Here is a 287,743-nt window from a genome sequence, read left to right as displayed (position 1 = left end):
AAGCCCACTCTCGTCAGCGGGGATAGTTGGTATCATTATCCTTAGCGGATTCCCCTTCCATGAGCGCCAATTTTGAATTTAGAGCGCTCCCTTTTCATCGTCAGGGTCCCGCTCTTCCTCTCGCTGTCGTCCCACCCAACTACTGCTCTCTACTGCTACTACTGCTCTCTGCTGCCGATGGCCGCCGCTTCTGGAGAGATTCAAAATAAATGGTTTCATAGACGGTATCAGGTACCTACACGCACGTCACGTCACGTCACGGAAGCGTTTCACAAGGCGACTTTGTGCTGTTTAATAATCCAGAAAGGAAGAAAGGATTATCCCCGAAGCTACAGACAAATTTTGAGGTTTCTCATACAATCATAAAAGAACAATGATGTGGTGTATCGCATTCAAAAAAAATACAACAGTTGTTTGGAACAACACACAAAGACGATGCAAAAGGTGGTGGAAATAGACACCTCGCATACAACAGTTGGCGTTGCTCTTGACCAGTTGAATAATAATGTGTGGTGGTCTGTTTCCTTCTCCCACAGGACAACAGAGAAAAACTATAGCACTCGACCGATTTGAGTTAAATTTTGAGTGTTTAACGGTTAGTGTGCGCATCGGCCAACATCTATTTTTCATCCCAAACACCTACATACGTCCTTTTTTTTTAAAAGGTACCCGAAGGAGTGGTCTGATCGGGTCAAGATTTGGTATGCTTAATATTTTTACACGCCTTAGGTTTTGACAAAGTTTGATTCAGATTGATTAGTTTTAAGGCAGAGCATTGTGATTACCAAGGTAATCTCGGCAATCTGAGCCAATAAAATTTAGCGCAAATGTGGTGTAATGAAATTTAAAAAGAAAATGTTATGAAAAATATTAAATTGAATAAAACTTTTTCATACACAGATGAAATCCCAGTAGGTACCCCCAGATGATAACCCAGATTTCCGTCCTTTGCGGGGGCGGAGGGGGTGTGGCGAAATTTTGAAACAAACTCGTCAAGGTCCGATATCTCAGGAGTGTGGATACAAAATTTAGTTGCTCTGGCTCTTATAGGTTCTGAGATCCTTGAACTCATATTTTGCAATTGGCAAAACCGACCATGAAACATGTGTGTTAGAGAGAGACAGAGCGAGAAAGAATGAAATTGTTTTCTTGATTCTGGCTATAATAATAATACGATCCATCCAGTCCGATTCTGCAGTCTAAAAGATATGGTCATTCTCTACAATCCTGCGTTTTTGGTTTTCTCGTATCTTTAAAATTGTGGATGCCACAGATTTTCGTCCTTTGTGGGGGTGAAGTGGGCGGGTCGAAGTTTTGAAATATTCGTATAGCAGTGATATATCATCACAGAAGTCTGGATACAAAACATCGTTGCTCTACCTCTTATAGTCTTTGAGTACTAGCAAAGACTATACAATACCAAGATGTTGCATGAGGAACAAATTATTTTTCAATTTTCGTTTGACGCTTCATGGTACGGGCGCGCGGGGCTATTACTTCAATTCTCTTTTACGCTACCTTCGCCTCCGAAATGCTACTCGGCTTCGTCAATGCCTCGGTCAGCGTCGAGTCGGTGTGTCTCGAGAGAAAGAATACAAAAACAAAATATGAATCGTCTGCGCGCCGAAACCGTAGGGCAGCGTGGTCGCTGATGTCTTTGGCGCGGCACAGTGGGGACTCAGCCGAAATAGTCAAAAAATTGTATAAGTGCTTTAGATAAATTTAATGTACGCATCTAATAGAGAATTTTCCAATCGAATTTTCAAGAAAGTTTTGGATGGACCCGCCATAGAACAGCTTTTTGGTCGCCCATGCAACATCTTGGTATTGTATAGTCTTTGGTACTAGGCGCTAATAGGGACGGACGGGCAGAAAGACAGGGCTCAATCGACTCGGCTATTGATGCTGATCAAGAATATATATACTTTATGGGGTCGGAAACGATTCCTTCTGGGTGTTACACACATCCACTTCCACCTGTCGTAATTTCTATGAAGACATCTACATACATGCACATACCATTTTTGAAATATTGTTCACAAGCTTTGGCTTACTAAAATCGTGAATGTACAAATTTGATGGTACGTGAATACCGCTACTGTAGAATAATAAATTATGACGCCAATCGCACCTGAAAAAAATATTAGGGACTCTATGCACCTTCGATAATAACCTAATAATCTTATACCGAACCAAATAACAGTTAAATATATTTTTTTTAAACTAAATTACAGGTTTGAGTACTAAGTACATGGTAATCGCGCCGAAGGGGGTAACCTTGAGGTTCCAAACAACGGAACACAAATTTGTGTCTATAAATTAAGCTGGGGTACCAAAGAAAACTCTTGACTTTTTGACCCTGCAGGTGATACATGGTCTTGGGAAATTTCATTTTTCGGACACTTTTTTCGGAGTTCAAATGTTTATTTAATTTTTTATATCCGGTACTCGCCGGATATGAATGTAAATTATAGTAGAGATTTGACTAGAGCTTTTTAAATTATGCTGAAAAAGATAAATCAGAAATTCTTACCATATTTTGGTACGCTGTACGTGAATCCAAGGTCAGATTTGATTCATCACGTCAGGTTTTTTTTTCTAACTTCAGATTCGCTTGTCCAGCTCACCAAAATACATGGGAGTATGGTACTCTGGTCAGTCGCGCATGGAACTTTTGTTTTTGTGGGGCTGTGTAATCTTTCCAAACTGTTACACTTTATATGACCGAAATGTGTATTCAACCAAACTAACCGAGAGTTCCCGCTTTGCCTTCTAGAATTCCAACTCAATTGGATATCGGTTGGATATAGATCTCTGTGGCACCCCCGATCTTGAAGAATTGATTAGCCTTAAATAAGCTAATATGGACATAGTTACTATCTTTGTTGACAAATTAATTTTGGTGCTGGAGGAAGACGATAAACGGAGAAAGCGCCGCCAATATTGTATAAATCCATACATGCGGGACAGAAATGGAATGAACATGTTTCTTAACGGTCATGCCTGGTTTCGCTAGAGAAAAATGTATCTTGTCTGAATACTAGGACTCATTTTACTTTTTGGCATAACTTGAATATGTCAACCTAGCTTTTTATCAAATTGATAGCTAGATTGATACAAATTTTCAATATACAGATATCGTCGGGCTTTCTAAAACAAAAACAGTTCTTTTAATTCTTTAACTTCAAAATTACGGTACAAAATACAGCTTAAACGTATCAATTAGGCATTGATAGATGCCATCAAAAGGCATACAATTTTGCGAATTGACATGAACATGACTGATAGTGCACTTAAACGTTTGATTTTCAGTACAAAAATTTGAAAACTAGCTTGAAAATACGAATTTTTATTCAGTTTCGAAGAAATCTGTCACCGAATGTTGAAATGGATTGAAAGGAAATTTTAGCCTTCGGTCTATCGAAGTTAACCTTCTGTTACTACTGTTTCCTAATATGTTTCTTGTTGTCAATAATGAAAATTTATTCATTTCAATATTTTTCTTTTGGGAACAATCATCCAAATCATATAAACGTGCACATGTGTATACCTAATTACTTAAACACACATAATTGGCACATCGTAATTTGATTTGATTTGTGATGGACCTATTTCAGGCTGAGGTAAGCTCAGTCACGTCCAGGGGTCAATCCACAAGAAATTTATAGTAATAGATGGAACCTTAAGGGCGGCGTCGGGGGGCGGCCTATCGTAGAGAGGTGGATCTGGGCTGGAGTGAATGTCGCTCGTCGTGTATACGAAGCGGCGTGCGTGGACTCGGGGTGGGGTAGTGTCGGTGACTCGGCTAGTTAGAGTGAACTTACGCAATCTGGTGTAACTTTGATAATTCGACACTTTATTATAATTCTTAGCACTTTAAATGAACTTAGTTTAATTGGTCGCCGGTGTTTCTTGTAGGTTCCGGGTACGACGTCTGTACTCCGAACCGGGTCTCTGCGCAAGCTTCTGGTACACCGTCTGTACTCTGAGCAGGGTTTCTGCGTAAGCTCCTTCTTCGTTCTCGTCGTCGTCTTTTTATAGGCCCGTATTGCTGAGTCTGCGGGTTTGAAAGTGCGCTTCCGCGTCGGGGTGCACTTTGCCGTTCTTGGTGATCGTTGCATTGTATCGAAACCTTTTAGGTTGTGACTCAGTCACAGTACAGTAACAGCATTACCCGTGTTTAGTCATCAGTGGATGCTCAATACCAGGAGGTATTGTAATAAAGTAATAATCATTTGTTGCTATCATCATCTAGTGGTGTTTCGCAAGAAACATTAAATCAGAGCATCGGATCGTCGAGGGCCAACTCACTGCCACGACCTGTGTCACCATCACCATCTGTTAACAGCGATAAGCCTGAAACAGGAGCCCCACATGTAAGTGTACATTAAAGTACATTTAAGTAAAAAAACTTCCTCTAAAATATTTTTTTTTTTTTACACCTGTAAAGATTATTTTAATTTGTATCGCAAAAGGAGCTCCATAAGCCGCAATCTGAAATTTCATGCATTTTAGACTACTCCAGCATGAGGTTTTCCCAAATGTTATCCGATTTCTTTAATTTTTATGTTGTGTTGTCGCTTTATCCATTACATCATAGTGATATCCTTAGAAACAAATTATTTTTAAAACCACACGTTTGTAATGCTTTTTCGGTCAGTGTTACAAAACGGAAACAAAAATTAAATTAAAATAGAAAAACAACTTTTCACATCCAAAACTAAATTTTTGCCGATAAGTTAAATTTATTTTATTTCCATCATTAATTAAGAATTAACAACTTTTTTTATTAGGATAAGCATGAACGCGAGGAGGAAGAACGCAAACGCCGAATTCAGCTGTACGTATTTATATCACGATGTATTTCGTATCCGTTTAATGCTAAACATCCTACGGATATGACAAAACGGCAACCAAAAATTACGAAACAACAATTAGAGATAATTACCCAACGATTCCAGGTAATGAATGAGTTTGTATATACAATTTAGTTTATGATTCGGTATGATACGTTTTACCTGTAAGTTATGTTTGTAGGGAGCAGATCGATGTTTCCACGACGAGATTGATGGTCCAGTGACTCCTAGTAGCCGTCGCAAGAATAGAAAGGCCGATGGGTTTCGTGGTATATATATATATATATATGTAGGTGTGTGTATATTTATTGGGTCGACCGGTTGAAACGGAGGTGAAGTCGTAACTAAACTCTAAGCCTTATGATCTATGCTTTATGCTGCGGTGAGCGCCGTGTGGATCGTGGATTGTGGTCAAGATTTGGTAGGCATAATTTTTTTACACGCTCTTATGTTTTTATAAAGTTTGATTCATTGATTGATTAGTTTTAAGCCATCGCTATCTAGAGTTGCAGCACCTGTAATACCCAGAAAATTGTTACTACGATTACCAAGGTAATCTCGCCAATCTGAGCCAATAGCATTTAATATAAATGTGGCCTCAAAAAATATGTTATGAAAAATATTAAATTGAAATATGAAATCATTATTCGTTTCATCTGGGAAGCGAAAACATCTAAAATCTAAAATCTTATAACCGAAAGCACATAAAATTTCAAGAAAATCGGTGAAGCCATTTCGGAGGAGTTCAATTAAAAACATTGTAACCCGAGAATTTAATATATTTGAGCAATGCTAAAATCAATATTATCAATAAAATCAGTATCAGAAACAATGCCAAAACTGCCTGTCACTCATCTTCCATCGCAATCATCAGAGGCGGTCGCCGTGTCTTCAGACCCTCCTTAGCGCACCGTAGGCTACCCACTCCACAGTCCAACTGGATCAAGTTCTAGTTGCGACTTCCAAGCTGTAGATGGTTTATTTACCGTATGCAACCCAGCTTTCTACACACACACAAACACACACACATTAACACATGGTAAGATATTTAATCATATCATAATTTTCAGTCCGATCAGAACTGGGTTCTCTAGACATTAAAAAATCCATTGACATCCGCTCGACATAAGAGACTAATGGACTTGATGCAACACCCACTTTTTCTACTGGCCTCTTGCAATTGCTTTCAGTGTATAAGTTTATGAGCATTTGAATCAGTGATGGAGGCATTCTAAAAGCAGACCACGTCTTTCTGAGACAATTCGTTTCCAGAGCGGAGATTCCGCCCTTTTAACTGATCTGATCAGGCCTGAACAGCGCGTGAAAATTATCTGATTAAAATTCAAAATTCCCTCTTCAAACCCAGTAAATAATAAAATTTGAACTTGTTGGAAGGTTCAATTTGTAGTTGTAATAATTAGTTATTAAGAATAATACTACAGAACCATATAATTTTTCTGAAAACTATCAGTTATTTCTCACATATTAAAGATGTATTTGTGTCAGCATCTGAGAACAGTGCGCAATCCAAATATTTTTGCGGTCCCTCGAATTCACTTGGTTGTGCAATGTTTGTTTCCGGCTTTGGTATTAATGGGAATTTTTCCATTCCATTGAGCTTCCCAGCGTAATTGAATTGTCTGGAATTCCATTCTATCATATCTAGTGACCGCTCAGCAGACAACGTTTTGAGTTTCTTTGTCATTTGGCGATTTATTCGCTATGTAATAAAGATTTTTATTAGTTAATTTTCTAGAAACAAATAATAATAATAAAATGAGTTAAAAAAATAATACTGTATGAAAGCTAAAAAAAATGAAGAAGAACTGACACAAACAGCAAATAACTAAATCAGCATATGTAAGTATCAAGTAGCTATTGTAATACCAATATATTAAAATTAAAACAATTATTTAAACGGGGCAGCGTTGAAAGTTGCTGCTGCGACAGGGACAGAAAATCAGTCAGAACGTGTCGTCGGGAGTTGCGTAGCTACAGCACATTGAATTGTTACTTTAGGGTATAATAATAGTCCGATCTAGTGTTGTGTTGCTCATGAGTGGGTGAACAAAAATGAGTTGTTCACTTAAGTGAGCAACTGAACATGTTCCTTCCAAACTGTTCTTTTTTGTTCACTTGTTCCTTTTTGCTCACTTGTTCTTTGTTGCTCACTTGTTCTTTGTTGTTCACTTGTTAATTTTTGCTCACTTGTTCTCTTCTCATTTTTTGCTCAATTTTTCTCCTCAAAGGGCATTTTGCGTTCTGGCAGTTGTTGATCATATTTTCTGTTACTTCACACTTTTGAAGTATATTCGATACTTCGAAAGTATAGTGAAATCTAGAATCATTGCAATTTATATTTTATTTACTTTTTTTTTTGTTATAAATGTTTGTTTAATATTGTGTTTAAAATGTGTCAAAATCGGTGGTGCTTAGTGATCTGTGCGTGAACAGTGAACAAATGAGCAACTGAGCAATTTAAGTGAACAAGTGAGCAATAATGAGCAATAGTGTTTACCCAACACTAGTCCGATCTGATCCAGATTCGGCAATCTGGTAGATATGGTCATTCTACACGATTCTGCGTTTTTGGTTTTCTCGTATCCTTAAAACTGTGGATGTCATATATAATTTATGGGGTCGGAAACGATATCTTCTGGACGTTATATACCCCTAACCTCATTTTAAATATCGGGGATAACTACATTTTTCTAAAATATTGACAGTCTTAGCTCTCAGTTGTAAACAACGAACAACAACGGTCGTCGCACCAGCAACTGAGAAAGATCGCATAGACGTCTTTCGATATGACCATGATCCTAATTGAATCATGGCAATCCGGAAGAGAGACAATCAAATTAATAGGCTCTGCACACTAAGCACATCCTGGGGGAACGGTGGGATTGTTTGACAGATGTGAAACCCCGATTCACACTGGCACCATCCACCATCTACTATCCGTCAAAAAGAAGCTGATGAACATAAAATGAAAAAATTTTGGTCTGAATTGCGAAAATTTCGCAATATATAATAATAATATATATAATATAATGGTGCTCGGAGCGTCGGGAGAAGAAAACCATCAACTGAATGGATGCTATCCAATGGTAGTTGGGCGGAAGAAAACTCTCAGTTGTTGGTTTGACGGCCTCTGGATACCGGTCGACCTTCTGTTTCAGAATAGCACGATTTTTTTGGTCTTATTAAGGCTATTATATTGTTTATTTATACCCGACACTCAAAAATACATATGTACATATATAAATATGATTGCTCAGTATCAATAGCCGAGTTGATTAAGCCATGTCAGTTTGTCCGTCCTTATGAAAGCCTAGATCTCAGAGACTCAGAGTTTAGAGCAACCAAATTTGGTATCCACACTCCTGTGTTATCGCACCTGTACAGGTAGGTTAGGTTAAGCCGGTAGCTGGGAAGGGGAGATAAAAACCGCCGCATGTGCCCTTTCTCGTTGCCTGAACCGTGAGAGCAGATTACTGCAGGTTAAGGGCAGTCCCATCCGGAGGCTTGGGTGAATTTGGACAAGGTCCTAGGTTTGATTTAAGACATGTCCGAAATTTCCGCGAGGAAAGGGGGGCCGAAGACGACGGCTTCCGAGGGCCGGGCAATGGTAGAAAAATTGGGGGACTGATTCCTCCTCTTCCTTTGTGAGGAATTGAAAGTCTAGCGGCGTGAGTGCCAATCTGCCAGTGTCCCGTGATGGCTCGAGTATCTGCAGAGCACTGTGCTCTGCTGGGTCAATACAGCTCTGCTGAGCGCTTCTTCGATCGATATAGCCAAATCAATCTTGAGACTTTACAGGAAACGGTTTGCTGCCATATCCTATTTGCATTTTGCTCGAACAATTCGTGCGTGAGGAGCCTGCACGTAGCCAGTGGCATCGCTACTTGCTTCCTCTCTGATAAGTAGACCTCGGATTTTGCATATTTGATTCATCAGCATAGTCGTGGGCTCATTATTAATTTTTGTTCAATTGATTTCCTTTGACTATATTTGAAAAGCACTTGGCTGGGGGATCGGAGGTGCTGCGAGTACGAGTCATCAGAATTTTTCTATCTTAATCCTTTAAAAATATGCAAATATGCAAAATCCGAGGTCTACTGATAAGAGAGGAATCGTTGTACCCGGCCTGCCTAGCTCGTCGGCAGTGTCGTTCCCCTCAAAGTCCCTGTGGTCGGGAACTCATATAAGGAACTGCTCTGCGATCTCAGACAGAGACCTGCGGCAATCATTTACAGTCGCTGAATTCGACAATATCGATATGAGCCATCAGTGTAAAAGTGTACCGTATTTGCAGGTTAGTCAATCTCCCAGTCCTCCCTAGGTGGGATTGATATCTTGGCGTCGAGAGGTGATCACTGGGGGTGCCAACCGCGGACGCTTTCCACAGTTTGGCTCCTCTCATTCTGAGGGCGGAAAGTGTTGCCACCTTCTTTCCCATGAGATCTACAGGGAGGAGGTCCAGAACGGTATCCAGGGCTTCCCATGGAGTAGTGCGTAGCCCGCCAGTTATGCATAGCTCTGCCATACGTTGAACTCTACTGAGTCTGTTGAGACAAGTACTTTTGTCTGGCCACCATACCACCACTCCTGATTGGTCGTATGATGGCGGTGTATAGTCTCCGAACCATATATGGGATCATTTCCCATTTTAGTCCGATGGTTTTTCTGCATGTCTAGAGGGGCCACAGTGCCCCTTCTTTACTCTATCCTTTATGCTCAGTTTCCAATCGAGCTTTCTTTCGAGGATTAGGCCAAGATACTTGGCGTTGGTGCTAAAGACTAGCGCTTCTCCACAGAGTTTTGGGGCCTCTATCTCTAGCAGTTCGTTCACTGCCACGTTCCATAGGAGGGGCGAGAGAACTCCGCTCTGCGGTGTGACTCTGCTGACAAATCTGGTGGACGTTGACGGGCCCAGTGATGCCTCAACCGTCATGCATCTGATCGATCAGGCTGACCGTCCGGGAGTCAATGCCCCGGTCCGAGGGCTTGTCTGCCTTGGGGATAAAAACGACTTAGATCTGAAGCCAGGTGTCAGGGATGCACCCGTGGGATAAGATTTCCTTGTAAATTATTTTGAGCCAATTAATGGCTTTTTGTCCTGCGTGAATCAGCTGGGCAGGGATAATGCCTTCTGGCTCCGCAGACTTATAACTTAAAAACTTTTTATCGCCCAGGCAATGTTCTCCTGGTTAACCAAATAGCAACCACGATAGCATCTAAAACGACAGAGGGAGGGGAGAAGTAGTTTGGTCTGTTTTCATCGCAGCCAGGGAAGTGAGTATTTAGGAGAAGATTTAGCGACTCATTGCTGGACGAAGTCCAAGACTTGTCGGCGTTCTTTAGGTAAGCCAGGGTGGGTGCTGTGTACGAGAGAACTCTACGCAGGTGCGAGGCTTCTGGCGCGTTTGGCTTTCCTAATTTCCTTATTGTAGGTTGACAGACTGGCCTTGTAATCGGCCCAGTTTCAGATTCCACCATGCAGGTGAAAGTTTTAGCCAGACGAGTTCTGGCCTCCCTGGAAAATTCCTCCTCAGGTGGGGACACAGGGAGAACCATTCAAAGGTAATCAGATTACTGAGTCCAGTTTGTCCGCCTGAGGTTCCGAAATTGAACTAGTTTCGGTAATGAAAAGGAGAATGCAGTTTCCACGAATCTGTGGTCCGAGGAGTGTCCTTCCAGGACCCTCCAGGATACAATTTTCCCCTGTATCTCATGAGAGGCAAGCGTGAGGTGGAGGAACTCCTTGCGGTTTTGAATAATAAAGGTGGGGTCTCTCCCCCCGGTTTAATAAGACCGGGAGGGTTGACCATCTAGTGGTCAGTAAGTAACTAAAGAGGTACTTACCCTTTTCGTTTGTGTCAGTGCTTCCCCACTGGCAGTGATGTGCGTTGGCGTCCCACCCCACAATTAGGCCGATGTCCTTGGCCACACATTCTGCGATTATAGCCCGAAAGGGGCGCGTAAGGAAGGGGGTCAGGTTGTTCGTGACCCATGTACGCGGAGCAGATCCTCAGTGAGCGCTCCTGACCTTCGAGGCTCACTGCTGTGTGTTCTTCATTGCTAAAATTTTGGAGCAAAAATAAGTGCAACATTCTTTTTGCAAGTGTGTTGGTACGAAGCAGGAGCTGCAGGGGCTGCAGGAGCAAGAGCGTCAGTGACATTTCTGAGGCTCACCTCCACCATTGTTGTTTTAAGGTCGCTTTCGGGGGACTCCTGCTCCTCCCCGACAACGATGTGGCTGAGAGCCCTGGCTAGGTCGCTCTTCATCGAACCGTAGTCGTCCAGGATGTTGTCCGACACCATGGACGTCGCATCCGACGCCGGGTTGGCCTCCTCAAACGAGGCCTTCGGCGATCGAACTAGTAGGTAGATATGGTAATCTTCTACCCCATCCGTCTTTGCGAGGAGCTCTAGGGACTCCTCATTAAGGACGAGGATGATCTGGTTATATTCGTCTTTGGATATCCTCTGCCTTGGCAACCTTCCAATCGGCTGGCTATCGGATGGCTGGGGCATCTTCCCATTTCACGGCCTGCAGTTTCGCACCTGGATAGACCTCTTTCAGAGGGACCACCGCCTTCATGTAGAGGGCCTTAGAGCGAGCTTCTTGGCAGGCGATGCAGGCTTTCACCTTGCCTTGATGCCACCCTGCGTCCTCACACTTTGGCGGTGGTCCGCCATTCTCCTCCAGTTCTTATAGGAACCGGTCCTGAAGCTCGTTTTCCACCAGATGCCACTTGTCCCGAGCGATAAGGCCGTCCTTGTCCAGGACGCCGATTAGGATCTTGCCCCTCGCCACCTCAGCAAAAGATCGGTTTGTGTGGTGGGTTTTCACCCGCTTGGCTTGCTGGGCTGGCTTGGCTGACAGCAGCAAAGACTATATAATACCAAGATGTTGCATGAAGAACAAATTATTTTTCAATTTTCGTTTGACGCTTCATGGTACGGGCGCGCGGGGCTATTACTTCAATTCACTTTTACGCTACCTTCGCCTCCGAAATGCTACTCGGCTTCGTCAATGCCTCGGTCAGCGTCGAGTCGGTGTGTCGAGAGAAAGAATACAAAAACAAAATATGAATCGTCTGCGTGCCGAAACCGTAGGGCAGCGTGGTCGCTGATGTCTTTGGCGCGGCACAGTGGGGACTCAGCCGAAATAGTAAAAAAATTGTATGAGTGCTTTAGATAAATTTAATGTACGGATCTAATAGAGAAGATATAAGCACTCAAAGTTTAACATTTTTTCAGTGTGCAAATATTTTTTGAACTCATATTCACTAACTAATTTAGCAAGCTGAGACGGCCAAAGGTCCCACTATGCCGCTCCAAAGACATCGGCGATCGGCGACCACCGCTTCGACGGTGCTGAGGCTCGAGAGTCCAGAATTACCGAACAGACGAAACCGATGGGCAGCGGGGTCGCGGTAGAGACGAAGTACAGGCGAAAAGGGAATTGAAACCCCGCGCGATCCCTTTTGCCTTTTGGGTTCTTATGCTAGGACCCGCCATAGAACAGCTTTTTGGTCGCTCATGCAACATCTTGGTATTGTATAGTCTTTGCTAGCAGGATCCTCCGCTGCGTGTTGCCGCTTGTTGGGAGCCTTGGCTGCGCCCTTTCCGGCATTGGCTGGCTGAATATGTGGCAGGATTGAGGCGCCCCACAGTCTCTGCTCAATTTCTTCGGCTGACGACCTGTAGTTGGGGTTCTCGTTGGACAAGATGAAAGCCGCTCGTCTCATGTCCTGGTACGACGGCTTTCGTCCCTGTGGTGCAGAGACGCTATCTGGCGGGGCTCCCATGGGTTTCTTCGGTCCTGGAGCGCTTACCAGCCGCGATTACGCTCTGCCTAGCAGCCACCCCGGTACCCGATTTGCGCTTGGAGCCACCCGACTTGGAAGGACCCGATTGGCTTTTCGAGCCCCCCTCGCTGCGGCGACTGCTTAAAGACGGTGGACCGACTGAGTCTCCTTTTTCGTCTTCCTTGGACTTGGTTTCCTAGACGTTGGTGTAGAGGGGTGGTCTTGTCCCTGCAGTATTTTAGAAGGAGTACCGAGATCCCTTGCGGTTTTATTGTTTTTGATATTTAGAGTAGGGGTCACCCGAGGCATAGCCCGCTTGCCCCGGGAAGCCTAGTTTAAACTGGAGGTCGGCAGGTATTCAGAGTCCGCATATTATCGACCAAGCATTACCTCGGCAATGCATCGGCACATAACAGTATCACCTTGGATTGGGGTAATTTCACTGAGAGTTTTCTTCTCTCAGCCGGACTACCATTCGCCAGCATCCTGGCAGAGACGTGACCGTACCAGGACCTGTTTCCAGCCTCCCTCACGGGGATATTATAGTCGTACTTCCACCGGTGTATACATTTACGGCGGGTGACGGTTCACTCGCAACCCTCTGTGTCCTAGGGGTGTGGGACGCAGGCCGCACCGGAAGAATTCCTAATCGGAGTGTCTGCGCCTTATTCCGAGTTTACAGTTGTGCAACCCGACCAGCCATCCGTTTATCCACCTGTAGCACCCGATGGCTGACGGCTGACGCACCTGCAGGAGTGTATTTCAAAATTTCGCCACACCCCTTTCTGCCAACGCAAAAAACGAAAATAATTTTGAATATACGAGAAAATCAAAAAAGCATAATTGACGAATAAATTTCCCTTATTTTATCCCGATGATCCAACAGACAGGATGTCCGAGTTGTGGTAGAATAAAATCAGTCAATACGGCAGCCCAATCGTAACTAACAACCTATAGCAACCCTACTGAATAATAATAATTCTTTATAGCACATTTTTCTTATCCTGTTGGAATCCAACGTCGACTGTTTTGTTACTACTATTTTTTCTCATGTTGTTGCATTATTTGTTAATCGGTGCAACTGGGGCTCCTTGCGTCTTGCTGGCAACACACACAAAAATTAGTGAAATTGCTGTTCTTAATGATAAAAGTCATAAGTCAAATCTTGCAGTTACAAAACAAGTAGCACATACGTAACACACACACAAATAGATCAAATTTATATGGAATATTTGGGTATAGTTCATAGACAAATACTAAAATCCCAGTTACAAAATGGTGGGTGGGTGGTGGTAGGAATGTGGAAAACACTTTAAGACGTATTTGCATAACTATTATATATCGTTTATAGTTTTAACGTACCTGTTGCACTACTAATTTATGCTTTATCTCCACGGTAGGCATATGAGACAACATGCGCTTCAGAGTCTCATTAGTTTTTTGGGCTTCGACAAATTTGTTTTTTATATTTGAATTTTCTATTGACTGTTTCAATGCGCGCCTGCCAAAACAATTACAATAAATTATTTCATCAGTGTGATTAGCTAAGACTAAATTATTGAATACTCACTTTTGTAGTACTTGTAGCTTTTCAAGCAATTGAAATTTTTTTGGATCTTCTCCTTTTAATATTCGCCATCGATGGACACCGGTAGGCGTCTTAGCATCTTCAGTTAAAGCTCGAATGCGTATACGCTCTTGGTTAAGAGAACGCTGAAGACGCACTATTTCTTTTCTCATATCAGCAGTACTCTTAATAGCATGTTTCAGGCACACACTCTCCGTGTGTAGATTAGAAATTTCTTTTTTCAATAGTCGTATGTCTTCAACTCGTTGATTATATTGTGTAGTTCCATTATCTAGTGCATTTTGCGCAATCTGAAGTTTTTCCTTAATAACTACAATCTCATCATTGCGGCGCACCATTTGTAAACCTACTAAGTTTCGTTCTTTTCTCATTTCCTCCAGTTCATGTCCCATTTTCATGAACTTCAGTTCATCATTTGATATAGTCTTAGATAACATCTCATTCTTTGCTTTCATTTCTCGCATATCCTTTCTCAAGCCGGTAACCAGATTTTCTTTATTTTTAAGCTCAGATTGTAGTTCTTTAATGTGATTGTTGAGATGTTCGATTTTCAAATTTAATGAGTTTATTTTCACTTCGTTGGCGCTTATTTCAGTGGTGAGCTGCTGAATTTGATGGCCAGATTTCTATAAAATCGAATAATAATTGGAAAGGTTATAAATATTATAAAACTATATAATTTATTGGTATATATTTTTTCTTACGGCTTGAAGAATTCGAAAATTGTCCCTTTCCTGGGTCGTATTCTCTAAATTACGGTGCAGCATCATTTTTTCAGAGTGCACAGATTCTAATTGCTTTTTAAAATTATGAACCTCCCGTTGCTTTTCATGTAACTTTTCAGTAAGATCGTTTACCTGACTGGTCTTCAATGATATTTGATCTGCATAGAAAAATAAATTATTATATTATTATTAAAAGTATTACCTAATCAAAGCTAGTGAAGCTATAATGCAACTCAGTATTCAATAGCCAATACGCATATTCGAAGCTGAAAAAGCCTTTTCAATCGAGTCATTGGGCGCGTTTCTTTTTCAAACCTTCGAAGCTTTGTGACTCGCCCAAAAACAGTTACGTCAAATTGGAATAACTCATAATTATTCATAATATTCATTCATATTATTATATTATCCAATACTCAAAAAAATATTAAAGTATTAAAAGGGTGTATTAGTTTTGTGTTTCTTTTTTTTTTTTTGATAAGATAAATATGAATAAAGTTTAGAATAAACTATCACAGACATGAAAAAAAAAATACAATTATGGTGTTGCACTGTTACTTTTGAAGCAACTTCTGTGGTTTTTATTATGTAAGGAAAAAAGCGAAAGGGCTTCCGAAATAAATAATAATATACCAGCAATAATATACCACCAATACCAGCAGCATAGACATTAGTTATAGGGTAGATAAGATAAGAAGGTTGGTTGCCAGGAGCTCCTGCGGAACGACAGTCAGGTATTATGTAGCAGGGCCCGGCCAGGCACTCTATGCCCTTCCTGTTAGCCGTCAACTGTCTCGCTCATCCACTGCATCCCATTTTTGCGTTTCCTCCAGCATTACGCTCACTAACTCTTTCGTCGTTTGCTTCAGTCAGCTCTCGTGCCCGTCTGCAAATAGCTCTCGCTGGCACATTCACTTCGCACATAAACAGTTACGGTTCAGCAAATATACGTGTTTTCGGCTTCGATTTCGCATTTTTTCGTTGCACTTTTGCTACCTGCAATTGCCATCTTTGATTGCAAAAACTTTCATCTGCGCAGTCGGCTCGAAAAACTGAAAGCTGTTTCGTGGAGAGTTTAGCGTAAAATATGCGTAGCGTGATGGTAGCACACGACCGATTGTAGGAGCAGGATTTTCATTGAGGCTTTAGCATTGAGGACTATTCTTCAGCGTGAGTTGTACATGCATTCTCAGACGACGCATTTTTTCCCGTTTCGGATATGCCCAAGTGAATCCAAATCCTTTATGTATATGGGCAGTCGATCACGCTTGCCTAACCTGAAGCATTTCAAGTTTTCGCAACCTAAACAAACTTCTAGTCCATGTTCACAGCTGTCATTGATAGTTAAACCGAGCTGGCTTCTATAGAGAAGTTATTGTGGCTAACTACAATGCAGCATTAGATAGATATTCTCAAGAAAACTATAGATATTTGGGCTAGCGCGTGGGTATATATCGGCTGGCAAGCTGCGTGCATATGCGGTTTATCTGTTTTAAGCTTCAGCTAAGCCTAAGCTAAGTCGTGCACTGTTGGACTTAGGATCGCAATTACATTTTGTATCTACTCGTCAACTTTGAAAACCCAAATCGCTTAACGCAACAGCTTCTCAACAGAAGATTTTTCGGTGGATCTCGTTCTGAAACCGCGAATTACAGATTTCAGCACTATCATCATTGCCGTCGTTGTCCAGAAGATTATTCCAGCAATTAAAGCAAAATAGTAGGCATTTATAAATGAGTACCTCGATCATATGTCTCTGGTGCTCAAGGAAGATAGGGACAAGTGCAAATATTTCTTGCCACATCATTGCTTCATCACAGAGGACAGTTTCACAAGAAAGCTAAGGGTCGCATTCGAAGGCTCTGAAGCTACCACATCTGATCTTTCGTTAAATGATCTGCTTGTCTGGTCCGAGCATTCAAGCCAAGATATTTCACACACTTATCCGTTTTCGTACATTTCGTAAAATGTATAGGTATGAGCGTGTCTCAATGCGTGACATACAAATCTTCAAATTAAAATCAGTGTTCTAGGGGAATAAGCCTTCATCGTTTTTAGCTAATCAAGCTATGCATCAACTAGAGATGGATGAGTCGTCTTCATATCCATTGGGGTCGGACACCATTCTATAGGACTTCTACGTGGACGACATGATATCTGGAAGAAATTCGGTCGAGGAAGTGCTGGATATTATGCGTCAATCTACGGATCTTCTTGCTCGACGGAATTTCCATTTGCAAAAATGCTGTTCCAATTCCCCTGATGTGCTTCGTAAAGTCCCAGAGGCCGAAAGGGACATTTTTCTGAAGCTGGATGATGACAGGGATGTAACCAAAGCACTTGGGCTCATTTGGGAGCCCAATAACGACAACTTTTTATTTACACTTGCTCCTCAAATCTGTGTTGGTAAGCAAACTAAGCATTCGGTGTTGTCATCCACTGCACGGTGATATGATCCTATGGTTTTGACCGGGCCTACAGAAGCAAAAATATTCATGCAGCGCATGTGGACAGACGAGTTACATTGGGATAAAAGTCTTCCTCAGCCTTTGGAATCGGCAAGGACTGTGTTTTGCTAGGATTTCACTACTGTGTCTGCCTTCGACTGCCTAATCCATTGTTCATCGGAATTAACTGTGGTCCTCTTTTGCCTGCGAGACGAATCATCCAAATTTAACGTTTTTATACCGGTTACTCAAAAGGAGTATTGGGGTATATTAGATTTGTGGTGAAAATGAAATCGTTTCCGATCCTATAAAGTATATATATTCTTGAGTTGTGAGTTGCTGCGGAGACGGCACCTTTACATTTATACCCGATACTTAGTCAGTATGGCTACATTAAACGATAAAGAGTGCGTGCGAGAGAGACAGAAAATCAGTCAGAACGTGTCGACGGGCGCTGCGTGCCACTGCAAATTGATTTGTTACTTTTGGCTATAATAATAATCCGATCTGATTCGGGTTCGGCAAGATTCGGCAATCTGGTAGATACGGTCATTCTCTATGATCATACGTTTTTGGTTTTCTCGTATCTTCAATATTGTGGAGCCCCCAGATTTTCGTCGTTTGCCGGGGCGGAAGGAGGTGTGGCGAAATTTTGAAACAAACGGATACCAAATTTTGGTTGCTCTAGCTCTTATAGTCTCTGAGATCTAGGCGCTAATGTTTTGCGCTAAGCAAAGCCGGCTATGATACGTGTGTGTTAGAGAAATATAGGGCGAGAAAAAATTAAATTGTTTTCTTGATGCTAGCTATAATAATGATACGATCCAATTCAGATTCTGCAGTCTAGAAGATATGGTCAATCTCTGTGATTGTGCGTCTTTCGTTTTAGTCTTTAATATTGTGGATGCCACAGATTTTCGCCCTCTATGGGTGCGGAAGTGGGGGGGCAAAGTTTTGAAATATACTTGTAGCAGTGACATATCACAGAAGTCTGGATCCAAAACATCGTTATTCTAGCTCTTATAGTCTTTGAGCACTAGGCGCTCAAGGGGACGGACGGACGGACAGACAGACATTGCTCAATCGACTCGGCTATTGATGTTGATCAAGAATATATATACTTTATGGGGTCGGAAACGATTCCTTCTGGACGTTACACACAGCCAATTTGTACCACAAATCTAATGTACCCCAATACTCATTTTAAGTATCGGGTATAATTACTAAATACGGGAAAGTACGAGAGTATTAGTAATTGGTGGATATAATGTAAAGGGAATCAAAGACCGAGCAGGCACAACGGTATATAGTTTCAAGTTGGTATATAAAATAAGTAAATTGGTTATTTGAAAAACATCGATTTCCGCAAACATCGACGGCTAGTTCTCAAAAAAAAAAAGTGCTACAGCCAAAAATTTAAAAATTGTACCACACCCTCTTCCGCCTATGCATGTGTATGGTCAGTGCATCTATAGATGCTTGTATGTTACGAACCTTTGTTTTCTTCGGGGCAAGGCCGGCTAGCCAGTCATCCCAGGGCTGGGTACTTCCCAAGCCCTCAGGTCGCACAATATACCAACTAATTGGACATCTCGAACAAATTCAAACAACAAAAGTAACAGACAAAAAAACAAACTGCAAACGGACTCGACAAACAACATTACAGTAACTTCTTTCAACACAGACGTGGACCAGGTCGAGGTGTCGATGTTTTTACCTCTAACGTATCCACCCCACCTGAGATCCGAATCACGACGTTCTGGATCTCCCTGCCATGTGCAGCAGCCTTACCCTCTCGTTGCTGTGGCTCCTCTTCCCCCCATATGAAACGCTTAGAAATTCATTTTCTTCTTTATAATTTTCACTTCAATCCCCTGCTTCTACACGTTATCATCGCTACACTAAGCCTGCCTATTCATTCTCCCTTCATCTTATCATTACGGGCGGTTAATAAATAATTAATATAATAAATATAAATAAATTACATATAGATATAATATGGGCGGACTTAACTTAGGGGATTAACATATACTGGTTATGAATTAGTGGACTGTATAATCGTTTATATCTTGAGCTTATTTATTTTATTGATTATTTAATATTGGTGGTTATTTTACAAGTATATTACAAGAACAGCGGGGGGATCGTTTCTGCGGCGGTACAAAGTATGCGTGCGGGCGGTTTCGTCTAGAAATTTCTACTGACTCAACTCCGCGAAAAGAAGTCGAGCTAAAAGGGAATTGGAAGATCAGGGGATGCGACGGTCCAATGCCAAACGGTACACATCGTTGTGTGCGTGTGCAGCTGCGGGCTTGGCTATGCGTGCGAGAACATTACAGTTATGTTTTGGACACGAGCAAAACAACAACACAGCTATGCGCGTAAAAATAGTTACTTAGGCGGTGTACTACAATCATGAGCGTGTAAATAGGTCAATCGCAATATACATGAACATTGAATTAAAAACTACGAGGCTCATTTCTCACCATACCGGCCCCCCTGAACGACTGTTCAGAACAAGGGAAGCACAGCAAGTTTGGTAATAGGCCTCTTGTACACTCCTCGGGCGGTTTTGACGGTGACCACTCGAACCCTCTCGTCTTGGCCAGGATGAACTTCGGTGATTCGCCCAAGCAGCCACTTGCTAGGCGGTTGATTTGGCTCCTTCAGTACCACAAGAGTGTCCACGGTTATGTCGTTGGACTCCTGCTGCCATTTCGTGCGAGGTTGCAAGGAAGTAAGGTATTCCAGATTCCAACGTTTCCAGAATCCTTGAACCTTGGCTTGCAGTTGTCTCCAACGCTGCAGTCTGTTAATGTTGACGTCTAATAAGGACGGCTCCGGCACCGACATGTGAGGTTGACCTGTAAGAAAATGAGCGGGGGTAAGGGGATCCAAGCTGTGATCGCTTGGCGCGCACAGTGGGCGAGAGTTGAGTAACCCTTCAATCTGAGTTAAAATTGTTGAATATTCCTCGAAGGTTAACGCACTGCTACCAATTACTCGGCGAAGGTGGAGTTTGATAGATCGTACGCCTGTTTCCCAAAGACCTCCAAAGTGCGGGGCAGATGGCGGAATGAAGTGCCAGTTGATGTCCTGACTCGTCAGAAAATTAGCAATTTCCTCGTCTTGACTTTGAGATACAGCTATCCGTTGCATCTCCGTTAGTTCCTTTCTGGCTCCATGGAATGTTGTGCCATTGTCCGAGTACAAGTCGGATATAGGGCCACGTCGAGACCAAAAACGTTTGAAAGCGGCGATAAATGCAGGAGTCGTCAAATCACTGACGAGCTCGATATGAATTGCTTTGGTGGACAGACAAACAAAGATGGCAAACCAAGCTTTGCCAAACTTCGGTGTCCGACCTGCTGATGTCTTGATGGTAACTGGTCCAGCGTAATCCAATCCAGAATGTAGAAAGCAGCGGGTGGGCTGAACGCGAAAGGCGGGAAGATCAGCCATGAGTTGTGTACTCGTTCCTTTGCGCTGGAGGAAGCATATCTTGCAGTTGAATACAATTTTGCGGACTATGTTACGGGCTCCCAGGATCCAATACTTCTGTCTCAACGTGTGAAACATAAATTCGACTCCAGCGTGTAACGATGTGACGTGCTGGTGTCTAGCTATTAAAACAGCGACTGGTGATTCCTTTGGAAGAAGGATGGGATGTTTTGCGTCATAGGTTGTCATCGAATTTCCAATGCGTCCTCCCACGCGCAGAATTCCTTGGTCGTCAACAAATGGAGTGTAGTGAATCAACTTGGATTTTTGAGAAAGGGCTTGTCCAGTGCTCAGCTGTCTGTACTCCACTTGGAAGAACTCCATCTGGACATGTTTGATTACCCTAGAGCGGGCATATTGAAGCTCCCATGACGATAAAAATGATGACAGGCGGTCCTTGCAACGAAGACGATGTACGAACCGAAAGCAATAGCTAAGTGTCCGCAAGAGATGTGACCAGGAGGAAGCTTTGTTGATCATACAGTTAAGATCATTTCCTTCATTGGAAATGTGTAGATTAACTTGGGGCTTGACCTTTACTTCCATCCGCTCAGCGTCCTCGGTGGCCTTAGCAGGTGGCCAAGTGCGATGTGATTGGGAAAGCCACGGTGGTCCATTCCACCACAGTTGATGTTCTACCAGATCCTTTGGTAGAAGTCCGCGTGATGCACAGTCCGCGGGATTGTCCTCAGTGCGAATGTGTTGCCAGCAGCTACGTGGGCAAGCTTCTAGAATCTCAGCCGTGCGATTACAAACATAAGTGTTCCAAGTCCGTGGGGGTGATGAGAGCCAATGTAGTACAATTTCGGAGTCTGACCAATACGAAGTACTGGAAATAGGAATAGTTAGAGTTTGCTTAACCAGAGACATCAATTTCGACAGAAGATGGGCGGCATTCAACTCGAGCCGTGGGATGGAGATAGGTTTGATGGGTGCCACCCGGGTTTTTGCGGCGATCAGTGTTACAGCGTAGTCATTATTGACTCTCACGCGACTGTAGATGACAGCGGCGTATGCATGAGATGACGCATCGGCGAATCCATGCAGCTCCGTTGCTTGAAGTGGCGAGGATAGATAGCGGGGTATGCGAACCTTTAGAAATAGAACCTTTAGAAATACAGTTGTGGGGGCAAGCAACCCCAGTGGATCGTAGATCTTGGCAAGCTCGGACAGCAAAATCCGTTTTGTCAGAACCCCTGTGGCGTCGGGAATGGTCAACTTGAAGGAAAGCTCGTCTACAGCCGGGTCCCAGCGTATTCCAAGAACCTTGACATATTGAGTTGGGCTATTTCCCTCTAGGGCTTCAAGTGGATACTCACAAATGTCCTGTGGCAGCGATTTGAGTAGTGACCAACAGTTTGAACTCCATTTTCGAAGTTTAAATTGAGCTTGGCTCAATAGCAAAATTAATTCATCTTTGAGTGCAATGAGATCGTCGATACTATCGCAACCAGTAGGGATATCATCCACGTACGCGTCTCGTACAAGCACAGCAGCAGCCTTCGGATACAAATCGGCATGATCTTGCGCGATCTGCTTGAGAACTCGAACAGCCAAGAACGGCGAAGACGCTAAACCATACGTCACGGTCAGCAATCGATAATGATCGAGTGTAGCAGTCTCCTCCTTTCGCCAGACAATCCGTTGGTAATGCGTGTGATCTTCTGAAACCAGGATGCCTCTAAACATTTTCTCAATGTCCGTACAAAACACATAGCGATGCTGACGGAAACGTAGACATACTCCAAGTAAATCCCTTTGAATAGGTGGTCCGATGTGTAGTCGTGAATTAAGTGAAGATCCATTGCAGTCCTCCCCAGAGCCATCGAATACAACTCGGCATTTCGTGGTGGTGCTATCTGGTTTAAATACTGCGTGGTGTGCTAAGTAATTGTGATTGGCGGGACCGTTTTCTACGGTAGTAGAAGGAATCACCTCCATGTGTCCTCGTTGTATATAATCCTCCATAAACTCGACATACTGTTGTTTGAGCGCAGGAAATTTTCGAAATTTCCGCTCGAGAGAAGAAAAGCGGCGTAGTGCTTGTGGCAGTGTGGACCCCATCGGAGGGGCAGATTCCTTGAACGGGTATTGGACGATGTACACGCCATCGTTTCTGCGGGCGTGCGTATGAACGAAGTGTTGCTCAGCGGGATCACTAGTATCAATGGTAGCGTCACTTGGTTAAACTCGTTCCATGTCCATGAACGATCGAACCAAAGTTTCCAGATCCTCGTGCGCGTGATGTGCTAGTGCGTGGTTGTGAGCATCACTACTGAGATGGTAGCTGCCTGTAATGACCCAACCAAAATTAGTGTGAAGTGCAATAGGATATTCAGAACCAAACTCTTTGCGTTGTCCAGTGTAAAGGTTCCAAAGCTGATCAGCTCCTAAGATCACGTCGATTTCGCCTGGTTTACCAAATGTAGGGTCCGCTAAGGGTAGATCACGAATTCTTTTCCACATCGGTGTGTTAGACTCGATCCTCTGGGCTGGAATCGAGGAGGTTAAAGTGTTCATAATCAGACCTGTTACCACCACTGAGGCCGAGCTTGTGCGGGAGAGCAGCGTGAATGTGGCGCGACCTCTAGTAACCCCAGCAGGATTTGCGCCTAGACCAACCACTGGTATACGAGCGTGGGTGCGCGGCAAACCAATTCGTTGAATAAATGATTCGGCGACCATCGTTATAGTCGAACCAGTATCCAACAGTATCCTGCAGGTGGTCTCGTTGCCCCAGGAGTCGACTATAGTGGCCAAAATCGTTGGCAATATGGCCTGACTCTTGGCCACGAATTTCCTCTCCAATGTATGATGGCTGACCACGGCAGGATCAGCGTCAGCAGGGAAACTGGACGAGCGGACGGGTGAGTCAGCGGAGTTATTGACATCAGCGGAAGCCGTGACAGAGCGTATGTCCTCTGGATGAACAAGAGTGTGGCTTCAGCTTACACAGACGGCACGTGTTTGTGGAATTACACTCCTTGACTTGATGAGATCGGCTTAGACAATTGAAGCACAAATTACCATCCCTTGCGAACTTGCGGCGGTCCACAACATCCAGAGCCTTGAATTGAGTGCACGCATAAAGACTGTGTTGCTCGTGACAATATACACAATCACGAGCAGACGTATTTGGCACGTCCACATGATGAGTAATTGCACGACGTTTATTCAGCACCGTGTGTGTATCCTGGATTAGCTTTGGATCTTGACAAGACTCAAGTGCATCGCAACGGGCGAAGACAAAGCCGAACAGGTCATTTATGGTCACGTTTTCCTTGCACGATTCACAGGAGGTGGCCCACGCTTCCTTGCATTCCGGGTCTAACTTTGAGAGCAAGATATGGATTAGCCACACATCGCGGCTGTCGCAGCTCAGCGCATGTAGACCACGTATACTTTCGTCAGCGGTGTCGACTATCTTACGCAACTCGGCGATGTTTGAACCCTTTGCGGTTGGCAACGAAAGAAAGTTTTGAATGAACGAACGAGCAATCAGTGACTTCTTGTTGTAGCGATTTTCGAGCCTCTCCCATGCGTCCTGGTAATTGGAATCCGATACGGGAATATGTTTTATCAGAGACAACGCTTCACCATCCAGATAGGATTTCAAATAATGAAACTTTTGGCACTTGGACAGACTATTCTTCTTGTCGACTGAGCCTAAGAACAAGTCACTAAACTGCCACCAATCCTCGTATCTGCCCGAAAACGTCGGAATGCGTATTTTCTCGAACTGCAGCTCTGTGGTTCCCGATGAGTCCCGAATCCTCTCCAGAAGTTGAGTTTGTCCCTCAAATAAGCGTTCCACAGTGGTCGATAGCAGTAGATTTGAGTTGTCGTGCTCATTCTCGTGACTGCTCCGGTCACGTATGGCTTCAGTGAAGATACTATGCGCACTAAAGAACCTTTTCTCATATTCGGGGATGTCCAAATCCGGATCCACGTATTCATCTTCATCATTATATTGGACCAGCTCTTCAGACAGCTCCATAAAGCGGTTGAAAGTTGCAACAAGTCGGTCCAACTTGTGCTCTAATGTTTGCACAGAAGTACATGACTGTACAAACTCTTGAGCCTCCGCTGCCACGCGAGTTAATTGGGATTTGCAGGCCCCACGTTGCTGAATTAGACGATGCACTAGGGCCTTCATGGCAAACAGCGGGTAACGGTATCACTCAATATGTATATAAATAAGCTCAAACGCGGAGATCCGGCTCGAAGGACCAAAATTTGCTATGGTTATGAATTAGGGGACTGTATAATCGTTTATATCTTGAGCTTATTTATTTTATTGATTATTTAATATTGGTGGTTATTTTACAAGTATATTACAAGAACAGCGGGGGGATCGTTTCTGCGGCGGTACAAAGTATGCGTGCGGGCGGTTTCGTCTAGAAATTTCTACTGACTCAACTCCGCGAAAAGAAGTCGAGCTAAAAGGGAATTGGAAGATCAGGCGATGCGACGGTCCAATGCCAAACGGTACACATCGTTGTGTGCGTGTGCAGCTGCGGGCTTGGCTATGCGTGTGAGAACATTACAGCTATGTTTTGGACACGAGCAAAACAACAACACAGCTATGCGCGTAAAAATAGTTACTTAGGCGGTGTACTACAATCATGAGCGTGTAAATAGGTCAATCGCAATATACATGAACATTGAATTAAAAACTACGAGGCTCATTTCTCACCATATACATATAAATGGAGACGTCTAACAAAAATAAATAATGGGAGTAAATAAGTTAATTGATGCTTTTTTCCTCTCTCTAAATGAGCGAGGGACCCGCACTGCGTGGCCAGGATAGTTCCTTCGAGACCAGCAAAACCAAGCCAGGATGGCGGAGCTGTGTCCTATTCCCTATGGATTTGCCAACAAAAAGAATAAATTTGGGGTTTCTTTACTCCCCCTTTGGAGCGGACTCACACTTGTGCTTTTTGGGTCTACTTTCCGACCCGCTGGTCAGCTCTAAAGTTCTTGGTGTTTCACTGATCTTGATCCCCTGGAATCACAGATTTATTTATTTTCTATCGGGTGATGGCCACTACTCCATCCTCATCCCACTCACTTTTTCTTTGAAAACTAACAAAAATCACTAGATCACTATGTCCGGCGCGCATGCTCCTCCGTTGCGGGAATTTCTTTCTCTGAACCCCCTCTTGGCTTAGCTGCTCTGTTTAATGCTCCCGGGCCGCTGATCCCCATCGCTCTCTCTTCTATCGCCCTTGAACTAGGTTCAAGGGCATGGCCTGATACGGGCTGCTAGCGGCTCTCTTTTCTTTGGGGTATGGGTGAGTTGGCTTCGGGACTCCGTTATGGGATGAGATCGGAAATCTTCTCTCATAACGGCTCCGGAGAGCGCGCGGAACTCTCACTCTCCAGGACCAGGTGGCGCCACTCTTGCAAACCTTTTCCCCTTAAATTTTGGCCTTGCCACTATGTTCGAACTTCCTTCCTCCTCACCGCTTCTATGGGGTATCACCTATCGATATCTTCGCATGCAACATGTATTTACTCTTGCACCCGAAAAAAATATCATAACTATTCGAAATATCGATACATGCCATTGTCTTAAAGATCTAGTTCCGCGGACTAGCTCGACATGGAACTAGAGATCGGAATTGATTAAAGCTGGAACTTCTACATCAATAGGTTTATACTTTTAAACTTTACAGAATTACTTCAAAACATTTTACCTTGATAATTTTCAATGCGTTCGTGCAGAGTTTCCATTTCTTGTGCCATTTCGTCCCGTTCTTTCTCCGCCTTCGATTTGAGAATATAAGCTTCATCTAATTTAACGTTTAATTTGTTTATATCTAAGTTTAATGAACTAATCATATTGGCTTTCAACATCATATCATGCTTAAAATCTGCCATTGTGTTACTTAACTTGATGATGTCACTTCTAAGGCTGTCACGTTCGCGCTGTAGTGTTTCCTTAATTCTGCGAATATCGTCTGTACGGCCATTTGCATTTAGAACATCTTTTTCCAATGAATTAATATTGTTTCTGCAAAAAATTAAATTATTGATAAATACAAATTGAAGAATAGAAATAAATACTTGTGCCGCAAAATTTCACTATTGAACATCATAACCTTTCGATTTAATTTATATAATCGTGTTGTTGCGTTATTTTGATCTTCAATTGATTTCTTTAACTTGCTAGTCAACTGTGTAACAGTATTTGATTTTTCTTTTTCTATTAGCCTTAGTTGCTTAATCATTTCCTCGTTATTTTTTTGGTTTTTTGTCAAATCGGCAATGTCTTCCTCGTATTTGTGCATTGTCTTATTCAATGCGTTAACCTCGCTTCTGTACTTATCCAAACGTACTCTTTGACGCTCATAATCCGAAATCTTTTTACTTAATTTGCGCATGGTCTCAGCTAAGTCCCTATTTGTTATATCTAGTTTTAACATAGTCTTACCATGAGCGTCTTTTTGCTCTTCCATTGTCTTCATTAGAGCTCGCAACTTAGACTCGACATTCAGGCGTTCTCCTTCAGCAAATTTGGCACGGGAAGCCATTTTACTCATAGCATCTTCATTGTTCCGAATGATATACTCCAAATTTTCGGAGTAATAGCGGTTAGTAGCTAAACGCTTTTCAAGATCAATAACTTCTCCCGCCAAACGATCGCGTTCGCGGAGTATTATGTTCTTGTATTTGGCCAGGTGTCCGAATCTTGAATTAATTAGATAATTAATATTAAAAATTATATACATGCAGGCTTCTGATTTACTTTTAAACACATAAATTAACATTAACATTAACACATATTAATGCTCCCGTTTTTTTCATTTTTCTCGCCGAAATAAAAAGTAAACGGCTTTTTATACAACAAAAAGAATCTTTAATGCAAAAGGGGGAAAAAAACGATAATTGATGCATTAACATAAATTTGACACCAAACTAGGGCGATTTAGCTTGTCCCTTCTTTATTAATATTATTTTTTTTTAATCTAACCTCAAATTTTGCTCGAAAATAATTGGTCTGGATAAAAGCGCGTTTTCGTGCTAAGAGCTCATTTATTATACCCGATACTCAAAATGAGTATTGGGGTAGTTTAGATTTGTGGTAAAAGTGGATGTGTGTAACGTCCAGAAGGAATCGTTTCCGACCCCATAAAGTATATATATTCTTGATCAGCATCAATAGCCGAGTCGATTGAGCAATGTCTGTCTGTCCGTCTGTCCGTCCCCTTCAGCGCCTAGTGCTCAAAGACTATAAGAGCTAGAGTAAAGTTGTTTTAGATCCAGACTTCTGTGATATGTCAATGCTACAAGTATATTTCAAAGCTTTGCCCCGCCCACTTCCGCACCCACAGAGGGCGAAAATCTGTGGCATCCACAAATTCAAAGATACGAGAAAACTGAAAACGCAGAATCGTAAAAGATGACTATATCTTCCAGAGTGCAAAATCTGAACCACATCGTATAATTATTATGGCCAGAATCAAGAAAACAATTTCATTCTTTCTCGCTCTGTCTCTCTCTAACACACAGGTTTCATGGTCGGTTTTGCCAATTGCAAAATATGAGTTCAAGGATCTCAGAACCCATAAGAGCTAGAGCAACCAAATTTGGTATCCACACTCCTGTGATATCGGACCCTGACCGTTTTGTTTCAAAATTTCACCACACCCCTTTCCGCCCCCGCAGAGGACGAAAATCTGCGATATCCACAAATCTCAGAGACTATTAACCCTAGAGTAACCAAATTTGGTATCCGCACTCCTGTTAGGTCTCACTATAAAACGTATATCACAAAATTTCGCCGCACCTCCCTCCGCCCCCACAAAAGACGAAAATCTGTTGCATCCACAATACTGCAGATTCGAGAAAACTAAGAACGCAGAATCATAGATAATGACCATATCTATCTGCTGAATCTGGATGAGATCAGATAACTTTTATAGCAAAAAGGAACAAATCAATTTGCAGTCGCTACGCAGCGCCAGACGTCACGTTCTGACTGATTTTCTGTCTCTCTCGCACGCACTCTTTGGCGTGTCGTTTAATATTCGCGGCGTCTGCCGGAGGAGAGCCATACTGACTAAGTATCGGGTGTAAATGTAGAGTTGCGGTGTCCGCAGCAACTCACAACATTCCCCCTCGTTTTTCTATCGAAACTTTGGCGAGTAATATTATAAATTGATATGATATTATAAATACACCTGTGTTGCATCTAAAATGTCTTGAGCTTCTTAAATAGCACACTTTCTGCCACCGTTTAGCTTGAAAACAAATAATTGAAAAAATAAGGCTTTTTTATCAAGTTGAATTTTTACGAACCTGCCATAATAAAATGAAACTGGAGCACCTCAAAAGGAAAGCGAAACGTTTTGGCTGAAAACGTAAAACGCAATAGTAAGTGAAAACCGGAGCCTGCTGGTAAATAAGATTTCTGATTAACACCCAAAGGGAAGTGCTTCCAAATCCTAGCTTCCTAGATCGCTTCGTGAAGATGATGGATTGAGTCTTTATCCCCAAGATCTACGCGTTGGACGCAGCGGCCGAGGGACGTCCTTTTGATAACCGATTTGAGAAGGACGTTACCTGTGAGATCGAAGTACTCGACGACGAGCTGGAGCCGGCTCAAGAAGACAACTCATCAGACTCGACATTAATGCGAGAATTCGAGGCAATGTGTCATGATGCGGAAAGCTCGGATACAAACTTAAGGGGAAAAAATCCTACAATACATATATAATAAACAACCCACAGGAGTTTATTGACACCTCACTTAAGTGTCTCCCAAACTGTTAGACATAGTCAAGGGGTCCTAGAGGACCCCTCCTTCTCGAGGGCCCAAAACCAACTGACTAGGCCAGTATAACCTCAGGAAAGACAGCTGGGAAAATATATTACAGCTATGGAGGAATTACTACCCTCCAAAGCACCAATATTCCCGGACACTCAGGACGACCGAAATCATTTAGTGAATCGTGGCCTTCACAGCAGCGTGCACCCATAAACTTATAGGAGAAAAAGGAACCCCACTGGTGGTCAAAATAATTAGATATCCTACATGGACGCTGCAGGACTTTCTTCAACGGAGCCAAAAGCACTAACGAGGAGAAGCATTGAGGAGACTATAAAATCATTCTGGCACGAAACTAGGAAAGCAAAACGGGCCTCTTGGCAAAAATTTTTCTCTGAAATCGAGGAAACGTCATAAGCAGCAAGGCTATGTAATATCCTATCAAAACCCACACCCTCATAAGAACTTATCGTATGTGGACTAACTGAGGGATTCCCACACATTTTACTCGATACTCATTTCCCTGGATGTGCACTAGGGCCTTCACGAGTGCACATTAATTCGTGCTAACAGTTCGGAATCACACTGTGCACAGTGTCAAAACTTGATTCATTTCTCCTTTTCACACTATCTGAGAATTGCACTCACACTTGCTTTTTTTGACAGTTCAACTGAATCATGACTCTAGCTCATACATGAGAATGTTGTCAATGTGTTTTTGTAGACAGTGTGAAATATTGATATTGTCCGAGTAGTACACGATTCAGTTAAGCGAGATGGGGTAATTTTTGTAATACTCATCGAGCCGGCACAACTCACTAGAAAGAGCTCGGTAATTCGGATGGAGCGCATCCTTAGAAAAACGGTACATTAGCAGGCTAGTTAGCAGTATCGAACGCATCATCCCATCATCCCATCATGACCTTTCAGAAAAAGAGGCGAGCAGAAATGGCAGCAATACGTCTGATAGACTAAGCCAAATCATCCATTTTAAATAAAAATAATATATTACAAAATCGACCCTACATATTCACATTTGGATCAAAGCTAGACAACCAGGTTGGAGGAGGAATCTACTCAGAGCCGCTATATATTAGGCCAAGCTGCGATTAAATCGCTAAATTTGATTCCCTCAAACTCGGCCACAGTTGAAAACTGCCACAAATCTTTGGCTAGATTCACACAGCGATTCCTAAAGACAAGGAGGATATTTGTCGACCAAGGGCCACCTGTAAGCTCAACTTAAAAGAGCAGGGACTAGACGGTATTTCTTCTGCTTCTTTTTAGGCCGAGCCACAAAAAGGCTACAACATTTGTGCTTAGCCTTCATAAATGACATGTCAGAAATGTCCACAATATGTCCCAGAGATGTGTGCAACACCCAGAAGGAAGCATTTTCGACCCAATAGGTTAGGTTAGGTTAAGGAGGTAGCCGGGAGGGGGGGGATAAGAGCCTCCCGCCCCCAAGCTCACTTGGACCTATAAAAGGTCCGTTGTGTTGCCGCATGGGCATGTGCCCCTTCTCGTTGCCTGAACCGTGAGAGCATACTACTGCAGGTTAAGGGCAGTCCTATCCGGTGGCTTGGATGTATTTGGACAAGGTCCCTGGTTTGATTTCGGACAGGTCCGAAATGTCCGTGAGGAAAGCGGCCCCGAGAATACGAACACGACGATTTTTAAGGGCTGGGCAGTGGCAGAAGAAGTGGGGACCGATTCCTCCTCCTCCTCGTCGCGACAACTCCTGCAGAAGTCGTTATGAGGGATTGACAGTCTAGAGGCATGAGTGCCGATCTGCCAGTGTCCCGTAATGGCTCTAGTAACTGCAGAGCACTGTGCTCTGCTGAGTTTATACAGCTCTGCTGAGCGCTTCTTCGATCGATATGGCCATATCAAACTTGAGACTTTACAGGAAACGGTTTGCTGCCATCTCCTATTGGCATTTTGCTCGAACAATTCGTGCGTGAGGAGCCTGCACGTAGCCAGTGGCATCGCTACTTGCTTCCTCTCCGATAGGAGAGGAATCGTAGTACCCTGCCTGGCTAGCTCGTCGGCGGCGTCGTTCCCCTCGATGTCCCTGTGGCCGGGGACCCATATAAGGAAGAGATCTAACTGCTCTGCGATCTCGTGCAGAGACCTGCGGCAGTCATTTACAGTCGCTGAGTTCGACGATATTGAGCCTAGAGCTTTGATAGCTGCTTGGCTGTCCGAGAAGACGCACACTAAGTGCGTATCTAGAAGTAGTTTGGAGACGATCGAAATGGCCTCCTTGATGGCTTGGAACACACTACAGTGATCCCGGCTGAAGCAATGACTGATGTTCAGCTCGCTGCAGTAGACTCCGCCTCCCACGCGGCCGTCTAGCTTTGAGCCATCAGTGTAGAAGTGGACCGCATTTGCAGGTCCTGGTTCGCCCATCTCCCAGTCCTCCCTAGGTGGGATTGATACCTGGAAGGGCGTCGAGAGGTGATCACTAGGAATACAGTAATCTCTCCTCTCTGGTAATTGCGGGAGTCTCATCAGGATTCCCGAGTGCCCAACCGCGGATGCTTTCCACAGTCTGGCTTCTGGTTCTTCTGGTTGCCACCTTCTTTCCTATGAGATCCACAGGGAGGAGGTCCAGCACAGTATCCAGGGCTTCCCCTGGAGTAGTGCGTAGCCCGCCAGTTATGCATAGCTCTGCCATGCGTTGAACTCTGCTGAGTTTATTGAGGCCTGTCAATTTGTCCAAGGCTGGCCACCATACCACCACTCCATAGAGCATGATTGGTCGTATGATGGCGGTGTAGAGCCACCGAACTATATAGGGGGTCATTCCCCATTTTAGTCCGATGGCTTTCCTGCAAGTGTAGAGGGCCACTGTGGCCTTCTTTACTCTATCCTCTATGCTCAATTTCCAATCGAGCTTTCTATCGAGGATTAGGCCAAGATACTTGGCGATGTTGCTGAAGACTAGCGTTTCCCCACATAGTCTTGGGGGAATCAGTACCGAAACTTTGTACTTCCTAGTGAAAAGCACTAGTTCCGTTTTAGACGGGTTGACGCCTAACCCGCATTTGTCTGCCCATTTCGACATTTTCGTGAGAGTACTTGTCATGCACTCACACAACGTCTGCGGAAATTTTCCGGAGAATGCTATGGCAACATCGTCCGCATACGCCACCACACGGCAGCCACCCCCTCTATCTCCCGCAGCAGTGTGTTCACTGCCACGTTCCATAGGAGGGGCGAGAGGACTCCGCCCTGCGGTGTGCCTCTGCTGACAAATCTGGTACACGTTGACGTCCCCAGTGATGCCTCAACCGTCCTGCATTGTAGCATCTGATCGATCAGGCTCACCGTCCTGGAGTCAACGCCCAGATCCGTCAGTGCACCCGTGATGGCGGTCGGAAGGATGTTGTTAAAGGCGCCTTCTATGTCGAGAAAGGCTACTAGGGTGTACTCCTTAAAGTTAAGGGACGCTTCGATGATCGATGTGATCGAGTGTAGGGCCGTTTCAGTGGATCTTCTCTTCCGATAGGCACGCCGTGAGATGCAGCCCCAGGAGCCGCTCCATCGCCTTTAGAAGAAAAGACGATAGACTTATGGGTCTGAAATCTTTTGGGGCAGTGTGCGAGGGCTTGCCTGCCTTGGGTATGAATACGACTTTGGTCTGAAGCCAGGTGTCAGGAATGCACCCGTAGGAGAAGATTCCCTCGTAAATTACTTTGAGCCAGTTAGTGGCTTTATGTCCCGCGTGAATCAGTTGGGCAGGGAAAATGCCGTCTGGCCCCGCGGACTTGTTGGGTTTAAAGCTTCTGATCGCCCAAGAAATGTTTTCCTGGCTTAGCAGTCTCAGGATGGCATTTGAGGCGACAGAAGGAGGCGCGAGGTAGTTGGGTCTGTTTTCATCGCAGCCAGGGAAGTGGGTATTTAGGAGAAGATTTAGCGACTCATCGCTGGACGTAGTCCACGACTGGTCGGTGTTCTTCAAGTAGCCCAGGGTTGGTGTTGTCTTCGAGAGAACTCTGCGCAAGCGTGAGGTTTCTGAGTTACTCTCGATTTCGCTGCAGAACTTACGCCAGGAGGCGCGTTTGGCTTTTCTAAGTTCTTTGTTGTAGGTTGACAGACTGTCCTTGTATTCGGCCCAGTTTTGCTCAACGTTTTCAGCCTTAGCTTTATTGAAGAGTCTCCGGGAGGCTTTCCGGAGTTCACCCAGTTTCGGATTCCACCATGCTTTGTCGAGCGCCTTATTGCAGGCGTCGGTAAAGATCTTAAGAAGACGAGTCGTGGCCTCCGTGGAGAACTCCTCCTCAGATGGGGGCTCAGGGAGAACACGACAGAGGTAATCAGAGTACCGAGTCCAGTTTGTCCGCCTGATGTTCCGGAATCGGACTGGCTTCGGTACCTATACCTATTCGACCCAATAATATATATATATTCTTGATCAGCATCAATAGCCGAGTCGATATTGGCATGTCTAACTGTCCGTCCCGATGAGCGCCTAGATCTCAAAGACTACATATAAGAGCTGGAGAACCCAAATATCTTGTAGACAAACGATAGTAGGCAAATCTTAATCAAATATATTTATTTAATTAATTAATTATAGAGTCCGGCCATAATTTGTATTGCTGGTTCGGGAGGTCTCTTCGCCGGAGTCGTATGTGGCTAGTGTGCCAAGTTAAAGCTTGACCTGGTACTTTGCTTTCATCTTAGCGATTTCATCTTTAACAGATTCTACATGTACGTATGTACCATGCTGACCCAAAGATAGTTCTCAGTATCTTCGATTGAGCTCACTGGATTTTGTAAAAGCTTACTAAGAGAACTAAGAATGCATTCGAAATACGAATAAAATTACTAATTACTAAAAAGCTATGTGAGTGTATGTCCAAATTGGTTTGGGAGCTGCATTGTCAAAACTACCAACGTTTATAAGCCAAGGTATATTAGAAGCTTAAAATTTCAGTAGATTTCTCTTCGCTTGGATGTGTTGACGCCAAATGTGAGCCCTTAGTCCAAATGGACACCCAGGTATGTTACCTCGGTTGTCTGAGGAATCTTGATGTTGTTCAGAGACACTGGTGCGAAAGTTTGTCTGTTCAGGGTAAAGGTGTTTGTACTTTTGCTCCAGTCTGCTAGTCATTTTTCCAAGGCCACGAGATAAGATGATAAGTGTTCCGTTGCTCTTGTTGGGCCCTTGTGGTGACTTAGGATGGCAGTATCATCAGAGAATGTCGAAGTTGTTGTAAGACTGCTGTGGAGACGAGAACGCTTTCCTGTGGTACTCCAGCTTCAATTGGATGATATTTAGAGGAAACCTTTAAATCTTACTGCGAAAATCCAATATTTAATGAATGTGCTATTGCATAATATTTGGATTTTGTGAATGAAGCCAGTAAGATAGTAAAAAATGGTTGTTAGTTGACAAGAAACTCACTGATAACAGTTAGACAAATACGACTCCACGGAGTCACAAACAGTTGGCTGGTCCAATCAAAAATGACGATCACCAAGCAACTGGGCTTAGCTCAGCGCTTTGCAGCAGCGGAAGTCTTCTCACCACTGATTTCTGCCGTAGCTTTAGAGACGAGGAAGAAGTGGACGCGGTGGAACACTTGCTCCTGTCCAGCTATCAGCAGAAAAAGGCTACAACACTTGGGCTCGCCCTTCATTGCTGAAATCTTAGAAATGTCCACAATATGTCCCAAAAAGATCGATAATTTTTAATGTCATCCGGATGGGTTACCTGCTGAAATTATGTCTCAAGATGTAAAAAAGGGGAGATTCCAAGCGGTTCCACAAAACGGGCCGAAATCGGTCTAAGTGGGCTAGGCAGCCCAGTATGTTAAAAATTAACAGACAAATACATCAAAACTAACTTGATTACGTTTTGTATGGAATATATACAACAAAATTTAATTGTACCATACACACATACCATGATACTAGATTTTTTATTTATTTTTATTTTTTTTTTTTATGGACGTTGACATGCAATGACTGCATCTATCAAGAGGCGATGCAATTACTGCACCGTCAAGTGGCCCGTGTGACACCAGCAGAAGGCTGTTACGCGCGGATCCCAGGCAAAACGCAGCCCTCCTCCCGCCCAACCGACCGAGGGGCGCTGCCGCATGACGCGCGGTGCGTAGCCGAACCAAACGCGAGCATGCAAGAAAGATAGATATTAGACTAACATTCGAGGAAAATTAGCACTAAACTTTTTAAGAAATTAAGCATGCAATAAAATACAAAATACAAAAACCACTACAATTACTAATTACTAGAAAGGTGTGTAAGGATTAGTAATTTAATAAGAGGAAGAGAATTAGTGTTTGATATAATATGGTAGAGGGAATTATAATCCGAGCATAAGACCCTAAACGGTTCATGCAAGGAATAATTCGATCTACAAAGTGGAAGGAACAACGGTATAAAGTTTCTAGTCAGTCTAATAGGAATCGTGAAGTTTATGCGGCTCAACAGATCAGGGCTGTCTATGTCACCCCTGATCAAGTTGTGCATAAATATCACACCAAGCATTTTTCTACGGTTAACTAAGGATGGGAGGTTTACTAATAATAGTCTACTAGAGTAAGATGGGAGTCTTACACCCGCATCCCAGTTAAGGCCCCGCAGAGCAAAGAGTAAAAAGTTTTTCTGTACTGATTCTATACGGTCCTGGTGTACTTTGTACTGAGGGCACCATACACAGGAGCCGTATTCTAAGATCGGACGAACAAGCGAGGTATAGAGAGTCTTTGTTATATAGGGGTCGTCAAATTTCTTTGACCACCTCTTTATAAACACAAGCACGCCCATGGCCTTATTTACCATGGTAGAAATGTGTTCGGAAAACTTTAACTTGGGGTCTAACATAACACCCAGATCATCCACCAGGGTAATACTCTCAAGAGAACCCCCAAATAGGGTGTAGGGAGCCAACAAAGGGTTAGAACGATGAAATGTCATAACTTTGCATTTCGAGGCATTAAGGTGTAACAAGTTTGCACAACACCATGACTGAAAGCTATTGAGATCGGATTGCAAGCGAGAATGAAATGAAATGTCCTTGTACTGGACACAGAGTTTAACATCATCCGCATACATAAGTACTCGAGAGTATGTTAATACTGAAGGCAAGTCATTAATAAAGAGTGTGAAGAGTAAGGGGCCTAGATGGCTGTCCTGTGGTACTCCCGAAGAAACCTTTACTGGTAAAGAGAGGGAGTTTTTGAAGAGGACTCTTTGAGACCTAGAACAAAGATAGCTAGAAATCCATCTCAGGAGGTTGGGCGGAAACCCTAAAAGGTCAAGTTTATGTGCTAAAAGGGAATGGTTTACAGAGTCGAATGTAAATAACATCCGTCTGTAAGTTACCTTGAAAGCCTTTAATAATGAAAGAGGTAAACTCTAACAAGTTCGTGGTGGTTGATCGCCGCCTTATAAATCCATGCTGAGTTGGAGATATAAGTGACTTGCAGAGATGTTGCAAGTGCGGAGTTAAACATTTTTTATGGAGAGGAATTATAAACGATTCCTTCCAGATCGGGGGGAAGCAAGAAGAATCAATGGACAGGGTGAATAGTTTAAGCAAAGGTCCACATAGAGCCTCGACGCAGTACCTGAGTACACAACCTGGTACCCCGTCTGGACCCGGTGAAAACACCGGCTTAACTAGTCGAAGATCTTGAAGTAGGGAATATTCATTTAACAAGGGACTGAAAATGCCGTTCGACCTCGGTAATCCGTATGGGTACGGTTGACCAGAGTAGCGTTCCTCAGAATAGGTGGTTTGGAAAAACTGGGCAAAAAGATCGGCAATTGCCTGATCATTATTTGCCGACGTATTACAAAATGATAGCGAGGATGGGTGTGTGGACGTTCTACGCTTACTGTTTACGAAGCAGTAAAACTGTTTAGGGTCCTGAGAAAAACGTATCCTGCAACGAGATAGGTAGTTCTTATAGCATTGAGCATTAAGAACTGAAAAGTTTGACCGAGCTATTACATAACGAGAGTGAGAAGTAGGAGAACCCACTTCTTGAAATTTTTTATAAAGTCTTGATTTTAAGTTTTTTAGACTGGATAACTCTTTGGTAAACCAAGGGGGTTTTCCAGATCTAATCGGACAAGAAAGCGGGACACAGGAATCAAAAAATGTGCCAAGAGCATTGTAAAAAATGTTTGTGCCTTTTGTGACATCAGTGACCATCAGTAGGGTGGTAGGCGTCTTCAGGTATAGTGAGCGGAAGGGCTCGGGTTAACAACACTATGGTCGGATCCGATACAAAGCATAGATCAAGCAATCGACCCAAGGAATTTTTCACATGATTGACTTGAGACAGGGACAGGTCAAGCAAGCCGTCAACAAAGTCATGTCGTGACATGGGCACTAGGATACTAGACTCGTTTACCAAAGACCAAACATTTCCTGGCAAGTTGAAGTCACCAAGAACTATCATACGATCTTTATCAGATAGCGAGGAAGCAACAGCGGTTAAAGCGGACAAGTGCTGTTCATAAATTGAAATATCCGAAGAAGGTGGGATATACGAGCAAGTAATGAATATAGCGAAAGCGGGAAGAATCAGTTTTACACACAGGAATTCCAGTTCCTGTTGAACTTGGACTGTGAAGTGTTCTGACGTGAAGTAAGAGTCCACTGCAATTAGAACCCCCCCTGCACGTCGAGACGAACGGTCCTTTCTAAAAGTTGTGTACCGAACTGCCAAAACCTCGGAACTAAGAATGTCCGGCTTTAACCAGGTTTCAGTAAACACAATAACGTGGGAAGCAAATGCAACACTATCCCGGAAAAGAATGCTGAGCTTACTACGCAAGCCTCTTACATTCTGATAGGGTACTAAAAGAGAAGTTAGTTTTTTGGAAAGGTTGGAGCAAGACGGGAAGTTGAGGAAGAGGAAGTTGAGGTTGAGGGTGGCACGCTGGAAAGATTTGGAAGCGATATGGGGGGCCTATTCTTCTTCTTAGCCTTAAACTCCTTCACCACCAAATGCTCCGGCCAAAATTTGGTGGAGCAAATGGTGTCAAATTGAGTTGGGGAGATGCTTATCTTAAACGACGCTATCTCCCTGGCATAAGAGAAGTTAAATTTCTCCACCTTTAAACCCACGGCTTTTATTTTGCTTTGAATGAAAGCAGTTACATCATTAGATGTGAGGTCAGGGGCCAGCCGTGAAACAAAAACTTGTCGTTTTGGTGGGACTCCCACCAGTGGTTTAGTCACCACAGGTCTAGTACCTGTGGTGACAATATCCGGAGGTCCGGAACGTCTATTTACTGGTGGGATCGGGATAGACGGGACAACTAGTGAACTTGCGGACACCACGGACACCGACGCTGCAGACGTACTTGGCTGCACAATCTCCGAGGCGATGAATTCGGCTACCGAATCTGCATCGCCAGCAGCTTTCGTTGCCTTTGGAGTGGCAAACGAGATCAACTGCTGCACACTTGGAGTGGTCGGAGTCAGTTTTTCGGCGGCGCACGGCTGAGTGACGGTTGGCACTTGCAGGTCCCGCGGAGTGACCTTTTTGCGCCTCGGAGACTCATTCAGCAGTTTTAAACCGCTAAACTGAGCCTCCATGGCTAGGAGACGATCGTATTGGTTTTTGAAACCAACGGTCAGCTCCTTAAAGCCACTCCGCGTCTGCCTCATGAAAGCCACCATGTTTTTCTCCACCGCACGGCATGCCTCGCAACTGTAATGCAGTCCATTACGTTTGGCTATAGCATCACTCACGAGGCCAGAAAATCCCGCGCATTTTGCGTGGACTACGCTGTCGCAGAGCCAGCAGGGGACATTCGGCTGATCGTGAGTGATCTGCTTCTTGCAGGTTTTTTTGGCGCAGACCACAGCGAATTCCATTTTTATTTTTATTATTTAAATATTTTCTTAAGAAAATTTGCAAAGAAAAATTAAAATTAAAAATTTCCAAAACAAATTGGTATCAGACCAATGTGCCAGACAACGCTCAAAGCGGAATTGGTAAGAAAAAAAAGAGAGCAGAGTGGAGAGCGGTTATAGCGAGAGCTACTAGACAGAGAGCGCTATTGCTCAGAAAGTTGAAAGAGCGAGGGAGAAAGAACAGTTATTGAGGTTGAGGTGATAGCGAGAGAGTGATAAGACAACAAAAGCTACCAGACGAGAGCGGACTGCAATGCAATACTCACTCACTGCAACAACACAACACAACACAAGCCGACGCCGAAAAATAAAAAGTTAAATAATATTTTAACACAAATCAAAAGGCATACTCGCGTAAAAGAATTGGTTTCCAGATTGTTGTCTGGTTAGGGAGTATAATTAGAATTTAGTTAGGAAAACTCCGGCTGTTTATTCGAAACAAAAGGAAAAAATGCGGAGCGCAAAACAAAAACACGTCTGATCACTACGAAAGAGAACGGATTGATTGATTTATAGATAAAGATGATATATTTCATTGGAGCACCTACGCAAACACTGGTCGTGAACATTGCCTCGAGAAATAGAAACATCAGAATGAAAATACACGCTTTGTTTGAAAAAAGTTGGAGGAAAGACAACTGTATAACTGCAACCGTATAGTCATCAGGCTAACTGTTACTTTCTTTTAGGTTCTGCCAATTTTAGCCGAATCCCACATCTACAAGAGGAGAAGTTCCAGCCAACTCCAGACGATTGTCGTAGCAGCAGAAGTGAAGGGAATCAATTGGTGGCAAAGGACGCCAAATTCTCTAAGGAATCTCGTTGCCGCAAGTCATTTGATAGCCAAATGCCCATAATGGAATTTCATTCAGGATGAAAATTACATTGTCTCATAGGCGCGGTCAGCATCCAGTGACTGCCATCTCTAACCTAGGATCATCGTATCATCATTGCCCTTCTGGGTGTATGTAAGAGTGGCTCTCAACTTATGTGCGGGTCCTGACTTTGCTGCCTGAAAGCAGCACAATGATGTTGGAAATGATCGGGGAAAGAGATCACTTATACACATGTAGTATCTGGCTTATATTCCTTGCATCCCACAAAATTAAGATTAAGATGAATTAAGAATACTATTACTTACTCTGCCGCGTCATCTGTTAGTCCACTATTTATATCTCCAAGACCATCACACTTTATTAGGACTTCTTGCAATTTCTCTTGGACCAACTGCTCGCGGAGAGCGGATGAATCAGATTCTTTCCATGCATCACCCAAAGCCTCTTTAAGTTTTTGCACAGCCTCTTCTGAAGTTAAGGTTAGTTCAAGAGCAAGTCGTAATTTGTTTTCAGAAGATACAATTCGTGGGCGTAAAAAATCATTATCAATGACTTCATCGACGTAGAGTCGGTGCAAATTAAAAATAATGTCAGTATATCTTTTAATTCTTGATGCCTCGAAATTGCGTTTAGCTTCCATGAGGACTTGGACCACCTTATAATATATTTTACAGTTTTTGAATCTGAACATTTTTTTTTAAATTTAATACGTACCCGGTTAGCTTCATTAAAAAAAGCTTCATTAATATCAGTAAACAAATTTAGTTCAAGAACATCCGCTTCATCCATGATTTCGTTAAAAATTAAAGGTTCTTCTATATCTGTTTCCTTAGGCTTATTTATTTTCTTCTTATCCTTTTTAGATATCATTATGGAAAATATATTTTAGTCCGTAAATGTTGCTTTTATATTGAATAGTCGGTAGACAAAATATTGACTGATTTGGCATGGCCAACATGCTCAGACATTTTTTGTATGTCCGTAAAACACTTAAAGTATTTGAAATTTTTTTCCTTTATATCTATGGTCACGGTCATCTTCATATATTTGTATGTACACTTCTAGCGCAACTTGCGTTGCTTCACCTTTTGTGGAGTCAAAGTTGCCAAAAAATTTCGGAGCTCAAAATATTTTGAGCTAAAAGTATATACAAAATGATGTCTAACAGTTTGAAAAATATATGTATATGGTGGCAGTTCTAACGTCGCACAGTGGAACATTCGGTAATTTCAGCTTGCTAAATTAATAAGTTCTGAAAATCTTCCAAACTTCTGCATGACTGCTAAAATTACTTGAAACTCAACAATAAAGTGTCAAAGCTGAAATTTGTTATCGATGCATATTTTCCTATGTATGTAAAATGTGGAATTTTTGTTAATTTTTTGGATCTGTTCGGTCAAACTCCTTTAAGGAACAAAGTACTCAAATGACCCTCGTAAAATAGAGAGCCTACGCTCACTTTTTGTATTTACTCTCACCATTCTTGTACTAAATTCACCACTGTATTCTCTCACTTATGCCCAGTGCTCAAGCACTAAAATTTGTAATAAATAGTTATTGCCTAATGCTCACTGGATCGATCGACTTTTCTCTTTCATATATAGACATTAATTCGTTTGCAGAAAAAACGAGGGGGAACGTTGTGAGTTGCTGCTGACACCGCAACTCTACATTTATACCCGATACTTAGTCAGTATGGCTATCCTCCGGCAGACGGCCTCCGGCTAATATTAAACGGCACGACAAAGAATGCGTGCGAGAGAGACAGAAAATCAGTCTGAGCGTGACGTCGGGCGCTGCGTAGCCACTGCAAATTGATTTGTTCCTTTTGGCTATAAAAATTATCTGATCTGATCCAGATTTAGCAGTCTGATAGATATGGTCGTTATCTATGATTCTGCGTTTTTAGTTTTCTCGTATCGTTGAAATTGTGGATGCCACAGATTTTCGCGTTTTGTGGGGGCGGAAGTGGGCGGGGCAAAGTTTTGAAATATTTTTGTAGCAGTGACATATCACAGAAGTCTGGATCCAAAACATCGTTGCTCTAGCTCTTATAGTCTTTGAGCACTAGGCGCTGAAGGGGACGGACAGACGGACGAGCGGACAGACGGACAGACAGACATGGCTCAATCGACTCGGCTATTGATGCTGGTCAAGAATATATATACTTTATGGGGTCGGAAACGATTCCTTCTGGACGTTACACACATACACTTTTACCACAACTCTAATATACCCCAATACTCATTTTGAGTATCGGGTATAAAAATTGCTCCCGATGGCCGTCAGCCAGAGGGTTGCGAGCGAACCGTCACCCGCCGTAACTGTGCACACCGGTGGAAGTGCGACTATACTCTCCCCGTGAGGGCGGCTGGAAACAGGTCCTAGCACGGTCATGTCTCTGCTAGGATGCTGGCGAATGGTAGTCGGGCGGAGAGAAGAAAACTCTCAGTGAAATTACCCCAATCCAAGGTGACACTGTTATATGCCGAGGGATGCATGGCCGGGGGGGTGCCCGGTCGCTAATATGCGGACTGTGGATACCTGCCGACCTCCAGTTTAAATCAGGCTTCCCGGGGCAAGCGGGCTATGCCTCGGGTGACCATCCCCTTCCCGCCTACTCGTGGGAACTACTATGCCAAATAATAAATATATAAAAACAAACAAAGCCGCAAAGGAGCTCGGTACTCCTCTTAAAGTACCGGAGGGACAAGCCAATCCCTCTGCACCAGCGCCTGGGAAACCGGGTCCAAAGAAGACGGGGAAGGAGACTGAGTCGGTCCACCGTTTTCAGGCAGCAGCCGCAGCGAGGGGGGGCCCGAAAAGCCAATCGGGTCCTTCCAAGTCGGGTGGCTCCAAGGGCGAAGCGGATACCGGGGTGGCTGCCAAGCAGAGCGTAATCGCGGCTGGTAAGCGCACCGGGACCGAAGAACCCTTGGGAGCCCCGGCGGGCAGCGTCTCTGCACCACGGGGAGGAAAGCCGTCGTACCAGGACAGGAGACGAGCGGCTTTCATCCTGTCCAACGAAGACCCGAACTTCAGGGCTTCAGCCGAAGGAAAGGAGCAGAGGCTGTGGGCCTGCTCAATCCTTCCTCTGTTCCAGCCAGCCAAAGCCGGAAAGGGCGCAGCCAAGGCCCCCAACAAGCGGCAACGCTCAGCGGAGGACCCCGCAAATCAGCCAGGCCAAGCCCAGCAAGCCAAGCGGGTGAAAACCCACCTCACGAACCGGTCGTTCGCTGAGGTGGCGAGGGGCAAGACCCTGATCGGTGTCCTGGACAGGGGCGCCGAGGACGGCCATGTCCCTCGCGATAAGTGGCACCTGGTGGAGAACGAGCTCCAGGACCGGTTCCTACTGGAACTGGAGGAGAACGGCGGACCACCGCCAAAGTGTGAGGACGCAGGGTGGCATCAAGGCAAGGTGAAAGCCATCGCCTGCCACGACGCTCGCTCTGCGGCCCTCTACATGTGGCGGCCCTAAAAGAGGTCTATCCAGGGGCGAAACTGGAGGCCGTGAAGTGGGAAGATGTCCCTAGTCGCCCGAGAGCCAGAGCGTGGGTCTCGGCTAAGCCTGCAGAGCCTGAGAAGATTCTCAGGTTACTGCAGGTCTGCAACCCCCACCTTCCTACAGCCGATTGGAAGGTGGCAAAGGTGGAGGATATCCAAGGGCAGAGGCGCCAGATTATCCTCGTCCTAAATGAGGAATCCATAGATCTCCTCGCAAATTCGGACGGTGTAGTGGATTATGGCTACAAGAAGGTCACCATATCCACTTACAAGTCCGATCGCAAGGGCAGGCAAGCGGAGGTCGAGCCAGACCCGGAGCTGCCGGAGATCCCGAAAGAGGGGGCCTCGTGCGAGGAAGACAACCCGGCGTCGGATGTCGGACGACATCTTGGACGACTACGCGTTCGACGAGAGCGACCTAGCCAGAGGTCTCAGCCATATCGTTGTCGGGGAGGAGCCGGAGTCCCCTGACAGCGATCTAGAAGTAACAGTGGTGGAGGCGAGCCTCAGGAATGTCGTTGACGCTCCTGCAGATAAACCTCCACCATTGTAAGGCAGCATTCGCTGCTCTACTGCTCCACCTGGCCAAGGGTGGAGCCGACATAGTCCTCATTCAGGAGCCCTGGATCCTCGGAAACAGGGTCTCCGGTCTGAGGACTTCTGACTACAAGCTATATGTAGCTGAAACCGCAGGTAAAATTCGTACCTGCATTCTTGCAAAAAGAGAGTTGCACTTATTTTTGCTCCCAAATTTCAGCAATGAAGACCACACCGCAGTGAGCCTCGAAGGCCAGGAGCGCTCACTGAGGATCTGCTCCGCATACATGGGGCATGAACAACCAGACCCCCCTCCACACGCGCCTCTCCGGGCTCTAATCGCAGACTGCTCGGCCAAGGACATCGGCCTAATTGTGGGGTGTGATGCCAATGCACATCACTGTCAGTGGGGAAGCACTGACACAAACGAAAGGGGTGAGTACCTTTTCAGTTACTTACTGACCACTCAGATGGTCTTATTAAACCGGGGTAGTGATCTTTATCATTAAAAACCGCAAGGAGGTCCTGGACCTCACGCTTGCCTCTCATGAGATACAGCGTTACATTGTATCCTGGAGGGTCCTGGAAGAGCACTCCTTCTCGGACCACAGGTACGTGGAAACTGTCTTCTCCTTCTCAATACCGAAGCCAGTCCGATTCCGGAACATCAGGCGGACAAACTGGACTCGGTACTCTGATTACCTCTGTCGTGTTCTCCCTGAGCCCCCATCTGAGGAGGAGTTCTCCACGGAGGCCACGACTCGTCTTCTTAAGATCTTTACCGACGCCTGCAATAAGGCGCTCGACAAAGCATGCCCCTCTGGCAAGAACAGAGGCCGGAAGAAACCTGAATGGTGGAATCCGAAACTGGGTGAACTCCGGAAAGCCTCCCGGAGACTCTGCAATAAAGCTAAGGCTGAAAACGTTGAGCAAAACTGGGCCGAGTACAAGGCCAGTCTGTCAACCTACAACAAAGAACTTAGAAAAGCCAAACGCGCCTCCTGGCGTAAGTTCTGCAGCGAAATCGAGAGTAACTCAGAAGCCTCACGCTTGCGCAGAGTTCTCTCGAAGACAACACCCACCTTGGGCTACTTGAAGAACACCGACCAGTCGTGGACTACGTCCAGCGAGGAGTCGCTAAATCTTCTCCTAAATACCCACTTCCCTGGCTGCGATGAAAACAGACCCAACTACCTCGCGCCTCCTTCTGTCGCCTCAAATGCCATCCTGAGACTGCTAAGCCAGGAGAACATTTCCTGGGCGATCAGAAGTTTTAAACCCTACAAGTCCGCGGGGCCAGACGGCATTTTCCCTGCCCAACTGATTAACGCGGGACATAAAGCCACTAACTGGCTCAAAATAATTTACGAGGGAATCTTCTCCCACGGGTGCATTCCTGACACCTGGCTTCAGACCAAAGTCGTATTCATACCCAAGGCAGGCAAGCCCTCGCACACTGCCCCAAAGTCTATCGTCTTTTCTTCTAAAGGCGATGAAGCGGCTCCTGGGGCTGCATCTAACGGCGTGCATTCCGTCCAGTCTGATCTCAGACTCCCAGCATGCCTATCGGAAGGGAAGATCCACCGAAACGGCCCTACACTCGATCACATCGATCATCGAAGCGTCCCTTAACTTTAAGGAGTACACCATAGTAGCCTTCCTCCACATAGAAGGCGCCTTTAACAACATCCTTCCGACCGCCATCACGGGCGCACTGACGGATCTGGGCGTTGACTCCAGGACGGTGAGCCTGATCGATCAGATGCTACAATGCAGGACGGTTGAGGCATCACTGGGGACGTCAACGTGTACCAGATTTGTCAGCAGAGGCACACCGCAGGGCGGAGTTCTCTCGCCCCTCCTATGGAACGTGGCAGTGAACACACTGCTGCGGGAGATAGAGGGGGGTGGCTGCCGTGTGGTGGCGTACGCGGACGACGTTGCCATAGCATTCTCCGGAAAATTTCCGCAGACGTTGTGTGAGTGCATGACAAGTACTCTCACGAAAATGTCGAAATGGGCAGACAAATGCGGGTTAGGCGTCAACCCGTCTAAAACGGAACTAGTGCTTTTCACTAGGAAGTACAAAGTTCCGGCACTGATTCCCCCAAGACTATGTGGGGAAACGCTAGTCTTCAGCAACAACGCCAAGTATCTTGGCCTTATCCTCGATAGAAAGCTCGATTGGAAATTGAGCATAGAGGATAGAGTAAAGAAGGCCACAGTGGCCCTCTATACTTGCAGGAAAGCCATCGGACTAAAATGGGGAATGACCCCCTATATAGTTCGGTGGCTCTACACCGCCATCATACGACCAATCATGCTCTATGGAGTGGTGGTATGGTGGCCAGCCTTGGACAAAAGGACAGGCCTCAATAAACTCAGCAGAGTTCAACGCATGCCAGAGCTATGCATAACTGGCGGGCTACGCACTACTCCAGGGGAAGCCCTGGATACTGTGCTGGACCTCCTCCCTGTTGATCTCATGGGAAAGAAGGTGGCAACACTTTCCGCCCTCCGAATGAGAGAAGCCAGACTGTGGAAAGCATCCGCGGTTGGGCACTCGGGAATCCTGATGAGACTCCCGCAATTACCAGAGAGGACAGATTACTGTAGTGATCACCTCTCGACGCCCTTCCAGGTATCAATCCTCCGGCAGACGCCGCTAATATTAAACGACACGACAAAGAGTGCGTGCGAGAGAGACAGAAAATCAGTCTGAGCGTGACGTCGGGCGCTGCGTAGCCACTGCAAATTGATTTGTTCCTTTTGGCTATAAAAATTATCTGATCTGATCCAGATTTAGCAGTCTGATATATATGGTCGTTATCTATGATTCTGCGTTTTTAGTTTTCTAGTATCGTCGAAATTGTGGATGCCACAGATTTTCTCGTTTTGTGGGGGCGGAAGTGGGTGGGGCAAAGTTTTGAAATATTTTTGTAGCAGTGACATATCACAGAAGTCTGGATCCAAAACATCGTTGCTTTAGCTCTTATAGTCTTTGAGCACTAGGCGCTGAAGGGGACGGACGGACGGACGGGCGGACAGACGGACAGACAGACATTGCTTAATCGATATATATATACTTTATGGGGTCGGAAACGATTCCTTCTGGACGTTACACACATCCACTTTTACCACAAATCTAAATATCCCAATACTCATTTTGAGTATCGGGTATAAAAATCGACAGAATTTTGTCATCACTATAAAAAAAAATTGCTTAAAATTCACCCATCACTATCGAAAAAATCTATACAATTTTGTCATCACCATCAAAAAAAAAGCAAAAAATTCACCCACCACTATCGAAAAAATCGAAAAAATTGTGTCATCACTATCAACAAAAATAACAAAAAATTCCCCCACCACTATCGAAAAAATCGACAAACTTTTGTCATCACTATCAAAAAAAATTGTTAAAAATTCACCCATCACTATCGAAAAAATCGACAAAATTTTGTCATCACTATCAACAACAAAAAAGCTAAAAATGCACCCATCACAATCGAATAAATCGACAACATTTTGTCATCACTATCAAAAAACGAGGGGGAACGTTGTGAGTTGCTGCGGACACCGCAACTCTACAGTTATACCCGATACTAAGTCAGTATGGCTCTCCTCCGGCAGACGCCGCTAATATTAAACGACACGACAAAGAGTGCGTGCGATATAGAAAGAAAATCAGTCTGAGCGTGACGTCGGGCGATGCGTAGCCACTGCAAATTGATTTGTTCCTTTTGGTTATACAAATTATCTGATCTGATCCAGATTTAGCAGTCTGATAGATAAGGTCGTTATCTATGATTCTGCGTTTTTAGTTTTCTCGAATCTGCAATATTGTTGATGCAACAGATTTTCGTCCTTTGTGGGGGCGGAAGGGGGTGGGTGAAATTTTGAAACAAAACGGTCAGGGTCCGATATCACAGGAGTGTGGATACCAAATTTGGTTGCTCTAGCTCTTATGGGTTCTAAGATCCTGGAACTCATATTTTGCAATTGGCAAAACCGACCATGAAACCTGTGTGTTAGAGAGAGACAGAGCGAGAAAGAATGAAATTGTTTTCTTGATTCTGGCCATAATAATTATACGATCTGGTTCAGATTTTGCACTCTGGAAGATATAGTCATCTTTTACGATTCGGCGTTTTCAGTTTTCTTGTATCTTTGAATTTGTGGATGCCACAGATTTTCGCCGTCTGTGGGTGCGGAAGTGGGGGGGGCAAAGTTTTGAATTATACTTGTAGCAGTGCCGTATTGTAGAAGTCTGGATCCAAAACATCGTTATTCTAGCTCTTATAGTCTTTGAGCACTAGGCGCTGAAGGGGACGGACAGACGGACAGACAGACATTGCTCAATCGACTCGGCTATTGATGCTGAAACGATTCCTTCTGGCCGTTACAACGTGGGACATGTGTGTTAATTCTTCTGTGAACAATTAAACTAATCGCAATCTACAAAGGCAACAATTACAACATTCGCTCGTCTCGCAGCTGCAATCGAAAGTTCCGAAAACCGTATCAGAATTGTTCGTCTCGATCGCGGGTTCATTGTCCTCGCCTTGCTCTCGCCGTTCTCGCTTAATGAATGATAATTCGCTTCTCACCCACAACGCATTCAACGGCGCTTGCATTCTCGGTTCGTTCGCTTTGCAGCTACCTGCTTTGGTCCATCGATCAACGCATTCTTTCTATTGGAATTCCACCGCTTCACTTTCGTTTTGCTTTCGTTGCCGCTGCTGGAACTTTCACTGACTCTCCGCTTTGGAACTGCCCTCATCTTTGCTGCCCTCGCTCTCACCGTTGGATTTGTGCTCTAGCTGCTGCTGCTTGCTGCGTTTTTTGTTGTTGTTATTTTTGGAAGCTCTAGTTCTGTGTCAGCGTAATTAGACCACACAACAAAATGAAAACGCCAACGGAGCAATATAAAACGAAATATAACTCGGATCAAATCTGTGGTAGATGCTAAATCGGAAACCCCGATATGCAATGATGAGCTTCGCTATCGGTTGAACATCTTACAAACGTATTTCAAGAATGTTTTAAATGTCCAAGTTAATATTGCAGACCTTAGTCCGAATGATGAAGGACGGGCAGATTTGGAGGATACATACATAGCAATCAAGCTATCCATAAAGGAAAAAATGGGAGGAGATCTGAACGCCAGCATTGTTGCGCCGGACTACCACCCACCGCCAGTGAAGTCATCGTTACCAAGGTTGTCGCTGCCCACTTTCGACGGAACATATGCAAACTATAAGAATTTCATTCACTCGTTCGAGCAAATTGTTGTGTCTTGTCAGTTTCTCCATTCGTCTGGAAACTCGGCTGGTACTTCGTCACAACGAAAGGCTGAATACAATAAGTCAAATCGTCATTTTAATCACCAAATAAACTCGTCGTTTGCTATCACTAATCTGTCTTGTACACTTTGTTCTAGTTCTGGACATAAAATCTCTAACTGCGCTCAGTTCAAGGCTATGAACAGCAACCAACGGTACGACAATGCAAAACGCCTCGGACTCTGCATCAATTGTCTTGGAAACGGTCATAGAGTGGCGCAATGTTCATCGACTCATCGTTGCCGATCCTGTAATCGGAATCATCATTCATCTTTGCATCACTCTCAGCCGCAACAGCCACCCCAATCACCAGCAGGACAATCTTCAACCACTTATCAACAACTACCGGTACTCCAACCAGCGCAACCCTCCTGGCAAACGGCTGCTAATCAGTCTCATCAAGCTGCTTCACACTCTCATATGGAGATCACAGCAGATGATCAAATTTTTTTGGCAACAGCTATGGTTTTGGTAAAGGATGCCACAGGTGAATACAAACTCGGTAGAGCGTTGCTTGATTCATGTTCTCAGTTTAATTTTGTAACCGAAAAACACCACATTGGAATTCGCAGTATAGGAGACTCCCTTACTAGTTTGAAGGCTCGTACGACTACCTCTATTAAGTCACGTACTTCCAGCTATCAGCTCACTCTCCAGTTTGGAATTACATCCCATATTGCCTACCAGCCAGATAGTGAGATCGATATATTGAATTGGAACCTACCAGCTGACGAATCATTCTATAAGACGAAACGTATTGATCTGTTACTGGGAACCGAAGCCTTCTATGGAGCTCTAGCTGTTGGCCAGATTTGCATTGGTCCAAATCTTCCCACTTTGCAGAAGACTCTTTTTGGTTGGGTTGTTGCTGGGAGGTACCAGCGCCAACATAGCAGACTGCCACCATTGTGCTTGGCGACTGTAGAAGAGTCGATCGATAAGAATTTGCAGCAATTATGGAAAGTGGACTCATTTGTCGATCCAAGCGCTAGAATTCTCCCAAATCATCGTCGCTGTGAGGACCATTTCAGGGACACAACACATCAGGATGCCAGTGGGCGGATTGTCGTTCGCTTGCCATTTCAAGAAGATCCAAGTTGTCTTGGAAGTTCCTTCGATACAGCTCGAACTCGATTTTTCGCCATTGAGAGACGTCTCGCTCGTCTACCGGAAATTCGCTCGCAGTATATCTCGTTCATGCAGGAATATGAAAGTCTCGGCCATATGTCCCTCGTACTGAATCCTAACTTGGAGGAACCGCATTATTATATACCCCACCATTTCGTTCTGAATCCAAGCAGTTCCTCGACGAAGCTCAGAGTTGTCTTTGACGCGTCTTTCCGTACAACATCTCAAAGGTCACTTAACGATCTACTTTTAGTCGGCCCTACCATTCAGGATGAGTTGTACTTGCAATTGCTGCGGTTCCGCATGCACAGGTTCGGCATCACAGCTGACGTCACAAAAATGTACAGGCAGGTACTTGTGGATGAGAAGGATAGAAAATTCCAGTACATTTTGTGGCGAGCATCTCCAAATACGGATCTTCAAACCTACCAACTCAATACAGTGACTGCGTCTGCCCCATTTCTCGCAACTCGTAGTTTGCATTACTTGGCTGAGGATTGTATGGATGCATGGCCCTTAGGGGCTGCTGCTGTTAAAACTGCATTTTATGTTGACCTTTTGTGTGGGGCTGATGATATAGATACACTCTTCAAACTAAAAACTGAAATCACATCAACTCTCGCTCGTGGTCAGTTTCCATTATCCAAGCGGCATCCAAATCATCCAGGCGTGATTGAAAGATTCGTCTTCCAAGGAAATAAACATTTCAGAAAACTCAGTCAGCAGCACACTCGGCGTCACTTGGCATCAACGAAGTGATGCATTTAGTTTCACATTCAATCCAAAGGAAGTCTATCCCTCTACCACAAAACGAACAATTTTGTCTACTGCGTCATTGCTATTCAATCCAATCGGTCTGCTATCACCGTTTGTTATTGTCTCTAAGATCATTCTTCAGAATTTTCCCCAGAATTTAAGCCACGCATGGAGCAATTGTTTGGAATCGCTGAATTCACTGTCGTCACTAGCGGTACCTCGTTTTTGTTTGCAGCCTGATACTAGGAGCATTGAAATACATGGCTGCTGTGTTTATGTGCACACGGAGAATTCGCTTGGACAGGTCACAGTGAAATTGTTCACTTCTAAGTCAAGAGTAGCACCAGTGAAGAAACAGTCTCTTCCGAAGCTTGAACTATGCGGTGCACATCTACTTTCTCTGTTGTATAACAAAGTCAAAGCCATATTCAGTAAACACACTATCACATCTTATTTTTGGAGCGACTCACAGCTCGTATTGCATTGGCTGCAACAACACTCAGTCACCTTATCGACCTTTGTTGGAAATCGAGTGTCCGATATTCAGGATTTAACGTCTGATGGAAAATGGCGCTATGTGCCAACACATCAACACCCTGCTGATATTCTGTCGCGAGGCTGTAACGTGAGCGAGTTGATTAAGTCTCCATGGTTGTCGGGTCCCACCTTTCTAGTCGAAGATTCGCTAAACTGTCCCGCCCCTAGTGAAAACTTGATATTGACATGGATATGGTTAACTCGGAGAATCGGAAAAGTTTGTTTGCTGCCGTACACGAGACAAATAATATCCTCAACATCGTCGATAATATCAGCTCGTACACTCACAGTCTGCGTCTCATTGCTTCGATGATTATGTTCATAAGGAGATGTCGGAAGCAATCGACGTTTACCACAACCTCACCGACGCCAGATGAACTTCGTTTTGCTTCACATTGCATTATTTGGAACATTCAACAAACTCATTTTGTAGAGGACATCCGTTTACTTCAGAAGCAAAAACCATTAAAAAGCAGCTTAAAGTTTCTTTCTTCCCTTTTTAGAAGTCGTGAACGGATTCGAACTTATCAAGGTTGGTGGACGATTGGAATCCTCAGACCTACCAGACGGTCAAAAACATCCGTTGCTGCTGCCTAGTCAGTCCAAATTTGTATGGAACTATATTCGCCATTTGCATCTTCGGAACTATCACCCTGTCGCTCTCATTCGTTTGGAGTATTGGATCGTTAACGCCAGAGACTTGGCACGTCGAATTGTTCGCTCCTGTGTACACTGCGTTCGACTCGCTCCGGCTCGACCCTTTGAACGCTGTGGAGTTGACTTTAGTGGACCCATCAACACATATCTACGCATTCGAGGAAAGGGACCTACAAAATCATACATAGCCGTGTTCGTTTGCCTTCTCACCAAGGCCGTTCACATCGAAGTAGTCTCTGACTTGTCAACAAAGGCGCTCTTAAATGCATTGAAACGGATGGGAGGTCGTCGCAAGCCTCCGGCAGACATCTTCTGCGATAATGCCACTAACTTTGTAGGGGCATCGAATCAACTGCAGGAACTAAAAAAGTTTATGTTCTTAAAGCAGACCCAAGATGAAATCTATAAATTTTGCGCATCTGACTTTATTATTTTCCATTTTATTCCCCCCAGGGCACCTCATTTCGGAGGACTGTGGGAAGCGGCAGTCAAGAGTGTAAAGGGGCTGTTAAATCGTACGTTAAATCGAGCACTGTCGTCGTCGAGATAGAATCGATCCTCAACTCGCGCCCGCTATCGCCGCTTTCGTCAGACCCAAATGACTATAGCACTCTCACGGCTGGTCATCTCTTGGTTGGCGAATTATTGTGATCACTACCTGAAAGGTCCCTCGAGAATATCAAGCTGTCAAGTATGGACCGCTACGATGCGATTACGGCCGACAAGCAACGGTTTTGGAAGCAATGGTCTGCTGACTACGTCGACGAATTGCGATCGCGCACGAAGTGGACAGCACCCTCAACGAACCTCACCGAGGGCAGGTTGGTCATCATCCTTGAGGACAACCTGCCACCACTACGCTGGAAACTAGACCGAGTGCAGTCTACTGTGCTTGGGAAGGATGGACTTGTACGGGTGGTGCACCTCCGCACTGCAAATGGAACATCTTGCAGGACAATACACAAGTTGGATATTCTTCCGGTGGTTTGAAAGCATTCCTTTCAACGGGGCCGGGATGTTCGGTCAAACTCCTTTAAGGAACAAAGTACTCAAATGACCCTCGTAAAATAGAGAGTCTTTTGTATTTACTCTCACCATTATTGTACTAAATTCACCACTGCATTCTCTCTCTTATGCCCAGTGCTCAAGCACTAAAATTTGTAATAAATAGTTATTGTCTAATGCTTAATTGGATCGATCGACTTTTCTCTTTTATATATAGACTTTGATTCGTTTGCAGAAAAAACTAACACAGCCCCATCCGTGAATTAGCATTAATGCGAAAAACGCTCCGTGTATAAACAGGATCAATAGAAAATGTCAGCTATGGATAATAATTTTATAATTCATTTTGAACCTAATTTGATTTTTCAAAAATATAAAAACAAAATTTGTCTTGTATTTGTATTTTTTGTAAAAGTTTGACTGCTCATTTGAATTCTGTGTTCTTCGTATCCATTATTGCATTTTTTCTAATAGTTTGACTATTCTTTGGTATTCTGTGTTCTTCTTATGCCTACGGCAGCTTTTTTGCTATTGTTTTCAAGGCTGCGACACAAAACGCAAAGCTGCGCAGATATGGACAAGGCAAGTAAAGATTGATGTAAATGGTCACATTTCCAGAACAACAGCTAAGTACTTACCAGCTCATCACCGTGACAAAATGGCGTTCAAGTCATTCCGACCGTCTCGACAAAAAACACTTCAACCCATGCGAAAATTTTGTTCGCTTGGAGTCCATTGGACCAATACCAATACCAATTACCAATATGGTACTCTTCTTCAAGAAAAAACCATTAGTCGTCACCAAAAGAGCAATCCTATCAGTTACATCGACTCTATTCGACCTGTTATGACTACTGTCGCCACTTCTCATTGTTGTGAAGATACCTCTGCAAAAACTGTGATTAATGCAGTGCTTCAATGGGATGAATCCGTACCACAACGCATGCTTAGACTCTCTCAGAGCCATTTCAGCGTTGACGATATCTCGTTACTGCTTTCAGTAAACTGCCAATCGATCCATCAAAAAAAGTCGTTGCCTCAATTAAAATTTTGTGAAGCGCACTTGCTTGTTCATCTGTACACTCACTTGTGGTCTGACTCACAAATCATTCAACACGAGTTTTCGATATCCAGGACAGCGTCGACAGAGGAGGCACAACGCACGAGCTTGAAACATCAATGTGGATCACCGGTAAACCTTTCCTAAAGAGGTTGAAATTTTAGAATAGTTTTTCTAAATAAAAGAGACCGAAAACTTGGGTGACTGCAAATTTTTGTATTTTACGACGAAAAAAAGGAGTGCTTGCGTTCGTTTCAATAGATTTTTGTCGACTTCCCCAATGTATTCAAAAACAATTTCTTCTTAGCCTATCTTACCTACGGTGGCAAAGCGGGCCGAATTCGCCAAGAGCGAGAGAGCGAGCTTTTATTGCGCTCCCGCTTTGCCCTAGCCTAACTTACACTAGAGTTCATAAAATTCGATCGTAATAATCATTTTAATACAGATTATACGCCAAATGGCGCTACAGAGGTGATCAACATTGACCAGCGGAAAAACACTTTCAGCGCCGTCATAAGCTCCAACTATTTACTCGAGAAGCTGACCAACATCTGCTCCTACACTCGTTGCCTATGTATTGTCGCTTGCATGTTTCGTTTCTACCACTGAACAAGAAAAATAAAATTCAAACGTCGCTGTTAAGCTCTGGAGAGCTGCGCCATACATCCAACTGCATAATCTGGAATATTCAGCACTGAAAAGTCAGCTTGTACTTCGTCGCTAATCCATAGACCTTGTCTTCTATTATCCAATGCTCCTGGACTAGGACTACGTCGAACCCGCTCGCCGACTTGTAAGCCTTGATGGTGACTGAGCTGAAGCCGAAATTCAGTTCGCCTTTGGCTGCATCTATCGGGGCCATGGACTCCTTGTTGAGTACGAGCACAGCCTGGTTCATCGGAGGTCGATAGAATGTCCAATGACTGAAGATGACTGAGCACAACAAATTTCGCCCGCGGTCTACACTACAGCTGCTATGTATACTTTCACAGGAAAGCTCGAAGCAGCGGTCGGCCAATGCCACTTCCAGCTACTTCCATTGGCTCCTGTGCGTCCACCCTTTTAAGCTGCCTTGTCGAGGACGCCGCTCCACTGAAATTTACGAACACAGGCGAGGCCCACTCCACGTTCTTCAGCCAATCGGCAGATGGGCTGACTTCCGTGCTCCATGTTGACGACGGAGTATAAGCCCTGCACTTCTGCTTCGATGGTAAATCATCTTCCGCTTTGCGAGAAGGTCGGCCAGACGCAATATTGCTTAGCTGCTTCTCCAAGGTGTCAGTTTTTGCTTTGAGCCGCTGACTTTCGCAGTTTGGGATTGCTCCCTGTTGGCAACTTGGGAGTGACAGGCTCATTTGTTTTTGTTTTAATTCTTCCGTTATGATCACATCATTTTTAGAGAAGGGTAAGGTCTGTCAGGGCAGAGATCCGATAAATCAAGAGCTGCCAAGTCCCTGAACTCTCCATTAACGGGACTCCCGACAGGCTGCCCTCGGCACAGGTCGAATAACACACATAGTCCGACCTGGTTTGAGTTGAATGTGGGGGTTGGTATGTGGGTACGTAGATTCTGTGTGTATGTGAGGCGGCATTACACGCGCACCGTCAGTGTTGCACCTTCACAAACTGCCACTGGCTTTCCGGGACTGCTTATTATTGGTAGTCTCCCTTAGAGACAACTGAGTTTAGTTTCCTTGGGATCCGAGGCGGTTGTGCGTCGCTAATATGCGAGCTCTGGATACCTGCCGACCTCCAGTTTAAATTAGGCTTCCTGCGGCAAGCGGGCTATGCTTCGGGTGACTAACCCCATTCAGTCCCAACATGCCAAATTAGTAAATATACAATATAATACCAATGCCTAAGCCGACTGGGAAGGAGCGCTGCGAAGAGGAGTCCATTTGAACACTCAAATGGTCTTATAAAACCGGGGAAGTGATCCCAGCTTTATTATTACAAGCCGCCGCTTATGAGATAAAAGGAAACATTGTATCCTGGAGGGTCCTACAAGAACACTTTTTCTAGGACCACAGGTATGTGGAAAATTTATGCTCTTTTTCACTACCAAAACCAGTTCAAACCCAGTCCCAAAGTACAGGGCCGAAAAACAAACCCAACTGCCATAAAAACGAACCCAACTACCTCGCACCTCCTTCTGTCGCCTCAAATGCTATCCTGAACGTGCTAAGCCAGTAGAACATTTCCTGGGGGATAAAAAGCTTTAAGCCATACAAGTCTACGGGGCCAGACGGCATTATCCCTGCCTAATTGATTCACGTGGAACAAAAAGCCATTTGGCTTAAAATAATTAAAGAGGAAGTCGTCTCCCACGGGTGCATCCCTGACACCCGGCTTCAGATAAAAGTCGTTTTTATTCCCAAGGAAGGCAAGCCTTTGCACACTGCCCCAAAAGATTTCAGATCCATTAGTCTATCGTATTTCCTTCTGAAGACGATGGAACGGCTCCTGGGGCTGCATCTCACGGCGAGTATTCCGCCCAGTCTGATCTCATGCCTATCGGAAGGGAAGATCCACCGAAACGGGCCATCGCCATCACGAGGAACTGACGGACCAGGAGGTTGTTTCCCGGACGGTGAGCCTGATCGATCAGGAATGTGACAGTGAACGAACTGCTACGCGAGATATAGAGGGTGGTAGCCGCGTGGCATATGCGGAAGATGTTGCCATAGCATTTGTGAGGAACCGCGGTTCCCACAGGCCGAGTGCGACCAAAGCACAGCCGGATAAAGGCGGTGGGACGGTCGGATAAAGGCTGATGGCTGGCCGGATAAGGCGAAGGTCAGTCCAGATACCCACGGATATCCAGATGCGGCGAAGAGGCCAAGGGCCCCGAGAGGAGAAGTGCCCCGCTCTCGGAGAGAGAGACACGCGAGAGGCAAAGGAGACGGCGGGATCGGGCCGGCAGTGATCCGACGCATGACCAAATAAGGGCATGGGATCACGCCACCGGCCAGGCCCCGTTACGAAGGCCGTGGAAACCAGGAGACGACGATGGAAAACTACCGACGCCGAGCCGGGGCCTGTCAAGGGGCTATAAAAGGAGGCTGCGGCGTCGAAGCGGCTCTCTTTCCCGTGGATAAATGATTGCGCGCGCACGTTGAAACCCCGTCGAAACGTAAGAGTGATACCCGGTACGGTTCGAAGAAGTGCAGTGAAGAGTATAGCAACAGGAAGACAGGCCCCGCCTGCCCCCCAGAGTAAGTCTAAGTTAAGAGGAGATCCCCGTTTGCCGGCGGAAGCTAAGAGGGGAGTGCGAGACGTAGAGTGCGGATTTGAGTGGCGGGCCAAAGCAATAGCGGAGGTCAAATTGCCCAAATCATTAGCCTCAACGCTGCCACACCCGACGAGAGCCCACGCGTGGTGGAGATCCGTAGATAAGTGAAATTGTAACATCTAGCCCTAAGTCCTAATAGAATTACGAATAAAGCGAAATTCGAGTAAAGAAAAGGAAGGTCTTGTCATTTGTCGTTGGGGGCAACAATAAAAATACGTTGCGGCGAATCTGCCGACCGCTGAGCGAGCCCAGCAAACTCAAGCGAGCCCAAAAAGCAGGTTCGTTACAACTGGCGCCCAACGTGGGGCCTACAACGACAAATAGTAGGACAAAGGGAGGAGAAATATAGACGAGAGAATGGGGAAGGGACAATGGATCCACCGGTTGAGAAAGGAGGAGCTTGTCCAATGCGGCCACGCCTTCGGCGTGCGGCTGGAGGGCACAGTGGACGAAATGAGAAGAACATTTAAGGAATGGATGAGGGAACACGAGGATGAAGCAGAGTGGGCCGATCTGATTGAGGTATGGGACTGTCGGGCGGACAGGTCCTCGCCGACACCCCGGGCGGACGACAAACAAGCCGCGTACGAACACCTGGCACCCCCACCCGGCGCAGCCGCGGCGGCGCTGTGGAGGTCCCCAGTCGACATACAAAGAGAATTGATCGCGAGTCTCTCAGTGCCAATACCGGAACGCTCACACACAGGGACGCCTAGCAGGTCCCGCCACCCAGGAAGGGATCGAAGCCGAGAAACCGAAAGGGGGAGAACCGAACCAGCCACCATACGGCCAGCACACCTGGACTACGCTAGAGTGGCGAAACAGGTGAGAGAGTGGTCGTTCCAGTTCGACGGGACGACGAAGCCTCTCGAGTTCTTGGAGCAGGTCGAGTGGTCCGCCGAGACGTACGGTCTGGATCCGGATCTGATCCCAAGGGCGATGCCGGAGCTGCTAAAAGGGCGGGCGCTCATGTGGTTCGTGGCGAACAATCGACAGTGGAGAACGTGAAAAGAGTTCTCTTCCAGCTTCCAGGCTTACTTTCTGCCTCGGGGATGTTTTGAGAAGATGCTGCAGGAAGTGAGGATGCGGAAACAGAAATGGGGTGATCCATTCAAAGAGTATATGGTAGAGATGCAGACACTTATGCGACCCCTGAAATGTCCCCAAGAAGAGCAAACGGAGTTGATTCGTGAGATCGTGAGACCACACCGGTGCAAGGATCTCGACACCATGATGGAACTGGCAGACGAGTTCGAGGCGCTGGAAAGGGATCGCCTAGAGTTCCAACGGGAGAATCCAACCGTGAAAGCCCGGGCAGCGAATCCCTTCCACAAGCCGGCCGAGACGACGGCATGTCGGCGATGCAAAGACGGCCCGCTGGAGGAGGCAGCACGGGAGGAAAGGGGAGCGCGTGGCCTCTTGCCGACACCGACCAACGGCAATATGAGAACGGATATGTCAAGAATCCGGCCCAGGCGTGCCGAAGGTGTGGGGGCGCGGATCATTGGAACCGGGAGTGCAACGGCCGACCGCTCACCTACTGCTGTAGATGCGGAAAAGTGGGCATCTCGGCATGGCAGCGCTGCAGGAGGACGGGAAACGTCCCGCGACCCATGCCGCGGAGGGCCGTGCCAGGGTCGCAAGAAACGGTCCCTCAAGCCTAGTCGGCAGGCGGACCAGCGAGGAGGATACAGGAGCCACCAGCAGTTTCGTGAGCCGCGAGCTGGCGGACCGACTGAAGGGTGAAGGCCGGGAGGCGGCGGTAAGGAAAAGGGTGAGGTTGGCGGATGGCCATAGCCAGGAGGTCACGTGCCAGATTGAAACGAAGGTATGCTTTGGGAACAAGGAGATCCCAATGGTGCTACTCGTATTGCCGGGTGTGATTGATGAGTTAGTGTTGGGATGGGATTTCCTCCGCGCAGTCGGGGCAGTGGTGACCTGTGCAGGACACAGGGTGGTGATCCCTGCCCAAGATCGGGAACGAGGAGGCCAGGAGGAAAGACTGTCCGTGGCGAAGGCCGAAGCTGGAGACACGGTTCCGGAGTCCGACAAAAAAACGGACACGACCCTAAGAGTGCCAGAGAGGTGTCAGCGGGCATGAGGCGGAATGAGGGGGCGAGGGAAGAGCCAGTGGAGGACTTCTTGGCCCGAGAGTTGGAGGCATTTTCCAAGATCGAGGGGGTGTCTAATGTGGCGGTGCACACATGAGTGATCCGATTAAGCAAAGATATTACCCAAAGAACCCCAAAATGCAGGCCGAGATTAACCAGAAAGTGGACGAACTATTAGAAATGGGATGCATAGAGCCGTCAAAGAGCCCCTACAGTTCGCCTATATTGATGGTAAAGAAGAAAAATGGCAAGTGGAGATTGTGCGTGGACTTTCGCCAAGTAAACGCGAGATCAGTAAAGGACGCATACCCAATGCCCAGGATCGATTACATACTCGATCAATGTGTGCCGAAATATGCCCGAGAAAGGGTTTTAAAGGAGAGCCACGATAAACCGGTAGCAGGCCACGCCGGCGGAAGGAGAACCGCGGCACGGGTGGCGGCAAGATATTACTGGCCGGCGATGTACAGGGACGTGAGGGCCTACGTGCGGAAGTGCAAACTCTGTCTTCGTTTTAAGCCAAGTCAGCTACAAGCGGCAGGGGAAATGTTGACACAGGTACCGGAAGAACCATGGGCAACGGTATGCGCGGACTTTGTGGGTCCTCTGCCGAGGTCGAAGCATGGGAACGCGATGCTGTTGGATCGATTCTCAAAGTGGACCGAGTTGGTGCCGCTGAGGAAGGCCACAGCCGAGGCACTAATAAAGGCCTGTCGAGAGCGCATAATAGCCCGTTTTGGGGCACCAAAGTCTTCATTACGGACAATGGGGTGCAGTTTGCAGGCAGGGCATTTAAAAGATTTCTGGAGCAGCTAGGAGTCCGCCACCAGTTTACGGCGCCATACACGCCGCAAGAGAATCCGACAGAGCGAACGAACAGAACGATAAAGACCATGATAGCTCAGTTCACCGAGGGTGATCAAAGGGGTTGGGACGAAAAATGGCCGGAGCTAATGCTGGCCATGAATTCGGGAGTGTCGGATACAACTGGATATTCACCGGCGTTCGTGGTGCAAGGAAGGGAACCCCGGCTGCCAAAGGCCCTATATGACGAGGAGACGGTAGGCACGGGACAAGGCACAGAGACGCCGGATGAGAATGCGAAGAAGTTAAAGGAGCTCTTTCAGTTGGTTCGACGAAACTTGGAAAGGGCAGTCCAGGATCAGGCCAGGCACTACAACCTGAGAAGAAGACCGTGGAGACCCAAAGTGGGAGAGGTCGTATGGGCCAAACAGCACCACCTGTCCAATGCGGCGGAAGGATTCGCCGCGAAGCTGGCACCAAGGTACGATGGGCTCTACCAGATAGAGGACTTTATATCCCCAGTTATCTGCAACCTAAGAAAGGAGGGCGACAGGAAGAAGAGCACACATTCGAGATCTGAAACCCCAACCCGAGGAGCGAGAGACACAGGGGTGAAGGGGAATGGCTGTAATGGGTCGCCCTAAAGGGTCACGCAGGGCCGGGAACGGTAGAGTGCCACGCAGGACACTGGGGAAGGGTGCCGGAGGTACTCGTCGTTGGTGTCGCCGGCGCCGTCGGGGCACGACTCCGTGTCGCCGACGGTGTCATCGGATGAGGGCGCCGAGGAGAGCGAGGACGAGGTCCTATGCACCGATGGCCCGCGCGCCCCAACCGCTCAAGAGAAGGCCAGATGGAGACGGCTTCAAAGGGCGGAGCCGGAGACGAGGACCAGAAGGCCGCTGACCCTGCGCGACAAGATGGAGGCGGTGAGGCGGAGGTTTCAGGAGGCGACGCCGGAGGAGAAGCGCCGGATCCACCGGGTGCTGGAGACGGCGCGAACGATCAGGCGGCGGAGGGACGAGCGGCTGGAGGCGCGGCGGCGACAGGCGGGAAGAGCCGCCAGTAAGGAGGAGCCCGGCCAAGAGAGCGACTAGGCGCCGCCACCCTCACCATTCCGGGTGGTGCTGCCGCCGATGCAGCCCCGGATCGACGAGGCGGAGACCGAGGGAGCGCAGCCCCAGGCTATGGGCGAGCGGGCCACGAACCCCGAGGCCGAGTGGCAGCGGCGGCTGCAGCAGGCCGAGGAGGAGGAAGGCGAGTTGTGGCAGCCTACGCCACCGGCCGAGGACGACGAGGGCCCCGAGAGGCGGCAACCGCAGGCCGAGGAGGAGCAGCAGCAGCAGCACCAGCAGCACCCGCAGCACCAGCAGCAGGGGCAGGGGCAGTGGCAGCAGCAACCACAATGGAGGGGACCGGAGGCGGCTGTAATGGGACCGTATGTGTCGCAGGAGGTGCGGACCGCCGTGCGCCAGGGGATGGTTTGGCACCACCAGACCCTGCACATCACGTGGGCCTCGGGGCCCGCCCCGTGCGAAGCCCAGCCAGAGACCGGCGCCCGGGTGTGGGAAGAAAGTCCACGCGGCAGTAACGCCAGGGACCCGCGGAGGAGGAACCCCGGACCTGCCCCCACGACCTCAGCGGCAGAAATGGCGACGACGGAGGCAGCGACGGCGGTCCAGACGGCGACGGCGGCCCAGACGGCGACGGCGGCCCGCACGGCGACGGACGAGGCAGCGGCAGACCCGGTGACGGAGGAGGCAGCGGCAGACACGGCGAAGGCCGAGGCAGCGGCGGACACGGCGACTGACGAGGCAGCGGCAGACACGGCGACGGCCGAGGCAGCGGCGGACACGGCGACGGACGAGGCAGCGGCAGACACGGCACCGACGGAGGTGGAACACGCGGAAGTCGAGGCGTGGGAGCGCGGGCCGTGGGTGTGGCCCGCACCGGAGAGGTCGACGGCGGTCGAGCGCCCAGCTCTGAAGCGGCCGGCCCTGCAACGGCAGAGCTCGGCACCGGCAACCACGGTCCACTGGACGGCGATCCCGCGGGAGGAGTGGCCGGCGGCGGTGATCCGCGCGCAGACCCAGATTGGCCTCGTGGGTAGGCGGGTAAAGAAACTGGTGAGCGAGCGGGGTACCCGGTACCGCATCACAATGTCGGCCACGCGCACGGAGGTGTTCCGGGAGAAAAAGTAGAAAGAAAAAAGGAAAAGAGGGAGAAAAAAAAGGGGGGCAGAAGGGAACAAAAAAAAGGGAAAAACAAGGGCAAAACACGCGGGAAGAACGTGAATAAAGAGAAGACGGAAAAGAAAGAAACGGAATACTGACTGGGAGGAAATATCGAGTGGATCGCAGAAGCGCCCCTACATCTTATCGATAGGCGGGGTTCGGCTCCAGCCAGAAAATTGCAAGGGCGGGCAGCGCCGCCCGAGCAAAGGTGCCAGAGGGCGCCAGGGCGCCCGTGATCCCAGGTGCAGCAAAGAGCGCGCGTAAAATAGGGCCGTTTGAATGAGGAAGGCACAACCCGTCGCAAGATCGCGGAAAACGGGAGTATTCCGCTGCGGAAAGAAAGAGGGGGGTGTGAGGAACCGCGGTTCCCACAGGCCGAGTGCGACCAAAGCACAGCCGGATAAAGGCGGTGGGACGGTCGGATAAAGGCTGATGGCTGGCCGGATAAGGCGAAGGTCAGTCCAGATACCCACGGATATCCAGATGCGGCGAAGAGGCCAAGGGCCCCGAGAGGAGAAGTGCCCCGCTCTCGGAGAGAGAGACACGCGAGAGGCAAAGGAGACGGCGGGATCGGGCCGGCAGTGATCCGACGCATGACCAAATAAGGGCATGGGATCACGCCACCGGCCAGGCCCCGTTACGAAGGCCAGGAGTTACGTTACGTGGAAACCAGGAGACGACGATGGAAAACTACCGACGCCGAGCCGGGGCCTGTCAAGGGGCTATAAAAGGAGGCTGCGGCGTCGAAGCGGCTCTCTTTCCCGTGGATAAGTGATTGCGCGCGCACGTTGAAACCCCGTCGAAACGTAAGAGTGATACCCGGTACGGTTCGAAGAAGTGCAGTGAAGAGTATAGCAACAGGAAGACAGGCCCCGCCTGCCCCCCAGAGTAAGTCTAAGTTAAGAGGAGATCCCCGTTTGCCGGCGGAAGCTAAGAGGGGAGTGCGAGACGTAGAGTGCTGATTTGAGTGGCGGGCCAAAGCAATAGCGGAGGTCAAATTGCCCCAATCATTAGCCTCAACGCTGCCACACCCGACGAGAGCCCACGCGTGGTGGAGATCCGTAGATAAGTGAAATTGTAACATCTAGCCCTAAGTCCTAATAGGGCTAAAAATACGTTGCGGCGAATCTGCCGAGCGAGCCCAGCAAACTCAAGCGAGCCCAAAAAGCAGGTTCGTTACACATTCTCCGATCAATTTCCGCAGACGTAGTGTAAGTACGTGACGAGTACTCTCATTAAGATATCAAAATGGGAAGACAAATGCGGTCTAGGTGTTAACCCGTCTAAAACGGAACTTGTACTTTTCACTAGGAAGTATAAAATTCCGCCATTGACTCCCCCAAAATTCTATGGAGAAGCGCTAGCTATTAGCAACAATGCCAAGTATCTTTGCCTAATCCTCGACAGAAAACTTGATTTGAAACTGTTCATAGAGGATAGAGTAAAGAAGGCCATAGTGCCCCTTTATACATGCATAAAAACCATCGGACTAAAATAGGAAATGATCCCGTGCATAGTTCGAAAACTATACACCGCCATCATACGAGCAATCAGGAGTGGTGATATGGTGGCCAGCCCTAGAAAAAAGAACTTGTCTCAAAAAACTCTGATCAGTTAAATGGATGGCAGAGCTGTGCAGGTCAGGTGGATACCGTGATGGACCTACTTCCCGTAGATCTCATGGGAGAGAAGGTTGAAACACTTTCCACCCTCAGAATGACCGAAGCTAAACTGTAGAAAGCGTCCGCGGTTGGACACTCGGGAATCCTGACGAGACTCCCGCAACTACAATAGAGGACAGATTACTGTATCCCTAGTGAACACCTATAGACGCCTTTCCAGGTATCAATCCCACCCAGCGAGGGCTGGGAGATTGCCGAACCATGAGCTACAAATGCAGCTTGTACACTGATGACTCAAAGCTAGACGTCCTCGTGGGACGTGGAGTCTACTTTAACGAGGACAACACCAGTAGTGTGTTCCAAGCGTAGGTTGAAGCAATCAAGGAGGCCATTTGTATTGTCTCCAAACAGGTAGTTATTGTGCATCTTCTCGGACACCCAAGCACTAGGCTCAATATCGTCGAACTCTACGACTGTAAATGAGGTCTGAATGAGGTCGCAGGGCAAACCTGTTCCAAATATGTTTATTATCTGTTATTATTGATGTGGAGTGTTCTGGAGATAGTTACATTACAGACACTTATGCATCAACTGAACTATCTATTTCATATTTACAATTAATGTTTCGGCAGCCATCAATTTGGGAACTTATATAATTTCAGTATTGAAGCCAATCTGAAGTTGAATTGACGAGTGATCCGATGGTAGATCTGATAAATGCACACACAAATCTGTTACTGCGCCAATCATCTTTGAAATCAATGATTTCGTGTTGCTTTTTTGCATCTGTGTGCAAAATGTAGGCCTACCCGGAGAAATAAAGTCAAAACTTTTTCTTATAGGTGTCTTGTTGTAATCGAAGAAATTTAAAAAGTCATCGGAAAAAGAGAATTGCGGTGGGCAGGTTTAAGTAAACGGCTAGGTTTACGTAACCCATTTGAGTTTCAATATGAATTGAGGTTGCCTGTAGATAAGCAAATGATGGCAACGGATAATGCGTGATGCGACGCTTGATTTGAATTCCTGTACCTCATCCAGCCTTACCGTCGGGATGCTTGTCGCACAGAAGTTGTAGGCATTGAAATGAAAATAGTTTTTGTATGTTAGATAGATATTTTTAGAGAAACCATTTAAGCAGATTTCTGTTTGATTAGGAGCTCTAAGGGCAATCCCTTCATCTTTTTTTTTTTTGCTATTATTGGATTTGTTATAGTTAATAGCATAGACAGTAATTTGTGGCCACTACTGCAATATTCTTGCAGCGGTTTGTGAAAATTTTGGTTTTGGTCGTTTGTGTAATTTAACGCCTTTACAAAAGAAAATCCTGGGGTAGTAGATGGTATACACGGCAAGTTTTGTTGGATGACTGGGCTTCGATATGGGGGATTTTGTTAGGTTTGGTGATTATTTATTTTTTTATAGACAGGGCAACCTCTATAGTAGGTGGGCTATAGTGGGCTTCCCCCAAACTTTTGGCAGATGTGTCCTCTTTATTTACGGGGAAAGGCTGAGTGAGATGTATATCTCCGCAATAAGTGCAATAAGTGTGTCCAAAGCATAAGCTTTGGTCGGGTGACCAATTCGTTGGTGTGTATCCTTATGGTGATTCTACGGTGAAGTTAATATTGGAGCTTGTAGATTGGGTGAACTTAATTTGTACCTATTTGGAATTGAGAAGCCGGCACCAGCACGTGCTTCGTGTCGGATACAGTCCCCACCAGCTCGTTCTGTATAGATAACATACTACAGGAAGTCGACTTCAAAAGAAATCTGTTTTTCCTTATTCTTCGTATTTTATTCTTGTCCGGTTCGATATCTATTTGGTACTGAAAATGACGTCGCAGCGGCGAAAAAGAATATGTTTGTATACAGATTTTGCGTCTCTTCCATTCTCTTCTTGCTCCCTTTTGGACGTTGACATGCATCTTACAAGAGGCGATGCAATTACTGCACCGGCAAGTGGCCCGTGTGACACCAGCAGATGGCTGTTACGCGCGGATCCCAGGCAAAACGCAGACCTCCTCCCGCCCAAGCGACCGAGGGGCGCTGCCGCATGACGAGTGGCTCGTAGCCGAACCGAACACGAACATGCAGGAAAGATAGTTCTTAGACTAATATTCGAGGAAAATTATCACTACACTTACTAAAAAAACCCTATCATGCAAACAAAACACAAATAAAAATACCACTACTAAATACTAATTACTAGAAGGTCTGTGAGGATTAGTAACTTAATTCGAGGAAGAGAATTAGTGGTGGATATAATATGGTAGAGGGAATTATAATCCAAGCATAAGACCCTAAACGGTTCATACAAGGAATAATTCTGCATGAAGGTGGAACTTTCTAGTTAGTCCAATGGGAATCGTGAAGTTTATGCGGCTCGACAGTTCATTCGTCACCCCTATGTCACCCCTGATCACGTTGTGCACAAAAATCACACAAAGCACGTTTATACGGCTAACTAAGGATAGGAGGTTTACTAATAGCAGTATACTAGAGTAAGATGGTAGTCTAACACCCACATTCCAGTTAATGCGCCGCAGAGCAAAGAGTAAAAAGTTTTTCTGTTCTGATTCTATACGGTCCTGGTGTACTGTGTAAGCTCAGCATTCTTATCCGGGATAGTGTTGCCTTTGCTTCCCACGTTATTGTGTTTACTGAAACCTGGTTAAAGCCGGATATTCTTAGTTCCGAGGTTTTGGCAGGTCGGTACACAACTTTTAGAAAGGACCGTTCGTCTCGACATGCAGGAGGGGTTCTAATTGCAGTGGACTCTAACTTCACGTCGGAACACTTCACAGTCCAGGTTCAACACGAACTGGAATTCCTGTGTGTACAACTGATTCTTCCCCGCTATCAGATAAAGATCGTATAAAAGTCCTTGGTGAATTTAACTTGCCAGGAACTGTTTGGTGTTGGGTAAACGAGTCTAGTAACCTAGTGCCAATGTCACGACATGACTTTGTTGACGGCTTGCTTGACGTGTCCCTGTGTCAAGTCAATCATGTGAAAAATTCCTTGGGTCGATCGCTTAATCTGTGTATTTTTTATTGGATTTGTATCGGATCCGACCATAGTGTTGTTAACCCCAGCCCTTCCGCTCACTTTACCTGAAGACGCCTACCATCCTACTTTCGAAGTGTCGCTAGATATAGGACCAACTGTATTGGATCGGTCGAGAAGGCCACCTGAACGTGGCCGTTGCTTTCGTAAAGCCGAGTTGGCGAAGCTTAATAACATCAATAGGGATTTTGATTGGTCTGCTTTTTACTTGTGCACTGATGTCATAGAAGGCACAAACATTTTTTACAATGCTCTTGGCATATTTTTTGATTCTTGTGTCCCGCTTTCTTGTTCGATTACATCTGGAAAATCCCCTTGGTTTACCAAAGAGTTATCCAGCCAAAAAAGCTTAAAATCAAGACTTTATAAAAAATTTCAAGAAGCTGGTTCTCCTAGTTCTCACTCTCGCTATGTAATAGTTCGGTCAAACTTTTCAGTTCTTAATGCTCAATGCTATAAGAAATACTTATCTCGATGCAGGATACGTTTTTCTCTGGACCCTAAACAGTTTTATTGATTCGTAAACAGTAATCGTAGAACGTCCGCACACCCATCCTCGCTATCATTTTGTAATGCGTCGGCAAATAATGATCAGGCAATTGCCGATCTTTTTGCCCAGTTTTTCGAAACCACCTATTCTGAGGAAAGCTACTCTGGTCAACCGTACCCATACGGATTACCGAGGTCGAACGGCATTTTCAGTCCCTTGTTAAACGAAAGTTCTTTACTTCATGATCTTCGACTAGTTAAGCCGGTGTTTTCACCGGGTCCAGACAGGGATCCAGGTTGTGCACTCAGGTACTGCGCCTAGGCTCTGTGTGGACCTTTGCTTAAACTATTCACCCTGTCCATCGATTCTTCTTGCTTCCCCCCATCTGGAAGGAATCGTTTATAATTCCTCTCCATAAAAAAGGTAGCAAGTATGAAGCAAAAAATTATAGAGTTATAGCAAAGTTATCCGCTATTCCCAACATTTTTGAGAATGTTTTAGCTCCGTACTTGCGACAACTCTGCAGTCACTTATATCTCCAACTCAGCATGGATTTTTAAGGCGGCGATCAACCACCACGATCTTGTTAAGGTTTACTTCTTTCATTATTAAAGGCTTTCAAGGTAACTTACAGGATGTTATTTAAACCGCTTTAGGAGAACATTCGACTCTGTAAACGATTCCCTTTTAGCACATAAACTTTACCTTTTAGGGTTTCTGCCCAACCTACTGAGATGGATTTCTAGCAATCTTTGTTCCAGGTCTCAAAGAGTCCCCTTCAAAAACTCCCTATATTCACCAGTAAAGGTTTATTCGGGAGTACCAGAGGGCAGCCATCTAGGCCCCTTACTCTTCACAATCTCTCGAGTACTTATGTATGCGGATGATGGACACAGAGTTTAACCAGTATAAGGACATTTCATTTCAATCTCGCTTGCAATCCGATCTCAATAACTTTGAGTCATGGTGATATGCAAACTTGTTACACCTTAATGCCTCGAAATGCAAAGTTATGACATTTCATCGTTCTAGCCCTTTGTTGGCTCCCTTTACCCTATTTAGTGGTTCTCTTGACCTGTTCATCTTCGGGTTAGTCGTGTAGTCGACGTTCTGCAGCTCCCAAAACATCTGGAGCGAAGCATCTAGAGCCAATGTTGTTGTTAGTGCAATTGCGTTGGTTGCTTGAGGGCGTAATAAGACCAAATGTAGAACGTATGTAGACCATACGTCTTCGCTACTCAATACTATGTCAATTGGTGCGTTTGTGCATAAGTTTGTGTCAGCCAATTGAAGATCACTAAACATATCGAGAGCCGATGCATCAATGTTTTGCCTTCCCAACGATGACGTGATTCTGCCAAGTACAAGGGCGTTTACAATCAAATGATCCTCAGAAATCCGTCCCGGATTGATGCGAAGTGTGCTGAATGTCCTTGTGGTGTCAGCTTTCACTAAAGATATTCCCGAAACCAGGATGCGTTATTGTGAACGTGCCAACCCAAGAGCGTGAATGCAACGTTCCGATACATACGAGAGTTCTGAGCCAGTATCCAATAAGAGGCGACATGTTATGTAGTCCCCACATACGAGAGTTGTGAGCCAGTATCCAATAAGAGGCGCTATGTTATGTAGTCCCCACATACGAGAGTTGTGAGCCAGTATCCAATAAGAGGCGACATTTTTAACATAAACCATGGCCGTGGGTAATGTGCTTCTGTTCAATCCTTTTCCTAGAATCGATTGTGCAATGCCTTGCGCACATACAATCAATGGTGTGCCCTATGCATGGGCAATGTGACTTGAAGTCACCGCAGTGTTATAATGCGCTTTTGAATTGCTCTGAGTCTCCCCTTTTGTTTGCGCAAAGGTCCCGATAATACCCGATGAAGTATCTACTAAATGGAGTAGTGAGTGGTTGTGGCCTTTGCACTTTTTACATGTGTATTTTGATTTACACTTGCTGCTCAAATGACCAGGCTTCAAACAATTATAGCATAGATATTTATCCTTTACAAAATATCGCCTTTGCAAACCTGTCATATCCAAAAATTGTGGACAGCCATACAGAATGTGTTCTGTCGAATGGCATTTGGTGCAGTTGCTGCCTTCAACTAATGTGGGAACCTTTTTCATTTGTCCCCTTGAGTTTTCCGTGCAGACGTAGGCTCCCAATTGCTTAATTCCAATTCCTCGATCATCCAAGAACTTGAAGAAGTCGTCGAGAGTAGGTGAGTCTTTTTCCATACTGCGTTCAGTGCGCCTCGTGTCGGCATCAAGTTTTTGAGCAAGTGGGCGATCCATAAATTGCTCCAAAAACGTATTCACGACATGCCCCGGCCGATTGTTGTTTTCTTTGAGACGTTCCCATGCAGTTTTGTAAGCAGTGTCACTGATCGCCACTGATTGATTGATTGACTGATTGATTTACAGCATCCAGATCACGTACAACTTCATTTGCACCTGTAGTATTCAGTCTTCGCCAGTGGGTTAGGGCCAGAGCCTATTTAGGCTCTAACTCCGACATTGGCCAATAGATGGTTTTTTTCTGACCTCATGTTAATAGGAAGCTAGGTTCAAAGGCGCGCATTCTTGCTGTGCTCGGGTCCAGCTCGTCGGATTGGTCGGGGTTCTTTCTCCCCTAGCTACACAGTTTTCCTGACACAAATCAATATAATGCGCTTCAAAAAAAAAATAAACAGGATCTCGACGTTAATATCAATAACCAATAAAAAAAACTCATTTCCACTCTGCGCCGATACGCATTTAGAAAACGCTTAGAAAAAGTGTAGTTCGTCTTCTGTCTGATGGAGGCGCGGTGATATATGTCCCTAGTCTTTACCCACCCAACCATGACAAACGCGTTTACTTTCGGGCGTTGTCCCAATTCAAAGATCCAACATCTTCTAGTGCATTTTGAGGGAGATGAGCATAAGTACTTGACGGACGGAGATAATATTTAGTTTAGGCAGACATATTCATGATTACAAATTCCTTTTATTTTTATGTTAAATGTCCCTAACCATGTGAGATTGTATTGATATATATATATATTTTTTTTTACATAAATTACAGATATAATCCGATTCCTTACATTTACAAATAAACAAAAAATATACAGACTTCCTTCTACTTGGATCAGCAAAAAAAACTTAATTATTTGAGCATTTGAGGGGGGAAATATTCTTTCAAATCAGTATATATATATCTACTTTAACAAACTTACGCCTGCATTGGTGTATAGGCATTGTGGTTTCAGGCACTAGTGGTACTCACAGTAATTGGTTAAACTCATCGGTGTATCGTTGGGCCCAAGATGACTTTGACGGATTCATTTATATGCACTGTGTAATTTAGAGGTTGGTCAGTATAAATGTATATATATATATAAAGAGAAACACATTATCCCGAACTCATATTGCTCAGTTTTCCAAAATCTGCAGTTACTTTACAAATTTACTCATTGGAGGAAGCTATTTAGTTACTACATTAATCAACACAATGATAAACGAGATATGAATATGTGGATCTAAACAGCTGGTTCTTAGAGCCGCAGCGTATAGATTTTTATGTGATAATGATAAAGGCAAACGGGAACTTGCACTTGAAATTTAACTTGAGAAACACGGGAATCAAAATAAACACAAATCTGCTGACAGCAAGAGTGGTTCTGAGGCAATGTGGTTTAGGCTAGCCTAATTACTCAATCCTTTGTAAGTTTTCGTAGGTTGGTGACGATTATGTCCTCCGGCTTTTTTTTTAGATCGGCAGGTTCAAACTGAAGTTCGGACATCCAGCAGTGGTGTATGGTGGTTGGTCTTTCACGAGCCGTAAATGATTCCCGATATTGAGCTAGCCCAACGTCAACGGTTCAGCCTTCACTTTGCCGCCGTGGATGTGCACTGCACTAACTCCCAAACGGTCAGCTTTGTTGTTTTTGTAGTTGATACCGTAGATTGGTTGGCCGGCTTGGCTGTATTAAGATTTTCCAGTACTCCTATCCCTAAATAAAACTGTGTCAGAACCTTATCTTTCCACGGTGGACTAACGTACCTTTGCTTCTTTCAAGAATTTCACTTTATTTGCAATTTTCCCTCGGGTAGTTCAGCTAACGCCACTCTTCGGATTTATTAATCCAAATAAACAGCGGATGATTAGATAATAGTGAAAAATTGGAAGTTATGTAACTCCACGTGTCTTCACCATTCACTCTGCGATTGCGAAAATCACGAAAACCTATATATACGTGTGCCGTAAGTGAAACTATGCAGGGGAATGATTTCACATGAATAAAGTCTATTCGCCTGTACCTATTGCATTCCTAAGCTGAGCTTTAAGCTTTAACATAACTGTGCAATCGGATGATCTTCTGGATCTCCTGCATTCCACCAATTTCTTCGAGCTATGCTAGCGAGGGCGGTATGAAAAGTATCTTTCTAGAAAGTGTACCTAACTTGTTCGACCTTTTCCTTTTTTTTCTTTTGATTTTCGAATAGTTGGACACTACACACCGTCGGACACTTTACGCAAAATCGACGCATCAATTTTAGTAGTTGTGGGCAATCTCATAAATTGTTCCAAAAACGTATTTACGATATGCCCGGCCGATTTTACCTTTCCTTGAGACGTTCCCATGTAGTTTTGTGATCGCCAAATGTCGTACCAAGTTAGCAGCTTCATCGATAAGTAGTGTTTTCAAATCATGAAACTTCTGTGTGTTCGTCAAATGCTGCTTGCTATGAAGTGTACTTTCATAGATATCCTGAAAAGCTGACCACTCTGTGTAGTTGCCAGCGAACCGTTCGAAATGGCAATTCGCTTTGTATTGGTGTGACTGCACCTACTCTTTTCAAGCCGATTGGAGCAAGTATTCAATTTCAACCAGTAGGCAAATCAATGAGAGAAAAAAAAATTAATTAATCACTAAATAATAGCGAGAAAAGTTATAGATATATGAATATATAAACGATAGGGTATATGAATATGACAAAAGTTATTAGAAATAAGACAATTAATATATATATAAAGAAAAAAATAATTAAAAAAAAAAAAATATCAAAAGCATCGCACGTCAGACCAGCGATCCGCAATATACATCCAAAATTAAATAATCCGAAATTAAATTAAAAAATTGTAATCTTTAACTTTTTTGTGGTTAATGTGCTAATGAGGACAAGTCGGTTCGATGGGTGAGATTTGTATTTTTTGTTTACATTTTTTTTTTGTTTTGTTCAATCCGACCCGTGGTCTATTGGGTCGGAAACAACCCTGAAATCCCCGTAAGTTAGCTGGGAACGATAGACCAAGGTGGCAAAGAGACCGATCATAACAAACCTTCAAGGAAGGGCGACCGCGCGGTCAGCTTTTTATTCCTCGACGCTGACATTTCGAATTGTGTCATGAAAACGCCAAATGGAGTTCAGCAGGTTGTTCCTATGTCGCACGTTTCTATGTGATATTTAGCCGATGGTTTTCGAATTTCACCCTAATAGGCTCTGAACACTGAGCACATCCCGGGGGAATGGTGGGATTTTGAATATAATTTTGACAGATGTGAATCCCCGATTCACACAGTGCACCATCTGTCAAAAAATTAGCTGATGGCAACAACGAGGGGAGTCTCGGGAATGTGTCTCGGGAGCGACAGTGGCTCCTGCAAATAAACTTCCACCATTGTAAGGCAGCACGCATTATTTAGGAGCCCTGGGTCCTTGGAAACAGGGTCTCCGGTCTGAGAACTCCAGACTATAAGTTATACGTAGCTGAGACCGCAGGTAAAATTCGTACGAACACACTTGCAAAAAGAATGTTGCACTTATTTTTGCTCCTAAATTTTAGCAATGAAGACACTCGAAGGTCAGGAGCGCTCACTGAGGATCTGCTCCGCGTACATGGTTCACGAACAACCTGACCCCCCCCCCCTCACGCGCCCCTCCGGGCTATAATCGCAGAATGTGCGGCCAGGGACATCGGCCTAATTGTGGGGTGGGACGCCAACGCACATCACTGCCAGTGGGGAAGCACTGACAGAAACGAAAAGGGTAAGTTCCTCTTTAGTTACTTACAGACCACTCAGATGGTCTTATTAAACCGGAATAAACCTTTATTATTAAAAACCGCAAGAAGTCCTGGACCTCACGCTTGCCTCTCATGAGATAAAGGGGAACATTGGACCTGGACTGGCCTGGAAGAATACTCCTCGGACCACAGGTAGGTGGAAACTGTATTCTACCTTTGTAGGATTCTCCCTGTGTCCCCACCTGAGGAGGAATTTTCCAGGGAGGCCAAAACTCGTCTGGTTAATATTTTCAGCGACGCCTGCAAGAAGGCGCTCGAACAATCCTGCCCCTCTGGCAAGAACAGAGGATGGCAGAAACCTGCTTGTGGAATCCGAATCCGGAAAACCTTCCGAAGACTCCTTAACAAAGCTACGGCTGAAAATGTTGGGCAGAACTGGGCCGAGTACAAAGCCAGTCTGTCAACCTACAATAAGGAACTAAGGAAATTCAAACGCGCCTCTTGGCGTAAGTTCTGTGGCGAAATCGAGAACAACACAGAAGACTCGCGCCTGCGTTGAGTTCTCTCGAAGCCCACCCTGGGCTACCTGAAGAACGCCGACAAGTCTTTGACTACGTCCAGCGATGAGTCGCTAAATCTTCTCCTAAATACTCACTTCCCTGGCTGCGATGAAAACAGACCAAACTACTTCTCCCCTCCCTCTGTCGTTTTAGATGCTATCGTGGTTGCTATTTGGTTAACCAGGAGAACATTGCCTGGGCGATAAAAAGTTTTTAAGTTATAAGTCTGCGGAGCTAGAAGGCCATATCCCTGCCCAGCTGATTCACGCAGGACAAAAAGCCATTAATTGGCTCAAAATAATTTACGAGGGAATCTTATCCCACGGGTGCATCCCTGATACCTGGCTTCAGACCTAAGTCGTTTTTATCCCCAAGGCAGACAAGCCCTCGGACCGGGGCATTTACTCCCGGACGGTCAGCCTGATCGATCAGATGCATGACGGTTGAGGCATCACTGGGCCCGTCAACGTCCACCAGATTTGTCAGTAGAGTCACACCGCAGAGCGGAGTTCTCTCGCCCCTCCTATGGAACGTGGCAGTGAACGAACTGCTAGAGATAGAGGCCCCAAAACTCTGTGGAGAAGCGCTAGTCTTTAGCAACAATGCCAAGTATCTTGGCCTAATCCTCGAAAGAAAGCTCGATTGGAAACTGAGCATAAATGATAGAGTAAAGAAAGCCACAGTGCACCTCTATACATGCAGAAAATCCCTCGGAATAAAATGGGAAATGATCCCGTATATAGTTCGGAGACTATGCACCGCCATTCTGGACCTCCTCCCCGTAGATCTCATGGGAAAGATGGTGGCAACACTTTCCGCCATCAGTATGAGAGGAGCCAAACTGTGGAAAGCGTTCGCGGTTGGGCACTCGGGAATCCGATTATTTAATCCCTAGTGATCACCTCTCTACGCCTTTCTAGGTATCAATCCCATCTAGGAGGGACTGGGAGATGGGCGAACCTGCAAATGCTGATGGCTCATTTCGATATTGTCGAATTCAGCGACTGTAAATGACTGCCGCAGGTCTCTGCATGAGATTGCAGAGCAGTAATATCTCTTCCTTATATGGGTCCCCGGCCACAGGGACTTTGAGGGGAAGAACGCCGCCGACGAGCTCGCCAGGCAGGGTATTGCGATTCCTCTCTTATCAGAGAGAAAGTAGCGATGCCTCTTGTTACGTGCAGGCTTTACTTCCCGTAATGTCTCTAGATCGATATGGCCTTATCGATCGAAAAAGCGCTCGGCGGAGCTATATAGACTCAGTAGGGCACAATTCTCTGCAGTTACCCGAGCAATTACGGGACACTGGTAGATTAGCACTCACGCCGCTTTCATCCCCCACTCCCCGGTTATCGCCTTAACCTAACCTAACCATACATACAAATATTAATTTAACTCCACCAACAACTTCCTATTCTCTATATTTTGTATTGTTTCTGGTGTACTTTTGTCTTTTTCTGGTCTTCAACGATTGGAAATTTAAAAAAGGATTGGAAATATGTGGACATTTTTTTTATGATTATTCATTGTTGCTTATACTTATACTATTATACTAAGAGCATGAGAGGAGTGTGCTGGAAGAGGAGAAGGTATCGGGCTACACATGGTAGTGGATCCCAAGATATGGGATGCAAGCACTAAGTCTGCCGTTACAATAATGCGGGTGTTTCGGAAAGCTGAGAGGGCAAGAATGAATGGTTGTGCGAAGCAATGCGGTTGTATCGCACATCTATTCCCCATTATCCCACCAACAAAACACTGTCTTATACCCTACTAATTTGTTAATATTAGTATGCTTAGTAGAGGAAATAAACTAATGGAATATAAAAATAAAATAATATATTCAAAATGTGATATGCATCTCTATTTCATATTATTAACATATAAGCTGATATTAGCTGCGAATTTCGTTTTAATATCGAGCCTTTCTTTCTGTGTAGAAAAAAGGCAACAAATAAAAGAGACAGGAAACTTCAAAAAACCCTGCTATTTCTTCGGCAAAAAGTGAATTCTATGCGGACCTACCACAACATCACCTTAGTTATTGTTTACATTTACCATTGGCACTATTGTAAGATGTTAGTCCGCTGCACGAAGTTTACGAACAGTATTATAGATGAACATTTACCGGCGAATTTCGATTTGATATCGAGCTACTTTTTTTGTGTGGCATGTTCTTGAAGAGATCAAATTCTCTGTCCTCCCTCTCCCATACATATATTCTTGTATTTTGTGTTACTTATTTATTTAAAATACTGAAACACATTTATATAATTAGTTAACTAGGCTTAATAATATAGCTGTACTTCGCTTTATCCAATGATCAGCTGTCTCACTACCGGACTTCAAATCTACGGCTATAACAAAGGATCCAGATCGTATTGGATAATAATAGGCTGGGCACTGGTAAATTCCCCTTGAGCGCTTTTTAAGGTTTTCGACTGGTTTAAAGTGTATTACGGGTAAAGGGCTGATCAATTCCATGGGAAGTGGATCTTGCAGGCATTGATTTTTCCTGAGCCATCCAGCACCCTCCAGAAACAAATTACGTATATACACGCCACCTCCTTCACGAATAATACGAGCGGCAGCTGCATCTTCTTCAACAAATACATAAAACTCCCAAGACAATTCATCAATAGGCGTCTTGGTAGAACGAGCTGAAGTTTGTAATACTGCCGTAACAAATCCAGTAGGAAAAGTATAGGCTGCTAGCCAAAAAAGAGTTGGTGAGCGGAGCGTTTTTGCCCATGTGTTGAAGTGGGCAACACGAAGAGTTAAATCCCGTGCCCAAGCAGCTAATGGCTTTAGAGAACTGTAAGCTGTGTAAATCAACGTTGTTTAAATTTAATATTTTTTATTTATAGATTAAAGCTACTTTATTGTATGTTTTACCTTTTAACCATTGTAATGGAACTCGGCCCTCAGCCACCGCCATATATATATCCTCCAAGTCAGAGCTCATTACTACCAATCCCTGTATTCCCCTCCGTAAATCACGCAAATGTGTGCACATTTCTCGTAGAAGTGTATTATAGCGTTCAATTTCCTGAAGTAATACCACCTCTAGGGGAGTTCGATTTATTCCAATTATCTTAGCAGTTTGTTCATAATTTATCTCATCAGGCGTACTCATTAATATTTCTTTAGCTAGATCAGAAACTTTATCCTCTGCATTGTCGCTACCTTCAGAACCAGCTGTTTGTACTTGCATTGAAAGGAGTGTCTCAAAAAGCATTCGCGTTTCACCTATAAGTGATGCTATATCTGCATTGGAATGCTGACCAAAAGCTTCAGGCTTATCAAAATTAGGAAACATTTGTATTTGGTCTAAGTACGTCTGTACATCACCATCATCAGGTATAAAATAATTTGTTAAAGCGGAAAGCCTGTTAACAACTAAATATTTATGTTTACTATATTATTATGAGGCTAGAGTTTACTTACCGAAACTTTCGAGTATTTAATGCTTGATCGCAGTAGAATTGATTAATATATGTAGTTAGTAGTCGCCGATCCCAATCGTCGGTAACGTGTCCTCCGTAGTTAACACCAGCTATTAGATACTTTAATGCACCCCAAGGCGTCTCTTCATATTCATTTAAATATAAAAGCAGTAATATTTCAGACACTTCAAAGTCTGAGTCATTGAAACTATATATAACATTCCAACCAAGTTGTAAAAATTTTTTGCGCTCGAGCAGTATAGTATGGAAAAAACATAGTGCGAAAAGCAGTTTCTTATATTTACTGGAGTCATTGCATGTATCCATATTAACTTCATTAACATTATTATATAGACGTTTCATATTTGCTTTTATTCCACGAGGCGGCTCCGTCGTCATTTTTATACTTGTTTGAAGAATTGATATGGGGAAGTCTGGATGAGGACTTGAACTAAGCCAAAGTCTAAATTTTTTATGTAATTTCATGGATTGCATTGTAGTTATCATTTTGTCAAGAGTAGGCATCCAACTTAATGCTAAATGACAGTTTGCTAAGAATACCCAATTTCCATCTCTTATGCCATCCATAATAAGCTTTGTTGCAACAGGAGCTTGACCTTGACCCAAGCTGAGGGAATACATGCGCTGTGCCATTTTAACAGATTCTGATAATGTTATAAGTGATTGTGCAGGATCAACCCCTGCCGATAGTACAAATATAAGTGGTGTTTGAGAAATAGATTCTTCGAAAGTAGCTTTTAGATCGAGAACGGGCGGATCAACATATCGTGGACCAAGCTTAGTAATAATAAATTGAGTCATACAGAACGAAATACGATCTGGTCGTAATGAGCGTAAAACACATATCTTTTGAAAATCGCTGAGCTTATCATTCCACTCACCAACAAGATCCTCTTGTTCTGGAAAGGTCGTCGCGTACCAAGCTATTGAAAAAGCAATATCATAAAAAACTGATCATTCAATGCTCCTTTTTTGCAAACAACATTACGATTTTTTATATTTTCGAACGATATTAAATTGTTGTGCTTTTGAAACTTTTCTATTCCTTTCGACGAAACTTTTTATCGATTAACGGAAATAAAACTTTCTGAACAACACACTTTCTCTTTAATATACTTTTATATTCTAATATCGTTGGAAGTTAGTATCTAATTACTTTAAAATAATTAAAACGGATTTGTTCAATATTTCTTTGTAACTTTTTAACTAATGCCAGTTTATTGAATTCAAATTTGTATCCGTAATATGTTATTTTGGTTTATTTGGCAGCATTCCAATTTGAGTTGTCTTTACAAATAAATTTATTAAAAATAAAAAACTATACTTTTATTTTTGAAATCGCTCGATCATTCAAAACCGTTTTAAAATAGTAGAATTCTTACGAAGACCGGAGTACGCAATTTTCGAATTCGCAACTTTTGTGATTTGCTATAAAAGGAGCATGGCTTAAATAAAAAGTTTTTATAAAATACCATTCCAAGACTTAACATTCTGCTCGAAGGAATCTATTATGCCATGGAACCCAGAAACTTTATCCAATTCTGTAATATTGTCCCAGTTTTGCTCATTAATCCACCCTATATTTATATAATTCAAGAAGTTAAAAAAATATTATTATTAACGTACGTATTACTCACATGGTGCCGGATTAGGAGCCTGTCCTTGTTTGTCTAAAACTATCCCACCTTTCAATATAAAATCGTACTCGTCTTCCATAAGTTTTCCGGCATTTGAAAGTATTTTTGCTGTCATATGTATTGAAAATAAAAGCTTATGTCTTTCAAAAAGTCCTCGACATGTATTACGATATACCGAGTAAGTATGATAGTCGTTGATATTCTGTATTCGCTCATGTATCAATTGGTTACGTGGACTTCGTTCAATAGAGTGCGTAAAGAGTAAAATATAAGCTGCTAGTGAGAAGACATACATTGGATCAATTTTTGACATGTCCATTAGCACAAAGAATAATATAGCTGCACGTTCTGATGCAGGCTTATATTCTTGACGTGCTGCATCAATTTCTACCTCAGTAACCTCAGCAATAGTAAGAGATTCCTTAACAAGTACAGAAGTTTGGCGTGATTTCTGCAATGTTGAGAAGAGCTCATCATCATCTAATAATGAACCTCGGCTCTCATTAAGTAAACGAAGTATTTCGTTATCAAGATCAATTAAAGTTCGTTTATTGCGTGCTATAGTTAAAACTAGCTCATCTTTTTGTTCTTCTAATGCTGGTTTTTCTTTACGCACTATTATTCCTAATAGCTGTGCTTCTAAGCCATCCTGTTTTAGAGCAAAGTTAACTATAGTGGTTTTAGATGAAGTTTCAGGAGGGTAGTGAGGATTTCCTATCTTTGTTGTTATATAAAACCGAAATTGATCGTTATAGGAAATATACTTGTCGTTAAATTTTATTAATTTTTCCCCACTCTGAATTGTGAAACTTCGACGAAGTATGGGATTAATGGCTTGGTCCAAATTTTCCCCGACATTTTGCAATAAAACTGGTAGCCCTTCTTTAAGTGCTTGTTCCAATTGTCGAATATAATCAGTCATACCAAAGTCAATAATTATAAGCTGATTATGCGCCTCCATATTCTTGATCCAGTTATTCGCTTGCATCTGCGGATCAATAACAAGAGGCCAACGGCTTCCTTGTGATACTATTACACCATTTTCTGTACTTAGGTCATCAGCTGGCAGACCTTGTATATTCCACTCCCGTATGGAAACAGCATCACTAAGAAAAGTTGTTATTTTTAATTCTGATGTGGCAGGTATAAGAAGATCTTTAATTAACTGCGACCACTTGGATAACAAATCTTCGCGGTACTTTGTATCAAATGCCCCTAAATATGACATAAACGCTATAGATAACAAGCAGTCTCCGGGAAGTTTTTCAAATGCAAGATCTAATTGAGAAACCGTATCAATCCAACGCTCTCGTTCACCAGATAATGATTCTACTAAGATAATAGCTCTTTCTAATTGTTTTCGCAAGCGCTCTTCTTTTGCTCGTAATTCATTGAGAAGTTGAGTTTTTTCATTCAATTGCCGATACAGCTCTTCAATGACTGCTTGCAATTCTTCAAGCTTTTTTTTAGCAGCTGCTAACGCTGCTTGTTTTTCTTCAAGTGATCTCATAGCATTATCTAGTTTTTCCTGCTTAGGAGCCACAATTCGATACACTTTCCCATAGTTTTCTATTGCCATTATCCATAGCATCAAAGATTTACAAGCAACTGAAACAACAGCTACCTTATCTGGTTCTAGTTCCGGATTTTTTGTATACATAGCAATTCGCTTAAGAGTTTTATCTGATATGTGGTCACGGTCAAAGTTTTTTAAGTCATTTAGAAATGTTGATTCACTTAACACTTTTTTAGCGTTTTCCCAAGTGGGTTCTTTTCCAAGCAGTATTAAAACTGCTTCCATTACCTTTTCAATTTTCATGGGCGGGCGCCCGTATGATTTGACTTCAGCTATATCTTTTTTATTAAGTGCATCTAATGCCTTTACGGCAGCGTCAATCATTGGCATTACCACTTCTAAGTCGGCACGTGCCGTGGCGGCCAAATCGAGACAAATTACTTCTTCGCGTCTAATTATCACTGCTTCTGCATCTACTTTTTCCTTTTGCTCTGTTGCCTCGGCCTTTTGCACTTCAATCATAGATATAAACTCTTCACATTCTTTAGCAAGTATTTTAACTTGTTCTGAACTAATTTTTAACTCCTCCGACATTAAAGACACTTTTTCCTGCGTTTCGGCAATTTTTGATAAGCCATTACGTAATCTATTGGCTGCCGTAGATACTTCCAATCTTTTTTTTTCAAGGAGCTCCTTGAAACCGCTAACAAGTTGTAAATAATTTGGTGATGTTACGTAATTATACCTCTTAACTTGCAATAGCATCAGGTCTGACATTTTTACTACACTTGAATGAATAATAGAAAATGCGTGTGCGATGTCTCGATGAAGCACACTCTCTGTAGTGATGACTAAGCTTTCACGATGATTTTCATCCTCTTTTCCTGGAACAACAACGTTTAGCTTAAATCCGTGCATAAAATGAGAAGCTACTTCCAAAAGAGCTTCTTGAGGCCATAGTCTGAACCAATTCGGAGTTGTTGAGCTTAACAGAGCAGGATATTGCCTTATAAAGCTTCTGAAATTTTCTCCAATAGGACTAAAGCAGAGTGCTATGTGCATAAAATCGCGTACATTTAACATAAAAAATGAGTACATTGATTCCGTTGTCATTACAATTCCAGCTTTCTTTGCTGGTCGTTCGAGTTCATTTTTTAATTCATCAAACTCATCAGACTTGAAAAGATTTATTTCAGCAGTACTTAACATATTGTTTATTATTTCCAAAAATGAGACTTCAGCTATTTGCTCACTACTAAATACAAAGAGCGTGATACGCTGTTTTATTCCTGTTAACTTATAAAGATTTTTTAAATCTTCACGTAAATCATTTGTTTTATATTTTTTTGTGACCTCAATTTGAAAGATTCCCATTTCTAAAATAAATGCGGCTAGTTTGGCAAGTACTTGTCGGCCTGAGCCACCTATACCCATGTTAAGAACATGTCCACGCGGTTGGGAAATCACTCTCAGTATCCTTACAATATGTTCAATAGCTTCTTTAAAAAAAACTAGATTCATACGTGTCATCGCCGGAAAATTGTTGAACTCATTTAATTGAGTTTTCATATAAACTCGCAAGGAATCAATTTCAAGATCTTCATAGAATCCTTGTGGGTGAACAAAGTCTCCAAAAAGTGGCGGTTGCTTCGAAGGACAAAGACTATGGAAAGTAACTTCAAAATGTTTTCCTAAAGTATCATTAATTGTATTCAGAAACCAAAGATAATCTGTATCGTCAACAAGACGATCGCAAAATACTCGAAAACACTCGTGTATCCATAAACGCAAGAAAAACGATTTTTTTGTTTGTAGTTCCTGTGCACTTCTTAAAAGGCCTTGAAATACTTTTGAGATATCTCGAAGATTAAATAGGTAGTGCGACTTATTTGGTGTTGGCAACATTTTACCAATAACAGCTAAATACAAATAAATAGTACATTGTGTAATCGGAAGCCACATCTCACGAACTTCATTTGAAAAGGACTCCAGTTTCTGTCTAAGCATAGAACCGAAAATTCGAACGACTGTTTCCTGAGTGGGAAAAGTTAGATTTATTAAGACAAAGCGGCTTTGAGTACGACTGGAAATCATTTGTCTACCACCACCCGGTGGACCCATAGCTGCCATCAACAGGGTGTTTTGGACATATATTTTTTGCTGTGTTTTGCGATTAAACCAATACTTATAATCAATCCATTGCCGTATTAGCTCTAATGGTGGCTGTGACCCATAAGTATCTTTGGCAGGCATATTGAAGTCATCCATAAAGCATATCATTCTTTTACCACCAATAGGTAAAAATTGTGTTTTGGTACGTTTTTCGGTTCGATTTTCTATTGATTCCTGTAATCCAGCTGCAGTGGTCTGTGCAGACATGTTTACGGAAAGAACGCAGAACTTGTGTTTATCACATGCTTCCATTACACTTACTGCAGTTGATGTTTTCCCCGTGCCAACATTACCAACAAGCATAACAGGATAATCTTCAGATAAAAGTTTTGATACTACATACTCGTAGCGCATGGTATCACCAGTTGGAACAAGGATTTTATAAAATGGACATCTAAAAATATAAGATAATTCAAACCAGTTAGACTAAGAACCATAAAATGGGCGTTACATTTCTGATCAGCGCGGTACCAATAAACGAACTTCATCTAAGAAAATAATTTTCTTTACCTTTGATATTTCATGCTTTGTAAGACGTAAGTAAGAATAACCGCATGTCACTTTGAATAAACGATTAATCACGATAATCTAATCCAACCCCACACCAACTCACACTCCCTACACTTATTGAAAAGCTACCGATTGAACGTGGAAACCCGGGCGAAGTTAAGATGTTTTCCCGCTCGAAAACCATTCTTTACCCGTTATTAAATGCCCGTAGTGCAGTGAAAATACTATACTATCCCAATAATTGTTATAATAACAAGGGGGAACGTTGTGAGTCGCTGTTACGGCCGAAATATTTATACCCGATAATTGATCAGTGGCCACCGTCAGCATTACGGTGCACACAGTGTACGACAAACAGTGAGTGCGAGAGAAGCAGAAAATGAATAATACTGGCCAGGCTGCGTAGCCACTGAAAATTCACTTGTTCCGTCTGGCAATTATAATGTTCTGATCTGACTCTGTATTCTGTAAGATAGGTCATTCTCTATAATTCTCCGTTTTTTGTTTTCTCTTTAAAATTGTGCATACCGCAGATTTTCGTCCTTTGTTGGGGTGGAAAGGGGCGTGATCAAATTTTGAATCAAACTTCAGTGTAATATCACAGGAGTCTGGATACAAATTTTCGGTGCTCTAGCTCTTATAGTTTCTTAGAACTAGGCGTCAAACATGACGGACGGCCGGGCGGACGCACAGACAGACCTGGCTCAATCGACTCGGCTATTAATGCTGATCGGAAAAACCCCTATACGCAGTATCGGGTATAAAAAGAAACGTTTGCTATAGATGTTGTGAGAGACAAAGTGGGAGGAAAATAGTCAGAAAACATTTTAAACGTAGGTTCCATAATTGCTAGCCATATTTGCTCTAGATCCCAAAATAAAAACCGAAGTCACCATTCAATTGTCCACCAAGAAGATTATCACTGGCCTCATTGTCAATTCGACACTATTTTTTCTGCCAAATTTTGGCTGCAGCATTTAATGGGGAAAGAGTTTAAGGAAAAGAAGAAAAATATGCGTCCCATAAATCTCACAAATCAGCCCAATGTGCCATCCATATCTTCCAATCCTTCTTGCACCTAAGCCCGACATCCTTTTTCGAGATTGCATTTGTATTCCACGTAGTTGTATTTACCGAGACCTGGCTAAAACCGGAATTCTTAGTTCCGAAGTGTTTTCAGGTCGGTAAACAACTGTTAGAAAGGATCGTTCGTCACACGTGCAGGAGGGGTTCTGATTGCAGTGGACTCAAACTCCACGTCAGAACACTTCACAGTTTAGGTTCATCAATAACTAAAATTCTTGTGTGTTATTTGTACTTTTCCTGATGGGCAACACATTCCGACTGGCTCATTTTTAAATTTGAGTACATGATAATGCGGGCATTCCTTTTCCAAAGTACCAATAACCACTTTAGAATGAGCATTATATTGATTATTAGGCTCATACTGCAATCCTAGTAATTCTATAAAAACTACCTATACCGATGCAGGATACATTTTTCACAGGACCCTAAAAAGTTTTACAGCTTCGTAAACGGTAAGCGTATAACATCCGCACAACCATCCTCGCTAATGATCAGACAATTTTTTTGCTCTATTTTTACAAACCATCTATTTTCAGACAAGATACTCCGATAAGCCGTACTTATACACCTTTACCATTTAAGATCAACCGCCTAAGATAGTTACATACGCCCAAAATAATTAAGCAACATAAAGATGTTGAGCAACATTCGCTGCAGCATAGCTTAGGATAATAAACGGAGAGAGAGTCGCAATCTCACATTGATGAAGAACGGTAGTGCCTTTTATTTCTTCTCGTCTCCCCCGCAAGCAGCTCTGGTCCACCCCGCTAGTCCCCCGCGTCCGCAGCCTGATTAAAGGAAATTACCAATATCGCAGTTAAGCTAGTGTTTTCACCGGGTCCTGACAGAGCTCCCAAAATCAACCGCTTCTATCAAGGATATTTGCAGACGGATGTTAGCAAGGCATTTGATTCTGTGAACCATACTCACTTATTCCCAAGCTGTTCTTATTATGTTTTGTCTTATCTTTCTAACCACACACAACGTATTTTGTACTGACATAAATGTTACGTCTTTGTCCCACAAGGTACCCGATACTCAAAATGAGTATATTATATTGGGGTATATTAGATTTGTGGTGAAAATGGATGTGTGTAACGTGCAGAAGGAATCGTTTCCGACCCCAAAGAGTATATAATACCTTGACGACTTTGTTTCAAAATTTCGCCACACCCCCTTCCGCCCACGCAAAGGACGAAAATCTGGGGCAACCACAATTTTGAAGATAGGAGAAAATTAAAAACGCACAGTCATAGGGAATGTCCATATCTGCCAGATTGCCGAATCTTGCCGAATCCGAATCACATCGGATTATTGTATTATTATTATTATATTATATATTATATTATATATATATTATTATTATATACCCAAAAGTAACTAATCAATTTTGCAGGGCTACGCAGCGCCCGTCGACACTTTGTGACTGATTTTACTTGCACACACGGCTTCAAGCGGGCATAAAGAAACACTATGGTGGTGTTCAACTAATCGTCTTTTTCTGAATCTTTCTAAATGCAAACATATGAAATTTTACAGGCGCGCTCCACAATTTGTCTAGTACCTTCTAGGAAATCATTTTCTGGATCGATTTTCGAGTTCAAATGACCTTAGAGTCCTTTTAAATCAGAAATTGTGTTCTAACAATCATATAGCCGTAGTTGTTTATAAAGCAATTGGTGTTTTAGCGTTAGCTTCAAGCGTTGGCCCAAGCATTTTGACGACCCGTATATGACCAAACAACTGTACATCTCGCTAGTGCGGTTCAATCTAGACCTAACCATACTATTCGGCCTAACCGCTTAACCCTATGTAGGTCAAATTACACCCAGCTTGAACCTTTTAGGGTTATATGCCATAACCTCTCATTGTGATACCTTATCCCCTGAACTCTCCCTTAAGTTAGCAGTAAACATGTACACTCGCCTAAACTTAGCAAATTTGTAAATTCTTTTCTTTTCTACTCTCCTGTATTTTAGTTAGTTCTAATACCATTATTTGCAGGCAATTGCAGGCATTATTTGCAGGAAGATTTCAAGCGGTGCCACAACGGGCCGAAACCGGCCTAAGTGTGACGAGCTCCTAGCGAGACTATCAGCCGCCTCTACCTAATCTAACCTAACCTAAGTACGGGCAAAAAGGATTGCAAGTAAAATAAAATATTGACAAAATACTCACTCTTCATCATATCGCCAACCATCTGAAAGCTTGCTATCCCAAGGTAAAAATGTTCGCATCTGTGGATCTACAAAGTAATCATATATGGTATCCTTTATTGGAAAGCAGCTTTCTATTTCTCGTATAAATCCATCAAGTCTTAAACGACCATCTTCATCTACGCTTGCACATATTGACCACACTAAACAAAACATAAACCACAATTTAGTCATCTCCTCCAATAATTCTAAATTTTGTGGATTTATGCCATTCTGTTTTGTTGCAAAGCCCTCTAGCAACTTACACAACGACATCACGCCGTTTAACTCATTTGTCTTAACGGGCTCTTTGCAACGCGTGCGCTTGTGCTCAAGCAATTTTGTGATCATAAATTCAAAATGAATCTTCAGGAAATCGGCAAACTCCTTTACTTTTTGGCGCTGTAGCCACGAGTTAACATAAGGTTTCCATCCCCAGTCGTTATAGTCATTATATACCATACCACACCGAGATACGGTAGCAGGCGAGGCTACAGCTAAATCGCCGACTTCAAACAATAGCGAAACCTGCGCAGGCATAGTTATACGTTCACTATTTACAAGAGTAAGCAGCTTATTATCATCCATTACTGAATTCATATTTTCGATCCAGACTGCATCAACGGGTCCATCGAACAACAGCCATTTTTGCATTGGATCTTCATCTGCGCAGATAATACGCATTATAGAACTGAGCACACCGTCAAGCCATTCACCAGTTGCCAAATTATACTCCCCGTATAGCTCTGCCAAATTCAATGCTTTAGGATTTACTGGATGCACAGATACAGCCTCCCAGCCTTGGAATCGTTGCGCATTCATACGGCAATATGCTCCTTGTAATATACGCCACGTTACTGATTTTGCTGTGCCTGTATCACCTATAATCATAACTGAATGTCGGGAATTTTTTGTTTCATAAAGTTCTATGACCTTTTTAACTGCTATAGACATTGGCTGCAAGTTAGCATCCTTAAATTCTTCATATATTGCAATGTTAAATTCGCTGTAGTCTATTACAGGCAGATTAACGCCAGGAAAAATATCAGAAATAATTCCATTAAACAGTGGCAAGTCATTAGCGGTTAATCGAGCTACATTCATATCTTTCATAGCTAAGTAAACAATTTCTTCTTCATTTGTATTTGGCAACTGACGGCGTTTCCGACCTGCGTACCGTAAGAGAGCTACCATTGACCGAAGACCAAAGTCATAGTGATATTGCTTAGATAATTGCTGCTTAGCTAATTCGTATAAAGTAAAAACCTTTCGCGCTAAACTTCGCGTATTGGTAAAACCGTCAGAAAATAGCAAATTCTCCGCAATTATTATATTATCTGGAACCATCATTGAAATAGGACGAAACATAGACTTTAAGTTGTCGGGCAGCTCAGTTCTACCGGCATATCCTGGATTCATAGTAATAAAGAGTCCCACAGTATGTTTTAACTTAATCATTTGACCTTCAAACATGAATTCAATCGATTTAGCAGACAGTGCTGCCATAATAGACATTATTTGTTGTGCTACAACAGATAAAACTTCAATATTGATACGATTAAACTCATCGAAACAGCCCCAAGAACCACTTTGTGCCAGGCCCGAGAAATTTTTACCTATGCTCTTATAGTCTAGACCTTCTGAGCAGTTTGTGACTATAACCCACATTCCCAAAGCCTTGCCCAAATCTTTAACTGTCTCAGTCTTACCGGTACCTGCAGGACCTTTCGGGCTCCCGCCACGATGGAGGTGTAGGGCTGTAGTCAGCGTTATATAACATCGATCAGTAAGTGGAGTTATTACTAGCCTTCCGGAATTACCTGTATATTCATAGCCATACCAGTGCTCGGTATTAGTCTGCCTTATAATACATAGTTCTGATTCACGGTGCCAATAAAACCGTAGTTGTGAAAACCACTCAAAATGGCCGGTATCTTTGCAATTTGCTTTGTACATCCGTTCGATAACATCTCGGCCATGAATCTCTAAGGTGATAAGAGTATTTACCTTAAGTCGCATTATTTTGGTAAGTTCTTTTCGGCTCATCTCTGAAAGTTTTGAAAGAACTTTTATCTGTTTTCTTTTTAGTTTTCGTAGAGGTTTCTTTTGGTCGACCATATTACAGTGAATGAGACTGCGAGTACACTCTGTAGTCCATTGTATCTGGGCAGTGGTAAGTACCATTTGCCCGGGCCAAAGAAAAATCCATTTCTCACGATTTCCAATTAGTTTTTTTAAAGATCTTCTTGTTAATTTTAATAATTCTTTCATTACCGTAAACATATACTCCTCTACCTGCCTTAGCCATCGTTCCGAGGGTCCGTCAATATAGAGAACTTGTTGAAACTCTACAAATTCCCCATCATCAGAGTACATACCAGAACCTTGCCAGCGATTGAGCGTTTTTCCTACTCTCTTAAGCTCAAGCTTGTATAAATTATCAAATAACTTTTTTAAATGTGTTTGAACTAAATCTGGTCTTTTAGCATTACCCAATATTTCTAACATATCATCATTTGAAATAAAGTAAAAGCGGGGAAATAGTTGGCGTTTAGTTTCAAGATAAATCTCTAAGGCACGCTGAATAAGCTCCAGTCGTTCATCCATGCGGTTAAATCGATTTAACAAAAAAGGTGGGGCACGTAAGTGAGTTGCTTTAACTGCCGTCTTAGCTTGGAACATCTTGCTAGATATAGTTTGAAACTCTTCGGTAATAGTCGCAAATCGTTTAGCCTCATCTGGAAGTTGCTTACGTATATCATCACCTTGAAATATATTTTCCAAATAAAGCCACTGCCGTTGCACTACTAATCCTTTTTCAACACTTTCGCTAATATATGATAAAGTTTTCTCCCAATAATCCACAATTTCAATGAATGGCTCCACAAAACGAGTAGCCTTCATAGCTGATATCTGTACCATGTGATCTTCAAGTAACTGAAAACAATCCTCTACGTTCTTAATGCGATATATGCCATCATGATAAAATGCCATTTCAAACCCTTGTTTTTTCCAAACTGAAGCTATATTTTTTATTCCATTTTCAATTTGCAATTCCATAGTAGCTGCATTTGATATATCTTGAATATCTTCAGAAAACGCTTGAAAATCTAAATTTATAATCAGTTCTAATGTAAAATTCTTTGAGTTCTCATCAAAGTCACTGAAACGAAAAATTTATTTAATTACTTTTAATCAGAAAACTTGTTGTTTAGCTCGTACAATCTTTTTTTGTGTCGCGGTGTAGTCAAGACATTCCCAATCAGCAATTTACAATCAGGCTTTAACTTAACTAAACATAAAATTTCACTTACTAACGAGCGGGTACTTTGTAAGACGCGGCGCAAATTTTTTTAAGAAAAAGTTAAATTTATCCCTAAATTGCGATATTTTGTGGAAGTAAAAAATATTTATAATTTACTTACACCTGAAGAACGTCGCGAACCCGATTCCAATGACGCTCCCGCATGCATGGATTTTTTAATGCTGTTATTAATGGTAAAGTACGTCGAAAGCTGTCTAAATTTTTCGTGGTCACTTCAAGCATTTCCCAGTGACGATCATAGAATTTCTTACTTAAATTGCTAAATTCTTTATACAAACTCAGGGCGTAATCCTCCATTTCATTAATATTAATTTTCCAAAAATTTCCCTTTTTCCATCCTTCCCAACTTGTTTGCCAGCCAAGTATTAGATCCCATATGTTCTGTACAATTTTAACTTCAGATTCCAGCTTCCGGAGGTCGACACTTTCAGGTTGATTAACATTGAATACTGACAGATCACGCATTAAACTTTCCTCAAATTTAAAACAATCTTCAACTTTAAGAGCTATAATTTTGAGGAATTTAAGTGCAACTTTTGGATTTCTGTAAAAAAAAATAGTTTAAATCATAATGGAAAAATTTACATTTTTAGTGATTTACATATTAGCAGCAGTTGGTAACTTCAAATAAAAATCGTCAAGAAATTCTTTGAGAATAATTTTAAACTTTTCGGCCTGTTGTAATAAAATTTTTTTAAATTCTTCGCGATTGTTGTCTAACATCTCATCCGCCTCTGCTAACTTCTTAAGATAGTGTTGCCATGCATTGTTCAGACCCAGAACATTTTGACGTATTTCATCAAGGATGTCGACTTGATATTTGTCTAATACTGCAAAAAGTTCAAGCATGGGAGGAAATGTGGCTTGCCTAATCGGCACATCTTCAATTAGTTTCTCAAAAAATTCCTTGGCAGCCAAAGACTCTTTAAGGGTACGTGGCACCATTGTTAGTTTTCGTTCGTTTCTTCTCATATACCGGTAGATCGCTGTTAAAAAGTAAAATAAAAAATTACCTTTTTTTACATAAAATGATACTTGATACCTACATCGTATTAATGAAAACGAATGGTTTAGCAGAATTTTAATATTCAGAGCCTGCCATTTTTCAATCCAATCAAGTATCGAATTCTTTATGTAATTTTGATTCATGAGTATAAAGTAAACATGCGATATAGCATCAACAAAAGAAATGTCGTCTGCCATTGTGCTGTAGTATTCAATGCTTGCCTCAAAAATATCTGCCGTCATTGGAGTGGATTTAACACGTTTTGTAAATTCAGATTCCGATGTCTCCCATAAAGCCTTATGACTATTCCAAAAGGATACATAGCCAGCTATCTCTTCACGCTCGTGATTTATTTCTGCTTCAATAATTCGAATAATTCCCCTGCATTCCGAATCTTCTCGAAAAACTTTAGAAAATGGATCAGACTGTTGCTCTTTTGGCAATTTCATTTTATTAGCGATGCGGGGAAACTGTTCAAGTATATTGTGAACTCGGTCAATATTCGCATTGAGTAAACTTGCAATTGTGTCCATATCAGGAGTTAGTATAACCTGCCTATTCTTAACATCAGATTCCATTACGAGTATAGGCGCAGCTGCCATGTCAGCCTCACGATGTAGGGCAGATGACACCATTGTCAAAGAGTTTCTTGCACTTGTGAGAAAAGCTGTTGCAAGCATGTCATCAAATACATTAACAAAACTGTACCATTCAATTGCCATCTAGAAAAAATGTAATTACCATAATGTATTACATTATGCAAATGTATTTATGTCCCAAAGAAGCGATGTTATTCGAGCTGACATTTACACAAATTTTATATAACTCTTTAAAGTACATAATTATAGGCGGAAATCCAAAATCAGGTAACAACATTTAAACATTTGATGAGTGGTTTCGAAAAAATGGAATATACGAATCTTAAAGAGCTGTACAGAACATTCAAAAATAAAAAAAAACTTAATAAAATCTGATAATTTTAAAAAAAAAATTTTATTTAATTAGGAACCCATTTTGTCAAATTTTATAGACAAATGTGTCTTCCCCATATCCGAGATCAGTTTCCAGCCAGACGGTAGCCCGACGCACAAGGGTAATTTCGTGAAAAATCGTCCCAATAACTCGAGTTTTCACTTAATCCAGTGGCCTGGTCAATAGCCCAGATCGAAATCTCATTGAAAATCGATGGGCTCTGTTTAAAAAACATTGGAAAAGTCCAAGTCTGCACCAAAGGGAATGCGTGAGTCTTTGGAAGCGCGTGAAGTCGGAGTGGCGCATGATACCTGGCCAGCACCTCCTAAATTTAGTCGAGAGTATGCCAATACTTATTCGGAATATAATAAAAGCTAAAGCCCTTTGGAACAAATATTTGTAAAAAATTATTAAAGTAAAAAAATTTGAAACGTGCAAAAGTGGATACATGCTCATTTTTTGAACAAGTTAAAATGTCTTAAGGAAAAGGATCTCTTTGAATTGAAATTATTGTCTTTTGTCATTCTCACTAAATTAAAGAATCTTTAAAAAAAAAATCACAAGGATTGATTCATTTTTAAAGATTTTACAGGCGCTTAAAGTAAAAAGTGATAAACATGTATCCACATGTGCTCGCCACTGTATATATATAAGCTCATTTTTAAGTAACATAAGGATGGGAGAAAGAAATATATTATAAAATGCATCAACCCGAAAATAGTGAAAAAACAATATCCGAATATTCGTGCCGACCTAAATAGCCGAAAGTCTGGTCTGATGAGCTCGCGAGGTGACTCAAAGGGGGCCTAGCTGAGGCCACCGGACGGGTCGCAGGTTACGGATAGGGAACGGCCTACCTCGGTAGTTCAGCTGCGAATAAGCGGTCATCCCTTATGGGAGAGTACCGAAATAAGCAGTCCCGGCTGGTGTGCGCAAAGAAGCAATAGTGAAGATGCGCTTGTGGTGCCGCCTTAATAAGTAGCTCACACACCCCTCCCCCTCACCATACATACCCACATCCCATCCCCCACACCGACCTCACACCGGGCCGGACTACGCTGGGGCGAAACTCGTCGCAGTCGACGACGCAGCATATCGAGGGCCAGAATTTGGGTGCGGGGTCCCCTTAAGGAGCCAGAGCGCATCCTTAAGATGTTTCAGAGGTGCAATCCGAACATGACGACCTCTGACTGGAAGGTAGCCAGAGAAGAAACGACGCAACAAGGTGTCGCTGGCCCCGATAGAGGCAACTAATGGTGAGCTGAATGCTGGCTTCAGCTTGGTCGCAAGTCAGATGCGGTGGCCGCGGCGCATCCTGTCGACAACCCCTTCAAATCAATATCCACCACTGTAAAGCAGCATCAGCTGCCCCCGTACTCATACATTGTATCCCAAACCGAAGGTAAAACCAGTACAACACGGCGGCCAGCTTAGAGATAAAAGAGACTCATATCAGGCTGGTGTCGACCTTGTTCGCAAACTAGCCAGCGACAGGTTGCGATGCCAACGGTCACCATACCCAATGGAGGAGCACGGACACAAACGTAAGGGGTGAGTCTCCTTTCAGCTTCATCCTGGACTCAAATTTATTTATTTGTAATCGAGGCAACGACCCCACTTATATAATTAAAAATCGGCAGGAGGTTATCGACCTAACGCTAGTGTCAAACAAAGTGTTAGACACAGTCAAGAGTTGGAAAGTCCTAGAGGACCATTCCTTCTCGGACCACAGGTACATCGAGACGATATTATCCCTAGATCCCTAAACCCACTGACTATATCAACCCCAGAAAAACCAAGTGGGAAATATAAAGCATAACCATGAAGAAACTACTCCCACCCAATCTATACCGTCTTGTAAACAGGTTCACGGAAGCATGCAATAATGCCTTTGCGGCAGCATGCCCCTCTAACAAACCTAGGGGAAGGGAACCCCCCTGGTGGTCAAAACAAATAGACATCCTTCGCAGAAGCTGCAAGACTCTTTTCAATAGAGCCACAAAAGCTAACGAGGATAATCACTGGGAAGACTATAAAACCAGTCTAGCACTATTTAAAAAAGAAACTAGGAAAGCAAAAAGAGCCTCCTAGACAAAATTTTGCTCCAAAATCGAGGAAACGTCGGAGGTTGCAAGACTTCGGAAGGTCCTCTCAAAAACTACCCCTTCGGTTACCTTAAAAAAAATGATGGTACGTGGGCCAACTCCTGTGAGGACACCCTAGAGATTCTACTCGATACTTTCCCTCCTAGGAGAGGGATCGGTAAAATCGTAAACGAGGGTGGTAAAAAGGAAATAGATTCCAGTGGAACCAATTATAATCAGTGCCAATACATCTTTGCAGGGTGAGTGCACAATTAGTGGAAAAAAGTCAGGTTAAAAACGTATGGAACTTTTCCTAACGTAAGGCATCCGCTTTTTTCAAAGCTTGAATGTGGCCCAGAGAAAAGTGAACCAGACTTACAGGGCCAGGGTCCCCGATTTAAGTTGTGAAGGAAGCGTAGAGAACGAGATACCAGCGAAAACGGAGGGTCAACGAACCTTGGCGACGGCGGTCCACGGCTCGATCGTAGTATTGGTCATCATCTACCGCAGCGGCGTCTACGTCTGCGCCTGCACGCATAAAGCAGAGAACGGGAAAATCTTTGGGCGAAAACTACACGTACAAATACCCTAACATCATACTGTAGTAACGGGCCGCTAGAAAAAATCTTCCTGATCTACAGCAGCGGGGGAAAACTCCGACTAGGAAATCTGAGGGTATCGAGAGTAGCTACTGCACGGTTGAGTGCCTACGCCTCGAGGAAAGAGTATTCCGTAGTTGACTCGACAACGGAAGCATACTTGCATTTTTGTTGGTTCTTCTCTTTGGTATGTCTTGGCAAACTAAAGTAACGTAACGTAATAAAGAAAGAGAAAGGGAAAGAAAAGAAGCACGTAAAGAGGAAAATCCAAACAAATGCTAATACGGGGTTAATCGCGCAAGTGGATTAAAATTTAATACGATCAGTGGTGCCTCACATAAATAATCAATTGTTTTTTTGATTTGTGCCAAAACGGAGAAGGTATCGAACCGCATCGGAACGACGAAGACCTTCGGTGGACATGAAGAGTGAGTGTTTATCAAAAACCAAGAAATGTAAGGTATCTAATTTGTTTAATTGTTTATTTGTATGATTGCACCGACATTAAATGATCGAAAATTAAGCGTGAAAACAAAACAGAAAAAAAGCAAACATAGAGATCAAGAATAGAAGTAAATAAGAATAAGAAGTTAAGAATGTTGAAGAATGACCATCTCTAGCAATGCACGCATGTATTGACAGACATATGAGTATGTAGACGTATGTATGAATGAGAGACGTAACGAAGCGACGTTCTCTTATCTCCCTTTTTGTTCTCTATTTCGTTCGGTCTCTATCTGCCTGCGAGCAGAGCATTTTTTAGTCACAAATAAACCTTACATATGAATGGTTGCGTTTTTACTTTTCGGTACAAGAACTTCCCTTGCAACGGCAGCGAAATTCTGTCCAACAGGTTATGGGCCCAGGTTCGGATTTTGTAAATTAAAAGTAAAGTGATTGTTTTAGTTACGAACTATTAACATCGGTGTGACTCAGAGACTAAACGATAATCAGCAATGAGCGGGATGTATCAAATAGAAAAATTAGAGGAGGGAAATTATGACTCCTGGTGTATTCAAATGCGGTCTGTGTTGGTGCACGCTGAATTGTGGAGTGTGGCATCTGGTGACCTGCTACCAATGAATGTTCCCGAAGGTGTGAATTGGCAGGCCAAGGATGAAAAGGCGCTGGCCATGATCACATTGAGTGTGAAAACTTCACAGTTGGGATACATTAAAAATTGCAGTAAGTCGTCCGAAGCATGGAACAAATTAAAGAGTGTTCATCAACCAAGGTCCACTTGGACCTAGGTACGAAAGGTTCAACTGTACAAGAAATTGCTAAGCAAGCGCATAGACCAAAGGCAAAGCATTTCAAGCTACATTAATGAGTTCATGGATATTCTTGATGGCCTTGGGTCAGTAGGAATCGAGCTAAATGATGAACTGCGCTCAATTGTTTTGTTGTCAAGCCTTCCAGAACAATTCGAAAATTTCGTTGTCGCCATAGAGACGCGCGACAGTCTGCCGACTTTCGATGTTCTATGCGTAAAATTGAAGGAAGAAGGCGAACGAAAGGGAAACACAGAAGATCAAAAGGAATACGCAAAGGCATATACCGCAGTACATAAGCCGGCCGCGCACAGAGCGCAAAAGAAGAGAAACAATACAATGATATGTTTCAAGTGTGGTGAGCGCGAGCATATGAAGGCTCAGTGTAAGAAGGAGAGCGCAAATGTGGAAAGGGCAGCAAGAGTGGAAAACAAGCAGTGCAGTCTATTAAATGCGTTGGACGCAGATAATTTGAAAAAGAGTATGTGGTGTTTGGATAGTGGTGCCACAAGCCACATGTGTTGTGAGAAACAGTTATTCACAAAGTTCGAGAAACACACAGAAATGATTGGTCTGGCTGACTCCGGTTTCGTAAAAGCTGAAGGAAAAGGGGAAGTAGAGCTGAAGACAGAGATATGCACTCTGCTGTTAAAGAATGTTCTCTATGTGCCCGAAATGAATGGAAATTATTTCTCGGTGAGCAGCGCTGTACAGAATATATGTTTCGTCACTTTTGGACAAGAATATGCACGAGTTATCCAAAATGGCGAATGCATTGTAAAGGCGAACAGAGTTGGAAACTTGTATATGTTTCGAGGAAAACAAAACACCTGTTTTGCGGCGGTTAAGGCTGATGGTGCCCTGTGGCATAAACGGTACTGCCACTTGAAAATCAGCAGTATGAAAGATTTGATCAGCAAAGGAATGGTGCGCTGCATTGAAAATATGGTTTTCCCGGCGAATATGAATTGCAAAACATGTATGGTCAGCAAGATTCATGCGCAACCATTTCCTGTTGCAACCACCAGTAGAGCTCAAGATATATTGGAACTAGTTCATGCAGCTGTGTGCGGGCCCTTTGGCTCACAGTCTTTTGCTGGATCAAAGTATTTTCTAACCTTCATCGATGACAAATCAAGGCGTATATTTGTGTATTTCCTGCGGACAAAGGATGAAGTCTTCCAGAAGTTCGTCAAGTTCAAAACCCTGGTTGAACGGCAAACGGGAAAAAGTCTCAAATGTATCCGGAGTGACAATGGCGGTGAATTTGTCAACTGACAGTGGCGTACACTCCACAGCAAAACGGCGTTGCTGAGAGGGCAAACCGCACTCTGGTGGAAATGTCAAGATGTATGCTGGTCCAGTCAGGATTAGCCGAATCCTTGTGGGCTGAGGCAGTCAACGCAGCTGTGTATGTCTGTGTATCGATCACCGACCAAGGCGCTGACCAGTAGTAACCAAGGAAGAGTAAACTTCAACCAAAAGGCAAAGAATATCGCATGATTGGATATTCAGTAGCGGCTAAGGGCTATCGACTGTATGACCCTGTGTCTCATCAGGTGATTGAGAGGCGAGATGTTCTCTTTGACGAGATCCAAGACGACAAGGATACAGTCACATTCGAACTTCCGAAGGCAGAAGTTAGCATGCAGTCAGGCGGCGATACTGATGACATTGACAGCAGCGGTGGAGACAGCAGCCATGGCGCAAGCGTTGACGGGAAGAATCCCAGTAGCAGCGGTACTGATGGGTACGAGAGCGCAACAGAAAAAGGTTGAGTCAGATGAGCCAGCTCTTCGCGTTGGACCTGGTAGACCAAGGCTGATTCGGACCGGCAAAACCTGGCCGTCCGAGAAAGGAGTACAACAGATATGATTGCAGATATCTTGACCAAGAATCTCCCTAAGAGAAAGCATGTCGAATTTACAACATTGTTAAGTTTAAATTGAGTTAAATGGAATTAGTAAGCATGCACGCATTAAGGAAGGGTGTTGAAGAATGACCATCTCTAGCAATGCACGCATGTATTGACAGACATATGAGTATGTAGACGTATGTATGAATGAGAGACGTAACGAAGCGACGTTCTCTTATCTCCCTTTTTGTTCTCTATTTCGTTCGGTCTCTATCTGCCTGCGAGCAGAGCATTTTTTAGTCACAAATAAACCTTACATATGAATGGTTGCGTTTTTACTTTTCGGTACAAGAACTTCACTTGCAACGGCAGCGAAATTCTGTCCAACAAAGAACACCGAATGTGCAATGCAAGTAATAGTTATTCCATTCCGTTTTCTGCGCATCGTCGTATAAAGTCGATATGGTGTTTATGATAGACATAAGCAAGAAGCAATAATATTGGGTTTTGTTTTGATTTTCTTCTAAATAGAAGAAGTAAATAGAAGGCATGATATGCATATGAATAGCACTTATAAATCGAAATTTATGAAATATTGGAATTTATTATGTTAGAGTAAATAAATGGAGTGATAACGTGTGTCATGTTTTCCAAAATGGGTTAGAAGAGGATAATTAACATGTTTTAATCGTTTAGGGATTTTCCCATAATCATTGCCATTGGAAAATCATTGGTAGGTTGGGTATAGAGGCAATAGCGTTACCATAACATCTAGTTAATTGCAAGCGGTCCGAGTCCCCCGGTACTCTCTTCTTCTTTCAAGGTTGTTATTGCCGTGCTGCATGTAGAGTCAGATAGGCTTTACGGGACTCTTGATAATATGTGGTGTAGGTGTGTTGAAATGGACGCTTCAATATCCGCCAAGCTAGCAAGCTGTCAGAATGGAAAGAAACGCGCGGCCTGCGAGTAAATCCCTAAAAAACGGAACTCGTATTATTTACAAAATAAATACAAAATGGGAGCAATACGTCTTAGAGACTCTGATCAATGGGTACTTCAGCAAATAGGTCACTCATCCATACTAAATAACAACCACATTGTCCCAGTAAGAACGGACTATCGAGTTCCAGAGGACTCCCTTCAACACTATCATCCTCCACAGAGACGAAAGGCTCGAGGGGCTCCCAGGCCAGATGGGGCCATAAACATATTCACGGATGGCTCGAAGCTGGACGGTAGGGTCGGCAGGAAAAGGTGAAGCGCAGTCATACATTCCCTTACAGGACATTCCCACAAGTGTGGCGGGCTCCGAGCGAGTCTGACAGCCGCCTCTACCTAACCTAACCTAAATAGCCGAAACCTGTTCTGTTGAGTTTAAGCTTCACAAATTCAACAATCCCCAACCCCCTCTCCCATGCGTCCCATAGCTGTGTCAACTGCAACGTCGCGTGTGTGAGTGCTTGCCTTGCGCGCGTGTATTGTGTGTTTGTGCAAAGAGTGCACCAATTGATAAGAAATTTATTTCAATCTAAATATAATTCAATTTAAACCAATCTGTGCAAGCCTTATAAATAGATCGCATCATTTATGCAGATCTTGAGTTCCGCATATTTTTGAATTTATAACGAAGCAACAACAACGCAAGCGCACCAGAAACTACAATCAAAATCAGTTGTTTGTTAGCGAGAAGCGAGCGGTTTTACAACGAAGAGTATTTTTCTGTCATGCTGATCAATAATATACATATATACTTTATGGGGTCCTTGTGGACGTTACACACACATCCATTTCCACCATGAATCTAATATACCACAATACTCACTTTGAGTAGCGGGTATAAAAATAAATTCAACATTTTTGTTAAGACCTTAAAATAAAAGTCTAGATATTTGCAAGTTGTGTTTTCTTAAAATAAGAGCCTTATGTTATTATGCCCGATACCTATTATACAAAATATACTTTTGACTGAGTCAGCTTTTTTCACCAAAACATAAAGTGTTTTTGCCCTGACCAATTATTTTCGAGTCAAATTTGACATTTGGAACGTTGGCACGAAATACATTTTGCGCATAGCACAGACTGTTCTCGTAACAAGCGCGTAACAGAATTTTTGACCAAGAAGAGTTTAATTTTCAATATGCATGCTGTCACAGCAGACATCTCCTTAAATCGATCACTTTAAAATAAAGGCATTGATATCAAGCTTTTTATTTACGAAGAAACCAGGTAAGCTGTTTTTTTTTTGCCATAATCGACGAGATAATGAAACATATCGATAACATAAATTTGTGAAAATAACATCACCTTAAAACCGCGAAAGTAAGTAAAAACCGGAGCCAGCCCGGATAAGTCAATAAGTATGGCACTAATACATATACACTTACATCATCAATGACCGATTGGAACTCCTTAAATACTGCAAACAATAAGTCGATAATAGTGTTATAGTACCCCCGAAGTACATTTGTAACACGGCGGATGTAGTTTGTCATTTGATATTCAAAAAGTGATATTATAACCGCACCTGTAAAATTAAATTTAAGCATGGGAGTATCGCAAATTTTTTCGCATGTCCGAGCAACATGTAGATTTGCTCGCTTATAGATATCCATGGTTTCTTGAAGCTTATTAGTATGCTTTGCGCAATCTGCAATATAAGCATCGCTAAGTTCACCACCATATGTCAATTTAAAAACTCCAGGTGCAATCTTGCGATCACATGCCTGAATAAGGGCGCGAAAAAGTTTTCTTTCTTGCTCGGAAAGTGCTGATAGTATATGGTTGTAGTTAAGGCACACCTGTACTACACTATTATAAACAAACCGTAGAGTTTCATGTTTTTCATAAATTTTTCGAACAGGTCCAGGTACTCCAAATCCAAGGCGCTCAAAATGCTCAGCTTGTTCACAAATAATTAATACTGTGCGGTCAATATTACATTCTATTAAACCTTTTTTTTTTTTACTTCGGATAATAAGATTCCGATCCAGTTTTTGATTCAACGTACAACAATTTTTCTGCCATTCATCATATATCTTTTTAATCTCTTTGTCGAATTCTTTGCGTAGAACTTCATATTTGATTAACACAATGGAAGCCTCGGATACATTGGGCAACCATTCTGATGAATTTAATCGGTTTCGTAACCACTTTAATCGTTCTAGATTAATGTGGTACCCAATAGCACGTGAAGCATAGTACGGGACCCAAGACTCGTGCAATTTACTACGATCCATCAGCATTTGGGAAGTACTATCTATTTCATTTGCAAACATAACCCAAACATTTGAGACTTGACGTAAAAATGTCTTCCGAATTGTATTGCGATATGAATAAAACAACAAGATGTTCAGCGATTCTAAGGCCTCTTCAATATTACAAACATGCTGAAAGACATTGGACACTAGCCGCTGAACGGTTTCTTCCATACTTTGAACTGTCCGCCGGTATTTGATTACTTCTTCGTACCATTCATTTTTATGCACATTTAATATTAATTCTTTCGAATCGGTACTTAACGCTGAGAGCGTGGCCAAAAAGTTAGTCTCAACGCGCGCAGATGTTGTCTCGAATTCTCCTCCACTGGTACCTCCAAATTGCGGCTTAGGTATACTCTCAGTTTCATCTAATCGGCCAAACACGATCATTGATTCGCATATGTCAATAACGTCATTAAGCCGCTCCATAAATGCATCTACATGATTAAAAATCATAGCATTGTCCAGATTCCAACCGTACTCACTATTAATTCGTCCATGTTCTTTTGACATAAGATCATACATTCCTTTATAAGTCAGGCAACAATCAATGCACATATTACACATTTTTATTCCGAATCTTGAACTACCGGAAAGTATTTTATCAATATTAGTTATTTCCGTACAGAAGCGTATAATTTGATTGCTTAAGTCTCGGAACAACCCAGTTATCAAGTCACGCCGATTATAAGTTTCTGAATTTAACCAAATGAATCGAATTAAATGAATTATTCCAGGTATAAGCTGGGAAACAAATACTGGGCTATCAGCCAAATCCATTTCAGCGCAAGGATTCATTAGCAGATGTAAAAACTTTATATTTGACATTCCTTCATCCATTTCATGCTTCGATTCATATATTAGTTCATCAATCTGTTTTATGTATACCGAATGAGTATTACGCAGAACTCGTATAATTTGTTGAACATCAGCTTGTTCTAATTGTGCGTTTAGGCCTTGTAAAACTTCAACTGTTATGTAGATAATTTCAACATAAAATGTAGACAATAAATTAAATGAATAACTATTTTGCACCAAAAACTAACTTACAACGGTATAGCCAGAACTCGTACTCATCCTCAACACTAATAAATTCATTAGAAACTGGCAGTGTTTTGTCATTTAGGAGTGTTCGAATTTGAGTAGCCCAGGACACTGCAATAACTTCCAAGTTCTTAACAAACTCTCTTTCATAGGATATGCTTTCTCGATCGATTTGTTTTACGACGTATGGTACATATAAAACCGTCATACCAGCCATTTTGAAATGGGCTCCTGTTAAAAAGGCCAGAAACTTATCTAGGGCTGTACAGAAACGCTGCTTTACATTATCTCCCCATTCTTTAAAATTACGAAAGACGGGGGCATAAACAAATTCCAAGACATTAAGGAGGCAACCATCTACATCATCATGAATTGTCCCATTGTGAACCAAATCATGAAAGGTGTCGACTGAGAAGTTTTGATTTGATGAACGTATAAAGTAACATAAATCTAGCACCGGGGCAACTGGAAATCCAAGACATCCTGTTAGAACGTTGCAATCATAAAATATTGTAAGAATAGTTTCTGTTGACTCTAGTAACCATCTTTCAATTACATATAACAACTTTTTATTCCAATCGCGGTTATCTAATGAATACAGAACAGTCATCCTCTGAACTGATTTAATAAGTTGTTCAAGTTCCATATCTTGTGTATTTTCTAGTTGTGAAATTGTATGTGATGACTCAAAAAAACCATCTTTTAAGTTGTTCCCTAGGTAAATTAGAAAATACTAAGACTCAACGGACAAGGCAACAAATCATAACTTACCAACATCTTGATCGTGGTTTGCGGTTGTTAAAAGACTGTCTTCGGTAATGCTACCAGTCATTCTATTATTATATTCCTAACTTTCCAAGTTTGAAATTCTATGAACTGATTAAAACCGTTTTTAGAGCGTACACTAATGTTGATTTCCAGGCTTACTAAATTTAATGTGTATCTCTAATACATACATATACACCTAATTCTGTTTTTACACGGTAGATTGGTTCCTAAAAAAGGCCCGTAAAAAAAGACATGGATCGTATGCAAAAATAGTCCGCTTCATCTCCATAATACTATCATTCTGTAGGAAAAAATTAGAAATCATTGGAAAAACAAATTTGTTTGTTTGAAAAAAGGTACTTCCGTGTACATATGTAAATTTTACACCGTTGTTCCTTCCACTTTGTCGATCGAATTATTCCTTGCATGAACCGTTTAGGGTCTTATGCTCGGAATATAATTCCCTCTACCATATTATATCCACCACTAATTCTCTTCCTCTTATTAAATTAAAATTACTAATCCTTGCACACCTTTCTAGTAATTAGTAATTATAGTGGTATTTGTATTTTAAATGCATGTCTGGTTCTCTTAGTAATTTAAATTTTAATTTTCCTCGCGTAACACACTTCTGCTGAACATATTATCTTTATGCTCTTTCTTGTTTTCGTTTAGTTTCTAGATGTTTTTTCCTGTAAGAAAATTTAAAATTTTTTATTTTCAATCCGTGTTATTCTAAAACCATGTAAAAAGATCGTGTGATAACAGAATTAGGAGTATACAAATCTTGCAGTTTGCTGGAGTATCTCTCGCTTTGTTTCCTGATGCTGATCCTGTAATTTTCATCCTGCTGCTCTTTCTGGACTTTCAGAATTTTCCGAGCAATCTCCAGAAGATTTTCCAGTTTAATACGAAACAATTGTACGGTGAGGCTTGTAGCTGCTGTGAGGAGGCCTAGGGTTTTTGGGGTCCGCCGAAAATTAGGCACCATATAACGAGAGGCAAGAGAAATTCTCTTTAACAGTCGGCAAAGAGTGCCTGGGATCAGAGAGTTGGTCAGAGCCAGGTCAGACTTCCTCGTCGAAAGGAGAGCGGGTTCGAAGTCGAAGTTCGACAAGAAGAAAGGCTACAAACAGATGTCATTGGACGCCATTGCAGCATTCCAAGCCTGGTCGACAGCATTGGATGGTGTTCATTTTCTAAAGTGGCAGCCGGATTTTAAATATTAAAAAAAAAGAGAGAGAAACCTTTTAAATTAAATAACGACAAGGAAATGTATCTCAGGCAGTGAGGCGTTGTATAGTGATACCCTTGCAATACACCCTTTCGACGGGGCACCCGTTTGGGTAAGTTGAAAAGAAAAACAGCCGAGTGAAGTGTATAAAGGTGTTCTGTGTGTGCAAATTTCCCTAGGTTGGAATCGTCTTCCACGACAACCAGCTGCAGGTCATAGAAATTCGCCGGTGCTTTGGGACGTCGCCTTGGAGCAATTTGGCGAGCCAGAGAGGAGAGGCCAACTAGTGCCCGGCAGCCGCGTCGGCTTGTTTCATCGCTCCGCGTATGCGTCCATACCCCGTGTGTAGGGGAGGAGGCAGAGAGAAAAAAGTGTTCGGCAGTTAGTGGCTGATCGAAGTTGAAATTGTCACAGAGATCTAGCCTGGTCCAAAAGAAACAAAAAATAGCAAGAATAAGAAAAAAAACGAGGGGGAACGTTGTGAGCTGCTGCGGACACCGCAACTCTACAGTTATACCCGATACTAAGTCAGTATGGCTCTCCTCCGGAAGACGCCGCGAATATTAAACGACACGACAAAGAGTGCGTGCGAGAGAGACAGAAAATCAGTCTGAGCGTGACGTCGGGCGCTGCGTAGCCCCTGAAAATTGATTTGTTTCTTTTGGCTATAAAAATTATCCGATCTGATCAAAATTCAGCAACCGGATAGATATGGTCATTTTCTATGATTCTGCGTTTTTAGTTTTCTCGAATCTGCAATATTGTGGATGCAACAGATTTTCGTCCTTTGTGGTGGCGGAAGGGGGTGGGGCGAAATTCTGAGATATACGTTTCATAGTGAGATCTAACAGAAGTGCGGATACCAAATTTGGTTACTCTAGACTTAATAGCCTCTGAGATTTGTGGTTGCCCCAGATTTTCGTCCTTTGCGGGGGCGGAAGGGGGTGCGGCGTAATTTTGACATAAAACGGTCAAGGTCCGATATCACAGGAGTGTGGATACCAAATTTGGTTGCTCTAGCTCTTATGGGTTCTGAGATCCTTGAACTCATATTTTGCAATTGGCAAAACCGTCCATGAAACCTGTGTGTTAGAGTGAGACAGAGCGAGAAAGAGTGAAATTGTTTTCGTGATTCTGGCTATAATAATTATACGATCTGGTTCAGATTTTGCACTCTAGAAGATATAGTCATCTTCTACGATTCTTAATTTTTAGTTTTCTCGTATCGTCGAACTTGTGGATGTCACAGATTTTCGCTCTTTGTAGGGGCGGAAGTGGGCGGGGCAAAGTTTTGAAATATTTTTGTAGCAGTGACATATCAAAGAAGTCTGGATCCAAAACATCGTTGCTCTAGCTCTTATAGTCTTTGAGCACTAGGCGCTGATAGGGACGGACGGATGGACGGACGGACGGACGGACAGACGGACAGACGGACAGACAGACAGGGCTCAGTCGACTCGGCTATTGATGCTGATCAAGAATATATATACTTTATGTGGTCGGAAACGATTCCTTCTGGACGTTACACACATCCACTTTTACCACAAATCTAATATACCCCAATACTCATTTTGAGTATCGGGTATAATAACGTAATACAGTCATATGCTCTAAGCATTTTTACCCGGGTTATTTCATTGTCCCTCTTCATTTAGGCTTCTTGATCTCTCTATCCCTTTCCTTCTTTCTCCACCTAACTTTGCCGCTGAGGGCGAGCCCCCACATACCGGTGCTCGATAAGCGCCGGTGATCCGCAAAGAGGAATGCGAAACTGAGCGCAGAGGAATGCGGAAGGGGCGTGAGGGACGGGAATAAGAGAGATAGAAAATCACAGTAAAATTAGCCCGACCGAAATTAGCCACTATAGTCGACTCCTGGGCCAACGAGACAACCTGAAGGATACTGCTGGATACTGGTTCAACTATAACGATGGTCGCCGAATCATTTATCAACGAATTGGATTGCCGCGCACGCATACTCGTATACCAGTGGTTGGACCAGGCGCAAATCCTGCTGGGGTTACTAGAGGTCGCGCCACATTACGTTGGTCTCCCGCACAAGCTCAGCCCCAGTGGTGGTAACACCCCTGGCTATTAAAACTTTGACCTCAATTTCAACCCAGAGGATCGAGTCTACCACACCGATGTGTGAAAAGATTTGTGATCTACCCTTAGCGGACGGTACATTTGGTAAACCAGGCGAAATATTGTATGATCAAAAAAGTTTTCTCCTGGTCAAATCTCTTGCGAACAATTATCTTTTGCTTCCGCTTTGTACATCGACTTCGTTGCAAGGACCGCCGGTCATCGTTTTTATCGTCATGGGAGCTTCAATATGCCCGCTCTAGGGTAATCCAACATGTAAAGATGGAGTTCTTCCAAGTGGAGTACAAACAGCTGAGCCAAGTTGATTTGCTACACTCCATTTATTAACGACCAAGGAATTCTGCGCGTAGGAGGACGCATTGGTAATTCGACTGCAAGATTTGTTTCCTCCAGCGCAAAGGTACGAGAACACAACTCATGGCTGATCTTCCCGCCTTTCGCGCTCAGCCCACCCGCTGCTTTCTACATTCTGGATTGGATTACGCTGGACCAGTTACCATCAAGACATCAGCAGGATACCGAAGTTTGGCAAAGCTTGGTTTGCCATAATATATATAAATAAATAAATCTGAACCAGATTGTATCATTATTATAGCCAGAATGACGAAAACAATTTCATTCTATCTCGCTGTCTGTCTCTAACACACACGTTTCATGGTCGTCTTTGCCTATCGCTAAAAATGAGCACCTAGATCTCAGAGTCTACAAGAGCTAGGAGCAACCAGGTTTGATATCCACATTCTTGTGATATCAGACCGGCACAAGTGTATTTCCCCCTTCCGCCCCGCAATGGACGAAAAACTGTGGCATCCACAGATCTCCAAAACTATTAAAGCTAGAGCAACCCAATTTGGTATCCACACTCCTGTTAGATTTCACTGTTACAAGTTTATTTCAAAATTTCGCCCCACCCCCTTCCGCCTGTGTCATTCACAATTTTGAAGATACGATCAAATTTAAAACGGTCATATACAGAATGACTATATCTACCAAATTGCTGAACCTGGATCAGATAGAAACACTATTATAACCAAAAGGAACAAATCAATATGCAGTGACTACGCAGCGCCCAACGACATTTTGATATTCCGTCGCTTTCGCACGCACTCTTTGTCGTTCGTTGTTACGCGCCGTCTGCGGAGGAGAGCTAATCTATCGGTTTGCTGCCGTTGCACCATTAACTCACAACGTTGTCCCTCGTTATTAATGAACTGGTGGGTCGTTAAATCTTTTAATCTACTAATACAGGATTTAAGCACTGGGCTAAATAATTTGACTATTATTTTGCTTTAATATTATTTCAATCAACATTTTTAAAAACAAGTCTCATATTTTAAATTCAAAATTTTTAAATATACAGTTAAAACATTTCGTAATGATACCATCACGCTATTTGACTACTTGCGATGATGATAATTCACGTGTGGCCATGATACTTGGTGGTGATCAACGTCCTCTACGCGGAGAGTCTACGATACTGTTGGCTCCAAAAATAAAGCTCAGCAGTGGTTATGAAATGCCCGTTTTAGGATTTGGGACGTATAAGGCAATATCCTAGACATGAATATAAATTACGTATTAAAAAGTATATATTTTCAGTTGCGCGGTTTCCAATGCACATCAGCGGTACATTGTGCAGTAGAAACTGGATTTCGTCACTTTGACACTGCATACTACTATGAAAATGAAAAAGATGTAGGCGAAGCTCTTCGTACGCAAATTAAAATGGGAAACATATCTAGAGAGAATATATTTTTAACTACGAAGGTAAACAGTTATAATTTATAATAGTCTTATTTAAATTTTTGTTTTTAAAAGTTGTGGAACACTCACCATGATCCTCGTGATGTGCGTCGTATATGTGAGCAGCAACTGAAGCTGCTAGGATTTACCTATATCGACCTTTACTTGCTGCATTTTCCCGTTGGCTACAAACATATGTGTGATGAGATTCTCAAGCCAATGTCGGACGGTAAATTGCAGACAACGTAAGTACTACTGTAGAGAATGAATAGTTCATCCTAAAGATTGCTACATTTTCAGCGACGTTGATTATATAGACACCTGGAACGCTATGGAGGAACTCGTAAAACTAGGCATGGTTCGCAGCATTGGCTTATCGAACTTTAATATGGAACAGGTGCAACGGGTCATTCAATGTAGTTCCTCAAAACCAGTGGTAAACCAAGTTGAGGTCTGGCCGGGTTTTTTGCAAAAAGATTTGGTTGACTACTGTCGCTACAATGGCATTGTTGTAACTGCGTATTCACCTTTTGGTCAGCCAAATAGAGAAAATCATAGCCCAACATATTTCTTTTCGGAGGGCATGAAGAGATTAGTTAAGAAATATAAAAAAACATCTGGTCAAATAGTCCTGCGCTTTTTGGTAATAACATACTGCTTTGTTAGGTGAATATTAATAAAATTTTTTTTAGGTGGACTATGGAGTCGTGCCTATACCCAAGGCGGCTAATCCTTTGCATATAAGTCAAAATTTAAATATATTCGACTTTAAGCTGGACGATTCAGATACCCGCGCATTACTTGGAATAAAGCCAAAGAAACGAATTGTAAAGTATGATATAGTAAAAGAACACCCATTTTACCCTTTCGAACGCGATGAAGAAAGCCAGTATCAAGATGTCAATAACCTTCAAAATGTACCATTGGCACGGGAGCAACGTGAATCTACACTTAATGACGATGATCAACGTGGGGAATAGAATTGGTATCACAAATTATTTGATTAAAAGTAAAATGTTATACAATTAAAATTTATTTAAGCTTCTTTTCAAATATACAAAATTTATTGCATTAAAAATGTTGATATTTAAGAAGAATTGTTAACATAGTTCGTCTAAGCGACGTCACAGGACACAACAAGATGTCTAATATATCATAAGAGTTAAAAATAAAACATTTCAACTTTGATTGCATGGTTCTCTGAGAACTATGCGTCAAACAAGACGGTCGGAAAGAGTCGACTCGGCCATTGAGGCTGATCAAGAATAATATGCTTAATGGGGTGAGAAAAGTTTCCTTCTGAGCGTTACACACATCCACTTTTACCACAAATCTAATATACTCATTTTGAGTATCGCCACGTTCCATAGGGGGGGCGAGAGGACTCCGCCCAGCGGGGTGCCTCTGCTGACAAATCTGGTGGACGTTGACGTCCCCAGTGATGGGGAGCGATCAGGCTCACCGTCCGGGAGTCAACCCCCAGGTACGTCAGTGCACCCGTGATGGCGGTCGGGAGGTTGTTACTAAAGGCGCCTTCTATGTCGAGGAAGGCTACTAGGGTGTACTCCTTACAGTTGAGGGACGCTTCTATGATCGATGTGATCGTGAGTAGGGTCGTTTCGGTGGAACTTCCCTTCCGATAGGCATACTGGGAGTCTGAGATTCGACTAGGCGGACCAAAAGCCGTTAGACTCATGGGTCTGAAATCTTTGGGGGCAGTGTGACTTGGGAATGAAGACGACTTTGGTATGAAGCCAGGTTTCCGGGATATATCCATGGGAGAAGATTCTTTCGTATATCCTTTCGAGCCAATTAGTGGCTTTTTGTCCAGCGTGAATCAGTTGGGCAGGGATGATGCCATCTGGCCCCGCAGACTTGTATGGTTTGAAGATTTTGATTGCCCAGGAAATATTTTCCTGGCTTAGCAGGTTCATGATATCACTTGAGGCAACGGAAGGAGCCGTGATGCAGTGTGGTCTGTTTTCATCGCAGCCGTAAAGTGGGTGTTAAGGAGAAGATTGAGCGACTCATTGCTGGACGTTGTCCACGATTGGTCGGCATTCTTCATGAAGCCCAGAGTGGGTGTAGTCATTGAAAGAACTTTGCGCAAGCGCGAGGCTTCTGAGTTATTCTCAATGTCGCTACAGAACTTACGCCATGAGGCGCGGTTGGCTTTCCTCAGTTCTTTATTATAAGTGGACAGACTGCCCTTGTATTCGGCCCAGTTCCGCTCAACGTTCCCAGCCTTAGCTGTGTTAAAGAGCCTCCGGGAGGCTTGTAATATTCGACACTTGTCGTGCCTTCTTGAATTTTAATTATCCACGGCTAACTCCCAAAAGTACAGCCTAAAACTAGGACGTAAAAATATTCGAGTTGAAGATCTTTTGAGCTTTGATAAAGCTTATCAACAGCTGTTTTGCGACCAAGCGGCAACGCTTTGATATGCAATTTTTCTGCCGTGCACTATATTAAATATTATTAAATATTGCTGTGTCTGGATTCTGTATAACAGAAGAAGACCATGGAAAGTGTGAAAAAAACGTGGGTTGCTGTACTTAGTAGTCCCAGTCTCTTTCTTTTTCTCCTCGTGACCGTCAGTGGAAAAAGAAGTCTTGTAGAGCTGACCCAGTTCTCTAAACCAAGGTCAAGCCAAAGTCAAAGCCTAGTTCAAGTGCCAAGTGCGGCTCAAAGTAATCATTTAATTTGAGTGGACGCGTCAGTTATATATTTCCAATACTGGGGCAGCCGTTCGACCATTTGGAAATCGAGCGCCCACAGTTTACTAAAATGATTCGAAACAGTGTTGCAATTCTGTTGAGGTAATTATCCACCCAGCTACAGCGACCCGTTGAAAAATGTTCTGTTCTTTCCGCGTAGGATTAGCACCACTAGTATCTACGTAGTATTTTTGTCTGGTTTTGGCACTGACCAAGTTAACCTAATGAAGTTTGAAGTTTTCTTGTTCCTATGATGAACACATAACCTAGCTCGTGCATTTATATATACCTACTACTAATCATTTTTATAGATCTAAGATCATTATACCCTACCTCGCCCCTATGATATTCTTTCCCCAGTATATGCTGTATAGTAATACCCTATAAATGTAAGACAATATCGAATAGCAGGCTTATATTAGGGACTAAATTCTATTAGAGTTAGGTTTTATAGGAATTTAAATGAAGAACTATGGATTGCTTAAATAAAGTTAGTTTGGAAATGAACCATGGCTAAATATCTTATATCGGAACCATGCAACCTCGTCTGACGGAGATGTGACCCACCGCAGTCTTTGTTGGAGGGATCCTGACTGTTAAGAGGTGGCCCTGAAGGATCATGGTAGGGTGCGCGTTCTCGCCAATGGGCGATACCGCAGCCGACAAAGGTCTGACCGGTGATCTTCTTCGTTTACGTATCCATGCTGATCTGTCCCTTTGAACTTAAAGCCCCGCGCTCGAGGTTAATCAACTTACTAGGCATAGTAACGAACCTGTAGTATCTGGCCGGATAGGCCACTCTTCTAAATAGCGCGTTCCAATGTTTCTGTCGGATTAGGTTTCAAAGTGGATTAGCTCTACTGCCTACCCACAAAAGTGGGAGCGTGTTGTTTGGGGGAGGAACTTGTCCATACCGTTACTGATCATTGTCTGCCGTTTTGGCCTGGATCAGGTTAGTCAGTGGCTTAGAGCTGTGGCCTCCCGCATACGAAGGCAATAGAATCGGATATAGTATATTTCCTGGGTCAGCATAAACTATGTCTTCTTCTTTTGTTATACCCGATACTCAAAATGAGTATTGGGGTATATTAGATTTGTGGTAAAAGTGTATGTGTGTAACGTTCAGAAGGAATCGTTTCCGACCCCATAAAGTATATATATTCTTGATCAGCATCAATAGCCGAGTCGATTGAGCCATGTCTGTCTGTCCCTCTGTCCGTCCGTCTGTCCGTCCCCTTCAGCGCCTAATGCTCAAAGACTATAAGAGCTAGAGCAACGATGTTTTGGATCCAGTCTTCTGTGATATGTCACTGCTACAAAAATTATTCAAAACTTTGCCCCGCCCACTTTCGCCCCCACAAAGAGCGAAAATCTGTGGCATCAACAATTTCGACGATACGAGAAAACTAAAAACGCAGAATCGTAGAAGACGACTATATCTTCTAGAGTGCAAAATCTGACCGTTTTGTGTCAAAATTTCGCCACACCCCCTTCCGCCCCCGCAAAGGACGAAAATCTGAGGCAACCACAAATCTCAGAGACTATTAAGGCTAGAGTAACCAAATTTGGTACACACACTCCTTCAAGATGTCACTATAAAACGTATATCTCAGAATTTCGCCCCACCCCCATCCGCCCTCACAAAGGACGAAAATCTGTTGCATCCACAATATTGCAGATTCGAGAAAACTAAAAACGCAGAATCATAGAAAATGACTATATCTATCCGGTTGCTGAGTTTGGATCAGATCAGATAATTTTTGTAGCCAAAAGGAAACAAATCAATTTGCATTGGCTACGCAGCGCCCGACGTCACGCTCAGACTGATTTTCTGTCTCTCTCGCACGCACTCTTTGTCGTGTCGTTTAATATTCGCGGCGTCTTCCGGAGGAGAGCCATACTGACTTAGTATCGGGTATAACTGTAGAGTTGCGGTGTCCGCAGCAACTCACAACGTTCCCCCTCGTTTTTCTATTGTTGTTCCGTTTTTGTTTGTGTTTTACAGACGTAGGTGGAATGGCTCTGCTGTACTGTGGTTCTGGACAATTTGGTGGTCCGCGATCAAGAACTTTTTTGTGTTTTTGCGACCTACAGTATAAGGAGAGGGACATCGGTTTGTCAGGGTTTCGGATTGCTCGGATATCCGTCAGTTGTGTAGAACTACCGAACGGTCCCTGTTCATCCGATGACTCATTGTAATGATTGTCGATCGTTAATAATATCACCAGAGTCAGTGGGGGACACATTCCTATTAGACGAAGGGTGCATGGTTTCCGAATTTTGTGGATACAGAGTAGATATATCGATCGTTAAAAGTTAATAATCCAGAGTAGAACAGAAAATCATATATTAGTAAAATTATGATAGGATGTCATTAAATTGGAGTTGTGACGATATTGATCCAAACGACCATTCCGATATTATCTGCTGTATTTGTGTAAGACAGGTAGAATATCGGACACAGCTTTTAAGAACAAGTTGTAACCACGTATTTCATTTAGTTTGTTTTAATACGAGAAGAGGTGAAAAGACCGTGTGCCCGGCGTGCAACAAGCCCCTACAATCATCCGGCCCTAGCTTAGCGGAGGAATTAGCCGTAGCGCAGGCGTCCGCCTCGAATGTAGAGTCTTCTAAGCTTCTAATGAGAACCAGATCATAGCGTGTGACAGCAGCTCCAGCTGCGAATACTGAAAATTCACCTTCTGTTGGTCCAACTGAAGTCGGTGTACCAATCATGCCAGTTCCGAGTAGCGAGCCAGCGAATGAAGCAAGCCCAGGCTTGGCTCAAATGGCACAGGCGTTGACGGACGCTATGGGTCATATCGAGTTGTTGTCTCAAGCCATGACTGAAATGACTCAGACTATGGAAATAGGATTTCAACGTTTGGCAAGTCCAACGGTACAGCCACCGAATGACCAAGCTGCTGGATCTTCACAGCCTAGTGGAGAAAACCAAACCTTCGAACAGTTGTTCCAAATACCAACTCGAGAGTTCGGAGGTGCCCCGATAAATCAGGCTAATGATTCTGCTGTCTCGGTAACCCCATGGAGACCCCAACAGATAGCGGGACTACGACCGGTTTTCTGGAAATTCGTCCATATCGGTGGAAGATTTCATATATCGGATAGAAGCGTTAACCAAACAGAACTTAGAGGGTAATCTCGACCTAGTGGCCAGAAACGCCATTTATTTATTTGAAGCCAGTGCTAGCGAGTGGCTTTGGCGTTACCATAAAAGCGTACCCTCCGTGATGCCCGAACCCCATGTCCGAAATGTCGCTGTTGGAAGTGCTAAAGTCGAATCTGTTGGCCGATATCCAACATGAAATTTTATACATTCCCATTCTGCCAGTAGCACAATTGCGCAACATAGTGCGTACTCGCGAACGCTTTTGCAAGCAGTTGCTAAGCCTATGGGCAGCGCTGTATTTTGTATTTTAACCCCAAGTAGGGAAAGAATTCAACTACCGACTCGATCTCGAAAGCGATTGCTCCAATATCGGCAAACTGTCAAAAACGAGCGCTCAGTCGTTAATACGTCCAAGGACTGGCGACCCTATGCGGAAGTCACCGTACTGGGAAGGACGCTCAGTGGACTGATGGATACCGGCGCATCCATAAGTTGCATAGGTGGGAAGTTTGCGGCCGACCTGGTTCAGAATCCGAACCCGATCAAGCCTGTGAGAGCAGCAGTACGGACGGCGGATGGGCAGAGCCAGCCAATAATTGGCAAGGTCACCACCGAAGTGGGTTTTCAAGGCCAGAAGAAAGTATTGAAATTGTTTGTAGTCCCATCCTTGGCGCAAGACCTATATCTAGGCATAGACTTTTGGTCTCGGTTTAATTTGTTACCTGCTTTTCTAGTCAATAAATCATCCAGTCCAGAGGTGTCAAGCTTAGCATTTGATAGTACGCTACATGTGTGCTTGTCGAAGCATCAGCAAGCTCAGTTAGCAGAGACGGTCAACTTGTTTCCCTCCTTTGCGAAGCAAGGTCTGGGAAAAACGGGCTGGTTGTCGCACGATATTGAAGTGGGCAGCGCAAAGGCAATAAAGCAACGACATTATGCTGTGTCTCCAGCCGTTGAAAAGCTAATGTACGTAGAGGTAGACCGAATGTTAGCTCTTGGAGTAATCGAAGAATCAGATAGCGCAGGGTCGTCACCCGTGGTCCTCGTTCGTAAACCGGGAAAGGTGCGATTATGCATCGACAGACGGAAACTGAACGAAGTCACTGTTAAGAACGCTTATCCCATGCCATTGATCGATGGCATTCTCAGTCGGCTTCCTCGAGCTGAGTTCATTTCAAGCATCGATTTGAAGGATGCCTATTGGCAAATTCCGCTGGAAGTAAGCGCTCGTGAAAAAACGGCGTTTACCATCCCAGGGCGCCCGTTGTATCAGTACACGGTCATGCCCTTTGGGTTGTGTAATGCACCCCAAACGATGTCCAAGTTGATGGATAAAGTGATACCGCCATCTCTACGAAATGAGATATTTATTTATCTAGACGATTTGTTGGTGATCTCTGAATCCTTTGAGCAGCATATTCAAGTTCTCTATGTCCTGTCTGCCCGATTACGCGAAGCTGGTCTGACCATAAACGTGGAGAAGTCCAAATTTTGCCTAAAGGAGATCAAATACCTAGGCCATATTATAGGCAACGGAACGATCCAGACAGATGTTGAGAAGGTCCAAGCGATTCAAGAGTTTCCGGTCCCCCGATCCGTGAAACAAGTCCGCAGGTTCTTAGGTCTCACTGGTTGGTACCACAAATTCATAAAAAATTATGCGGGTATCGCAGCGCCAATCTCAGATACACTTAAGAGCAAGCGAAAATTTGAATGGACCGATGAAGCACAGAACGCGTTCGATTCCTTAAAATCACAGATGTGTAACGCTCCTGTGTTGCACAGTCCCGATTTTACCATTCCTTTTTCAATCCATTGTGATGCGAGTCACACAGGAGTGGGTGGTGTCCTGATGCAATCAGATGAAGATGGCAACGAGGTACCCCTCGCTTTTATGTCACGCAAATTGAACCAATGTCAACGTAATTATTCCGTAACCGAAAAAGAGTGTTTGGCAGCGGTCATGTGCGTCAAGAAATTTAGGGCGTATGTAGAAGGGCATCAGTTTTCCATTATTACCGATCATGCCTCATTAAAATGGCTGATGTCACAGACAGACCTAAACTCGAGACTAGCTCGATGGGCACTGAAACTGCAGGGCTTCACCTTTAAGATTTGCCATAGAAAGGGTAGTTAGAACATCGTTCCGGATGCCTTATCACGAGTGCATACCGAAGACTTATCGTATATTGGCATTGATAGTCTAGTAGACCTTCAATCTAAAGCGTTTAAGTCAACCGATTATCAGGAACTCATTGCGAAAATTCAAGCTAATCCAGATCGTTTACCTGATGTAAAAGTATTGGATAACCTTCTTTATCGTCGAGCTGAACACGCCACTGGTGAACAAATTAGTGACGACATGTGCTGGAAACTGTGGGTTCCCAGAGATCTGGTGACAGAAGTTCTTAAACAAGGCCACGAACATCCCTTAGCTTCCCTTAGCTAGAACGAGTTCGACGCTTCTATTATTGGCCAAATTTAGTGGGCGATGTAAAAGCGTTTATAAACAACTGCGAAGTGTGCAAATGTTGTAAGCACCCCAATCATCCTCTACGTCCGCCAATGGACAAAGCAGGGGAGACCTTTCGTCTATTTCAAAAACTTTACGTCGGTACTTTAGGTCCGTACCCCCGAAGTCGATCCGGGAATATAGGCATTTTTGTAGTACTCGATCATTTTTCTAAATTTCCTTTCCTAAAAGTGGTAAAGAAATTTACTGCGGATGCTATAACTCGGTTCATGGAGGAAGACCTGTTTCATTGCTTTGGAGTCCCGGAAGTGATAGTGTCAGATAACGGCGTTCAATTCAAGTCACACAAGTTCAATGATCTGTTAGCAAAATACCAAATTCGACACCGCCGCCTACGCTCCCCAAACCAATGCCTCAGAGCGGGTAAATCGCTCGGTACTCGCTGCTATCAAAGCGTACATTAAGACCGATCAATCCAATTGGGATGAGCAGATTAGCTTCATTACGTGTGCGTTACGGTCCAGTGTGCATGCAGCCGTCAAAAGTAGCCCATATCGTGTTGCTTTTGGCCAAAACATGATTACTGGCGGTTCCACTTATCAACTCCTACGAAACCTCAGTATGTTGGAGGACCGAACTGTAGTCTTCGATCGCGACGATTCCTTCGAGCTAATTCGCAAGACCGCTGCAGAAGCAATGAAACAGCAGCATGTTCGCAACGAAAATATCTATAATCTTCGAAGCCGAGAAGTAAACTTTCAAGTGGGTCAAGAAGTTTATAGACGAAATTTTGACCAGAGTAGTTTTATGAAAGGCTTTAATGCGAAACTGGCACCTACGTTTCGGAAAGCCCGCATTAAGAAAAGTCTCGGGAACAGCTACTACGAGCTGGAAGATTTCCAGGGTCGCTTTATTGGTAAATATCACGCAAAAGATATTAAACAACAAATCGTATCCAGCACTCCAAGTGTGGATCACGCTTTGGTTAGCAAGACCCCAAAGTGTGATTTCAGCGGGGTGGGTGTAATATTCGACGCTTGTCGTGCCTTCTTGTATTTTAATAATCCACGGCTCCCAAAATTACAGCCTAAAACTAGGCCGTAAAAAAATTCGAGTTGAAGATCTTTAGAGCTTTGATAAAGCTTATCAACAGCTGTTTTGCGACCAAGCGGCAACGCTTTGATATGCAATTTTTCTGCCGTGCACTATATTTTATTAAATATTGCTGTGTCTGGATTCTGTATAACAGAAGAAGACCATAGAAAGTGTGAAAAAAAAACGTGGGTTGCTGTACTTAGTAGTCCCAGTCTCTTTCTTTTTCTCCTCGTGACCGTCAGTGGAAAAAGAAGTCTTGTAGGGCTGACCCAGTTCTCTAAACCAAGGTCAAGCCAAAGTCAAAGCCTAGTTCAAGTGCCAAGTGCGGCTCAAAGTAATCATTTAATTTGAGTGGACGCGTCAGTTATATATTTCCAACACTGGGGCAGCCGTTCGACCATTTGGAAATCGAGCGCCCACAGTTTACTAAAATTGTTCGAAACAGTGTTGCAATTCTGTTGAGGTAATTATCCACCCAGCTACAGCGACCCGTTGAAAAATGTTCTGTTCTTTCCGCGTAGGATTAGCACCACTAGTATCTACGTAGTATTTTTGTCTGGTTTTGGCACTGACCAAGTTAACCTAATGAAGTTTGAAGTTTTCTTGTTCCTATGATGAACACATAACCTAGCTCGTGCATTTATATATACCTACTACTAATCATTTTTATAGATTTAAGATCATTATACCCTACCTCGCCCCTATGATATTCTTTCCCCAGTATATGCTGTATAGTAATACCCTATAAATGTAAGACAATATCGAATAGCAGGCTTATATTAGGGACTAAATTCTATTAGAGTTAGGTTTTATAGGAATTTAAATGAAGAACTATGGATTGCTTAAATAAAGTTAGTTTGGAAATGAACCATGGCTAAATATCTTATATCGGAACCATGCAACCTCGTCTGACGGAGATGTGACCCACCGCAGTCTTTGTTGGAGGGATCCTGACTGTTAAGAGGTGGCCCTGAAGGATCATGGTAGGGTGCGCGTTCTCGCCAATGGGCGATACCGCAGCCGACAAAGGTCTGACCGGTGATCTTCTTCGTTTACGTATCCATGCTGATCTGTCCCTTTGACCCCCTGTATCCTGTTTCCTAGTATCCTTCCCCTACTCGTACGCGATTTTTTTTTATATAAATTCTTATCTCGACCATTTGGCAGAGCTCTAAATGGGTAGTAAAATATCCTCCATGCCCCACCCCGCCGACCAGAGACAAAAGCCGAAGCCAGCGCGTACTTCCTACTCCCGTTTAGTTATCATCAGCTCCTATAACCTGTACGTTGTATGCTACAGGCTTTCCAGAGTTCTCCCAGTTTAGGAGTCCACTATTCAGGTTTCTTCCGGACTCTTTTAAAATAAATCGCATTACAATATAACATCCCCTTTCGCTGGTTTTTGGATTTAGCTAGATTAAGCTTGTTCGTGCCAGCCGCCGATGAATTACCATAAATTTAAAGCATTGTGATTGCTGTCTCTTAGATCATAGACTTGTATAACCATGAGCCGCATATGAACTGTAAAAGCTGACGTATCTGCCCAGGCAAAGAGCGATCATCGTACCCATCGGTTAACCATAAATATATCAGCAACACATTGTTGCAGTAAACAAACAAAACCATTTCAAGTGAGCGTGCAATATGATCGCCGCTTATGCGCTAAGCTAAGCATATACATATATACACATATGTACATACGGCTCTTGCCCTCTCGATTATGCTGATAACCGGCAGCGGAGCTATGCGGTCTGAGTTATAAGAATAAATTCAATAAAGATATTCTAAAAACCGAAGTCAAACGGCACAGACGTGACAGTGTTATAATTAAAGTTGTGACATATATTGTGTACAATGGGCTTTAGCTAATAGGCTCTGGCCACTGAGCACTTCCCGGGGGAATGGTGGGATTTATTGTCAGATGTGAAACACCGATTTACACTGGCACCAGCCACCATCCGCATTTAGTATACAGTATGTGGAGATAATGTTTTTTAATTATAATTATTTCGAATTAAATAAAACTCGGCGCAGAAATAACCTTACGATATGTTCTTTAATGCGTGACATCCAAATTGCAAGTGTGGCTTGCCTGCCCTTTACATTGCCGCTTCGATCGCTAAGCGCAGCTTCCCTCGGCAGACGTCGGTAGGCAGACGCAAAGGGGAGATAGCGAAGAGCGAGCTGGCAGATAGCGTTTAGCAGGGCAAGCAAGCGGAAAGCTTTAACAAACAAATGAGTGACATAGACATAAGTAACAAACAAAACAAGCGGCTGAGGGCCAAGAATTGGGTGCTATTTGGCAAGCAGCTAATCGGCTGGGTTCTGCGCCGAACATTCACCCCCCGTTGGAAGGCAAAGGCTTTCAACAGATCCATCCTGAAGGGGCAGAACCGCTATTTTTCCAACGGCCCTCTTGAAAATGCCTCTTTGAGTGCGGATGACGGCTACTCTGATGGTTCCATCTTTTCCTGGGATGACGCTCTCAATGCGGCCAAGCGACCACCTTAATGTTGGCAGCGTTTCCTCCTTGATCATGACGACCGCTCCTAGCTTGATGTTTGCAGACGATAGACACTTGCTCCGCTCCTGAAGATTCTCCAAAACGCCTGCTTCATTTGACACAGCCGCTGCCATCGACTAAGTAGGTTGACCCGGAGATGCGTCACATCTGGCTCGTCGAATGCAGCTTTCGGGGCTCTATTGAGAAAGTGGTTTGGCGTGAGCACATCTAGATCATCGGGGCTTTCTGTAATAAAGCGGACGGGAATTTAACAAAGCAGAGATTTCACAAGCCAAGGTCTGAATTTCATCAAGAGTAAAAATGTAGGTCCCGATGATGCGAAGAAAATGATATTTAGCTGCTTTAACTGCTGCCTCCCACAAACCCCCAAAATGAGGTGAGCGAGGGGCGATGAATTTCCAATCGATTCCACTATAAACGCAGAGGATGTGACACAGCCGACGTATGAGGATCGCTGAGGAACATTTGTCGAAGCTCCAAAAGCACATTTTTAGCTCCTACAAAATTTGTAGCGTTGTCTGACCAGATGACTCGAGGTTTGGGACGTAAACTTCTAAAACGCCATAATGCTGCCAGAAAGGATTCTGTAGATAGATCCCGAACGACTTCCAAATGAGTTGCTTTGGTGCTAAAGCATACGAAGACAGCGATGTAACATTTGATAGGAGGCTTGCTTCTGACTTCCGACTTGTGATAATAGGGTCCGCAAAAATCAACGCCGGAATGCTGGATCAGTCCTTACACAATCCGCAGGCAAGTGTCCCATGATATGTTCCCTCAGCACTGGCTTCAAACGAAAGCATCTAACACATTTGCGAATGATGCCCGCAACATATTTGCGTCCAGCAATAGGCCAGAATTTTTGCCGAAACAATCCGAGCAATCCTTGAGCTCCTGCGTGGAGAAACCTTTCGTGAAAGAAGATAATAATAGAGACAGTGACAGGATGTCCCTTAGGAAGCAGGATCGGGTGCTTCGCGTCGTAGTTCAATTCGGCATTTTGGAGGCGGCCTCCAACCCGCAGCAATCCAAAGTTATCCAGAAATGGATTCAGTGAAGCCATCGTGCTTTTTGGCGGTAGGGCCTGTTTGCTGGCGCGGGCCCTTATCTCTTCCGAAATTTGTTGCTGCTGTATTGCCCTTATGAGCAAATGCGTACCATTTTTGATGTCGATTACGGTAAGTTGACCCTTCGACCGCGCTATGCTTTTGTCCTTGAGAATGTGAGCATGGATCCGAATGAGTTTTGAAATTTGCAATCATCTTCCGATTATCATTCGTAGTGATCAGACGTGTTTTTGTTTTGCGCTCCGCATTTTTTCCTTTTGTTTTGAATAAACAGCCGGTGTTTTCCTAACTGAATTCTAATTATTCTTTCTAACCAGACAACAATCTGGAAACCTATTCATTTACGCGAGTGCATGCCTTTTGATTTGTGTTAAAACATTATTTAACTTTATATTTTTCGGCGTCGGCTTGTGCTTGTGTTTGTGTTGTTGCAGTGAGTGAGTACGCATTACATTGCATTGCAGTCCGCTCTCGTCTGGTAGCTTTTGTTGTTTTATCACTCTCTCGCTATCACCTCAACTTCAATAACTGTTCTTTCTCTCTCGCTTATTGGCTCTCGCTATAACCGCTCTCCACTCTGCTCTCTTTTTTTACCAATTCCGCTTTGAGCGTTGTCTGGCACATTGGTCTGATACCGATTTGTTTTGCAAATAATAGTAAATAAATAAATAATAAAATGGAATACGCTGTGGTCTGTGCCATAAAAAGCCGTAAGAAGCAGATCACCCACGATCAGCCGAATGTCCCCTGCTGGCTCTGCGACAGCGTAGTGCACGCAAAATGCGCTGGATTTTCTGGCCTCGTGAGTGATGCTATAGCCAAACGTAATGGCTTGCATTACAGTTGCGAGGCATGCCGTGCGGTGGAGAAAGACATGGTGGCTTTCATGAGGCAGACGCGGAGTGGCTTTAAGGAGCTGACCGTTGGTTTTAAAAACCAATACGATCGGCTCCTAGCCATAGAGGCTCAGTTTAGCGGTTTAAAACTGCTGAATGAGTCTCCAAGGCGCAAAAAGGTCACTCCGCGGGATCTGCAATTGCCAACCGTCACTCAGCCGTGCGCCGCCGAAAAACTGACTCCGACCACTCCAAGTGTGCAGCAGTTGATCTCGTTTGCCACTCCAAGGGCAACGACAGCTGCTGGCGATGCAGATTCGGTAGCCGAATTCATCGCCTCGGAGAATGTGCAGCCAAGTACGTCTGAAGCGTCCGTGTCCGTGGTGTCCGCAAGTTCGCTAGTTGTCCCGTCTATCCCGATCCCACCAGTAAATAGACGTTCCGGACCTCCGGATATTGCCACCACAGGTACTAGACCTGTGGTGACTAAACCACTGGTGGGAGTCCCACCAAAACGACAAGTTTTTGTTTCACGGCTGGCCCCTGACCTCACATCTAATGATGTAATTGCTTTTATTCAAAGCAAAATAAAAGCCGTGGGTTTAAAGGTGGAGAAATTTAACTTCTCTTATGCCAGGGAGATAGCCTCGTTTAAGATAAGCATCTCCCCAACTCAATTTGACACCATTTGCTCCGCCAAATTTTGGCCGGAGCATTTGGTGGTGAAGGAGTTTAAGGCTAAGAAGAAGAATAGAACACCCTCAACCTCAACTTCCTCTTCCTCAACTTCCCGTCTTGCTCCAACCTTTCCAAAAAACTAACTTCTCTTTTAGTAACCTATCAGAATGTAAGAGGCTTGCGTAGTAAGCTCAGCATTTTTTTCCGGGATAGTGTTGCATTTGCTTCCCACGTTATTGTGTTTACTGAAACCTGGTTAAAGCCGGACATTCTTAGTTCCGAGGTTTTGGCAGGTCGGTACACAACTTTTAGAAAGGACCGTTCGTCTCGACGTGCAGGGGGGGTTCTAATTGCAGTGGACTCTTACTTCACGTCGGAACACTTCACAGTCCAAGTTCAACAGGAACTGGAATTCCTGTGTGTAAAACTGATTCTTCCCGCTTTCGCTATATTCATTACTTGCTCGTATATCCCACCTTCTTCGGATATTTCAATTTATGAACAGCACTTGTCCGCTTTAACCGCTGTTTCTTCCTGATAAAGATCTGATCCTTTTCGATCAGATCCTTTTCGATCTGATAAAGATCGTATGATAGTTCTTGGTGACTTCAACTTGCCAGGAACTGTTTGGTTTCTTCGGTAAACGAGTCTAGTATCCTAGTGCCCATGTCACGACATGACTTTGTTGACGGCTTGCTTGACCTATCCCTGTCTCAAGTCAACCATATGAAAAATTCCTTGGGTCGATTGCTTGATCTGTGCTTTGTATCGGATCCGATCATAGTGTTGTTAACCCGAGCCCTTCCGCTCACTATACCTGAAGACACCTACCACCCTACTTTCGAGGTGTCGCTAGATATAGGACCAACTGTATTGAATCGGTCGAGTAGGCTGCCCGAACGTGTCCGCTGCTTTCGTAAAGCCGAGTTTGCGAAGCTTAATAACCTCATTTGGGATTTTGATTGGTCCGCTTTGTACTTGTGCACTGATGTCACAAAAGCCACAAACATTTTTTACAATGCTCTTGGCACATTTTTCGATTCTTGTGTCCCGCTTTCTTGTCCGACTAGATCTGGAAAACCCCCTTGGTTTACCAAAGAGTTATCCAGTCTAAAAAACTTAAAATCAAGACTTTATAAAAAATTTCAAGACGTGGGTTCTCCTACTTCTCACTCTCGCTATGTATTAGCTCGGTCAAACTTTTAAGTTCTTAATGCTCAATGCTATAAGAACTACCTATCTCGATGCAGGATACGTTTTTCTCAGGACCCTAAACAGTTTTACAGCTTCGTAAACAGTAAGCGTAGAACGTCCGCACACCCATCCTCGCTATCATTTTGTAATACGTCGGCAAATAATGATCAGGCAATTGCCGATCTTTTTGCCCAATTCTTCCAAACCACCTATTCTGAGGAAAGCTACTCTGGTCATCCGTACCCATACGGTTTACCGAGGTCGAACGGCATTTTCAGTCTCTTGTTAAATGAATGTTCCCTACTTCATGACCTTCGACTAGTTAAGCCGGTGTTTTCACCGGGTCCAGACGGGGTACCAGGTTGTGTACTCAGGTACTGCGTCGAGGCTCTATGTGGACCTTTGCTTAAACTATTCACCCTGTCCATTGATTCTTCTTGCTTCCCCCCGATCTGGAAGGAATCGTTTATAATTCCTCTCCATAAAAAATGTTTAACTCCGCACTTGCAACATCTCTGCAAGTCACTTATCTCTAACTCAGCATGGATTTATAAGGCGGCGATCAACCACCACGAACTTGTTAGAGTTTACCTCTTTCATTATTAAAGGCTTTCAATGTAACTTACAGACGGATGTTATTTACACCGACTTTAGTAAAGCATTCGACTCTGTAAACCATTCCCTTTTAGCACATAAACTTTACCTTTTAGGGTTTCCGCCCAACCTCCTGAGATGGATTTCTAGCTATCTTTGTTCTAGGTCTCAAAGAGTCCTCTTCAAAAACTCCCTCTCTTTACCAGTAAAGGTTTCTTTGGGAGTACCACAAGGCAGCCATCTAGGACCCTTACTCTTCACACTCTTTATTAATGACTTACCTTCAGTATTAACATACTCTCGAGTACTTATGTATGCGGATGATGTTAAACTCTGTGTCCAGTACAAGGACATTTCATTTCATTCTCGCTTGCAATCCGATCTCAATAGCTTTCAGTCATGGTGTTGTGCAAACTTGTTACACCTTAATGCCTCGAAATGCAAAGTTATGACATTTCATCGTTCTAGCCCTTTGTTGGCTCCCTACACCCTTTTTGGTGGTTCTCTTGAGAGAATTACCCTGGTGGATGATGTGGGTGTTATGTTAGACCCCAAGTTAAGGTTTTCCGAACACATTTCTACCATGGTAAATAAGGCCATGGGCGTGCTTGGGTTTATAAAGAGGTGGTCAAAGGAATTTTGCCGACCCTTATATAACAAAGACTCTCTATACCTCGCTTGTTCGTCCGATCTTAGAATACGGCTCCTGTGTATGGTGCCCTCAGTACAAAGTACACCAGGACCGTATAGAATCAGTACAGAAAAACTTTTTACTCTTTGCTCTGCGGGGCCTTAACTGGGATGCGGGTGTAAGACTCCCATCTTACTCTAGTAGACTACTATTAGTAAACCTCCCATCCTTAGTTAACCGTAGAAAAATGCTTGGTGTGATATTTATGCACAACTTGATCAGGGGTGACATAGACAGCCCTGATCTGTTGAGCCGCATAAACTTCACGATTCGTATTAGACTGACTAGAAATTTTATACCGTTGTTCCTTCCACTTTGTAGATCAAATTATTCCTTGCATGAACCGTTTATAATTCCCTCTACCATATTATATCCACCACTAATTCTCTTCCTCTTATTAAATTATTAATCCTTACTCACCTTTCTATTAATTAGTAACTGTAGTGGTATTTGTATTTTGATTGCATGCTTAGTTTCTTAGTAAGTTTAGTACTAATTTTCCTCGAATGTTAGTCTAATAGCTATCTTTCTTGCATGTTCGCGTTTGGTTCGGCTACGCACCGCGCGTCATGCGGCAGCGCCCCTCGGTCGGTTGGGCGGGAGGAGGGCTGCGTTTTGCCTGGGATCCGCGCCTTCTGCTGGTGTCACACGGGCCACTTGACGGTGCAGTAAGTGCTGTTGGCAATTGGTCTGACAGTCGAATATGTCCGACGCACATTAATTCGAAGAACAAACCAGCACCTATCAACAGATCGACACGCTGGGGCTTGCAGAAATTAGGATCAGCTATTTTTAAATTATTTGGCATTGGCCAATCCTTTGCGTCTACGCCGAAGTAAGGCTGCATTCCTGTGATTGAGGCAGTGATAATTGCAGAGAGAAAACCGTGATAGCTTTCGTCTTGAATTGCAGGACGATGTCTACAGCCTTGCTGGACGGTAGAATTGACTCTCCAATACCGGCGATTTGAACGTGAGACGGGTGAGGATCTAACTGTAGCTGATTTGCGAGTCTCGATGTTATAAAGTTAACCTGAGAAGCGGATTCTAAAATGGCACGACATGGAATAAGCGATCCAAAAAAGCCCCTGACATATACGATTGCGATTGCGATACGATTGCTAGCAGCAAGATTTGGCTAGGCAGAGATTTCTGACTCGAGGGGGGAGGGCTAGTATATTTGCTTGCTACTAGGGCACTCGCAGGATCATGCTGGGTCGATTCCGTGCTCGGCGACGGCAACTCAGCGTCAGCGCCCGTCAGAGCAGTGGAGATGCTTGGCTTGGCAATTTTTACATGCCCCTGACTTGCAGCGTTGCAATGAATGGCCTTTGTTGAGGCAGTTTAGACATAAATGGCGCTTGTTCACCCCCTTGTATCGAGAAAAAACAGGGAGATCTAGAAATGCCTGGCATCGGTATATGTAGTGATCGGATGATTTGCAATACTTGCATGTTGAGTTATAATGATAGTTAATAGGGCGCTAGGTTTATTTTCTCCCACCTGCTGGCTAGGAATTGTTACCATAGCCGATCCCAAATTTTCCAGCATCCGACATCTCGCTTTCAAGAATGAGGCCATGCTTGACCACCGAGGCAATCCTGACGTCGGAAAGTTCTCTTCCCATTTCTCCTTGGTCTTGTGGTCCAATTTCGTGCCTATGATGAAGATCAGCAACCCATCCGAAATCTCCTGCGGGGTCGCCAAGGTCTGAAGTTCGCTGCACTGCCTACCGCACTGCACTGACCGAATTGTCGCGACAGAGAAATTAATAGCCAGCAATGCGTGTATGTAAGTATGTTATAGCACCGAATTGTGCTTAAACGCCGAAAATTTGCTTAGGCTAACGAATGTCGAGCGCGAACGATTATTAATTGACAATGCAACTCACAGATCACGTCGGGGTCACCAAATTTTATGTGGAGATAATGTTTTTTATCCCCAATCGGCCGACTAATTATTTCGAATTAAATAAAACTCGGCGCAGAAATAAAATTACGATATGTTCCTTAATGTGTGAAATCCAAATTGCAAGTGTGGCTTGCCTGCCCTTTACATTGCCGCTTCGATCGGTAAGCGCAGCTTCGCTCGGCAGACGTCGGTAGGCAGACGCAAAGCGGAGATAGCGAAGAGCGAGCTGGCAGAGAGCGTTTAGCAGGGCAAGCAAGCGCAAAGCTTTAACAAACAAATGAGTGACATAGACATAAGTAACAAACAAAACAAGCGGCTGAGGGCCAAGAATTGGGTGCTATTTGGCAAGCAGCTAATCGGCTGGGTTCTACTCCGAACACAGTATTTATTTTTTTTTCTCAAAATAGATGATGAAAACTTTGCATTCAACAGCAAAATATTTTCTTGCATATAAATAATGCTTATGACTATAACTTTAACGAGGATCAGATGCTTGACTGGGTATCTGGCAAAAGCCAGGAAGGTTAATCAGTCAACAGAGCAGATACAATTTAAAATCGCAAAATATTTTGTAGACCGTAATAAAAATTAAAAACTAATTTTTTTTTCTTAACTCTTCTAACAGATCATTTTGAAATTTTGCTTGCGTGCTGATCAGTTCCTGGACGAACTTTTCCTGCCTTTCATGCTCCTCCTTCTTCCTCGGATTCTCCGTTTGCTATTCTAGGTGTTATCTAGCGATCTCTGATTGCCAAGTAGTGTCATCCTATTTGGTGCTCTTTGGTGGGATCCGCAGGATCCGTCGAACTTTTTATTAATATAATGTTAAGAAAATATATTTCATTTAACTTGGTTCATTGGTTGTCCAATGTGTTCTGTTGTGGATACGGAAAAATCGCAGGAAAGAGTTTAGGAAAGTCCTAGAGGACTATTCCTTCTCGGACCTCAGTTGAACAGTTGACCGAATGTAAAATGTAAAATGCAGTAAATAAACTACATGAGAAATTTGACCTATTGGCAGTGACATGAGCGATAGGTTACGTCAAAAATTACATCACTCTGTTCTTCGCTCTCCCTCTCTCTTGCTAAGATTTTTTGGGAGCATGGAGCCAGGCAGAAGGCTGACCATCGTTCTTTTCCTTCTAAGCTACTCCAAGGGGCACACTTACAAACGCACAGCCCCAAGGAAAATTCTGCAACGTGAATTAAAAGAGCCAAAAAACATAGCCGAGCCATCCGCGGACATTTTTAGTGGTAAAAAGGAAATAAATTCCAGTGGAACCAATTAGAATCAGGTTACAAACGTATGCACCTTTACCTAACGTAGGGAATCCGCTTTTTTCAAAGCTTGAATGTGGCCCAGAGAAAAGTGAACCAGACTTACAGGGCAAGGGTCCCCGATATAAGTTGTGAAGGAAGCTTAGAGAACGAGATACCAGCGAAAACGGAGGGTCAACGAACCTTGGCGACGGCGGTCCACGGCTCGATCGTAGTATTGGTCATCATCTACCGCAGCGGCGTCTACGTCTGCACCTGCACGCATCAAGCAGAGAACGGGAAAATCTTTGGGCGAAAACCACACGTACAAATACCCTAACATCACACTGCAGTAACGGGCCGCTAGATCTTCTTGATCTACAGCAGCGGAGGAAAACCCCGACTAGGAAATCTGAGGATATCGAGAGTAGCTACCGCACGGTTGAGTGCCTACGCCTCGAGGAAAGAGTATTCCGGAGTTGACTCGACAACGGAAGCATACTTGCATTTTTGTTGGTTCTTCTCTTTGGTATGTCTTGGCTAAGCAAACTGAAGTAACGAAACGTAGAGAAATAAAGAAAAAAAAAGGGAAAGGAAAGAAAGAAGCACGTAAAGAGGAAAATCCAAACAAATGCTAATACGGGGTTAATCGCGCAAGTGGATTAAAATTTAGTACGATCAGTGGTGCCTCACATAAATAATCAATTGTTTTTTTGATTTGTGCCAAAACGGAGAAAGTATCGAACCTCATCGGAACGACGAAGACCTTCGGTGGACATGAAGAGTGAGTGTTTATCAAAAACCAAGAAATGTAAGGTATATATTTGTTAAATTGTTTATTTATATGATTGCACCGACATAAAATGATCGAAAATTAAGCGTGAAAACAAAAGCAAACGTAGAGATCAAGAATAGAAGTAAATAAGAATAAGAAGATAAGAACACCATAATGTGTTAGAAGAGGATAATTAACATGTTTTAACCGTTTAGGGATTTTCCCATAATTATTGTCATTGGAAAATCATTGGTAGGTTGGGTATAGAGGCAAGAGCGTTACCATAACATCTAGTATATTGCAAGCGGTCTGGTCCGAGGTTGTTATTGTCGTGCTGCATGTAGAGTCAGACAGGCTTTACGGGACTCTTGATAATATGTGCATGCCTACCGCAAAGGAAAATCCACGGAAACGGCACTTCATGAAGAAATCTCACGTCAAGCCGTCATGGAAGCCCTGACTGGCCTGGGGGTGAACCGCCACTTGGTGGTGCTCATTGATATGCAGGACGGTGACATCATGGATGTTAAGGCCCCCCGCAAGGTTGGGTCCTGGGCCGCAACTGGCCTAAGTGTGGCGGGCTCCGAGCGAGGCTGGCTCAAAGACTATAAGAGCTAGAACAACAACATTTTGCATCCCGACTTCTGTGATCCTGTTAGACTGTTACACTGTATCAAGTCTATTTCAAAACTCCGCCCGCGCCCTTCCGCCACACAAAGAACGAAAATCTGTTGCATCCACAATATTGCAGACTCGAGAAAACTAAAAACGCAGAATCATAGATAATGACCATATCTATCATATTGCTGAATCTGGATCAGATCGGATAATTTTCAAAGCCAAAAGGAACAAATCTATTTGCAGTGGCTACAGCGCCCGACGTCACGCTCAGACTGATTTTCTGTCTCTTGCACGCACTCTTTGTCGTGACGTTTAATAATAGCGGCGTCTGCCGGAGGCGAGCCATACTGTCTAAGTATCGGGTATAAATGTAGAGTTGCGGTCTCCGCAGCAACTCAAAATGTTCCCCCTCGTGTTCTTTATATGTATGACAACAATGAATTTGGTTGGGTCGCAAATTAAGGTGACTGCATATTCATTTCCTTGTTTTGATTCGGGAAGTGGACCGATCGTATCTACAATTACCCTGTCGAAGCCATGTGTGGTGCTTGTGTTATAATTATTAGGGTCTTAGTATGTTTAGTCGTTTTAGACATTTGACATTTTGGACACTTTCTTACATCATTTGTTATTCGACGTGACAATTTTTTCCAATAATAATGTCTTCTTATCCTTGCTAATGTTTTAGCTATACCTGTATCACCTCCTTGTATTGGATCGTCATGGAATGTACACAATATTTCTTCTTTTTCTTTATTTTCTTTTATTGTGGTCACCGGATTGAGTAACGATACTCTTAAGTTCTTTAAAATTGCATTGCCCTTACTTTTGAAATAATCTATAGAAATTTTCTCAATGATTACTTCGCTCGGTGCCATCTTCTGTTGGCTGATGATATTTATACCGGCTTTTTTTTTCAAGCCTTTGAAAGAATTGACCTAAGTCGAAGGTTCTATAAAGGTATAAAGTTCGCTAACTTCAACAACTGACTAACTTCGATAACAATTATTCGAAGTTAAATGTAAGGTCACTACCTTTTTAACATCAATCTGTATCTGTTGTATATATTCGGCTCTGAAGAGATCGAATGCTTTTCCAATTCTTTGTTGATTTCTTGTAGTGATTTTCATTACTTTTTTTTGTTTAAGTGAATATTTTTTAGGTCTGTAATTCTTGATAACGCGTCTGCCATATGATTATCGTTTTCCTTCCTTCCTTTCGTACTCCACAGTAAAATCATATTGCTCTAGATCTAGTTTCATACGTGTTAGCTTAGAGCTGGGGTTTTTAGCATAGAACGATTGTTGTGTGTGGCTGTGCCACTCGAGTTGGTCGGGCGGGACTGGAACACGCGCTGGCTCCGGCTGTAAGGTCGGTTGTATGGGGGGAACCTATACTTGTCCTTTCCTTCACTTTTGATGCGGATGATACCTTTTCTCGTCGGGTCATACCAATCCCTGCATGGCTCTTAAACAAAATATTATATCCTAAATTCATTTAGACATTTAGACTTTTCTCTGAAAAACATCTATTATTCTAATACCATATATGTGTACTTAAGATAACCACTTATATAACCAATAAAACATAAAGCTCTATATATTAATTATTTTCCTGAAAATTTATAAATATACCGCAATATTTTTACGACCAACGGCTTGCTTAGCAGTTAGGAACGGCCCTATATAACATATTGCTTGTTTGTGAGCTTGTAGGTTAGGTTAGGTTGAGGCGGCTGCCGGGCTCGCTCGGAGCCCGTCACACTTAGGCCGGTTTCTGCCCGTTGTGATACCGCATAGGATCATTTCCTTCCTGCGTTGTGAGACTTCCTGTCAGCTATTATCCCATCCAGATGCTCTCACAAAGTTCGCTATCCCCCTGCGACATAGTTTGGACATCTCTGAGATGTCGTGTAGAAAGGCTGAGCCCAGGAGCTGTAGCCTTCTTCTGCTGAGAGCTGGGCAGGAGCAGAACAGATGTTCCACTGTCTCCTCCTCTTCCTCGTCTCTACAGCTGCGACAAAAATCGTTATGTGGGGCCCCCAGCCTGTTAGCGTGGGTGCCTATTAGCCAGTGTCCCGTGAGGGAACGTGTAACTACGCTGCACCTTTTCCTGCTTAACTTGAGGAGCTCGGAGGTGCGCTTCATGTCCATGGTCGGCCATGTTTGCCGAGTTGTGCGACATCGTGGCACTGTTTGCCACATATCGTTTGTTAGTCGCTTGTATTGCTCCCTTATAATGAGCTTACAGGTGGCCATTGGCATACAGATATCCTCCTTGTCTTGGAGAAGGGGGATTGTAGTGCCAGATCTGGCCAGCTCGTCCGCTATACAGTTGCCCTCGATGTCCCGGTGGCCCGGGACCCAAATTAGGCTAATAGCAAATTGCTGAGCCATCTCGTGCAGAGATTTGCGGCAGTCTGCCACGGTGGCCGAGTTCGAGGAAATCGCGCTTAGCGATTTGATCGCAGCCTGGCTGTCGATATAAATGTTTAGCTTGGTTGCCGTGACGGCAGCCGCTTGTAGGCAGTCTAGTGCCTCCCTGATTGCTATGACTTCCGCTTGAAAGACACTGCAATGATCTGGGAGTCTGAAGGAATGCCTTATGTTTAGCTGTTCAGAGTAGATTCCCCCTCCGACTCTGTCGTCCAGCTTTGATCCATCTGTGAAGATGTTTATGGCCCCATCTGGGCCTGGGAGTCCCTCGAGCCATTCGTCTCTGTGAGTGATGATTGTGTCGAAGGGAGTGTCTGTATACTCTCTTGGAACTTGGTAGGGGGTATACTTGGTATACTCTCTTGGTTTTTGAGGGGACGGTACTGCTATTTTATATGGCTGAGTGACCTATGCACTGTGTCACCCATTGATCTGAGTCTCTTAGACGTATTGCTGCTGCTTCTGCCCGTTCCTTTCCTGCAAGGTCAAGGCTCTGTAGGCATAGAATGGCATTTAGCGCATCATTAGGGGTGGTGCGAAGAGCTCCGCTGATGCATAGGGCGGCAGTCCGCGGGACTTTGCCCAGTTGCTTGGTGATCGCCCTTTTTGATAGGGCCGGCCACCACACCGTAACTCCGTAGAGTAGTATTGGTCTAACTATAGCTTGATATATCCATTGGACTATACTTGGGATCATACCCCATCTTAGCCCAATAGCTTTTTTGCATGTATAGAGTGCAGTCATTGTCTTCTTCACTCTGTCTTTGACATTCAGGTTCCAGCTAAGCTTCTTGTCAATTACCAACCCTAAGTAACTGGCACTGTCGCTAAAGGAGAGCCTGCATCCTTGTATTATTGGAGAGTTGAGGGGCGGGACATTGTATTTATTTGTGAATAGTACGAGTTCCGTTTTTGAGGGATTAACTCCCAGACCGCGCGATTCTGTCCAATCCGACAGTTGCGCTAGCTTTGTGGAAATTAAGTCGCACAGTGTTTGGGGGTATTTCCCCGAGAAGATAATCGCAACGTCGTCCGCATAGGCCACGACTTTTTATATAGTGACAGACTGATTTTGTAGTCTGCCCAGTGGCTCTCCTCGTTCGCGCTTTTGGCCCTGTGGAAGAGGGTCCTGCAGCTTTTACGTAGGATGTCTATTTGTTTTGACCACCAGGGGGGTTTCTTTTTCCCCCTAGGTTTGCTAGAGGGGCATGCTGCCGCGAAGGCTTTGTTGCATGCCTCTGTGAACCTGTTCACTAGGCGATCTAGGTCGTCTTTTGTGTCAGGGCATGATGGTGCTTTGGAGGGGAGTAAGTCTCCAGGACTGAGCTATATTTTTCCCAGTTGGCTTTCCTGGGATTAATATAGTCCTTAGGTTTCGGACACTCGAGGGATAGTGTGGTCTCGATGTATCTGTGGTCAGAGAAAGAGTGGTCATCAAGGACTTGCCAACTCTTGACCATGTCTAACAGGTTGAAAGACACTAGGGTGATGTCAATAACCTCCTGTCGATTTTTAATTATAAAAGTGGGGTCGTTGCCCCGATTACAAATAAATAGATTTGAGTTAAGGATGAAGCTGAAAAGTGACTCACCTCTTACATTTGTGTTCGAGCTCCCCCATTGAGTGTGGTGAGCGTTGGCATCGCAACCTATTAATAGGTCTATGTCCGACCTCTCGCTGTCGCTGGCTAGTTTGCGAACAAGGTCGTTGGGAGGATCGTTTCCCTCATGGGCCATGTAGGACGAAATCAGCCTTAGATGTGTCCCTTTCAGCTCTAGGCTTGCCGCCGTGTTGTCGCTATCGCTATAATTATGGAGCAGAAAGATATTAAGGTGCTTTCTGGCGAGAATGCAGGTGCGGGTGTACCTTCATGTTGAGCTACAATTCTCTTGTACTCCTTCGACCCTAGTCCACAAACCTTGTCTCCCACTATCCAAGGTTCCTGGATCAGGGCTACGTCTGCTCCGCTCTCTTCGAGGCGGAGTATAAGAGCAGCGCATTCTGCTTTACAGTGGTGGAGATTGATCTGAAGGAGCCTCAAGGACATCCTTAGTGTTCTTCACCACTGTAATGTCGGCATCCGGATCGTCCTCGACTTCCTCGTGGTAACACATCGCCTCGAAGTCGCATCTCAGCGTGCCATCGGTGGAGTAGCCCTCTGGGTCTATCTCTGTGTGATCGTCGGGTGCTTCGATCTCCGAGGCAGCGTCCTGCTCGACTGGCTTGTCGACAGGACGTGCCTCGGCCGCCGCATCCGACTTGTAGACCTTTACGGTCACAGAGCTGAACCCAAAATTGAGCTCGCCTTTGGCAGCCTCAATCGGGGCCAGCGACTCTTTGTTGAGGACGACCACCGCCTGGTTTGTGGGGCCCTGTGTCGTCTCAACTTTGACCACCTTCCAATCCGCTGTTGGGAGGTGGGGGTTGCATCTTTGCAGCATTTTTAGGATGCGCTCCGGCTCCTTCATGGAGGCGGGCACCCAGACCCTCGCCCTTGGTCTACTGGGCACTTCGCTCCAGTCAACAGGGACGAGCTTCGCCCCTGGGTAGACTTCCCCGACTTGCGCTACCGCTGCTTTGTACAGCTGTACGGAGCGCTCATCTTCACAGGCTACGATTTTTATGCAGCCCTGGTACCAGCCCATGTCTTTGCAGACGGAGGGCGGTCCAGGCTGCTTTTCCAGCAGCTCGAAGCAGCGGTCGGCCAGTGCCGCTTCCACCCACATCCACTGGTTCCTGGGGATCCGGGAGTCCACGCTGCCTTTGTCCCGGACGCCAATCAGCGTCCTTTCTCTGGCAATCTGCGCGAACGATGCGTTAGGCAGCACTCTGGAGCGCTTCGGTGTCGGCCCCGGAGTCTCCTGCGAGCGCTGCCTTTTTTGCTGAGGGGCTTCCTTCTTCGGTGCTTCCTTGCCAAAGTTCGGCAGCACCTTCGAGGCCCACTCAACCTTCTTTATCCATTTGTCCGTCGGGCTGGACATCTGGCTTGCGTTCTGCCGACGGAGTATGTTGCCAGCACTCCTTCTGTCGGCATATGTAAAAGATTTGGCTTGGACACTAGTAGACACTCATCACCCGCCACTTTAGCAGCGGGCAGAGCAGCCGCAGGATTGCATAGCCACTCTGCCAAGGTATCGGTTTTGGGAGCCAATTCACCACCCACCCCGACACCGGGATGGGACCCCTTTGGGCTCTCCCTAGCATCTTCCGCCGCGCAGGTTTTCCCTGCTGATTTGCGGGTCGGGCCAGGCCTTTGGGCCGCTGCCTTCCCCTGTTCGGGATTGCTCCCTGTTGGCATTTGGGGAGTGCCAGACTCATTTTGTTTGTTTTTAAATTCTTCCATTCTTTTCCCACGAGCCGCAGAGAAGGGGTACGGTCCGTCCGGGCAGAGATCCACGTTGCCCGGATAAGGCATACTTAGAACAGGGTGCTGCCAAGTCCCTGAGCTCTCCGTTAACGACTGGGCTAGTTTTATATACCGGGCCCCCAGCCAGGCTGACTCTCGGCACGGGTCAAATAACACTCTTAGTCCGGTCCGGTGTGAGCTGAATGTGGGGGTTTGGATGTGGATAGGTAGTGTGTAGGGATAGGGGAGTGTGTGAGCTACTGATACGAGGCGGCACCACAAGCCCATCGTCAGTGTTGCTACTTCGCGAACACCCGCTGGCTGTCCGGGGCTTCTTATTTTCGGTACTCTCCCTAGGGATGTCCGCTTATTCGCAGCTGACCACCCTATATGACCTGTATATAGGTAGGTCGTTCGCTATCCGCAACCTGCGACCCGACCGGTGGCCTCAGCTAGGCCCCCTTTGAGCCACCTCACGAGCTCATCAGACCAGATGTGAGCTTGTAAGGTCGCTTTTAGTTTCTTTTATTTTGTTTTGTTATATTTTCTTTTGCTTTGAAAAGGAACAGCTGGTATTCAGACAAAAGCTTGAGGTCAGTGACCGACGGACAACGCTGGCAAAAGTAAAGCTTTCGCCACAATCGTGGACTCGAGGTTACATGAATATAATCAAGGTGTTCGGTCAAACTCCTTTAAGTAACAAAGTACTCAAATGACCCTTGTAAAATAGAGAGCCTACGCTCACTTTTTGTATTTACTCTCACCATGATTGTACTAAATTCACCACTGTATTCTCTCTCTTATGCCCAGTACTCAAGCACTAAGATTTGTAATAAATAGTTATTGCCTAATGCTCAACTGGATCGATCGACTTTTCTCTTTCATATATAGACTTTGATTCGTTTGCAGAAAAAAAAACTAACAAACCCCCACCCGTGAATTAACATTAATGCGGAAAACGCTCCGTGTATAAACATTTTGGCGACCAACGTGGGGCATGTGTGTTATGTTAATTCTTCTGTGAAAAATTAAACTAATCGCAATCTACAAAATCAACAATTACAACATTCGCTCGTCTCGCAGCTGCAATCGAAAGATCCGAAAACCGTATCAGAATTGTTCGTCTCGATCGCGGGTTCATTGTCCTCGCCTTGCTCTCGCCGTTCTCGCTTAATGAATGATAATTCGCTTCTCACCCACAACGCATTCAACGGCGCTTGCATTCTCGGTTCGTTCGCTTTGCAGCTACCTGCTTTGGTCCATCGATCAACGCATTCTTTCTATTGGAATTCCACCGCTTCACTTTCGTTTTGCTTTCGTTGCCGCTGCTGGAACTTTCACTGACTCTCCGCTTTGGAACTGCGCTCATCTTTGCTGCCCTCGCTCTCACCGTTGGATTTGTGCTCTAGCTACTGCTGCTTGCTGCGTTTTTTGTTGTTGTTATTTTTGGAAGCTCTAGTTCTGTGTCAGCGTAATTAGACCACACAACAAAATGACAACGCCAACGGAGCAATATAAAACGAAATATAACTCGGATCAAATCTGTGGTAGATGCTAAATCGGAAACCCCGATATGCAATGATGAGCTTCGCTATCGGTTGAACATCTTAGAAACGTATTTCAAGAATGTTTTAAATGTCCAAGTTAATATTGAAGACCTTAGTGCGAATGATGAAGGACGGGCAGATTTGGAGGATACATACATAGCAATCAAGCTATCCATAAAGGAAAAAATGGGAGGAGATCTGAACGTCAGCATTGTTGCGCCGGACTACCACCCACCGCCAGTGAAGTCATCGTTACCAAGGTTGTCGCTGCCCACTTTCGACGGAACATATGCAAACTATAAGAATTTCATTCACTCGTTCGAGCAAATTGTTGTGCGTGAGTCTGGATTGTCTAATATAGAAAAGTTTAATTATTTGCTGACCTGCCTCACGGGGCCGGCATTAGATACAATTCAGGCATTCCAGGTTACTAGCGAAAACTATCCGAAGGCCCTAGAAAAACTCAAAAGCCGTTTTGACAATCCTACTCTTATATTTTTAGAAGGTATTGAGGCATTGTTTGTATTACAACAAGGTCAAACAGTCAGCAGCTTCACAAAGTAGTGGATAAGGCATCCGCTATCTTAAGCTCGCTGGAGTCCATCGGCGACCACCTGAGAACATTGTTCACGCTATGGTTATATATATTATAATGGAAAAGTGTGATCAGCAAACTCGGAACAAGTGGAAGGAGTCGCAGGACTACAAAACTCTGCCAACCTGGCTAGCATGCACCCAGCTTTTGGAACGCCACTGTCAGTTTCTCCATTCGTCTGGAAACTCGGCTGGTACTTCGTCACAACGAAAGGCTGAATCCAATAAATCAAATCGTCATTTTAAACACCAAAAAAACTTGTCGTTTGCTATCACTAATCCGTCTTGTACACTTTGTTCTAGTTCTGGCCATATAGGCTATGAACAGCAACCAACGGTACGACAATGCAAAACGCCTCGGTCTCTGCATCAATTGTCTTGGAAACGGTCATAGAGTGGCGCAATGTTCATCGACTCATCGTTGCCGATCCTGTAATCGGAATCATCATTCATCTTTGCATCACTCTCAGCCGCAACAGCCACCCCAATCACCAGCAGGACAATCTTCAACCACTTATCAACAACTACCGGTACTCCAACCAGCGCAACCCTCCTGGCAAACGGCTGCTAATCAGTCTCATCAAGCTGCTTCACACTCTCATTTGGAGATCACAGCAGATGATCAAATTTTTTTTGGCAACAGCTATGGTTTTGGTAAAGGATGCCACAGGTGAATACAAACTCGGTAGAGCGTTGCTTGATTCATGTTCTCAGGTTAATTTTGTAACCGAAACCTTTGAACAAAAACTTCACCTTCGTCGTGAAAAATACCACATTGGAATTCGCAGTATAGGAGACTCCCTTACTAGTTTGAAGGCTCGTACGACTACCTGTATTAAGCCACGTACTTCCGGATATCAGCTCACTCTCCAGTTTGGAATTACATCCCATATTGCCTACCAGCCAGATAGTGAGATCGACATATCGAATTGGAACCTACCAGCCAACACTCCATTGGCTGACGAATCGTTCTATAGGACTAAACGTATTGATCTGTTACTGGGGACCGAAACCTTCTCTGGAGCTCTAGCTATTGGCCAGATTCGCATTGTTCTAAATCTTCCCACTTTGCAGAAGACTTTTTTTGGTTGGTTTGTTGCTGGGAGGTACCAGCGCCAATATAACAGACAGCCACCATTGTGCTTGGCGACTGTAGAAGAGTCGATCGACAAGAATTTGCAGCAATTATCGAAAGTGGACTCATTTTTCGATCCAAGCGCTAGAATGCTCCCAAATCATCGTCGCTGTGAGGACCATTTCAGGGACACAACACATCAGGATGCCAGTGGGCGGGTTGTCGTTCGCTTGCCATTTCAAGAAGATCCAAGTTGTCTTGGAAGTTCCTTCGATACAGCTCGAACTCGATTTTTCGCCATTGAGAGACGTCTCGCTCGTCTACCGGAAATTCGCTCGCAGTATATCTCGTTCATGCAGGAATATGAAAGTAACAACGGTATAAATTTCTAGTCATCTAATAGGAATCGTGAAGTTTATGCGGCTCAACAGATCAGGGCTGTCTATGTCACCCCTGATCAAGTTGTGCATAAATATCACACCAAGCATTTTTCTACGGTTAACTAAGGATGGGAGGTTTACTAATAGTAGTCTACTAGAGTAAGATGGGAGTCTTACACCCGCATCCCAGTTAAGGCCCCGCAGAGCAAAGAGTAAAAAGTTTTTCTGTACTGATTCTATACGGTCCTGGTGTACTTTGTACTGAGGGCACCATACACAGGAGCCGTATTCTAAGATCGGACGAACAAGCGAGGTATAGAGAGTCTTTGTTATATAAGGGTCGTCAAATTCCTTTGACCAACTCTTTATAAACCCAAGCACGCCCATGGCCTTATTTACCATGGTAGAAATGTGTTCGGAAAACCTTAACTTGGGGTCTAACATAACACCCACATCATCCACCAGGGTAATTCTCTCAAGAGAACCACCAAAAAGGGTGTAGAGAGCCAACAAAGGGCTAGAACGATGAAATGTCATAACTTTGCATTTCGAGGCATTAAGGTGTAACAAGTTTGCACAACACCATGACTGAAAGCTATTGAGATCGGATTGCAAGCGATAATGAAATGAAATGTCCTTGTACTGGACACAGAGTTTAACATCATCCGCATACATAAGTACTCGAGAGTATGTTAATACTGAAGGTAAGTCATTAATAAAGAGTGTGAAGAGTAAGGGTCCTAGATGGCTGCCTTGTGGTACTCCCAAAGAAACCTTTACTGGTAAAGAGAGGGAGTTTTTGAAGAGGACTCTTTGAGACCTAGAACAAAGATAGCTAGAAATCCATCTCAGGAGGTTGGGCGGAAACCCTAAAAGGTAAAGTTTTTGTGCTAAAAGGGAATCGTTTACAGAGTCGAATGCTCTACTAAAGCGTTGTAAATAACATCCGCCTGTAAGTTACCTTGAAAGCCTTTAATAATGAAAGAGGTAAACTCTAACAAGTTCGTGGTGGTTGATCGCTGCCTTATAAATCCATGCTGAGTTGGAGATATAAGTGACTTGCAGAGATGTTGCAAGTGCGGAGATAAAACCTTCTGAAAAAATTTGGGAATAGCGGATAACTTTGCTATACCTCTATAACTTTTTGCATCAGACTTGCTACCTTTTTTTTGGAGAGGAATTATAAACGATTCCTTCCAGATTGGGGGGAAACAAGAGCAATCAATGGACAGGGTGAATAGTTTAAGCAATGGTCCACACAGAGCCTAGGCGCAGTACCTGAGTACACAACCTGGAACCCCGTCTGAACCCGGTAAAAACACCGGCTTAACTAGTAGAAGATCATGAAGTAGGGAATATTCATTTAACAAGGGATTGAAAATGCCGTTCGACCTCGGTAATCCGTATGGGTACGGTTGACCAGAGTAGCTTTCCTCAGAATAGGTGGTTTGGAAAAACTGGGCAAAAAGATCGGCAAATGCCTGATCATTATTTGCCGACGTATTACAAAATGATAGCGAGGATGGGTGTGCGGACGTTCTACGCTTACTGTTTACGAAGCAGTAAAACTGTTTAGGGTCCTGAGAAAAACGTATCCTGCAACGAGATAGGTAGTTATTATAGCATTGAGCATTAAGAACTTAAAAGTTTGACCGAGCTATTACATAACGAGAGTGAGAAGTAGGAGAGCCCACTTCTTGAAATTTTGTATAAAGTCTTGATTTTAAGTTTTTTAGACTGGATAACTCTTTGGTAAACCAAGGGGGTTTTCCAGATCTAATCGGACAAGAAAGCGGGACACAGGAATCAAAAAATGTGCCAAGAGCATTGTAAAAAATGTTTGTGCCTTTTGTGACATCAGTGCACAAGTACAAAGCGGACCAATCAAAATCCCTAATTAGGTTATTAAGCTTCGCAAACTCGGCTTTACGAAAGCAGCGGACACGTTCAGGTAGTCTACTCGACCGATCCAATACAGTTGGTCCTATATCTAGCGACATCTCGAAAGTATGGTAGTAGGCGTCTTCAGGTATAGTGAGCGGAAGGGCTCGGGTTAACAACACTATGGTCGGATCCGATACAAAGCATAGATCAAGCAATCGACCCAAGGAATTTTTCACATGATTGACTTGGGACAGGTCAAGCAAGCCGTCAACAAAGTCATGTCGTGACATGGGCACTAGGATACTAGACTCGTTTACCGAAGACCAAGCAGTTCCTGGCAAGTTGAAGTCACCAAGAACTATCATACGATATTTATCAGATAGCGAGGAAGAAACAGCGGTTAAAGCGGACAAGTGCTGCTCATAAATTGAAATATCCGAAGAAGGTGGGATATACGAGCAAGTAATGAATATAGCGAAAGCGGGAAGAATCAGTTTTACACACAGGAATTCCAGTTCCTGTTGAACTTGGACTGTGAAGTGTTCTGACGTGAAGTAAGAGTCCACTGCAATTAGAACCCCTCCTGCACGTCGAGACGAACGGTCCTTTCTAAAAGTTGTGTACCGACTTGCCAAAACCTCGGAACTAAGAATGTCCGGCTTTAACCAGGTTTCAGTAAACACAATAACGTGGGAAGCAAATGCAACACTATCCCGGAAAAGAATGCTGAGCTTACTACGCAAGCCTCTTACATTCTGATAGGTTACTAAAAGAGAAGTTCGTTTTTTGGAAGGGTGGAAGCAAGACGGGAAGTTGAGGAAGAGGAAGTTGAGGTTGAGGGTGGCACGCTGGAAAGATTTGGAAGCGATATGGGGGGCCTATTCTTCTTCTTAGCCTTAAACTCTTTCACCACCAAATGCTCCGGCCAAAATTTGGCGGAGCAAATAGTGTCAAATTGAGTTGGGGAGATGCTTATCTTAAACGAGGCTATCTCCCTGGCATAAAAGAAGTTAAATTTCTCCACCTTTAAACCCACGGCTTTTATTTTGCTTTGAATAAAAGCAATTACATCATTAGATGTGAGGTCAGGGGCCAGCCGTGAAACAAAAACTTGTCGTTTTGGTGGGACTCCCACCAGTGGTTTAGTCACCACAGGCCTAGTACCTGTGGTGGCAATATCCGGAGGTCCGGAACGTCTATTTACTGTTGGGATCGGGATAGACGGGACAACTAGCGAACTTGCGGACACCACGGACACGGACGCTGCAGACGTACTTGGCTGCACATTCTCCGAGGCGATGAATTCGGCTACCGAATATGCATCGCCAGCAGCTGTCGTTGCCTTTGGAGTGGCAAACGAGATCAACTCCTACACACTTGGAGTGGTCGGAGTCAGTTTTTCGGCGGCACACGGCTGAGTGACGGTTGGCACTTGCAGATCCCGCGGAGTGACCTTTTTGCGCCTCGGAGACTCATTCAGCAGTTTTAAACCGCTAAACTGAGCCTCCATGGCTAGGAGCCGATCGTATTGGTTTTTAAAACCAACGGTCAGCTCCTTAAAGCCACTCCGCGTCTGCCTCATAAAAGATACCATGTCTTTCTCCACCGCACGGCATGCCTCGCCACTGTAATGCAAGCCATTACGTTTGGCTATAGCATCACTCAAGAGGCCAGAAAATCCAGCGCATTTTGCGTGCACTACGCTGTCGCAGAGCCAGCAGGGGACATTCGGCTGATCGTGGGTGATCTGCTTCTTACATGTTTTTTTGGCACAGACCACAGCGTATTCCATTTTATTATTATTTACTTACAATTACTTGCAAAACAAACTGGTATCAGTCCAATGACACAATTACAATTGTGACAGACAACGCTCAAAGCGGAATTGGTAAAAAAAAAAAAAAGAGAGCAGAGTGGAGAGCGGTTATAGCGAGAGCTACTAAACAGAGAGCGCTATTGCTCAGAAAGTTTAAAGAGCGAGAGAGAAAGAACAGTTATTGAAGTTGAGGTGATAGCGAGAGAGTGATAAAACAACAAAAGCTACCAGACGAGAGCGGACTGCAATACAATACTTACTCACTGCAACAACACAAACACAGGCCGACGCCGAAAAATAAAAAGTTAAAAAATGTTTTAACACAAATCAAAAGGCATGCACTCGCGTAATAGAATAGGTTTCCAGATTGTTGTCTGGTTAGGAAGTACAATTAGAATTTAGTTAGGAAAACACCGGCTGTTTATTCAAAACAAAAGGAAAAAATGCGGAGCGCAAAACAAAAACACGTCTGATCACTACGAAAGAGAACGACAGTGACCTTATCGACCTTTGTTGGAAATCGAGTGTCCGATATTCAGGATTTAACGTCTGATGGAAAATGGCGCTATGTGCCAACACATCAACACCCTGCTGATATTCTGTCGCGAGGCTGTAACGTGAGCGAGTTGATTAAGTCTCCATGGTTGTCGGGTACTACGTTTCTAGTCGAAGATTCGCTAAACTGTCCCGCCCCTAGTGGAAAACTTGATATTGACATGGACATGGTTAACTCGGAGAATCGGAAAAGTTTGTTTGCTGCCGTACACGAGACAAATAATATCCTCAACATCGTCGAAAATATCAGCTCGTACACTCACAGTCTGCGTCTCATTGCTTCGATGATTATGTTCATAAGGAGATGTCGGAAGCAATCGACGTTTACCACAACCTCACCGACGCCAGATGAACTTCGTTTTGCTTCACATTGCATTATTTGGAACATTCAACAAACTCATTTTGTAGAGGACATCCGTTTACTTCAGAAGCAAAAACCATTAAAAAGCAGCTTAAAGTTTCTTACTCCCTTTTTAGAAGTCGTGAACGGATTCGAACTTATCAAGGTTGGTGGACGATTGAAATCCTCAGACCTACCAGACGGTCAAAAACATCCGTTGCTGCTGCCTAGTCAGTCCAAATTTGTATGGAACTATATTCGCCATTTGCATCTTCGGAACTATCACGCTGGACCTAAAGCCCTAGTCGCTCTCATTCGTTTGGAGTATTGGATCGTTAACGCCAGAGACTTGGCACGCCGAATTGTTCGCCCCTGTGTACACTGCGTTCGCTACAGACCGAAGCTGCTACAGCAACTCATGGGCTCATTGCCGCCTACGAGACTCGCGCCGGCTCGACCCTTTGAACGCTGTGGAGCTGACATTTGTGGACCCATCAACACATATCTACGCATTCGAGGAAAGGGACCCACAAAATCATACATAGCCGTGTTCGTTTGCCTTCTCACCAAGGCCGTTCACATCGAAGTAGTCTCTGACTTGTCAACAAAGGCGTTCTTAAATGCGTTGATACGGATGGGAGGTCGTCGCAAGCTGCCGGCAGACATCTTCTGCGACAATGCCACTAACTTTGTAGGGGCATCGAATCAACTGCAGGAACTAAAAAGGATTATGTTTTTAAAGCAGACCCAAGATGAAATCTATAAATTTTGCCCATCTGACTTTATTAATTTCCATTTTATTCCCCCCAGGGCACCTCATTTCGGAGGCCTGTGGGAAGCGGAAGTCAAGAGTGCAAAGGGGCTTTTAAATCGTACGCTGGCCCACACCATTTTCACCATTGAAGAGTTGAGCACTGTCGTCGTTGAGACCCGCCGCTTTCGTCAGACCCAAATGACTATAGCACTCTCACGGCTGGTCATCTCTTGGTTGGCGAATTATTGCGATCACTACCTGAAAGGTCCCTCGAGAATATCAAGCTGTCAAGTATGGACCGCTACGATGCGATTACGGCCGGTTTTGGAAGCAATGGTCTGCTGACTACGTCAACGAATTGCGATCGCGCACGAAGTGGACAGTACCCTCAACGAACCTCACCGAGGGCACGTTGGTCATCATCCATGAGGACAACCTGCCACCGCTACGCTGGAAACTAGGCCGAGTGCAGTCTACTGTGCTTGGGAAGGATGGACTTGTACGGGTGGTGCACTTCCGCACTGCAAATGGAACATGTTGCAGGCCAATACACAAGTTGGCAATTCTTCCGGTGGTTTGAAAGCAGTCCTTTAAACGGGGCCGGGATGTTCGGTCAAACTCCTTTAAAGAACAAAGTACTCAAATGACCCTCGAAAAAAAGAGAGCCTACGCTCACTTTTTGTATTTACTCTCACCATGATTGTACTAAACTCACCACTGTATTCTCTCTCTTATGCCCAGTACTCAAGCACTAAGATTTGTAATAAATAGTTATTGCCTAATGCTCAACTGTATCGATCGACTTTTCTCTTTTATATATAGACTTTGATTCGTTTGCAGAAAAAAAAACTAACAAACCCCCACCCGTGAATTAACATTAATGCGGAAAACGCTCCGTGTATAAACACTAAGTAAAGCTCACTTACAATTGCGTTCCCGCGACGAAAGATGACCCGCTTCCGCTGGCTGATATTAGCTCACTGGTCGGACACTTTTGAACTCAAACTTGCTTCTTTTCAAACCCTAGTTATTTTATCGGACACACAGACACAAGTCACACCGACACATGTATCGCACGGCTAGGCAGAGGTCGTTAACAAAACATTTCACGGCGTTATTCCAGAACAGAAGGCTCTAATAGACCAATATCTACGGCGGGGTATTTATATGAACGAGAATTTATTCTTACACTGCTACTAATTCCATTTGTGGTTAGGTTCGCACGCGGTTCCCGATCTCCGCACTGGCAGCGTCGATTTGTTTTCGATCAGTTTTCCTAGGTCATAGCACCGCCGGTTACACGTCAAATCCGCTCTCTTGGCTCGATCAGCCGGCCGGCCTCGCCCCGCGCAGCAAAAGAATATCATCTATTCTGGGCAGTGGGAATTTTTCTGATAATATTTTTTGTTTATTTGGCGGTAGTCAATCACTAGGCGCCATCTTTTACTATCTGAATTTGGTAAGGGTTCTACTTTTTGTCTTTTATTAGTTTGCACACTTGTTTTATTACTTCCTCTTTTTGACTATGGGAAATTCTATAGTATTTAATATATCATCTTTCATTATCATCTTTTGTTTATACAAATTATTAGTTGATATTTGGTGCATTTTTCTGTGAGAATGGTTTTGTGTGGGAACATTTGTAATTAGTTTGTTTAAAATTTCGGTGTGTTTAGGATTGGTGGTCATAAAGTCTTTCAGCACTATCCGCTGATAGGGACGGACGGACGGACGGACGGACAGACGCGCGGACAGATAGATATGGGTCAATTGACTCGGCTATTGATGCTGATCAAGAATATCTATACTTTATGGGGTCCGAAACGCTTCCTTCTGGACGTTACACACATCCACTTTTTACACAAATCTAATATACCCCAATACACATTTTGAGTATCGGGTATAACAACAATTTTACGGAAGAGCAGCATCTGCAGGATAACAAAATGCTATATTTTGAGAAATTCAAGATATATAATAATTTTCTTATAGCTCCCATACTCTACCTGGCCGCGTCTCGTAACGTTCCCGCTCTTAATTTAATAAAGATATAATGCAATGAAGCATGACAAAACCCTAGTGCGAACAGGCTGAAACACTGAACATTAAAAAATTTTGTTTAGAAAAGGAGACCTGTTCATTTTTGTTATATTAGTTGAATTCATTCATTCTTGAGTAATATCAGCGTCAGATATATAAACAAATATATATTTTTTGATTTTAATAGTAATATTGTATAAAATATATTTATCTTTTCAAGAATGGATCCAGACAGAAATGTTAAACGCCTACGGAAGCTGTTCGGTGTGTCTCGTACTATATTAAAACGGGCAGCACGTCGTCCTAGTGTAAGCGATCAGGAGCGTGAAGAACAGCAGCGAAAGCGATTTCAATTTCTTCGAGAAATGCGTCAGCAGCGGATCTCTAGTCTTGGTGCTAATCACCGGTATGTTTTAGAAATATGTGCAGATATGTGTGGCCTAGATACAGAGGAAGTGGTAACAGGGGTTGTGGACGAAAATAAGTATGTCGACAATCTAAACGGACTATTTAATGAGAGAGGCCCAATGGCAATCATGCTCAGTAACGCGGAAATGATGGGTTATCCTACCGAGTCTGGACGTTATCAAGAAAAGCTCAAGTATACCGAAATACAGAGAACTATCTGTTTACGGGCCGACTCAGTGGACATGATTGGTAAATGGATGGTTGTTTATCGGCATCACAATGACAGGTCCATTGAAAATCGTACAGTGAGCGATGAGGTGGCAATGTTTATGATTAACGCAGAAGAGCGAAACGCTTGCTTAAATGTAGTTAAAACCTTTATCGATTATGTTTTAAAACCATCGGTTGAGGCTGTAACAGAGTTTGGTCTGGCGGAAAAAGAGCAACTTCAAAAGTTTTTTCATATACTTAATATGTATAATACGTTTCTCAAATCCTCAGAAGCAACTGTGTCTTCGCGTGTACTTTTTGATGTGTCACACGACCTATTCAAAGGGTTTTTACTAGTAAGATGGCAAATTGAAGCAAGCTCAAAAATAGTGACGCGTGTTCGTCTAGTTGAGAGATATTTTGAACAATGGCTCAGACAAATCCAGGGGATACTAGTTGAAGGAAAACAAATTCAGCGTGACACTCCAGATGTAGGTCCATTACAAATGTTGGTGAATTGGCGACGTATGCTGGCAAGATATACTTCAATTACAGAGTTTGTTACATCACGGGCATTTAATAACCACAAGGACTGTTTGACCTTATCACGATCATCAAAACTATTGAATGTAAGTAATTTAAATAAAATTCGTATTTGTGTGGATTATTGTTTTACTATGACGATGGTATATCGAGTATTTATTAACTGGCGGAAGAGAAATGAGGATGAAGAAATGAAGAAGAAACAAATCTTTCATATAAATTACACATATTCCGTTCCCGACATCTACAGTTTTTCTTCTCCCGTTTTCACCGTTGTCGAACCATACCTGTCTCCTGTGCGCCATTGTATGTTAAGTCTGTTATTCGAAAGCCGTCTTCTCGATACTTATCTGCCTTTAGTGCGACTACAGAAAATATGTTTTTCTGCGAGGCATTAATTTGGTCTGAACAACTCTGAACTAGGACGACTCTAATTTGCTTTCCATCGGCCATTGGATACTTGCACACATATTCTGACCGATTTTTTCAAGTTTTAGGGTTTATACCCGATGCTCAAAATGCTCACGGTTACAATTGTATTTCAAAATTGAATTGAATTGATATGGAACCTGCACAAGTGTATTTCATAGTTTCGTACTACCCCCTTCCGGCCACACAAACGACGAAAAGAGACTATTAAAGATAGTCTTGATCATGTTGATCAATATATATTCTTGACAAGCATCAATAGCCGAGTCGATCGAGTCGTGCGTCCGTCCCTATCAGCGCCTAGTGCTCAAAGACTATAAGAGCTAGTCTTTCAGTCTGTATTTCAAAACTTCGCCCCGCCCCTTTCCGCCGCCACTAAGTAAATAAATGTACAGTTGTGGTCCGCAGCAACTCACAACGTTCCCCCTCGCTTTTTTTTGTGTACTGAATTCGTTTTGTTAATTATGCCTTTGTATTGGCAATCAAATTACATAAAACTTAAGGAAATCGAAAAATTCGTAAAATAAAGAACAAACGAAATCTGTAACCTGTAACTTTGCCAACTATTAAAATCAATATTTGATCTGTCAACGGGAACTCGCAATTTTGTGTTGTTTTGGTTTATTTGGTGAAGTAAAATTTAAGATGTTATTAGAAAAAATATAAATTATTATATCTTAATATACATATACGAAAATAAACTTCAAATTGTATTAATATAAACTTAAAGTATCAGCAAACATGACATAATTGCGATTTAATTTTCACAATATGGCTGATACCCCAAAACACATCCTGAGACTGAATTTTATGTTAAAATTTAAGCTTAGTCGGTGCATAATTTTTAGAGTTTTTAAGTCATAGCAGAGCATTTATATATATAGATTTAGTATATAGATTTATATTTATACCCGATACTCAAAAGGAGTATTGGGGTATATTCGATTTGTGGTGAAAATCGATGTGTGTAACGTCCAGAAGGAATCATTTCCGACCCCATAAAGTATATATATTCTTGATCAGCATCAATAGCTGTCTCTCTCTAACACACGCGTATCATAGCCGGCTTTGCTTAGCGTAAAACATTAGCGCCTAGATCTCACAGACTATAAAAGCTAGAGCAACCACATTTTGATCCACACTCCTGTGATATCGGACCTTGACGAGTTTGTTTCAAAATTTTGCCACACCTGCTTTCGCCCCCACAAAGGACGAAAATCTGGGGATATCCACAAATCTTAAAGACTATTAACGCTAGAGTAACCAAATTTGGTATCCGCACTCCTGTTAGATCTCACTATAAAACGTATATCACAAAATTTCGCCCCACACCCCTTCCGCCACCACAAAAGACGAAAATCTGTTGCATCCACAATATTGCAGATTTGAGAAAACTAAAAACGCAGAATCATAGATAATGACCATATCTATGAGATTGCAGAATATGGATCAGATCAGATCATTTTTATAGCCATAAGGAACATTGTGAGCCGACATGGGTCGCTGATTTATGTTATCTAGGCAATAAATTTTATACGTAACCAACCGTTATATACGAGAAAGAATGTATTAGAGCGTAGCCCCTGCAAATCGATTTGTTCATTCTGGAAATATTACTAACTCGATCTGATGCAGATTCGGCAATCTAGCGGATCGATGCCCTCTGTTTAAGATCATTTACATTTGAACTTCGCTTCGAAGAGTACATTATAGTTACTTAAAAATATTTTTGTGAGACTTTAATGCGTACTTTTCTTTTAGCGGTGGGCTGAAATTGACAACCAGGTCACATTGGCTTTAAATGAAGCTAAAGACAACGTTCGTTATATATCTTCGTTGCAAAAATTTTGGGACCCATTATATAGGTAAAGTGCTTAAAGACAGCATGGTTGACATTATTCTGAAATTTGTTATCACAGGTCGTCTCCTGATGATATTATCAGCAGCTTACCTGGACTAATGGTCGCAATACGAAATGTGTCCAAAACTGCTCACTACTTTAATACACCCGTTAATGTGACAGGGCTTATGGTGAAGATATCCAATCAACTTACTATTACTAGCAAAAGCTTTATTACTGAGAGTGAACACCGAAGTCATTGGCATATACCTTCTTCCGAACTAATCGAAAAGATTGAAAAATGTAAAGATGTTATGGAGAACTATAAAAATATATATATGCATACAGTTGAGGAGATGAAAAGCAGCAATGAACGTCCATGGATTGTATCTTCAGTTTACATATTCACATGCTTAGAGAAATTTCTACAGCGTCTTCAAAAAGTAAAATGGATTGCTAATACTGAAATAACATATTCTATCTTAGATCGTATTATGATTAGTGGAATGGAAAGGTTTAACGCTCTGATAAAAGGAGCCCGTATAACTATTAGCAGTAAAATTTACGATCCGTTAAACTATCGAATTGAAACGTTTAATACGGATTTTGAAAAATTCGTAAATGAGGTAGAAGAAGCGGAGGTTGGTATGCAGCAGTTTGTCAAATTACTTTCAACTGAATGCCCGTCTGCTGAATCAGTATTATTAGTGCTTAAGCGGTTTGAAGCTTTAAATTTGGAGTGTCTCTGTCTCGATCGCCGTTACTTGGAAGTAGCTGAAATGTTGGAAAAAGAAATGTTTTTGTTAAAGGATGTATACAATGAGGAACGGGGAAATCCCTTTATACCTCGAAACCTGCCTCCCGTTGCCGGTCGTATTGTCTGGATTCGTTCAATTTTTAAAAAAATTGATGTTCCCATGCAGGCTTTGAAGCTTCGTCAATGTGTCCTTTCTCATAAAAAGGCACAGCGAACTGTACGCTATTATAACTATATGAATGGCATAATTTGTCACTATGAGATGGCTTATCACAAAGCTTGGTTTGACTACGTTGAGGAAGTGCGTTGCCTTCTCAATGCTCCTGTGATGACAATAAATAAGGATGAAGCATTATATACCGTTAACTTAGATCGCGCCATTTTACAACTGATATCAGAAACAGAGTGGATGTGGAAGCTTCATCTAGAGGTACCTAATATGGCTGCAACTTTAACTTATTGCAAAGATCGTTTATTAGGACCTGCAACAACTTTAAAATTAAGTTTGGAACGATTTGATCGGTTGCGATCGTCATTGACACCTGTTTTTATAAACATAATGCGATTTCGGTTACAAGAAGTGTCTATTTTGTTAAAATCTTCGCTATCATCCGTCACTTGGATATCTGAAAACCTTGAAGAATATGTAAAAAAAGTTTGCCAGGTAAGATAGAATTTATATATATTTTTTAAATTTATAGTTAAATTCTCATCTTCACAGAAAATATTAGATGTAGAAACCTTTTTCAAAATGATTTTGGACATTGAAGAACTTCGAATATTGCAGGAAATGTATAGTATATCGGAATTTCTTTACATATACATTCCTGATGAACCAGTCTCTTCATACGAATTTCTTGAAGAGAGCAACAAATTACGATCTGAAATAGGTAACTTCTTATATCTTTATTTTGTTGACCAGTTTTTCTCACTCTATTATTATTTAAGAAAATAATCCATCAATAATATTTTCCCACATGATCATTTAGAGCGCGTGTTGGAAAAAAAATCTGTGTGTATGGAGCGTGCCGTTATTGACATAATAAATATGTTTATTGATTTACTTGATTTTGATCAAACTGATTCAAAGGGTAGAAGAGTCTTTCAGCTGCCACCAGAAAAACTGAATGATTCGAATTGGCGAACAGAGGGATTTTTACCCATAGATAAATGGGATTTTATACAATTCCATAAAATATATCGGACCATTTATCTGGCACCTGAGGATGTGCTAAAGACCCTTCAGTTTCGTAACTATGAAAATATTCGATATGAACTTCATCATTTGCGTAACGATTGCATGGATTTATTTTCGTATTATAACTCGAAGATAATTTTGGCGCTAGTAGCTGGTTCTAAGCGGTCATTAGATTTTGTGCGCCAAAATATACTCAGGTGAGCTATTTTCATTATCAATTGTAGTAGTTGTGTGTTCTTTATTTAACCCGCACCTTAAAATCTGTAGGTAAAAACGAGAAGGAACGGTGTGAGCCGCGATAATGACACGGCTGTACTTTTATATCCGGTAATCAGTCATTATGCATATATGTGAGATTATAATTTATTTAACTTTTGTATCGCTGTTCGCAAAAGGGACGAACTGATTCTTTCTCACCGGTTATCCTCCTTATACCTAAAACCAAATTTTATTAGATTTATAGAATATTTTATTTGTTTCTCAGAAGGAAGAGTTTCCGTCCCCATAAAGTATATATATTCTTGAATAGCCAAGTCGACTGAGCCATGTCTGTCTATCCGTTCCAAATCTCAGAGCCTTTTAAGACTAGAGTAATAAAATTTGGTATCCACACTCCTGTTAGATCTAACTATAACACGTGTATTTAAAAATTTTGCCCGACCCCCTTCCGGTACCACAAAGGACGACAATCTGTGGCATCCACAAATCGCAAAGACAATTAGAGCTAAAGCAACCAAACTTTGTATCCACACTTCTGTTAGATCTCACTGTTCAAGTGTATTTAAAAATTTCGGCCCACCCCCTTCCGCCCCCACAAAGGACGCTGAGATTTGCAATTCGAATAGCTACTAAATATTTTGTTATATCACATATTAAGGTGACTGTAGGTGTACACCTTAATGGTGTAGTCATTTCCATTCTCTGATCGTGGTAAGGGACCAATAGTGTCTATTATCACTCTGTCGAAAGCATATATTGGTGTGTTTGTAATAATTAGAGGTGATCTTGTATGTTTCGTCGTTTTCGACGCCAGGCACTTTTTATGTACTCTTTGATATGACGTGTCATATTTTCCAATAATAGTGTCTTCTAATTTTTGCTAATTATACTCGATACTCAAAATGAGTATTGGGGTATATTAGATTTGTGGTAAAAGTGGATGTGTGTAACGTCCAGAAGGAATCGTTTCCGACCCCATAAAGTATATATATTCTTGATCAGCATCAATAGCCGAGTCGATTGAGCCATGTCTGTCTGTCCGTCTGTCCGTCCGTCCGTCTGTCCGTCCCCTTCAGCGCCTAATGCTCAAAGACTATAAGAGTTAGAGCAACGATGTTTTGGATCCAGACTTCTGTGATATGTCACTGCTACAAAAATATTTCAAAACTTTGCCCCGCCCACTTCCGCCCCCACAAAGGGCGAAAATCTGTGGCATCCACAATTTTAAAGATACGAGAAAACTAAAAACGCAGAATCGTAGAAGATGCCTATATCTTACAGAGTGCAAAATCTGAACCAGATCGTATAATTATTATAGCCAGAATCACGAAAACAATTTCACTCTTTCTCGCTCTGTCTCACTCTAACACACAGGTTTCATGGTCGGTTTTGCCAATTGCAAAATATGAGTTCAAGGATCTCAGAACCCATAAGAGCTAGAGCAACCAAATTTGGTATCCACACTCCTGTGATATCGGACCTTGACCGTTTCATGTCCAAATTTCGCCACACCCCCTTCCGCCCCCGCAAAGGACGAAAATCTGGGGCAACCACAAATCTCAGAGACTATTAAGGCTAGAGTAACCAAATTTGGTACACACACTCCTTTAAGATGTTTTATAGCCAAAAGGAACAAACCAATTTGCACTGACTGCGCAGCGCCCGACGTCACGCTCAAACTGATTTTCTGTCTCTCTCGCACACACTCTTTGTCGTGTCGCTTAATATTAGCGCCATCTGCCGGAGGAGAGCCATACTGACTTAGTATCGGGTATAACTGTAGAGTTGCGGTGTCCGCAGCAACTCACAACGTTCCCCCTCGTTTTTTTGTTATGCCTGTGTGACTTCCTTCAATTGGATAGTAATGGTATGTGAACAGTAACGCTTCTTGATCCTGATCCGGCCTGAGTAGCGTTACTCTTAATAATTTGAATATTTTATGACCCATTTCATTAAAAGTATCTATTGAAACCATAGCTCGCAAACGACGGTCAACACTTTTTCCCATTGCTGTCTCGTCACTGACAAAACCGAAAAAGACCACGCAGAAACGGTCTCTCACTGAGCAGAACACTTTTTGTCTCTTCGCTTGTGTTATGTGTTTCGGGTTTTCAGTTGAGTCCGACACACGATCGTGTCTCACAATAAAAACTTAAAGAGACACTTTGGTGAAGCGCTCGCAGTAAAAGTGTCTTTAAAAGAGCAGAACCCAAAAAGTGTCTGAGTAAAGTGTTTTTAGTTTTTTTTTTCATGTGTATGTGTATATGTATGTTTCATGTCTTCCGCATCTTTTGGGCTATTGTAAGCATCATACGTACAAGCACGCAAAAAAAACTTTGTTCGTTCGCTTGAGACAAGATGCTCAGTGAAAAACAGGAACAAAAGAGAAGTGAAAAAATCGGTCTTTGCTTGAGCGAAGAGCGAGTTGAGCAAAAACAGATTTGATCGGGTCTTTTCAGTCCATTTTCTCAATCTGTCCGTCAGACAGATTTTTTATCAGACACGCCGAAAGTGTCAACAGTTAATTGCGAGCTATGATTGAAACTGATTTAAAGACCTTTTCGCTCGGTGCCACTTTGAGTCTGCTGTTTTTATGTATACCAGCTAGCCTTTTAAGCCTTTGGAAGAACTGACCTAAGTCGAGAATTCCATTGGTGCACAAATCGCTAACGTCAATTCTTACTATAACTTTATTACCTCGTTTTAATAAACATTGAGATTTAGTTATTCGTAAGCTCAATACTTTTCGCACTTCGTCATTTGTGATGACTTCATGAACGTTGGGCGTAGAAGCGTTTACAAGAGTTTGCATAGTCAAATTTACTTCTTCATTTCCTGCGCAGGATTTATTCCGTTTACTTTGGTTTCTTGTAGTGACTTTGCAGAGATATTTTTACAATCATTTTTTTATTTTGATGCGTGATAATGCACCGGCCACTAAATTGTCTTTTCCTTTGAGATATTCTAAAGCAAAATCATACTCTTCTAAGTCTAATCTCGTTCTCGTTTATTTTGAACTAGGTTCTATCATTGAAAGGTCATTAACCTAACCTATCATTGAAAACAAATATTTTAATGGTCTGTTTCAATTGTAAAGTGTATACCATATATATATGGTCGAAAATGTGTTATTGCCCAGTGAGTGGCTGTCAATTCTTGCTCTGTGGTATTCGTATTGCTATCTCCTTTTGTAAATGAGCGGGAAGCATTATGCTACGGGAAAATGTTTATCGCCATATTTTGATTTAAAACTGCTCAGCATGCTTGTGTACTGGCATCTGTTATGATGCAAAATTCTTTATTACAATCTGGGTATTTCAATAAAGTAGGCTTCATTAGAGTAATTTTTACATAATCAAATGCTTTTTGGCATTCGCTTGTCTATTCAAATTGTATATTTTTCTTACATAATCTTGTTGTGTGGGGTAAATAATCAGCAAAGTCTTTAATGAATCGTCTTTAATAATTGCAAATTGCACCAAATCTTCTAGCGCTATCTGCGTCTGTAGGGACTGGATATTTTTCGATGACATCGTATTTCTTGTCATCTGGTAAAATACCTTACACTAGGAAAGTCACTTCGTGCATGAAGAAAGAGTAATTTTCTGGATGTAACTTAAGGTTGTGCTTTGATCAACCGGAACAACCGATGACATTAGGTCATCCATGTACAAGAATGCTTGCGAAGGATCTAATTCTGAAAATGCTATTGTCATCATTATTTGAAAAGAATTTGGCGCTATTTTAAAACCATAAAACCATTGCTCGTTGAAAAAGACGTTATATTTCTGGAATTTTCTTTAAACTCAATTTGATGATCTGCGTAATTGATCAGGAATGTCGTCTATGCGTGGCAGTGGGAATTTATCGGAAAGTAATTTGTTATTTATTTGACGATAGTCTATTACTAATCCGGTAATCCTTTCTTTGGGACAAGAAGTATTGGGCTATTTTATTCTGATACGGAAGGTTCTACTATTTTATCTAAAATGAGTTTTGTGACTTGTTCGTTAACTTCCTCTTTGTGAGTATGAGGTATTCTGTAATTATACCCGATACTCAAAATAAGTATTGGGGTATATTAGATTTGTGGTAAAAGTGGATGTGTGTAACGTCCGGAAGGAATCGTTTCCGACCCCATAAAGTATATATATTCTTGATCAGCATCAATAGCCGAGTCGATTAAGCCCTGTCTGTCTGTCCGTCCCTATCAGCGCCTAGTGCTCAAAGACTATAAAAGCTAGAGCAACGACATTTTATATCCGGACTTCTGTCATATGTCACTGTTACAAGTTTATTTCAAAACTATTTAAACTATTTATTTAAACATACTGACTGAAGTATCGGGTATAGATGTAGAGTTGCGGTCTCCGCAGCAAACTCACAACGTTCCCTCTCGTTTTTGTTTTCTTTTGCGTTTTCATTTGTCGTTGCGGCTGTAACAGCTGCAAAACTGAACGAAGAAGTAGAGGGAGATACAGATTGTTTTTTGTAATAAACGTGCTTCGCGAATGCTGCATTTATTTCGTGTTTTTATTGTCAGGATTTCTTTCTGCTCTATATATTTTTATACCCGATACTCAAAATGAGTATTGGGGTATATTAGATTTGTGGTAAAAGTGGATGTGTGTAACGTCCAGAAGGAATCGTTTCCGACCCCATAAAGTATATATATTCTTGATCAGCATCAATAGCCGAGTCGATTGAGCCATGTCTGTCTGTCCGTCCGTCCGTCTGTCCGTCCGTCCGTCTGTCCGTCTGTCCGTCCCCTTCAGCGCCTAATGATCAAAGACTATAAGAGCTAGAGCAACGATGTTTTGGATCCAGACTTCTGTGATATGTCACTGCTACAAAAATATTTTAAAACTTTGCCCCGCCCACTTCCGCCCCCACAAAGGGCGAAAATCTGTGGCATCCACAATTTTAAAGATACGAGAAAACAAAAAACGCAGAATCGTAGAGAATGACTATATCTTTTAGACTGCAGAATCTGAATTGGATCGTATTACTATTATAGCCAGCGTCAAGAAAACAATTTCATTTGTTCTTGCCCTGTCTCTCTCTAACACACAGGTAGCATAGGCGGCTTTGCTTAGAGTAAAACATTAGCGCCTAGATCTCAGAGACTATAAAAGCTATTGCAACCAAATTTCGTATCCACACTCCTAATACATCGGACCGAGACGAGTTTGTTTCAAAATTTCGCCACACCCTCTTCCGCCCCCGCAAAGGAAGCAAATCTGGGGATATTCACAAATATCAGAGACTATTAAAGCTAGAGTAACCAAATTTGGTATCCGCACTTCTGTTAGATCTCACTATAAAACCTTTATCTCAAAATTTCGTCCCACCCCCTTCCGCCCCCACAAAGGACGAAAATCTGTTGCATCCACAATATTGCAGATTTGAGAAAACTAAAAACGCAGAATCATAGATAACGACCATATCTATCAGATTGCAGAATCTGGATCAGATCAGATCATTTTTATAGCCAAAGGAAACAAATCAATTTGCAGTGGCTACGCAGCGCCCGACGCCACGCTCAGACTGATTTTCTGTCTCTCTCGCACGCACTCTTTGTCGTGTCGCTTAATATTAGCGGCGTCTGCCGGAGGAGAGCCATACTGACTTAGTATCGGGTATAACTGTAGAGTTGCGGTGTCCGCAGCAACTCACAACGTTCCCCCTCGTTTACTACTAGGGGAGTTGGCAGGGTGTTGCTCAAAGCAATTAGCACAGTGGATGCGTGTGCATTTTGCGTTCGGGTGGGTGGAAAGTTGCAGGTGGGACAAACGGCAGTATTTGTGCAATACTTAGCTCTATGGCCTAGTAGTTGGCTTGTTTCCGGTTGTAGACAAACGTGATCTTGTGTGATGTAAAATGTATCTGTCATTCGTCCATCTAATGGAGAATAACTATATATGTACATATTAATAAACTAATAAACAACCTTTTTCCTAACATATGCAGGACAAATTGGCGTACTAATCCTATGAAGCCTATATTATATACTGAGTTGGAAATGGATTTTATTAATGGATGCTATATACAGCCTAATTTAGATGTAATGCAAAATGATTTTAATAATGCTATTCTTTGTTGCACAGAAATTAATTATTTTGTATCCACTTGGGGTAAACAAGCAAAGACTCAAGACCGGAAAGATAGGCGTGTTACTGTTGGTGAGTGTATCTTATTTGTCTTATAAATGACACAGCCCACAGAAAAAAAACATTCTGTTTGTAGTAGGCCTATACAAATTTTTTTAAATAACAGAGGCTTTTTTAATCGTTTTTTAAGTAAACGCGTCTTTACTTTTTCATTTAGAATAAATTTATTATGTATAGTGACATTTTATAGAGCTTGTTTTATGTTTTCTATCGTCGTACAATTCCCCTTCTATTTAAGAATCACGCGCCTGGTTCAAAGGCTCAGCCCAAAAAATACTTTATAAACAGCATATCTTAGAAAGTCTTATATAACAAGAACAAGTTAGTGTAGGACTGATGCAAAATCACTGTTGGCCTGTGCTATCGAATAACAGATTTTAATTTTCTTTTAAGATGAAAATAAATATGAAAGGAGTTACTTTAGATACGTAGTGGAACATAAGGATGTTATCCGCGCCGTTCAAAATTTGGCTAATGGTCTACTAAGTTATAAGTCGGATATGGAGGAATTTCAACGAGAAATGTTTGAAAAATACAAATACTTATGGGCTGAAGATAGGGAAGATATTATTAATGCTTTTGTTTTAACAAACCCATTGACAGTTGATATACGAGATATGTTTCTACATTATGATAGCATTACCCAAAAGCTTGAAACTATGAGCCCTAAACGTACTATAGGGCCCATCGAGGTTCGCATGAGTAATACTCTCGATAAATTGGTTGTAGAGTCAAAAAAATGGAAAGTTTTATTAGGACAATTGCTAAGTGTGCAGTACAAAAAACAATTGGATGAAATGATCGAATTTATTGCTGAGCAAAATAATATATTGGATAAAACAATTAATGATTTAGATGATGTACGCCAAGCCATGGTAGTGTTAGAGAAAGTGCGGGACAATTACATCGAGTAAGTATTGTAACGAGTAATCTAAATAAATATTATTACGTTCTAGCACTAACAACTAACTAAAAACAAACAAATTCGATCGACTAAACGGAAGTGTCAACGGTAATTAGTTTCTAATAGATAGATCTAATAGTAATCGTGAAGATTATGGCTCAAGTTGTGCACAAAAATCAATCAATCAATTTTTTTACGGTTAAATAGGGATGGTAGGTTTACTAATAGCAATTTACTAGGGTAAGATGGGAGTCTCACACCCGCATCCCATTTAGGGCCCCACAGAGCAAAGAGTAAAAAGTTTTTCTGAACTGATTCTATACGAGGAGCTATATACAGGGGCCGTATTTTAAGATCGGACGAACTATCGATGTTTAGAGAGTCTTTGTTATATAGGGGTCGTCAAATTCCTTTGACCACCTCTTTACAAAACCAAGCACGCCCATGGCCTTATTTACCATGGTAGAAATGTGTTGAGCTTTAGCTTGGCGATCATCCACCAGATAGAACGATGAAATGTCATTTCTTTGCATTTCGAGGCAATAAGGTGTAACAAGTTTGCACAACACCATGACTGAAGTTATTGAGATCGGATTGCATTCAAGAATGAAATGAAATTTCCTTATAGTGGAAGTACTTAAGAGTATGTTAATTCCGAAGGAAAGTCATTAATAAAGAGTGTGAAGAGTAGGGATCCCCTGCTCCCTCTCTGATAAGAGAGGAATCGTAGTACCCTGCCTGGCGAGCTCGTCGGCGGCGTTCTTCCCCTTAAAGTCCCTGTGGCCGGGGACCCATATAAGAAAGAGATCTAATTACTCTGCGATCTCATGCAGAGACCTGCGACAGTCATTTACAGTCGCTGAACTTGACAATATCGATATGAGCCATCAGTGTAAAAGTTTACCGCATTGACAGGTTCGCCCATCTCCCAGTCCTCCCTAGGTGGTCAATAATCTGTCCTTTCCGGTAATCCATCCATTCTGATGGCGGAAAGTGTTGCCACCATCTTTCCCATGAGATCTACGGGGAGGAGGTCCATTATGGTATCCAGGGCTTTCCCTGGAGCAGTGCGTAGCCCGATTGGTCGTATGATGGTGGTGCATAGTCTCCGAACTATATTCGGGATCATTTCCCATTTTATTCCGAGAGATTTTCTGCATGTATAGAGGGACACTGTGGCTTTCTTTACTCTATCATTTATGCTCAGTTTCCAATCGAGCTTTCTTTCGAGGATTAGGCCAAGATACTTGGCATTGTTGCTAAAGACTAGCGCTTCTCCACAGAGTTTTGGGGCGATGCAGGTGTCAGGGATGCACCCGTGGGATAAGATTCCCTCGTAAATTATTTTGAGCCAATTAATGGTTTTTTTTTCCTGGGTAAATCAGTTGGGCAGGGATAATGCCGTCTGGCCCCGAAGACTTGAATGGTTCAAAACTTTTGATCGCCCAGGCAATGTTCTCCTGGTTAACCAAATTCAGGATACCATCTGAGACGACAGAGGGAGACGCGAAGTAGTTGGGTCTGTTTTCATCGTAGCCAGGGAAATGAGTATTTAGGAGGCTCGTTTCCACATACCTGTGGTCCGAGAAGGAGTGTTCTTCCAGGACCGTCCAGGATACAATGTTCCCCTGTATCTCATGAGAGGCAAGCGTAAAGTCCAGGACTTCTTGCGGTTTTTAATAATAAAGGTTTATTCCGGTTTAATAAGACCATCTGAGTGGTCTGTAAGTAACTAAAGAGGTACTTACCCTTTTCGTTTCTGTCAGTGCTTCCCCACAGTGATGGGCGTTGGCGTCCCACCCCACAATTAGGCCGATGTCCTTGGTCGCACATTCTGCGATTATAGCACGGAGGACAGGTTGTTCGTGACTCATGTGTGCGGAGCAGATACTCAGTGAGCGCTCCTGGCCCTCGAGGCTCACTGCTGTGTGTTCTTCATTGCTAAAATTTAGGAGCAGAAATAAGTGCAACTCTCTTCTTGCAAGAATGCGGGTACGAATTTTACCTTCGGTTTCAGCTACGTATAGCTTATAGTCCGTCTTTGCGAGGAACTCTAGAGACTCCTCATTAAGGACGAAGATGATCTGGCGCCTCTGTCCTTGGATATCCTTTGCTTTGGCCACCTTCGAATAAGCTGTAGGAAGGTGAGGTGCAGACCTGAGGATCTACAGGCTTAGCCGAGACCCATGCTCTGGCTATCGGACGGCTGGGGACATCTTCCCACTTCACATACTCCAGTTTCGCCCCTGGATAGACCTTTTTGAGGGCAGCCACCGCCTTAATGTAGTGGGCCGTAGAGCGAGCGTCTTGGCAGGCGATGGTTTTCACCTTGCCTTTATTCCACCCTGCCTCCTCAAACTTTGGCGGTGGTCCGCCATTCTCCTCCAGTTCTAGTAGGAACCGGTCCTGGAGCTCGTTCTCCACCAGATGCCACTTGTCCCGAGGGACATGACCGTCCTCGGCGCCCCTGTCCAGGACGCCGGTTATGGTCTTTCCCTTCGCCATCTCAGCGAACGATCGGTTTGTGAGGTGGGTTTTCATCCGCTTGGCTTGCTGGGCTTGGCCTGGCTGACTAGCGGGATCCTCCGCTGAGCGTTGCCGCTTGTTGGGGGCCTTGGCTGTGCTCTTTCTGGCTTTGGCTGTGTGTAGAAAATCTCAAAGGAAAAGACAATTTTGTGGCCGGTGCATTATCACGCATCAAAATAAATGATTTTAAAAATATCTCTGCAAAGTCACTACAAGAAACCAAAGTAAACGGAATAAATCCTGCGCAGGAAATGAAGAAGTAAATTTGACTATGCAAACTCTTGTAAACGCTTCTACGCCCAACGTTCATGAAGTCATCACAAATGACGAAGTGCGAAAAGTATTGAGCTTACGAATAACTAAATCTCAATGTTTATTAAAACGAGGTAATAAAGTTATAGTAAGAATTGACGTTAGCGATTTGTGCACCAATGGAATTCTCGACTTAGGTCAGTTCTTCCAAAGGCTTAAAAGGCTAGCCGGTATACATAAAATCAGCAAACTCAAAGTGGCACCGAGCGAAAAGGTTTTTGAATCAGTTTCAATAGATACTTTTAAAGAAATGGGTCATAAAATATTCAAATTATTAAGAGTAACGCTACTCAAGCCAGTGACCCAGATAAATAATAAAAAAGATCAAGAAGCGATACTGTTCACACACCATGACGATCCAATTGAACGAAGTCACGCAGAAGAAGACACTATTATTGGAAAATATGACTCGTCATATCAAAGAGTACATAAAAATATGTCATAAATGCCTGACGTCGAAAATTACGAAACATACAAGATCACCGCTAATTATTACAAACACTCTGTTAAGCTATTAAGCGTTTTTAATAACTGTTGCAATTTGAAGTTAATGAAAGTCGAGAGGCTGTTTATAATGGACAATTTATTTGCATATGTAAACCAACTTATCGCGTATGTACATATGGGGATGATTGGGCGAACGATGGATGCGAGGATGTTAATCTAATAGCTGCGACGATTAGCTCAAGACTGCCCATGCAAGGGCTGACGGGCCAATCTGCCGGGCCCTATGCAGCAAGCTTAGACGCGAGCGAGAGCGTATGATAGCCAGAGAGCGTTAGAGCTGCTCGGGGACGCTGTTAAGCCGAATCCGAGAGATTGCGACATAAGGAGACGAAAAATTCCGCTGCATGCGCATATGCGGAAGCAAATGATCTTTGCATTGGGGGCATTGGAAACGACAACACCAAAATGCATTTCCTTTGGGCCGCACCACTGGCAATAATTTAAAATATTTAAATCTTGAATTAATCACTGCCGTGATGTGGCACAACAGCGTCCGCAGCTCGTCAAATCCAAGAACCGAGTTGCCTATCGCACGGTAGAAGTGGTACTTGGCCGTCTTCACTGCAGCCTCCCATAGACAACCAAAATGAAATGCCAGTCTATAGCCTCGACCAAGCAAAAATCCAGCAGCGCCGTCTGATGGTCATCGCTGAGGACCAGGCGCTTTAATTCCATCAGCTTATTCTTAGTGCCGACAAAATTGTTTGCGTTGTCTGACCAATTTTGCCGCGGCTTTCGTCTAGTACATATGAAGCGCTTTAGTCCATGTAGAAAAGCAACTGTGGATAAGTCCTTTATAAGCTCCAGATGAACAGCCTTGGTAGCGAAACAAATGAAAACGCACACGTAGCACTTGATTGGAGCCTTGTTGCGTGCCTCAAAGGCATGAGAACCATCGAGCCGCTCCTTTGGAAGATCCGCCATAATATGCTCCAATACCCTGAGCTTTAGCCGAAAGCATCTTACACACTTGTTTTCTGCCTTGTTTACCGTCTTCCTCCCCCCAATAGGCCAATATTGGGATCGAATTAGTCCAAGCAATGCTCGATGACCAGCGTGCAGACTCCGCTCATGAAAATGGGAGATTATTGCAAGAGTCAGTGGATGGCTGCTGGGCAAGATGATTGGATGACGGCCATCAAAATCCAACGAAGAGTTTTTCAGTCGACCATCTACCCTGAGAAGTCCAAACTGATCCATGAATGGCGATAACGATGCGATTGAGCTCTATGAGTAGACTGCTCCCCTTGCCCGCAGTGACTTCATGTCCTCCCATAGCTGAGGGCGCTGGACTAGTCGTAGCAATACCTGGGTTCCATGTTCAATGTCTGAGACAGTGAATGTATCCGAAAACACGTTGCAAAGAAGCAAATGAATTCGCATACTTGGAATCAGCAATAATGTCCATGTAGGGCGATTTGACCAGAAGAGCCTTCCGACGAAGTTCAAGGGCTGGCTTACCAGGTAGCACAGTGGGTGGCCAGTCATCTGAGGAGCCGCAAAGAAATGGAGGACCATGAGCCCAAAGAGGTGACTCATTCAGCTCAGTCGGATGAGCCCCTCGAGACAGAATGTCGGCTGGGTTTAAAGCTGTGGGTACATAGCGCCATTCCATTTTTTCGGTCATTTCCTGAATCGTTGACACTCTATTTGCAACAAAAATATTAAATCTTGACGCCTCGTACCGAATCCAAGAGAGCGCAACGGCAGAATCACACCAACAGTAACACCTTCCCTTGAATACATTCATTCCAGCTACCTCAGATGTGAGCCTAGCCAGCAACTCACCTCCACAAAGCTCCAACTTTGGTACTGTAAGTGTCTTCAAAGGAGCCACACGAGATTTGGCACAAAGTAAGTGACTGCTGGAATGCTGACCCTTGGACACGACATAAATGCATGCACCATAAGCCTCGATGCTGGCATCGCAAAATCCGTGAGTTTCCAGCGTAGAGTCTGGAAGGAGTACAAGCCGAGGAAATTCAAGTCGACGAATCTGACGAAACCTGGTGCATATTTCCTGCCACTCGGTGTTCAGTGCGACTGAAAGGCTTTCATCCCAGGACAACTTCTCTTGGCACAAACGCTGGAGAAAGATTTTGGATTTAGTAATTACGGGACCAGCTTGTCCGAGAGGATCGTAGAATCGCGCTATGGATGACAGAACAGAGCGCCTGCAGGAATTCAAAGAAGATTGAAGGGCCGAGAACGAAAATAATAGTAGATCAGAAACCGGATCCCACGCAAGTCCTAAAGTTTTAGTCACATGGCTGCCATCGTCGAAATTCAAAAATGTTTCCTTGTCCTCTTCCGGAACTCCATCCAGCACAGCAGGGACGTTCGAACACCATTTCCTCAATCTGAACTGACCTCTAGCCAAAATTCCAGTAGTTTGCTCCCGAATTCGGATAGCCTCCTCCTGCGAGCTGGCTCCAGATATCAAGTCATCCACGTAGAAGTCACGGTGAAGGATTTCAGCTCCAACTGGAAACGCCATCTGCTCGTCCATTGCCAACTGATGCATCGCACAGATAGATAGGAGGCAGGCTTCGTCTAATAAGTAACGGTGTCCAATTGAAACACACGCAAGTCTTCTTCCCTGAAGTTTCTCCACAGAATACACTGCAAGTTGCTATCGTCGGTCGAGACTCTTACGCAACGATACATCTTACAGATATCTCCCGTAATCGCAACGGCGTATGACCGAAATCGAGCAAGAATATGAAACAGCTTGGGTTGGATTACGGGACCAGCCATTAAAACGTCGTTCAGGGAATATCCAGATGAGGTTGAAGCGGATCCATCAAAAACGACGCGAAGCTTGGTCGTAGAACTATCTTCCTTCATGACGCAATGGTGAGGCAAAAAATATCGTTGCTGATTGACTGGGTAGGAACCTGCGACATATGGCCTAAATCAAGGTACTCCTTTATAAATGCTGCATACTGAGATTTAACATCAGGGCGACGATCTAACTTTCTCTCAAGGGTCAGGAATCTACGAAGCGCTCGATTGTAAGATTCTCCAAGGAGATCCAAATTATATTTTGCTGGCAGCCGAACACAATAATCGCATTTATGTAGTCGACGGAAATCCTGCACAAAGTGTGCTTCACAATCTAGCTCTTCTTTGGTAGACTTTATTATTGGTTCGATCCAATTTTCTACCTCCCAAAACCTCCGAAGAAGCACCTCAAGCCGATCCTCTGGACTATTATTCTCAGCTGCTACGGCCAGAGCGCGAGAGACCATCAACAAGGAACCTTTTAAACGCGAACAACTTCCAGACACGACCCATCCCAAGCGCGTTTTCTGAATTGAAGGCAATCCTGGCAGTAACTTGAACTGACCAACACACAGGAGCTCGAAAAACAGACTTGCGCCAATTAGCAAATCGACGCGCTGTGGCTTATAAAACTCCGGATCAGCTAGTGGTATGTTAGATGGAATGTTCCAGTTTTGAGTGTCAATTCCAAAGCTTGGCTGTCGATCGGTTATGCTAGATGCTACAATGGCAGTGATGAGAGTTGAGTAATCCGATGAGCGAGAGTGCAGGCTAACGTTGACCGAAAATCCATCCGTGACGAAGCTAGAGTCGCCTATTCCCGAGACTGCAGTCGACGATTTCATTTTTCGAAGCTGAAGCTGATTTGCGAAACGAGAGCCGGAATCCAGCAACGGAACGATTTTTGACTAAGACCGTGGCCGTGGCAAGTAGAACAACACCATTCCTGAGATCTTGGGCAATAAGGGCCGCTGAAGTAGAGGGCTCAGTGGTATGCTCAGACGGCGTAGACTCAGACAGCGCAGACTGAGATGGAGTATACGGCTCTGATTTCCCTTGGACTGCGGTATCTTCAGGGCTACCAAAATGAAGGAGGGTATGGTGTCTACCCCCGCAGGTACGACAGTTGCTCGAGGTCCCCTGAAGTAATCGATGCCCTGTTCTGAGACAATTTATACACAACGAAAGCCGCTTGGCCTCTTTATGGCGATTTGTGGGGGACAGCGCTTTAAACTTCTGACAGTGCTGGACCTCGTGAGCACCATCGTTGCACAGCGCGCAGCGGTGCCCACCTGCCCACCTGCCCACCTGATTGCTCAACGCATAGCTTGCCATAGAAAAGTCCATCGTCTCCAATGATCTGCAGCTGCTCCAAGAACGAGGCCATAGATTCCCACGACGGAATTAAGTTGGCGAATGAGGGGTCGTTGAATCGTTCGTCCCACTTCTCTTGGCTCGCTGGATCCAGTTTTCGGAGAAGCTCCTGCACGATGATGCATCCTGCGATCTGCTCAGTGGTGCCCAAACCCTGGAGCGCGTGCATATGTGAATTGAACTGGTCTGAAAGCTCCCGAAGCATAACCACTGACCCAGGTTCCACAGCCTGAAGCGCCAAGATCTCATTGATGTGTGCCTGAAAAACCAATCGCCGATTATTTGTTTTCCAACAAATCTAATGCCACAGCATAATTGCCATCTGAGATTTCCAGCGACCGAACAGTCTCCAATGCCGAATCCCGCAGACAGGAACGCAAATACTGGAGCTTTTCTATGTTTGTTAAGTCCGGATGGCTGTCGATGATGGTGGCAAACATTGAATAAAAGTTCGTCCAGTTCGCATACCCGCCGCTAAACGTCGGCAATTGTATAGGAGGCAGGGATGGTACTTGTCTACGGTGAGGTAGAAATTGCGAGCCGGCAAAATCAACCGTAGTGTTTCCTCCAGCCAAGCTGGAATGAAACGGCATGCGGCCGCTACTCTTAGCCATTCCCAAGCGACTCAAAAATGTCACACAAACCACTGTGAATTTCGCTTCGATCCAATTCCTCAAGCTCGCCGTGAAACGTCTCAAATTTGCCGATGACCTTCTCAACTTGCTCTTGCTTTACCACGAGCATGTAGTAGTCACAGTCCAACGACTCATTCTGCCAAGCGGTAGCTAACCTTTTCATTGTCTCGCATAATTCCGTTGACTTAAGCTTCAAAAAAGACACCCAGTTTTGCTTACTGGTCATTGGAATTTCGTTAGCAGCATTAATTTCCATGGTAGCGGCAGCGTTAGCAGAAAGACCAACGTCTCTAGCGGGAAGATGATCGCAAAGAGTAACACGAGCAATAGACGACAAGAACCGAGCCCAGCAAGCGAACAGCTATGTACGAACTGTATAAGTATAAGTAACTGTAAGAAACGTTTCTTGCGGGAAGATGACCGAAAAGAGAAGCGCAAGCCAACAGCTATGTACGTGCACTACCGAATATGCAGGGGAGGCCGGTGTATATATATGTGTGGATAACTTATGTGGTCGATGACACTGGTTAAGATGGCAATTTAGATCTTTGAATGCTATATTAGTTTGTGATTGCACTGATGGATTATTTATTGCACAATCATGTTAAGCTATTAAGCGTTTTTAATAACTGTTGCAATTTGAAGTTAATGAAAGTCGAGAGGCTGTTTATAATGGACAATTTATTTGCATATGTAAACCAACTTATCGCGTATGTACATATGGGGATGATTGGGCGAACGATGGATGCGAGGATTTTAATCTAATAGCTGCGACGATTAGCTCAAGACTGCCCATGCAAGGGCTGACGGGCCAATCTGCCGGGCCCTATGCAGCAAGCTTAGACGCGAGCGAGAGCGTATGATAGCCCGAGAGCGTTAGAGCTGCTCGGGGACGCTGTTAAGCCGAGTCCGAGAGATTGCGACATAAGGGGACGAAAAATTCCGCTGCATGCGCATATGCGGAAGCAAATGATCTTTGCAGTGGGGGCATTGGAAACGACAACACCAAAATGCATTTCCTTTGGGCCGCACCACTGGCAATAATTTAAAATATTTAAGCTGCTTGACCCGACACACTCCAATGTATGCTTTCGACAGAGTGATAATATACACTATTGGTCCATTACCACGATCAGAGAATGGAAATGACTACACAGTCACCTTAATATGTGATATAACAAAATATTTAGTAGCTATTCCAATTGCAAATAAAAGTGCAAAAACAGTGCAAAAACTACATTCTTTTATGCTAAAGTACGGTCCAATGAAGACTTTCATTACTGACATGGGAACAGAATATACAAATTCAATTATTATACCCTATACTCAAAATGAGTATTGGGGTATATTAGATTCGTGGTGAAAACGGTTGGGTGTAACGTCCAGAAGGAAGCGTTTCCGACCCCATAAAGTATATATATTCTTAATCAGCCTCAAAAGCCGAGTCGATTAAGCCCTGTCTGTCTTTCCGTCTGTCTGTTCCTACTAGCGCCTAGGGCTCAAAGACTATAAGAGCTAAAGCAACGATGTTTTGGATCCAGACTTCTGTGATATGTCACTGGTACAAGAATATTTCAAAACTTCGCCCCGCCCGCTTCCGCCCCCAGAAAGGATGAAAATCTGTGGCATCCACAGAGAAAATAAAAAAAGGCAGAATCGTAGAGGCTGACCATATCTTCTGCAGAACCTGAATTGGATCGTATCATTATTTTAGCCAGAATAAAGAAAACAATTTAATTTTTTCTCGGCCTGTCTCTCTCTCTAACACACACGTATCAGAGCCGGCTTTGCTTAGCGTAAAACATTAGTGCATAGATCTCAGACTATAAAAGCTAGAGCAACCACATTTTGATCCACACTCCTGTGATATCGGACCTTGACGAGTTTGTTTCAAAATTTCGCCACACCCCCTTCCGCCCCCGTAAAGGACGATAATCTGGGGCATCCACAAATCTCAGAGATATTAGAACTGACTGTAGAGCTCTTACTGCTACAAAACTATTTGTAATATTTCACTGCAGAACTCACTGTTACAAGTGTATTTCTTTTGCTTACTGTAGAGAGCTCACTGCTACAAGTGTGTTTCAAAATTTCGCCCCACCCCTTTCCGCCCACACAAAAGACGAAAATCTGTGGCAACCACAGTGGACGTTGACATGCAATGACTGCATCTTTCAAGAGGCGATGCAATTACTGCACCGTCAAGGAAGATTAGCACTAAAGTTTCTAAGAGAACTAGGCATGCATTCAAAATAAAAATTAAAATACCAGTACAATTACTAATTACTAGAAAAATTGGGCAAAAAGATCAGCAATTGCCTGATCATTATTTGCCGACGTATTACCTAAATGATAGCGAGGATGGGTGTGCGGACATTCTACGCTTACTGTTTACGAAGCAGTAAAACTGTTTAGGGTCCTGAGAAAAACGTATCCTGCATCGAGATAGGTAGTTCTTACAGCATTGTGCATTAAGAACTGAAAAGTTTGACCGAGCCAAAAACCAACTTTAACCAACTTCCTGAAATTTTTTATAAAGTCTTGATTTTAAGCTTTTTAGGCTGGATAACTCTTTGGTAAACCCAGGGGGTTTTCCAGATCTAATCGGACAAGAAATGTGCCAACAGCATTGTAAAAAATGTTTGTGTCTTTTATGACATCAGAGCACAAGTACAAAGCGGACCAATCAAAATCCCTAATTAGATTATTAAGCTTCGTAGACTCGGCTTTACGAAAGCAACGAACACGTTCAGGTGGCCTACTCGACCGATCCAATACAGTTGGTCCTATACCTAGCGACACTTCAGGTATAGTGAGCGGAAGGGCTCGGGCTAACAACACTAAGGTCGGATCCGATACAAAGCACAGATCAAGCAATCGACCCAAGGAATTTTTCACATGGTTGACTTGAGACAGGGACAGGTCAAGCAAGCCGTCAACAAAGTCCTGTCGTGACATGGGCATTAGGTTACAAGACTCTACCGAAGACCAAACAGTTCCTGGCAAGTTGAAGTCACCAAGAACTATCATATGATCTTTATCTGATAGCGAGGAAGAAACAGCGGTTAAAGCGGACAAAGCGGAAAGCTGGAATATACGAGCAAGTAATGAATATAGTGAAAGCGGGAAGAATCACAGGAATTACACACAGGAATTCCAGTTACGGTTGAACCTGGACTGTGAAGTGCTCCGACGAGAAGATAGAGTCCACTGCAATCAGAACCCCTCCTGCACGTCGAGACGAACGGTCCTTTCTAAGAGTTGTGTACCGACCTGCCTAAACCTCGGAATTAAGAATGTCCGTCTTTAACCAGGTTTCAGTAAAGACAATAACGTGGAAAGCAAATGCAACACTATCCCGGAAAGGATAGGATAGCTTACTACGTAAGCCTCTAACATTCTGATACGTAATTAAAAGAGAAGTTAGTTTTTTGGAAAGGTGGAAGCAAGAGGGGAAGTTGAGGAAGAGGAAGTTGAGGTTGTGGGTGGCACACTGGAAAGATTTTTAAGGGATATGGAGGGCCAATGGTGTCAAATTGAGTAATTGGAGTAATCTATTGGAGTGGCAAACGAGATCAACTGCTGCACACTTGGAGTGGTCGGAGTCAGTTTTTCGGCGGCGCACGGCTGAGTGACGGTTGGCACTTGCAGATCCCGCGGAGTTACTTTTTACGCCTAGGAGACTCATTTAGCAGTTGCAGACTGCCAAATTGAGTCTCCATGGCCGATCGTATTGCTTTTTAAAGCCAACGGTCAGCTCCTTAAAGCCCTTCCGCGTCTGCCTCATAAAAGCCACCACCACCATTCTCCACCGCACGGCATGTCTCGCAACTGTAATGCAACCCATTACGTTTGGCTATAGCATATAGCGCTATTGCTCAGAAAGTTTAAAGAGTGAGAGAGAAAGAACAGTTATTGAAGTTGAGGTGATAGCGAGAGAGTGATAAAACAACAAAAACTACAAGACAAGAGACGAGAGCTGCAATGCAATGTAATGTACTCACGGCAACAACCCAAACACAACAAGCCGACGCCGAAAAATTGTAAGTTCAATAAATAATAATTAAACACAAATCAAAAGGCATGCACTCGCGGAATAGAATAGATTTCCAGATAGTAGGTGGATTAGAAAGGTATTCAATGTTTATTTATGAAAACACTGGTTGTTTATGTAAAACAAAGGGAAAATATGCGAAGCGCAAAACAAAAACGCGTCTGATCTACGAAAGATCGTAAATCGTAGATTTGCGCTAAGCAAAGCCGGCTATGATACGTGTGTGTTAGAGAGAGACAGAGCGAGAAAGAATGAAATTTTTTTCTTGATTCTGGCTATAATAATGATACGATCTGGTTCAGATTTTGCATTCTAGAAGTCATCCACTACGATTCGGCGTTTTCTCGTATCTTTTAAATTGTGGATGCCACAGATTTTCGCCTTTTGTGGGGGCGGAAGTGGGAGAGGCAAAGTTTTGAAATATACTTGTAACAGTGACATATCACAGAAGCTCGGATATAAAATGTCGTTGGACGTTACACACAGCCGTTTTCACCACGAATCTAATATACCCCAATACCATTTTGAGTATCGGATATAAAAAGGTTCATGATAACGGTCTGATCAACCATAATTCTTAAAAAAATATATGTACGTATATACATATATATTTAATTCACACAATTCACAAAATAATTTCATAATTATTTTTATTTCTGATATGGCCATAGATTACTAAGTAAAAAAAAAATTACTTAGGGTAAATAATAATAATAAAATAACTTTAATTAAATAACTTCATTATATTACGTTATCTTGCAAAAGGGAGAGGTTTGTAGTCTACTGCCCGCTAAGAGTCATTTAGTAGAACTGTTTTTGAGGCATTTGCACTTAAAAATCTGTCATGCTGAGACGGAAGATTTGGCTTGTAATTGCACGTCGAGAATGCACTCGAATAGTTAGGAGGTGCATCCATTGTTTTCGACAGACAGATTTAGAGAATGTTGTCCATTCCTGATTAGTTGGGTGGACTTTTGTGGTCCTACTAACGTCTCGCTTCGGATTCGAGGACAGGCAACCGTCAAAATATATATCGCGGTATTTTTTGGTTTCGAAGGCCGTACTTTTAGAGCCTGTCCCGGACCTCTCAACTAATTGTGTGAGATGGCGGTCAATTCGGCGAAGCAAATCGTAGTCCGTCAGATCGCCGACGCCTCGCTCGCAGGAAGCGAAGTTCAGACGGTGTTGGCCGAGGCAGAGGCCATTCAGATCTCCAGGCCACTCACTCTGGACAGCACAGATCCCAGCGATCTGATCGTCCAGGCTCTTCACTCGCTGCCGCAAGGATACAGAAGACCGACGTGCAGAAGAATGTCGGTAGAGCGGTCGATGCTATGAATGAAGTTGTTACCGCCTAACATATTTAGATGAAGTCAATCTAATGAAGCAACATAACGATGTTGAGCGAAATTCGCTGCAGCATAGCCTAATGAACTTAGGTAGGAGTCGCCATGTCGAATGGATGGAAAACAGTCGTGCTTTTTGGTTCTCGCCTTCTGGTGCACCCCGCTAAGCCCCCGTGTCCGAAGTCTGATTAAAGGCAGCTAATATAATTTATTGCAAAATTATACAGAGAGTATAGGGGTATAGGGGTATGGATGTGTGTAACGCCCGGAAGAGGTTTGCAACCTCAACATATAGTCTTTACAAATCTTGTCACTTTAACTATAATTGTTTATACTATATACATATGTTAGTGAAAAATGTGTGTTTTATCTCATTGCAGAATGGACTTAAATCTGCACTTGATAACAGACACGTATGCTCTCTTCTCTCAGTTTGTTATATATGTTCCACAAGAAGATTATGATAAAGTGGAAGGCCTTCAGATTATGTTTAACAAAATGTTAGAAAATGTAAGTGTTCAATAGTTGTAAATATTAAAATTTTTACTAGTACTACACTACAGGCTAAAAAGGTTTCTGATCGCATATCGGAAATGGAAGAGCCGCTACTAAGAGAACTGAATGATGGTATATCTACATTTGTTCAAGAATTTGATGAGTTTAATCGTGACTTTGAAGCAAATGGTCCAATGGTCGAAGGAATTTCAGCCAAAGAGGCAAGCGATAGAGTTTTCCTCTTTCAGAATCGATTCGATGAGCTTTGGAGAAAATATGAAATGTATAGTAGTGGGGAAAAACTTTTTGGATTGCCAATAACTGAATATCCATTACTTCACCAGCGCAAACGCGAGTTTAATTACCTTAATCGTTTATACTCATTATATATACAAGTGCTGAAGACAATTTCAGACTATTATGAAATGCCATGGGCTGATGTAAATATTGAAAAAATAAGTGCTGAACTGGCTGATTTTCAGTTACGTTGCCGAAAGTTACCTAAAGGAATGCAATCATGGCCTGCCTTTATTGATCTAAAAACAAAAATTGATGATTTTAATGAGACATGCCCTCTGCTTGAGCTAATGACGAATAAGGCAATGAAGGAACGGCATTGGGTTCGTTTAAACGCACTTTTTAAAACCGATTTTGATCCAACTAGTCCAAAATTTACTCTGGGAAAATTGCTCGAGGCACCAATTCTTAAATACAAAGAGGATGTCGAAGATATTTGTGTAGGAGCAAGCAAGGAGTTGGATATAGAAGCTAAGCTTAAACAGATTATTTACGATTGGTCTCTAATTAATTTGCAACTTGGACAATTCAAAAATAGGGGAGAGCTAGTTCTTAAGGGAGCCGAAACATTGGAAATAATTTCATCGTTAGAGGACAGTCTTATGATAATGAACTCACTAGCATCAAACAGATATAACGCGCCATTTAAAAAGGAAATACAATTATGGCTTTCTAAGCTAGTGAACACTGGAGATATATTAGAAAAATGGCTAATGGTGCAAAATCTTTGGATTTATTTAGAAGCCGTTTTTGTTGGCGGAGATATATCAAAGCAATTGCCTATGGAAGCCAAACGTTTTACGAACATAGACAAAAGTTATGTTAAGATTATGATGCGTGCACGGGAAATACCGAACGCCGTCGATTGCTGCACAGGGGACGAGTCGCTCACTACGAATCTAACATGGCTATTAGATCAGCTCGAGACCTGCCAGAAAAGTTTAACAGGATATTTGGAATCCAAGCGTTTACTTTTTCCTCGTTTTTTTTTTGTTTCGGATCCTGTTCTGTTGGAAATTCTTGGTCAAGCCTCCGATCCAACGTCGATACAGCCACACCTGTTAAGTATATTTGATGCGATCGCAACTGTTGACTTTCAGGATAAGACAATTGATATTATTGAATCAATGAATTCTATGAATCGTGAGAAAGTCAAATTTGAAAATACCGTACAATGTGCAGGTAGCGTGGAGCTTTGGCTAGGTCGTTTACTAAAGGAAATGCAAGATACTATGAAAACGGTACTTGCTAGCATGGCTGTAAGCTTAAATGATCCCGAGTTCAATTTCGCTGAAGAGTTTCCAACATTCTGTGGCCAAGCCGGTGTGATAGGCGTGCAACTGCTTTGGACAAAAGACTCTGAATACGCTTTGCGGAAATGTCGTACTGATAAGACAATAATGAAGCGTACAAATAATAAGTTTTTAGTTCTTTTAAATTTCTTTATTGATTTAACTGTAAAGGATCTAACTTCTCTGGATCGAATACGGTTTGAGACTATGGTTACTATACATGTTCATCAGCGGGACATTTTTGACGACTTGTGTACGCAGCGTATTAAATTTACTGGAGACTTTGAATGGCAGAAGCAAGCGCGCTTTTATTATAATGAAGATAATGATGAAATTGTTGTAGGAATAACAGACGTAAATTTTATATATCAAAACGAGTATCTTGGTGTAACTGAACGCCTGGCTATAACGCCACTGACAGATCGGTGCTATATAACTCTCGCTCAGGCTGTAGGTATGTGTATGGGAGGTGCTCCTGCTGGTCCTGCAGGAACAGGAAAGACTGAAACAACAAAAGACATGGGCCGCGCATTGGGTAAACTTGTTGTTGTTTTCAATTGTTCGGATCAAATGGATTTTCGTGGGCTGGGCCGTATCTATAAGGGACTGGCACAGTCTGGTTCTTGGGGATGCTTCGATGAATTTAATCGAATTGAGCTACCGGTACTCTCTGTTGCAGCACAGCAAATTTAGTAAGTCCTTTTAATTTATTGGTATGTGTGCATACAAAATACTAAAGCTCTATACTTTCTAAAGCATTGTTTTAACAGCTCGGAAGGAGAAAAGGTCTACGTTCATATTTTTAGATGGTGATGTCGTTTCATTAAATCCGGAATTCGGCATATTTATAACCATGAATCCAGGATATGCTGGTCGCCAGGAGTTACCCGAAAATCTGAAAATTATGTTTCGTACAGTAGCTATGATGGTACCTGATCGTCAGATTATTATACGAGTTAAAATGGCTAGTTGTGGATTTAAAGAAAATGTTGTACTATCACGAAAGATGTTTACACTATATAAATTGTGCGAGGAGCAATTATCGAAACAAGTCCATTATGATTTTGGACTTCGCAATATATTATCTGTGCTTCGGACACTTGGTTCCCAGAAAAGGTCTAATCCGACTGATACTGAGGAAACCATAGTAATGCGCGTCTTGCGTGATATGAATGTGTCAAAACTTATTGACGAAGATGAAGGACTGTTTGTGTCACTAGTAGAAGATATGTTTCCAGGCATAAAATTAACTACAAATGTATACAAAGATCTGCAAAAGGCTATTATAAAGGCTTGTGATGATTTGGGTTATGTCAATAATCCTGAGTGGAACCTAAAAGTCGTGCAGTTATATGAGACTTCTTTAGTACGGCACGGACTAATGTTAATGGGACCCACCGGTTCGGGCAAAACTAGTTGCACTAATTGTATGCTTCGTTGTTTTACCGAGATGGGACGACTTCATAAGGAAATGAGAATGAACCCCAAAGCTATAACAGCACCACAAATGTTTGGTCGTTTGGACGTGGCTACTAATGATTGGACAGATGGCATTTTTTCAACTCTTTGGCGTCGTTCTTTAAAGGTTCCTCATCATCAAAATTGCTGGATTGTATTAGATGGCCCAGTTGACGCAGTTTGGATTGAGAATTTAAATTCAGTGCTAGACGATAACAAGACACTTACTCTTGCAAACGGCGATCGGATTAAAATGGCAGACAACTCAAAATTAGTTTTTGAGCCTGATAATGTTGATAACGCTTCCCCAGCAACAGTTAGTCGTGTCGGTATGGTATTTACAAGCTCGTCCGTATTAAGCTGGAAAGTTTACATGGAGGCTTGGTTAATGAAACAGGGGGATAGCAGTGAAATATTTAGACGGTGTTACGATAGCCTTTATGATGATGCTCATATATTTCTACAGTCACGCCTTACGACAAAGATGAGAATCCTAGAAGCTATCTATATTAGACAAATGTTGGATATAATGGATGGCTTATTAATGGATATGTCAATTTATTCTGAAAAGGCCCTTGAACGTGTATTCTTGTTTTCGATGATGTGGTCTCTTGGTGCCGTTCTTGAGCTTTCCGAGCGAGAAAAACTCGAAGAATTTCTTGTTAAACATCCTTCTAAATTACGTAAGTTTTTTCCCAAGCTTTAAACAACATATACTTTGAATATATCATTATTTGTTTATTACATAGGTTGGCCAAAACGTGGTGTAAATGAGACCATATTTGAATACTATGTAGACGAAAATGGAAATTGGCAGCATTGGAATACACGTGTGGAAGAATTCCGATATCCAGAGGATGAATCATTAGAGTTTGCATCTATTTTAGTACCAAACGTAGATAATGTACGCACTGCATTTCTCTTAAATAACAGTGCAAAGCAGCTTAAGCAGGTGCTTTTGATTGGTGAACAGGGTACTGCGAAGACAGTAATGATAAAAGCTTACATGGGCCATTACGATCCAGAAGTACACCTTTTTAAATCATTTAATTTCTCATCGGCAAGTACTCCAAATATGTTTCAAGTAAGTAAATAATTGTACAAGTAAATCGGGGGTAGCACATTCCATTCCAATTTGTTCCTTTCGGCTATAAAAATAGTCCGATCTGATCCAGATTCGGCAATCAGGTAGATATGGTCATTCTCTATGATTGTCGGTTTTTAATTTTCTCTTATCCTCAAAATTGAGGATGAAGGAGGTGGGGCGAAATATTGAAATGCACATGTGCCGGGGGCGGAAAGGGGTGGGGCGATGTTTTGAAATACAATTGTAACAGTGACATTGTATCACAGAAGTCTAGATACGAAATGATACGCACGGACGGGCAGACGGACAGACATGACTCAATCGACTCGGCTATTGATGCTGATCAAGAATATATTTACACTATGGGGTTGCACACTGGGCGGAATTCCCAAATAAGTGGCATAAAGTCGAATAAAGCTGATATCGAGCTGAAACTTGGTGTATTTAATAAATATAACACTCTAAATATTTGAACAAAATTTTAAGTTCATCTGACTACGCCTACCGAAATAGCCCATATATGGCAACAAGGCGTATACGTGATCACAAAGGAAAGTCATGAGAGCTATAAAAAAGTACTAACATTTTAAGGGAATTTATTATTCAGTTGTAATTTTGATGTAATAGTGGTAAATATAAAAATATAAAACAAATTTTTTGATAAACAATTTTTATTATGATCAAATTCTTATTCTACTATTTAACTATTTCTAACAATTTATATTAAATTATCATTCAGTTGTTTTGTACAGATAATTATACCCGATACTCAAAATGAGTATTGGGGTATATTAGATTTGTGGTAAAAGTGGATGTGTGTAACGTCCAGAAGGAATCGTTTCCGACCCTATAAAGTATATATATTCTTGATCAGCATCAATAGCCGAGTCGATTGAGCCCTGTCTGTCTGTCCGTCCGTCCGTCTGTCCGTCTGTCCGTCTGTCCGTCCCCTTCAGCGCCTAATGCTCAAAGACTATAAGAGCTAGAGCAACGATGTTTTGGATCCAGACTTCTGTGATATGTCACTGCTCCAAAAATATTTCAAAACTTTGCCCCGCCCACTTCCGCCCCCACAAAGGGCGAAAATCTGTGGCATCCACAATTTCGACGATACCAGAAAACTAAAAACGCAGAATCGTAGAAAATAACTATATCTTCTAGAGTGCAAAATCTGAACCAGATCGTATAATTATTACAGCCAGAATCACGAAAACAATTTCACTCTTTCTCGCTCTGTCTCACTCTAACACACAGGTTTCATGGTCGGTTTTGCCAATTGCAAAATATGAGTTCAAGGATCTCAGAACCTATAAAAGCCAGAGCAACCAAATTTGATATCCACACTCCTGTGATATCGGACCTTGACCGTTTCCTGTCCAAATTTCGCCACACCCCCTTCCGCCCCCGCAAAGGACGAAAATCTGAGGCAACCACAAATCTCAGAGACTATTAAGGCTAGAGTAACCAAATTTGGTGCACACACTCCTTTAAGATGTCACTATAAAACGTATATCTCAGAATTTCGCCCCACCCCCATCCGCCCCCACAAAGGACGAAAATCTGTTGCATCCACAATATTGCAGATTTGAGAAAACTAAAAACGCAGAATCATAGATAATGACCATATCTATTAGATTGCTGAATCTGGATCAGATCAGATCATTTTTATAGCCAAAAGGAACAAATCAATTTGCAGTGGCTACGCAGCGCCCGACGTCACGCTCAGACTGATTTTCTGTCTCTCTCGCACGCACTCTTTGTCGTGTCGTTAAATATTAGCGGCGTCTGCCGGAGGAGAGCCATACTGACTTAGTATCGGGTATAACCGTAGAGTTGCGGTGTCCGCAGCAACTCACAACGTTCCCCCTCGTTCAATATGGATAATATGGATTTATATCCTCTAATTCCGACTCATCCGAGTCATAATCGAAACTGAAAATTACAATGGGGTGTTTCTAAAAGCTCAATGACATCTCGCGGAAGGGTTTGTTATACCCGATACTCAAAATGAGTATTGGGGTATATTAGATTTGTGGTGAAAGTGGATGTGTGTAACGTCCAGAAGGAATCGTTTCCGACCCCATAAAGTATATATATTCTTGATCAGCATCAATAGCCGAGTCGATTGAGCCATGTCTGTCTGTCCGTCTGTCCGTCCGTCCGTCTGTCCGTCTGTCCGTCCCCTTCAGCGCCTAATGCTCAAAGACTATAAGAGCTAGAGCAACGATGTTTTAGATCCAGACTTCTGTGATATGTCACTGCTCCAAAAATATTTCAAAACTTTGCCCCGCCCACTTCCGCCCCCACAAAGGGCGAAAATCTGTGGCATCCACAATTTCGACGATACCAGAAAACTAAAAACGCAGAATCGTAGAAAATAACTATATCTTCTAGAGTGCAAAATCTGAACCAGATCGTATAATTATTACAGCCAGAATCACGAAAACAATTTCACTCTTTCTCGCTCTGTCTCACTCTAACACACAGGTTTCATGGTCGGTTTTGCCAATTGCAAAATATGAGTTCAAGGATCTCAGAACCTATAAAAGCCAGAGCAACCAAATTTGATATCCACACTCCTGTGATATCGGACCTTGACCGTTTCCTGTCCAAATTTCGCCACACCCCCTTCCGCCCCCGCAAAGGACGAAAATCTGAGGCAACCACAAATCTCAGAGACTATTAAGGCTAGAGTAACCAAATTTGGTGCACACACTCCTTTAAGATGTCACTATAAAACGTATATCTCAGAATTTCGCCCCACCCCCATCCGCCCCCACAAAGGACGAAAATCTGTTGCATCCACAATATTGCAGATTTGAGAAAACTAAAAACGCAGAATCATAGATAATGACCATATCTATTAGATTGCTGAATCTGGATCAGATCAGATCATTTTTATAGCCAAAAGGAACAAATCAATTAGCAGTGGCTACGCAGCGCCCGACGTCACGCTCAGACTGATTTTCTGTCTCTCTCGCACGCACTCTTTGTCGTGTCGTTTAATATTAGCGGCGTCTGCCGGAGGAGAGCCATACTGACTTAGTATCGGGTATAACCGTAGAGTTGCGGTGTCCGCAGCAACTCACAACGTTCCCCCTCGTTTTTTATGTCGAGCTGCCCTCTTCTTAATGGATATACTTGAGATGAGGGGATCTGAAGAGTCCATAGATCTTTGGAATACATCCATCATATTGTTTACCCGCGAATTGTGTCGAGCGTGCATTAGCCGGTCACGCTTGTAAAATTAATTTTTTGCTTCAGACGCATTTTCTCCAAGACAGCCTACTTTTGCAGATTCGAAGAAATATAAATTGCAAGGCTTTTAACTTTCTTGTTAATTTCACTAATGTTTTCATTGGTTAGTGAACATTCCGTCAATTGGCCAACTATCCAGTTTGCAAGGGCGGTAGAGTTGCGGCCGTTGTCGATCCATACGTCCAGCAGCGTTGCATGACAGAACTCAAGCTGATCTAAAAGTTCAAAGTACCGCAAGAGCCGCAAAAAGCGGCAAACCGGATTATTACTTACTTTTAATACACACTTTCTACTTTATTTTAACATACATTACATAACGCACAATCACGCAGAAGGTTAGTTTTTACTCCACACAAGACGAACACATTGGTTTGGTTTTCTTTTTTTTTTGGACAATACAAAACAATTAACATATATAAAATATAACACATTTTAACAAAAAATGTTTCTTCTTATTCAATCTACATACCCGGGCCTTTAAAATCCATATTTCACAATATTTTATTTTTGCAATGTGTGAATTTGCCAAGCGCTCAATGTGAATAAAAATTTCCCGCCAATTTTGTCGCAGGAATCAGCTGACTAATCAACTGACTTTGAAGTTTGATCAGAATGACAGGGTTGCATTTTTAGCAACAAAATTGATTGATTTGTAATATATAGGGATTCTACTTTCAATATATTGAAATATAATTAATATTTGCTTCGACAAAATTTTCGACTTTATGCCACCTGTTTGGGAATTGCGCCCAGTATAGGTTGGAAACGCTTGCTTCTGGACGTTTCACAAATCCATTTTCACCACAAATCTAATATACCCCTATACCCCACACTCCTGTGATATCGAACCTGCACATAAACAAAATGGACAAAATGTTTTTTTATTGACTTGTTTTTGGACTTGTTGTTTGGCCTCGTTGACATTTCCACGGAAATACAAAAATATATAGAAGATTATTATTATTATTTTCAAATTAACATCTGTTTTTGTTGCATTGTTTCTTAGCGTATTATTGAGTCTTACGTAGAAAAACGACAAGGTACAACATATGGACCACCGAATCAACGGTCAATGACAGTTTTTATTGATGACATAAACATGCCAGTTATAAACGAGTGGGGAGATCAAATCACAAATGAAATAGTGCGGCAAATGATCGAGCAACACGGTTTCTATTCTTTGGAGCGGCCAGGTGATTTTTCTACCATCATGGATATACAGTTCTTGTCAGCCATGATTCATCCAGGGGGTGGACGAAATGATATTCCAAATCGCTTGAAACGTCATCTATGTATTTTTAACTGCACATTGCCGAGTAATAATTCAATGGATCAGATTTTTAAAAGCATAAGTGCTGGCTACTTTTGTTTGGAACGATTTGATGATGAAGTTGTGCAAATAATACCTTTCCTAGTACCGTTGACTCGGATATTTTGGCAAAATATTAAGACGAAAATGTTACCAACACCATCAAACTTTCACTATGTTTTTAACTTGCGTGATCTATCACGCATCTGGGAAGGAATTCTGAAAGTAAAACGAGAAGAATGCCGAACGAGAGTTCAGGTGCTTAAGCTATGGTGCCACGAGTGCACTAGAGTTATTTCTGATCGATTTACGGCGGAAAAGGACAAAATCTGGTTTTTGACGAGAATGCGAATTGATGCTGAATCTTATTTAGGAGAAATTTTCGAAGATTATCCAGAGGAACCCACCTTTTGGGTAGATTTCCTTCGTGATGCACCAGAAGGGCAAGAAGATGACGATGAGGAAATGTCTTTTGAGCCCCCAAAAGTCTATGAGGAAATACCAAGGTGTGTTAAACGAAATATATGATTTGAAAATTTATTTGATTAACAAAAAAATATTTTATTTTCTAGTTTTGATTTTGTAAGAGCGAAAGTTATGCATTTTATGTCACAGTTTAATGAATATATACGCGGGTATCATATGGATCTTGTTTTTTTTATGGATGCTCTCAAACACTTAATAATAGTCTCTCGTATAATAAGCAATCCTCGTGGAAATGCCTTACTTGTGGGAGTTGGTGGTTCTGGTAAACAGAGCCTAACGCGTCTTGCTTCTTTTATAGCCGGCTATAAATTCTTTCAAATAACTTTAACCCGATCATATAATAATGGAAATTTAACAGATGACCTTAAATTTTTATATCGAACTGCTGGGCTGGAAGGAAGTGGCATGACATTCATATTTACAGACAACGAAATTAAAGAAGAGTCATTTCTAGAATTTATCAATAACATATTAAGCTCTGGGGAAATCGCTAATCTGTTCGCAAAAGACGAGATGGATGAAATTTATAGCGAGCTCATTCCAATTATGAAAAAACTCCATCCGCGGCGACCCGCAACACAAGATAATCTTTACGATTTTTTCATATCACGTGCCCGATTTAATCTCCATATAGCACTATGTTTCTCACCGGTAAGTCGACCACTTACAAAGTAATTATTTTTTAACTGAAAAGTGGTCTTTTAGGTGGGCGAAAAATTCCGTATGCGTTCATTAAAGTTTCCTGGGCTTATTTCTGGGTGCGTAATAGACTGGTTTCAAAAATGGCCGGAAGATGCGCGTATTGCTGTCTCCCGACACTATCTGGCAGAGTTTCAGCTTGTTTGCAGTGACAAGGTGAAGAATCAAGTAATAGATATAATGAGCTGGATTCACGAAACTGTACAAGAAGCTTGTGTCTGTTATTACGATCGATTTAGGCGAGTTACTTTTATAACTCCAAAATCATTAATATCGTTTTTGGAAAGCTATAAATTATTGTACAAAGATAAGCAGGATCATATTGTTATAATGTCTGAGCGCATGAGTTCGGGATTAGACAAACTCGATGAGGCAGGGGCTTCAGTTGCCATACTTAAAAAGGATTTAATCGAAATGAACAAAGTTATTGCTATTGCTAGTGATGAAGCTGAAGAAGTTCTGGCAACCGTTGAAGAATCAAAAGCAGCTGCTGAGATAGTTAAAGTAGAGGTGGCAGAAAAGAAAGGTAATGCTGAAGTTCTTGTTAAGAATATATCGGCTGTAAAACAAGTTGCTGAAGCAAAGTTGGAAAAGGCTCTTCCTGCTTTGGAAGAAGCTGAAGCGGCTTTAAAAACAATAAAAGCAGCTGACATAGCCACTGTTCGAAAACTTGGAAAGCCACCGTACCTAATAACGCTTATTATGGATTGTGTATGTATACTATTTAGGCGAAAGATCAAACCCATTCGTCCGGATACAGAGAAAACTTTTATCCAAAGTTCCTGGGACGAGTCATTAAAAGTTATGTCCGATACAAGTTTTCTTCGAAAAATAGTAGAGTATCCAACCGATTTGATAAATGCTGAAATGGTCGACATGATGGTTCCATATTTTCAGTACCCGTAAGTAGTAAAATCACTCCGTTATCATTGTTAAGAAAAAATGTAACTATGTAGGTAGGTCACAAAATTAATTTTTTTAACGGGTCTATTATATTATCAGGTACTATGATATTATCAGGCACTTATTTATCCCTTACTTTTGCGCTTTGCGTTTTTAGCCAAAACGTTTCGTTTTAATTTTTAGGTGCTCCAGTTTTCAGAAATTGTTGTTATCGAACCTCTTCTCTTGTAGTAACCTATCAGAATGTTTTACCACGTTATTGTGTTTACCGAAAACTGGTTAAAGCCGGACCATCTTAGTTCCGAGGTTGTGGCAGGTTGGTACACAACTTTTAGAAAGGATCGATCATCTCGACGTACAGTAAAGAATCTGATCGCAGTGGACTTAAGCTTTCCGTCGAAATACTTCCCAGTCCATGTTCAACGAAAACAGGAACTCCTGTGCTTAAAAAAAACGTTGTTTCTTCTTCGCTATCAGATAATAATCATATGATCATTACTCATTGCTCACGTCAACTTCGGCAAACGAGTCTAGTAACCTAGTCCCCACGTCACGACATGACTTTGTTGACCTATTCGTTGAATCTATTGCTTGATTTGTGCTTTATATCGGATTTGACCATTGTGTTGTAAACCCAAGCCCTTCCACTCACTATACCTGAAGACGCCTACCATCCTACTGTCGAAGAGTCGATAGATGTAGGATCAAGTATATTGGATCGGTCGGTACAATAATAAAGTATATTAAGAAGTAAAAGTAAGAGCGGCCCCAGATGACCAAATCCTCGGCAATAGTCTTCTCGGGCTCTTTTTCTGCGTCTGCCATAGTGAAGTCAATTTTATTTACAGTAATTTGTGCACTGATATACAAATCACACGAATTTTTGTACCCGATACTCAAAATAGGGGTATATTCGACTTGTGGTGAAAGTGTATGTGTGTAACGTCTAGACGAAAGCTTTTCCGAGTCGATTGAGCCATGTCTGTTTGTCCGTCTGTCCCTCTGTTAGTCCCTATGACCGTCTAGTGCTCAGAGACTATAAAAGCTAGAGCAGTGACATTTTGTATCCTGACTTCTGTGATATGTCACAATTACAAGTGTTTTTGAAAACTGCGCCCTGCCCCCTTCCGGAAGGGGAAATTTTGAAACTAACTCGTCAAGGTCCGATATGGATAAAAAATTTGGTTGCTCTGGCTTTTATAGTCTCTGAGATCTACGAACTCATATTTTGCAATAGGCAAAGACGACCATGAAACCTGTGTGTTGGAAAGAGACAGAGCGAGCGAGAATGAAATTGTTTTCTTGATTTTGGCTATAATAATTACACGATCTAGAAGATATAGTCATAATCTACGATTCGGCGTTTTCTGTTTTCTCGAATCTTTGAAATTGTGGATGCCACAGATTTTCGCCCGGAAGTGGGCGGGGTGAAGTTTTGAAATATTCTTGTAACAGTGACATATCACAGAAGTCCGGATACTATAATGTCGTTGCTCTAGCTCTTATAGTCTTTGAGCACTAGGTGCTGATAGGGACGGACAGACGGTCAGACGGACATACGGGCAGACAGACAGGGCTCAATCGACTCGGCTATTGATGCTGATCAAGAATATATATACTTTATGGGGTCGGAAACGATTCCTTCTGGACGTTACACACATCCATTTTCACCAAAAAACTAATATACCCCTATACTCATTTTGAGTATCGGATATAATTAAACACATCGATACCAAATATAATCCGCAAAAGTAAGTAAAAAAAACCGGAACCTGACTGATAAAACATATTGCTTAACTTAGATAAATCATAAGCTTATCTATATACTACCTGAGTACAAGGCCGCGTCCGCTAACCATAGCTCACAACGTTTCCACTGGTTTGTTTATGTTTCACTCAGTTTGTATTATGATCAATATTCAGCAATAAATGCTGAATGAGCTCGTTTTCCTGCATGGAATCAAAGTAATCCAACTTGTCCTATCGAAACTGATAATGCGTAGATATAAATAATTTTGTTCTTTGTGAGTCAGTAGTTGGACATTGCACGTAATAATCGCTGCCATTTTTTAACCAATTGAGACAAGCTCACACGCATATTTTCGTTATTGTGTTGAATTTGTTCGTCTGATCATTCAGATGTCTTATTTCTCATGTTTATTAAATTATTCGTTCGACGGCCAATGATGGAACTTTCGTCTATCTGGCATTGTTTACTGTAGCACACACAATTTGACGACATTGCTATTCTTTCTGATGAAAATCGGTATGCCAACCTTTCACATCCACAAAATACGTACACACACAAGTACAGTTAATCATACTTGATTATGTTTATATTATGTGTAGGATATTCGGATACTGTGGATACAAAAATCTGTTAGTTTCCCTCTTCCTGATACCCAACACATACCATCTGAATCATGTTTGACAATAGGGACATTCTTTGTCCACTAATCAGCACTAATCTTTCGGATGAGCGGAACAATTAATATTAACTTGTGAGCTAATGCCTGTGACTCATAACCTACCAACTTGTTTTATTATAAGAAAAAAAAATGTATATATTTTTATCTATTTGCAGGCAATATACATTTGATGCTGCTAAGGTGGCTTGTGGTAACGTAGCTGGTTTATTATCCTGGACAATGGCTATGGCAAAATACTTTGAAGTTAACAAGGAGGTTCTACCGTTAAAAGCCAATCTAGCCGTACAAGAGGCTAAATATCAAAAAGCTTCTGGTGATCTGAAAGAAGCTGAAGAACTGCTTCAGCAGAAAGAAAATGAATTAGCTGAAGTCCAGCAAACATTAGAGGAAGCAGTATCCAAGAAAGACGCCGTTTTGGGCGAAGCTAAAAAGTGTCAGGATAAAATGGACGCAGCAACGGCCCTGATTGGTGGATTGGCCGGAGAAAAAATTCGATGGACTGAACAGATCGCTTCATTTAAAAGCGAGACTGATCGTTTGGTAGGCGACGTCGTACTCTTGACTGCATTTCTATCATATACTGGTCCATTTAATCAAGAATTTCGTAGTGACCTACAAAGCTTATGGACAAAACAAATTATTGAAAAAATGATACCAATATCAGCCAATATTAATATAATTGAAAACCTTACCGATCGCTCTCAGATTGGCGAATGGAATATACAAGGCTTACCAACGGATGAACTTTCTATACAAAATGGAATAATTGCTACAAAGGCAATGAGATTCCCTCTACTTATTGACCCTCAATCGCAAGGAAAAGTCTGGATCAAAAACAAGGAGAAGCAAAATAGATTAATAGTGACCACCTTAAATCATAAGTATTTTAGGAACCATTTAGAAGACTCAGTTAGTATGGGACTACCTATTATTATTGAAGATGTTGCAGAAGAATTGGATCCTTGTTTGGATAATCTATTAGATCGTAATCTTCTTAAAGTCGGTACTCAGTATAAAATAAAAATCGGCGATAAAGAAGTGGATTGGAATTCTGCATTTAGGTGCTACATTACCACAAAGCTACCAAACCCAGCATATACACCTGAGATATTCGCTCGAACATCAATTATCGACTTTACTGTAACCATGCGTGGCCTGGAGGACCAACTCCTAGGCAGAGTTATTCTTGCAGAAAGAAAGGAGCTTGAAGATGAACGCGTACAATTGGTTGAGACTGTTACTGGAAATATGAAAAAAATGAAAGAATTAGAAGCAAATTTGCTTCATAAACTTTCAACTACACAGGGTAGTTTGCTTGATGATGTTACAGTGATTGAAGTTTTAAACACGAGTAAAAATACCGCTATTGAAGTCAAAGAGAAAATTGAAATAGCAAAAGTAACTGAGGCTAAAATAAATACCGCTCGTGAAGAATATCGAGTTGTTGCAACCCGTGGTAGCGTCTTGTATTTTCTCGTATGTAGTATGGCAAGGGTAAACAACATGTATCAGACATCTCTAGTACAGTTCTTAGAACGTTTTGACGCATCAATGTATAATTCAGCAAAAACTCATATAACACAGAAACGCATAAGGCGAATTGTTAATTACCTAACATTCGAAATCTATCGATATAAATCTCGTGGTCTATACGAAAAAGATAAGTTTTTGCTTGTATTGTTAATGGCACTGAGTATTGATCGCCAGCTTGAGCTAATAACATTTGATGAGTTTCAAACATTTATCAAAGGAGGTGCAGCATTAAATCTAAACGACTGCCCTCCGGTACCATTTCGGTGGGTGACAGATGAAACATGGCTCAACCTGGTTCAGCTTACTAACTTAACTCCTTTCGTTAACATATTGACAAAAGTGAGTGGAAATGAACGTGCTTGGCTTTCGTGGTATAAAAAAGATGCTCCCGAAAATGAATCAGTCCCAGATGGTTTTAATTCGTTAGACCCATTCCGTAAGATGCTTCTAATACGTTCATGGTGTATGGATCGAACTATTGCTCAAAGTCGGAAATATATAGCTAATTCTTTAGGTGAACGGTTTGCAGAACCAGTTGTGTTAAATTTTGAGGAGCTGCTGCTGGAAAGTCGAATACTAATGCCTATGATATGTTTTTTATCACTTGGGTCGGATCCTTCTTCGAACATTGAACTTCTTGCTAAGAAAAATGAGCTTAAATGTCACCCCATATCTATGGGCCAGGGTCAGGAAATACATGCACGAAAGTTGATTTTGGCCTGCTTGGAGGATGGGGGATGGGTGCTTTTGCAAAATTGTCATTTAGGATTGGAATATATGACAGAGCTTACAGTACAGCTTTTGGAGCTTGAACGCCAGGGTAAAGATGCCCCAGTCAGCCCTAATTTTCGTATATGGATAACAACAGAACCGCATCCAAAGTTTCCAATAACATTACTGCAAATGGCTTTGAAGTATACCAATGAGCCACCTGCTGGAATTCGTGCTGGTTTAAAAAGAACTTATACAAATTTGTCACAAGATTTTTTGGACTACTCACAATCACCTTTTTACTTGCCTCTCGTCTACTCAATATCATTTCTACACACTGTTGTACAAGAGCGGCGAAAGTTTGGCCCGCTTGGTTGGAATATCCCATATGAATTTAATTCTTCTGATTGGTATGCCAGTTGTTTGTTTGTTCAAAATCATCTTGATGATCTCGAACAAGGAAAAGGGATAAGTTGGGTAACGGTACGATATATGCTAGGTGAAGTCCAATATGGTGGCCGAGTTACTGATGACTACGACAAACGTTTATTAAATACATTTACAAGAGTGTGGTTCCATGATAATCTTTTCGAAGATAATTTTCAATTTTTTAAAGGCTATAAAGTGTACAGTTTTAAAGAGCAGGAAGCATACTTGTTATCAATAGATGAAATGTTAAATGTAGATCCCCCTCAAGTGTATGGATTTCATTCAAATGCCGAAATTACCTACCAAACTAATACAATGCGGAATATTTTAGACGAAATTATATCGATTCAACCTAAAGGTATTTATCATTATTATATCGAGTACACTTTTACAACTCACTAATTTTAAATGCTTAAGCTGCAATTCAATTATTTTCTTAATTAGTTGTTCATTTTAGTTTTATACTTTGCTCACTACCGCTGTAAAAAATCGATTTTCACTAAATTCAATTTTTTGATATTTTGACAAATAATACCTTGACAACAATTCTTCAAAGAGGCTTTGGTTGTCTAAATCAAAATAAAATTGAAATTCCATTCGGACTGCATAATGTAGGTAACATTTCTACATTTATACCCGAGGGCGCTAACATTGAACGACAAAGAGTGTGTGCCAGAGAGACCGAAAATTAGTTGGATCCATGTGATTTTGAGTATCGGTTGTACAAATATTCAGCATTTTCGGCTTTGTCTGCGTGATTCGGTGTTGGAAACTGTTCAATCGCAGGAAATCTCGGATTGTATGACAATAGACTTCATTTGCGATTTTATATAATCTGACTCTTCCTCCTTTGGCGGAGATCAGAGCTTTAGTATCGTCATTTCAGTTTCTCCGTTTTCTGGTGCTAGTGTCTTCGAATTGTTTTCCACGCTTGGGGGCAAAAAGCAGAAGCTCGATTGACTTCTCTATTCCAGATCTTTAATGAATCTAAATCGAAAACATGATTTGGTAACTGAGTTGAGCTGGAAATTCGAATAGATTTTATATTCAAAACCTATGCACAATATTCTGAGGAATCAATGTTCTTAGCAACACACGTGTAAGGGTATGAGGTCGGCTGCTACGGTGGATTCACCAACGAGAAGCTTAGCGGAGGATGGTGACGTATGAGAGAGGGACCGTCGGGATCGGGATGGCAGTGGCCCAGCGCATCCCCTTACGTGAGTATGAAATGAAGGAGCAAGCATGGAGCGGCGCTCGCGGGCGTCTACGTGAGAGGTCGGGAACGGTGGGATTGGGCCGGCAGTAGCCCTGAGCATATATATGCAGTGTTACAAAATCACGCCACCGTCAGGATCCCGTTAAGAATGGAGTGGAAACGTACGGAGACACCGATGGAAATTTACCACCGCCAAAGCGAGTGCGAGTAAAATAAAAGTGCGACAAATACACTTAGCAACAGAGTCAGGACCAAAGGCAAGAAACTTGCGATAATTACTGCAGAGTTCCTTGCTTAGATGTGAGTATAAGAGAAGGGTAAGCACATTGCGTGCGGTGCTGTGTGTGGTGGACGTGGCGGACGCCGAGTCAGAGCTTCCAGCCATTGCCCAACGGATCCACGCCTGGAGGTAGCCACTGAGCGAGTCGAGCGAGTCCGATGCGCAGCCATGTCCACAGGTAACGCTTTTACGCGAAAGTGAGTCAGAAGTGTGAACCCGTTTTGTGTTGCGGACGAGGCGTAGCCTCTGAGCGACGAGAGAACTTTTTTTTTCTAATACCGATTTTTGAATTGCGATACCAAGTGACATATAAAATATAAATCTCATATATATTAACTGAATACCGGGTATAAAAGTTTCCGCTCGTCTTAAATTAAAATCGAATGAGCTTTTTTGCTGTTTAAAAGCTCTCGTATCCCTTAATCGATAATTTCTTATATTGACCGTGTTGTCTGCGTACCTAAGTTGTTCTAGTTGTTATATGTGCCTCCTACTAGGGCCGATGATATGTCGTCCTCGTATACATGGCAATGCATCCCCGCTTGGGCACCTATATATGAGGCGAAGCCCTACACTCATTGTCTGAAGCCTGTGCACTTTTCAATCCCGTTTACGTCTTATGAGTGCAGACATCGTCTCGTACATCTCTCGAGGATAAAAAGGCCTTTGCGGACCAGATCTTTATCTGTCAAGAGCCATGTGTACATATGCATATCTTGTGGTTGATCGCCAGGCCCAACTATAGAAATAATGAGCCCATCTGTAAGACTCTTCCCCAGTACAATGCGCTGCCGGATTCGATTCGCATTTTGCCAGGAGAAAGGAGCCGCCAGACGGTCGATTAAAGATTTTTCCCTGTTTCATGTTTCCCTCACGATCGTATCGGCTCAACCGAAAGCCGGAAACATCTAACACAAGGGAAAGACAAAAGTGTTCTGCTCAGTGAGCAGACCGTCTTCTTCTTGAACGTTGACATGTAATGACTGCATCTTGCAAGAGGCGATGCAATTACTGGCCGTTCTGAAACCAGAAGAAGGCTGTAACGCGAGCATGCAGGAAAGATAGCTGTTAGACTAAGATTCGAGGAAAATTAGCACTAAACTTACTAAGAGAATAAGGCATGCATTCAAAATAGAAATACCACTAAAATTACTAATTACTAGAAAGGTGTGTAAGGATTAGTAATTTTAATTTAATAAGAAGAAGAGAATTAGTGGTGGATATAATATGGTAATGGGAATTATAATCCGAGCTCAAGACCCTAATTGTCATTACTTTGCATTTCGAGGCATTAAGGTGTAACAAGTTTGCACAACACCATGACTGAAAGTTATTGAGATCGGATTGCAAGCGAGAATGGAATGAAATGTCCTTATACTGGACACAGAGTTTAACATCATCCGCACACATAAGTACTCGAGAGTATGTTAATACCGAAAGAAAGTCATTACTAAAGAGTGTGAAGAGTAAGGGGCCTAGATGGCTGCCCTCTGGTACTCCCGAATAAACCTTTACTGGTGAATAGCGGGAGTTTTTGAAGTGGACTCTTTGAGACCTGGGACAAAGATTGCTAGAAATCCATCTCAGTAGATTGGTAGAAACCCTAAAAGGTAAAGTTTATGTGCTAAAAGGAATCGTTTACAGAGTCGAATGCTCTACTAAAGCGGTTTAAATAACATCCTGTAAGTTACCGCCGCCGCCCTAAAAATCCATTCATTCATTTAACATGGGACTGACAATGCCATTCGACCTCGGTAAACCGTATGGGTACGGTGAACCAGAGTAGCTTTCTTCAGAATAGGTGGTTTGGAAAAATTGAAATTTTTTGTAGTCTTGATTTTAAGTTTTTTAGGCTGGATAACTCTTTGGTAAACCAAGGAGTTTTTCAGATCTAATCGGACTAGAAAGCGGGACACAAGAATCAAACGAGGGGGAACGTTGTGAGTTGCTGCGGACACAGCAACTCTACAGTTATACCCGATACTAAGTCAGTATGGCTCTCCTCCGGCAGACGCCGCTAATATTAAACGACACGACACAGAGTGCGTGCGAGAGAGACAGAAAATCAGTCTGAGCGTGACGTCGGGCGCTGCGTAGCCTGTGCAAATTGATTTGTTCCTTTTGGCTATAAAAATGATCTGATCTGATCCAGATTCAGCACTCTGATAGATATGATCATTATCTATGATTCTACGTTTTTAGTTTTCTCGTATCCTCAATATTGTGGATGCAACAGATTTTCGTCCTTTGTGGGGGCGAAAGGGGGTGGAGCGAAATTTTGAGATATACGTTTTATAGTGAGATCTAACAGGAGTGCGGATACTAAATTTGGTTACTCTAGCGTTAATAGTCTCTGAGATTTGTGAATATCCCCAGATTTGCATCCTTTGCGGGGGCGGAAGTGGGTGTGGCGAAATTTTGAAACAAACTCGTCTCGCTCCGATATATTAGGAGTGTGGATACCAAATTTGGTTGCTCTAGCTTTTATAGTCTCTGAGATCTAGGCGCTAATGTTTTACTCTAAGCAAAGCCGCCTATGCTACGTGTGTGTTAGAGAGAGACAGGGCGAGAAAAAATAAAATTGTTTTCTTGATGCTGGCTATAATAATAATACGATCCATTTCAGATTCTGCACTCTAAAAGATATGGTCATTCTCTATACTTCTGACATATCACAGAAGTCTGGAACCAAAACATCGTTGCTCTAGCTCTTATAGTCTTTTATAGCACTAGGCGCTGAAGGGGACGGACAGACGGACGGACGGACAGACGGACAGACAGACAGGGCTTAATCGACTCGGCCATTGATGCTGATCAAGAATATATATACTTTATGGGGTCGGAAACGATTCCTTCTGGACGTTACACACATCCACTTTCACCACAAATCTAATATACCCCAATACTCATTTTGAGTATCGGGTATAAAAATGTGCCAAGAGCATTGTAAAAAATGTTTATGCCTTTTATGACATCAGTGCACAAGTACAAAACGGACCAATCAAAATCCCTAATGAGGCTATTAAGATTCGCAAACTCGGCTTTACGAAATCAGCTGACACGTTCAGGTAGCCTACTCGACCGATCCAATACAGTTGGTCCTATATCTAGCGACACTTCGAAAGTAGGGTGGTAGGCGTCTTCAGATTTAGTGAGCGGAAGGGCTCGGGTTAACAACACTATGGTCGGATCCAATACAAAGCATAATGAGCTTACAGGTGGCCATTGGCATACAGATATCCTCCTTGTCTTGGAGAAGGGGGATTGTAGTGCCAGATCTGGCCAGCTCGTCCGCTATAAGTTGCCCTCGATGTCCCGGTGGCCCGGGACCCAAATCAGGCTAATAGCAAATTGCTGAGCCATCTCGTGCAGAGATTTGCGGCAGTCTGCCACGGTGGCCGAGTTCGAGGAAATCACACTTAGCGATTTGATCGCAGCCTGGCTGTCGCTATAAATGTTTGGCTTGGTTGCCGTAACGGCAGCCGCTTGTAGGCAATCTAGAGCCTCCCTGATTGCTATGACTTCCGCTTGAAAGACACTGCAATGATCTGGGAGTCTGAAGAATGCCTTATGTTGAGCTGTTCAGAGTAGATTCCCCCTCCGACTCTGTCGTCCAGCTTTGATCCATCTGTGAAGATGTTTATGGCCCCATCTGGGCCTGGGAGTCCCTCGAGCCATTCGTCTCTGTGAGGGATGATTGTGTCGAAGGGAGTGACTGTGTACTCTCTTGGAACTTGGTAGTCTGTTTTTGAGGGGACGGTACTGCTATTATTTAATATGGCTGAGTGACCTATGCACTGTGTCACCCATTGATCTGAGTCTCTTAGACGTATTGCTGCTACTTCAGCCCGTTCCTTTCCTGCGAGGTCAAGGCTCTGTAGGCATAGGATGGCATTTAGCGCATCATTTCGGGTGGTGCGAAGAGCTCCGGTAATACATAGGGCGGCAGTCCGCTGGACTTTGCACAGTTGCTTGGTGATCGCCCTTTTTGATAGGGCCGGCCACCACACCGTAACTCCGTAGAGTAGTATTGGTCTAACTATAGCTTGATATATCCATTGGACGATGCTTGGGATCATACCCCATCTTAGCCCAATAGCTTTTTTGCATGTGTAGAGTGCAGTCATTGCCTTCTTCACTCTGTCTTTGACATTCAGGTTCCAACCAAGCCTGCATCCTTGTAGTATTGGAGGGTTGAGGGGCGGGACCTTGTATTTATTTGTGAATAATACGAGTTCCGTTTTTGAGGGATTTACTCCCAGACCCAATCCGACAGTTGCGCTAGCTTTGTGGTCATTAAGTCGCACAGTGTTTGGGGGTATTTCCCCGAGAAGATAATCGCAACGTCGTCCGCATAGGCCACGACTTTTTATATAGTGACAGACTGATTTTGTAGTCTGCCCAGTGGCTCTCCTCGTTCGCGCTTTTGGCCCTGTTGAAGAGGGTCCTGCAGCTTTTACGTAGGATGTCTATTTGTTTTGACCACCAGGGGGGTTTCTTTTTCCCCCTAGGTTTGCTAGAGGGGCATGCTGCCGCGAAGGCTTTGTTGCATGCTTCTGTGAACCTGTTCACTAGGCGATCTAGGTCGTCTTTTGTGTCCAGGCATGATGGTGCTTTGGAGGGGAGTAAGTCCTCCAGGGCTGAGCTATATTTTTCCCAGTTGGCTTTCCTGGGATTAATATAGTCCTTAGGTTTCGGACACTCGAGGGATAGTGTGGTCTCGATGTATCTGTGGTCAGAGAAAGAGTGGTCATCAAGGACTTGCCAACTCTTGACTATGTCTAACAGGTTGGGGGACACTAAGGTGATGTCAATAACCTCCTGTCGATTTTTAATTATAAAAGTTGCCCCGATTACAAATAAATAGATTTGAGTTAAGGATGAAGCTGAAAAGTGACTCACCTCTTACATTTGTGTTCGAGCTCCCCCATTGAGTGTGGTGAGCGTTGGCATCGCAACCTATTAATAGGTCTATGTCCGACCTCTCGCTGTCGCTGGCTAGTTTGCGAACAAGGTCGTTGGGAGGATCGTTTCCCTCATGGGCCATGTAGGACGACATCAGCCTTAGATGTGTCCCTTTCAGCTCTAGGCTTGCCGCCGTGTTGTCGCTATCGCTATAATTATGGAGCAGAAAGATATTAAGGTGCTTTCTGGCGAGAATGCAGGTGCGGGTTTTACCTTCATGTTGAGCTACAATTCTCTTGTACTCCTTCGACCCTAGTCCACAAACCTTGTCTCCCACTATCCAAGGTTCCTGGATCAGGGCTACGTCTGCTCCGCTCTCTTCGAGGCGGAGTATAAGAGCAGCGCATTCTGCTTTACAGTGGTGGAGATTGATCTGAAGGAGCCTCAAGGACATCCTTAGTGTTCTTCACCACTGTAATGTCGGCATCCGGATCGTCCTCGACTTCCTCGTGGCAACACACCGCCTCGAAGTCGTGCCATCGGTGGAGTAGCCCTCTGAGTATATCTCTGTGTGATCGTCGGGTGCTTCGATCTCCGAGGCAGCGTCCTGCTCGACTGGCTTGTCGAATGATGCGCGAATGATGTGTTAGGCAGTACTCTGGAGCGCTTCGGTGTTGGCCCCGGAGTCTCTTGCGAGCGCTGCCTTTTTGGCTGAGGGGCTTCCTTCTTCGTTGCTTGCTTGCCAAAGTTCGGCAGCACCTTCGAGGCCCACTCAACCTTCTTTATCTATTTGTCCGTTGGGCTGGACATCTGGCTTGCGTTCTGCCGACGGAGTATATTGCCAGCACTCCTTCTATCGGCATATGTAAAAGATTTGGCTTGGACACTAGTAGATGGTGACTCATCACCCGCCACTTTAACAGCAGGCAGAGCAGCCGCAGGATTGCATAGCCACTCTGCCAAGGTATCGGTTTTGGGAGCCAATTCACCACCCACCCCGACACCGGGATGGGACCCCTTTGGGCTCTCCCTAGCATCTTCCGCCGCGCAGGTTTTCACTGCTGATTTGCGGGTCGGGCCAGGCCTTTGGGCCGCTGCCTTCCCCTGTTTGGGATTGCTCCCTGTTGGCATTTGGGGAGTGCCAGACTCATTTTGTTTGTCAGCCACGGATACACTACAGTCTTTTATGTAGGAAATATAACGCGAACTATTGGTTAGCGCTCCATTTCTAGTGCACGTTGTTTGAAGATCAATGATAAACTAATTAGAAGATCATTGTGCCGAAAACATGTAAAATGTGATATTGGCTGATATAGACTATTGTTATACAATTCGGTACATATTTTTGTTCCCATCTACCAAATAAATTTGTTGGTCAAGAATTTGGTTGGGTTAAGCCTTTCAAACTGCGTAGTCATCTTCCTGGAGAATATTTCTAAAAGGTTAGGTTAGGTTAAGGCGGTAGCCGGGAGGGGGGATGTGAGCCTCCCGCCCCCAAGCTCACTTGGACCTATAGAAGGTCCGTTGCGTTGCCGCGTGGGCATGTGCCCCTTCTCGTTGCCTGAACCGTGAGAACAGACTACTGCAGGATTAAGGGCAGTCCCATCCGGTAGCTTGGATGTATTTGGACAATGTCCCTGGTTTGATTTCGGACAGGTCCGAAATGTCCGTGAGGAAAGCGGCCCCGAGAATACGAAGACGACGACCTCCAAGTGCTGGGCAGCGGCAGATGAAGTGGGGGACCGATTCCTCCTCCACCTCGTCGCGACAACTCCTGCAGAAGTCGTTATGAGGGATTGACAGTCTGGATGCATGAGTGCCGATCTGCCAGTGTCCCGTAATGGCTCGAGTAACTGCAGAGCACTGTGCTCGCTGAGTCTATACAGCTCTGCTGAGTGCTTCTTCGATCGATATGGCCATATCAATCTTGAGACTTTACAGGAGACGGTTTGCTGCCATCTCCTATTCGCATTTTGCTCGAACAATTCGTGGGTTAGTAGCCTGCACGTAGCCAAGGGCATCGCTACTTGCTCCCTCTCCAATAGGAGAGGGATCGTAGTACCCTGCCTGGCTAGCTCGTCGGCGGCGTCGTTCCCCTCGATGTCCCTGTGGCTGGGAAGGAATATAAGGAAGAGATCTAACTGCTCTGCAATCTCGTGCAGAGACCTGCTGCAGTCATTTACAGTCGCTGAGTTCGAGCCTAGAGCTTAAATAGCCGCTTGGCTGTCCGAGAAGACGCACACTAAGTGCGTATCTAGACGTAGTTTGGATACGATAGAAATGGCCTCCTTGATGGCTTCAACCTCCGCTTGGAACACACTACATTGGTCCGGGAGCCTAAAGCAATGAATGATATTCAGCTCGCAGCAGTAGACTCTTTCTGAGGGCAGAAAGTGTTGCCACCTTCTTTCCCATGAAATCTACAGGGAGGAGGTCCAGCACAAGTTCTGCCATGCGTTGAACTCTGCTGTCCTTCTGTCTAAGGCTGGCCACCATACCACCACTCCATAGAGCATGATCGGTCGTATGATGGCGTTGTAGAGCCACCGGACTATATAGGGGGTCATTCCCCATTTTAGTCCGATGGCTTTCCTGCAAGTATAGAGGGCCACTGTGGCTTTCTTTACTCTGTCCTCTATGCTCCAGTCGAGCTTTCTGTCGAGTATTAGGCCAAGATACTTGGCGTTGCTGCTGAAAACTAGCGCTTCCCCACATAGTCTAGGGGGAATCAGTACCGGAACTTTGTACTTCCTAGTGTAAAGCACCAGTTCCGTTTTATACGGGTTGACGCCTAACCCGCATTTGTCTGCCCATTTCGACATTTTCGTGAGAGTACTTGTCATGCACTCACACAACGTGTGCGGAAATTTTCCGGAGAGTGCTATAGCAACATCGTCCGCATACGCCACCACACGGCAGCCACCCCCTCTATCTCCCGCCGCAGTGTGTTCACTGCCAAGTTCAATAGGAAGGGCGAGAGGACTCGGCCCTGCGGTGTGCCTCTGCAGAAGAATCTGATGCATGTTGACGTCCCCAGTGATGCCTCAACCGTCCTGCATTGCAGCATCTGATCGATCAGGCTCACCTTCCTGAAGTCAACCCCCAGATCCGTCAGTGCGCCCGTGATGGCGGTCGGAAGGATGTTGTTAAAAGCGCCTTCTATGTTGAGGAAGGCTACGAGGGTGTAAGGGATGCTTCGATGATCGATGTGATCGAGTGTAGGCCCGTTTCGGTGGATCTTCCCTTCCGATAGGCATGCTGGGAGTCTGAGATCAGACTGGACGGAATACACGCTGTGAGATGCAGCCCCAGGAGCCGTTCCATCGCCTTTAGAAGAAAAGAGGATAGACTCATGGGCCTGAAATCTTTTGGGGTAGTGTGCGAGGGTTTGCCTGCCTTGGGTATGAATACGACTTTGGTCTGAAGCCAGGTGTCAGGAATGCACCCGTGGGAGAAGATTCCTTCGTAAATTATTTTGAGCCAGTTAATGCCGTCTGGGCCAGCGGACTTGTAAGGTTTAAAACTTCTGATCACCCAGGAAATATTCTCCTGGCTTAGCAGGCTCAGGAGAGCATTTGAGACGACAGAACGCGGCGCGAAGTAGTTGGGTCTGTTTTCATCGCAGCCAGGGAAGTGAGTATTTAGGAGAAGATTTAGCGATTCATCGCTGGACGTAGTCCACGACTGGTCGGTGTTCTTCAAGTAGCCCAGGGTGGGTGTTGTCTTCGAGAGAACTCTGCGCGAGCGCGAGGCTTCTGAGTTACTCTCGATTTAGCTGCAGAACTTACGCCAGGAGGCGCGTTTGGCTTTTCTAACTTCTTTGTTGTAGATTGACAGACTGGCCTTGTATTCGGCCCAGTTTTGCTCAACGTTCTCAGCCTTAGCTTTATTGATGAGTCTCCGGGAGGCTTTCCGGAGTTCATCCAGTTTCGGATTCCACCATTCAGGTTTCCCTACGATACCTTCCTCCGGCCTCTGTTCTTGCCAGAGGGGCATGCTTTGTCGAGCGCCTTATTGCAGGCGTCGGTGAAGATCTTAAGAAGACGGGTCGTGGCCTCCGTGGAGAAATCCTCCTCAGATGGTTGCTCGGGGAGAATACGACAGAGGTTATCAGAGTACCGAGTCCAGTTTGTCCGTCTGATGTTCCGGAAACGAACTGGCTTCGGTACTGAGAATGAGAAAACAGCTTCTACGTACCTGTGGTCCGAGAAGGAGTGATCTTCCAGGACCCTCCAGGATTACTACCCCGGTTTAACTGAAAAGGTACTCACCTCTTTCGTTTGTGTCAGTGCTTCCCCACTGACAGTGATGTGCATTGGCGTCGCACCCCACAATTAGGCCGATGTCTTTGGCCGAACATTCTGCGATTAGAGCCCGAAGAGGCGCGTGTGGAGGGGGGTCTGGTTGATCATGCCCCATGTATGCGGAGCAGATCCTCAGTGAGCGCTCCTGGCCTTCGAGACTCACTGCGGTGTGGTCTTCATTGCTGAAATTTGGGAGCAAAAATAAGTGCAACTCCCTTTTTGCAAGAATGCAAGTGACATTCCTGAGTCTCACCTCCACCATTGTTGCTTCTAGATCGCTGTCGGGGGAATCCGGCTCCTCCCCGACAACGATATGGCTGAGACCTCTGGGTCGCTCTCGTCGAACGCGTAGTCGTCCAGGATATCGTCCGACATCATGGACGCCGCATCCGACGCCGGGTTGTCTTCCTCGCACGAGGCCCCCTCTTTCGGGATCTTCGGCAGCTCAGGGTCTGGCTCGACCTCCGCTTGCCTGCCCTTGCGATCCGACTTATAGGTGGTAATGGTGACCTTTTTGTACCCGTACTCGATCACACCGTCCGTTTTGGCGAGGGGCTCTAGCGACTCCTCATTTAGGACTAGGATAATCTGGCGCCTCTGCCCCTGGATGTCCATGGCCACCTTCCAATCGGCTGTGGGAAGGTGCGGTTGCAGACGGTGGTCTCACACTTTGGCGGTGGTCCGCCGTTCTCCTCTAGTTCCTGTAGTAAACGGTCCTGGAGCTCGTTCTTCACCAGGTGCCACTTATCGCGAGGGACATGGCCGTCCTCGGCGCTTCTGTCCAGGACACCGATCAGGGTCTTGCCCCTCGCCACCTCAGCGAACGACCGGTTCGTGAGGTGGGTCTTCATCCGCTTGGCTTGCCTGGCTGGTTAGCGGGGTCCTCCGCTGAGCGTTGCCGCTTGTTGGGGGCAGGAGTTGTTGAAATGGCAGGATTGAGGAGGCCTACAGCCTCTGCTCCTTTCCTTCTGCCGACGCCCTAAAGTTCGGGTCCTCGTTGGACAGGATGAAAGCCGCTCGTCTCCTGTCCTAGTACGACGGCTTTCCTCCCCGTGGTGCAGAGCCGCTGCTCGCCGGGGCCCCCATGGGTTCCTCGGTCCCGGTGCGCTTACCAGCCGGGATTACGCTCTGCTTGGCAGCCACCCCGGTCTCCGATTCGCCCTTGGAGCCACCCGACTTGGAAGGACCCAATTGGCTTTTCGGACCGACTCAGTCTCCTTCCCCGTCTTCTTTGCACCTGGTTTCCCAGGCGCTGGTACAGAGGGATTGGCTCGTCCCTCCGGTACTTTAAGAGGAGTACCGAGCTCCTTTGCGGTTTTTTTATTTGTTATTTTTAATTTGTTTGGCATTTTTGTTCCCACGAGTAGGCGGGAAGGGGTTAGTTACCCGAGGCATAGCCCGCTTGCCCCGGGAAGCCTAATATTTAAACTGGAGGTCGGCAGGTATCCAGAGTCCGCATATTAGTGACCGGGCACCCCCCCGGCCATGCATCCCTCGGCATAAAACAGTGTCACCTTGGATTGGGGTAATTTCACTGAGAGTTTTCTTCTCTCCGCCCGACTACCATTCGCCAGCATACTGGCAGAGACATGACCGTGCCAGGACCTGTTGCCAGCCGCCCTCACGGGGAGAGTGTAGTCGCGCCCGCACCGAGTATTACTAACCGGAGCGGCTGCGCCTCAGTTCCGAGTTCACAGTTGTGCGAGCCGACCCGTTTGTCCCCCTGTAGCACCCGATGGCAGACGGCCATATTTCTAAAAAAATAATACAACCATTTTTAAACAGCAAAGTTGGTGACCGCGTACTGCTGGTTTGTTGGCCTCCTTCAAGTGGACTGAATTTTGTTCGGCATGGTCTCCCGGTAGGTTGTAGTATGTTGTATGACAAATAAGCATATGCCCACAGCATTGTAGTGTATAGTGGTCATTGTAGTATTGTAGTGGTCATATGCCCAAAGTTAATGGAGAGTTGTCGCAATGTTTACGTAATACAACCGCACTCAAGAGCTGTATTACGATCATTCCCTTATATGTGGACTGGCCTGCAGCGTGAGTGCTGCAGTGTCGGCAATATATTCCAAGTTGCCAAATGAGCATTCCATTCTTACAAACATAAATATACACATACATATGGCATGCTACATAATCCCCTTCTGCCGCTGCTCTTAGCGACAGAAGTCAACCAAGAATATTATGTACTTTAGGCTAAAGAAGTTTATGAAGAATAAATTGGATTCATTCCGAACAAAACCAAAAGAAGTGTTTTCTCTGTTTAAATTCTATTTCAACGTTGTGAGTTGCTGTGGACACCGCAACTCTACATTTATACCCGATACTTAGTCAGTATGGCTCTCCTCCGGCAGACGTCGCTAATATTAAACGACACGACAAAGAGTGCGTGCGAGAGACACAGAAAATCACAGAAAATTTATACTTTATGGGGTCGGAAACGATTCCTTCTGGACGTTACACACATCCACTTTTACCACAAATCTAATATACCCCAATACTCATTTTGAGTATCGGGTATAAAAATGAAATGTAAAAGAACCCTTTGTAATACTGAGCGATAATTGCGTTGCTCGTAATAGAGTATGGCCTGTGAAGCCATATGAAATATTAGACAGGAGATCAAGTAATTACTAATACAAACAAATAAAAAAAAAAAATATTTCCTTCTCTAAAAAAAAAAAATAAATACATTTAATACAATATATGTATATATTCTTTTTTTTTTTTTTAAACAAAAATTAAAAGTTAGTTGCGTTCAAATTCTATCCCAAAAGAGGATAATATATCAGAAGTAGGAAAGATGTTGGACCACGAGTCTAAAGTAGCGAACTCAACCGCAAACGTAATTAACAATGTCGAAACTGCCTCAGTCGACTTAAAGGTAATAAAAGTTATGCTTATAATAATTGCAAATGCACTTGCCAAGCTATATAAGTTGCACAATAAGTGCATAAAGAAAAAATATGCAAGTAGAAGTAAAATTATGGACAAAATAAATGAAATCTATAATAGCGAACCAAATTTTAGAGTAAATGCATTGCGAATATTGCAAAAACATCGCGAATTCATCAAAATAGTTGAATTCGCGAATGAATATATAAAAACCTTCCAAAGAATCGCAAGCCGTTTAATCAATTGTTCAAAAACTGAAAAAGCCATGGTATTGAGTACATTATCGTACGTAATGATCAAAATAATCAGTAAAAAACACATGCAATACTAGGTATCACAACCATATTGATGCTGCGCTTAAACCGCTAGAAACTCCAGAGTCCATCGAACAATGGAATGGAATGCATTAGAGAGAAAAATACATGATTATTAAGAGAAATCATACAAATATATCAATTCTGACAAAACAATAAGATCAGATACGTTGATACATCACCCGCAAATACAATAACATAGTAAATACAATAACAAGCAATAGCAAAGTATTCCGCTATTCCCAAATTGTTTGAGAACTCCGCACTTGCAACATCTCTGCAAGTCACTTATATCTCCAACTCAGCATAGATTTATAAGGCGGCGATCAACCACCACGAACTTGTTAGAGTTTACCTCTTTCATTATTAAAGGCTTCAAGGGAACTTACAGACGGATGTTATTTATACCGACTTTAGTAAAGCATTTAAAAACCCTTTTAGCACATAAACTTGACCTTTTAGGGTTTCCGCCCAACCTCCTGAGATGGATTTCTAGCTATCTTTGTTCTAGGTCTCAAAGAGTCCTCTTCAAAAACTCCCTCTCTTTACTAGTAAAGGTTTCTTCGGGAGTACCACAGGGCAACCATCTAGGCCCCTTACTCTCCACACTCTTTATTAATGACTTTCTTTCAGTATTAACATACTCTCGAGTACTTATGTATGCGGATGATGTTAAACTCTGTGTCCAGTACAAGGACATTTCATTTCATTCTCGCTTGCAATCCGATCTCAATAGCTTTCAGTCATGGTGTTGTGCAAACCTGTTACACCTTAATGCCTCGAAATGCAAAGTTATGACATTTCATCGTTCTAGCCCTTTGTTGGCTCCCTACACCCGATTTGGTGGTTCTCTTGAGAGAATTACCCTGGTGGATGATCTGGGTGTTATGTTAGACCCCAAGTTAAAGTTTTCCGAACACATTTCTACCATGGTAAATAAGGCCATGGGCGTGCTTGGGTTTATAAAGAGGTGGTCAAAGGAATTTGACGACCCCTATATAACAAAGACTCTCTATACCTCGCTTGTTCGTCCGATCTTAGAATACGGCTCCTGTGTATGGTGCCCTCAGTACAAAGTACACCAGGACCGTATAGAATCAGTACAGAAAAACTTTTTACTCTTTGCTCTGCGGGGCCTTAACTGGGATGCGGGTGTAAGACTCCCATCTTACTCTAGTAGACTACTATTAGTAAACCTCCCATCCTTAGTTAACCGTACTAAAATGCTTGGTGTGATATTTATGCAAAACTTGATCAGGGGTGACATAGACAGCCCTGATCTGTTGAGCCGCATAAACTTTACGATTCCTATTACACTGACTAGAAATTTTATACCGTTGTTCCTTCCACTTTGTAGATCGAATTATTCCTTGCATGAACCGTTTAGGGTCATATGCTCGGATTATAATTCCCTCTACCATATTATATCCAACACTAATTCTCTTCCTCTTATTAAATTATTAATCCTTACACACCTTTCTATTAACTAGTAACTGTAGTGGTATTTGTATTTTGATTGCATGCTTAGTTTCTTAGTAAGTTTAGTGCTAATTTTCCTCGAATGTTAGTCTAATATCTATCTTTCTTGCATGTTCGGGTTTGGTTCGGCTACGCACCGCGCGTCATGCGGCAGCGCCCCTCGGTCGGTTGGGCGGGAGGAGGGCGGCGTTTTGCCAGGGATCCGCGCGTAACAGCCTTCTGCTGGTGTCACACGGGCCACTTGACGGTGCAGTAACTGCATCGCCTCTATTGTAATAACAATCCCAGAAAATCAAAATCTGCTAGCTGAATTCAACGAGAACCAGTTACAAGATTTAGATGAATCTAAACCAATAATCAATCCAGATAGTGATAGTGTTATCGAAACGCGCCAGGAAAATACAGAAATTACAATGACTAACCAAGTAACCTTAGATAGGGAATATGTGAAGCAGGTTTCCTCCTCCGTCCCTGAATTTGATGGTAAAAAACTATCACTAAACAGATTCATACCTGCTTTGCGCATTGTGGAAGGAACCAAAGGCAACCAAGAAGATATAGCAGTTGAGGTTATTAAATCAAAAATAACCGGCACAATTTTGTACAAAGTACAAGACGAAACTACTATATCCGGAATCATTAGCAAGCTGAGCAGTAACGTAAAAGGAGAACCTTCTTACGTACTCAAAGCTAAATTGGCAAATACTAAACAAAAGGGCAAAACAGCATCACAATATACAACGGAAATCGACAATTTGCGAATGCAATTGGAAGCATCATATATTGATGATGGCTTAGACTCAGAAAATGCAGAACAATTCTCCACAAAGGAATCAATAACTGCAATGACACGAAATTGCGAGCATGAAAAGTTTAAAATGATATTGGAAGCTGGTAATTTCGTTACTTTCAATGATGTAATGGGTAAATACATACATTGTAGCACAGAAATGACTTGAAGTTCTGGTGCAATATTATTTCAACGAGGCCGCAACAATAGAGGAGATAGTTACCCACCGCAAAGAGGTAGCGGCAATGGCCGCGGTAACTACAATTCCTATAACAATAACAATAATTACAACAATAACAGAAACAACTATAGAGGTGGACGAAGTTATAACAGAGGTAGGAATAATTACAACCGAGGCAATAACCAAAATAGAAAGAATTATTAAATAATGAAATATATACTGTTAACTTAAGCAACAAATAAAAAGACGAGGGGGGACGTTGTGAGTTGCTGCGGACACCGCAACTCTACGGTTATACCCGATACTAAGTCAGTATGGCTCTCCTCCGGCAGACGCCGCTAATATTAAACGACACGACAAAGAGTGCGTGCGAGAGAGACAGAAAATCAGTCTGAGCGTGACGTCGGGCGCTGCGTAGCCACTGCTAATTGATTTGTTCCTTTTGGCTATAAAAATGATCTGATCTGATCCAGATTCAGCAATCTAATAGATATGGTCATTATCTATGATTCTGCGTTTTTAGTTTTCTCAAATCTGCAATATTGTGGATGCAACAGATTTTCGTCCTTTGTGGGGGCGGATGGGGGTGGGGCGAAATTCTGAGATATACGTTTTATAGTGACATCTTAAAGGAGTGTGTGCACCAAATTTGGTTACTCTAGCCTTAATAGTCTCTGAGATTTGTGGTTGCCTCAGATTTTCGTCCTTTGCGGGGGCGGAAGGGGGTGTGGCGAAATTTGGACAGGAAACGGTCAAAGTCCGATATCACAGGAGTGTGGATATCAAATTTGGTTGCTCTGGCTTTTATAGGTTCTGAGATCCTTGAACTCATATTTTGCAATTGGCAAAACCGACCATGAAACCTGTGTGTTAGAGTGAGACAGAGCGAGAAAGAGTGAAATTGTTTTCGTGATTCTGGCTGTAATAATTATACGATCTGGTTCAGATTTTGCACTCTAGAAGATATAGTCATCTTCTACGATTCTGCGTTTTTAGTTTTTCGTATCGTCGAAATTGTGGATGCCACAGATTTTCGCCCTTTGTGGGGGCGGAAGTGGGCGGGGCAAAGTTTTGAAATATTTTTGGAGCAGTGACATATCACAGAAGTCTGGATCCAAAACATCGTTGCTCTAGCTCTTATAGTCTTTGAGCATTAGGCGCTGAAGGGGACGGACAGACGGACAGACGGACGGACGGACAGACAGACAGGGCTCAATCGACTCGGCTATTTATGCTGATCAAGAATATATATACTTTATGTGGTCGGAAACGATTCCTTCTGGACGTTACACACATCCACTTTTACCACAAATCTAATATACCCCAATACTCATTTTGAGTATCGGGTATAATAACATTTTTGATCGATACAGGTGCAGATATTTCAATTATAAAAGAAAATTCTGATGTCTTTCTTTACATCCAAATCAATAGAATTATAGACATTCGAGGCATAGGTGAAGGAGTAATAAACTCCAAAGGACTAGCCTCAATTGAACTCCAAACAGACAAACACATTATTCCATACAATTTTCATCTACATCTACTACTTGCGATGGAATAATAGGATTAGATTTCATAAAAACATTTAATTGCCAATTAGATTACAATATTTCCGAGAATTGGTTTATAATTAGACCGCAAAACCTAAAGTATCCTATCTATGTTCCAATAACATTTAGTTCTGGTACTAATTCAGCACTTCTACCAGCAAGATCCCAAGTGATACGCAAATTAGAGTTGTCTTCAGCAGAAGAAAACGTATTAATTCCCAGTCAGGAAATTAAACCGGTTGTTTATGTTGCAAACACGATTGCAACAGCCCAGAATGCCTTCGTCCAATCCTTAAATACAACAGATACATGCCAAATAGTAAGCATTTATAATTTAAAATTTGAATCACTTTTGTGAGAGTGAAATACATTTATATGGTTTACTTTTCCGAGCACGTCTTTATTTAACTCATCCGCCATTTAGAATGATCGAGCGTCCATCTCCATTCTTTTCATTTGGCCGTCTCTTCGGTATTTTCCTGGAGTGGCCGTACATTTATGGATTCTTTATGTAAGCTAGGGATGTCTTATTGGCTGGTATAGGTTGTAATGGGGCTACCGTACTGAGTGATAGGGTTTATCCAACACAACTCGGCCATCCTGACTGCTGGATCACCTGATCCATTTAAAGATAAGGGAATTCTATTGTGGCTTACAATTCGTATTCTTAGTATGTAGTATATTAGCTTTTATTTCTGTTACCTATTGTTCTCAGGCCGAGGTACAGCTTCTCAGTCTGTCCAGGGCCCGGTCCTTCCCTACAGCAAAATTTGTTGTGTGAGGACCTAAGGGGAGAGCCGTTCGCAGCGAAAGCGTACCCGTGGGGTGGATCGAGGCGTAGGTGAACCCGTGCTTGGGGAGCTGAAGAGACGTGCGTTGGGGGTCATGCGTGGCGGGAGGAGGGGGTTTGGGTCTGGGGTCGGAAGGGTAGGGGAGAGGGGAGCCCAGCTTAGAAGATGCCGCATGATCCACGACTCACATCTGCGTTGCCGGTTCCCCAGGGCGAGGGTGTAGGAGAGGGAACCCAGCTTTGCGGATGCCGCGTGAATCCACGACTCACATCCAGCATCGGCTGGTCCCCAGGGGAGAAAGGTATGGGAAAGGGAAGCCCAGCTTGGTGGATGCCGCATGATCCACGACTCACATCCACTTCGCCGGGCCCCAGGGAATAGGGAAGAGAGGAGGAAGGGCTGAAGACTCCTACGGGCGAAAGTTCTGAAACCGGTGGGTTGAGGTGGGTGTCTTTCTTGTGTGGGAATAAACGACAAAAATTTATTATCTACCATGTGGATTTCGATACGCATTTAAATTTTTTGGGAAACTTCTACTCCGGAGCTTACACCCTGCCTACTGCACCGATCTATCCCCCCCAGAGCTCACATACGTGAGGTGGATCACCCTTGCTTTCCCTTCCTTGGGTCCGGCGGCCGGTCCTCGTCACGGTGGTCACGACTTATATATTTTTTTCTCACTTCTCGCGGGGTCGGTGCACTGTTTATTTTTTCCCAACCGTTCTGGTTCAGCACTTGGAGATCACTCCCGAGCCTGGCCCGTGCAGGACCGTGCCAGGCCTCGGCTTTTCTTTTTGGCAGCTTCTCTGCCGCTTCGCTGCTGCGCAGCTTTCGGCTGCCGGCCTCGGCTCGGGGGTGTTTGCATGGTTCGCCGTCGGCTCTCTTCCTCGGGCATCTCCTCGAACGCTGTGAGCAGTATGCCCGCCTCTGCCTCTTCCAAGCCCAATGTCCTCCTTTGGGTGACTCGGGTTTCCTGGTTCGGCCTCTTGGGCTGTGCAGCCCGTCGGGTCCGGGTTTTCCTGATCGGTGCGTTTTCTAGTTTTCTGACTATTTCTTACTCTAATCCCTTAAGGGGAGTTAAGCTATCTTATTGCGTGTGTACGCGGTTGCCCCTTGTGGGGCGAGGACATTACGGCAGCGCACTACCATAAGTGGCCCTCATGAACTCGCGGTTTTCTTGGTGCTGGGGTCGTCCTCATCGTTGTCTTCGTTGTCTTCTTCGTTTTCGCTGGTGAGGGTGTGCTCATCGTCGTCGCTGGTGAGGGTGTGCTCGTGGTCGTGGTAGGCCTTGAGGTCGGCTAGTCCGGCCTTTCGTCGTTGTCTTCCCGGATGCTTCTGGAGTCGTGCTATGGTGCGGGAAAAAATTTTACTACTTTGTAAGGCCCCTCATATTTGGGAGCCAGTTTGGCAGCGAAGTTGTCCGCCGCTTTGGACAGGTGATGTTGGCGTAGCATCACGAGCGTCCCGATCGTGGGTCTCCATTCGCGTCGACGTAGGTTGTAGTTCCTGCTCTGCGTCTGTGATGCCTGCTGGGTATTTTCCTGTACGATGGCGAAGATTTCCTTGAGTCCTTGATTAATGCTGGGCTGAAGCCTGTGGTGTCCGATGTGCTGCTGTTGATGGCTAGGCTGAGTTCGGGCAGCAGCTCGTCCCATGTCCGCTGGTCTCCATCGATGTACTGGGCTCGTTCCGTGGGGTTTTGTTGTGGGGTATAGGGCGCCGTATACTCCAATTCCATGCCTGCGAGTTTGCAAAACTTTCGGAAAGAGCGACTTGTGAATTGGGTCCCGTTGTCGCATACGAATTTCCTTGCTGAAACTTGCTGAAAGTGTCGAAGAACACCAGCAACATAGTATTGCCGTGTTTGGATCGGGGCAATGGTCCGGGCAATGGTCCAATGGTCGGCGCAGACGATGTCCAATGGTACTTGGGCTTGCATCTTTCCTCCTGGTTTGGTTTGGCTTACCTTGTACTGCTGGCAATTGGCGCACTGCCGGATATATCGGGCGATATCTGCCGTGTGAAGCCCGGGCCAGTAGTACCACTGGGCTATTCGTGTCGCTGTCTTCCTGATCCCGAGGTGTCCTGCTGTCGGATGGTCGTGGCACTCTTGTAGCACGGGTCGGCGGTGGTCCCTGTGGACACATAATTTCCATTCCATAGGATCTTCTTCGCTGGTCCTGCTGCTGGCTCGTTTTTATACGATGATGAACTCCGGATGCCTCTCCGGCTGTTCCTGGATCCGCTTGCGGAGTTTCTGCAGCCAGGGGCAGGGGCAGGGGTCCCGGTCCTCGTCCACTCGCTGCAGGGTTTCTACTGGCTGTCGCGAGAGGGCGTCAGCCACAACGTTCTGGCTTCCTCGACGGTAGTTGCTGGAGCTCTAAGGCCCAGCGGGCGATGCGTCCTGTTGGATTATCGATGGAGTTCAACCACTTCAAGGCGAGGTGATCCGTGATTACATCGAAGTGGTATCCTTCCAGGAAGCATCGGAGCTTCCTAATTGCCCATACTATGGCAAGGCACTCTTTCTCGGTGACCGAGTAGTTTTCCTCTGCCTTGAGTAGTCGACGGCTTGCGTAGGCGATGACTCTTTCTGCTCCGTCGGTCTGTTGTGTCAACACTGCTCCGATGCCAAACGAACTGGCGTCCGTTTGGAGTACGAATCGCTCGGCGAAGTCGGGGCATGCCAGGACTGGTGCTTGCGTGAGTCTTTCCTTGAGAGTCTCGAATGCCTGATGTTGTTCGTCTGTCCACTCCCACTTTTGATCCTTTTTGAGCAGGTTGGTCATGGGCTGGACCACCGTGGCGAAGTTGGGGACGAAACGTAGGTACCAGGATGCCATCCCGATGCAGCGTCGCCGTTCTTTCAGTGTGGTGGGCGGTGCTAGTTTCTTGACTGCGCTGACCTTGTCTGGGTCCGTGTGGATGCCTTGTTCGCTGATGACATGGCCGAGGTAGACTAAACTCTTCCTGAAGAAACTACACAGCCTCCTGAAGACCTCGCGAAGGTGGTCGATGTGTTCTTCTAGTGTGGCTCCGATGACGATGATGTCGTCGAGATACGCGAACGCGTACGGGTACCATGGTGGGTCCGATGACGCTGTCCAAGGCTCGCTGGAGCGTCGCTGGGGCTGAGTGCAGGCCGAAAGGCATGACCTTCCACTGGAAGAGTCCTCTGCCGGGACGGTAAATGCTGTTGCCCCTCTGCTGCTCTTGGCCACCGGGATCTGCCAGTATCCGTCTTTGAGGTCCAGCGTGGAGATGTAGCGAGCGTGGCGTAGTCTCTCGAGAATGTGGTTAATCCGTGGCAGCGGATACGCGTCAGGCACCGAGCGGGCATTTAGCTGGCGATAATCCACGCACATTCGCATTTCTCCGGTCTTCTTTCCTACCAAAACGATTGGGGCACTGTGGGGAGTTCGGGATGGTTCGATCCTTCCGTCCCGGAGCATCTCGTCCACCTGTGCGTTGATGATCTTCTGCATGGCCGGGTTCTTCGGGAAGTAGCGCTGCTTCACGGGCCTGTTGTCTCGCATTGTGATCGTGTGTTCGACGATGGGGGAGACTCCAGTTAGTCTTACTTGCCTGCCCACGGCGTGGGGGGTGGTTCGGGGTCTAGGTCTTACTGCCACGGCGATAGGTCCTCCAGTTCCAGGGCGGTAATGGTGGCCAAGATCGCGTTCTCGTAGTCATCCGAGTCGGCTGGGCGAATCGGGTTGCGTTGCCGAGCTATCTCTGCGTCGGCTAATGGCTCCAGTTGGTAGTCCGTCGTCGGGGTTTCTGTGATCTCGTCCTGTGGTATCGGGGTTCGTGGCTTGCGTGATGTCTGTCGTGTTGGGTGACTACGTGGTGTCTCCCGGTTCGATGAGCTGGCCCTGGATTGATCCCGCGGGGCCGCAGCTATCTTTGCTGGAGTATCCTGGTGATTCCTGGGTCCTGTGGCTGACTCCCGGTTCGACGAGCTGGCTCTGGATTGATCCAATGGAGCCGTAGCTGTCTCTGCCAAAGTCCCTCGCTTCCTGCTGTGTCCCGTTGGTGACTCCTGGTTCGACGAGCTGGCCCTGGATTGATCCAGTGGAGCCGTAGCTGTCTCTGCCAAAGTCCCTTGCTTCCTGCTGTGTCATGTTGGTGACTCCTGGTTCGACGAGCTGGCCCTGGATTGATCCAGTGGAGCCGTAGCTGTCTCTGCCAAAGTCCCTTGCTTCCTGCTTTGTCCTGTTGGTGACTCCTGGTTCGACGAGCTGGCCCTGGCCGTGGGCGTGGCTGGGCGGTGCATGATGGTATCGTCCCGGCGGGTTTCTGCTGCAACTTCAGCTGTAGATATGCCCGTCCACAGTGGATTCTTGCGCGGATGCCACAGAGGAAGTCGAGTCCCAAGATGAAGTCGTCTAATACCGTGGGGAGTATAAGAAGAGACACCTGTGTTTCTTGTTGATCCAGGCGCACGGTGACTGCAATCGCTTGGTTGATCTCCTTCCTGGTTCCATCTGCCAGGCGGATCCTGGTCCTCGCCTCTCGCCTGTTCTTGGTCGTCCCTGTCTCCTTCGCCAGCCGCTCACTGATGACAGAATAGCTTCTGTCGGTTTGTGCACGCACCACTGAAATGGCCGTTTTCCCCGCAGTTCCGGCAGGCTCGTTGTACATCGATCGCTTGCTCTTCCTCCTGGCCGATTCCTCCCGAGTGTACTGGGCTCGCTGCATCATCAGACGTAATTCGATAAGGTAATCCCGGAAGGATTCCTTGGGCTTCTGTTCCCGACTTCGTATGGTGTCTTCCAGCCGCTGGAAGTATCTGGGGGGCAGGAAGAATTATAGGAATTCTTTCCGAAAGTCTGTCCAATTCTGTCCCTGCATCTGAAAAGTTCGGAACCATGCTTCGGCCTTACCTGTAAGGAGACCGGAGATGGCTCGCGGCAACTGCTCGGAGATCCCGCCGTATAATTCCACTCGCTCCTCGAGCCTTTCGACGTCCGCGTGGCCGTCGAAAGTAAATCCCCATTTCCGGAGTTTGTCCGCCAGTAACGAGTACGAGATCTCACCCCCTCCGGGGCGTGAGACCCGATGTCCCTGAGGAAAACGTGGCTGTTCTCCTTCCGTGGTTGTCTGTTGGCTAGGCGTGGCCAGGGGTCCAGTGGTAGTGGGTCCTGGCTCGTGGTGCTTGCTGGTCGCCTCTGGTCTGGTGCCTTGGAGTGGTCCTTGGGCAGCTTGTTGTGGTTGCCCGTCCTGGGCGGCCGGTGTCTCGGTTGCTGTCTCGCGGTATCCGTGGGTGGATCCTTGGCTCGTGCTGGGCAGCTCGGGTATAATCAATCGCAGTTTTGGTCCCTCCTTGCTGTCTTTCATCTTCGTCCGGCTCCCTGGCCCGGGGGACGTGGCTGGGCTCCGGTGGTCCCTGGGGCTCGGTATGTTCCCAAAGTGTGTAGCCAATTCATCCAGCCTTGCCTGCACGGCTTCGGGGTGCCCAGGGCGTGCGATGAATGCGGTGATCCGGCTCCGCAGATCCTCCACCGTCCCGGTTTCTCCTAGTCCAAACTTCTTAGCCAGGCTCTGCAGCTCGTCCTTCCTGCAGGACGCTATCCAGCGGATGTTCATCCTGATCCTGTTCCACTAATCGGGGCACCGGTGTGAGTCGTTATCAGCACGGTACTGGGTCAGGGCTTCTGTACTAGGATACACAGCACTGGGTTGGATGATCCTGTCGAAGGATATGGGGCACGGTACAGGGAACGGTTCCCTGTGGAAGCTCGGTAATCTCTCTCTGACTGCTCGGTATTAACTGTCTGACTGTCCTGTGGTAACTCCGCCTTATATTGGCCGTGGTCATTCCTTTGTGACCGAGGGCTCCTCTGCCATCTAGCTGTTCCTCTGCCTTCGCCCTCTGTCCCCCGCTGCTCCGTTGTTCTACCGCTGCTCCGCTGCTTGGCTTCTCTGTCACCACCGTGGCGAAGTTGGGGACGAAACGTCGGTACCAGGATGCCATCCCGATGCAGCGTCGCAGTTCTTTCAGTGTGGTGGGCGGTGCTAGTTTCTTGACTGCGCTGACCTTGTCTGGGTCCGTGTGGATGCCTTGTTCGCTGATGACATGGCCGAGGTAGACTAAACTCTTCCTGAAGAAACTACACAGCCTCCTGAAGACCTCGCGAAGGTGGTCGATGTGTTCTTCTAGTGTGGCTCCGATGACGATGATGTCGTCGAGATACGCGAACGCGTACGGGTACCATGGTGGGTCCGATGACGCTGTCCAAGGCTCGCTGGAGCGTCGCTGGGGCTGAGTGCAGGCCGAAAGGCATGACCTTCCACTGGAAGAGTCCTCTGCCGGGACGGTAAATGCTGTTGCCCCTCTGCTGCTCTTGGCCACCGGGATCTGCCAGTATCCGTTTTTGAGGTCCAGCGTGGAGATGTAGCGAGCGTGGCGTAGTCTCTCGAGAATGTAGTTAATCCGTGGCAGCGGATACGTGGCACCGTGGCACCGAGCGGGCATTTAGCAACTTGCCTGCCCACGGCGTAGGGGGTGGTTCGGGGTCTGGGTCTTACTGCCACGGCGATAGGTCCTCCAGTTCCAGGGCGGTAATGGTGGCCAAGATCGCGTTCTCGTAGTCATTCGAGTCGGCTGGGCGAATCGGGTTGCGTTCCCGAGCTATCTCGGCGTCGGCTAATGGCTCCAGTTGGTAGTCCGTCGTCGGGGTTTCTGTGATCTCGTCCTGTGGTATCGGGGTTCGTGGCTTGCGTGATGTCTGTCGTGTTGGGTGACTACGTGGTGACTCCCGGTGCGATGAGCTGGCCCTGGATTGATCCCGCGGGGCCGCAGCTATCTTTGCTGGAGTATCCTGGTGATTCCTGGGTCCTGTGGCTGACTCCCGGTTCGACGAGCTGGCCCTGGATTGATCCAGTGGAGCCGTAGCTGTCTCTGCCAAAGTCCCTCGCTTCCTGCTGTGTCCCGTTGGTGACTCCTGGTTCGACGAGCTGGCCCTGGATTGATCCAGTGGAGCCGTAGCTGTCTCTGCCAAAGTCCCTTGCTTCCTGCTGTGTCCTGTTGGTGACTCCTGGTTCGACGAGCTGGCCCTGGATTGATCCAGTGGAGCCGTAGCTGTCTCTGCCAAAGTCCCTTGCTTCCTGCTGTGTCCTGTTGGTGACTCCTGGTTCGACGAGCTGGCCCTGGATTGATCCAGTGGAGCCGTAGCTGTCTCTGCCAAAGTCCCTTGCTTCCTGCTGTGTCCTGTTGGTGACTCCTGGTTCGACGAGCTGGCCCTGGATTGATCCAGTGGAGCCGTAGCTGTCTCTGCCAAAGTCCCTTGCTTCCTGCTGTGTCCTGTTGGTGACTCCTGGTTCGACGAGCTGGCCCTGGATTGATCCAGTGGAGCCGTAGCTGTCTCTGCCAAAGTCCCTTGCTTCCTGCTGTGTCCTGTTGGTGACTCCTGGTTCGACGAGCTGGCCCTGGCCGTGGGCGTGGCTGGGCGGTGCATGATGGTATCGTCCCGGCGGGTTTCTGCTGCAACTTCAGCTGTAGATATGCCCGTCCACAGTGGATTCTTGCGCGGATGCCACAGAGGAAGTCGAGTCCCAAGATGAAGTCGTCTAATACCGTGGGGAGTATAAGAAGAGACACCTGTGTTTCTTGTTGATCCAGGCGCACGGTGACTGCAATCGCTTGGTTGATCTCCTTCCTGGTTCCATCTGCCAGGCGGATCCTGGTCCTCGCCTCTCGCCTGTTCTTGGTCGTCCCTGTCTCCTTCGCCAGCCGCTCACTGATGACAGAATAGCTTCTGTCGGTTTGTGCACGCACCACTGAAATGGCCGTTTTCCCCGCAGTTCCGGCAGGCTCGTTGTACATCGATCGCTTGCTCTTCCTCCTGGCCGATTCCTCCCGAGTGTACTGGGCTCGCTGCATCATCAGACGTAATTCGATAAGGTAATCCCGGAAGGATTCCTTGGGCTTCTGTTCCCGACTTCGTATGGTGTCTTCCAGCCGCTGGAAGTATCTGGGGGGCAGGAAGAATTATAGGAATTCTTTCCGAAAGTCTGTCCAATTCTGTCCCTGCATCTGAAAAGTTCGGAACCATGCTTCGGCCTTACCTGTAAGGAGACCGGAGATGGCTCGCGGCAACTGCTCGGAGATCCCGCCGTATAATTCCACTCGCTCCTCGAGCCTTTCGACGTCCGCGTGGCCGTCGAAAGTAAATCCCCATTTCCGGAGTTTGTCCGCCAGTAACGAGTACGAGATCTCACCCCCTCCGGGGCGTGAGACCCGATGTCCCTGAGGAAAACGTGGCTGTTCTCCTTCCGTGGTTGTCTGTTGGCTAGGCGTGGCCAGGGGTCCAGTGGTAGTGGGTCCTGGCTCGTGGTGCTTGCTGGTCGCCTCTGGTCTGGTGCCTTGGAGTGGTCCTTGGGCAGCTTGTTGTGGTTGCCCGTCCTGGGCGGCCGGTGTCTCGGTTGCTGTCTCGCGGTATCCGTGGGTGGATCCTTGGCTCGTGCTGGGCAGCTCGGGTATAATCAATCGCAGTTTTGGTCCCTCCTTGCTGTCTTTCATCTTCGTCCGGCTCCCTGGCCCGGGGGACGTGGCTGGGCTCCGGTGGTCCCTGGGGCTCGGTATGTTCCCAAAGTGTGTAGCCAATTCATCCAGCCTTGCCTGCACGGCTTCGGGGTGCCCAGGGCGTGCGATGAATGCGGTGATCCGGCTCCGCAGATCCTCCACCGTCCCGGTTTCTCCTAGTCCAAACTTCTTAGCCAGGCTCTGCAGCTCGTCCTTCCTGCAGGACGCTATCCAGCGGATGTTCATCCTGATCCTGTTCCACTAATCGGGGCACCGGTGTGAGTCGTTATCAGCACGGTACTGGGTCAGGGCTTCTGTACTAGGATACACAGCACTGGGTTGGATGATCCTGTCGAAGGATATGGGGCACGGTACAGGGAACGGTTCCCTGTGGAAGCTCGGTAATCTCTCTCTGACTGCTCGGTATTAACTGTCTGACTGTCCTGTGGTAACTCCGCCTTATATTGGCCGTGGTCATTCCTTTGTGACCGAGGGCTCCTCTGCCATCTAGCTGTTCCTCTGCCTTCGCCCTCTGTCCCCCGCTGCTCCGTTGTTCTACCGCTGCTCCGCTGCTTGGCTTCTCTGTCACCACCGTGGCGAAGTTGGGGACGAAACGTCGGTACCAGGATGCCATCCCGATGCAGCGTCGCAGTTCTTTCAGTGTGGTGGGCGGTGCTAGTTTCTTGACTGCGCTGACCTTGTCTGGGTCCGTGTGGATGCCTTGTTCGCTGATGACATGGCCGAGGTAGACTAAACTCTTCCTGAAGAAACTACACAGCCTCCTGAAGACCTCGCGAAGGTGGTCGATGTGTTCTTCTAGTGTGGCTCCGATGACGATGATGTCGTCGAGATACGCGAACGCGTACGGGTACCATGGTGGGTCCGATGACGCTGTCCAAGGCTCGCTGGAGCGTCGCTGGGGCTGAGTGCAGGCCGAAAGGCATGACCTTCCACTGGAAGAGTCCTCTGCCGGGACGGTAAATGCTGTTGCCCCTCTGCTGCTCTTGGCCACCGGGATCTGCCAGTATCCGTCTTTGAGGTCCAGCGTGGAGATGTAGCGAGCGTGGCGTAGTCTCTCGAGAATGTGGTTAATCCGTGGCAGCGGATACGCGTCAGGCACCGAGCGGGCATTTAGCTGGCGATAATCCACGCACATTCGCATTTCTCCGGTCTTCTTTCCTACCAAAACGATTGGGGCACTGTGGGGAGTTCGGGATGGTTCGATCCTTCCGTCCCGGAGCATCTCGTCCACCTGTGCGTTGATGATCTTCTGCATGGCCGGGTTCTTCGGGAAGTAGCGCTGCTTCACGGGCCTGTTGTCTCGCATTGTGATCGTGTGTTCGACGATGGGGGAGACTCCAGTTAGTCTTACTTGCCTGCCCACGGCGTGGGGGGTGGTTCGGGGTCTAGGTCTTACTGCCACGGCGATAGGTCCTCCAGTTCCAGGGCGGTAATGGTGGCCAAGATCGCGTTCTCGTAGTCATCCGAGTCGGCTGGGCGAATCGGGTTGCGTTGCCGAGCTATCTCTGCGTCGGCTAATGGCTCCAGTTGGTAGTCCGTCGTCGGGGTTTCTGTGATCTCGTCCTGTGGTATCGGGGTTCGTGGCTTGCGTGATGTCTGTCGTGTTGGGTGACTACGTGGTGTCTCCCGGTTCGATGAGCTGGCCCTGGATTGATCCCGCGGGGCCGCAGCTATCTTTGCTGGAGTATCCTGGTGATTCCTGGGTCCTGTGGCTGACTCCCGGTTCGACGAGCTGGCCCTGGATTGATCCAATGGAGCCGTAGCTGTCTCTGCCAAAGTCCCTCGCTTCCTGCTGTGTCCCGTTGGTGACTCCTGGTTCGACGAGCTGGCCCTGGATTGATCCAGTGGAGCCGTAGCTGTCTCTGCCAAAGTCCCTTGCTTCCTGCTGTGTCATGTTGGTGACTCCTGGTTCGACGAGCTGGCCCTGGATTGATCCAGTGGAGCCGTAGCTGTCTCTGCCAAAGTCCCTTGCTTCCTGCTTTGTCCTGTTGGTGACTCCTGGTTCGACGAGCTGGCCCTGGCCGTGGGCGTGGCTGGGCGGTGCATGATGGTATCGCCCCGGCGGGTTTCTACTGCAACTTCAGCTGTAGATATGCCCGTCCACAGTGGATTCTTGCGCGGATGCCACAGAGGAAGTCGAGTCCCAAGATGAAGTCGTCTAATACCGGAGTACTAGGATACACAGCACTGGGTTGGATGATCCTGTCGAAGGATATGGGGCACGGTACAGGGAACGGTTCCCTGTGGAAGCTCGGTAATCTCTCTCTGACTGCTCGATATTAACTGTCTGACTGTCCGGTGGTAACTCCTTCACTGCTCGTTAGTGACTACCACCGAGCGGTAACTCCCGGACTGCTCGGTGGTAACTCCCTGACTGCTCGGTGGTAACTCCCTGACTCGTGTTCCTGCTCCGCCTTATATTGGCCGTGACCATTCCTTTGTGACCGAGGGCTCCTCTGCCATCTAGCTGTTCCTCTGCCTTCGCCCTCTGTCCTCCGCTGCTCCGTTGTTCTACCGCTGCTTCGCTGCTTGGATTCTCTGTCACTGTCCCGCTGCTCTGTCGCGGCGCCTTCTCCGCTCTGCCGCTGCCTCGCTGCTCTGTCGCTGGGACGCCGCTGCTGCTTTGCTGCTCTGTCACTGCGCCGCTGCCGCTGCTTTCCTGCACTTCTCCGCTCTGCCGCTGGCTCGCTGCTCTGTCGCTGCTGCTTTGCTGCTCTTCTCCGCTCTGCCGCTGTCTCGCTGCTCTGTCGCTGCTGCTTTGCTGCTCTTCTCCGCTCTGCCGCTGTCACGCTGCTGCTTTGCTGCTCTTCTCCGCTCTGCCGCTGTCTCGCTGTTCCGTCGCTGCTGCTTTGCTGCTCTGTCGCCGCTCTGCCGCTGGCTCGCTGCTCTGTCGATGCTGCTCTTCTCCGCTCTGCCGCTGTCTCTCTGTTCTGTCTCTGCTGCTTTGCTGCTCTATCGCTGGTGCCGCTTTGTCGCCGTCGCGTGCCAAAGTTCTAGGCGCCGTCCGCGGCCATTTTCTCCTGGCACGTGGTGTCTTCGGCGTCTCTCCCCGTCTCTTCCTACTGCGTAGGTGGCTGGCTGCGTGATTTTCCGCGTGGTTTTCGCCGGCGCGTCTGGGACACGTGCCGGCGGCTGTTGCTTGGGGGGTATTAGGTAAACCAGCCTCAGCTGTACACAAGTCGAGGGATCAAAGATTGGTGCTGGCTATTCGCCGGGGCTCTGATTTTGGGCTGCTAATCCCTGATTTGAAGTTTTCTGCTGATGCTTAGTTCCCTTTTCACTTTTCACTGCTTTTCACTTCTTCCCTATGCTCACCGACTCTCCCCTCGTGCGTCCCTGCTCGGGCGCCATCTGTAAGGAAATTCTCAGGCCGAGGTACAGCTTTTCAGTCTGTCCAGGGCCCGGTCCTTCCCCACAGAAAAATTTGTTGTGTGAGGACCTAAGGGGAGAGCCGTTCGCAGCCAAAATGTAGGAGAGGGAACCCAAATTTGCGGATGCCGCGTGAATCCACGACTCACATCCACTTCGCCGGGCCCCAGGGAATAGGAAAGAGAGGGGCTGAGGGAATCCTACGGGCGAAAGTTCTGAAACCGGTGGGTGTCTTTATTGTGGGGGAATAAACGACAAAAATTTAATAGCTACCATGTGGATTTCGATACGCATTTAACATTTTGGGAAACTTCTACTCCGGAGCTTACACCCTACTGCCTACTACACCGATCTATCCCCCCCAGAGCTCACATACGTGAGGTGGATCACCCTTGCTTTCCCTTCCTTGGGTCCGGCGGCCGGTCCTCGCCACCGTGACGAGGCCACGACTTATATATTTTTTCTCACTTATCGCGGGGTCGGGGCACTGTTTATTTTTTCCCAACCGTTCTGGTTCAGCACTTGGAGATCACTCCCGAGCCTGGCCCGCGCAGGACCGTGCCAGGCCTCGGCTTTTCTTTTTGGCAGCTTCTCTGCCGCTTCGCTGCTGCGCAGCTTTCGGCTGCCGGCCTCGGCTCGGGGGTGTTTGCATGGTTCGCCGTCGGCTCTCTCCCTCGGCTGCGTGGGCGTAAGACCGATCGACGGCTTCTCTGCCGCTTCGCTCTCTTACCTGCTGGCTCTCTTTGCTGCGTAGTATGCGTCTCTATTTCGTGTTGGTCCTCTTTTGTGGATGCTTATGCCTTCACACTATCCAGTGTTTTATGTTTTTTATACTCCGAACACTTTGATACGGCTTACGGGATACTTGAAAACCTTCTACATCTTTTAACAAAAACCTGTCATTTTTTAAAACTTTTTCGATTACATAGGGGCCTTTGTTTTTGGGGATTAATTTTTTAGATGCAGAAACTTAATCTCTTAATTTTGTAAGATCTTTGTTTTCTTGTACTTCATTTAACTCTTCTAGTTTTTCTTTTAATTCGTCTTTCAACGAATTCATCTCTTTCATCTCTGTTCTATGCCGAATAAAAGTTTACAGGGCACTTTCTGTGTGCTCCTGTGCTGTGTGTTATTGAATGCATGTTCTACTTTGTCTATCACTACATCCCTTTTCTGGCTCTACTAATTTCGCTATCATTGGCCCAAGAGTTCTATTGACTCATTTCACCTGAGGCGATCCTGTTGCGATTTTAATGTGTTTAATATCAGTTTCTGTCATGAACTCGTCGAATTCATTTGATGGGTTTGCTGTATGCTTTAAAGTCGTCTTTTAACGAAACGATGACCTTTCGTGTATTCGTTGTCCTTGTTGTACAACAAAAACTACTAATATGTGCTTTTTTGATCTACCCGAGTCAACCGGACCGTAATGATCGATGTGGATTAGCTCAAATGGCATATTTCCTTGCAACGAACCTAAAAGGTTTCGATACAATCCGTCCCCCGACATACAATGAGAGCATCGCACCACACCCCGCAACCAACGCCCCCCTTCGCAAGCAACCAACGATCAACACGCGCCAACTCCAGAACGATGACCAAAGACGTCACGCGAGCTTTCACCGACTCCAAGCCAAGCCATCGGCCGAGTGCGGTCTTCCGGGTTCATCGACGGAGGAAAGTCGACGCCGCGAAAATCTGCGACTATCACCAAGAACGGCAAAGTGCACCCCGACGCGGAAGTGCATTTGTCAAACTCGCAGACCCAGCAATACGGGCCTATAAAAAGACGGCGACGAGAACCAAAGAGCAGCTTACGCAGAAATCCGGCTCACGGTACGGTCGTTGTACCAAAACTTACGCAGAGACCCGGTCCGGAGTACAGACGCGGTGCCCGGAACACACGAGAAGACATCGGCGACGAAGTAAAATAAGTTCATTTAAACTACTAATAAGTAAAATAAAGTGTCAAATTATCAAAGAAAAACCCCCGATTGCGTAATTTCCCCCTAATTAGTCGAGGCACCGACGCCACCCCACCCCGAGTCTACGCAGCCATTTGTATACACTACGAGCGACGCCCGTTCTAGCCCCGATCCACCGCTCTGTGATAGGCCGCCCCCTGACGCCGCCCTTAAGGTTCCATCCCATTTCTACAAATTTCTTGTGGACTGACCCCTGGACGGGACTGAGCTTACCTCAGCCTGAAATAGGTACATCACAAGTGGCGCCCGAGCAGGGACCCAAGGGAACGTCAGCGAGGGTTTGTGGAATAAAACCCCACGGCCACTAGAGCAAGAACACAGGAGAACAATCCAAAGAAAACCCCGACCTCGCGCAATATCAACGGCAAGAGTTGCGCAACGAGCAGACGAAAGCGCGACACAGCGACAGAGAAACGCGAACAGTGCCGTCACCCCGAGAAGAAATTCGAAACGTCAGCCGCGAAGCTCGACACAGTGCCCTAGTAAAGGAAAAGCGCAAGCCCAGCGAAACAGCCAACTCGAGCAACAATCGGAGCGATGGAATCCTATACAGAGGAACAGCCCAGTGGGTATTATCCTGGAGAATTCGTCGCCAACCCAGGGGTGAGTATCGGCTTGATACACAAACGTCGCCGAGAGGAGCTGGAGTCCTTCGCGGAGGAATTCGGATTCAGCCGCGAGGGTAACGTGGAAGATTTGCGGACGAGTTTCGCCGAACTAATCGCCGGGCCCCTCGAACACGATGCCTGGGTCAAGTTGGCAGAGCTCGATCGGCAGTACGCCAGATCGCCAGGACGAGCCAGATCGCCCCAGCCCGATACCTCAGCACCAACAGAGAAGCGGAAGACGGACCCCAAACTCAGCCTACAAGTTCCAGGAATCATGGAGGGCAAAGCCAGCACCTCACCATCGATAACCGCCGAAGATCTACCGAAGCCCCCGCCCCCGGAGCCAAGGCCTTCGCCCATGAGAAGGATCTTGCCGACAGCAGGAGGAAATGGCCCCACAGACGGCCATTACTACAGTCACGCTGCACAGATGGCGGAACGGATCCGAAAGTGGGGAATCCAGTTCGACGTGCATACGACCCACTGTCGTTCGTCGAACTACTGGAAGAGCGTGCCCTCTCATACGGGGTAGACATGAACTACGTGCCGCGAGCCATGGCAGAGCTCCTCACCGACCGAGCCAACCGTTGGTTCCGCATCAGCCGACTCCAGAGCGCCTCATGGGCCGATTTCCGCCAGGAATTCCTAGCCTTTTTCCTGCCTCCCCGGTACTTCGAGCAATTGGAAGACCAGATCAGGGACCGCAAACAAGCGGTGGGCGAACCGTTCCAGGACTTCGTCATCGAGCTCCGGTTGCTCATGCACCACGCCGGGTACGATGAAGCCAAGGAACTTAGCCGGATCTATGACAACAACCTCCCGGCGTACCAGCTGTACGTGCGAAGACACGAACTGAGAAGTCTGCCGCAATTAACAATGTTGGCCACAGAGTTCGAGAGCATCCAGGAACGAAACGTACCAGCGATCCCCATCCCCCCTCGACAACCACCCAGGTACACGCGGCCAACGGCACAACAAAACGAAAGCGGGACGAATCGAGTCCAATTCCGAAAACCTCACTGGAATACCTCGGAACCCGCAAGGAAGCCGACCCAGGCCGGCGCTCCAGCACAGGAAACAGCACATAGAATGATAACCACCCCCATCGCCAACCCACACGCAGCTTGTCGACGCTGCGGAGAAGCTGGACATGTTTCTCGCGACTGCACCAACCCATCGATCCTCTTCTGTTGGGAATGCGGCAGGAGCGGAACGCGCACCGTGGGATGTTGCCGCCGAGACCCGTCGGGAAACGACTCGCGTCCCCAGCTGACACGGGAACAGCCGGGCACGACGCTCCCTCAGACAACCAACTAAGATACCCGCTACAAGTACACGACGGCCGGATAATGGCGAGAGTGACCATCGGAGGACGGCGCGCGGAAGCCACGGTCGACACCGGGGCGTCCCGAAGCTTCATCAACGCCGACCTCGCCCGTAAACTCGGCCGCGATAACGACCGGCTCGGCTCGCGAGATAACTCAGATCTTGCTAACGCGCTTCAAACTAGACGAACAAGAGGTACGGATGCCACTCCTGGTACTACCCAATATGGTAGAGCAAGCCATCATAGGGATGGATTTCCTGTGCGCCATTGAAACCACAACACAATGTGGCGCCACACGCCTCCATCTCCAAGGCCCCCAACGCCCCATCCCAAACACGCCGATTATCTCGAGACCTCCGCCGCCAACGAATTCCCCGCCACGACACGAGACAAGAGCACAAGGAACACAGAACCCATGGCCACAACGAGGCACACCAGCCCCAGGCCCACTCCGAGAAACCCAAAACTAAGCAGAGCCACGAAGAAAGCGAGCCGGTCACCCGAGGGCACCGACGCGGTTCCACCAACAAAGGGAAAGGATCCCAGGACGCCCCTCCAGAAGACAACCCGGCCCCAGCAACGACAGCCGCCACGCAGCAGCCAGGCGCTCGAGGTACCACCTCCGACCGCCACCCTGGCCCACGAACGCGTCGACACCGCCCTCAACGCGAAGACGACCCCTACGACACCGACCGACCCGCTACTCCCGCGTCCGCTCAGGCAGGAACCGGGAAAGGCGATCACTGCCGCACGAGGCACCCATCGGAACCCCGACGCACCTGGAGCCGACGCACCATCGATCGTCCCCGACATCATGGAACGCCTCCCGGGCACCTCGTACGGCGCCGGCATGCGGCCCAGCACCACGCCTGGAGCCATGTCGGTGAACCGTTGATCAAACGCTACGATCGCCATCGAGACCCGCACGTTCGTACATCACGATGAGGACGACGTCGCGCAAGCACCCCCCAGGACACACACCAGCCCCCTACTCGCCTACCCTACCCTAAGCGAATATACTCGCGAAGTCGAACCACCAAGCGCATTCGACACAACGATCCTCCCCGAGAACCCCGACCATACTTGCGACCCAGGAATCGACGACCCACCCGAGGACGATTCGGAACGAATCTCCGACCCATGGCCTCCCGACATCACGCCGAAAATACGGAAATTTCTAGACGAGGAACTGCCAACACTCGCGGGCCTCCGAGGGACGACGGATCTGACGGAACACACCATCGTCATGAGGGACAACCGACCCATAAAACAGCGGTACTACCCGAAAAATCCAGCCATGCGGCGGATCATCGATGAACAGGTCGACCAACTGATAGCTGAGGACCTAATCGAACCGTCCCGGAGCACCCACAGCGCGCCAATCGTCCTGGTCCGCAAAAAGGACGGGAGATGGCGCATGTGTGTAGATTATCGGCAGCTAAACGAGCGTTCCATCCCGGACGCGTACCCGCTACCCAGGATCAACTACATACTGGGGCGACTCCGAAATGCCCACTTCATCACGACCCTAGACCTGAAAAACGGGTATTGGCAGATACCAATGGCCCGCGACAGTCGGGAAGCCTCCTAATCCAGGAGGTACTGTGGCGACTAGAGCCGCGGGGTCGCGGGGGGACCCTGTTCGATAGTTGGTGGTTCGAGCAAAGGTACAGGATCCACCGCCGCACACCCGACGCACGAGTCTTCGTAACTCTCGTCGGGGAAGAAAGGGGAGGGTGTAACGAACCTAAAAGGTTTCGATACAATCCGTCCCCCGACTTACAATGAGAGCATCGCACCACACCCCGCAACCAACGCCCCCCTTCGCAAGCAACCAACGATCAACACGCGCCAACTCCAGAACGATGACCAAAGACGTCACATCACGCGAGCTTTCCCCGACTCCAAGCCAAGCCATCGGCCGAGTGCGGTCTTCCGGGTTCATCGACGGAGGAAAGTCGACGCCGCGAAAATCTGCGACTATCACCAAGAACGGCAAAATGCCCCCGACGCGGAAGTGCATTTGTCAAACTCGCAGACCCAGCAATACGGGCCTATAAAAAGACGGCGACGAGAACCAAAGAGCAGCTTACGCAGAAATCCGGCTCACGGTACGGTCGTTGTACCAAAACTTACGCAGGACCCGGTCCGGAGTACAGACGCGGTGCCCGGAACACACGAGAAGACATCGGCGACGAAGTAAAATAAGTTCATTTAAACTACTAATAAGTAAAATAAAGTGTCAAATTATCAAAGAAAAACCCCCGATTGCGTAATTTCCCCCTAATTAGTCGAGGCACCGACGCCACCCCACCCCGAGTCTACGCAGCCATTTGTATACACTACGAGCGACGCCCGTTCTAGCCCCGATCCACCGCTCTGCGATAGGCCGCCCCCTGACGCCGCCCTTAAGGTTCCATCCATTCTACAAATTTGTTGTGGACTGACCCCTAGACGGGACTGAGCTTACCTCAGCCTGAAATAGGTAAATCACATCCTTTTGGAATGGAGTGTAAATATCCTTCTTTTCCTGATTTAGGCGAAAACGCAACGCACTTCAAACAATTTTCAATGACCGGAACATTTTTCTTTAACGTTTGGAAACCAAAAACGCAGAATCGTAGAAGATGACTATATCTTCTAGAGTGCAACATCTGATCGTATTAATATTATAGCCAGCATCAAGAAAAAAATTTCATTTTTTCACGCCCTGTCTTTGCTTAGAGTAAAACATTAGCGCCTAGATCTCAGAGACTATAAAAGCTAGTGCAACCAAATTTGGTATCCACACTCCTAATATATCGGACCGAGACGAGTTTGTTTCAAAATTTCGCCACACCCCCTTCCGCCCCCGCAAAGGATGCAAATCTGGGGATATTCACAAATCTCAGAGACTATTAAAGCTAGAGTAACCAAATTTAGTATCCTAACTCTAACTCCTGTTAGATCTCAATATAAAACGTATATCTCAAAATTTCGCTCCACCCCCTTCCGCCCCCACAAAGGACGAAAATCTGTTGCATCCACAATATTGCAGATTTGAGAAAACTAAAAACGCAGAATCATAGATAATGACCATGTCTATCAGATTGCTGAATCTGGTCAGATCAGATCATTTTTATAGCCAAATAGAACAAATCAATTTGCAGTGGCTACGCAGCGCCCGACGTCACGCTCAGACTGATTTTCTGTCTCTCTCGCACGCACTCTTTGTCGTGTCGTTTAATATTAGCGGCGTCTGCCGGAGGAGAGCCATAATGACTAAGTATCGGGTATAACTGTAGAGTTGCGGTGTCCGCAGCAACTCACAACGTTCCCCCTCGTTCTAAATTAAGTTTTATCTCGCTTTTGACTAAGGGTTCCATTGGCCTTACCGCCTTACCGACATTACCTTCGATTGTTTGCCTTAGTTGACATTTCAGCATATGACTTACATTTTCTCCTCTCATCATCCAAATAATTGATATTAAAAATGTCTTGAGCAACGATTTCATCAGTAACCACCGCTTCGTCATTTATCGAAGTATCTGTTTCACTCATATAACTTATTGGTATGGTATGATCGGTTAAATTTTCAGTAACTGCTTCACTGACTACTTCCGTAACAACTTCAATATCCTTGCTAACAGCTTCACTAACAATTTCATTATCATCGTTACTAACGGTATAACTAACAATTTCATCAACTCTTTACTAACGGTATCACTAACAATTTGATCAACTTTGGCTTTTAATCTTCGGGCATTGTCCGACTAGGTGGCCAAATGCCCCACATGCGTAGCATGATCCAGGCTCCCTTTTTGACTTGAAGCAGTCCTTGGCGAAATGACCACATGAATTGAAGTTGGCGCAGCTTAAACCCTTGTTAGCTGCAGCTTCTGCTGCGGAAGGCGGATTTCCGAGAATGCACGTAGAATTTGCTTCGGATCCGAGAAGCACTGAATGCGAGCCTGATCTCGGAAGCCCGAAGCCGGGATTCCATCGATTATCTTTTCCTTCAACTCCTCTGTGTCTATGTTGATGTTTCTGGCCAGCATCATTTTTTCTTCAAAATACCTGGCAAAATTTTCTTCTGAACGCCATTGACGATTTTGGAATCTGTCTCTTTGATCTCCTTTAGACAAGGTTGCCCCAAATGCCACGATCAATTGCTCGCACAAGTAATGAGCTGATTCCAATATACGTGCGGGATCTGCATGGAGCCAACTCTGAGCGTTTCCTTTGAGCTTAGCAATCAGGAGCATTAGTTTAGTGATTTTGTCCAGCTTATAGATTTCGGCAATATTCTCCAGTTTTTGGCGCACTGTGTCCCGTCGAATTCCATAGTCACTTCCTTTGCCAATGTGAGCGATGTTGCCGAAGATCCCCATATGTTGTTTACATTTGTGTCCTGACGTTTTGTAACACTGTCTGAATCGTAGTCTTTTTCATCACTGTAGTCGATGGTGCTTTTAACATAGGTGCTGTTAGCGCAGCCACTGTTAACTGTGGTGCTGTTAGCGCTGCCACTGTTATCGATATTGGTGGCTTCGTTGCCCTCGTTGATGACGTCATTGGCTTGGCCGACATGCACGATATTATTTATTTCGTCATGAATTTTTTTAGCAAGACTCTGCCTGCATCTATCTCCGCGTGTAATTTCATCAGGGCGTCGTTCTCGGCTTCTACTGCGCTTGGCTGTTCCGTGCAGATTAGGAATTCCTCCTGCATGTCTTGAATCGATGGTGCTGCCTCTTCTACGACTGGTGGCGCCAAAGTTGGTGCTTAACCTGCCAACTGCTGCTGCAGTTGCGGCCGTTTGGCCGATCGAACCTTCGGTGGGTCGCCGCGTGCGCTAACACGTGCGATTAGTTCGGCTTTCGAGCCTTGGGTTGATAGCCCGAGTCCAGAAATCCACCTCTTTAGTTGCACTACCGAGAATTGGTTTAATTAGATGTCTCACATTGTGAGTAGGGCCCACTTCTGAGATTGTGAGAGTGAAATAGATTTAGATGGTTTATTTTTCCGAGCACGTCTTTATTCAACTCATCCGCCATTTAGAATGATTGAGCGTCCATCTCCATACTTTTCATTTGGCCGTCTCTTCGGTATTTTCCTGGAGTGGCCGTACATTTACGGATTCTTAATGTAAGCTATGGATGCCGTATTGGCTGGTATAGGTTGTAATGGGGCTGCCGTACTGAGTGATAGGGGTTATCCTACCAAGTTAGTTCAAAATCTCAAAGACAATAGAAAAGAGTCTGTAATTAATACATTAAAGAAAAATTTTCCAACTTTATTTAAGAAACAACTTGAAGAAATATGCACCCAGTATAGCGATGTGTTCGGACTTGAAAGCGAACCAATAACTACGAACAATTTCTATAAGCAAAAACTGAGGATGATGAACCAATATAACCAGTAAAAAATTATCGATGTCCACAAAGCCAAATAGAAGAAATCCAGCATCAAGTTGGAAAGTTGATCGAACAAAATATTGTTGAACCGTCTGTTTCACCCTATAATAGCCCACTTTTATTAGCCCCAAAGAAAGCCCTTCCGGGTTCTACAGAGAAAAAATGGCGATTAGTAATTGACTATCGGCAAATAAATAAAAAGTTGCTGTCCGATAAATTTCCACTCCCAAGAATTGACGATATTCTTGATCAATTGGGTCGAGCTAAATATTTTTCATGCCTTGATCTAATGTCAAGCTTCCACCAAATCGAACTTGAGGAAAACTCAAGAATTATAACGTCTTTTTCAACAAGCAATGGTTCATATCGCTTCACGCGATTACCATTTGGTTTAAAAATAGCGCCTAATTCATTTCAGAGAATGATGACAATTGCTTTCTCAGGCCTTGAGCCTACACAAGTTTTCCTTGTTCTGAGCAACATATAATTAAAAATTTAACAGATGTTTTCATCTTTGTAGAAAACACAATCTGAAATTACACCCAGAAAAATGTTAATTTGTTATGCACGAGGTGACGTTTTTAGGTCACAGATGCACAGATAAAGGAATCTTACCAGATGACAAAAAATTTGACGTCATCAATAATTATCCTGTCCCTACGGACGCTGACAGCGCTAGAAGATTCCTTGCATTTTGCAATTATTATAGACGTTTTATAAAAAACTTCGCCGAATATTCACGGCACATAACAAGATTATGTAAAAAGAATGTCCCATTTGAATGGACAACAGAGTGTGAAAAATCATTCCAGTACCTAAAAAATAAACTTGTTCAGCCAAATGTATTACAGTACCCAGATTTTAGCAAAGAATTTTGCATAATCACAGATGCAAGCAAGCAAGCATGTGGAGCAGTTTTAACTCAAAACTATAATGGACTCCAACTCTCAGTTGCATGTGCATCAAGAACATTCACTTAAGGTGAAAGCAATAAGAGAAGCTACAGAACAAGAACTAGCAGCAATACATTGGGGGCAATAACACATTTTCGACCATATATGGCAAACATTTTACAGTTAAAACAGATCACAGACCTTTAACATATTTATTTTCTGTGGTAAACCCAAGTTAAAAATTAACACGCAGGCAACTCGAGTTAGAAGAATATGATTTTACAGTAGAGTATTTGAGAGGAAAAGACAATTTTGTGACAGATGCCTTGTCAAGGATAACAATATCCGACCTAATTGACATGAATGGAAAAGTCCTGAAGATCACTACCAGGCAACAAAGTAGACAAAACAATTCCTGCGGAGGAAATAAACAAGAAAGTCTTGAAAAAGCTTCTAAGCCCAACGTATACGAAGTCATCACAAATGACGAGGTAAGAAAAGTAGTGACTTTGCGAATAACAGAATCCACGTGTTTATTGAAACATGGAAAAACAGTTGTAGCAAGAATTAATATACTAATTTATACTACAATGGAATTCTTGAGTTAGGTCAGTTTTTCCAAAGGCTTGAATGGCAAGCCGGTGTATCTAAAATCAGCCAACTAAAAGTGGCACCGAGCGAAAAGATCTTTGAATCAATTTCAATAGATACTTTCAAACAATTGGGCAAAGAAAATTTAAAATCATTAAGAGTAGCGCTACTCAAGCCGGTGAACCAAACAAATAATGAAAAAGAAAAAGAAGCAATATTGTCTACATTCCATGACGATCCAATTCAATGAGGTCATACAACGCTAGCAAAAATAAAGAGACAATATTATTGGAAAAACATGACTAAACATGTAAAAGAGTACATGCCTGACGTCGAAAACGACGAAACACACCAGATCACCTATGATACTAGCCGAAACACCAGAATATGCTTTTAACAGAGTGATAGTAGACACAATTGGTCCACTACCACGTTCAGAAAATGGAAATGATTGGATAATATGTGATTGGACAAAGTATTTAGTAGCAATTCCAGTTGCAAACAAAAGTGCAACAACTGTCGCAAAAGCCATATTCGAATCTTTTATTTTGAAGTACGGTCCAATGAAGACGTTCGTTACGCACATGGGAACAGAATACAAAAGTTCCATTATAACTGACTTGTGAAAATATTTAAAAATAGAAAACATAACGCCTACAGCACACCACCACCAGACATTAGGTACCGTTGAAAGAAGTCAAACGACATTCAATGAGTACATTCGTTCATATATATCAGTAGATAAAACTGACTGGGACTTATGGTTACAATATTTCGTGTATTGTTTTAACACAACACCATCAGTAAGTCATAATTATTGTCCATATGAACTAGTATTTGGAAGCCAAAATAACTTACCAATACAATTTAACAGCGTAGATATCATAGAGCCTATATATAATATAGAAGATTATTCTAAAGAAGTTAAGTTTAGACTAGAAAACGCGTATAAAAGAGCGCGAATACTTTTAGAAAAACATAAAATCAATCAAAAAGAAATAAATAATAAGAAAGTATCAGATTTTAAAAAGAAATAGGAGACCAAGTTTACTTAAAAAATGAAACAGGTCATAAATTAAAACCCTCTTATATAGGACCTTTTGAGGTCGTTGGTATAGAAAACAATAATAATATAATTATGAAGAATAAGAAAGATAAGGAAAAACAAGTTCATAAGGGTAGGCTAAAAAGATTAATAAATAAAAAAAAAACAAACCGAATGTATGTATATATATATTTCAAAATACCAAAAAATTTTAAATACAACATAGTATATAAAGATATAAAAATAAAAATAATACCAATAAAAAAACGAGGGGGAACGTTGTGAGTTGCTGCGGACACCGCAACTCTACGGTTATACCCGATACTAAGTCAGTATGGCTCTCCTCCGGCAGACGCCGCTAATATTAAACGACACGACAAAGAGTGCGTGCGAGAGAGACAGAAAATCAGTCTGAGCGTGACGTCGGGCGCTGCGTAGCCACTGCTAATTGATTTGTTCCTTTTGGCTATAAAAATGATCTGATCTGATCCAGATTCAGCAATCTAATAGATATGGTCATTATCTATGATTCTGCGTTTTTAGTTTTCTCAAATCTGCAATATTGTGGATGCAACAGATTTTCGTCTTTTGTGGGGGCGGATGGGGGTGGGGCGAAATTCTGAGATCTACGTTTTATAGTGACATCTTAAAGGAGTGTGTGCACCAAATTTGGTTACTCTAGCCTTAATAGTCTCTGAGATTTGTGGTTGCCTCAGATTTTCGTCCTTTGCGGGGGCGGAAGGGGGTGTGGCGAAATTTGGACAGGAAACGGTCAAGGTCCGATATCACAGGAGTGCGGATACCAAATTTGGTTGCTCTGGCTTTTATAGGTTCTGAGATCCTTGAACTCATATTTTGCAATTGGCAAAACCGACCATGAAACCTGTGTGTTAGAGTGAGACAGAGCGAGAAAGAGTGAAATTGTTTTCGTGATTCTGGCTGTAATAATTATACGATCTGGTTCAGATTTTGCACTCTAGAAGATATAGTCATCTTCTACGATTCTGCGTTTTTAGTTTTCTCGTATCGTCGAAATTGTGGATGCCACAGATTTTCGCCCTTTGTGGGGGCGGAAGTGGGCGGGGCAGAAGTCTGGATCCAAAAAATCGTTGCTCTAGCTCTTATAGTCTTTGAGCATTAGGCGCTGAAGGGGACGGACAGACGGACGGACAGACGGACGGACAGACGGACAGACGGACGGACAGACGGACAGACAGACATGGCTCAATCGACTCGGCTATTGATGCTGATTAAGAATATATATACTCTATGGGGTCGGAAACGATTCCTTCTGGACATTACACACATCCACTTTTACCACAAATCTAATATACCCCAATACTCATTTTGAGTATCGGGTATAAAAAAATGAGATAACATACAAGATATAAAAAAAAAATTATTTTTTAAAAAACTACATAATTATATTACGTTATTTCTCTAAAAAGGGAGGTGTAGTATTGGTGTTGTATGCCAAATAAGCATACATATGCCCACAGTATTATAGTGTATACAATATGTCAAGTGGTCAAAGTTAATGTAGAGTATCACGCTCATAAACATAAAGACACTTTGTCGCAATGTTTACGTAACACAACCGCACTCAAGAGCTGTAATACGATCAGTCCCTTATATGTGGACTGGCCTGCATCGTGAGAACTGCAGTGTCGGCAATATATTCCAAGTTGCCAAATGAGCATTCCATTCTTACAAACATAAATATACACATACATATGGCATGCTATATAATCCCGTTCTGCCGCTGCTCTTAGCGACAGATCTCAACCAAGAATATTATGAACCTTAGGCTAAAGAAGTTTATGAAGAATAAATTGGATTCATTCCGAACAAAACCAAAAGGCTGAACAGAAGTGTTTTCTCTTTTTAAATTATATTTCAATTCTCATTCTACAAGGTCCTTTTCGTGTACATTAACAGATACACTTAATTTTGATGTGTACACTATTAGAATTCACAATAAAATTCAATAGGGCTGTACTGTATTTTTCTTAGCTATTTTATATTAAGTTAAAAATTCGATAAATAATTCTGCGAATTTTACACAGAGTCTTCATCGGGCACTGGAGAAACAAGAGAAGATCGTGTAGCTCGTCAAGTAAAGGAGATGTTAGTCAAAACACCTTTAGCTTTTGATATGTTCGACGTAAGGCACCATCTTCTTGCTATGGGAGCGACCAGTTCGATGAACATATTCCTTCGCCAGGAAATCGACAGAATGCAACGCGTAAGTCAAATTAATCTTAAACTGGTTCTGTTGCAGAATTATGCATAGGTAATATTACGAAATGAACATGCCACTGTTATCGAACTGATAAATGGCACCCATTTCACCGAACACATAACGAAGGCTTCTATAGACTCAGCAGTTTTTAAACCTTTTGTTACCTATAAATATAATTCATTGACCTTAGAATGTAGAATGACCTTAGGGTGTTGTTAATGATATCATATCATTTAATTATACCCGATAATCAAAATGAATATAGGGGTATATACATATATGTAAGATATTATTTAGAGTATTGTTTATTCGTATTATTATCGCGGTGGCCTGGTATGTGTGCTTACAAAAGTCCTTAATGTTACGGCTTATTTCTGCTGATTTTCTGCTGCTGCTTGAGTCACGTCCGTATGCTGCTGTTCTCTCCTTTTCACTGCTTCGCTCAGTTCCTCTTCTTCTCTGTCCGCTGTTGATCTGCTGCTGTTACTACTGCTGTTGCTGCTCATCAGCTGTTCCTCTGCTGCTGTTATTACTGCTGTTGCTTATCACCGCTGCCCACTCAATAGGCCAGCTGGTCCACTCCTTCTTACACTCGGTCAACCTGATTAGTCATCGGTCCGTGATGACCATGCGTCCTCGTTTTCTACAGAAAAGCTCCATAGTTTCATGTTATCATTGCTTGTGGTCGTATTGCTTGGTCCTTCGACGTCTGCTGTCTTCCGAACATTATAGCGTCCGCCTCGTTTCACGTTGGTTATTTCGTATGGCCCTAAGGATTCGCTGGCCATCTTTCTTCCGGTTACAAATTGTGTTCTACGTATGGCTACGAGATCTCCGACGTTGTATCCGTATTCGCATTTCCGCTTGTTATCGAATTGTTCCTTGTATCTGTCCTGGGCCTGCTGAATATTTTCTTTTGCCTCTTGTCGCATCTTTTGCCTCTCGTCTTCAAAATTATCAACCATCTCTTTTTCTATTTTCAACGCTGTTAATAGCCCTCTGAACTCGCGGTACGAACTTATACCATCTTCCAGGTTCCTCCGACGACAATTTGGAAATGATGCTCAGAATAGATCGGTTTACGCGTTCAATTTGTCCGTTTCCTCTTGGTACCCCTGTGGTGCTCCATATGTGTTCGATGCTCTTTTCCTTGACAAACTCCTCAAAGCTTGAAGATGTAAATGCTGCTCCACGATCGCTTACTATGCGTGCCGGATTACCAAATACATCAGACCACTCCCTTAACTTCTTGAGAACTTCGTCTGCTCCTGTTGTCTCTGTGGGATACATCCATACGAACTTACTGAAGCTATCAACCACTGCGAAGATGTACTTGTACTGCTTTGAAGTAGCATCCATAGGCCCAAGGTGATCCACGTGTATAGTATACAGCGGCTGTGGTCCTTTGTCGATTTGATGCAGAAACCCCTCTTTTTTGCCAAGCTTTTTGTTGTAGATTATACATTTCATACAGTTTCCTATGATCTGCATTACTTTTCCTTCCAGATGTGGAATCCAATAGCTCTGCTGTACGGTATGCATTGTTTTTTGAGCGGCAAAGTGTCCTGCGTTGTGTGCGTCGGTTATTATTTCTTTTTCTAATGACTTCGGTATTGCCAGCAAGTCCGTGCCTTGCACCACTTTGTATACGAGACCAGCTTTGTCATATGGTTTACTTTTCTAAATTTCGGAAACTGCTTTGATCATCGTATCCTCCTGCTGGGCTTTCTTAATTCTTGCTGTGACTTCCGAAGATACCATCATGACATCAATTGGGTACCTACTCAGGCAATCCACATGCTTCAGCCGTTCTCCTGGTTTGTGTTCCACTTCAAAGTCGTAGTCCTGCATAAAGGACCCATTGGGCTACCTCCCGCGGAACGTCCTTCTTGCTTAACGTTTGCTTGAAAGCAGCGCAATCCGTTATGAGCTTAAAGTTGGTTCCACGCTAGGAAAATTGCTTTGGCTTCCTGTATATAGCTATGCTGTCGTGCTTCAGACTCCGAGGTTTTCTTACTCCAGAATAAGATCGGATGCAATTGTCCTTCGTGCCATTGTAACAACGGCGCTGCAAACCCGTCCTTTGACGCATCAGAGTGTATCTCGGTTTTTGCATTCCTGCGATAAAGTTTCAAGACCGGCTCTTTCACCAATGCTTCCTTTAATGTAGCGAACGCCTGCTGCTCCTCCAGACTCATTTTAAATGGGACATCTTTTCGCAGCAGATTGGTCAGTGGTTTGGCGATTAGCGAATAGTTTCTTATGAATTTACGGAAAAACGCAGTTAATCCTAAAAACGACTGCACAGCCTTTATGTTTTTCGGCATCGGGAACTTGCTGACGGCTTTGGTTTTCTCCAATCCAGGCTTGATTTCACCTCCTCCAACTTGATGACCCAAAAATGTAATGGTCGACTGCAGAAATCGGCACTTCTTCCACTTCATCTTCAGCCCGTATTCAGCTGCAGCATCAAAAACCTTCTTCAGCTTTCCCAGGCATTCGTCGGCGGTTTCAGCGTGTATAACGATATCGTCCATGTACAGGTCAAGAATGTTTTCATTTATAAGGTTTTGAAAGCTGCTGGCGAATTGCAAAAACCGAAAGGCGCACGGTTGAACTCAAAGAGGCCTTCCTTCGTTATGAACGCCGTATATTTTTTGCTGCTTTCTTCCACAGGAACGTTGGCCCATTCATCGATCTGCTGCTTGACAACGTCGGCTTCGCTGATGGCCACTCGACTTTCCGGCAGGGGAGAAAACTTATATCCTCCTGGCGTTGATGTCATTGTGAACTTGGATATAAAGTCGTGTCCAAGCAACAATTCGCATCCGACGGCATGATCGGCCACCACAAGGAATTTGTGTGCCAGTCGCATTCCGTCGATCTCCACTTCTGCCGTAAACTGCCCAGCGGAGCGTGTGATGTTCTTTCCAAGTCCCCTCGAAGTTGACGAACTGGCTTGCAGATGGATACCACTCATTTTGCAGAACACTGACATCTTTAATAGGGAAACATCTGCATCGGTGTCTATGAGCCCCTTGACTTGCACGTCGATAATTTTAAGAGACTTCAGGTGTTTTTCCTCGTATGCAACGTTTACGGCAGCAGCACTCGGGCAATCTTTTCACATGTGTCCAGTCCGATTGCAGCGGAAACACTTTAATGCAGCTCGGCAATCACTGCGTAGATGCTCCTGGGATCCACAATTGTAGTAGTGTTGCTTCCTTTCATATTTGGTGAAATTGGACTTCTTTCCGAACGGCTGTGAGTCTTTTTGTTTCGGGGCCAAACCCCCATCAACAGCGAGCGTTCTTTCGTAGATTTCGTACTTCTCTCGCAGCTGCTTGTATGAGCTGCATCCATACAAGGTGTACTTATAATCCGTTTTTAAATTCAGTCCGTCGACAATGTATCGAATCACCGACTTCGTTTCTGTTGTCCCACGTGCAGCAATGCGTTTCATATGTAGTATATATTCGTGAAAACTTTCGCCGGCAATCTTCACTCGCATAGACTGTGAATTTGCGCACTGCATGAACGCTCACACTCAAACTCCTGTAAAAGTTGGTGACGCAATTGGCCGACTCATACACTGCTGTGGACTCGAGAAAAAGAGCGGATGTACCTGTCATCTTTGCTCGGGCTTGCACGTATTTTTGTTTGTCATTTAGTCTGTACGCTTCAGCGTTCAGCTCGAAGTTAATAAACCACTGCTGTACCGACATATTTTCTCCGATGAATTCTGGAATAATTTTGGCAAAATTTTCCACTACCAGCTTTGCATTATTTTTCTTGTCTATTTCATCAGCATTTATTTTCATCAAGAGCAGTTGAACCAGCTGTTGGAGCGTCTGTGTGTTTTCTTCTAGGAGTGTTGACCTCATCGCTTCCTCGTTCGCGTTTTGCCGGCGATTGATCCTGTTTTCTTCTGATCCACTTGGGCCTTCGTTTTGCTGCATATTTCCGGCTGGTGGTCCACTTGTATTTTCCATTATAATTCTACTGCGCAATACTCTTGTGGGCAGCCGGCTTGAAACAACCCTTTTTTCTCGGTTCTTTTCACCCACTCGCTGACTCGTTTCCTCTGCTTGTGGCTTCTGAGAGTCAAATGCGCAGTTTTTTTGCACCGAATTTTTGCTTTTCCGTCTCGCTTCGTCTGCTGCCGGCTTCTGAGACATGAGACACACAATTTTAGATTTTTTCCACTTTACACAGGCAGTACGCGACCGGTTGAGCCCCCAAATGTAAGATATTATTTAGAGTATTGTTTATTCGTATTATTATCGCGGTGGCCTGGTAGGTGTGCTTACAAAAGTTCTTAATGTTACGGCTTATTTCTGCTGATTTTCTGCTGCTGCTTGAGTCGCGTCCGTATGCTGCTGCTCTCTCCTTTTCACTGCTTCGCTCGGTTCCTCTTCTTCTCTGTCCGCTGTTGATCTGCTGCTGTTACTACTACTGTTGCTTATCACCGCTGCCCACTCAATTGGCTGGTCCACTCGTTCTTACATATATATATGTATAGTTGTTCAGCATCAACAGCAGAGTCGATTAAGATGTGTCTGTCTGTCCGTCTGCCCGTCCATACCTATGAGCGCCTAGATCTCAGATACTATAAGATCTAGAGAAACCAAATTGAACCACACCTGTGGTATCTCACTGTTACAAATGTATTTCAAAATTTCGTGCCTTTCGCCCCTACAAAGGACGAAAATCTGTGCCATGCACAATTTTAAAAATACGAGAAAGTCAAAAACGAAAATCATAGAGAATGGCCCATATATATTAGATCTGAGTCAGATCGGATCATTTTTATAGCCAAATAGACATACAGCGCTCTACACTTTCTGCCTGATTTTCTGTCTCTCTCTCTCACCGACTCTTTGTCGATTACATATTCGCCTTTATGAAAATTTTGATTCACTGATAGCTCTAATTATCTTCGAAAGAGCTCTATGGATTATTTCTCATTTTCCCAATAGGTTTGAGAACTGCATTTTACAAAAGTAATGCAGTTTTAGTGGTGAACGGACGTTTACTAGATTTAAATGAAAATAGATTTCTCTTAACTTCGATGTGTTGACGCCAAGTGAGCCGTCTATCGAAATGGACACCAAGGTATGTTACTTCGTTGGTTTGTGGAATCTTAATGTTGTTCAGAGGCACTGGTGGGCAAGTTTGTCTGTTTAGGGTAAAGGTGACATGTTTGTTTACTTGTTCAATACTTCCATGTTTTTTGAGAATAGCAAATTTGTGCATTGGGATTGCACTGTTGTTGTGTGGGTGTTGCTTGATATGATTCAGAAGCAGCTTTTCAAGTGTCTTTGATAGGCACGGCAGGAGACTGTCTGGGACTTGTCCTTTCCGGATGAATCCTTTGGATCATTGTTATGACAGTTAAATATTAAGGTGAGAAAATATACTTCCCAGCTCGGCAATTCTATGAGCTCTTTAGGGAGTGTGCGTGAACTTGAATTCGGCGACAATCACAATTGTGGTGAAATATCTGCCTCTATCTTGAACCTGTATCAAGGCCTGTCCAGACATACACAATTTCCTCAGCAATGGGCAGCAGCACATCCAAGGGTGTCAAAGTCGCTCAATTCGCTGCATCAGAACCCGTCGCCGCGACAAATGGTGGTGGTGCCAAACCCAAGTGCAATGCATGCTGCGCCTGTCCCGAGACCAAGCGGGCACGTGACCAGTGCATGGTAGAGCGCGGCGAGGAGAACTGCACTGAACAGATTGAGGCGCATAAGAAGTGCATGCGCAACGCCGGCTTCAACATCTAAACCACTCTAACCTCCCAGCCTCCCTTCCCCCTGTTTGTTTCTGTTGCATCTCATGATAATTATTATAGTCGTAATTTAATTGAAAGATGAAATCGTGGCTCGGCACTTTGATAATTAATTGCTTTGAGACTTACTGACGTCCTGGCTATTGTAACTTCTTCTGCTTGGAATATACAAATTATTGGTTAGTGGTTAGTGGTTATCTCTTTTAAATTTCTGAATTAATCTCCACCTATCCAGATTCCCGTATTGTTCCTGTGAAATTACCAAATTTGGTTGCTCTAGCTTTTATAGTCTCTGAGATCCTTGGACTCATATTTTGCAATAGGCAGGACCGACCATGAAACCTGTGTGTTAGAGAGAGACATAGCGAGAGAGAATGAAATTGTTTTCTTGATTCTGGCTATAATAATTATACGATCTGGTTCAGATTTTGAAGATATAGTCATCCTCTACGATTCTGCCTTTTCTGTTTTTTCGTATCTTTGAAGTTGTGGATGCCAGAGATTTTCGCCTGGAAGTGGGGGCGGAAGTGGGCAGGGCAAAGTTTTGAAATATACTTTTAACAGCGACATATCACAGAAGTCCGGATATAAAATGTCGTTGCCCTGGCTCTTGTAGTCTTTTTGAGCACTAGGCGCTGATAGGGACGGACAGACGGACAGACAGACAGGGCTTAATGGACTCGGCTATTGATGCTGATAAAGAATATATATACTTTTTGGGGTCCTTCTGGACGTTACACACATCCATTTTCACCACAAATCTAATATACCCTAATACTCATTTTGAGTATCGGGTATAAAAATGACCTGGTGTTAATACATCCAGATCGTCAATATCATATGTAGGGCGTGAATTAAGTACCGCTTCAATTTGACATAATAGAGTTGCTACTTCCTAATAGGTTAAATTATTGTCCCCAGTGATATTTCACTGATTTTACCCCAGCTTCCCCAAAACCTCCGATGTGCCTCCGGTCCTGCCCGGGGAATAAAATGCCACTCGATCTGTTCTCTTTCTAATATTGGAACCACTTTAATGTTGTTTTTGAGGGCTCTTTGGTTCCACAAAGTTCGTACCATTATCGGAAAAGATTTTTGCACATTTTCCTCCTCTTGAGAAAAATCTTCTACTGCTACTACTTCTACTACTTCCAAATTAATCGCCTTTATCGCCTTGCACACGAATACGGCAATATATAGCTTACGTAGTAAACTCAGCATTCTTTTCCGGGATAGTGTTGCATTTGCTTCCCACGTTATTGTGTTCACAAAAACCTGGTTAAAGCTGGAAATTCTTAGTTCCGAGGCTTTGGCAGGTCGGTACACAACTTTTAGGAAGGACCGTTCGTCTCGATTTGCAGGAGGGGTTCTGATTGCAGTGGACCCTAAATTCACGTCGGAACGCCTGTGTGTAAAACTGATTCTTCCCGCTAACGCTTTAACCGCTGTTTCTTCCTCGCTATCAGATAAAGATCGTATAATAGTCCTTGGTGACTTTGTTGACGGCTTGCTTGACCTGTCCCTGTCTCAAGTCAATCATGTGAAAAATTCCTTGGGTCTATGGATTGATCTGTGCTTTGTATCGGTTCCGACCATAGTGTTGTTAACCAGAGCCCTTCAGCGCACTATTCCTGAAGACGCCTAGCATCCTACTATCGATGTGTCGCTAGATATAGGACAAACTGTATTGGATCGAACGAGTAGGCTACCTGAACGTGTCTGCTGCTTTCGTAAAGCCGAGTTTGGGAATCTTAGTAACCTCATTAGGGATTTTGATAGGTCCGTTTTGTACTTGTGCACTGATGTCATAAAAGGCACAAACATTTTTTACACTGCTCTTGGCACATTTTTTGATTTTTGTATCCCGCTTTCTGGTCCGCTTTGATCTGGAAAACCCCCTTGGTTTACCAAAGAGTTATCCAGCCTAAAAAACTTACGTTAGGTTAGGTAGAGGCGGCTGCCAAACTCGCTCGGAGCCCGGCACACTTAGGCCGGTGTCGGCCCGTTGTGATACCGCTTGGGATCATTCCCTCTCTGCAGTGAGATTTCATGTCAACAGTTGGATGGGATCCAGATGCTCTTATAAAGTTTGCGATCTTTCTGGGCCATAGCGTGGACATCTCCGACCATGCTTGGGCTCATGCCCCACTTTAGGCCGATAGCTTTTTTGCAAGTGTAGAGTGCTTTCGTTGCCTTCTTCACCCTATCCTTGATATTCAGGTTCCAGTTAAGCTTTTTGTCAATTACCAACCCTAAGTAGCTTGAACTGTCGCTGAAGGAGAGCCTGTATCCATTTAGTATTGGGGGGTTGAGGGGCGGGACAACTGCAAACTGGCGGTGGTTCTGGGTCTTTGTCGAGGACGTCGAAGTAGCGGTCGGACAGTGCCGCTTCCACCCACTTCCACGGACTCCTTGGGGTTCTTGGTATTTGGCTTTGCTGCCGGTCCCGGTGTCTCCTGCGAGCGCTGCCTCTTGGCTTGGGGAGCCACCTTTTTCTGTTCCAAGGTGAACTCCGGGAGCACGGCCGAGGCCCATTCCACCTTCTTCAGCCAGTCGGCTGATGGGCTGGCTTCACTGCTTTCGTGTTGCCGACGGAGTATGTGCCCTGCAGTCCTCTTTTCGCCACAGGTGTATCGTTTGGCTTGGGCGCTTGTCGACGGCAAGTCAACCCCTTCCGCTTTACCAGAAGGTCGGGCAGCCGCAGTATTGCTTAGCTTCCCTTCGAAGGTGTCAGCTTCTGGAGTTACCTTGCCACCCACGCGGGATTCGGGATGGGACCCCCTCGGGTTCGCACAGGCGCCTTCCACCTTAAAGGTATTCTTTGCTGTAGAGCCGGTTGGGCCAGGCCTTTGGGCTGCTGCCTATCCGTGCTTGGGATTGCTCCCGGTTGGCATTTGGGGAGCGCCGCACTCATTTTTGTTTTATTGTTGTACATCTTGTTCCCACGAGATGCAGAGAAAGGGAAAGGTCAGCCCGGGCAGAGATCCACGTTGCCCGGGTAAGGCATCATTAGAACAGGGGGCTGCCAAGTCCCTGACCCATCCGTTAGCGACTGGGCTAGTTTTTATACCGGGCCCCCAGCCAGGCTGACTCTCGACACGGGTCGAGTAAGACACCTAATCCGGCCAGTGTGAGGTGGGTTTGAGGGCTGGGATGTGTGTAGGTATCGTGTATGGATGGGAGTGTGTGAGCTACTTATTGAGGCGGCACCACAAGCGCATCGTCAGTGCTGCTACCTAGCTAACACCCGCTGGCTGTCCGGGACTGCTTATTTCGGTACTCTCCCGTGAGGGATGCCCGCTTATTCGCAGCTGATAGCGGTAGGCCGTTCGCTATCCGCAACCCGCGACCCTTCCGGCGGCCTCAGCTAGGCCCCCTTTGAGCTACCTCACGAGCTCATCAGACCAGAAACTTAAAAAACTTAAAATCAAGACTTTACAAAAAATTTCAATTTTTCCAAACCACCTATTCTGAAGAAAGCTACTCTGGTCATCCGAACCCATACGGCTTACCGAGGTCGAACGGCATTTTCAGTCCCTTGTTAAATGAATGTTCTTTACTTCATGATCTTCGACTAGTTAAGCCTGTGTTTTCACCGGGTCCAGACGGGGTTCCAGGTTGTGTACTCAGGTACTGCGCCGACTCACTGTGTGGACCCTTGCTTTAACTATTCACCCTGACCATTGATTCTTCTTGCTTCCCCGCGATCTGGAAGGAATCGTCTATAATTACTCTCCATAAAAAAGGTAGCAAGTCTGAAGCAAAAAATGATAGAGGTATAGCAAAGTTATCCGCTATTCCCAAAATTTTTGAGGTTTTTTTTTCAAGTCACTTATATCTCCAACTGAGCATGGATTTTTAAGGCGGCGATCAACCATCACGAACTTGTTAAAGTTAACTCTTTCATTATTAAAGGCTTTCAAGGTAACTTACAGGCGGATGTTATTTACAACGCTTTAGTAGAGCATTCGACTCTGTAAACGATTCCCTTTTAGCACATAAACTTTACCTTTTAGGGTTTCTGCCCAACCTACTGAGATGGATTTCTAGCAGTAAAGGTTTCTTCGGGAGTACCAGAGGGCAGCCATCTATGCCTCTGAAATGTCCTTGTACTGGACACAGAGTTTAACATCATCCGCATACATAAGTACTCGAGAGTATGTTAATACTGAAGGTAAGTCATTAATAAAGAGTGTGAAGAGTAAGGGGCCTAGATGGCTGCCCTTTGGTACTCCCGAAGAAACCTTTACTGGTAAAGAGAGGGAGTTTTTGAAGAGGACTCTTTGAGACCTAGAACAAGGTTAGGTTAGGTTAAGGCGTCAGCCGGGAGGGGGGGGATAAGAGCCGTCCGCCCCCAAGCTCACTTGGACCTATAAAAGGTCCGTTGTGTTGCCGCATGGGCATGTGCCCCTTCGCGTTGCCTGAACCGTGAGAGCATACTACTGCAGGTTAAGGGCAGTCCCATCCGATGGCTTGGATGTATTTGGACAAGGTCCCTGGTTTGATTTCGGACAGGTCCGAAATGTCCGTGAGGAAAGCGGCCCCGAGAATACGAAGACGACGATTTCCAAGGGCTGGGCAGTGGCAGAAGAAGTGGGGGACCGATTCCTCCTCCTCCTCGTCGCGACAACTCCTGCAGAAGTCGTTATGAGGGATTGACAGTCTAGAGGCATGAGTGCCGATCTGCCAGTGTCCCGTAATGGTTCTAGTAACTGCAGAGCACTGTGCTCTGCTGAGTTTATACAGCTCTGCTGAGCGCTTCTTCGATCGATATGGCCATATCAAACTTGAGACTTTACAGGAAACGGTTTGCTGCCATCTCCTATTGGCATTTTGCTCGAACAATTCGTGCGTGAGGAGCCTGCACGTAGCCAGTGGCATCGCTACTTGCTTCCTCTCCGATAGGAGAGGAATCGTAGTACCCTGCCTGGCTAGCTCGTCGGCGGCGTCGTTCCCCTCGATGTCCCTGTGGCCGGGGACCCATATAAGGAAGAGATCTAACTGCTCTGCGATCTCGTGCAGAGACCTGCGGCAGTCATTTACAGTCGCTGAGTTCGACGATATTGAGCCTAGAGCTTTGAAAGCTGCTTGACTGTCCGAGAAGACGCACACTAAGTGCGTATCTAGAAGTAGTTTGGAGACGATCGAAATGGCCTCCCTGATGGCTTCAACCTCCGCTTGGAACACAATACAGTGATCCGGGAGCCTGAAGCAATGACTGATGTTCAGCTCGCTGCAGTAGACTCCGCCTCCCACGCGGCCGTCTAGCTTTTAGCCATCAGTGTAGAAGTGGACCGCATTTGCAGGTCCTGGTTCGCCCATCTCCCAGTCCTCCCTAGGTGGGATTGATACCTGGAAGGACGTCGAGAGGTGATCATCAGGATTCCCGAGTGCCCAACCGCGGATGCTTTCCACAGTCTGGCTTCTCTCATTCTGAGGGCGGAAAGTGTTGCCACCTTCTTTCCCATGAGATCAACAGGGAGGAGGTCTAGCACAGTATCCAGGGCTTCCCCTGGAGTAGTGCGTAGCCCGCCAGTTATGCATAGCTCTGCCATGCGTTGAACTCTGATGAGTTTATTGAGGCATGTCCTTCTGTCTAAGGCTGGTCACCATACCACCACTCCATAGAGCATGATTGGTCGTATGATGGCGGTGTAGAGCTACCGAACTATATAGGGGGTCATTCCCCATTTTAGTCCGATGGCTTTCCTGCAAGTATAGAGGGCCACTGTGGCCTTCTTTACTCTATCCTCTACGCTCAATTTCCAATCGAGCTTTCTATCGAGGATTAGGCCAAGATACTTGGCGTTGTTGCTGAAGACTAGCGTTTCCCCACATAGTCTTGGGGGAATCAGTACCGGAACTTTGTACTTCCTAGTGAAAAGCACCAGTTCCGTTTTAGACGGGTTAACGCCTAACCCGCATCTGTCTGCCCATTTCGACATTTTCGTAAGAGTACTTGTCATGCACTCACACAACGTCTGCGGAAATTTTCCGGAGAAAGCTATGGCAACATCGTCCGCGTACGCCACCACACGGCAGCCACCCCCCTCTATCTCCCGCAGCAGTGTGTTCACTGCCACGTTCCATAGGAGGGGCGAGAGGACTCCGCCCTGCGGTGTGCCTCTCCTGACAAATCTGGTACACGTTGACGTCCCCAGTGATGCCTCAACCGTCCTGCATTGTAGCATCTGATCGATCAGGCTCACCGTCCTGGAGTCAACGCCCAGATCCGTCAGTGCACCCGTGATGGCGGTCGGAAGGATGTTGTTAAAGGCGCCTTCTATGTCGAGAAAGGCTACTAGGGTGTACTCCTTAAAGTTAAGGGACGCTTCGATGATCGATGTGATCGAGTGTAGGGCCGTTTCGGTGGATCTTCTCTTCCGAGAGGCATGCTGGGAGTCTGAGATCAGACTGGACGGAATGCACGCCGTGAGATGCAGCCCCAGGAGCCGCTCCATCGCCTTTAGAAGAAAAGACGATAGACTTATGGGTCTGAAATCTTTTGGGGCAGTGTGCGAGGGCTTGCCTGCCTTGGGTATGAATACGACTTTGGTCTGAAGCCAGGTTTCAGGAATGGGAGAAGATTCCCTCGTAAATTATTTTGAGCCAGTTAATGGCTTTATGACCCGCGTGAATCAGTTGGGCAGGGAAAATGCCGTCTGGCCCCGCGGACTTGTAGGGTTTAAAGCTTCTGATCGCCCAGGAAATGTTCTCCTGGCTTAACAGTCTCAGGATGGCATTTGAGGCGACAGAAGGAGGCGTGAGGTAGTTGGGTCTGTTTTCATCGCAGCCAGGGAAGTGGGTATTTAGGAGAAGATTTAGCGACTCATCGCTGGACGTAGTCCACGACTACGGTGTTCTTCAAGTATCCCAGGGTGGGTGTTGTCTTCGAGAGAACTCTGCGCAAGCGTGAGGTTTCTGAGTTACTCTCGATTTCGCTGCAGAACTTACGCCAGGAGGCGCGTTTGGCTTTTCTAAGTTCTTTGTTGTAGGTTGACAGACTGGCCTTGTATTCGGCTCAGTTTTGCTCAACGTTTTCAGCCTTAGCTTTATTGAAGAGTCTCCGGGAGGCTTTCCGGAGTTCACCCAGTTTTGGATTCCACCATTCAGGTTTCTTCCGGCCTCTGTTCTTGCCAGAGGGGCATGCTTTGTCGAGCGCCTTATTGCAGGCGTCGGTAAAGATCTTAAGAAGACGAGTCGTGGCCTCAGTGGAGAACTCCTCCTCAGATGGGGGCTCCTACCTGTGGTCCGAGAAGGAGTGCTCTTCCAGGACCCTCCAGGATACAATGTTACGCTGTATCTCATGAGAGGAAAGCGTGAGGTCCAGGACCTCCTTGCGGTTTTTATTATCAAAGGTGGGATCACTACCCCGGTTTAATAAGACCATCTGAGTGGTCAGTAAGTAACTGAAAAGGTACTCACCCCTTTCGTTTGTGTCAGTGCTTCCCCACTGACAGTGATGTGCATTGGCATCACACCCCACAATTAGGCCGATGTCCTTGGCCGAGCAGTCTGCGATTAGAGCCCGGAGAGGCGCGTGTGGAGGGGGGTCTGCTTGTTCATGCCCCATGTATGCGGAGCAGATCCTCAGTGAGCGCTCCTGGCCTTCGAGGCTCACTGCGGTGTGGTCTTCATTGCTGAAATTTGGGAGCAAAAATAAGTGCAACTCTCTTTTTGCAAGAATGCAGGTACGAATTTTACCTGCGGTTTCAGCTACGTATAGCTTGTAGTCAGAAGTCCTCAGACCGGAGACCCTGTTTCCGAGGACCCAGGGCTCCTGAATGAGGACTATGTCGGCTCCACCCTTGGCCAGGTGGAGCAGTACAGCAGCGCATGCTGCCTTACAATGGTGGAGGTTTATCTGCAGGAGCGTCAACGACATTCCTGAGGCTCGCCTCCACCATTGTTGATTCTAGATCTAGATCGCTGTCAGGGGACTCCGGCTCCTCCCCGACAACGATGTGGCTGAGACCTCTGGCTAGGTCTTCGCTCTCGTCGAACGCGTAGTCGTCCAAGATGTCGTCCGACATCACGGACGCTGCATCCGACGCCGGGTTGTCTACCTCGCACGAGGCCCCCTCTTTCGGGATCTCCGGCAGCTCCGGGTCTGGCTCGACCTCCGCTTGCCTGCCCTTGCGATCGGACTTGTAAGTGGATATGGTGACCTTCTTGTAGCCATAATCCACTACACCGTCCGACTTTGCGAGGAGATCAATGGATTCCTCATTTAGGACGAGGATGATCTGGCGCCTATGCCCTTGGATATCCTCCGCCTTTGCCACCTTCCAATCGGCTGTAGGAAGGTGGGGGTTGCAGACCTGCAGTAACCTGAGGATCTTCTCAGGCTCTGCAGGCTTAGCCGAGACCCACGGTCTGGCTCTCGGGCGACTAGGGACATCTTCCCACTTCACGGCCTCCAGTTTCGCCCCTGGATATACCTCTTTGCAGGCCGCCACCGCCTTCATGTAAAGGGCCGCAGAGCGAGCGTCTTGGCAGGCGATGGCTTTCACCTTGCCTTGATGTCACCCTGCGTCCTCACAATTTGGCGGTGGTCCGCCGTTCTCCTCCAGTTCCAGTAGGAACCGGTCCTGGAGCTCGTTCTCCACCAGGTGCCACTTATCGCGAGGGACATTGCCGTCCTCGGCGCACCTGTCCAGGACACCGATCAGGGTCCTGCCCCTTGCCACCTCAGCGAACGACCGGTTCGTGAGGTGGGTCTTCACCTGCTTGGCTTGCTGGGCTTGGCCTGGCTAATTCGGGGGGTCCACCGCTGAGCGTTGCCGCTTGTTGGGGGCCTTGGCTGCGCCCTTTCCGGCTTTGGCTGGCTGGAACAGTGGAAGGATTGAGGAGGCCCACAGCCTCTGCTCCTTTCCTTCGGCTGACGCCCTGAAGTTCGGGTCTTCGTTGGACAGGATGAAAGCCGCTCGTCTCCTGTCTCCTGCAGAGACGCTGCCCGCCGGGGCTCCCATGGGTTCTTCGGTCCCGGTGCGCTTACCAGCCGCGATTACGCTCTGCTTAGCAGCCACCCCGGTATCCGCTTCGCCCTTGGAGCCACCCGACTTGGAGGGACCCGATTGGCTTTTCGGGCCCCCCCTCGCTGCGGCTGCTGCCTGAAGACGGTGCACCGACTCAGTCTCCTTCCCCGTCTTCTTTGGACCCGGTTTACCAGGCGCTGGTGCAGAGGGATTGGCTTGTCCCTCCGGTACTTTAAGAGGAGTACCGAGTTCCTTTGCGGTTTTGTTTGTTTTTATATTTTGAGTATTTGACATAGTAGTTCCCACGAGTAGGCGGGAAGGGGATGGTCACCCGAGGCATAGCCCGCTTGCCCCGGGAAGCCTGATTTAAACTGGAGGTCGGCAGGTATCCAGAGTCCGTATATTAGCGACCGGGCACCCCCCCGGCCATGCATCCCTCAGCATATAACATTGTCACCTTGGATTGGGGTAATTTCACTGAGAGTTTTCTTCTCTCCGCCCGACTACCATTCGCCAGCATCCTAGCAGAGACATGACCGTGCTAGGACCTGTTTCCAGCCGCCCTCACGGGGAGAGTATAGTCGCACTTCCACCGGTGTGCACAGTTACGGCGGGTGACGGTTCGCTCGCAACCCTCTGTGTCCTAAGGGGGTGAGACGCAGACCGCACCGGGTATTACTAACCGGAGCGGCTGCGCCTCAGTTCCGAGTTCACAGTTGTGCGAGCCGACCCGTCATCCGTTTGTCCCCCTGTAGCACCCGATGGCTGTCCTAGAACAAAGATAGCTAGAAATCCATCTCAGGAGGTTGGGCGGAAACCCTAAAAGGTAAAGTTTTTGTGCTAAAAGGGAATCGTTTACAGAGTCGAATGCTCTACTAAAGCGTTGTGAATAACATCCGCCTGTAAGTTACCTTGAAAGCCTTTAATAATGAAAGAGGTAAACTCTAACAAGTTCGTGGTGGTTGATCGCCGCCTTATAAATCCATGCTGAGTTGGAGATATAAGTGACTTGCAGAGATGTTGCAAGTGCGGAGTTAAAACCTTCTCAAAAAATTTGGGAATAGCGGATAACTTTGCTATACCTCTATAATTTTTTGCATCAGACTTGCTACCTTTTTTTTGGAGAGGAATTATAAACGATTCCTTCCAGATTGGGGGGAAGCAAGAGGAATCAATGGACAGGGTGAATAGTTTAAGCAATGGTCCACACAGATCCTCGGCGCAGTACCTGAGTACACAACCTGGAACCCCGTCTGAACCCGGTAAAAACACCGGCTTAACTAGTAGAAGATCATGAAGTAGGGAATATTCATTTAACAAGGGACTGAAAATGCCGTTCGACCTCGGTAATCCGTATGGGTACGGTTGACCAGAGTAGCTTTCCTCAGAATAGGTGGTTTGGAAAAACTGGGCAAAAAGATCGGCAAATGCCTGATCATTATTTGCCGACGTATTACAAAATGATAGCGAGGATGGGTGTGCGGACGTTCTACGCTTACTGTTTACGAAGCAGTAAAACTGTTTAGGGTCCTGAGAAAAACGTATCCTGCAACGAGATAGGTAGTTCTTATAGCATTGAGCATTAAGAACTGAAAAGTTTGACCGAGCTATTACATAACGAGAGTGAGTAGTAGGAGAGCCCACTTCTTGAAATTTTTTATAAAGTCTTGATTTTAAGTTTTTTAGACTGGATAACTCTTTGGTAAACCAAGGGGGTTTTCCAGATCTAATCGGAAAAGAAAGCGGGACACAAGAATCAAAAAATTTGCCAAGAGCATTGTAAAAAATGTTTGTGCCTTTTGTGACATCAGTGCACAAGTACAAAGCGGACCAATCAAAATCCCTAATTAGGTTATTAAGCTTCGCAAACTCGGCTTTACGAAAGCAGCGGACACGTTCAGGTAGTCTACTGGACCGATCCAATACAGTTGGTCCTATGTCTAGCGACACCTCGAAAGTAGGGTGGTAGGCGTCTTCAGGTATAGTGAGCGGAAGGGCTCGGGTTAACAACACTATGGTCGGATCCAATACAAAGCATAGATCAAGCAATCGACCCAAGCAATTTTTGACATGATTGACTTGAGACAGGGACAGGTCAAGCAAGCCGTCAACAAAGTCATGTCGTGACATGGGCACTAGGATACTAGACTCGTTTACCGAAGACCAAACAGTTCCTGGCAAGTTGAAGTCACCAAGAACTATCATACGATCTTTATCAGATAGCGAGGAAGAAACAGCGGTTAAAGCGGACAAGTGCTGCTCATAAATTGAAATATCCGAAGAAGGTGGGATATACGAGCAAGTAATGAATATAGTGAAAGCGTGAAGAATCAGTTTTACACACAGGAATTCCAGTTCCTGTTGAACTTGGACTGTGAAGTGTTCTGACGTGAAGTAAGAGTCCACTGCAATTAGAACCCCTCCTGCACGTCGAGACGAACGGTCCTTTCTAAAAGTTGTGTACCGCCCTGCCAAAACCTCGGAACTAAGAATGTCCGGCTTTAACCAGGTTTCAATAAACACAATAACGTGGGAAGCAAATGCAACACTATCCCGGAAAAGAATGCTGAGCTTACTACGCAAGCCTCTTACATTCTGATAGGTTACTAAAAGAGAAGTTAGTTTTTTGGAAAGGTGGAAGCAAGACTAGAAGTTGAGGAAGAGGAAGTTGAGGTTGAGGGTGGCACACTGGAAAGATTTGGAAGGGATATGGGGGTTCTATTCTTCTTCTTAGCCTTAAACTCCTTCACCACCAAATGCTCCGGCCAAAATTTGGCGGAGAAAATGATTTCAAATTGAGTTGGGGAGATGCTTATCTTAAACGAGGCTATCTCCCTGGCATAAGAGAAGTTAAATTTCTCCACCTTTAAACCCACGGCTTTTATTTTGCTTTGAATAAAAGCAATTACATCATTAGATGTGAGGTCAGGAACCAGCCGTGAAACAAAAACTTGTCGTTTTGGTGGGACTCCCACCAGTGGTTTAGTCACCACAGGTCTAGTACCTGTGGTGGCAATATCCGCAGGTCCGGAACGTCTATTTACCGGTGGGATCGGGATAGACGGGACAACTAGCGAACTTGCGGACACCACGGACACGGACGCTGCAGACGTACTTGGCTGCACATTCTCCGAAGCGATGAATTCGGCTACCGAATCTGCATCGCCAGCAGCTGTCGTTGCCCTTGGAGTGGCAAACGAGATCAACTGCTGCACACTTGGAGTGGTCGGAGTCAGTTTTTCGGCGGCGCACGGCTGAGTAACGGTTGGCAATTGCAGATCCCGCGGAGTGACCTTTTTGCGCCTCGGAGACTCATTCAGCAGTTTTAAACCGCTAAACTGAGCCTCCATGGCTAGGAGCCGATCGTATTGGTTTTTGAAACCAACGGTCAGCTCCTTAAAGCCACTCCGCGTCTGCCTCATGAAAGATACCATGTCTTTCTCCACCGCACGGCATGCCTCGCAACTGTAATGCAAGCCATTACGTTTGGCTATAGCATCACTCACGAGGCCAGAAAATCCCGCGCATTTTGCGTGGACTACGCTGTCGCAGAGCCAGCAGGGGACATTCGGCTGATCGTGAGTGATCTGCTTCTCACAGGTTTTTTTGGCGCAGACCACAGCGAATTCCATTTGTATTATTTAAATATTTTCTTAAGAAAATTTACGAAGAAAAATTAAAATTTTCAAAACCAATTGGTATCAGACCAATGTGCCAGACAACGCTCAAAGCGGAATTGGTAAGAAAAAAAAAAGAGAGCAGAGTGGAGAGCGGTTATAGCGAGAGCTACTAAACAGAGAGCGCTATTGCTCAGAAAGTTTCAAGACCGAGAGAGAAAGAACAGTTATTGAAGTTGAGGTGATAGCGAGAGAGTGATAAAACAACAAAAGCTAACAGACGAGAGCGGACTGCAATGCAATGTAATGCGTACTCACTCACTGCAACAACACAAACACAAGCCGACGCCGAAAAATAAAAAGTTAAATAATGTTTTAACACAAATCAAAAGGCATGCACTCGCGTAATAGAATGGGTTTCCAGATTGTTGTCTGGTTAGGAAGTATAATTAGAATTTAGTTAGGAAAACACCGGCTGTTTATTCAAAACAAAAGGAACAAATTTTTATTTTATTCGGAACTGAATTGGATAGCTTTTTGTTATACCCGATACTCAAAATGAGTATTGGGGTATATTAGATTTGTGGTGAAAGTGGATGTGTGTAACATCCAGAGGGAATCGTTTCCGACCCCATAAAGTATATATATTCTTGATCAGCATCAATGGCCGAGTCGATTGAGCCCTGTCTGTCTGTCCGTCTGTCCGTCCCCTTCAGCGCCTAGTGCTCAAAGACTATAAGAGCTAGAGCAACGATGTTTTGGTTCCAGACTTCTGTGATATGTCGCTGCTACAAAAATATTTCAAAACTTCGCACCGCCCACTTCCGCCCCCACAAAGGACGAAAATCTTTTGCATCCACAATATTGCAGATTCGAGAAAACTAAAAACGCAGAATCATAGATAACGGCCATATCTATCAGATTGCTGAATCTGGATCAAATCAGATTATTTTTATAGCCAAAAGGAACAAATCAATTTGCACTGGCTACGCAGCGACCGACGTCACGCTCAGACTGATTTTCTGTCTCTCTCGCACGCACTCTTTGTCGTGTCGTTTAATATTAGCGGCGTCTGCCGGAGGAGAGCCATACTGACTTAGCATGGGGTATAACTGTAGAGTTGCGGTGTCCGCAGCAACTCACAACGTTCCCCCTCGTTTTATTTTTAGATTACCAAGTAATCTATTACGAATACAGCATGCAGTATTTTTTCGATTTATTAATTGAATCTTACGTCTCATTAATTTATTTTATACTCTGTTTCTTCCTACAGGAGGGAAATCTGAATTTTTATTCTGCTAACTCTAGCTGTCAGTGAACTTGACACTTGTTCAGTCTCAAAGGCGCTGTTTTAAATCCGTGCTCTTACCCCAGGGGGGAAACAACGGAGAGTCTCGAAGAACCAAAATGTTACCTTAAAAGAAAAGTCTAGACATTTGCGCGTTTGAGTTGTAAATTCAAACTAAATTTTATTCTTAAAATCAGAGCGTTATATGTGATTTGACAATGAGTCCTACCTCCTTAGGTACAATTTTGTATTCTATAATTATCGTTAGACCTACGCAAAGGATAAGTGTGGTTGTGTGTGTGGACAACCATTGGTTAACTGTGTTCTCCACTTGTGTTTTGTTGTGGTATCTTTTAATGGGTTATAGATCTTTGTTTACACCCGAACTGTCATTACTGTAGATACTTGATGTGATTTCTTTAGAGATCAGTTTTTTGGATATATGAGTGAATGTATACAATAATATGTTTATGTTTGAACATTCTGCAAGGGGTCGAAAGTGGCATGGTTTTGACGATAATATATTCATGTTTGAACAAAGCTAATGTCACTGCATAATTGCCATCCGAGATTTCCAGCGACCGAATAGTCTCCAATGCCGAATCCCGCAGACAAGAACGCAAATTCTGGAGCTTTTCTATGTTTGTTAAGTCAGGTTGTCTGTCGATGATGGTGACAAACATTAAATAAAAATCCGTCTAGTTTACATGTTTGCCGCTAAACGTTTGCAAATGTATAGGCGACAGGGTTGGTAACTGTCTACGGTGAGGTAGAAATTTCGAGTTGGCAAACTAAACCGTAGTGTTTCTCTTCATGCCGAGGTAGAATGAAACGACATGCGGCCGCAATTCTTAGTCGAAAGTTTGAATAATATTTACAATTTATTTGCATATTATTATTGTTGATGCGAGAATGTTAATCTAATAGATGCTCCAGACAAAAATTCAAAAGGCTGACGGGCCAAATTGCCGGCCCCAGAGGAGGATAGAGCGAGAGCGTTAGAGCTGCTCTGGGCTGCTGCTAAGCTAAGTACTAAAGATTAATGGAGGCGATATAAAGAGACGAAAGAACTTCGCTGCCGTGCGTAAGCGTATGCGGTAACAAATAATACTTACAGTGGGCATTGCACATGGCAAGCAACAACAAATGCATTTCCTTTGGGCCGCACCACTGGCTATAATTTACAATATTTATGCTGCTTGACCCGACAGCGTTTGGCGTACCTTTTGGTTGGGAGAGGGGGAGCTTGTTGCAACGAGTCGACAATACTGGGCGCAGAGAAACTGCTGTTGTTGTTGTTGTCATTGTCTTTGTTGAAGTCGAAGTCACTGTTTTAAGAAACTGGTCGATTTTTTTATCAGGAACTAGTTGGTAAGATAGTTTGGTCGTGGACGTGCACTGGGCATTCGACAATTTACTTTGCTACGTGCTGCATAATATCATATGGGAGAGAGCGTACTCTTTTCGCGTTAACTTACAGTAAAGTATTTTCTGTTCACCAACAACACCCCCCTGTTACCTCGAGTGCATGTATTGAGAAGTAAGCGTTGTTGCTGATTTACGAGAGTCGACGTTCGTGTTTATTGTGTTTATTGCAAACAGAGTGTGTGCTCTTACAAGATGTCAATTGCTTGTCCAGACTTGATATTTGGATGCATTACCTGAGCGTCTTTTCACAAATTAATTTATGCTTAACTGCACCATGTTTAAGTCATACGACAGTGCGATATAAATAAACGTCTGATGTTGTTAGCAACTGTTAAATGAGCTCTGTAACAATTGACCTTTCTTTATTTTCAGATAATCATACTTGTACGTACAACATTGAAAGATTTACTACTTGCTGTTGAAGGAACTATAATAATGAGTGAAACCTTGCGCGATGCTCTGGATAACATTTTTAATGCTCGCGTTCCTACAGTGTTCAAGCGCGGAAGCTGGCTGTCATCTAGTTTGGGTTTTTGGTTTACTGAACTTGTTGAACGTCACACTCAATTTAATAACTGGTGTTTTGGTTCTCGTCCCGTAGTCTTTTGGATGTCAGGCTTTTTTAATCCCCAAGGTTTTTTGACGGCAATGCGACAAGAGGTAGCTCGGGCTCACCAAGGATGGGCATTAGATCAAGTTACAATGCACAATGACGTTCTTAAAGTTGGTACAGAAGAATGCAAGAAACCACCTAAGGAAGGAGTATTTGTATATGGATTATACGTAGATGGCGCTGGTTGGGATAGACGCACATCTCGATTGGTAGAAGCAACAAATAAGGTTTTGTTTACTCTAATGCCTGTGGTTCACATATATGCCATATTTTCAACAGCTGCAAAAAATCCAAAATTATACACTTGCCCTGTTTACAAAAAAATCAATCGTACCGACTTGAATTATATTTGCCCCCTATGGCTGCAATCAAATAAGCCACCAGATCATTGGATCTTGCGTGGTGTTGCTCTTTTGTGTGATGTAAAATAAAAGAAATAAATAGATAAATTAATTTACTACATAGATAATTTAAATTACTGGATCAAGCACGGGCTGGGATGTCAACCCAAACGTCGGTGGGAAGCGTGACTGCTACCACCGGCGGGCACGGGGAGGAGCAATCCTCTCTGCGTGTCGCCAGCGGTCACACTTCGTCCCAAAGTGGGGATGAAGGCCAAAGCACAGTACAAAGCGGCCCTCAACATCAAAAGCCGGCTGCAAGGTAAAGCAGACATCTCCCAGGATGAGAAAGTCTAGCCTGGGCCGAGCAGCGAGTAGAGGAGGGCCAGCTACACTACGCTCAGATGCCACAGATGAGGGCGTCGAATGGCGAATTTGCCAATAAGGTGGAAGGGGATGATGGCCACCAAGAGGCAACGCTTGACTGAGAGTGCCATTAAATACACTCCTGCCAGCAAGCGGCAACGCAGACCCAAGAGTGCAGCCCCTCCCCTTCGCCAAAAGCGAAGGTCAGCGATGTGACCAAGCGACATCTGATCGTGGCACTCATCGACCGTAGCGAGGAGAACGGCAAGATGCGTCTCGTCGACGCACTGTTTGCAGATATGGAGGAAGACCCCGCCGCCCCCAATCCCCACTTTCGATGGTGCTGGTTGGCTAAATGGGGTTAAAATCCTAAAGTGCAACGACGATCCAACCCTAAGGTGGCTGACGCGCACGGTCTGCCAATTGGAGGCGATTTAAGAGGGTGCCAAGCTGGAGGTTGTGGACCGGGAGCTTATCCCGTCCAAACCTAAGCCGAAGGTACTCTTCCCCATCACAATCCAGGGGGACCGAGCGCTGAATCTTCTTCAGCGGCAAAACGCAGACGTGCAAACGACCGATTGGAGGATCTTCAACATTGGTAGCCCACAACCCAACGAGGGGGACAATGTGTGATCCTCCAAATAAATAAGGAAGCAGAGGAACTGCTGTACCCCAAATTTGGGAAGATGGCGGCGGCATGGGTAGCGTCTACCTGCGCCTCAAAAAGCGCCACCCCGGAGACAAGGACGCGCACACCCTACAGGCAGGCGAGGTGGAAAGGGATTTAGGTCTCAAGTCCATCGTGGAGGCCGCCCAGGGTCTTGCGCTCGAAGACGCAGAGGAAGCTAAGGAATGCGTCGGGCTGTCGAATATGTGCCTGTCTCTCTTAGAACGCTGAAAAGCGATCTAGAAAAGCAGGCCAGATCACAAACCGAAATGTGCAAGGACCGCAATGAGAAACTTAGCCACTACCTACTGCACCTACCACGGAAGGACTGCAGATTGTTAGTGGGAATACTAACGGGCCATTGTCTGGCTGCGGCGCATGCAACAAAGCTAAGCATCACAAACAGAGACAGTTGTAGGAAATGTGAAGAGCCTGGGGCAACCGAAACGCTGGAACATCTCAGCTGCAACTGTCCTGCTCTCTTAAGTGAAAGGAGGAAATTCCTGGGCGCGGCAGTGCTGGCATCACTGGAAGATGCCTCCAAGAGGACGCCACAGCAACTACTGGCCTATGCGAAAATTACCTCGATTCTCGAGGACTTTAAAATCCCCTTAACACTGCCGCGACGGTTCATACCCCCCTATCCGGACAACCGCTGAGGGCCCGCTGAGGACCTTCAGGACTTCATATAGTCTCTAAGCGCGACAAAGTCCAAGCCGACTTCGGAAATGTACAAGGATATAACAGCCAGAAATAAGCGTTCTAAGACCATGAAACATAATAAGAGGCTAGGTAACTAAATACAACTTTTTATCAAATTTATTTTGATAAATTGGATAGATTAGTAAAGAGATAGAGATATAGAGATTTTTAAATTATTTTTTAAGCCAAGAAGCAATCGTTTCCGACCCAATAACGCATATTCTTGATTATAGGGCAAGCAATACTGTTAAAGCTAAAAATTCACCCATCACTATCGAAAAAATTTTGTCATCACTATAAAATAAAAATAGCTAAAAATTCACCCATCACTATCGAAAAAATCGACAAAATTTTGTCACTATAAAAAAAAGCTAAAAATTCACCCATCACTATCGAAAAAATTTTGTCATCACTATCAACAAAAAAAGCAAAAAATTCACCCATCACAATTGAAAAAATGTTGTCATCACTATCAACAAAAAAAAAGCTAAAAACTCACCCATAACTATCGAAAAAATGGACAACATTTTTTCATCACTATCAACAAAAAAAAGCTAAAAATTCACCAATCACAATCGAAAAAATCGACAAAATGTCCTCACTATCAACAAAAAAAAAATAAAAATTCACCCATCACAATCGAAAAAATCGACAAAATTTTGTCCTCACTATGAAAAAAAAGCTAAAAATTCACCAATCACTATCGAAAAAAACGACAAAATTTTGTCCTCACTATGAAAAAAAAAGCTAAAAATTCACCCATCACTATCGAAAAAATCTACAACATTTTGTCATCACTATCAACAAAAAAAAGCTAAAAATTCACCCATCACTATCGATCAAATTTTGTTCTCACTATCAACAAAAAAAAGCAAAAAATTCACCCACCACCATCGAAAAAATCGATAAAATTGTGTCATCACTATCAACAACAAAAAAGCAAATACTTCACCCATCACTATCGAAAAAATCGACAAAATTTTGTCGTCACTATAAAAAAAAAAGCAAAAAATTCCCCCACCACTATCGAGGTACCCACCCTACCTGAGATCCGAATCACGACGTTCTGGATCTCCCTGCCTCTCGTTGTCGTTGCTCCTCTTCCCCCCATATGAAACGCTTAGCAATTCATTTTCTTCCTTATAATTTTCACTTCAATTTCCTACTTTTACACGGTATCATCGCTACACTAAGCCTGCCTATTCATACCCCCCTCATCTTATCACTACGGGCGGTTAATAAATAAATAGATAAATAGAAATAATTAATATAATAAATATAAATAAGTTACATATAGATATAATATGGACGGACTTAAATTAGGGGATTAACATATACATATAACTGGAGACGTCTAACAAGAATAAATAATGGGAGTAAATAAGTTAATTGATGCTTTTTTTTCTCCCTAAATGAGCGAGGGACCCGCACTAGGTGGCCAGGATAGTTCCTTCGAGACCAGCAAAACCAAGCCAGGATAGCGGAGCTGTGGCCTATTCCCTATGGATTTGCCAACAAAAAGAATAAATTTGGGGTTTCTTTACTCCCCCTTTGGAGCGGACTCACTCTTGTGCTTTTCGGGTTTACTTTCCGTCCCGCTGGTCAGCTCCAAAGTTCCTGGTGTTTCACTGATCTTGATCCCCTGGAATCACAGATTTATTTATCTTTTATCGGGTGATGGCCACTACTCCATCATCATCCCACTCACTTTTTCTTTCAAACTAAAAAAAATCATTAGATCACTATGACCGGCGCGCATGCTCCTCCGTTGCGGGAATTTCTTTCTCTGAACCCCCTCTTGGCTTAGCCGCTCTGTTTAATGCTCCCGGGCCGCGATCCCCATCGCTCTCTCTTCTATCACCCTTGAACTAGGTTCATCACCTTCCTACTATGGTATATCACCTATCGATATCTTCGCATGCAACACCTAGCGAAAATTCGAGCGACCATGGCCGCGGAGAATTATTCGCAAACATCGAAGAAATACGCGTTTCCCTAAAACTGCTGGCCTTTCGCTAAAAATTTAGGTCTTTGGCGTGAAAAATCCCCACCATCCCCCCATATAGAGATTTTTAAATTATTTTTTAAGCCCAGAAGCAATCGTTTCCGACCCAATAACGCATATTCTTGATTATAGGGCAAGCAATACTGTTAAAGCTAAAAATTCACCCATCACTATCGAAAAAATTTTGTCATCACTATAAAATAAAAATAGCTAAAAATTCACCCATCACTATCGAAAAAATCGACAAAATTTTGTCACTATAAAAAAAAGCTAAAAATTCACCCATCACTATCAAAAAAATTTTGTCATCACTATCAACAAAAAAAGCAAAAAATTCACCCATCACAATTGAAAAAATGTTGTCATCACTATCAACAAAAAAAAAGCTAAAAACTCACCCATAACTATCGAAAAAAGGGACAAAATTTTGTCATCACTATCAAGAAGCCAAAAATTCACCCATCACAATCGAAAAAATCGACAAAATGTTGTCCTCACTATCAACAAAAAAAGCTAAAAATTCACCCATCACAATCGAAAAAATCGACAAAATTTTGTCCTCACCATGAAAAAAAAAGCTAAAAATTCACCCATCACTATCGAAAAAATCTACAACATTTTGTCATCACTATCAACAAAAAAAAGCTAAAAATTCACCCATCACTATCGATCAAATTTTGTTCTCACTATCAACAAAAAAAAGCTAAAAATTCACCCACCACCATCGAAAAAATCGATAAAATTGTGTCATCACTATCAACAACAAAAAAGCAAATAATTCACCCATCACTATCGAAATAATCGACAAAAATTTTGTCGTCACTATCAAAAAAAAAAGCAAAAAATTCCCCCACCACTATCGAAAAAATCGAAAAAATGTTGTCATCACTATCAACAAAAAAAGCAAAAAATTCCCCCACCACTATCGAAAAATCGACAAAATTTTGTCGTCACTATAAAAAAAAAGCTAAAAATTCATCCATCACTATCGAAAAAATCGACAAAATTTTGTCATCACTATCACAATAAAAATTGCTAAAAATTCACCCATCACTATCAAAAAAAATCGATAAAATTTTGTCATCACTATAAAAAAAAAGCTAAAAATTCACCCATCACTATCGATCAAATTTTGTCCTCACTACCAAAAAAAAAGCTAAAAATTCACCCATCACAATCGAAACGAGGGGGAAGGGTATAAGTTGCTGCGGACACCGCAACTTGTTACGAACCTTTGTTTTCTTCGGGGCAAGGCCGGCTAGCCAGTCATCCCAGGGCTGGGTACTTCCCAAGCCCTCAGGTCGCACAATATACCAACTAATTGGACATCTCGAACAAATTGAAACAACAAAAGTAACCGACAAAAAAACTGCAAACGGACACTACTCGACAAACAACATGATAGTAACCTCTTTCAACACAGACGTGGACCAGGTCGAGGGGTCGATGTTTTTACCCGTGACGTACCCACCCTACCTGAGATCCGAATCACGACGTTCTGGATCTCCCTGACATGTGCAGCAGCCTTACCCTCTCGTTGTCGTTGCTCCTCTTCCCCCCATATGAAACGCTTAGCAATTCATTTTCTTCCTTATAATTTTCACTTCAATTTCCTACTTTTACACGGTATCATCGCTACACTAAGCCTGCCTATTCATACCCCCCTCATCTTATCACTACGGGCGGTTAATAAATAAATAGATAAATAGAAATAATTAATATAATAAATATAAATAAGTTAGGGGATTAACATATACATATAACTGGAGACGTCTAACAAGAATAAATAATGGGAGTAAATAAGTTAATTGATGCTTTTTTTTCTCCCTAAATGAGCGAGGGACCCGCACTAGGTGGCCAGGATAGTTTCTTCGAGACCAGCAAAACCAAGCCAGGATAGCGGAGCTGTGGCCTATTCACTATGGATTTGCCAACAAAAAGAATAAATTTGGGGTTTCTTTACTCCCCCTTTGGAGCGGACTCACTCTTGTGCTTTTCGGGTTTACTTTCCGTCCCGCTGGTCAGCTCCAAAGTTCCTGGTGTTTCACTGATCTTGATCCCCTGGAATCACAGATTTATTTATCTTTTATCGGGTGATGGCCACTACTCCATCATCATCCCACTCACTTTTTCTTTCAAACTAAAAAAAATCATTAGATCACTATGACCGGCGCGCATGCTCCTCCGTTGCGGGAATTTCTTTCTCTGAACCCCCTCTTGGCTTAGCCGCTCTGTTTAATGCTCCCGGGCCGCGATCCCCATCGCTCTCTCTTCTATCGCCCCTGAACTAGGTTCAAGGGCATGGCCTGATTCGGGCTGCTGGCGGCTCTCTTTTCTTTGGGGTATGGGTGAGTTGGCTTCGGGACTCCGTTATGGGATGAGATCGGAAATCTTCTCTCATAACGGCTCCGGAGAGCGCGCGGAACTCTCACTCTCCAGGTGGCGCCACTCTTGCTAACCTTTTCCCCTCAAATTTTGGCCTTGCCACTATGTTCGAACTTCCTTCCTCATCACCGCTACTATGGGATATCACCTATCGATATCTTCGCATGCAACACCTAGCGAAAATTCGAGCGACCATGGCCGCGGAGAATTATTCGCAAACATCGAAGAAATACGCGTTTCCCTAAAACTGCTGGCCTTTCGCTACAAATTTAGGTCTTTGGCGTGAAAAATCCCCACCGGCCTCCCCGACAGATCCTCCAGCTCGTAGGCGTTATTCCCTACTGGACGTACGACTCTGCATTTTAGGAATTTCCGGGCGGACTTGGCGTTGTAGCTTTTGCCAAAGTCGCTGAGGGTGAAGTTGCGCCTGTAGACTTCTTGGCCAGGTCTGGCGAAAAAGATTCGGGCCCGTTTGTTGTACCGCTGGCTGCTCCGCTCATACGCTTGGTGTAGGCTGCGTTTAATTTGCTCGCGGATGAGGTGTCGCTTATCCGCGGGATCTAATGCGTGCACTTCGTGTTCCGTCAAAGACTGCAGCTTCCTCGCTAGCTTATAGCAGTTCCCATTCAGGAACATCTGTTGTCCAAATACAGCGAAAAACGGCGTTACGCCTGTGGCTTCGTGTACCGAGTCACGGATTGAAACTTCGATCTCCGGTAGGTAGATGTCCCAGTCTCTGCGTGCACTTCGTGTTCCGTCAAAGACTGCACCTTCCTCGCTAGCTTATAGCAGTTCCCATTCAGGAACATCTGTTGTCCAAATACAGCGAAAAACGGCGTTACGCCTGTGGCTTCGTGTACCGAGTGACGGATTGAAACTTCGATCTCCGGTAGGTAGATGTCCCAGTCTCTGTGATCCTTTTCCAAATACGTCCTTATTGCAGCGAGTATCGTCCGATTTACTCTCTCGGCTGCGACGAAAATCCAGGCCTGTCCCCTTTTTGACCTGGGATACTTTCCCAGGAAATCTATGTAGATCTTTTGGAATGGCCTCTCAGTGACCACTTCCTGACCGATCCCGACTTGGCTACGGTAATTGGGGGCTTTGGATTCCTTGCATTCGGTGCAGCTTCGGACGTATTCCCGCACTTGTGCCGTCATCGCCGGCCAGTAGTAGTGCCTTTTTAACCTATGCAAGGTCTTCTTCATTCCACCGTGTCCAGCTGTGTGGACTTCGTGGGCCTTCGCGATGAGGGTTTTCGTCAGTGACGCGGGAATCCATAATTTCCATATGGAACCTTCCACTTGGTCGTCGATTTGCGCGAAGGCCATTCGCTTGAATACCAGGTCCCCGTCTATTCGCAGGTCAGGCAATAATTCTTTGTTCCTGCAGATTTCTTCTTTCAGCTCCTCGTATTCCGTTGATTTGAATTCCGTCGTCTGAAATCCGAAGATTTCCGTTGGGTCTAGAACCACCCTTGCGTTGTTCGATCTCAAAGTCGAACCTCTGCAGTCGCAATGACCATCTAGCTAGACGCCCATTCAGGTCCTTGAGTGACATTAGCCATTTAAGGCTGGCGTGGTCGGTGATTACCGTGAACGGCATCAATTCCACATATGGCCTGAATCTTTCAATCGCCAATACCGCAGCTAAGCATTCTTTCTCCGTTACCGAATAATTTTTTGATGTTTGTTCAGCTTGGAGGAAAAGAATGCCACTGGGCGTTCTGCTTTGTCATCATCCAGCTGAAAAAGCACTGCTCCCACTCCAAAATTGGAGGCGTCGCACTGGATGTAGAAATGGCGTTTAAAGTCGGCATGGACTAATACAGGAGCCGTGGTGAGTGCCTTCTTCAGGGATTCTATGGCCGCCCTCGCTTCCGTTGGCAAGGAAAACTTCCCGCGCGGATGCTTCTTCAGAGCATCTGTTAACGGTACCGCGATGGTGCCGAAGTCCTTGATGAAGCGTCTATACCACCCTGCGGTTCCTATAAAGCTCCGTAGCTCCTTCACTGAACTCGGGATCGGGATCTTTTGCCGCCTCCGATGATAAACCCCAGGTATTTCAGCGACTTAAAGCAGAATTTGGATTTCTTTAGACCTGTCAAATTCGCTTTTTTCAGGCACTGGGCCACCAATCGCAGATATCGCAGATGCGCCTGGAAATCCGGGGCTATTACCAAAAGATCGTCCAAATAAACGAAAACGTTTGATCTGAGCTGCGTCGGGATTACCTTATCCATCACTCTGCATAATCTCTGGGCAGCGTTACACAGACCGAAGGGCATCATCACGAATTGATACAGCGGACGGCCTGCAACGGTAAATGCGGTGCACTTCCGGCTTTCTGGGTCCAATTTAATTTGCCAGAATGCGAATTTGAGGTCGACGCTGGAAATGTAATATGTCTGGTCAATCCTGGACAGTATACCCTCGATGCTAGGAAGAGGGTAAGCATCTTTTACGGTGAGCTGATTCAGTTTCCGCGCGTCCAAACAGAATCTATTTTTGTTTGGCTTTCGCACCACCGTCGTCCGATTGCTCCATGGACTATCGCTGACCTCGATCACTCCTAGTTCCAGCATTTTATCCACCTCGGTCCAGATCACTTCATGCATCGCTGGGGATTGAGGGTAATGCCGATCTTTAAATGGTTCTGCGCCCTCGATCAACTGGATCCGATGCTGCTCTACCGTCGTTGTTCCTAATCCGGCATCCTCATAGGTCAGAAACTCCTTCTTTACCTTCTCCAGCTCTTCGGTTTCTGTGTCTTCCGGGGTCCAAGCCTCCACATCCGCGTCCTCCTGGCGATGTTCCGCGTACTGGCTGATTTGTGACATTTGCATCTCGCCTACTTGGGCCTCGCTGGATCTACTGGGCTCTTCTCCGAGGACTGTGGGAGCCAGCGCGAAGGATCTCCAGAAATCAATACCCAAGTACATGGCTTGCTCTAGGTATGGGCATACGTAAAACAAAATCTCTTTATTCATTCCGTTATATCCTACGCAGAGTTTGGTTTTGCCGATTATGCACCTGTCTTCTCCAGAGGCTGTCTTGATGATCGAGACATAATTGTCCATTTCCACCTCGAGGTCGGCAAGGAGTTCACGGCTGCCCTTTCCTAAGACACTAACGGATGCCCCAGTATCTAGGAGTCCAGCAATCCGATGTCCTCTTATCTGCACTTCGGCAAACACTCTGGGATCGCGTCCTGCTCCTCGTCTGACTGCCTCGGCCACCTCTTTGCGAGTCTGTCGCCTTTCCTTAAATCTGGAACGGGCCTTTTGGAGTCTACGACTGACACCGCGCATCCCCTCCAGCTGCCTGTCATCAAAGATCTGGTTTCGAATTTGTATGTATCTCCTCATCCTCTCTTCGGCCGGTATGAACTTCGAACTATTTTTATTAAATTTATTCGGGCTATTATTCTTAATTTCTATATTGATTAGTGGACCATCGTTCATTTCTTCGCGGGCTTCTGTCCCGAGCGCTGATCTCCCGCCTTCATCATGCCCGCTCGTGCGTTTCCCGAGCAATTTGGACACGTTGGAGTAAACATTTCTGGCTTTCCGCAGCGGTAACAGAATATTTTGCGTTCCTTCGCCACGCAGTCTCGGAACCCGTGGTCGAACTGGCCGCAAGGTTTGTTCGCCAGGTAAGTTTCTTCTACTATCCTTGCTTCGTCTTCATCCAGAAACTCCGTTTCCGGCTCTATCTCCTCCACTCGCTTCCCGGCTGATTGGTATTTCGGCGCAGGACGGAACGTCGACTTCTGCTCGCGTCCGCGAAAGTTGTACTCCACTTCCAGGCACTCTTCCCTCAGCTGCTCCACGTTTCGGACTCGGATCGCGTAAACGTAGCGGGCGATCTCGTCATCGAGTCCTTTCTTCAAGACTCGCACCATTTCGGACTCAACCAATGGTGTGGTGAGTCTAGCTGCCAGCCTGCGCATCGCTCTAAAGTACTCTTCCACAGATTCGCCAGATTGTTGTCGTCGCTCATGCAAGGTGCGTAGCCGCTCGAACTCGCCACCCACTGCTCGGAACCGGGACACCAACTCGACCTTCAAATCATCCCATACTTCCGGAGGCCGTTCTCGGACAAATTGCCAATACCACTCCGCCGCTTGTCCTTTGACGAGATGGTGAAAGTTGTCAAGGACCTCGTCCCACGACCGTCGGTTCTACCTACGGAGGAACTCGACCCTGAATCTGTGGCATCCACAATTTTAAAGATACGAGAAAACCAAAAACGCAGAATCATAGAGAATGGCCATATCTTTTAGACTGCAGAATCTGAATTGGATCGTATTATTATTATAGCCAGCATCAAGAAAACAATTTCATTTTTTCTCGCCCTGTCTCTCTCACACACGTAGCATAGGCGGCTTTGCTTAGAGTAAAACATTAGCGCCTAGATCTCAGAGACTATAAAAGCTAGGGCAACCAAATTTGGTATCCACACCCCCAATATATCGAACCGAGACGAGTTTGTTTCAAAATTTCGCCACACCCCCTTCCGCCCCCGCAAAGGATGCAAATCTGGGGATATTCACAAATCTCAGAGACTAACCAAATTTAGTATCCGCACTCCTGTTAGATCTCACTATAAAACGTGTATCTCAAAATTTCACCCCACCCCCCTCCGCCCACAGAAAGGACGAAAATCTTTTGCATCCACAATATTGCAGATTCGAGTAAACTAAAAACGCAGAATCATAGAGAATGACCATATCTATCCGGTTGCTGAATCTGGATCAGATGGGATCATTTTTGTAGCCAAAAGCAAGAAATCAATTTGCAGTGGCTACGCAGCGCCCGACGTCACGCTCAGACTGATTTTCTGTCTCTCTCGCACTGTTTGTCGTGTCGTTTAATATTAGCGGCGTCTGCCGGAGGAGAGCCATACTGACTTAGTATCGGGTATAACTGTAGAGTTGCGGTGTCCGCAGCAACTCACAACGTTCCCTCTCGTTAGTTCTCGAATCTGCAATATTGTGGATGCAACAGATTTTCGTCCTTTGTGGGGGCGGAAGGGGGTGGGGCGAAATTTTGAGATATACGTTTTATAGTGACATCTTAAAGGAGTATGTGTACGAAATTTGGTTACTCTAGCCTTAATAGTCTCTGAGATTTGTGGATGCCTCAGATTTTCGTCCTTTGCGGGGGCGGAAGGGGGTGTGCCGAAATTTTGACACAAAATGGTCAAGGTCCGATATCACAGGAGTGTAGATACCAAATTTGGTTGCTCTGGTTCTTGAACTCTCTTGAACTTGAAATCCTTGAACTCATATTTTGCAATTGGCAAAACCGACCATGAAACCTGTGTGTTAGAGAGAGACAGAGCGAGAAAGAATGAAATTGTTTTCTTGATTCTGGCTATAATAATTATACGATCAGATCTTCTACGATTCTGCGTTTTTAGTATTCTCGTATCGTCGAAATTGTGGATGCCACAGATTTTCGCATTTTGTGGGGGCGGAAGTGGGCGGGGCAAAGTTTTAAAATATTTTTGTAGCAGTGACATGTCACAGAAGTCTGGATCCAAAACATCGTTGCTCTAGCTCTTATAGTCTTTGAGAACTAGGCGCTGAAGGGGACGGACAGACGGACGGACGGACAGACGGACAGACAGACATGACTCAATCGACTCGGCTATTGATGCTGATCAAGAATATATATACTTTATGGGGTCGGAAACGATTCCTTCTGGACGTTACACACATCCACTTTTACCACAAATCTAAATACCCCAATACTCATTTTGAGTATCGGGTATAAAAATCGACAGAATTGTGTCATCACTATCAAAAAAAAATTGCTTAAAATTCACCCATCACTATCGAAAAAATCTATACAATTTTGTCATCACTATCAACAAAAAAAGCTAATAATTCACCCATCACAATCGAAACGAGGGGGAACGTTATAAGTTGCTGCGGACACCGCAACTCTACAGTTATACCCGATACTAAGTCAGTATGGCTTTCCTCCGGCAAACGCCGCTAATATTAAACGACACGACAATGAGTGCGTACGAGAGAGACAGAAAATCAGTCTGAGCGTGACGTCGGGCGCTGCGTAGCCAGTGCAAATTGATTTGTTCCTTTTGGCTATAAAAATGATCTGATCTGACAAAGATTCTGCAATCTAATAGATATGGTCGTTATCTATGATTCTGTGTTTTTAGTTTTCTCAAATCTGCAATATTGTGGATGGAAAATGTTCGTCCTTTCTGGGGGCGGAAGGGGGTGGGGCGAAATTTTGAGATATACGTTTTATAGTGAGATCTAACAGGAGTGCGGATACTAAATTTGGTTAGTCTCTGAGATTTGTGAATATCCCCAGATTTGCATCCTTTGCGGGGGCGGAAGGGGGTGTGGCGAAATTTTGAAACAAACTCGCCTCGGTCCGATATATTAGGAGTGTGGATACCAAATTTGGTTGCACTAGCTTTTATAGTCTCTGAGATCTAGGCGCTAATGTTTTACTCTAGCAAAGCCGCCTATGCTACGTGTGTGTTAGAGAGAGACAGGGCGAGAAAAAATGAAATTGTTTTCTTGATGCTGGCTACAATAATAATACGATCCAATTCAGATTCTGCAGTCTAAAAGATATGGTCATTCTCTACGATTCTGCGTTTTTGGTTTTCTCGTATCTTTAAAATTGTGGATGCCACAGATTTTCGCCCTTTGTGGGGGCGGAAGTGGGCGGGGCAAAGTTTTAAAATATTTTTGTAGCAGTGACATATCACAGAAGTCTGGATCCAAAACATCGTTGCTCTAGCTCTTATAGTCTTTGAGCATTAGGCGCTGAAGGGGACGGACAGACGGACGGACGGACAGACGGACAGACAGACATGGCTCAATCGACTCGGCTATTGATGCTGATCAAGAATATATATACTTTATGGGGTCGGAAACGATTCCTTCTGGACGTTACACACATCCACTTTTACCACAAATCTAAATACCCCAATACTCATTTTGAGTATCGGGTATAAAAAACGACAGAATTTTGTCATCACTATCAAAAAAAAATTGCTTAAAATTCACCCATCACTATCGAAAAAATCTATACAATTTTGTCATCACTATCAAAAAAAAAAAGCAAAAAATTCACCCACCACTATCGAAAAACTCGAAAAAATGTTGTCATCACTATCAACAAAAAAAGCAAAAAATTCCCCCACCACTATCGAAAAATCGACAAAATTTTGTCGTCGCTATCAACAACAAAAAAGCTAAAAATTGACCCATCACAATCGAAAAAATAGACAAAATTTTGTTTGCAGTTCAGCTGCAAAGAGGCCATTAGTACAATGGTTAAAAATTGCGAGCACGGCTTCGTCTCTACCGCGACCCCGCTGCCCATCGGTTTCGTCTGTTCGGCAATTCTGGACTCTCGAGCCTCAGCACCGTCGAAACGGTGGTCGCGGATCGCCGATGTCTTTGGAGCGGCACAGTGGGACCTTTGGCCGTCTCAGCTTGCTAAATTTGTTAGTGAATATGAGTTCAATAAATATTTGCACACTGAAAAAATGTTAAACTTTGAGTGCTTATATCTTCTAAACTAAAACTATCTTGAATATTCGATTGGAAAATTCGCTATTAGATGCGTACATTAAATTTATCTAAAGCACTCATACAATTTTTTTTTACTATTTCCGCCCCACTGTGCCGCGCCAAAGACATCAGCGACCACGCTGCCCTACGGTTTCGGCACGCAGACGATTCATATTTTGTTTTTGTATTCTTTCTCTCGAGACACACCGACTCGACTCTGACCGAGGCATTGACGAAGCCGAGTAGCATTTCGGAGGCGAAGCTAGCGTAAAAGAGAATTGAAGTAATAGCCCCGCGCGCCCGTACCATGAAGCTTCAAACGAAAATTGAAAAAGAATTTGTTCCTCATGCAACATCTTGGTATTGTATAGTCTTTGGTAGTACAGAGATGACTGGTAGTGCAAGTTCAATATTGTACACCAGACAAGGACAAGTCTACCGCGGTAGTAACTTTCGAGGTAACTATCGTGGTAGAGGAAATGTGATATTTACAACAACAATAATTATAATAACAATAGAGGTCGTGGTGGCTATAGGGGAAATAACCGTAATAACGGTGGAACCTATAACAACCAAAGATACAATAGCAATGGAAACACACGACAGAACAATGTTCGTGTTACCCAGACAGCTTCGGGAAACTCCCAAGATCCCTTAGATACACTAAATTAAAATATCCAGCGGTTCACACAATCAACCTCAATCTCAATATATTCGTGGCATTCCTCAATTCTAAAACAGGAAAACAACTTACATTCCTTATAGATACAGGTGCCAATATATCACTATTAAAAGAAAATTCAGATGTCTTTAACGACATTCAAACAAAAAATAAAATAGATATTCAAGGAATAGGGGAAGGTATAATAACATCCCAAGGCCTTGCCCTAATAGAGCTACAGACAGATAAGTACATAATTCTACACAATTTCCATTTAGTTAATCAGAATTTTGCAATTCCGTGTGATGGAATAATAGGCATTGATTTCATAAAAGAATTAAACTGCCTAATAGACTTAAAACCTTCAGAGGATTGGTTAATAATACGACCAAATAATATAAAAATTAAAATTTATGTTCCAATAACATACAGTTCTGGTAACAATACAATTCCTCTACCAGCAAGATCACAAGTTGTCCGAAAAATACAATTAATGTCCGATATAGAAACCATATTAATCCCAAACCAGGAAATTCAACCTGGTATTTATGTAGCAAATACAATAACTTCAAAAAATAATACATTTGTCCGATTGCTGAATACAACCAGTACCAACCAATTAGTACATATAAATAACATACAATATGAATCACTTTCGAATTACAAGGTAATTCAAACAACTCAAAAAATCCGAGAAAAAACTGTCATAGCTGAATTAAGCAAACATTTCCCAGTACAATTCAAGAAGCAATTAACTAAATTGTGCACCAATTTTAGTGACGTATTCGGGCTTGAAACCGAATCAATCACAAAAAATAATTTTTATAAACAGAAATTGAGATTGAGGGATGACGAACCTATATATATAAAGAACTATCGAAGCCCGCATATGCAAGTTGAGGAAATTAAAAAACAAGTAGGAAAATTAACCAACGACAATATTGTCGAACCATCCGTATCAGAATACAACAGCCCACTTTTACTTGTCCCAAAGAAAGCCCTTCCGGGCTCAGAACAAAAGAAATGGCGATTAGTAGTTGACTATCGTCAAATAAACAAAAAAATCCTGGCCGACAAATTTCCACTACCTAGAATTGATGACATTTTGGATCAACTAGGTAGAGCAAAGTTTCTCATGCCTTGACTTAATGTCAAGTTTTCATCAAATCGAACTAGAAGAAAGTTCGCGAAATATAACGTCTTTTTCAACGAGCAATGGCTCATATCGCTTCAAGCGACTACCATTTGGTTTAAAAATAGCGCCGAATTCATTTCAAAGAATGATGACTATAATTTTGAGATATACGTTTTATAGTGAGATCTAACAGGAGTGCGGATACTAAATTTGGTTAGTCTCTGAGATTTGTGAATATCCCCAGATTTGCATCCTTTGCGGGGGCGGAAGGGGGTGTGGCGAAATTTTGAAACAAACTCGTCTCGGTCCGATATATTAGGAGTGTGGATACCAAATTTGGTTGCTCTAGCTTTTATAGTCTCTGAGATCTAGGCGCTAATGTTTTACTCTAAGCAAAGCCGCCTATGCTACGTGTGTGTTAGAGAGAGACAGGGCGAGAAAAAATGAAATTGTTTTCTTGATGCTGGCTACAATAATAATACGATCCAATTCAGATTCTGCAGTCTAAAAGATATAGTCATTCTCTACGATTCTGCGTTTTTGGTTTTCTCGTATCTTTAAAATTGTGGATGCCACAGATTTTCGCCCTTTGTGGGGGCGGAAGTGGGCGGGGCAAAGTTTTAAAATATTTTTGTAGCAGTGACATATCACAGAAGTCTGGATCCAAAACATCGTTGCTCTAGCTCTTATAGTCTTTGAGCATTAGGCGCTGAAGGGGACGGACAGACGGACGGACGGACAGACGGACAGACAGACATGGCTCAATCGACTCGGCTATTGATGCTGATCAAGAATATATATACTTTATGGGGTCGGAAACGATTCCTTCTGGACGTTACACACATCCACTTTTACCACAAATCTAAATACCCCAATACTCATTTTGAGTATCGGGTATAATTACATCCACAAAAATGTTAACTTTTTATGCATGAAGTGACCTTTCTTCGTCATAAATGCACAGATAAAGGAATCTTGCCAGATGACAAGAAATATGACGTCATCAAAAACTATCCAGTCCCACATGATGCGGACAGCGCTAGACAATTTATTGCATATTGCAATTATTATAGACGTTTTATTAAAAACTTCGCCGACTATTCCCGGCACATAACTAGATTATGTAAAAAGAATGCCCCCTTTGAGTGGTCAACTGAATTTCAAAATGCATTCCAATATTTAAAAGATAAACTTATGGAACCCACTCAGTTACAGTACCCAGATTTTCAGAAAGATTTTCAGGCATAACAAAAACCTTGGCCAAGGTCAAAAGACATTATTTTTGGAAAGGTATGACTAAAGAAATAACCAATTACATACGAAAATGTCCGAAATGCCAAAAAGCTAAAGTAACCAAGCACACAATAACTCCATTGACTATTATTTGGCTTACAAAAGCCCAAAATGTGCGATCCTGCCACATTTCCTGGAGCGTGGGTGCTATATAGGTGCGTTGGTTTAATATACATGCAAGTGCTGGATAGGGAAGTGTTCTATATAAGTGCAGGTGCCATATAGTTGCGGAGGTTCCACTTTTTTGGGGCTATATTGCCATATTGGTGCTAGTTCCCAAGATGTGCGATCCTGCCACATTTCCTGGAGCGTGGGTGCTATATAGGTGCGGTGGTTCAGTATACATGCCAGTGCTGGATAGGGAAGTGTTCTATATAAGTGCAGGTGCCATATAGTTGCGGAGGTTCCACTTTTTTGGGGCTATATTGCTATATTGGTGCTAGTTCCCAAGATGTGCGATCCTGCCACATTTCCTGGAGCGTGGGGGCTATATAGGTGCGGTGGTTCAGTATACATGCCAGTGCTGGATAGGGAAGGGTTCTATATAAGTGCAGGTGCCATATAGTTGCGGAGGTTCCACTTTTTTGGGGGTATATTGCCCTATTGGTGCTTATGCCCAAAATATGCTACATTTCTTGGAGCGTGGGTGCTATATAGGTGCGGTGGTTCAATATACAGGCAAGTGCTAGTTAGGGAAGGTTTCTATATAAGTGCAGGTGCCATATAGCTGCGGTGGTTCCAGTTTTTTGGGGCTATAGTATCATATTGGTTCTAGTGCCCAAGATGTGCGATCCTGCCACATTTCCTCTAGCGTGGGTGCTATATAGGTGCGGTGGTTCAATATACATGCAAGAGATAGATAGGGATGGGATCTATATAAGTGCAGGTGCCATATAGTAGCGGGGTTCAACTTTTTTTGGGGCTGTATTGCCATATTGGTGCTTATGCCCAAAATATGCGATCCTGCCACATTTCCTGGAGCGTGGGGGCTATATAGGTGCGGTGGTTCAGTATACATGCCAGTGCTGGATAGGGAAGGGTTCTATATAAGTGCAGGTGCCATATAGTTGCGGAGGTTCCACTTTTTTGGGGGTATATTGCCCTATTGGTGCTTATGCCCAAAATATGCTACATTTCTTGGAGCGTGGGTGCTATATAGGTGCGGTGGTTCAATATACAGGCAAGTGCTAGTTAGGGAAGGTTTCTATATAAGTGCAGGTGCCATATAGCTGCGGTGGTTCCAGTTTTTTGGGGCTATAGTATCATATTGGTTCTAGTGCCCAAGATGTGCGATCCTGCCACATTTCCTCTAGCGTGGGTGCTATATAGGTGCGGTGGTTCAATATACATGCAAGAGATAGATAGGGATGGGTTCTATATAAGTGCAGGTGCCATATAGTTGCGGAGGTTCTACATTTTTGGGGCTATATTGCCATATTGGTGCTCATGCCCAAAATATGCGATCCTGCCAAATTTCCTAGAGCGTGGGTGCTATATAGGTGCGGTGGTTCAGTATACATGCCAGTGCTGGATAGGGAAGGGTTCTATATAAGTGCAGGTGCCATATAGTTGCGGAGGTTCTACTTTTTTGGGGCTATATTGCCATATTGGTGCTCATGCCCAAAATATGCGATCCTGCCAAATTTCCTAGAGCGTGGGTGCTATATAGGTGCGGTGGTTCAGTATACATGCCAGTGCTGGATAGGGAAGGGTTCTATATAAGTGCAGAAGCCATATAGTTGCGGAGGTTCCACTTTTTTGGGGCTATATTGCCATATTGGTGCTTATGCCCAAAATATACGATCCTGCCACATTTCCTGGAGCGTGGATGCTATATAGGTGCGGTGGTTCAGTATACATGCCAGTGCTTGATAGGGAAGGGTTCTATATAAGTGCAGAAGCCATATAGTTGCGGAGGTTCCACTTTTTTGGGGCTATATTGCCATATTGGTGCTAGTTCCCAAGATGTGCGATCCTGCCACATTTCCTGGAGCGTGGGGGCTATATAGGTGCGGTGGTTCAGTATACATGCCAGTGCTGGATAGGGAAGGGTTCTATATAAGTGCAGGTGCCATATAGTTGTGGAGGTTCTACTTTTTTGGGGCTATATTGCCATATTGGTGCTAGTTCCCAAGATGTGCGATCCTGCCAAATTTCCTAGAGCGTGGGTGCTATATAGGTGCGGTGGTTCAGTATACATGCCAGTGCTGGATAGGGAAGGGTTCTATATAAGTGCAGAAGCCATATAGTTGCGGAGGTTCTACTTTTTTGGGGCTATATTGCCATATTGGTGCTTATGCCCAAAATATACGATCCTGCCACATTTCCTGGAGCGTGGATGCTATATAGGTGCGGTGGTTCAGTATACATGCCAGTGCTGGATAGGGAAGGGTTCTATATAAGTGCAGGTGCCATATAGTTGCGGAGGTTTTACTTTTTTGGGGCTATATTGCCATATTGGTGCTCATGCCCAAAATATGCGATCCTGCCAAATTTCCTAGAGCGTGGGTGCTATATAGGTGCGGTGGTTCCGTATACATGCCAGTGCTGGATAGGGAAGGGTTCTATATAAGTGCAGGTGCCATATAGTTGCGGAGGTTCTACTTTTTTGGGGCTATATTGCCATATTGGTGCTCATGCCCAAAATATGCGATCCTGCCAAATTTCCTAGAGCGTGGGTGCTATATAGGTGCGGTGGTTCAGTATACATGCCAGTGCTGGATAGGGAAGGGTTCTATATAAGTGCAGAAGCCATATAGTTGCGGAGGTTCCACTTTTTTGGGGCTATATTGCCATATTGGTGCTTATGCCCAAAATATACGATCCTGCCACATTTCCTGGAGCGTGGATGCTATATAGGTGCGGTGGTTCAGTATACATGCCAGTGCTTGATAGGGAAGGGTTCTATATAAGTGCAGAAGCCATATAGTTGCGGAGGTTCCACTTTTTTGGGGCTATATTGCCATATTGGTGCTAGTTCCCAAGATGTGCGATCCTGCCACATTTCCTGGAGCGTGGGGGCTATATAGGTGCGGTGGTTCAGTATACATGCCAGTGCTGGATAGGGAAGGGTTCTATATAAGTGCAGAAGCCATATAGTTGCGGAGGTTCTACTTTTTTGGGGCTATATTGCCATATTGGTGCTCATGCCCAAAATATGCGATCCTGCCACATTTCCTGGAGCGTGGGTGCTATATAGGTGCGGTGGTTCAGTATACATGCCAGTGCTGGATAGGGAAGGGTTCTATATAAGTGCAGGTGTCATATAATTTCGGAGGTTACACTTTTTTAGGGCTATATTGCCATATTGGTGCTTATGCCCAAAATATGCGATCCTGCCACATTTCCTGGAGCGTGGATGCTATATAGGTGCGGTGGTTCAGTATACATGCCAGTGCTGGATAGGGAAGGGTTATATATAAGTGCAGGTGCCATATAGTTGCGGAGGTTCTACTTTTTTGGGGCTATATTGCCATATTGGTGCTCATGCCCAAAATATGCGATCCTGCCACATTTCCTGGAGCGTGGGTGCTATATAGGTGCGGTGGTTCAGTATACATGCCAGTGCTTGATAGGGAAGGGTTCTATATAAGTGCAGAAGCCATATAGTTGCGGAGGTTCCACTTTTTTGGGGCTATATTGCTATATTGGTGCTAGTTCCCAAGATGTGCGATCCTGCCACATTTCCTGGAGCGTGGGGGCTATATAGGTGCGGTGGTTCAGTATACATGCCAGTACTGGATAGGGAAGGGTTATATATAAGTGCAGGTGCCATATAGTTGCGGAGGTTCTACTTTTTTGGGGTGTGAGGAAAGGTATTCCCACACATAGGGGGCACTATAGGGTTAAGCGCTAACGACCGTTATCCGGGGATATCCGGAGGCGGCGAATTCCCGAGGAGAGCGCCCCCGGGGTCCAAAGATGAGAGGGGAGGAACCCTGGGGAGAGAGCAGGGATGACGGGATCGGGCCGGCAGTGGTCCAGCGCATGTCCAAATATGGTCATGAGATCACGCCACCAGCCAGGTCCCGTTGGAGAGCGAGCTGCGGGATGACGGGATCGGGCCGGCAGTGGTCCAGCGCATGACCAAATATGGTCATGAGATCACGCCACCAGCCAGGTCCCGTTGGAAAGCGACAAGGGAATGAAGGAACGCCGATGGAAAAGTACGGGCACCGCATGGCGGGAAGTGCCGTTAGCGCCAGGCGGCATCGGCGGCGCCGACGCGGAAGCGAGCCTATAAGAGGAGGGCCGCGACCAGAAAGGAGGAGAGTCCACAGACGGAGCCAACACGAGTGCAGTGAATAGTGAGCCACAAAAAGTGAAACCAAGCAAAGGGAAAAGAACAGTAGCCAGCAAACGCGTTGTGTGAAGATTAAGAGGCGTGCAGCCAAGAGCCAGAGACTCAAATCCCTTGAACCAACGGCGCCCCGCGTGAAACACATCCTTTCAGGAGTGAGGCACCCTCGGGCCGAAAAGCCAAGTGAGTCGAGTGAGAGCGAACGCGTCAGGCGCCTGACTGAGAGGTGGATTTGGGCCCCGTGCCAAGAATCGCTAGCCCCAGTCAGTAGAGCCGGCGGTGCCACGCTTGGCGACGCCGTGGGGGGCCCAGGGAGCAACGCGCTCATCGGACCACAGAGGATAGTCGGAAGGAGAACCAGCGCCGGAATCCGCGTAGCGTAAGATAGACTTAAGATACCAATAAAGCATTTTTAACATACCAGTACAAGATCCAACCCGTGCATTCTTACTTGTCGTCGGGGCAACATATAAATATTGTTGCAGCGAGCCTACCGACCGCTGAGCCAGCCCAGCTGCATCAGACGGAGAAGAACGGTTCGTTACAACTGGCGCCCAACGTGGGGCCTTGCGACAAGTAAAAGACAAAGTGCACTTGGGAAGGGCGGTACTGAGTTTGGTATCGAGAGAACATAAAAATGAGGAGCCGACGATGGGTTCACTCATTGAGGAAAGAGGACTTGGTCCAGTGCGCGCGGGCGTGCGGCCTTCGATTGGAAGGTACGCTGACCGAGATGCGCCGAATCTTCAAGGAGTGGATTGAGAAGCACGGAGAGGAACCGGAGTATGCGGACGCGCTCGAGGCCTGGGAGATGAAGGCGGGAGGAGCCGCGACCGCGACCCAGATGGAGGACGGGGCGGACCCATACGAGCGCCTGACGCTGCCGGCGAGTGCGGAACAAGTAACGCTGTGGAGACGGCCGTCCGAGACCCAAGAGGAGCTCATCGCGAGCCTGGCGGTCCCGGTGAAAAGCCGGTCGCCTAGCCGACCGCGGGCAGAGAGTGGGGAGAGGCCCACCCGGCCAGCACCGTCGGAGCAAGGGAGTGCGAGAAACCCACAGAGGGAAGAAGAAGGGAGAGCAGGGGAGGATCATCGACGGGGACTCGAAGAACAAACCACGAGACCGTCCAGTTCGAGTTTTGCCCACGTCGCCAAGCAGGTCAGGGAGTGGTCGTTTCGGTTCGACGGAACGGCAAAACCACTCGAGTTCCTGGAACAGATCGAGTGGTCAGCCGACATGTACGGATTGGAGTTGAATTTAATTCCGCGAGCCATGCCTGAGCTGCTAAAGGGTCGGGCGCTCATGTGGTTCGTAGCCAACAACAGGCAGTGGCAGACATGGAACGCATTTGCGCGTAGCTTCCAAGCATACTTCCTGCCGAGGGGGTATTTTGAAAAATTACTCCAGGAGGTGAGGTTGAGGAAGCAAAGATGGGGAGAGCCATTCAAGGACTACATGGTGGAGATGCAGACCCTCATGCGGCCGCTAAAATGCACGCCCGAAGAGCAGTTGGAGCTCATCAGAGACAACAGCATGCCAGATTTGAGGGTGTTCATCCGGCCACATAGGTGCAGAGACCTGGACCACATGATGACGCTGGCCGACGAGTTTGAGGCTCTTGAGAGGGATCGGCTGGAGTTCCAACGAGAATGTCCGGCGACCAAAGCAAAAGCGAATAATCCGTTCGCCCGTCCGACAGTGACGGAGATATGTCGCCGCTGCCAGGGCGAAGCGGCAGCCAGCCCTGATTCGACAGGGGAAAAAAGGCCGGTCCCAACGCGGCGGGACGACCAAACGAACACGAACATAGAGGCGGGGTTCGTGAAAAACCCAGCCCAGGCGTGTCGACGATGCGGGAGTGATGCAATGGCCGGCCCATAACATTCTGCTGGAGGTGCGGCAAGGTAGGGGCCCCGACATGGCAGTGCTGCCCGAAAGCGGGAAACGCCCCGCGACCCAAGCCGCGGAGGGCCGTGCCAGGGTCGCAAGACGAAGCCCCCCAAAGCTCGTAGGAGAACTCACGGAGGAGGATGTCCAGCTGTCGGCGGTGGTGAGGATCGCCGGCAGCAATTGGAAAGCAACGGTCGATACCGGGGCGACAAGCAGTTTTATCAGCTGCGAGGCGGCGAGTAGACTGGGGGAAGAGAGGCAGCCGAAAGAAACGAGGAAGCTGGTGCGGCTGGCTGACGGACGCAGCCGGGAAATCAACGCCCAGATCGAGGTGGAGTTGGCCTTCGGGGACAAGATCGTTACAATCCCGTTTCTCGTGATGCCCGGAGTAATAGATGAGCTGGTCCTGGGATGGGATTTCCTCACCGCGGTCGGAGCAGAGGTGACCTGTGCGGGACACAGGGTTGTGATCCCTGCGAGAGGCCACCGCCAGGGGCGGTTGGAGGAGAAGTTGTCAGTGGCGGTGGTAGCGAACACGGAAGGGTCTGTCGGGCCCGCATCCGACGGAACGCGAGCGGAGGAGGGTTCGGTGGAAGACTTCCTGGCTAAGGAGTTGGAAGAGTTCCGAGAACTGAAGGGAGTGTCGAACATAGCTACACACACGATCACGATGAGTGATGCCCAGCCGGTCAAGCAGCGGTACTATCCCAAAAATCCCAAGATGCAAGCCGAAATCAACCAACAGGTTGACGAACTGCTGGCGAGAGGGTGCAATGAGCCATCGAAGATTCCGTACAGTTCACCTATCGTGATGGTCAAAAAGAAGACGGGAAAGTGGAGATTATGCGTGGACTTCAGGCAGATAAACGCGAAGTCCATCAAGGATGCATATCCCATGCCAAGAATAGACTATATTTTGGACCAACTCAGGGAGGCACGGTTCATTAGTAGCTTAGACTTGAAGGACGGATATTGGCAGATACCACTGGAGGTAGGCAGTAGGAAATTCACCGCGTTCACGGTGCCCGGCAAAGGGCTGTTCCAGTGGAAGGTGATGCCATTCGGACTCCACTCAGCCTCGGCTACGTTCCAGAGGGCATTGGATCAGGTGATAGGCCCCGAGATGATGCCACACGCATTTGCGTACCAAGACGACATCATTGTTATCGGCCGTACCGAGGAGGAGCACAAGCGCAACCTCGAAGAAGTTTTTCGGCGGTTAAAGAACGCAAACTTGCGTCTGAATGTGGACAAGTGTCAATTTTTTAGGAAAGAGCTACGATACTTGGGGCATTTGGTAACGGGAGACGGAATCTGCACCGATCCCGAGAAAGTGGCGGCCATTAAGGAGTTGCAGCCGCCAGCAAGTGTCAAGGAGCTACGACAATACTTGGGCGTGGCCTCCTGGTACAGGCGGTTCGTAAAGGGATTCGCCACGTTGGTGCAGCCCCTCAGCACCTTGCTGAAGAAGAAGGCCAAGTGGGAATGGTCAACGGAGCAGCAACAAGCGTTCGAGGACGTAAAAAGTCGGCTGACAGCAGACCCAGTGTTGGCATGCCCAGATTTCTCAAAGAAATTCGTGCTCCAGACGGACGCCAGCGACTACGGACTGGGTGCGATCCTGACGCAAGAGACGGAGAAGGGCGAAAGGGTCATCTCATACGCCAGTAGGACCCTGAATAGCGCGGAAAAGAACTATTCGGCGACCGAAAAGGAGTGTCTGGCCATTGTATGGGCCATAAGAAAGCTAAAACCCTATCTGGAGGGATACCATTTCAAGGTGGTCACAGACCACATGGCGTTGAAGTGGTTGAACAGCATCGAGAGCCCAACAGGGAGGATCGCCAGGTGGGCGCTGGAGCTACAACAATACGACTTCGAAGTGGCATACAGGAAAGGGCAGCTGAACGTAGTGGCGGACGCACTGTCCCGACAGCCATTGGCGGAGCGATGCCTGAGAACCACCGAGGAGGATGCAGAAAAGGGACACGAACCGGAGGCGGAGTGCGGATGGATTAAAAAGGTTAAAGAGAGGATGAGGACAGAACCAAGGAAATATCCGGATTACGTCGAGGAAGCAGGCCGGGTATACCGGCACATCCCCCACCGAGCGGGAGAAGAGGAAATAGCATCATGGAAGTTATGCGTCCCAAAGGGTCTAAGAGAGAGAGTCATAAGAGAGAATCACGACTCGCCGGAGGCGGGGCACTCGGGCGGTAGAAGGACGATGGCCAGGGTATCAGCCCGGTACTACTGGCCGGGGATGCATCGAGATGTGAGGACATACGTGAGGAGGTGTGAAATCTGCCTACGCTACAAACCAAGTCAACTGCAGGCGGCCGGGAAAATGCTGACACGAGTGCCAGAGGAGCCGTGGGCAACGGTGTGCGCCGACTTTGTGGGCCCGCTGCCCAGGTCAAAGCATGGGAATGCCATGTTGTTGGTGATGGTGGATCGGTTCTCGAAATGGACCGAGTTGGTCCCCATGAGAAAGGCCACGGCGGAAGCACTAACGAAAGCGTTCCGAGAGCGCATCGTGTCCCGGTTTGGCGTGCCGAAGGTGGTGATCACCGATAATGGCGTCCAGTTCACCAGTAGAGTGTTTAAGAGGTTTTTGGAGCAGATGGGCGTACGGCATCAGTTCACGGCCCCGTACACACCGCAGGAGAACCCGACAGAGCGAACTAACCGGACGGTGAAAACTATGATAGCTCAGTTCACCGAAGGGAACCAGAGGAACTGGGATGAGAAATGGCCAGAGATAATGCTAGCCGTAAATTCAGGGGTGTCCGAATCCACCGGGTACGCGCCGGCTTTTGTGGTACAAGGGAGAGAGCCGAGGCTACCGAAGGCTCTGTACGATGACGAAGCGCTGGGCACAGGACAGGGCACGCTCAATCCGGACGAGAACGCTGCCAAGTTGAGAGAGGTATTTCAACTGGTGAGGCGGAATCTCGAAAGAGCGGCGCAGGACCAGGCGAGGTATTATAACCTGAGGAGGAGAGCGTGGAAACCCACGATTGGAGACAAGGTATGGGCCAAGCAACACCATCTATCCAACGCGGCCGAAGGGTTTGCGGCAAAACTGGCCCCGAAATACGACGGTCCCTACACCATAGTGGATTTCGTGTCCCCGGTCATTTGTAAATTGAAGAAGGACGGCGAGAAACGGACGCGGACCGCCCATATAGGGGATCTGAAGCCACAACCCGGGGAAGGAACCCCTGAAACAAGCCCTGGAACCGGAGCATAGACGACGCACAAGGAGGGGCAACTAGCAAGGCATACGGAAAGGGAGGGACGAGCTCGAAAGACAGAAACTAGCGGCAGGGGCGGAGAGGAGGGTCCCCACTGGATGCCACGCAGGACAAGGTCGTACAGGATACTCTTACAACTAAGGCTCGGTAAAACTAAGAACCCCGCGTGTCACGCAGGACAGGAATCGCTCACAAGGGAGGAGCGGGCGGCCCAACTAGATGCCACGCAGGACAAGGCCATACAGAATACTCTTACAACTAAGGTTCAGTAAAACTAAGCTGAAAGCAGCGGCCGGCCGACCAAAGAAGCTGGACCTATAAAAAAAAAAAAGAAGGAGGATTAGCTCGTCAGCCAGTAGGAGCGGAGCAAAGGCAAAAAGGATAGAAGATATCCGGGTTACCACTAGCCCAGGGGGGGGGCGCGTTGCGGGGTATGCCGACGGACGAGGGGGCACCCGAGAAGGGGTTCCGTGATGAGCAGAAGTCCGGGTCCTGGTCCAGGACATCGAAGCCAGCTGCTAACGTCGGGGATGGCGGGACAAAAGCGGATGCCGCCCGTGCGCGTTCTACCGGCTGGGGAATCGGATGATCCCTGGGTCCGAGGCGCTGCACGGGGGGACATCCGCGTCTAAGCCGATCCAGAGACGGGCGGAGCTGGCCACGGGGGGCGGGCCGATGTGGGCAGCACGGGCGACAGGTTGGAGGACCTGTTGATCCTGGGCTGGAAGATCGGTCAGCACCCTGGATCGGAACCAAGGACGGGCTGAAAGAAAAGGCAAGGTGAGATGAGGAACCCAAGAACTCGGGAAGCTTACCAGATCCAAGGCAAAGCCAAACAACGCGTCGCCAGACCTGGAAGTAAAAAAGGGCCAAATAAGAAGAAAATATATATAAAAAAAAAGGAAAAAAAAAAAAAGGGAGGAAGAAGTGGGAACCGAAGGAAGGCTTACAAAACCAGGGGGCACCCTAGGGTTAACGCGGCGAGAGGCGCGGATAACTTTCAAAACGGGAGCGAGCGAGAGAGCCAGCTGGAAAGCAAGAGAGTGCCGTCCCACGGACCCATGTAAGGCACCGTTACAGGGAACGGTGAGCACCGGCACGAGCCCTTATAAAGGAGGGGGCAGCGCGCGATCAGGTCTTTTCAAAGTGGACCACGTGCGAGGAAAAAAAAAAAGGAAAGAGTATAAAATGCAGCATCATTTGATAAGATACCTGACGGAGCAGCGAAAATGGATTCGCCGCGGGTATCCAGCCATAGGAGACGTGCAAAGGGCAAGCAGGAGTAGGTCCCCGGAGCTCCAGCTATTGGCCTCACCGCTGGTGTCGCCCGCGGGATCCACGGGACCGACGATGTCCCCGGTGGTATCGACGGGGTACACCGATGAGGGAAGCGATCTGGAGTTGGTGAGCTGGGAGCCGGCACCTCGGAGGAAACGCGCACACGAGGCGAAGCGCGAGGAGCCCCCGACCAACCGACGAGAGGAGCCCCGGAACAGCAGACGCAAGGAGCCCAGCGCCAGCAAGCGCGAGGAGCCCCGCGCCGAGGAGCGCGAAGAGCACCGGGCCAGTAGGCGCAAGGGGCCTCGCGTCAGCAAGCGCGAGGAGCCCCACACCGTCAACCGCGAGGAGTCCCGGACCAGCAAGCGCGAGGAGCGGCCTGAGAGAGGACAGAGGGGGCGCACGAAGGAGGAGCCCAGGGAGAGGGTCTCGAAGCGGGCGTCCACCCAGTCGACGCGTACGCCCAGGGAAGAGGCGTCGTCGGCGCGCACAAGGGGGAGGTCGGCGGCGCGGCAACGGGGTCGGCAACCGACAGACCCACAGGTCGAGGAGCGGCAGCCAACGCCGATCGAAACCGCGGTCAAGGAGCCACAGGCAACGCCGGCTGACGCCCCGGAAGACGACGCGGCCGCTGAGGCACGACGCCTCGCGGAATGGCACCGGCGGTTCGCACTGGCCGCGGCAGCGGAGGAGCAGAGGCAACGGCGGGTGTGGGAGGACGCCCTGGCGCTGGCGAAGAGGCTCAAGGCCGCGCAGGAGGCCGAGAAGGAGGCGCGAGAAGCGGAGGCGGAGCGCCACAAACGAGACGTCGCGCACCAATGGAGGTGCATTAGCAAGTTGCACGCAGCGGAGCAAAAGGAGAGGGCGCGTCTGCGGACGGAAGCGGAGAAGGCGAGGGCGACGCGGGCGGAGGGCGCGGCAGGCGGGCTGGCGGTGATCTCCAGCGAAGAGGAGGAGGCGGAGTGCCCACCAGCGCCGAAGGCGGCCCGAGTCCAGTCGCCCGAAGAGGAGTGGCAGGAGAGGCTACGACGAGCCGAGGTGGAGGAGGACGAGCTTTGGCAGCCACCCCCTGAAGACGTCGAGTCCGAGGAGGAGCCACGGCCGCAGGCCCCACCGCCGCCGGGAGCAGAGGAAGAGCCGCTCCAGAGTCAGCCGCCGGACGACAACACGCGCGGCGAAGGGGATCAGCAGCCGCGGCAGCAGCAGCAGTATCAGCAGCATCAGCAGCACTGGCACGGGCCACAGGGAGCCGCCATTGGGCCATTCGTCTCGCAAGAGGTGCGCTCCGCGGTAAGAGACGGCATGTTGTGGCACGTGCAAACGCTGCACATATCGTGGGCCTCGGGGCCCGCGCCTCAGCAGCCCGAGCAGGAGCCGGGGGAGGCACGACTGTGGGAAGAGGCACCACGCGCCAGCGACGAGCGGGACCCGAGGCGGCGGGCACGGCCACAGGGGTCGACAGGCCCATCGGCAGCACCCACGGCCAAAGAAGGCGAGACGGAGAGCACAGCAAAAGCGACACCATCACTATCGGCGGAGGGCCCAGCGGCGGTACCCGTAGTCGAGGCGGCGACCGACGGCGAAGCGGGCGACGGCGAAGCGGGCGACGGCGAAGCGGGCGACGGCGCGGGAGCGGCGGCGGAGAAGGATGAGGCGGCGGAGCGCCACTCACCTGAGCCATGGGAGAAAGGACCATGGCAGTGGCCGGAACCCAGCCATGGCGAGCGGCCGAAGCTGGGGCGACAGGCGTCGTGCCCAGGGGAGCGGACGGAGGCGCGTCGGCCTGAGCTCCAACGCCAGGCATCGTGGCCACAGACGAGATCGGCGGACAACGCACGGTGGCGGCCCGTCAGCCGCGAGGAGTGGCCGGCCGTCGTCACGCGCTCCCTCGCGCGGATAAAGCCTAACTCAAGGAGGGTGAAGCGCCTGGTCACCGACGGTAGCGTTCGGTATCGGCTGTTGGTGTCCACCGAGCGGCAGGAGGTATTCCGCGCGGAGTACTGAGGAGGTGAGAAGAAAAAAAAAGGGAAGAAGAAAAATAATAAAATATTATGAAAAAAAAAGAAAGGCACGGTCTTACCTGGCGGCCGAGGAACGGCGGGGCATCGGGGAAGCGTGAATGAAGACACAGAGAGGGAGGCGAAGCGGGAGAAAACTTACCCGAAGCATCCAGTGGGCAGGCGGCAGGCGGGCGCGCCAGCGGAGGGCGGTAGGGAAGACCGAACGCGCACAAAGAAAAAAAAAGGGGAACACAAAACGTCCGGCATCGCGAGGAAATAGTACGTTTTCAGTCCATTGAGGGATTCGCGATCCGGAAGTAGAGTACGCACGCTGCGACATATCGAGTAGATCGCAAAGACGACCCTACGCTTTATCGAGTGGAGCATAAGGGCAACTCTGGGTCATATCGAGTAGGTCAGAATAGCGACCATTACCCATGACGGGCAGGGGCGACAGAGGCTCCTCCGCGAACCACCGATAGGGGGAAATCGAAGCGATCGCACGCATTAAAGAGATATGGCAACACCGCCAGGCGCAAGACCGAAAGAGGGCGCCAGGGACCCCTGTCGAGAACAAACCACGCGCGCGCCGGTCGCGCGGGCATTTTTGAAACATCCCAAACCCGGGTCGCGGAAAACCGGAGTTTTTCCGTCAATAAAAGAAAGGGGGAAGTGTGAGGAAAGGTATTCCCACACATAGGGGGCACTATAGGGTAAAGCGCTAACGACCGTTATCCGGGGATATCCGGAGGCGGCGAATTCCCGAGGAGAGCGCCCCCGGGGTCCAAAGATGAGAGGGGAGGAACCCTGGGGAGAGAGCAGGGATGACGGGATCGGGCCGGCAGTGGTCCAGCGCATGTCCAAATATGGTCATGAGATCACGCCACCAGCCAGGTCCCGTTGGAGAGCGAGCTGCGGGATGACGGGATCGGGCCGGCAGTGGTCCAGCGCATGACCAAATATGGTCATGAGATCACGCCACCAGCCAGGTCCCGTTGGAAAGCGACAAGGGAATGAAGGAACGCCGATGGAAAAGTACGGGCACCGCATGGCGGGAAGTGCCGTTAGCGTCAGGCGGCATCGGCGGCGCCGACGCAGAAGCGAGCCTATAAGAGGAGGGCCGCGACCAGAAAGGAGGAGAGTCCACAGACGGAGCCAACACGAGTGCAGTGAATAGTGAGCCACAAAAAGTGAAACCAAGCAAAGGGAAAAGAACAGTAGCCAGCAAACGCGTTGTGTGAAGATTAAGAGGCGTGCAGCCAAGAGCCAGAGACTCAAATCCCTTGAACCAACGGCGCCCCGCGTGAAACACATCCTTTCAGGAGTGAGGCACCCTCGGGCCGAAAAGCCAAGTGAGTCGAGTGAGAGCGAACGCGTCAGGCGCCTGACTGAGAGGTGGATTTGGGCCCCGTGCCAAGAATCGCTAGCCCCAGTCAGTAGAGCCGGCGGTGCCACGCTTGGCGACGCCGTGGGGGGCCCAGGGAGCAACGCGCTCATCGGACCACA

General features: G+C 44.9%; 5 protein-coding genes and 1 long non-coding RNA gene across 7 annotated transcripts; 3 read left to right on the top strand and 3 right to left on the bottom strand.

Moving 5' to 3' along the window:
* Positions 1-6,305: 6,305 nt before the first annotated feature.
* On the bottom strand, positions 6,306-41,326 carry LOC113566239 (cilia- and flagella-associated protein 58). Its single transcript, XM_026991010.1, has 8 exons — positions 41,171-41,326; positions 40,762-41,111; positions 27,004-27,627; positions 26,634-26,950; positions 14,966-15,144; positions 14,244-14,887; positions 14,036-14,174; positions 6,306-6,576 (listed from the first exon to the last, which is right to left on the bottom strand). Exons 1-8 carry the CDS (start codon positions 41,324-41,326, stop codon positions 6,328-6,330), a joined length of 2,658 nt encoding a protein of 885 aa, XP_026846811.1. The 3' UTR covers positions 6,306-6,327.
* Positions 34,632-35,515, bottom strand: LOC113566240. The gene is made up of 3 exons (XR_003409008.1): positions 35,436-35,515; positions 35,127-35,370; positions 34,632-35,048 (listed from the first exon to the last, which is right to left on the bottom strand). It is a non-coding gene; the product is annotated as an uncharacterized LOC113566240 (long non-coding RNA).
* A 36,124-nt stretch (positions 41,327-77,450) lies between the features above and the next one.
* LOC113566257 (dynein heavy chain 2, axonemal) lies at positions 77,451-103,818 on the bottom strand. The gene is made up of 11 exons (XM_026991085.1): positions 103,179-103,818; positions 101,256-103,099; positions 92,131-92,812; positions 91,686-92,070; positions 91,185-91,628; positions 87,743-90,922; positions 80,281-84,362; positions 80,116-80,220; positions 78,624-79,566; positions 78,072-78,565; positions 77,451-77,998 (listed from the first exon to the last, which is right to left on the bottom strand). The coding sequence occupies exons 1-11, from the start codon at positions 103,816-103,818 to the stop codon at positions 77,451-77,453; spliced, it is 13,347 nt and encodes a 4,448-aa protein (XP_026846886.1).
* A 4,836-nt stretch (positions 103,819-108,654) lies between these two features.
* LOC6602920 (1,5-anhydro-D-fructose reductase) lies at positions 108,655-110,075 on the top strand. 2 transcript variants are annotated; one of them, XM_026991018.1, is made up of 5 exons: positions 108,655-108,818; positions 108,866-109,046; positions 109,098-109,267; positions 109,323-109,665; positions 109,715-110,075. In XM_026991018.1, the coding sequence occupies exons 1-5, from the start codon at positions 108,655-108,657 to the stop codon at positions 110,000-110,002; spliced, it is 1,146 nt and encodes a 381-aa protein (XP_026846819.1). In that variant the 3' UTR covers positions 110,003-110,075. The 2 variants fall into 2 exon arrangements, with proteins under 2 accessions (XP_026846819.1, XP_002027943.1); XM_002027907.2 differs by having other exon boundaries at positions 108,655-108,825; positions 108,879-109,046.
* A 37,496-nt stretch (positions 110,076-147,571) lies between these two features.
* LOC6602918 (dynein heavy chain 8, axonemal) lies at positions 147,572-256,829 on the top strand. The gene is made up of 18 exons (XM_026991071.1): positions 147,572-148,597; positions 150,702-150,805; positions 150,860-151,035; positions 151,090-152,201; positions 152,259-152,427; positions 152,527-152,932; positions 158,925-159,136; positions 159,518-160,034; positions 173,947-174,076; positions 174,130-176,342; positions 176,407-177,791; positions 177,858-178,192; positions 182,460-183,268; positions 183,335-183,899; positions 183,954-184,849; positions 187,435-190,310; positions 234,500-234,678; positions 256,153-256,829. The coding sequence occupies exons 1-18, from the start codon at positions 147,572-147,574 to the stop codon at positions 256,822-256,824; spliced, it is 13,782 nt and encodes a 4,593-aa protein (XP_026846872.1). The 3' UTR covers positions 256,825-256,829.
* A 27,480-nt stretch (positions 256,830-284,309) lies between these two features.
* On the top strand, positions 284,310-284,902 carry LOC113566231 (neurofilament heavy polypeptide-like; the record flags this gene model as incomplete). The annotated part of the gene is made up of 1 exon (XM_026990988.1): positions 284,310-284,902. A coding segment is annotated over exon 1 (593 nt), but the record flags the coding sequence as incomplete, so codon positions are not given.
* Positions 284,903-287,743: the final 2,841 nt, after the last annotated feature.

The sequence above is a fragment of the Drosophila persimilis genome, unplaced genomic scaffold (assembly GCF_003286085.1).
Source record: "Drosophila persimilis strain 14011-0111.01,24,50 unplaced genomic scaffold, DperRS2 tig00000652-arrow-arrow-pilon, whole genome shotgun sequence".
Taxonomy (NCBI): domain Eukaryota; kingdom Metazoa; phylum Arthropoda; class Insecta; order Diptera; family Drosophilidae; genus Drosophila; species Drosophila persimilis.
Note: the sequence above shows the minus strand (reverse complement) of the source record. Positions and strands in the feature narration are given on the sequence as shown.

What these genes read in the sequence shown, in the direction of transcription:
- LOC113566239 (XM_026991010.1), bottom strand. Translation starts at nt 41,326, where the DNA reads ATGATATCTAAAAAGGATAAGAAGAAAATAAATAAGCCTAAGGAAACA. An exon ending in CTAACAGATGACGCGGCAGA is followed by an intron (nt 27,628 to 40,761) that starts GTAAGTAATAGT and finishes AATTAATTCAAG; the next exon opens with ATTCGGACACCTGGCCAAAT. An exon ending in ATTTTCGAATTCTTCAAGCC is followed by an intron (nt 14,888 to 14,965) that starts GTAAGAAAAAAT and finishes TCGATTTTATAG; the next exon opens with AAATCTGGCCATCAAATTCA.
- LOC6602920 (XM_026991018.1), top strand. Translation starts at nt 108,655, where the DNA reads ATGATACCATCACGCTATTTGACTACTTGCGATGATGATAATTCACGT. An exon ending in CCCGTTTTAGGATTTGGGAC is followed by an intron (nt 108,819 to 108,865) that starts GTATAAGGCAAT and finishes CGTATTAAAAAG; the next exon opens with TATATATTTTCAGTTGCGCG. An exon ending in GACGGTAAATTGCAGACAAC is followed by an intron (nt 109,268 to 109,322) that starts GTAAGTACTACT and finishes CTACATTTTCAG; the next exon opens with CGACGTTGATTATATAGACA.
- LOC113566257 (XM_026991085.1), bottom strand. Translation starts at nt 103,818, where the DNA reads ATGGAACTTGAACAACTTATTAAATCAGTTCAGAGGATGACTGTTCTG. An exon ending in CGAGTTCTGGCTATACCGTT is followed by an intron (nt 103,100 to 103,178) that starts GTAAGTTAGTTT and finishes TCTACATAACAG; the next exon opens with TTGAAGTTTTACAAGGCCTA. An exon ending in TCCAATCGGTCATTGATGAT is followed by an intron (nt 92,813 to 101,255) that starts GTAAGTGTATAT and finishes CATTTTTTCTAG; the next exon opens with ATGGCAATTGAATGGTACAG.
- LOC6602918 (XM_026991071.1), top strand. Translation starts at nt 147,572, where the DNA reads ATGGATCCAGACAGAAATGTTAAACGCCTACGGAAGCTGTTCGGTGTG. An exon ending in GTGCGCCAAAATATACTCAG is followed by an intron (nt 152,933 to 158,924) that starts GTGAGCTATTTT and finishes TAACATATGCAG; the next exon opens with GACAAATTGGCGTACTAATC. An exon ending in GTCTATGAGGAAATACCAAG is followed by an intron (nt 183,269 to 183,334) that starts GTGTGTTAAACG and finishes TTTATTTTCTAG; the next exon opens with TTTTGATTTTGTAAGAGCGA.